Consider the following 281,902-nt stretch of genomic DNA (forward strand, 5'->3'; position numbering starts at 1 on the left):
CCTTATCGATATAGTGTATTAATATTTCGTTGTAAAAGCTTTGGCAGCAATGACAGCAGCACAACGTCTCGGCATAGAATTGACCAAGTTTTGACACCTTTCCCGTGGAATACTGCTCCATGATTCTTGAATGGTGGCCCAGAGCTCCTGATTAATCCTTGGTTTTGCATTGGAAACATATTTTTTTACATCAGACCAAAGATTCTCTATCGGGTTTAAGTCTGGAGACTGAGCAGGCCAATCCATTAGGTGAAGGGATCTGTCTTGAAACCACTTAGGAGCTTTCTTGCTGGTATGTTTAGGGTCGTTATCCTGTTGGAAGACCCACAACAACGGTATTTCGTATTCTGCATAAGACAGCATCACTGTTAGCAAAATATCGCAATAGACATGTTGATCCATAATACCTTTTATCCAATGTATTGGACCCACTCCGTAATAAGAAAAGCATGCCCAAACATCCTATGGTCGGATGAAAGCAAAATCGTGCTATTTGGAGGAAGAGGATCTCGATCCTATGTACGGCGACCCCCCAATTCGGAATACCGCCCAAGTTTCACCTGCAAGACCATAAAACACGGTGGAACGAGTATCATGGTTTGGGCATGCTTTTCTTATTACGGAGTGGGTCCAATACATTGGATAAAAGGTATTATGGATCAACATGTCTATTGCGATATTTTGCTAACAGTGATGCTGTCTTATGCAGAATACGAAATACCGTTGTTGTGGGTCTTCCAACAGGATAACGACCCTAAACATACCAGCAAGAAAGCTCCTAAGTGGTTTCAAGACAGATCCCTTCACCTAATGGATTGGCCTGCTCAGTCTCCAGACTTAAACCCGATAGAGAATCTTTGGTCTGATGTAAAAAAATATGTTTCCAATGCAAAACCAAGGATTAATCAGGAGCTCTGGGCCACCATTCAAGAATCATGGAGCAGTATTCCACGGGAAAGGTGTCAAAACTTGGTCAATTCTATGCCGAGACGTTGTGCTGCTGTCATTGCTGCCAAAGCTTTTACAACGAAATATTAATACACTATATCGATAAGGAATACAAATGAATACAAATATTCCAGAACTTCCAGTATTTTTTTTCGTTTTTTTTCGTTTTCTTAAGTTATTTTTGAAATAGTGCTATTTTTGTTGCCGCCTAAAATGTTCAACGTTCACATTCTTAATGTAAATATTTCAATTTCATGTTATTATCGACGACACTTGCAGTGTATTTCGATAAATTAGAGCCTAAAGTAAAAATAAAAGCCTTAAACAAGTTAAATATATGAATAGTTATAAAACAAATAATCAATGAAGAAAAATATATGTCATAGTGCTATTTTTTTTGCCGCAGCTGTACATGCTTTCATATTCAAAATACCCCAAAACTAGACTAATATTGTCGTTGATGGTCAGCACAGGAAACGTAAATATGCCTAAAAGTAGGCACAAATTTTAACTCAACATAAAATTATTCATTGCAGTCTAAGGATATCTAGCTGGATTTTAAGATGGACTTTGGTTTAAAATGTAAGGTATGTCTCAAATTTGTACTTTTATTATTAACTAATTCATATTTTTTTACTTCTACGTTCTACTATCTATGGTCAGCTTCGTATTACGTATACGCCCCGTGGATTTGTATAAAAACAAATGAATTTTGATCTTAACTGCTACAGGAGATACTTCTGGTCCGCCAATACAAACGTCAGTCAAGAAAACGGGAGCAGTGAGTCTCGCTGTGTCTTCATCGGTACGATCCAGGTGACGGACTCGGCACAGCCCGGTGTGGTCAGATAAATCCAGGTGAGCTCTGCTACTACTCTTAGACTCACAGGGACTCAGATTAATAGGGCTTTGCATGCGGCCTTTATCCCAAAAACCGCCCATTTCGGAAAAGCTAAAAATTATACATATAAATAAAATTCCTAAACATTGTAGACTTCCAGCTGTTTTATAAACTTAAATATCTGTCTATCTATATATATATATAAATCGGCTGGGCCGATTTGGCTCAAATTTCTTTTCAGCTGTTTGTAATTGCCAGAAGAAGGTTATTATATAAGAACATTTTGGGAAAACCTTCTGGAAAAGTCGCTAGCGGCTCAACAGATGTACAAAGCATCATGAATTGGTCAGATTGTTCAAAACCGCATTAGATATAATGCATTATGACGAACAAAAGACCCACTGGTAGCCATGCAAGACAATTTAATGCTCCCACTATCAATGAAGTCGCAGTGGTGATTGTTGGCGAGAATGTAGAATCACGCGATATTGTTCTTAAGCGTCGGGATATTGGCCAATTGCAGGGAGTTTATGAAACTCATCAGTCATATGATGGAGAAGGCAGGTTTGTTTTGCAAGTCATCACTTCTTTTTATAATTGTACTGTGATGTTATTGTTATTATTGTAATATTGTGAAAATGCTAACCGATAAGGTTAGCCGGCGCGCCCGATTTAGGGCAGAATGAATAGATATAAAGGTCACAAAGGGGTAAATAGCACTCCGTATGCCTTATTAAATAAATTAAAAAAAAAAAAAAAAAAAACTTTTTGATTCTACAACCAAGTATGAATTTTTATTCGTATCTGGGGTTATATGAAATCGTGAAATTGGGGCGAGGCAAAGTCAGCAGCAGAGTACATCCAACGTAAATAATTATATTTGACAACTTGTGGATTTTTCTGCTTAAAACGGTGCTTAAAATCAAAGTATAATAGGATCTAAATAAATTAAAATAAAATTTAAAACAAAAATAAAGTTAAGAAATCTAATAAAGTGTAAACCAAGAAAACGAGACCTCCGAGGAGTAAGCTGAGAGCCTTATAGCAGCAAAAGTAAGAACGGAGACGAATAATTCATTCAGTTGTTTGGTTTTCAGCAGGAAAGTTGTAAGCGGAGAAAATAACGAAAGTTGAAGAAAGCAAAAAAGCAGATAATAGAAAAACTTGCCAATTCTAAAAACAAATATAATATTCGAAATCTACTATAATAAAACGTAACATAAGAGGGTAACAACCCATCTCACATATATTAAAATTAAATTGCTTTTGAAAACGAAAAAAAAAACAAAAAATATTAATTATTATTTCTAAAAATCAAAAACGATACATGTATCTACATGTTCCTGCCGATACCGTCAACGGTCAAAATGTTTTACTTTGCACTGGGGAAATAAAATAAAAAACAAATTTTAAAAAATAAATACATAAATAAAAATAGATTTAAATGAAAAAATACGAGAATATCCTAATCCAATGAAATCAAGAAACACACTGCCAATCTGGCTCTGAGCAGCTTGCTTTTATACGATTTAGTTTGAAATAAAACTCAAGGGCTTCTACGATTTTCTGAAAAAAAAATGGACAGTGGGCTGGCAGGGGGTCACACTGATTTACCGATATGTAATTTAACATTAAGATTAACAGTATGTATATGTTGTGGCGAATTTTTGTCAAATTTTTGAAACACAATTCGCTTTACATAATAACAAAGATTAACAAAAAAGTAAATAAAATGTATTTACACTCTGCCGTTTTCTCTCTCAGCAATTGATGAATTTGTACTAGAAAAATGTCAAGATTGAAGCCATGTTTTTGCTTACAAAACTGCAAAGGATCTATCTACTCACTTACCTAAGCGATCTACATATATAATTTGTAATGTATTCAAAACAATAAATTAGGATTACTTTGAAGCATAAGTTGCTAAAGTAACCGTAGGTAACAGGAAAAAAAAAGAGCAATATTTATTATTCTTAAAGAATTTTCTTTCCTTAACCTTGCCCTTTGTGTATTTAACAACTATTTGTCTTTTCCTTAGATAAGATAATTCTACTAATTAGTTGACTTTGCTGTCCCATCAATAAACCAGCGGACACGCGCTGCAATCGCCGTTGGGATTGAGTGTCATTTCACAATGAACAATGATGATTAAGTGTGTGGCCGGCGGTAATAAGCGAAATCAAATTGCAGGGTCCGGTTGATTTATTTAGGGTCCACCCAATATCAATTAGCGCTATCAGCAGAGCAATTGGCCAGTTGACGCTGGCAGTTATCAGTGATTTCTAAATACTATTCGGCTATAAATTCTTTTATTCGAGGAATCACACTGACCAACAAGGGCAATAAAGAGTGCTATTTGGGGTCTTGTGATCAAATATGCAGAAGAACAATGGTTCATCGGCTATTTTTGGCATACGATACCAATACCCACCTGTAGTTGAGGTGAACTTTCGACGCAAAGCGGTCACTTTCATGTTACGCATACGCCCCGTGGAGTTATATTACTAAAGATACGAGCGAGGGCTTGTAAAATGATTCATTTATTATTCTGTGAACTTTGCACTTAATGAACTTCACACAAACTGACTAGCTGGATTCTTGTTCTGTTCTGAATTACAATTAATGAGTATAAATTGTCTCCTGTAAGGCTCCTGTTTGATTCCTTTTATCTTTTGTTAACAAATTCGTTGTATTTAACAATTCTTTGGTACGAGTTTATGTCATTGGCTGCTCTCTCTTATCGACTTCCTAGCTGAATCTACAGCAGGAACTTCTGGCCACCCACCAGAACGAGCGTCAGGATCAAGGAGACGGACGCCGTGAGTCCAGCAGCTCCTGATCGGTCTTCGGGCATTTCGACCAGCACCACCGCCCGGTTATTCTCGCTCTGCAGCTCCCGGTAATTGTTGTGCAGCTGCTTGCCCTCCTCGTACTCGATCTCCTTGAATTCATTCACCTGATCCAGGGTCACCGGGAATGTCTCAGTCAGCACAATCCAGGTGACAGCCTCGGCGCAGGTGGGTGTGGTCAAGGAGCCGGCGTAGGTGAAGTAGCTCTCCACACTGGGCACCAGATCATCCACAGCCAGGGAATCCGCCACCAGAGTGGGCTTGTTCATGCTGTCGTACGCCTTCACCGCTCCCAAACTCTTGATGATGCTGCCAATGGCCTCGTTTCTTGTGTTGGACACGTGGTAGAGCACTCCAATCACCACGATACCATCCTTGAAGTTGGCAGCCATCGTCATATTCGGGTAGATGGTGTTCCTATGGACAATGTGCACCTCCAGCGGATAGCGGATGTCGTTGATGGTGTGCTCCGACCACCAGTGCATGTGGATCTGTTCCACCACATAGTCATGCAGCAGGGCGCCGCCACTCAGGGTCAGCTCGTGATCGAAGCCAGACAGTTGAACTGGACAAGAGAATAAATCAATTATTTTAGGGATAAAGTTGGATTTTTGTGGCATATTTAGGAAACTCACTTGAGTGCCCGTTGTTGACCATTTTCAGATTTTTCTGGTGTTCATCGTAGTTCGCGAACTTCAGGGGATCAAATTCACCCTTCAGAGACCCCTTGACATGCAGATTAATGGGGCTTTGCTTCTTGCCACTATCGCAAAGACCGCCCCATTTGGGAAAAGCTGAAGAATAAAAAATATCAACTATTAAACAAAGTCAAAAATAAGCCAGCAATGTATGAATTTTTAGGTTTATTTTCACACTTTATGGTTCAATTAATTTCCGTTTGTTGGTCTGTTTTTAATTCTAATTTAATGCCCATCAATCACAATTGTTTTAAGATTGATATTCTGAAAAAATGTTATTTTGACAGATATTTTTTATTTGAAATTAAACGGTCATAAATCAAACGTTTTTTTTAAATTTATAAATATAATTTTGTATATTCTCTATTTTATCTTTTCTTTACATTTATTATTAACATCATAAGACATATAATTTAATTTATTCGAAATTTCCATTAAAATTACATAGAAAAAATGTCAAATTTCTATTCCTCCCCTTTAATTAATTGTTAATAATTCCTAGTTTCTGCACAAGCAAAATGTTTATTTGAAATTAAACGATCATAAATCAAACTTTATACTTAATTGATGGCAATTTTGGTGCTCAATTAACAACTCTATGCCGAAGTTCGCTCTTTTCGCGGAATTTCAACTGTCCAAATTTATCATTATTCAAGTTCAATTTGCATACACAACAATTTGAACCAATTTAGCTAAGCTGCCCTGTGTCCGACCCAAGTCCGGAGCGTGCTCACCAACGGACGGACGGATGGATGGTTATATCCGAGTCCGACATGACCCACTCCCGGTGACAATAGAGGCGTTGATTAACTAATTTTAGCAAATAAACTCGAATTGGCTCTACTTACGTTCATCCTGGTTGTTGTCCAAGTCCGGGTAGCCCCACTCGTTGGCCCAGCCGAGCGCCAGGGAGCAGCAGGCTGAAAATGGTGGCAGATAAGTATCAAGTATACGCCGCGTGGGACAGTTTAATGGGTTGGTGATTTAAATATAAATATAAAACGTGTGTAAACTTCAACTTGACACAGAATTGCAAACTCAGGGACAGACACACACACACACACACATTACACACTAAAAACTGCAGTTGATGGCGGGGCCATAAAATTGTGTAGCGGAAGGGGGGACCTGACAGAGGGTCAATCTACACAAATTTTTTGGCAGCGTCAACAACAGTCGCCAGCACCTTGCACTTGACTTGGCTAAAAATAACCCTGAAATTTATGATTTCCACTCAGATATATGTACTGTACATATCAGTGCGTATAAATGTTTCATTAACCCGCAAAGAAATTGGTCTGATTTTATTTAAATGAACTTTCTCTCCCCCCTGCACACCCTCTACCTCAGACAACTTGGCTAAAAGCCTTTTGACATCTGCACATCAAAATATCAACTAAATTTAAATTTTATGCCTGCTGCTTTTTGCTCAGCAGATTTTTACGATCCATTTTGGTATTTAAAAAACACTGAACCATCGGCATAACTCGCCACTAGCCACTAGATCGGGTGTTTATTAAGCCATTTTGCAACATTAATGGGTTAATAAAAAAATCCGCAAACAAGTGTCATTATTTATGCTTGCCCCCCTAATCTTTGGAATTTATTTATGCTTTCGTTTTGGCATTTTTGCAAGAGACAAATGACGACAACAGCTGGTGTACTAAATATAAGTAGAAATACTATATAAGCAATATCTAATATATGGGTTTTTTTGCCGGGGGAACGTGTGCTCCTATTTATAATCTTTTGCTGCCTCCCTGTGACGTAACAGATTTGGAGCGAACAGCCTCTGAGTTATGGCATTAGTTGATTGAACTTGATGTTTCAATTTATTCTTTAGTACACTTAGTACTAAGTTCTTTTTCAAAATTTTCAGGAAATCTTGGCACACTTGGGCTGCTTTTTAATTAAGAAACGATCGCAAGATCGTGAGTGCTTCTGCGATTTACTTAAAACTGATTAGATTATGAAGTTTCCGTCAGAGACCATCGAAATACGATCTCCTTCTCCCTTAGAATATATGTATATATTTTGCAATAGCGGAAACATGCAACAAATGTCGAGCAACAATTTAAAGTACAATTAAGTTTACACATGCAAAGTCCGGGACAATTAAATTTGATGGCCCAAAGCTTTGATAGCTGATAATGACGGAATGAATTCTGTAATTTAAAGGGAACCCCTCTGGGGTGTAAAAGTTTACAAAACTGGTAATTGGCTTTAGAGAGATAATCATGTGAAAAATCACGCAAAATAAGCAGATGCAAAATGCACTTGACTGCCGTCAAAGTGATTATTTTTGCATTTTAAATGGAATTTTCTGCATTGTATGTTAGCGATGTTCCACTTGTTAAAGTGAATTTCTGGCATTGGCCAGACTTATTTCGCTTTAAATCATTTTGGCCATGTCAGCAGAATAGAATCAGAATTATTTCGCTGCCTCAGCAGTGGCGATAAAGACCCGGCGACGACGACGACGACAACGATGTCGTTTGGTTTTTCGCCAAATCACTGCTGGTATTGAGATCCCCCTATCGTTCTTTCAGACTTTTAAAACACTCAGTGATTTTCCAGTCTGCAAACTTTATTTACATTTTACTGAGCGCAATAATCAAAGATATCTCCCACCGATAAACGATTTCGGGAGTGCGCACCATTTAATTGTCTCAAGATTTTTATTTTTTGGGGGGCTTGTTAGAGCCTCTGATAAGCTGCGGTGTCCCATAAACACACCCCAGGTCATGGGAATGGGGACAATGAGAGTTCATTGGCATTATCAATTGAAAGTGTAAATGGTGGTAAAATATACAAAGGAAATATTAATTACTTAACGATTATGAATCATAAATATAAAGTTGAGTTGCAAGAAACATTCGATTATTTTTGGAACAGGAACCAAAGAATGTTTTGCAAAAATGTAATATTTGAATATTTGTAAAATGAATTAATAAAACCCCTTGCTAATCTATGATTAGTTCTTCTTTCAAGGAATTTATCTAATCTGCTGCCTGGTGACTGTGAAACATAATTCACTTAGCTGGCATAATTAGACGGAAAGCTGCACAGACTTTGGTTTTTCCTTAATTGCCTCAACATTTCTGACGTTTGTCTATTATGGCCACCATAAAATCCCCTTGGTAGGATTGCTTTAGGGCCTGGGATTGCATTGCAAATCGATTAAGGAGAGCAGTGGGTTAAAAACTTTCCATCACTAGCTAAACGACTTTATGGACTTTGAGTGGATGTTGATAAAAGCATTGAAAGCAAACTCAAGAGAAGGAGGAGATAGTAAGAGGCTTGACAGATAGCAGAAGGTCTCTTGGTAAACAAAAGGCCACACGCTGCAATATATAAATAGGAAGTGCGATATGCAGTTTCACTTTCGCTGGTCAACAAGTGGAGCTAAACTGCAAATACAACCCAGACGGGGAGCTCAACGCTCCACTGGATTCAGTGCTGGTGAATAAAGACTGCAAAAAGAGGTGTGTACTGTCCACCCATGGCTTGTATATATGCTATCTGTAAGAGTGTAATCAAATGGAACCCCGTTTCAAGCAGAAGCCAAAGCGTTATAAATGTTTACAACCAAAAAAACTGTTGTAAAATCCATTACAATATTGTAAATTTATACTACTGGCTACTGTAAAAACTTGTATATATACTATACTTGCTCTCCATCAATATTCTATATAATATACTTTAAACTAGACACATTTCTAAAAAAAATAACCTAGTAACTTCCATTGTGCTAAGTGTTGGCAATATATTTAAACAAAAATAGCTGACAGCTGACAATATAAAATGGTATATTAACGACAGTTAATCTAATTTTGATAACTGAATTGTACAAGCCAGGCGTTTAACTAAAAAAAATAACAATACATATATAGACGTATGTCTTATCATGAAACACAAATAATTATTATATCTCCCCACTCACCCCACTTAAAGAAAAGTTTAAAAAGTAACTCTTTAAAGAATTAAGGTGTTTAAAACTCTACTAAATCCGTTGGTTTCTGCAAAATCCCACGTCAATCATATCTGGGGGGCAGAAATCGCAGCTAATCTGTGTGTTAACTACCTGAAAAATAGGCAAAAAGCGATAAGCCTGGCAAATGGCGCCTTGCCATTAAACCGATGAAGCCTAATCGAATCTCGCACAGGAGCCATAAACGTAGCGTACTTAATAGCCAGTTAATCGTTTAATATGCCTCCAGCCATCGTCTCTTATTTGGAAGTTCCCTAATCTGTTTTGGGATCTAATCGGTGATTTGTCAAGCACCATCTGAGCCCCATAAATTACTTATGATTATGATCTTGATTAGGTCAGCACTTTTCCCGGTTTCAGCCCAAAAATTCTACTCCCCGGCGTGACCAGATACTTAGCTTCTGCTGACCTTATCACTCTGCCTGCCCGCACTCTGCCTGATGATGAGTCGGTCGGTCGATCGACTGACTGTATCTGTATCTGTATCTCGGACGAATTAAGTGGGTATTTTCCAAATGCCCCCACAAAGTCAACAAGACAACGACAAGGCAATAGGTTGTCTTTTGCCGCAGATATCTGTCCGGGGGCGCGTGATCCATGTCCAAAGTTCTACTGGAATCACTTCGGAGTACCCGATGTGACGGCACAGACTTAGATTTTAGATAGACCCATCACCGTATGCGCTGGGGTTTCTTAATTAGAAATGGAAGATACCTTTATTTCCTGCAAAAATCCCCTGATTTTATGATGGTTACATGAAGAGCACACTATGGGTTTTATGACCTATCGGGCTGAATTAAAAGGTAAAGATGTATCGTTAAAATATTGTATAGCTCCTAAAGTATCTGTGTGTTTAGCTTACCAAATAAGCTAGGATTTAAGGCTTTACTATGTAATAAATCTACTGTCATTGAGGTTTTATGTTACTAAGGTGCTTTAGCAGAATAAATACCACTAAAATAAATATTTTAGACAAATTTTGAATAGGGTTTACTTAGCTACTTGTTGAAGGAATATTTATTACTTGCATAATACACTGTAATTTCATGGTTTTAAAGTACTTTAAATGTATTTTTGATACTAAATCTGTTTAAAAAAAGAATATTGAGCTTTTCTAAGATCTTTTATCAAGAATACATAAAATACCCAGTTTCTACAGAACTTGAACCAGATTTTCAGCCTCAAAATGCTTTCTTTCTCCGACAGGATGAAGCCAATTGACAAGTAGAAAAAACACTCGTGCCGCATATGCAAATAGGAACCCTGATCCAAATTTATCTGGACATTACTCAGGCCCAAACATCCGCACACTTCCGATGGCAATCATCGCAACCCCTGAGATCTGGGAAACCGAACCCATCCTCCCATTGTAAGTTATTTCCGATCCCAGAGAGTGTATGGATTATCATTAGTACATTGTCTGTGGCATCTTATCAATTAAAGCGAGATTCCCTCTTGAATAATTACAAAAAACGTAAGCAGAGGCGACAATTAGAATGTGGATGAATGTGTAACTATTTGGCGTGGGATCCGAGCCCTAAACGTGACTTTCGAAATAAATACGGCTATGCGGATGAGCCCGATAAGTCCGATAAGTGGCGATAAGTACAAGAATCCAATTAATGGTGCCTCCGATTTTGAGTCAGTTTCTTTATTTTGTTATTTTATATTGTGGAGTTAGTGACTCACACCTAATAGTTGGATTCTTTGATTGGTTTTTGGGTTCAAGGTAAGTGAGTCACAGTCACAGGTGGATATGAAATTGGATATGAAAATTGAAAAACATTTACCTATTAAGGAGAAGGTAATAAAATGCATTTTTACGATGTCTGTTTCTTTGTTTTTTTAATATTTAGAAAAACTATTAGCAGTTATAACACTCGGTTGCACTGTAAACTTTTTTTAGAAGTTATTATTGCCTAAGATTTGATTTTCTCGATTATTTTTTGCTTTCAGAAGCTGCTGCTGCTTGGCAGGACGCGGAACCGTTGCGGTCTCGGACTGAACTCCATCGGTTCGCAGCGCGGCACGCGTCTTTTATAACGGAACCTCGGGGAACCTCGGGGAACCAAGAACGGAACGGAGAACCCGCGGCGGAGAACGCAGCGGTCAGGGCACAGAATGATTACTGAAAAGCGGTGCGAGCATCGGCCGATGTACTGGCACACCGACACACACACCCGCAGAGCACCGCACACACACTCGCACACACACTGGCACAATTGAACCGAATTATGGCAACACTACACTCAGGTTTATGTGCTGTCGTCTATCTATCTTTTTGGGTATTCGCTTTTCCGTTTTCCGCTCTCGCCCGCCAGAGATTTGCATCCAAAATGCAGCGCAGATTTAACCGCAAAAAAAAAAAAAAGAAAGAGCACTCGCCGAAGGTGAAAACTGCACTTGCTGAGCCGCTGCCGGCGTCGAGGCTTAGAAGCTGATTAATTGATAAGCAGGCAGTGAGCAGCGAAATGCTAAACGAACGGTAATTGGCAGCTGAGCGGGAGCGAGAGAGCACGCCAGCCGGCACACGACTCTCACGCCCATACATGCAAATCTACACTGAGAGAAAGAGTTGTATTTTGAAAAAAGGATTCTTTTGACTTTAATTAATTAATGTAAATTTTAATATTAACCACTGAAAACCAGATTTTCTCAATGAAACTATAATATTTAATTTAAATTAAATGATTAACAACGAAGTTTTTCCAAATTTCACAAATGATAAATAAAAAAGTATAAAATATGTTGTTTGCAAAATAAAACAAATTTTTAACACTAACTAAAAAAATCTTTTAAAAATGTCACGTACGTAGATATTTTTTTATTTTTAATTTTAAACCCTAACATAACTTGAATATATTTAAAGAAAAACAAGGCTCTTCTTAATTTCATAAACTCTATTTATTATTTATCTTAGAATATTCTTTAAAAATATAAATAAAATATAAAATAAATATTTACTGTATATATTTTTCTGTTATAAATAATTTTAAATAAATCCCATTCAATTTAACTAAATTTAATTAAATTTAAAATCCATACAACCCCTATGGTTTTTTTTTTATTGTGCATGAGAAGGAGAGGACCAAGGAGAGAGGGCCACGCAGGAAGTGACGTATTTATCAAGATCGAGATTGTCACATTTTGGCAAATAAATTTCACTTGATCCGAGCCACACGGTCCGCTGCCGCCTGTCTGCCTGCCGCTCGGTTAAAATTAGATCGAAATTAATTTACTTACTTTTTACAGCCCCGAAAGTGACCAATTGTTGCACCCACAAAAAGCGAAATGCAATTCGCCGAGAGACAAATAAATGCTAATTGAGCGGGACAAATTCGAGGGAGCGAGTGAGAGCAGGGAGGCTGTCGTCGCAAATGCTTCGGCCTTTGTTTTCCATTGCGACGTCATTAAATTGCAGTTAATGTGGCAAAAGGCGCAACAAAAGTCAATGTCAAACAGCAGCTGCTCTCGTTTTCACCCAGGTAACGAGGCAGAGGGGTGTAAAGAAGGAGAAGGATACAGGGAAAGTTAGTTTCGGTGCGCGGGGAAAATCAAAGTGCATTTCCGCAACAAATTGCCGCTTGACGGCAATTACCATCAACACGAGCGGTGATTTGTGACTATCGAATGGCAAATCTATCTCTAGCTAATACCCTGTAGCCAAGCAGGCAGTTTACGACTTTTTTATAGAGTCGTTGTCCATTTATCTGATGGAAAATGCCTGGGAAAACACTAGTTCACGCGTTGTTGCGGTTACAGAAACATGTGGTTTTCCGCCAAATACAAAGGACTTAATGGCTACCATTTAGCCATGACATTGTTGCAATTTGTTGCCATATTTTCGCTGAGCAAATAACAAAATAGCGTGTTAAAAAAATACCTTAAAAGGCCCTCTATCATTTTAAATTGGTTATGTAATAAAACATATTTAAACTTTTGTACAAAATTATATAAAATCTATAAGAAAAAAATTTTTTTAAGAAATAAAGAAATAAATAGTTATGGTTAGAAAAAGGCTTGTTTCCTCCTCAGTGTACCAAATATCCTTAAAAACTAATGACATCAAATTAAAATAATGAGGTTAAAAATAGAATGCGCCTGCACCTTTTATCGCTTTATCAGCTAGCCGAAATCAATGTGGCCGCCGTGAGAATGTGTGGGCGAATGAATGCATTTCATGAATGGCAAAATAAAGAAAAGCAAATTCGACTAGCGTGTTGACAAAAGGCGCTCGGCAAACGTCACGCGATTTTCCCGATGGCAATCAAGCTGGAAGAAATGGCAAATAAAACACCGCACATGTGACATATTGCGCGCACTGGTGACCCCAATAAAGGCGCTGCAATTACACAGAGACACAATTACATTAGGCGACGGGGTTAACGGGCATCGGTGTCGGGCCGCGGTGTGACTGCAATTCTGCAAATTAAAATCCAATCGAATCAATTGAAGAAGCAAACATGTGATTGGAAGCAAGCAATTCAATTAAATTGTCAGGCGGCGGCAGCAATATGAGCATTCAATCAGGACAAGCCATTCAAATTCATTAATATAATTGCCCTTATCAAATTTTTAGAAATTCAAAAAGTAACAGATTTTGGAGCTCAGCAATTGTCATACTCTGGCAACGCCCGACCTATGACAGTTGGCAGTGCTACCAGGCTGTTTTCCCAACTGTCTCATTTTTATTTCGTTAAAATTTGTCTGGCAGTCGTTGCGTTATTTGATTTGTTATAAAATTTGTGTTTCATTTCTATAAATTTATTCCATTTCTCGGTCAAAGTCTGCCGAAGCTACCGTTTTACGCGCAACAATTGCATTCAAGTGGCATCACTGGCAAAACGTCGCCGAGCTGCAAAAGGGTGAAAGAGCAATTTGAACGGCTGCATAGCCGAAAACCATTACAAGCAATAGGTATTTCGTCAATGTTATTCAATATTAGAATCCATTTCTTTGATACTTCAGCTGTTGAAGAGGTTTTTAAATACTTACTCGATTTTCCCCGGGTTCGCGGCTTATTGGCGCTGCCAGACTGTCTTACAAAGTATAGGAAACAGTCTTTATTTTCCCGTCTCATCTTTATATTTGCAGTTTTTTCTATGAAAATTATTTTCTACTCCTATCCTAACGAAGAATTTCTTAAGAAAATTGAGTTTTCCGCCTCTACTTTCCACTTTCCTTTTGCGGATTTTCTTGAAAACCCATTTGTTGGTATATTTCTGGAAGCTTGATGGTATGTTTTGATGGCCTACGCTTGGCCACACTGAAAACGAAGAGAACGCAGCGCAGCCGAAAAAAAATTAAAGCAGCACGCGATATATTTTTTATTTTCAAAGGTTATAGCCACACTTAAAGGCATCCGCCGACCGCAGACGAGGGACAAAAGTGCCGGCAAGCCGTAAGTTAATAAATCTTTGCAGCCATTTGCGTATTACAGCCGCGCGAACCGAATTGAAAATTTTGCAAGAACCGAAAAAAACGAAAAAATTTTGCACATCGTCGGCGGCGGCGACGTTGGCGGCAGCGGCGCTGCTTCTCTGCGGCAGCGGCCGTGGCGGCGCAGCAGCAAAAGGGAGCAGCTGAAAGATGAAAAATGAGAAATAATGAGAAAAAGAATCGGTGGGTGCCCGTTTAAATGGATTTTCGAAGAATAGAGGTGGAAAGTGTGGAAATGATGTGTAAATTCGATATGTAAATTCGGCATGTGCCGTGAACTGGTGTGCGTGCGTGAAATTCTTATTGGAAAAGCGTGCTCATCGGTGTGAACGAACGAGCGAAACATTTCGGCGGCGGCGGCGGCTGCTGTGTGTGCGTGTGTGAGAGAGAGCGAGAGAGCGCGCACACGCTTTTTTTAAGGTGGTGTGTGGAGGACACACACAAAAGAAAGACAAAGAAGAAGAGGAAGCACTAGGCCGCAGCGCTGCCGGCTAAAGCGCTGCTCTGCCGCTGTCGCGGCCGCTGCCCCCGTCAGCGCCGCAGTTGCTGCATTTTGTTTAGCCAGGAATTTCTTGCCCCCAAAATAACTTCAAAATTTTTTGATTGCCATTGGGCCCGCTGCTCCCCCGTATGTCAAAATATATTCGGGGGGGAAAAGTAGTATTGGGAAAATACTTCTACCCCGTGCGAGTGTGCGTGTGTGTTTTGTTTATCACTTTGCATTTCGATTCGCAGGCAACATCTAGCAGAAAAGCAACACCAGCAGCAGCAAAAGAGGAAGAAGCAGCGGCAAGCAAAAGACTGATTACAACGTAGCAGCAAGGAATTTACAGCAGGAACCTCAGGATTCTGCCACTGCACTGAATTGTGGGTAAATCACAAGGATATCTCCGATAGCCAGCCAGCCTGTATAACTGTTGTCTTCCAGGAACCGAGCGAGGGAATACAACAGCAAAGAAGGCAAACTGCATTCGACGGGGAAAAGTTGGGAGCTGAAGGGTTCGGAGGGACGGACGGCGAAGAACCACCAAAACAAAGCGGATAGAGCAGGGACAACAGTAGCAACAACAATAACAACAACAACAACGTCGAACAACATGGAAGATCTTCTCGTGGAAGTTCGGCTCGAGAATGGCGCCTACTACAAGGTAAGCTGGAATAACATAAAATAGAAGAATTAGAAGCCATAGACGGAAGCGAAGGGGAGTTGGGGCGGCAGCTGCCTCAGTTTCTAATTTCGTGGATTTTAGCTTTATTTCTATAAATAACCGCAACATTTTGAGTGGAGTCTCGACATCATTCACCACCACCATCACTAACACTAACACCAACACCGATACCAATGCACTACCACCAACGCAGGCACGCACACTGCGCGGCACGGCGCGAAGCAACGCAGCGCGACGCGACGCGACGTCTCTGCCCGCGTTGTGGGGGTGTCGGCGTCGCTGCCGGCTGCGACAGAGCCTGACGTCGTCGGTCATTCGGATTTGTTGTTTTGGTGATTTCCCTTTTTAAACAACTATCTAATTCGACAAAGAGATAAGACGATTAAATCATCCAAATTCGCGATAAAAATTATGTGACACTATAATTTTGGATTAAAGGGAAAATAAGCCATTTAGTTACAAGGGAAATGAGGTTAACTTGTAGTTATGTCCTAGCTTTCCTTTGCTATCTGATTTATATCTGCTGGATGTTTTATTCCTTATTTTGTTGCAAAATATAAATGTTTAGTTAAATTGCTGCACTATTTGCTATTAAAGAACTAGGCTTGTATGGGGTTTAAATTAGGTTAGCATTTGACTTTACTCTAGGTCTTATGTGTACGTTTATGTTTTGTTTCCTTCAATAAACAAAAAATACAAAAATAATTAAAGATTATGGTAACGTAAAGCCTTTTTAAAGGGGTTTTAAATTATATCTAGTTGCAGTTTTTGTCTTTATGATTTAATCAGAAGCGCAAGAGTTAAAATAAACACCTTTTGACTAAAGGATAACGAGTTTACGATAAACTAACACTACTTTTTCGATTTTATCATATTAATTTATAAGGAGTTTTCTCCATGTCTTTTAAAAATTAGTCATCTTAAATATAAATTAGATTTGTAACTCTATAATTCCATTTCTTTTACGTCGTTGAGAGATATATATGCATTCTTATAACCAATTGTATTTTGATATTGTTTTTTTTTTATTTAAGAATTTGGATCATAAAAATCGTATTGTATATTTTTTTAAATCTTATCAGAAAGCATTAATTTATTGATTTAATAGCTTTTTATATACTCAATTTTTAATACTCCACACTGCATTAATCATTCTATACCTTATTGATTGATCTACGTGGTCCTTGTTTCGTGGAAAACTCTGGAAAACTGATAAGTTAGTGCTGAATATTCAGCATACCTCGGCCTTTGATTACAGCGCTCGTAAACAAATCCAGTGTAAACACTCGCTCGCCAGAGAGAGAGAGAGACTTCCCTCATCAGAATGATGATTCAGCAGCACACTCGTTCTCTGCTGTTTGCATTGCGGATACGGTTCCACACTCGCTCTTATCAGAGATATAGGAACGTTTTTATGTCAGTCGCTTAGGGGCGATCGTAAAAGTATAATTTAAAATAAATGCATATAGAAAATAATACCGAGACAGATAGATGAGGAATATCAAAGACAGCAAAGCCACTTTAATGACACACATTTTTTCTGCTCTATCTCTCCCTTCCTCTGTATACCTCTGGCTCGCCCTGCCAATGGACTCGTCCTACAACAACTACAACAACTACAACAACATCTGCAACTGAAAAATGAAAAACTACTACAACAACAACAGGGCCAGGTGACAGCTGTCGGCGATGATGGCATCTTTGTGGATGTGGACGGGTAAGTTTTAGTTTTTCTATTTATTTTTTTTTTCGGTTTCAACAAACAAATCTGCGAACAGGACAACAAACCAGCAACAACAACCAAAAACTTGTAAAACGTATTTTCTAACTAATTTGCAACCATTAGTACAATCGGAGGAGCGGCAGCCGCAACCACCGAGAAAAGCGTCGTCTTCTTGGCATCGAAATTAGAAATTAGAGATGCTGGGCACGCATCATTTATGCCGTCTATCGTCCACCCATCCGCCGTTTCCTCCGGTCTTGCCTCCCTTCCTCTATCTTAAGTGTTTAATTTGGCGCAACTTGTTAAACGTTGCAGTTTGTAGAAGCAATAATTACACTTGAAAACGCAGTCCTTTGGTTATAATATTTAAGGAGGGAAAGAAAAATATACTTTTAATGGATAAATATTGCATCTATTTTTTGGGTTTTAAGTGAAAATTTCAGTTAATGTTTCACTTTATACAGTTTTAACTCAATTCATTTATTAAGCATCATTCAAATCCATAAACAAAATAATTAACATAAAAGTTTCTGCTGTCAGCTAGTGTTACAGTTCCTTCTTGGCGGCACAAACAAAAAAAAAACTGCTGACTGTCGGACTGACTGACCATCACGATCCAAGACTCTTGTCCGCTCCACTGACAAACAAACAAACAAAACACACAACTTCCACAGAAGCCATCATTTTGCACTGCAGCTTGTAGAAGGAGGAGGGAGGAGGGGATGGCTTCCATCTCTGCCAAAGCTGTCAAGTGCGAACGACAAATGCCACTAAGCAGCAGCGGCGGCGGCCATCGTCAAAGGCGCGACTATTTTTAATCGCGGAAAGAAACCATTTATATTTATTTATTTATTTCAAACTCGGTTATGACGCTGCGATCAGGCAGCTTGTAACGCCAGGGAAACGCAATCAAATCTATTTATGGATATTTTATGGATGCCCTAATGATCATTAAAATTTCTTGTTTGGACTTTAGCTTGGAATTAATTTTTATTGCAGTGTTTTAGGATAGATAAAAGGTATGCATTTGGGTAAGGGTTTTGAAAATGAGTATCTCAAGCTGACTGATTCTAAATTTTTAACATTTTTTGTGAGAAACACAGAAACACTCAATATAATAAGATCAATAATGTATCGAAGCTATCGTAATTTAAATGTATTAAAAATTTGAATATTAAAAAAATATCGTATTATACCTTTATAACCTTCATATTGATATTATCAAGAAATATTTGAAATTGTTTATTAAATAGTTAATTATTTATCGATGATATATTTCGAACATATCGATTAGAATATCGATCAAACACAGGTATATCGCTATATTACAATGTCGATTTATATATCGATCATCCCGTAAAATATCGATAAAGAAACGATATTTTCTATCATTTTGAAACCTAAATATTTAAATGTACTCCACAAGTAGAGACTTTAGGAACTTCCTCTCTGTTTATTAAATCTTTTAAATATATATCTTGGAATTTCTTACACTGACATGCATATATCTCACCGAATTTGCTTTCTACAACTTTGATTTATTTTTATTGCCACCAGATTTCTTATGACTTATGGTCTACTTCAAGTTGGACTGTAGTTGTCCATATTTTAGGCATGATTTTCTATTATTAGTTGTGATCTTTGTAGCTAAAGAATTCCTTTATAGAAAAACGAAATAACATTTTTATTTAAACTTAATTTAAAGAGCATTAAAAAGTCGATCATTCAAAACTAATTGTTCCCGTTTTTATACCTATTCTTTTTTAGTTTTCTTATTTTTATTTTATGCTTGCAGTTCTTGTGACATTTTTGGAACGAAAGTTGGCCGCCTTTTTTAATTTAATTTTTGTTGTTTTGTCTTCCATCTCTCACACGAGATCCACTTGAGCTGAGAGCAGCTGGATCTAAATTTAGTTTGCGCCACTATCCTGCCGGCACGACTGTTGCTGCTGGCTGTGTGGCATTTCCGATTTGTGTCTCGTGGTCGGGACTCGGGATGGGAATGGGAATGGGATTGCCACTGGGAATCAGAATCTCTCTTGCTGGTGGCACCCCCACAATGGTTGTTGTTTTTGTTATTTGTTGCTGCGTCTCTTGGCCCTCGGCCAGCAGAGCAGTTGCAGTCGCAGTCGCTGGCTCTGCCACAGTCTCTGCCGGCGCTGGGAAACACCTGTCCGCGAACTATCTTAACAAATGCACCTTAATTAATTAATTGAATCTTCTTTCTCCGCTCACGCATTGTTGTTGCAGCGTGCCCGAGGTGATGAAATATCCATTTGGTAACGTCCGCCTGCCACCCGAGGAAGCCGTTGAGGTGACCGCACCGATCTTCGAGGAGGGCATGGAGGTGGAGGTGTTTACGCGCACAAATGAGCGCGAAACGTGCGGCTGGTGGGTGGCCATCATCAAAATGCTCAAAGCGGACATTTGTGCGGTGGCCTACATTGGTTTCGAGACGCCCTACACCGAAATCTGCGAACTGGGCCGACTGCGCGCCAAGAACTCTAATCCGCCAATTACAGCCAAGTCCTTCTATCAGTTCACGCTGCCCGTTCCCGAGGAGTTGCGCGAAGAGTAAGTCCATGACAGAAACTTTATTAAATTGCAATTCTTACGTATATAATTTAGAGCCCAGAAGGATGGCATACACAAGGAGTTTCAGCGCAGAATCGATGCCGGCGTCTGCAATTACAGTCGCGACCTGGACGCCCTGATCGTCATCTCCAAGTGGGAGCACACTCAGAAGCGTGCCAGCATGCTCAAGGATATGCATTTTCGTAATCTCTCACAGAAGGTTAGCTGCTACCAAAGTCCTTTTGCGGTTATTAGCTGAATAAAATCTGATTTGTTCTCAGGTTATGCTGTTGAAAAGGACTGAAGAAGCTGCTCGTCAGCTGGAAACGACTAAACTGATGAGCCGTGGGTAAGTTTAAAGTGGAGCTTAAACAAAAAACCCTTAGGGGATTTTATAATTTTAGTCAGAAGTTATTTCTCGTCTTCTTGAGTATTTTATTTTATTTTAGTGAAATTTATTTAGTGATATTCTTGATCGACATTAAAATTGGAATCTTTCTAAGGATGTTCGGAATAGGAAACAAATTTTTTAATTATTATTTTTTTTAATATTTTTAAAGAAATTTGTATATTAAAATATATTGTAGTTTTCCAAAATCCACAAACATTATGATTTCTTAAAATTTTAACAATTTTTTTTTTTTTTTAAGTAATTTACATTTTTTTTACATAATATAGATTTAAAAATTTTAAATATTTATGTTTTTCTTGTGGAGTATTATTCTTTTATTTAGTGAATGAGTTTTTGATACCCTATAAATCATATACATTCTTGATCAGCATAAAAATGAGAATCTTTCTAGCCACGTTTAAAAGAAGAAAACATTTTTTCAAATTTTATTAAACATTTTTTAAGACGCTACATCATGAAAAATTATATATTTTTATATGTATATATTTAAAACTAACTTAAAACCGCATTCCTAATAAAAATAAATGCATTTTTGGCTTAGTTATGTATAGACTTCAAATTCGGATCCGAAGGGTATACAAACTTCGGCTTGCCGTAGTTAGCTTCCCTCCTTGTTTTATATATATTTTTTATTATTAACATTTAATTTTTATTACAGAAACTACGTTGAGGAGTTCCGTGTGCGCGAGGATCTCATGGGCCTGGCCATTGGGTCGCATGGCTCGAATATACAGGCAGCACGCACGCTGGTCGGCGTCACCAACATCGAGCTGGAGGAGAAGTCCTGCACATTTAAGATCAGCGGCGAGACCGAGGAGTCTGTGCAGCGTGCCCGTGCCATGCTCGAATACGCAGAGGAGTTCTTCCAGGTACCCAGGGAGCTGGTGGGCAAGGTGATTGGCAAGAATGGACGGATCATCCAAGAGATTGTGGACAAGAGCGGAGTGTTTCGAATCAAGGTGAGTGCTGTGAGTATTGTGCTCTATACGCGGGCCAGTCCTAATCTTTTCCGGGCAGATCGCTGGCGACGACGAGCAGGATCAGAATATACCACGCGAGCTGGCGCATGTACCCTTTGTGTTCATTGGCACCGTGGAGAGCATTGCGAATGCCAAAGTGCTGTTGGAGTATCATCTGTCGCACCTCAAGGTTAGTTATTCTTCAGATTAGTCCCATCAAAACGCCCGATTTCCAACGAATTCTTATCTGTATTTCTGTAGGAAGTGGAACAGCTGCGCCAGGAGAAACTGGAGATCGACCAGCAGCTGCGCGCCATCCAGGAATCCTCGATGGGGTCCACACAGACCTTCCCCGTGACGCGGCGCTCTGAACGCGGCTACAGCAGCGACATTGAGTCCGTGCGCTCCATGCGCGGCGGCGGCGGTGGGCAGCGTGGCCGTGGGCGTGGACGCGGTGGCGGCGGTCCTGGTGGCGGTAACGGTCTCAACCAGCGCTATCACAACAATCGTCGCGACGAGGATGACTACAACTCCCGGGGCGATCATCAGCGCGACCAGCAACAGCGTGGCTACAATGATCGCGGCAGCGGTGGCGGCGACCACAACACTGGAAACTACCGCGGCGGCGGCGGCGGTGGTGTGGGTGGCGGTGCTGGCGGACCCGGCAACAACAGGCGCGGCGGAGTGAACCGCCGGCCGCCACGCAACGAACAGCAGAATGGCGGCAGGGATTACCAGCACCACAACCACACCGAGGAGGCGCGAGAGACGCGCGAAGTGAGCAGTGTGGAGCGAGGTGAGTCCCGTGAATAATGCTGCCAATTAACCAATTAGCTGAACCAATTTATTTTGCGCGCACAAACAAGATACAAAGTGAATATTCTGAATTCCCCCCCGATTCCGCCCGTAATTGGACTTCATGGGGACAAGAAGCACCCAAGAATCTATATGTACAGCAAGTTTGTTAGCTCTAAAAACGTATCATTAATTCTCGAATATGTTTAGGTTTCTTCTATTTCAAATAAATTTAATAAAGTCACATTAGTATTTTGGTTTACTTTATCGAGTGCGTTTTTCACCAGCGTTACAGGAATTGGTTACTTGAGGAGGGGAAAGGAAGAAGATTTTTAACTTTTAGAAGACTTTTCTGAGAGGATAAAAAAAAAGAGTAGTATTGGTTTTAGTTTATATTTCTGTCAATGATCGATTGCTTTATTATCTGCAGTATTTATTATATTTCAAAGATATTTTATTTAAAAGTATTATTTTATTAAAAATTTACAACTTTTTAAAGCAAATTTAGGCCAGGAAATATTTGTAATTGATCATTTCTAGCTGTGAGAGGGGTTTGGCTTTAAAACTTTGATGTATTTTTGCCTAATTTTTAGTGGATACTGCTAGTACACCTACTATATACATACATATTATATTCCCATCTCTTTAGCGGACAGCAACTCATCGTACGAGGGCAGCTCGCGGAGGCGCAGAAGGCAGAAGAACAACAATGGGCCCAGTAACAGTAAGTAAACAACAGAAAAATCACTTCAGGCTTAGCTGATTTTTTACATCTTACCTGCGATTTGATAGCAAATGGAGCGGTGGCAAACAACAACAACAACAAACCCCAGTCGCAGCAGCAACCACAACAACAACAGCAGCAGCAGCCGCCGGCGCCTGCTAACAAAGGGGCGCTAAATGCCGGAGATGGCAGCAAACAGAACAGCGGCAATGCGAACGCCGCTGGTGGTGCGAGCAAGTCGAAGGATCTATCGCGCAACGGGGATAAGCAGCAGGCGGGAGCGGGCGCGGGAACGGGCGTCCAGCAACAGCAGGCGGCACAGCAGCAGCAGCAGCAACCACCGCAGGCACAGGCCCAGCAGCAGCAGCAGCAGGCGCCACAGCAGCAGCCGAAACCGCGACGCAACAATAAGAATCGCACCAATAACCACACGGACCAGCAGCCTGGCCAGCAGCAGCTGACGGAGAACGTGAAGAAAGAGGGCCTGGTCAATGGCACGTCCTAAGCAACTAACATGAATGGAACGGGAGAAGGAGAACAACGGAGAAACCAATGTTGTACGTGAAGCGGATGCACAGGTCAATAAATATTCATGTTAACGACATGTTGAATATCGCCGCCACATTACATAACAACAAAACCACACCCAACAACAAGAACAAGAGAAACAGCATCCAAACAGTCAGTAACATCAGCAGCCACTAACAAATTGTTTGAGAAACTATTTAAGAGTAACTAAGGAGAAGAGAAGTGAAAAATTATTATACATGAAATATGTAACATTTGTAAAAGCATATACTAACACACACACACACCCACACACATACACACACGCCGTTCGAATTATACACAAAACAAAAAAAAAGCAAAGAAATAAAAGAGAAAAATCATGCCTAGGCTTATATAATTTCAATTGAAGCGAATCGAAAGCTTCAATAACAATCAAAACTGAATTATATATTTATGTATAAAACAAATTCAAATTAAAAAATAACAAGCAAACGAACGAATCGAAGGAAACAAATACTGAATATGTAAACTAAAGCGTTAACTCTAATCCGGGCAACTAGCGTAGTTTTTCAAAAGGAAAATCTAAAAGAGAAAACAAAAACAAAAAAAGAGAAGAACCTGGCGGCGAAATGGCGCTTTTAAAGCGCCCTTCACCGCCGACAATTGAAATGTTTCTAGTTATATGCATATTATAATAAAAGAAAACAATATGATTGCATTTTTTGTTGTTTTGGTTAAATTAATAATTAATTTTAATTAAGTCTGTTCCGCCAAGTTTTTGTGTATAATTCGTGCATGCAACAACAACAACTTAATCGCATTTAGCAGGTTTTTTCATACATTTTAACATTATATTTGTATTATTATTGTTTAGTTTACCATTATTGTAAATTGAAACAAATTTAAAAAACGCGCAACCAGAGACTTTGGCAGCGTTTAAAATTGTTTATATTGTTCGTTACAACATGGAAATCCTCTCTCTTATTTGTATTATGTTGTATTTATTTACCATCATTAACACATCCCACACACTCACCCGCATAAGACACATGACTATCAACCCATACACACACACACACGCAGGAGGCAGGAAGAGAAGGAAAAAATGAAACGCATTGAATTTGATTTTGTTTTATAAATATATAATTTACTTGGCCAAAACCTACAGAGCGTATACTAACTTAGTCCTCTATTAAATACTCTTAAATTATTTAAAGCAAGTGTCACACGTCGAGCATTGAGACACACAATCATCGAGCCGTGCTAGACGTTTATTAAATGAAATTAGTTCAAGCAAGCGGAGATCACAGCAACCACAAAAGGATTATATAAATACAATGTAAAGCCAGCATAAAAACCATCTAAGAACAAATAACAGCAAGTCGAAGGTGGAGAAGCAAACAGAACAATTCTCACACTAATTTGAAGTACATACAGTGTCAATAATATGTAAGAAACACCACATTTTAACATACATATAATAATACAGAAGGAGATCGATAACAGTACAGATAAAGATATAATTCTAAATAAAAGTAATGTTGTGTAATTCAAATTAAATAAACAAACGAAACAAAAACTGCATAAAACGTAAACGAAACATAATATTATATAAATTTAATGAGAAGAATGTGCGATTTAAAATTATTATTTATATAAAAATGAACTTATAAAGAATAGAAATATAGCAAGTAAATTTTATTAATTTAAAATTTATATATATAAAACAAACACAAACCATCAAAACCGAACGAGATTCGAATTTATTTCAATTTGCTGCTTGGTAGGGATGTATCGATACTAAGATGTGAAAGTCGATTTATTTGCGATATGTATGCGATATATCGATATTCTGATTAATATATCGAATGGAGTATTTAAATTATTTTTCGTTAACTTTATTTAAAAGTTATATGCGGTATAAAAATTGACATTTTAATTTTTGATATTCTGCTATGTATTATTGTTGAGATTCTAAGTAAATTAATTTTTTCTTTCGATAACAGAAGTGATTTATTTTTCGATATTATCGGAATTATGAATTTTTTTCGATAAAATCGATATTTACAAGTTAAATGCGGTATTTTACGCCGTTTAAAATTTGGATACATCAAGGTTTACAATATTTTTGACTTGATACTTAGAGGAATACATAATATCGAACTTTTCTTCTCTTTGTACACCCCTCTTGGAGGTTTCTCAATTGAGCAGGAATATTTCCATATGCGATTTCTCAAAAAAGGATTTCAAATCAAGATCTATAAGATAGAGTTTGCCACTACATAAATATTTATGATTTATTTATTGCTTTGTGTGACCTTAGGATGACTTATTATTGTTAATATTAATAAGCAACTACAGTTACAAGCTTAGGATTAGTTAGTTCTACTAGATTCCCTTGGGAAGTATTACAGGAAGTCCGGTTAGCGTTGAAATATTCCAAGTATCTACGGTAGTATTGCAGCAATCCGATGTATAGAAGTATTGAGAATGGCGAGCTCCTCTCTTCTCGGCTGTTTCCAGGTGAATCCCCTTTTGATATTCTTAAACGTTGCTTTAGCTTGTCGCGGCGGCAGTGAAGATAGTGGCTGTGGGATTGACTGCGGCAATAATTGGCTACACAACCAGCTAACCACACTGCCAAAGCGCATAGCCAATTGAGGTTACTTGGATTGTTTGATTGATTGTGATGACTACTGACACTAATTTGGTTATTTCTCGGGGCTCTCGGCGGTTACTGGATGATTGATGATAAGACAAAACTGAATGTTCTGTTATTTTTTGAATATTTTGTGCAGAAACCACTATTAGCCTCACCATCTTGCGGATTTTCGTAGAAACTTCAAATCCGCTGAGCTTTTGTTCAAAGAGCGCCACCTTCAGGTCCCGAGTGGCGGCATGAAGTCGGGGGATTTTCTATGCTGCTATTTATGCTATGTAGCGTGGCCGCGGGAAAAAGCTCTTGTATGCGGTCGGCGGGGGTGGTGGTGGTGAACAGGGCGCTGTAAAATATGCAATCTTTAGTTTTAGTTGTCCAAAAAATTAGCTGTATTTGTGAGTACTACAGGTTTATTTTGTAACCTCTTTTTGTATGTCTTTCTTAGCTTTCATTTGAGGCTTGTAATTAGTTTAGGTTAGCCCCAAGTTCAGTTTAAAATTGCAGCCCCCCGTGGCTTAATTGCAGTTTATACTTGGCTCAATTAGAGTCGCCATGTTCAAGGTCATCGAAAGCTCGCGACCAAGAAACCTTGCACCTGAAGGTTACCTCTCTTGCCCCACTTTGTTCTCTAGAAGCAAAGTACCCCATTTTTATAATGTAATTAAATAAAACCACAAGATACGTATACAGTTTTTAGCTCTTCATAGAAGATATATTCATGTTTTATTTGTATTCTTTATTTAAAAAACCAGTTCTTATACATATATTCATGTTACTTAGGGTTAAACTTACTTAGCTCTATTTAAATGTAAAGAATAATCAGTTTGACACTATCACAAAAATTGCATATAATATGTTTTATATTGTTTTGTATTCGCATTTTCTTGCATTCGGGAAGATCGTACGTTCCGGAATGTCGTACCAGATAGTGCATTTACATGCTTCAAAATGTTTCAGTGCAAATGCACTCCTGACACGCAACCCAAAACCTTCAAAGGATGCATTATTTTGCTTATCGCTTCTCTCGTATTATATATATATTCTTTGAACTGAAACGAGAACTAAAATTATGTTGAGCACATCGCGGCGTCGCGGTTTCTTTATTATTATTTTTTTTGGGCGGCGAGGCGGGCAGTGTCATTTGGCAGCTATTGGACCAGTCTCAGTCCGGATCGATCTCTTTCTCTCTCTCTCCTGGCAGTGTTATTATAGGGATTGGACAAACCAAACTCTGACAAAATCAAACAAAGCTCGAAAAACGCATGCAGAACAAAGGTGAACGGGTTTGGGAATGAGAGATCCGAGTACAATGAACCATGGATCTGTGCTCACGGAACGGAGGTGATAAGGCAATGGCAGTCGCCGCCGTCGCAGGTGCCAAGGTGCGCAGCTGATAATGATAAGGCCCCTGGGAAGGGTGTGTGATGTGTGCCCGTGTGGTGTTTTGTGAAAAGTGGGTCGATGCGGCTGGCTGATTACCGATCGCCGATCGGTTATACAAGCCATTTGTGTGTCACCAAATGTCATTTACTGCTGCGCCCTGACTTTTCCACCATTTGTGTATGTTCCATCACTCAGCGCCATGTAAAGCCTATGAAATCCCAGCGGAAACACATCAAAATGGAATCGAGTTCTTGTGGTTAAAGATAAGATAAGCACGAGGGGCCAAGATTAAAGGCTGAAAAATATTAATCCAGCGGGTGGAGAAAGCACCCAAAATTTGTCGGTGCAGTTCCCAATGCTTTTTGGAGCAGAGATTCGTTTCCATGAGGGGGGCCTCTGCCAATGCAGCCTTCAATTTCGACTTGCTTGGCTGCTTTTTACTTGACTTTAGTTAGGTGTGGCGCATGAACGGCAAATAAATCCAAAACGAGGCCAAAACATTGAGCAGGCATTAGGCCCAAACAAAAGCAAGAGGCAGGTACAAGAGGTAGCATAATCGGAGAATTAAATCCACACAAACTGACTTTTCGAGTGGAGCGAATAAAACAAACAACCAAATAGAAGTAGCAAACAGCAAACAGAATTTTTTGCAATTAAAACAAGCCACCAAACAGTGAGCGTTCATTGCACACACTGCGTATACGCGATGATGTGTCATCTATATGCACACACACACACTACACTGCTGTATCTATATAGAGTGGAATATCTGACAGCTAATAAACAGTTTTAGCTTACTAAATTCATTGTGTGTTTGTGTGTTAGTTTTTAATCGCGTGCCAGCCAGCAGTGTGTGTGTGTTCTAATTTCGAAAGAACAAGAGCTCCGGCAATTAAATAAATTATTGTTCATTTGTGTCACTGTGTGCGTGTGTGCTTAGGTGTATCGATAAATGAAAAGCTAGCTCATGAGCTTAAAAAGCGTTAACTGAATAAAAAAGAAACGAAAATGCGGCTCTATGTGCCTCTCTGCCTGTCAAATTCAACGCTACCATGTGCGTTAAATGGGTTACATGGTCGACCTGCTGGCAGTTTGAATGAAAAAAATTTCTAAAATGCCCCAAAACGCCGCTTCGCCCATTGCCATCGTTCTTTCCCTCCTCTAAGCTGTTTGCTCCTCTTTATGGCCCACTTAGTGGCTCAGTTATAATTTCATTAGGCAAATGCTGAGCATTTTTCATTAGCACTTCATGAACCCCTCCTCTTCTCCCCTGGCTGCCATGTTGACCAACACGTTTACTTTTATCTGGGTCATAAAAGTCGACGCTGGCTTTGCCGCCAGCAGAAAGCAGAGTTTCAAAGAAGTTGTCGTCACCGGAAGTGACCCGAAGTGCTACAAAACCCAAAAAGTATACAGGGCCATAACGCTACTTAAATAAATTACTGTTTGACTTGGCCAAAAAAAAAAGAGAGAAATAATTGCGAATTGCAAGAGCAGCTAGAAGACCAACAAGAAGCTAACGTTTTGAGGTGGAAAAACATTGCTAAATAAAAGCAGAGTTGGGGAATATTGCTTGCCTGATTAAGCTGGGCAGTTGGATGGAAAAGTACTTATTTGATTCAAGTTTTTAAAAGGAAAAATTAAGTTCAAGTTTATAGAAATAATATTTCTTTTATTTTGGGGCTATGGGAAATATTTTCTTTTTATAAAGGGAAAAACTATCAATGAAGAAGTTCTATAAAATATTATATTAAGACAACTTCCTGTATTAAGATACATTTTTGAAATTTTCCTTTAATGAGAAACTATTAGAAAATTAAAATAGTTATTTATTTTGTAAGAAATACTTTCATAATGTAATACTTTTATTTACAAAATGTATTCTATACATTTTTTTATGAAGCATACTTCCAAAATTAAAGAGTTTTTTACTTAAAATGTATTTTATTAAATTATTTAATAAGAAATACTTTCAAAATTCAATTCCTCTACATACAAAATGTATTATATATTTATTTTAATAAGAAATTCTCTTTAAAACCATATAGTTTTTTAACTCATATTGTATTTTATTCATTTTCAAAAAAGAAATTCCTTAAAAATTAATACAAAAAGTATTCATGAATTATTTTTAATGAAAAATACTTCAAACATCAAGTAGTTTTCTGCTCAAAATATATTCTATTAATTTATTTTATATGTAATACTTCAAAAATCAAATAGTTTTCTGCTTATATTGATTTGTTTTATAGGAAATACTGCCAAAATCCAATATTTATGTATAAAAAATGTATTGTACTAATTTTTTGTGTGAGAAATATTTAAAAAATCTAAATTTTCTGCTCAAAACCTTTCTTATTTACTTAAAAAAACCGTTCAATATTTTTTTGAAAATAACCTAAAGCGCCCCTCAAAGTCCATTATACCATCTAAAGAGTATTCAGCTTGGAAAGAACGTTTCCCCCTTTTAATTCCCTCAGTCGCATGATCAGCCACGCACGCGGACTCTGGCACTTATCATCTGCTAAATACACGCACTCATACAGCACACAGATGCAGATACGGATACAGATACGGATACTACAAGCACAAAAGTCGCGCGCGCACGCAAAAAGGCAAAAGCAAAACGAATTGGAAGAGGAGGAAAGGCCTACGGAGCGTATACGTAATCACGGATTGCCTTGCGGAATGTTTGCCATTCGATTCTTTATCTGCAGACGGGAAGCGACAACAACCACTGCCAGACAAGTCCAAAAACGAAGACTGCCCTTGTCTGGCTGACGGATTTTTTATACAAATTTTTATGAATGATTCTTTATTTTTTGTTGTTGTCTTCCTGCGATTTTTGCTGGTTTTTTCGTCAGCTTGTTGGGGCATTCGGCCTGGCAACAGCGATATGATTAACTGGAAGTAAGAAATTCCAGAAACTAATCTCTCTCTCTCTCTCTCTCTCTCTATCTCTCTCTCTGTCGCTTTCCGTCACCATTTACGCATTTACGTGGCTGCCCCAGCAGCAGCGGCATTTATAAATAACAGAGAGCGGCGAATAACAACAATTGACGCAGCTAACTAATGACGAGCGATGTTGAGGCATAAATGCTTTTTAGCTCTTTTTTCCTTTGGTTTTTATGGCAATTTTGTCTAAAATTAAAAAGAACAAAACGAACTGAGTCATGCGGGGAAGGCGTGATACCAACAAAAGATCAGAGATCCAGTGTTGTTTTGAGAGGGAAAAATTAGGGAATGGGGGAAGGCCTAAGCTGAAGCAGAATCTAGTTTGGAATTTATTATGTTTTTCTAGGTTTCCTTGGTTATTCATAGTTATTTTTGATCAAAGAAAGAGTTTCCTTTAGCAGAAAGGCTTTAAACTTTTTTAAAAACTAAAATATTTCGCTTTAACCTCTATTCAGAGCCAAAGTTAAGACACACCAAGAACCCAAACGTTCTAATCAACTTTCTGTGAAATATTTCAAATAAAAGTGGTGTGGTGTTCCTCAAAATAATAGTTTTTCCTGCATAAAACCTCTACGAATTGCTCTGTCAATGGCACAGTTAAATAATACAAATACTTGGAACAACTATCTTAGAATAACTAACGACTGAATTCATCAAACTTTAAACTGTTTTGCCAAGAACAACAAACTGAACTGAACTGACTTTCCCCCAACTTTTTCCCCACAACGAAACGGAACGGAAGGACATCGATAAAGCCGTGTCTGTGTCTGTGCAAAGATTTGTTGGCAGCAGAGCCTCAGGTTGACCCAAATCACTAGAGGCCTGAATGCCGCGTGCCTTTCCATCTAACTATCTACGGTATCGTGTCGCTCTCCTTCGCCTTCTTGGGGTGATGTAATAAGTGGCAGGCCAAATGACACACTAGAGTGTGTGTGCATTGAAATTGCAGAAAAGGCGGAATGAAAGAAAGCCAGAGTGGCACAAAGGCGTCGGCAAGGGGGTCAATACAGAGATACAAAGATGAGTTATGCAGTTGGCCATAAATTTTGTCATCCGAGTGCATTTTAGCCATATTTATAGAGCGCTCTTCGACTTAATTCGAACGGGCCACAAACTAATAAATGTCAGCATTCGGGGCAAATAAATATAGATAAATGCCCTGTCTCCTCTACTCTCTTGTGGCACGGCAACATTTCACTTTTCATTCTAGCCCCTCGGCCCACCTCGAATCCATCCCTTGCGAATATGTGCACTGCATTTGGCCCGAAGCCAAGGAGAATTTTTATTTTTGGCTCCTTGGCTAAGCTCACGAACTGCAGCCAGGCCACAGCCATAGATACTACCTATACTCTTGGGCCAGGCCAGGCCAAAGCTATCTAGGTTGGGTATACTATATAGCCATGGCTATATAGCGCGGTGCTGGTACTGTCGCTGGTGGTGGTGTTGGTGGTGGGTTCCACAACAAAAATCAATAAGCGGCGGCACGAAGCCCATCCAATTGCAATTATCGGAGGTGCCAAAAAGCACATTTCAAACTAATCAAACTGCAACTGGAGGAGGCGGCGGAAGGGCTGTCGGAAGGGGATTTCCCTTCCTTTTCGCCAGAATCTAGGTCATAACACTGACCCAATTTCCGCTTTACATAACTGTGCTGTGCTGTGCTCGCCAAAGGGAAGTGGAAGGACGGAGTGACCTCCATTCGGAGCATTTTGCAGGCTGCTGCAATGCATCTCTCACTCACTCTTTCCCTCCCTACATACATACGACCTTGTGGTGCGGGCTGAAGGTCGAGTTTGGTAGCCAAAAACCAAATAAACCGCAACCAGCACAGCCATTTCTAAGAATCTATACACACATACATACGTAGAGATATTTAATTTAAACAACAGATATTTCGAAATTCTACAAAGCATTTCCACAACACGTGATTCATTTGGAAATACACAAAACGCTAGACTGGGCTTATCAGCTAGTACCTAGTCTGGCGGAGTGACAAATTGGGAATCTGCCTTCTCACACTGACTAACTAAGCGCATTCTACACAGACTATATATATAATTATATACTAATGTTTGTGTGTACAAGTGGCCAATGATCCATCACAGAGTGCCGCCAACAATGATGTCATAATGATATCTGTTTATAAAAGTTTACGTGTTTTTCAGCTGGTATTCTCTGTTTCTTTTTAACGATGACAACTTTTGTCTGCTGCCGGCTGCTGATATCAGTTAAAGTCCAAAATCCAAATGCAAATTCAACAAATGTTTATAGATTATTTTTAGGAGGATCTACATATATGCGCTGCCGTGTTGTATTTATAAAGAATGAAGGAATTCAAAGTCCAGAAGAGAAATATTTGAATATTATACCGAGAGAAGAAGTAGATGTGTAGGTATTTCTTCTTTAAAACATAATTTCTAGATAGCAGCAACTATTTTATTTAGCTTGACAAAGCCTCAGATTGATGACTATAAACCGGTTTTCTATGACAACTTTGAGTGAAATCAATCATCGAGGGATTTTTGCCATGAATCACTTTAATATTTCAGTGAAATATTTTCATATATGTATTTTGGGTTTTTAGTCTCTCTTGTTTGCTTTGCCATATCTGTTTGATGTGTGCTCTCTCTCTATTTTCTGTGTCAAAATGCATTTTTCAGTCATCCGCCCACACACAAACACACCATACACACCCCCAAACAAGAATCGACCTCATAACAACACCCACAAAATCCGCACACATGTGTGCATTTGTAGCCTTATGTAAAAGTCGTCGCTTCGTTATTTTTACACAAAATATTGCAATTTTGCTGTTTGTGCTGCCTGCTGCTTGCTGCTGCTACCCCCGCACACGGGCACACACTACGTATACGTATTGCGAAACTGTGCAAGGTCAAGTGGTTACGAATCGTGCGAGTCTCTCGAGTGCTCTACCTCCCCCGTTTCTCTTCGTGTATTTTAATTGCCACTGCTACTTTGTTTCTATTCTGATCAGTTCTAATTAAGATTTCCCTCGAAAGTTAAATCGTGCTGACTGACAACAGGGTTTTCGGTGCATCTTATATAAGATGAAAACGAGAACTGCAGCAGCGTTGTGCGACAGAGACAGAGGTGGATGAAAATTTGGGTTACAAGCAACTGCAGCGATACTAAATTTAAAACGCTGAGTAAGCGAGATGGCCACATGGCGGGCTGTGGAGGTGTAAGCGAGAGCCAAAGTCGCGCACAGTTGCCGCTGATTGTTTTAAACAAATTGCCGCCGCACAATGGCTGCTGTGTGTGGTTGTTGTTGTTGTTAAGTATTTAACAATGTGAGTGTGCAGGTTTCTCTCGAGCAAAAATTGTTCACATTGCACTGGCATTGTTTCGCCTTTCGCCTTCTTTTTTTCGTGCTTTTATTTTTATTTTTGTGTGTGTTTTTTTTTTGCAATTACAGGGTGTTGGTGTTGTTGCAATGGCAATTGCATAATGCCAAGCGAAATTATATGGCAAAAATGCAATGGCAGATGTGCAGCGAAACTAAAGTGCGGCTTTATTCATAGCAATTTCAGTGATATTACGTATACGCCAGGGCAGGCAGAGCTAGAAACGTGGCTTTTTGTGGCGTGTCTAAATCAGCTGTTTAGGATTCATTGTTGGGAATTAATTTCGAGATACCGAAGCAGGGACTATCCCTGATTATTTTGTAGAAAAAAGCAGCAACCTTTTCGTATTACGTATACGCCACCAGAAAAAAAAGAAAGAAAACCAAAACACTGGCCCAAAACTTTGGTTTCAATCGCTAATTGAGGCCTAAACATCAGCTGTTGTGTTTAACCTATTTGTTAGAGGAATATCCAAAGCTAACCGAAGACAGTCTACAAATATTACGTATACGCCACCGAGGCAACCAAGGTAACACTGGCCCGAAGACTTGGAAAATCCACAAAAGTGAGTTGACTCCCACCGAAAAAAACCCTCGATCGATGGACTGGGTCCGACAGCTGCCTTTAACGTTGACTTCCGATTTTGTTTTTTAAAGTTTTTGTGTGGAAAACCTTCTCCTCGAAGGTGGAAATGTTGCCAGTTGTGCCGCTCGTTGTTGCCGATTCGATGGGGAAATGAACACTGACGATGAAGCTGGCTAAAAAGGCATTCGGCCAACATCAGTCGGCGGCAGAGGCGAGGGCAGCGACGTCGACTGCAGCGCCGGACTGCAGTTGCGTTGCTTTGCGTTCCGTTTTTTTTTTTTTTCTTTCTTTCGTCTTTTGTGGCGTTTGGCGTTCTTTTTCGTTAAAGAAAACTGTTACAATTTTAGGCCAAAACGCGACGCGAACCGACACCGATTGTTGTTGTTGCTACATATAGTTTTTTAGTTCCGTTTTGAGGGCCACGCGGACTTGAATGAGTGTGAGTGTGTGTTTGTCTTTTTTTTTCTATTTCCTTTGATTTTTCTTCTTTTTTTTAAGTGTATTTTGTTGCCGAGTGCATGTGTGTGGTTTGTGGCAAAGACGCTCTAAGGTGAAATATACTAAATGCAGGGCGGAATTTTTTGTACGAAATTTATTTCTGTCTCTCGCTGCAAATGCAGCTGCCACACACAGCACACTTACACTCAAACACTCTTATGCCTTTACACAACACACACCCTCAGACACTCTCCAACAGTCGGCAAACTTTTCATTTCGTTTCGTTGTCGCGTGTGAAAACTAAAAAGTCAAACTACTTTGGTCTAATGTTGGAGCGCAACTGTCAGCTGCTCGGTTCGTTCACAAAAAAAAAAAAAGCAAAGCACCGCCACAAAGAGAGAGTGGGAGAGCTTAAGAAACTCTTTTTCTCTCGATGTCTCTCTGAGAGTGAGCTTTTCTGCCCTCAAGCTTCGCTGGCTTTTGCAGTTGCACTTGTTGTTGCTGCTGCTGCTGCTGTTGCATGACGCAAATGTGGCGCAAAAACAACTACAAAACTATAACAAGCTGTCGCTCTCTTTATCTATTAGTCGCCTGCTCTCTCACTCTTGCTCTTAGCTACTTGTCTCGCTCATGTCGGTTGCAGTTTGCATTGGACGTTAATGTTCAAGGTGATGTCGCCACGTGTGTGTCTGTATGTGTGTTTGTTTGTGCAGTGTTTTTGGCTTTGTGTGCGTGTGCCATGTGTCACGGTTTTCGCCCGAGAGATTCCGCAATTATGCGAAATTATCGATCAAATTGTAGTTCTAAGGTCAGACTTAAATTGAAAATTTCCCGCCCTCCGCTGTCTGTCAACAGCTGATATCGGCTATAGTTAATCTCGTCATGCACGAATTTCGCGTGATTAGTGTTTGGTTAGGTTTATTATTTCGATAAAACAAACGAACCAACACAAAAGAATTTGAGCAATAAATAATTTACTAACCTGAAAAGCGATATAATAAAATATTAAAGCTGAACAGCGGGAAATTCAGCAGTTGTTTGGGAAATTGCTATAGTTCTTGTTCACTGGAAGTTTGTGTGGGAATTGTCTTTCTTTAAATAGCATTACTTGTTTACAAAATTCGTATATTGAATGGAAAATACCTCCTTTAACAAAGAGTTGCAACAGAAGTCACTGAGTTTTTGAAGTCTCTTTTCATTGCATACTTTTAGACACATTTTAAAGTGTTTTAAAAAATTTAACATAAATGAGAGGTATTTTATTCACCATTTTTTTTATTTTCAAATAAATATATCTAATCAATAATAGTTTCTCATGAATAATATATACATATATCCAATTCCAACTTAAATACATAGTCTCTCCCATCGGGTTAATGATTTAATTCGTTGGCCATAAACTTGTTATTTCCGTTAATAAAACAACTAAAGCTTGATTTCTATATCCCCCGATTGCGTAAGTCCGTCCGCTTAGCCATTGTCTATTATTCAAGTGCGAGTTTTTATTGAATTTGATGGCGTTTTATTGGCCAGCGCACTTCAATCGAAGCTAATTTCATCATAAAACTTGTCATGAGGTCACCGGGTCTCTGTCGGCACAATGCACACACACACACACACGACGATGACTATGACTATGTTAGCTATAGCTTTAGCTCTGGCTATAATTACTCCCGATAATTGGTTGGCTGACCACCGCCCGGGGGATTGATTTTACTTTAACGCTATAGCTTAACCAAAAAAAAAAAAAAAAAAAAGGAAGAACGCTGCAGTGACAGAACCCAGCGATTGCATAAGACACCCCGTCATCGTGTGGCAAAGAAAAATAACTCTTAAATGCACACGTACACTCGCAAAAAATAAGTAGTGAATTGTTTTTTAAATTTGGGAATGTCTTAATGAGACTACTGATGTGATGAAAGAACATTTTCAGAACTTGAAAAAATATATAAAGCAAACAGAATATTGTACAATTTGAAAAACGATGTCCTACAATTTATAAATATCAATTTCTCCAAAAATTGATTGTCACAAGTTTATGTATCTGAGAAATACATATCTGTAGATTTGAAATCAATAAAAATGGTGCCAGAAATTATGCCACCAAATTGTATTTGACACCTAGATTATTATATAGCATACTTTTTGGCACATTTGAATCATTTCGTCATTTAATTTTTAAAAATATGCACATATTTTAGAAAGAAAAATAATTAAAATGTAAGTAAAATGTAAATAGAAATGGGGCTTCTTTCAGAAAATAACACAATCTTATTTCACAATATTCTTGGTTTAAATTCGAATATAGTTTCCTATTTAAACTAATTTCGTTGAGTGTACCTAGTACAGGGTATACATAACACAATATAGACAGAGGGGGTGAAAAGCGAAATTCGCTCGGCCAGAAAATCAATTTCATTTTCCTTGACCTCGTGGGGCCAGAACGCGAAAAAAGAAGGAAAATGAAGGCAAAAGCAGGGTGAAATGGTGGAAAACCAAGACAACAAAAGACAATGAGAGCGTTAGGGAACACCGAGAGTGTCGACAAAGGATAATTGACGGTCATTTGAAATGCAAAAGTGACAAAAGCTGCGGCGTTCGCCAGCAGACAAATGTCGAAATAATGTCACCAAGTTGCCTTTGCCTTTGCCCAGCTGCAGTTCGGACCAAGAACAGAGCCAAAAACCTAGTGCTAGCCAGTTGGCCCATTCGCAGTGCCTGAGCCAAAAAGCCAAAGCGAAACGAAAATAGAAAATTGGCAAATGGCTTTCGTTTTGCTGCAAATGCACGCGATTGGGAGAAAACAGAGGAGAATAATATGTATTTATATATATATCCCAGTATATATGGTGGTGAATCGCAAACAAAATCAATTTGCAGCATGAAAATCTTCTTAATTGTTTATGCCAGCGATTTCTAAAACCGATTTGATTTGGCCGCTCCCCGCTGTGAAATTTCACTCATTACTACGGACGGCTTGCTTTGTGTGTGGGGGCATAATTAACGTCTGTGAGCGTTTTCAGAGCGTTGCATTTTCAAGACCCCGAACCCCTCCGAAACCCGATAGATTCCCCCGATGCATGTGGGTGTAAATGTTTGGACAACGAAGGGGATTACCAAAACACACATTTAAAAATCAAAAAGAAATCGCAGCGAAGGAAAATCAAATGCGAAAATAATTATTTGGAAAATGTGTGTAACAAGAAAATGCTGAATATAATCATATGCAATTTTTGTCATCTCACTGATTATTGTCTTAATCGATTCTTAATTCTTAAGATTATTTTTATTTTATTCAAAATCCAATTTATCTGTTTTCTTTGTTGTTTTTTTTTTTTTTTTTCTTTTTTTAATACTTTTTGAGGGGAGAAATGAATCAAACTGAAGCTTATGGCTAAGGTAATATTATTTTTTTTAGTATGGCAAAATTAGGTTCGTAAAGGAACGGATAAAAACGAGTATAAACGAAACAAAAACCATTGATAAACTGGACTTGCAACAAAAAAGGGTTATGGGGACTGGACTCACCTGTCTCCATATCCTTCCTTCCGGCGGATCCTTTCGGTTTCTCGCTGCAGTTGAAATTATGCTAAAACGGCCACTGGATACCACCAGCTGTGTTCACTTGCTTGCGGTTTTTCAAAGCGAGCACAGGGTGTATCCCACTGGCAGTTGCACATGGAAAAGCTTCGCGTGGAAAGCTTAGCGCGGACACAAACCGCTTTTCCGCCCCGCTCCGTCTCGCTCTTGCCCTCGCAGAACCTTCCCGAAGAAGGCGTAGTTTTCCATCGGAAATTCAATTTTGGCTGCACTTTTGCACTTGATATTTCTTTTATTTGATTTTGGCATATTTGTCCTTGATCACTTGATTTTGGATATCAATTTGTTCGTATTATTTAGCACTTTATAAAAATAAATGTAAAATAAATAACACAAAATGATACACTTTAAAATATTTATATTTTATTCCAAGAGATATAAAAATGTCCTACCTTATTTTGGATTTGTTGTCTTTTGTAGAAACTATTAAGGGATTCTTTAAGACTTTAGAAAATAAACTGAATTACTTATAATTTTAAACATTTTAAAAATTTGACCCATTTACTGCTTTTAAATACATTTCTCTCACACTTTTTTACTTGCAGTTTTATAATAATAAAAAAAACATACAACTAGATCCTTTTTATATTTTTACTATGCTAAAATATGTATTATTTTAATTGTAATTAATTTTTGTAATTCCTAAAAATTCACCTAATAGTTCGTTTGCTTTTATGTAAATTTATTGTAGAAGGATATGTCCATGGCTCTTTTAAGTTTAAAAATTGTTTATAAAGGACATACATATATAAAAAAAAGGCACGGGAAAATATTCTACCTCTATAATTTTTAATTGTTTACTAATTTAAATAATAAACTTAATTTTATCAATTATCTGCTTTGTTTTTATAAAATTCTGTAATTTTACAAGGTAATTTCAAAACTATAAAGCACAGCTTATGAACTTCCCTCTGCTATTTGAAACCTTTATTAATTTTTTAGATATTAGCCCCTAAACCTTTAACTAAACACTTTTCACTGTATTTTTGGTTCTTATTTTCACCAGCTGTGACTATGTGTGTGTGTGTGTTTCTCTTTTAAACTTTCCGCTGTCCAGAAGACAGAGGACCTCTTCATCGGGATAAAGATAGAGGAAGTGTGTGTGCATCTCGGATTCTGTTTTCGATTCGGCTCCAACAGCTGCCAGCCAACTGTGGGCTCTATTCTACATACATATATGTATATATGTATATATGTATATATGTATGTATGTGTGTACATAAGCGAAAGCGAACGTGTCTATATGTAGGGGAGAGGTGGAGAACGCCATATCCTTTGTGTATTCGTGTGCGCCACCCACGCATATACACATGTAGCTGTGCGGCTGCATGGGCGTGGAAAGGTCAAGGTGCAGGACAACAACGACAACAATAACAGTGCCTACAAGTGTTGCACCTGCCACGTTTGTATGCATCCGATTAGCTGCTTAATTATTCAAATTTAATTGCCATATGCTGGCGTGCGTCACATGATTTTGTACGAAGTACACGCCCCGCTATATATTGTATTTGTTTGCTGTTTTGTTTTGTGCCTCTGCCAATCAATTCTCCGCACCTGATTTCGTTTTTGCCATAAATAAAGGAGACGCGCCTTTTAAATGAACTTGGTCACACTGGCATACACACACACACACAAATAGTCGCGTTCTGGGTACGGGAATACTAGGCGTATGCGTAATCCGCACTGCTGACCTCATCGGGCCTCCGCTTGTCGCCGAATAAGCGCAGGCGAGCGCCGCAGGAAGCTGCAGCTGGACTCGCACAGGTGGAGGTTGCCCTTCACCCACCCCCGTCGCTGCTTTCCACAGATATTCTGCTCGAATTTCCCGCTCGCTTTCCCTGCTCATTGCCCCGCTAAGTATGCAACAGTATTTGGTCGCGCTCGGTACACAACTACAACAAAACAGCTAACAGTTGGCCGACGCTGGCAGCGCTGTCGACGGCGCTGTCTTAAGTCGCCCACGCAAAAGCCTCTGCTGGCTCTCGCTCTAGCAAATAAAGCTCGCGAAGAGAGCAAAAAGCTTGGGCCTTGATTTTGTTGTTGTTTAAGTTAATCAAATCACATACCTGATGTGCTCAGCTCTCTTTTAGATGTCGCTCTTTCTCGCTCTCCTCTCTCGTTCGTTTGCCGGTTTTCAAGTTCAAGAGCGAGAGCGCATGTCCGCGCCATGTTCGCCTTCTCGTTCACTCCTATGCAGCAGCAGCAGTGCAATGTGTGGGCGTTTGTGTGTGTGTGCGCTGCACTCCGACTATTGTTGTTGTTGTTTCTCGTTTCCTTTCGCCTTTTCGCTTTTTGCTGTCGTCATGCAGAAATCAACGAAATTTCGCCTTCCGCCCATTTCTTACCCCCTTCGTTCCAGAGGGGGCGGGGCTGTTTTTAGCCGCTCAGCTGAACTGAACTGAAGTGTCGCTAATTAAATTTCCCTTGCTGACGGAGTTGGAGCAGCAAGCGCACCCTAAAAATAAACAAACATACGAGATTTTTTGTTTAGAAAAAAACATCGCTCCACTGCAGGCAAACATTATTGATTCCCGCCCGGTCAGCGTTTGGTCCGTTCGTTCCGTCATCTATAAACAAACACATTCCTTTCAGCCCATCCAGGCCATTCGTTTGCACAATTTATGAGGGCCGCAATTTTCGGCGAAATTTGCGCACACCACACACACCGGGAATTACTCTTAAAATAAATTCCAGATAGAAAGATATCACAAATTCTAGAGAAATGTTTTACTTTACTAAACATTATGGATCAACTTTGTCAGAAAAAAACAATATAATAGAGACCGGAAACAGTCTTGAAATAACTGTTTTAGAAGTCAAATTTTCAGTTCAAAACTAATATTTAAGTACAAATTTTTTTGGGTATAAATAGTAGAGGGGAAAATAAATAATAATAAAAGTGAATCTTTTAGCTTTAAACTTGGTTTTTAATACAAATAGTATAAATTAATACAAATAGCATATATTATATTATAATAATATTATAATTAATATTTAAAAAAAAAATATTTTTGTTATACCTACAGAGTGCTTCACCCTAATTCATAAATCAGGGAAAGAAATAGAATTTTATTTTGTTGTTTCGCCTTCCCCTTCACCTAGTTGCAAAAGCGACGACCGCCTCAAGGTCCCACCCCGAGTGCATTGTACATTGCAGTGCTTGGTGCAACGAACTTGTAGCTATGCTAAATGCGCGAATTTATTTAATGAGCTACATATAGTATTCCTGTTCCAGATCGTGTTTAGAATTTGCTCAATAAAGGCATTGTGGCACATAAATGAATTGTATATAAACATTAGAAATGTACATTTCATTTGTTTTTATGCCTTTAAAATGTAATATAGGATTTTTCTTTTAAGATATAAACTGTAATTTTGAACCTTCTACCAAAATATATCACAATTCTTTAGAAACATTTAAGTTTTTCCAAACAATATTAATTTACTACAATTTTAAAAAATATTTATTCCGATATTTAATTCGAGCAGTGTACTGGAATCGATTTCGGGGTTTTGGGAATCGATGGTTCTAGATTGCTGTTGCTTTTTCTTTTTTTTTTTTCGCTGCTTACTGTAAAGCTGCGGGGAATCCATTAAGTAGGAACACGGACACTGGCTGGCACTGGCGATTAATTAAATGGCCAGGCGGAGTTCTCGTTTTGCTTTAGCAGGTATTCCGGACAGGTTGAAGAGGTGGAGGCACTAGAGACAGGGTGGAGACGCGTAAAGCTAGAGAGGGGGCGATTGCAGTCGCCACTTGGCGTAATCATCAACATCAATTCAATTAAAGCCCCATGTGAGCGCGTGTGTGTGTGTGTGCGCGAGTGAAAGATAATAAAATTGAAAGGCAAAACGCATAGGGCAATAATAAGTGCGAATAAGTGTGGCAAAGGGAATGAAAAAAAAAACCGAGATAGAGCGAGAGCGGGAGCGGGATGTTTGTTTCGCCTTCTTCCTTGTCCAATGAATGTTTGACGCCGCCACGTTTTGTTCGCCTTTGTGTTCTGTGTGTTTGCTGTTTGTGCTTTTCGCTTTTGCTTTTTGCTCTGCTTTTGTTTTTGCTTCCTCTTTGTTTGCCGCTGCTCTCGTTGCTACACGTGTAGGCGTCTCGCTCTCGCACTGAAACGTGCCAAACTGGTTTGCCACACACACGCACACAGGTACAGCACAGCACTGAGGCAACTACATAGTGCCAGCTCGCTCGCACTCACTGCGCCGCGCACTGTATGTACAACTAGTATCTTAACCTTGAACTTGAAACACAGACTCACGCACACACACACACACAAACGGACAGTGAGAGCGACACACTGAACGAACGTCAAGCACGCGATGCTGACGCCGCCGTCAACGTCGGCTGCGCTTCGAAGCGCTTTAGCGCTGTCGTTTTCTCTCACTCTCTCTTCCACCACCCCTCTGGGTTGCCTCTTTCCTTTGGCTGACCATTTTGAACTGCAGCTTTGGCGATGCATACGTAATATGGCGAACACCTGGGTCGAGTTGTCATCTTCCTCCAACCTTATTTGGGCAATGTACCCTTCATTGCCTCCCCTTTTCTTCTGCCTTTTTGTTCTGCCTCCCTTCACCCCTTTACCATTCCACCGCATCGGCCAACATCCGAAATCCAATCGACACAACACACACACACTCACACTCTCCTCCAAATGACGCCACTCGGTAATTAAAACGGATACACTGAAAAAAAAAATCGTGTAGCTGTTCTTAAGTAATTCATATTTAAAATCTATACATTTTGGCAACCCAATATTTTTCTAAAGTTGTTTAATGCAAGCACAAAAATGGGAAATTATTGGAATCTCCAACCCTATAAGGTAACAATATATAATTTTGATCGGCGTTATCAAGCGAGTATTTATAATCTCAAAAGCTATAATTGATAAAGTTTATTAAAAAATTAAAAAACCTATTCAGTTTTAATAAACTATAACAAATTAATGACTCATCAGAGATTAGGTTCTAAGAAAAGTAGATCAAATTTGATATATGCAGAACTGTTATTGGAAAGGTGTTTAAGTATAAAGTTCTTAAGTTTTGATATGTTTCAAAACAAGAAAGAAAAGAAACCCTCGTTCGACAGATATTTAATTTATTCTCTGTGTAGCCGTGAAGATGACTTTTCCTGCCCAACCTCAACCCGCAATCCCCAAAACCGCCGCCCATTCCTCGCTTCCGTAATGAGTGTGGGTTGTGTACGGAGATGGGGCGGGTCGGGTGTTACGTAAACGAATTTCGAAATCCCATCTATTCGCACACATGCAGATGCACACTCACATTCACACTCGCACACTGGCATCGCATCGATGAACCCGTATCTTTGTGCAAACAAAAGCGACACGCAAAGCTAAAGCCCGAGTCAAGTTCAGATACAAAAATAACGCAATTGCTGTAGTAAGTAGTAGTTGTTGCTGGTGGTTTTCCACCGGGAAATCGCACTTGGATCTTGATTGACTGCATCACATGGCAAAAGTTATATCCGAGGGCTGCAGTTTACAATTTCACAGAATTGTTTACCGCACTCGCCCGATCGTATGTTCCCCCGCATGATCTTGATCTGACTCACAAACAAATAGCTAAATGAAGTACAACATGTATGCACTATTTGCGAATTTCAAAGCGTTGATCTGCCGCCGACACGTGACGCAATCGGTAAATCAACAGGCGACTGCTCATAAAACTACCGCTATACAGTAAAGTTAATGCTCGCTCAGAAGTTCGGTTAACGATTTGTCAGTGAATAAGCACTTATTTTATAGCCCATTCGATCGAAAAACATATTACGAGATTAATAAAGACTTCGATTGTCAGTTCATCTAAATGTTTATTCAATTAATGCAATCATTTAATTATAAACGAAATCAATGTCAATTTAATGGGTCTTGGTTCTATTTTATTTCACGTTATTTTCATAATAAAACATTAATTTACGGAATAAATCCGTCCTTATTATGTAAAGACTCAGAAAGCCATAATAAATTATAAATAAATTTGTTGTCAAATATCTGAACTACTTTGAAAATTGTACACATTTGCCTGTTGTTAAGTACATTAACTACATAAATTAAGGCTGTAAAAATATATATTTATCCTAAATAATTTTAGATAGTTATTTTAATTTCTTTATTTAATATTCTATTAAAAAGATTTTAAGGTAAGCTCAAATGTTTCTCGGATTTGTATGCCTATTTTTATTTTTGAAAATATTGAGAATCTCGAATCTTTACGGAGTAATATTTAATTGTATAATTCTAATTTGAATTTGTTTAGAGAACATCATTGGCACTCTCCATTAGCGACAATTGCGAGTCAAATCGTTTTGAATTGTTGGCGCAGAGTGAAGTCATAAACAAGTTGGGCAAAATTGGCAACAACAAAAATAAATAAAGGCAAAATGGCAAAAACAGCAACACAAACACCAAAGTTGAGAGCCATCTTTTCGTTTGGAGCAGAGTTCCGGGGAACTCATAATTCCCTTTTTGCCGGATTCCCGATGTTACGTTCTTTTTCTGCCTCCTTTTTTTAGCTGGTGTATAAACGGAACTGTTTATAAGCGCTTTTTTCGCATTTGTTTTGTTTAATTTCACGATGAATATATGTGTGTGTGTGTTTTTTTTGCAGCTTTTGCTGGCTTAATTCGTGTGTTGTTTATGTTATAAATACATTTTTATATTTCTGCAAATTCCGGGCAAGAAAAACAAATGAATTTTGAGAGAGGTAGGAAGAGAGAGCCAGCGTATGTTTGCAAAACTTTGCTTTTAGCAATTGTTGACTGTATTTTCCGCAATCACAACAACAGCGGGCGGGGGTGGGCAAGGGCGAGGGGCAGTGCCTTTGATGACGCCGTCGAAAAAATGTTAACTACGACGCAATTCGGTTTACTCACACATTCTCCACTTTCCTGCTGCTTTCAGCTTTCGGTTTGGCTGCCACATTCTCGCCTTTTCTCGGTTATATTTATATGCACTTTGGTTTGGCTTTCGCGGGGTTGCTATGTCACACATAACCCTTCGGCAACCTTAACCCTTAGCCCTTGGGGGTATCCACATATTTGTTGTATTATTTATTTATTTAACCGATTTTTAGGTAAACTTTTGTAAATGCGATCGGTTGAAGGTGCCGCTGTTCAATGTCGCCTTTTTACGATTTTTTCGCTGTTTGGTCCGCATGGAAAGTTCTCGCCTCTGCCGCTGCTTCTGCCAGCGTCGACGCCAGCAGAGTTTCTATCTTCTAGCGAGCGCTCTCTCCCAAGCTATCTCTCTCGCCTTCGCTTCGTCAAGTTTTCCAATTCTTCCTGTTCCTGTTTCTTGGGCCTGCTTTTGGGCCAGTCTTCCCACTTTTGCCCTACTGCCCCACACACCTCTCGAAAGCCAAAAGAGAGGGGGAGAGAAAGAGAGAGCGGGAGGCGCTCTCTGCGATGGCCTTCAAACTCACTCGCTCTGCCCTGCTATCTCTCTGCCAGTACTCTCTCCCTCTCGCTCTTTTGTTGGCCATCTCGCTCTGCTGTTGCTTCCTCTACCATTCTTTCATTCATCATTCTATTCTCCCCGTGCCTTGCACTCTTTTCTTAACGAAATCGAACTCTACACCTCTCCTCCTTTTCCCCCTTGGCCAAACACATCCCTGAAGTGTATCTGTATCTGCGCACTTTTATCTGTGCGTTGAGACCGCTGAACAGAAACTCACTTTTGCTTTTAGCGGATTCCTGTTTATTTTGCGACGCTTTTTCTAGCCGAAGCAAAACAAAAAACGGTGAAAAACAATTGCGAACAAAGGGTTCAGGGTTTGGCGGGGGGTTACACAGATCCCCATCCCTTGATCCCGCTCGAAAAGCTCTCTCGCGTGATAAAAGGGCAAGAGCTTTAAAAGCTTCAGTAAAATAATCTAAAAAAGTACTATAATTTCTCCAAGTAAAACGATAAACCAAATGTAAGGATTTTAAATTAATTTCAAAAGAGAGCAGGAGGGCCTGATATTTGAGAAATTTACTTAAGTATGCACTATGTACTATGTACATACATACATATATCTATTTATCTATGTATCTAAGGCAAGGGTTTTATTTTCTCGCTTCTCAGTTCTTCAAGAAATAATGTAAGTTTTATTTTTAAAAGGGAAAAATACCTTTTCATTATTAAATCGGTAGTTCCCTTTTTTTTGTATTATACTTATTCCCCAAAAGCTTCTTAAGAATGTTATTCTGTTCCTATAATTCTCTCTGAATCAAGCTTTAATAAAAAAAATAATATAAACAATGTTAACTTATTAAAAACCTCTGACTTTTTATAGTGAATACATTTTTGCATTTCGTAAAGCAGATCTTAATTTTTTTTATAATAAACTTACCCTTATTTTAATCAGCTGATTTTGAACTTTTTTCCGTTTAAATTAAGTGATGCAATTTTGATTTTGGTTTTAAATTTGTAATTTCCACTGATTGCTTTCCCTTATTGGTTTTTTTTTTGCCATATTTTTAGCGTTGTTTCTTTATGTAAGTGGGAACTCACTTGTTTTGGGGGGCACGTATTCAAAATAGTTGTAAGATTAAAATTTGCATTCCCAATCCTTTTTGCTCTCTCGCTCTTTCTTCCGTTCTTCATTTCCACACACAATAGAATGCACATTGAATGACTTTGGTTTGGGTATAATTTGTATTAATTTTGGGATATGCGTAATTTCAATTTTTTTCCGCTGTTTTTTTTCATACTTTTTATAATTCACTTCCCGTTGAATTGAACACAATTAAATTGCAATTATTTTGCATTGTTATTGGCTTTTTGTGTTGAATTTCAACAAACTCAATTGCCCAGTTGATGTCATTTGCGTGTCTGATTTGTTAACGAATAATAGAGTATAGTTTTGCTGATGCTTTTCTGTATTTTTTTGTTGTGTTTAGAATTCTTCTGGTGGGGGTTGCTGTGAGGTTCAAGACTTTTGAGGCTGGGAATGGAGCGTTGTTGGCAGCTCGCCTGTCTAACTTTCAATGCCAACGCGCAGCCCAGCTGAAAATGGCAGAGCCGCCGTCGCTGGCGTTGCCTTCGTGAAAAGCCGAAAGGTTCCGAAGAGAGTGCAGAGGCCCACACTTGTTTGGCCGAAGAATCTGTGGCTGTGGCTGTATCCGAGCCCGTGTATGTGTGCGTTGCAAGGAGCTCCTGAGCTGAAAAAGGTAATGCCAACGGGAGGGAAAACAACAAAAAAGCAGACGAGCTCAGCTCAAGTTCAAGGATGTTATGTAATGCAGCGAGAAGAGAGCGCGCCAAGTGAAGTACTATATGTAGGTGAGCTTCCGATTGCAGTACCAGCAGTTAGCTACCCTCTCCCTCTCACAGTAACACACAAATACACATGCGAAAAGCTACTCCTCTTCTGATCCCATTTCGCTTTCTCGCTCTCCCCAACTGGCGCCATCCTGCTCTGGCGGCGTCTTCTCTCCCACTCGCTCCCATGTACTTGCAGTTTAAGTTGTGCAGTCTGCCCTGACGCGTCGCTTTTACTGCCCTCCGTTGCCCACTCCTGTGCACCAGTACAGTGGTCGCTCAATAAAGAAAATCACTTAAAGAACATAAAAAAGAAACCCCGAGTCTGAAAAATGCCCTTGGACTCTTCTCACCTTTGGCTTTTATCATCTTTGACTTCTTAAAAGTGAGTTATGTATGTACTTCGTTCGTTATATTATTTATTTATTTTATTTATTTATATTATTTTTTTAATAAAAGAATACATTCAACGATGCCTTGCTGAAACCCGAAATACTTTTGCATTATCGGGGTTTGAGCAAATCCTTTCTTTGACTTTTAATCCCTTAACAATCTCTTTGCTTCCTTCTAAATCTCTCGTGAGAGTGCCCACTGTATGTGCACTGAGCTCTCTGTGTATCTGTATCTGCTGGGTATCTGGGCTTTTGGGTTCGGGTTCTGGGACTGGAACTGGGCCTGGGCCAGGGCAGCGAATTGTATATAATTAGCGCACTTATTGACTAACTGAAGCTTGCAACACAGAACAAGCCCAGCAGCGAATTCAATAATTACTTGGCTTACTGGCCTCGAACCCGCTAAGTATACGGAAATCGGTTCCCTGTATTGGCCATATAGTAGTGGGGGTGGAACCTGCTAATACCCATGCATCATATAGTATATGGCACATTGTGGGCTATGTCATGCGATTTTTCGATTGACAAATGTGCGTGTGCTGCAATTCTGCGCCGGCTAAGCCAGCCTGCCATCTCTTTCGGGCCGCGGTCCTGCTGTCTCTCTCATCCGTTCCATGGGCTGCTCCTCTCTTTATGGGGGCACAAACATTGCTGGCTTTTCGATTTTAATTTCCTAATTGAATTTGTTTGGGGCCAACAAGCAAGTGTGTGTGTGTGAGAGAGCGCTACCCGCCATGTTTGTTTAATTGTTTAATTAAATTAAATGCCTTGAGTGCAGCGCTTGCACTATGGTATACACTATTTTAAGGTAAATATGTATGTTAGTATGTACCCTCGTGATGTATGCCTGTATCCATGTATATCTGTGTAGCGGCTATATGCAACAGATGTTATTGCATGTCGAGCTGGGGACTTTCATAACTTACCAATTTGCCTTCGTGCGCCGATTTCTTATGTCATGCGCTCTAGAGATACAGATACACTCGCACTCGAACTCGGCTGCAGATACACACGTGGATGCACTAACACACAGTGAAGCCAGCCCATATGTATATATGTATATGGATGACCAGAATATGTACATTTATACCTATAGGTACATCTTACATAGGTATGTACATATATTGTATATACCGATACACACATCCCGAGCTTGCACCTCCACAGTGACAGCCAGCTGTATGCCAACACTCTACTACAGAACGATGGGTGGTAGCTTTCCGCCCATTGGCACTGTGATGAAAATGGGAAAAAATGCATTACGGCTAAAGTGAGAATTGCGTTACACAGAAGGGTAAGGGTTATAAATAACTTTTTAGCTGACTCTTCTTATCTTATGAGGAAACCAACCTTCATAGTGGGCTTTCTTTAGAAAGATATAAACTATGGAAATAAAAATGGTATGGAACTAATATGAAACTATTAAAATGTTATAGAAACAATAAAAAATTCCAGAATGCGGAATGTTTAAATTTATTTACATAATCCGAAATAATTAGAATGTAGCATTCTTTTTGGCAACATTTATAGGTGATATAGAATTCTATAGTTAAATTGGTTTTAAAATATATATTTATTTATTTATATTTAGGTTTTAATTATTTATAAAATAAAAAGGCATTTTTAATAATCTTTTTGTTTACCTCTTGCAATAGTTGTTTAATTGTTTAAATTTAAAGTCTGCTTGAAACTATAATATAGTTAAGTGTAATTTATTCAACAGAATTATAATAACTTAAAGAACAATAAAATAGCAAATAGTAACAACTTTAATTTAATTAAATAGGTATTCTTTTACCGGGCAATAAAAAAAGTATTAAACGTATCAAATAACAACAAAAATCGTTTATATTAAACTGTGAACTAGGATTATGAATTAATAAAAAGATATAATGAGAAACTGATTAAGGAGCTAATAAAACTATCCCAAATCCAGCTTATTGAAGCTCGAAATTGGATGCTTCGAAGCCATAAACCCGATTAATATATGAACATACTATATGCATCTCTGAATTTATGCCCCCCGCGAGTGTTTATATATTTTCTCAAAATACTGCCTGGAAGACCGAGCTCGAATCGCATCTATTATAAAATGTGTATACTTTTTAGGGAATCTGTGGGTGGGCGTTGGAGAGGGAGCTTTAAGAGGGAGTAGAAGCTACTATGTGTAGGGAACGAGTGCATACTTTTGGCAAGCACTGTGTAGGTGCTAAAACGGATGATTTCGCTGCTGCAACACAGAGAGAGCCCTTACCCTTTTCCTTCGTCGCCCTGCAGCAGCGCATGTGTATAGTAGGTGACCTTGACAGTGAACTTGAAATACATGCCACAAGGATTCGCTGTGTCGCTGTGTGTGTGCTCGGAGAGAGATAGAGAGAGCGAGCGGAGAGAGCCAGCTTTCGGAGAGCTTTCGCTTGGGAAGTGCAGCTGTGAGGGTGGCAAATGTATATATATGCATATATATCGTTGTATGTAGCCCATATGAATCATCGCCGAATGCGACGTGTTGTCTGCAGTCGACGTTTTGTGAAATATGTGCCAGAAATTTCGCTTTCATGTTTCGCCTTTGCTGCAGGGGTAAAAGAGAGCAAACAGAGCGAGTGAGAGAGAAATAGAGAGAGAGAGAGTAAGGAAGCGCTTTATGCAACGCTAAAGCTAATGGCGAACATATGTTGGCAAGTGCCAAATGATTCACATTTCGATTTCGATTTCGTTTGCCACTTTGATATTGTGCATTCAACTTTGACATTTTTCTTGGGCAAACAGGGTTGGTTTTATGCTTGTTTCGATATCTCATAAACTTCCCCTGAATGTCAACTGAAAATGAAGACGAAATTGCATGGTTTTATGGCTTTGAGCACTGTCTTGGCCAGATGGCAACATGGCGTATGCGCAATATTCGTATATATCAAACTGCAGTGTCTGGCATAAAAGTATAACTTTAAACATAAAATTTTGTAAGTTTAAAACTATAGCTTAGCTTAGTTGCTTAGCTTTTCCCACAATTAAAGATGACAAAACATTTATTCCCATGTTTGCACATTTCCAAAGTCAATTAATCAAAGCCCATTTCTAGCATGTAAAATGCTATTTTCAAAACCAATTAACACGGGCACACACCCACAACCGTCGACATACACTCAGACGCACACCTTTAACCTAAATAAACACAGGGGAAAAGCTGTTGGAAACTGTTTTCAGCTTGCTAAAATTATAGAAGAGAAAATACGGGAAAAAGGGTGAAACTGAAAATTGTATCTGTGCGATAAAGAATACGTAGACAAGTCGAGATAGAAAGATGCCCATGTAGGCAGAAAACATGCGATACAAGTTGTGACTAAACACAGGTAAGAAAATTATTGGATACGTTAAAAAATATGGTTAAAATGAAACACTAAAAAATGATATTGAAGTCAGAATATTATAAATATTAATATATTAATAAGAACTTTTAAGTATTGTCTTGTTGAGACTTCAAAGATAGTTGTATATACTGATTTGTTTCTTATTTGTATTTATTTTAATCAAATTGTATTTAAAAACTACATTATTTTCTCATTCTTTTCTTATTTTCTGGTAACATTCTTCACTTATTTTACAGCTTAAATCATTTCTTCACGTGTAGATGGAAATACATATGTATCTGTATCTGCATATTTCATCAGGTGGATTAATCCGAAGGCTAGAGCAGCCAAGAATTCGAAATTGCAATCGAAAATTCAATTATTTTCGGTACTTTTCCATATCTGCCAAAAACTGCAAAGTGCAGATAGTGTCGAGGGCATCGGGGGGAGGCGTTAGGCGGCCGAGCGAGAGAGCGCGAAAAGAGAGCAAGAGGTAGTGTAGTTTCTGCATGTGTATGCGATAACCTTGGGATTGCTTTGAAATTTTAGTTGGGACAAAGGGTGTGCGTCACTCAGAGAGAGTGCCGGGCCAGAGGGAGATGGCGCGAGTGCAAGAGAGGAGAATGGGAAATGCAGTTGCAGCTTGCGAGTGTGTGTGTGTGTGTGTGTGCTTTCAAACTTTTCGCTTTGGCACATTTCTTTGCGACCTGTGGCCATCCCGCTCTCTCGCTCGCATACACATGCACTCGCTGTCTCTGTTAGCATCTTGTTTTTGTTGTTTGCCTTTCGCTTAGTATTTGCTTTTTCCCTTTTTGCTTTTCTTTTCGCAAATGCAATTCACGTTCAAGGCCATGCTATATACTCGCAAAATAAATGTGTTTGTATGTGCAATCGTCAGTTGTCAACTATATTTTTTAGTACAGCCACACAAACACAGATGCAAAGATACAGCTCCTTGCCTGTATGCATCGTGTATGTACTTACAATCAATAAATTGCAACTTCTCCGCTTTATCTCTCTTCCGTTTCATTACCTCCTCCTGCTTTCGTTAGCTTCCCCCTTGCCTTTGTCTTTGCTTATCGTCGCTTGTCTCTTAGTTTCGTGTTTGTCAAACATTATGGGAACGCAACTCAAGAGATAGCGAAATAGAAGCAAAGGGAAAAGCGGAAAGAACTGCACTAGAGAGAATTTTGCCTTTCCTAACATAAATAAAAACACATGATTCCCCGCAAATTTCACAATATTGCAAGTATTTTTAATTTTCGTTGTATATTCATTTAAAAATAATAAACCAATAATATTTGCGCTTATGCATTATTTAAATTGTAATACTTTTTATAGAAATGTCGTTCTAATTTCGCTAAAAGACTATGCAAAATTATATATATTTTTTTTAATTTATATAAGTAACAATCAAGAATATCTTACTCGCTTTTAAGGCCTCTTTATTTTAATGAATCTTTTTACTTCTTGATCATCCCCTATTAATTTCTACATTATATGTTTAATCCAAAACATTTTCAAAATTATAAATTTTTAACAAAAATAAATTACAATTTTTCGTATTATCTATGGGGTACCATCAAATACACTTCTTCAATACCATTAAGGTTTTGCAATGCTTTGACAGGTATCTTATCAACAAACATCGCAAAAATCGTATCTAATCGAAAAACTGATAGAACCTTGGAGTGTTTCTGTATGTTGCCCCTGAAATTGCAGTCTAAAGATTTAAATGGATAATTTTCCAACCCACTGCATCATTTATTGCACCCAAGAGGGGCAAGATGAGCAATAGTGTGCTTCACCCCCTCGAGTGGGCCCCGGATTTCATTATATAAACTGCTGTCAAACAACAGCAATGAGAATGCCATGCAATCAAGCGTAAACTATGGAGAATTACCAATTATGGATGATATTATAATGTGTGGGTTAACTGGAAAAGTTCTTATCATAGAACGGACCTCGCGACAGACATTTAATGGGGGAAACCCGAGCTGAAAAATGGTTTTAAGGCAAAAGGTCACTTTGACATTTTATTATAAAGAAAATAGGAAATATATTGTGGGATTTAAGTATAAAAGATGTGTTCTTAAAACTAAACAGTTTATATGATTGTACTATATGCGGAAATTAGCTGTTTTTATATTAATATTTCTTTAAAAAAAGAAAAATCTCTTGAGACACATAATTTTTTATAAAATATTTATATAAAACAATACAGTTTTTTTATTTATTAATAATTATATATGTTGTTTCTGTATCTCAGAAAAAGAGAGTATACAAAAATCGTATTTAATTATTTTTTAAAGGTAATACAGTTTTATATTTACTAAAAATGATATATGTATATAGTTTCTCTACCCAATTAATAAGAGTATACAAAAAGCGCACTTTGCTAATAAATGGGGAAATTTATTTTTCCCCAATACAGAGAGGGTAGATGCGGTAATCATTGGAAGCAACAAAGGCTGACTAATAATATTGCTTGGCTTCGAAACCAAATTAATGACCTTGCAGTGATACAAAGGGGATCAAAATCATAAATTTAAAAAAATTTTAAATTAATATAATAACCTAATTTCTTATATTTACTTATTACTTAATAAAGGAATTTATTTACTCAAGGAAATTTACCACCCCTTTTTCCTACTACGCCCATGTCCCTGGAATGTTTGATAGAAGGCGTGCATAGATCTCTCCCGTTGTGTGTAAAATATTGCGTTGCATTTTATTTCGAGCGTTAATTTTAATGGAATAACTACAAAATAAGCGGAATTTTATTACAAATAATTTCGTAATTCGCATTTGGCGCGACCAATTAGAAGTTTAATTGGGCTTAGTTTTATTTGCCTTTGTAAATAAAGGTCACTGTGATTTCGGAATCCGGATTCCTTGCCATATGGTAAAATGCTTTAAGCTGGCGCTTTTCATAATGGAAATTGCTATTTAGGGGGCAAGGTCAAGGCCGCCCACATCCACTCTTTCTCTCTCTCTCTCTCTCTCTCTCTCTCTCTTGTTTTCTGGGAGGAGTTTTCCGGGCGTGGGCGTGGGCGTGGATGTGACCGTGGGCGGATGCAGCTGCTGGCTCCGCATCCTGCACAGGCATTGCCATTGCCCGGGCCAAGTGACCCATATGCGTCACGTCAAAGCCACCATTCTTGGCCATGTTCTCGGTTTCCTGTCCTCGGAGCTCGGGGCTCTCTCGGTCCATGCCCCTCGATGGGTGCTGTTACTTGACGTCCACTCGCCACTAATTGTATCCTGTGGCGGTTGTCGGATGCATGCGAAATGCTATTTGCACTGCATATGAATCTGTCAGTAGACGGACAGGGTCCTCTAATCCTTGACACAAGCCGCAAAAGATTCGACCAGCTGCTGACATATTTTATGCAATTTTAATAGTTTTCCATATGCTATTTTAGGAAAGGCAGGGGCTTACCTATCCTTATTAGACTTTTAAGAACACATATATAAATAAATATAGGTATCCCTAAAGTTAGGAAGAAATTTTTAAGATGAAATCGGTAGTTTTTCTAATTAAATAATATTTTAAAACAAGGTTCGAATAAGTACAACAATTTAAATTAATGAACATTTTATTATTAACCTTTAGGTTAAAAGTAACTGAGATCCTATTAAATGTAAAAAACCTTTTCAGAAGCATTAAATTTTTGCATATTTAATGAATATTTAATGCAGTTTGTTTTTGTATTGTCTACGAATTTAATGAAAAAGTATATTAACTGTTTTCTTAGTTTGTTTTTTTTAGTTACCTGTTTGAAACTATTAATTTTGTAATAAAAAATTTAATTTAAAATTTAAAAAGTATTATTAAATATTTAATTTTCACCACCAGAGGGTGCTTCCAAAAGCTTTTTCAATAAGCTCACCCAATAAACAAACCTCTTTATGCCAAGGGGGGTGGTTTCAAAGCTTTTCTCGCCACCCTTGCCTCAAATACAAACCCCCCGCCATGTGGCACACACATTTGTGGACTCAACTGTAAACTCTTAGGCCCCCCAAGGATACATAGTAGGACAAGGAGGGATATTATCTCCCAGAGCCCACTCCCTCGCCAAGATTACGCATACGCACTGTGGGCAGCCGGCTGACAAGGCCGAGCACAGCGTGATTGAAAAATTGCAATTGAAATTGCTTGGCGGCCACTTCCGCCCGAAGTTGACAGTTGTAAAGACCGTGGGTAAAACAAATAACGGAAAGCAGATGAATTGTCCAGACGATAGTCAAAGCGATATCCTAAGTCGAGTGCCTTTGTCAGTTGTCAGAAGAGGGATTCAAATTGAAATTGTGACAGTTTTGGCGGGGGAAAACTAACCACATGTCAATGCAAAGCACTGGGCAGCAACTTCAAAGCGACGAAATGACGGACAGCGGCCGGGGCAACTGGCTGGGCGGAACGGAAGGCGGCGTTTAAATGCAGGTTAATGGCAGGTAATTGAGGCAACAATTTCGCATTCGCATAACTGGGAAATGAACGAACCGATTCGTTCCCCCGATATAATTGAGCGAGAATTCATAAGCGAAATAGTTCTCTCAGCGGCGGGGTGGAAATTGGAAAACCGCATTTGAATGCCGAATGACAATTAGTACTGGGCCAGGGCCAAAACGGGCTCAAACTCACAAATCAACTCTGCTGGCCCCCGGCCACTTCCATCAACCCGCTGTTACTGTACATGTGACAAATAGTTAATGACCAAAGCTGAGGACATTTTGACCCTTCAAAACAGCAATTGAACTCGGAATTTGCCATATAAGGCACTGAGAGAAATAGTTAGGAGGGGAATAATTTGGGTACTGAACTTTGATTTTAATTTCTGAATATCAGGGTACTACAGAAATCACTTGGGTATGTTAAGAATTAAGTTTTAACTATGACTAATGTAGTGTTTCCTTACTTTTTGGTAACTTAACCTTATCTGAAATAAATGTTGGTGCATTCAAAATGTTATTGCATACTCTTAGACACAAATTAAATAGGTTTAAAAACACCTTGGATTTTCTAGAGCATCCTAGATAATTAGGAATACTCAAGAAGTGAGTATGCAAAAGTTCTTTAAAATAAATTTTAACTGTTCCTAAAATTAGTAATTGTTTTGCAGAAAAAACGAAATATATTAAATTGATGATATTAAATCAACAAAAATACCAATTATATTATTTACTCCACATGATTAAGATATATAATATCTGTAAAAAATTACCAGCTAGTTTTTTAAATCCCTCTTCTTAACAATTTTTCTCCCTGTGTTTTGCATTAGGTTGACATGCCAATTAGTGCATTCAAAATTCATGACGTGTGTTAATTGCTACACTTAAACCCAACTAGATGGCCAACGATTGGGGGCTGTAAAACCTTTAAGACAAAACCGGGCCTTATCGCCGCGTGAAAGATAGCAGATAATGTTGTTTATGATTTCCCAAAACAACTTTGTGATTCAGTTTTAGCCACGACCCAGCAATGGTGGCATCGCAACGGACCAGAGATCTGTGCCGCACAGTAAGATTGAAATCGACGCAGGTTTTCATTGTGGCCGGAACATGCCTAATTACGGTCCTAATCACCCTGCTCTGCATTGGCTTTATGACGCGCTACGAGGTGGAGAACGAGGTGGCCAACGTGGCGGATGTGGACTACTGGAAGGACAGGGTGGCAGCCTTACAGAAAATCTGGTATGACAAGGGCATTGAAGAGCTGAATGAAGCTCTAAGAACGCCATCGGGTCCGGTATATCCCAGGAACTTGAGGATCTTTGTGGTTCAGGGAATAGATGGTCGGGACTTGGCTACCCATCGGTTTCCAGCTCGAGAGATTAGCCAGGGCAATGTGAACTTTGTGTGGGACCAATATTCGCATTTGGCCCGCCTGAAGAACAGCTGCAGTCAGAGATTTCCCTGCCCAGTGGGAGGGTTATCCCGGGCCTTCTGGACGGGGATTCCTCTGGAAAAGTCTGTGGAAATGGAAACGGAATGCAAGCAAATGGATAACCAAACGGATTCCTTGATGAGTGTCCTAAGACAGGCTCAATTAGCCGGCCTGCGAACTGGTTTTGTGACCACTCAACGGCTGACGGGTTCCACGGGAGCAGCTCTCTACGGCAACAGCCTGTACGAATGCGATGAGCGAATGCCTATGGGTTTCCTCCAATCCGGCTGCCAGGATGTGGCCCGCCAGCTAATATCCGGAGAGACTGGCAAGGCCCTCAACGTGATCATAGGCGGCGGCCGGCAAATGCTAAGCAAACTCGTGCCGCAAACCCAGTTCGATCCCGTGGACGAGCTACTCTGCCAGGCCGGCGAAGGGCGCAACTTGCTGAAGGAGTGGCGCAATCAGAAGCTCAAGCAGAGCAAAATCAGGCCCATTAAGTTTGATTTGATCCAGCGAACCGATGAGCTGGAGTCCCTGAATGCCAGCCGCTATGACCACCTGATGGGGGTGATGGCCAATGGAGACTTGAGTGGAAATCCCAAGGCTCCATCTTTTAAGCTAATGGTGGAAAAGTCACTCGAAGTTTTGGAGGGAAAAAAACAAGGCTATCTACTAATTGTGGAGCAGGTTAGGGAGAAGGGAGTGAACAGTAGAAGACAGCTGCAGATCCTGAACGATACACTGGTTAGTCTTCCTAAGGATAGGGATACCTTAACCCTGGTGCTCTTTACCAATGGCATATATCCAAAGCCCAGCCTAGACATCAGCGAGGAAACGGAAACCATCAGTTATTTGTCAGAGATTTTTAACGAAGAGGAAATTCGACTTCAGGAAAGACTGCAGCAAATGCCGTCGGAGAGTTTGCTGTTTGCGCAGGGTGAGTGGGGAATCCCTGATATGATTCTACGATTAATTTTTATTCTTGTATTCTCACAGGACCCAGGTCTACCTTATTTGTTGGTTTACGAAATGAAACCTACCTGGCACATGCTATAGCTCATGTCCTTAGCATGAGTAAGCTGGTAGCCAAACTATAAAGGGAATTAAATGTTTTAAAAGAAAAATTAATAGTTTTTAAGGTTTGTGTTCTATGGTTGTAATTACTATTACTTCTAATCCTTTTCCCCCAAATAAAAGTCTTCCGTTTGTTAATTGATTTATTAAACTTTAACTAGAGTTTGTGTTTATTCAATGCTTCTATTAGTTGTTAAGTCACATGATAACATTTCCGCTGGACTCTGCTATAGTTACAGTTGCTGCAGTCGCTGGAGGAGCACCCCCTCCTTGCACCCAGTTGAAGGCATGGCCACCAGAGGATACTGTCGTTGAGGATTCTCCTCCCTGCCGCACTGCCTGTGTTCCCGTCGTGCTGGTCGCGGTGGCAGCTATGCGGGGAACCGGCCGCAGGACGTTCGTTGGATTCGGGTTGGGTCATTTGACCGGCAGCGGTGGCAGCAAAGTCTGGGCCACATTGGACAGCTGGCGCAGGTGATTGGCCTGGACATACTGGAAGGCCGAGGAGCGCTCCAAGTGCTGCGACAGATAGAACTCACCCAGAGAATAGAAGCGTCGCTGGTCAAAGGGCTGGAAGGGAAAGCCGGGAAACCGCTGACCCGTGGCATAGTTCTTGCCGGGAGCAGCCGGTGGATAGAGCGGCAGTCCATGAGAGGGCGGGCGTGGCAGGGTGGGGGCATAAGGAGCGGCAGTGCTAGAGGCTACCGGCACCGGCAACGGCACCTGTGGGAGCTGGACATGATCAGGCAGCGGGTGGCCCAACTGTTGTTGATGCTGGTGCTGCTGCTGCTGGGCCTTGAAGAAGTCCAGGCTCTTTAGGTTCTCCAGCATCTGGTGGGAGGCTTGGTGCTTCTTCAGGTAGGCTTGGCTGTATTTTAATTTATTAATTGAAACGATAATTATAAATTAAAAATTATTAAGTATTTCTTACCGCCGGAATGTCTTCCCACATATGTGGCAAGGATATATGCCATCGTTGCTGTCATCGCCAGCTCTAACCGAATCCGCAATAATGTCGCCGGTCTCCACAAGCCGTTTCTTGCCGGGATTACCGACGGAACCTCCGCTGACAGCATCTGCCTTGGGCTTGTGCCAACGTCGATGGGAGGCCAGATTAGCTGGACAATTAAAGACCTGCAAGTGGACATCTGCATAAATCCCTGAATGATCCTGAAACACCGAAAAAACCAACCTTCTCGCACTCGGAGCACTTGTACTCGATGTGAACGATGCGGGGACATCGGTGTTGGGCCAGCATGAAGGCATCATCGTAGACGGTGCGGCACAACTGGCAGAGATAGTCACCAATCTTGTTGTCTATGCTGGCCAGGATGGCCTTGGCCTCCTCGGTGATTTCCACCACATTGAAAGCCGGATCAATGTCGCCTTTGCGCACCACCAGCTCCTCGTCATCGCGCAGCTTGCGGATTATGGTACCAGACACGGGACTAATGGTCTCCTCATCAATGGCCATGTGTTTCCTTAGCTTGGAACGCTTACGCTCCGCCTTCTGGGGTCGTGGTGGATGCGGGGGCGGCGGCGGAGGAGGAGGAAGAGGATGAGGATGAGGAGCAGGAGGAAGTGAAGCAGTCGGATTATTTGAAGCAATCGACTCTGCCGTCGCCATGCCGCCACTCAAGTCCGTGTAGGTTTTCTCGCCGTTGCTCTGCACATCGGACAGCTGGGTGATCTCCACCTCGGGGTCTGGAAACTCCCGGTCAAAGAGTCGTGCCAGGCCATCTATGGCCTGGTGATGCAGCTCCTCGTCCTCGTACAGCAGCTCATTGCGCTTCAGTGCCCGCGTCTCCACCAGCTGGGTCTGGGCCTGGGCCAATGTCTCATTTTCGACTTTACCGTCCTCGTCATCGTCGCTGCCCAAAACATCCACGAACACCTCCTCCTCATCATCGTCCTCTTCATCATCCCCGCTGACCCGGACCTGCAGCGTCTCATCGTCGCCCTCGTTGACTTCCTCGGTATCCTCGGTGGCGGCATAATCATTGTAGTCATGGGAACTGACAACTGTTTCGTCCTCGTCCTCGGTCAACACGATTGTCTCATCGTCCACATAAATGGGCGAGGGCCGCCTGGACACGCTCGATTGACTTGTTGGAATTTGCTGAAAGTTATTTTTCGTCTCGGGGCAATGGCTTTTATTAAAGGCGACGGCGGCCCCCTCGAAGTTGCGCAGCGAGTACGGCTGCAGATGTTGGGGATGCGGCGGCTCCTGTTGCTGGTGCAGGAAGTAGTTGCTACCCGGCGGCATGGCCAGAGCAGGAGCTGGTGGAACTGAAGGACCTGCTGCCGGACCCGTCATGTGCGGCCGCCACAGGTAATTCTCCTCGGACATTAATCTCTGACGCTTGCGGGGTGGCGAGGGCGTCGATGGCGGCGTAATGGGCACCACACTGGCCGCTGCCCGGAGCGACAGATCCAGCGGCGACAGCAGCGCAATCGTCGGACGATGCTGGCCAAATTGCGGAAATGTCTCGTTGATTGCCGGCAATGCCCGGCACTCCACGAAGTGGGTGGCCGGGTGGGGATGTCCTTGGAGCGCGACAGGCAGCTGCGGCGGCTGCTGGCCGAGATGCGGATGCTGCAGGTGGGGCTGCGAATGAGGGTGAAGATGGGGCTGAGGATGTGGGTGTGAGTGCGTCAACGGATTCATGTTCATCATTTTTCTTTATTGCCTTCTGCGGGACTTCATTTGTGGCTTTTATTAAGTTAGTATTTTGTCACAATAAGGTGTGGTCCTCAGGACTTGCTGTTGGGTTTTTACTGAAATTTAAATGGTTAAATATATTTTTAATTAAATTAAGCAAATTAATTTAAAAACCAAGTCTTCATTGACGGTTGGTTACTTTTTAAACAGACTTGAAAGGATGTTTTTTAAGCGGAAATTTTAAAGGGTCATTAGTTGAACACAGATTTTATAGATAATAAATGTAATATATGTTTAATATAATATTTGTGTGCACATCTACAAATTCAAAAACAAAATTTACATAGAAATTTAATAACAAAAAATTATACAACTTTTTGTCTATGAGAAAAATTGGTTTGTTATTTTTTGTTTTTGAAACTTGTATCAATACCGAAGAGATTTAAAGATGTTTTTGAATGTTGTTCTTAAAGATTGTAGAAAAAATTAAGAATTAAATAAAATGTAAATTGATTTGTTGTTGCTTTTTATTTAGGTTTCGCTTACATTTCCATTTAATAAGTAAAGTTGAATAATTTTGATATCAGGTAATCCATTCTAATTCCATTTCATTGGTATTATATTATTTTATATTTTATTATATATACATAAATATAAAATATATATGTATGTATATAAAAAACTAAATAGAAAAACTAGTGTGCTACCACAGAAAACATAATACTTTAATCATATATTATATATATACATATATGAGCTAAGTATTCAGATTGGATTGGTTTATTATTTTTTTTATGTGGTTTGAAACCGTATACCTTATTTATTTTTTTTTACCCAGAAAATAAATTTTACATAAATCAGAAAATGTATGTACAAAACTGAGCGACTTTTCTCTCTTTTAGTTTTTAGAAATCTAAAAAAAATTAATTAAAATTGGCATTAAACTTTAAAAAAAATTTTAAATAAAGTATAAAAGGTTTACCTCTTTACCAATGTGATAACGTATATTTTTTTAGCGATTATTTTCCGTTCTCCGCACTATTAACTACACAGATTTATGCTTTAAAATGTATTTTAATGTGTTAGCACTATTTTATTTTTTCTTTACATATTCCTTTATTAGTTTAGATTAATTTAAGCACTTCACTAGTTATAGTTTTTCTTTTTAAAAAGGTTTCTCAATAAGAATTTATTTTTTTTTGCAATAAGTATAATGAAAAATGTTCTTGCACCGCACTTTGCCTTTAGCTAAGGACTTTGCCGCCAGCTTAAGGACTCTCCGTGACACGCAACTGACCCGTGGCAGCCTTCGCAGGGAACTGAATGCCGCACGGTAACCTGTCGCAATGCTGCGACCCAAAAAAAAGTTGGCTTTGAATGTGAGGGCGAAGCCAATGAAAGCTGGAACACCCCCCCGGGCCAACCCAGCCGTCGTAGCACCCGCTTCTGGAACGGCTCTCGCTCGCACCTTGCGCCGGAATCCCTGGGCGGCTGCTCTGGGATTCGCTCGCGGATGGCATAACTCAACAATCCCACCCCCGGACACCCACGCATTTGGAGCGGCGCATGCGCTGCCACGCCCCTGATGGAATCACTGAGACTGGCTCATTGGCTCGCCACGCCACGCCCCCGCCCGCTGGCCGGGATTCAGGCTCAGGGAATGTGTGGGGAGCGAGGCTCCGGTGTCCAGAATGGAATGTCATTGAATTGCAGATGAAGAATTTCACTGCACTGTGCTGGAGTTTTCCCACCTGCTCCATCTGCTGCTGCTACTGCTGTTGCTCCCCTTTTTCGGGGTGGCTCAGGTGAGTGCTCCTTTTGTCGCCAGCAACGAACCTTTATTTCGTCCATAGCCCCCCCCTTTCTGCTCTTCCGCCGTCACAGCCTCAGCACGGTCATCGTTGTTCAGACATTTTAAGAACCAAAGGATTCTTTTTGTGGTTTTGAAAATTTAATGTAGCTTCCCCCTTCCTCTAGCCACTCTTCCATGCTGGGAGTGAAATTTTCAAAATGGCGTCAGGGCATGGCCAAAAAAATTAAGGAAAATTAGGTGGGTTCTTAACCAGGGCTACGCCTGCGTTGGCTTCTATGGAAATATTAAATTTATTTATTTAATTAAATATTTCTAGTTATTTAATTTTGTAATTTTATTTAATTATTTAGATTTGTTCAACCTGTATTTAATATGAATATTAAACACAAATGGTTAAAGTCCTGGTAAGAATACATTTTGTTCTTAAATTATCACTATTCTAATTTTTAACAAATATTTCTCACTTCCCTGAAATTAAATTAGTTTAAAATTTTAAATTTTGTGAAGTATTTGTGGAATAACAATTTATAAAATAATTATATATAATTTTAATGAATTTTTTATTATTAGTATTATTATTCTTTTATTATTTATATTTAAATAGTTTTATATTCTTATTTTTATATATATTGTTAATATTATAAATATTCTATACATTTTTTGGACCCAATCTGTAATTATTTTGTGGCTGTTGTTTTATTTTAAGGTTTTTAAGGTTTATTGTAGCTTCAGCACTTTAAATATAATAAACAATAATACATTAAAATTAGTTATGTATTTTTATTCAATAAGTAAATTTAGTTTAATTATTACTAATTTTATTTTAAATATATGAAATTAAAAGAGTTTTTTTTTTAAATATAAATATAAAAGGTTATACATAAAATAAAACTATAAATATAAAAAATATAAAATTAAACATATAATATAAAATATTTTTTGAAGTGCAAATTTGGTGGCTCTAAGCTTAAATAACAAAATTATTTTATAAACACTTGGAATTTATTTATGTAAAAATTATTCCCATATTTTTGCTATTTTTTCCCCCCAAAAGTTCCACTTTCTGGCCCATTTTACACTGGCATCCCTCGTCTCAATTGCTGCTGAATGCAATTAATTAGTGAAACGGTCTGCAAAAACTTAATTAAATTGTTGCGTCGCGACGCTGAATCGACAGCATCAGCAGCAGCGACGCCTCGAAAAAACAATTCCGACTAATAAACTGGAATTTAATTACTTACTTGTATACTCCAACGACGAGTGAAATAAAGAGTAGGATTTTCTCTGGATAAAAAGTGGCTTGCCTTATTAAGTTTTTAACCCCGGCAAAGATCGGTTGCAGCCAACGAGGTCAACAAGTTTCACTTTGCGGCTTTTCTCCGGCCCTTGGCTAATTGTCAGCTTGTCAGGGGCTCATTAGCATAGCTCCGGCCTTTGTGGCCGTTCGCTGCTGCCTGCTCCTGACACTTTTCCCGAAGGAAGTTTTCTTTAACGACCCCGGGAGCTCCGCTCATTTGCATGGAGATTTCGCTGGCTAATTGCCCAGGTTGTAAGCACTCCCGAGTGTCAGATTACACGCGTAACGATTCGCAGCAACACGTTGTACGGAATAGCACCCCATCTCCATTTCATCTCGATTCCCAGTCCCATCCCAGTCCCCATCCCCTGGTGGTGAGCAATATCAGAGGGTTGGTATCCTGCTTGGTTGACTTGCGGTCTACGGTGTCTGTTTACATAGCGGAGGGTTGGGTAATGGGCTCTTAATTAGGCTCATATGATTTTTGAAACAGGATTTGCGATTGAATTGCAGCCTGTGCAAATCAAATTCGTAAATCAAATAGAAAACCAAACAATTGCAGTTAAATTCGGTAAATTTTCTTATTCGAAGGAGATAGCATCTAGTTTACATGGTTCATTGGCCGTTAAGAGATTAATCATCGATGAGTTAAGTAAGGGTATAGTTTTCAAATGCAAATTGTTAGGAGCTATCAGCGATAAAGTCTAAAATTAAAATTAATATAATAATTACTATTATTACTATGATTACACTATCTAATGGTATTAGTAGTATTTTGTTCTCCAGAGAGCTATGATTATATTGAGCTGCAAAAAACAAACTAAGAAAGGTGTACCATTTATGGGTAGTAATATAGACAGAACTGGAGTACCAACCTTGTACACTTATAAATAATTATAATTATAAATTAAGAAAAGCTACCATCAACACAACAATTTTGGGTTATTATTTCTATTTTTCTTAAATTTAGGGCGTTTTTTCTGCTTTGCCTAGTTCAGTTCCTTTCCTATAGCAAATAAGTGAGAATAGCAGTTGTTTTTCTGGTCAATTTTTCATAAGGCGCACTTGTCCTAAATTTTGTAAAGCAAAAAATGCCACACGTGTGCACATATGATTCCCAACTGGTTCTAACATCCCTGGAATGAAGTGACAGTGGCGAGAACGTGTGGATACACGTCTGTTATAAAGTTAAAAAAAATTATCCTTAAATTAAAAACAAAGTGTCATATAATTTATTTGAAAAGGAATGGCTTTAATCAATGGATCACACTTCGAGAGAAATTGTGTAGAACTTCATCGTAGATCAGCATTTCTAACGAGTTCAGATGTTATTAAAATGTAGCTATAGTTATTAAAAAACCATTAGAGTCATGCTTCGACTGTTTGATCATAAGTAGAACAACAAAGTTGGGAGTATTTTTTATTTTTAAATGGCTTTTGATGGGAATTATTAAACATATAGCTTGAATCAGCGTTCAAACCCCAGGTTAACCTCAGCATGGACGTCTACTTCGTCACGCCAAACCCCATCCGTTTGTACATTAATGGAGAGCTTGTAAAATCCATTGGGAACCGGGGCCTTACTGATCATTTTGTCATCCAGAACCATGTGATCTACAATTATGTCGTGCTAAAAATTCAAATATAATCAAAACGACGTAAATAGGTTAAGGAAAGGTATTACCAACATTAATGGGGCAGCTGTGATTGGCATTTGTAAAGTTTTGGATGCCTTCGTAAACCATGTTGACAAAGGGAAATCGTTTTTTGTGCTTTAAAAAGAAGCAAAGATCCACGCTGACATTGAATAGGAATGGTCTATAGCCATTGAACCTTCGGAACAGGGCCAGAACAACCTTAAACAGATAGTATATACCTTTATTATAATTATTTAAAATATTTATTGAAGCTTTACGAACCTTTGCCTTCTTAATGGGCAACTTGTTGACTTTAGCGTACAAATTCAGACCCACTATGCCGCGACCCAGGACCTTTAGTTCACATTTCTTAAACTCGCAGAAGGATTGCTCAAAACAGTTGCACTTGATATTGGTGAATTTAAAAAGAGCCTCTGAGTCACAGAGTAAATAAATTACAAACACAAAAGACCACGCTGCGAGGGAAATGCGATCGAACTTCATCGTTGACCAGCATTTCCATGAGTAAAGGCTTTGCCGTAATTATTTTAGCAACCATTTCTCGAATACTTTTTTTTTGATCGATTTCACTGTTTAACAAAATTTATTTCTACCCTTGCAGGGTATTATAATTTCAGTCAGGAGTTTGCAACGCAGAGAAGGAGACGGTTTCGACCTTAAAAAGTATATTTATTCTTGATCAGCATCAACAGCCGATTCGATCTAGTCATGTCTGTGTGTCAGTCTGTCCGTTTATGGGCAAACTAGTCCTTTAGTTTTAAAGATATCTCACCAGACAGACTGCTGACTATTCTCACGACTATATTTATATGTTGTAAGGGTCCGGATCGGCCAGCTATATCATATAGCTGCTATAGGAAAATTTGTAGAAAAAAGTTATAACTTCAATGTTTTTTAACAAATATCATCTACTTTAAGATATGGCCATTTTGTATTGTTTCAGAATTTGGCTTTTAATATTTTGAAAATGAAACTATGCAAACAGTTAGCATAGGAACTATCGGCAGATGTAGAGAAAATTTGTAAGGCTTTGAATGAAAAACTGAAATGTAGACCTGTAAAAATAAAAATATATAATTATGATCTAAGTGAAAAGTGAAAGTGTTACCCTACAAACTTCAACGTGCCGAACTTAAATTCCTTTCTTGTTGTATAAAAATTAAACATGGTTCTTTCTACAAAACACTCTCAGTGGCAATACTATTTAATTTTCAGTGCTAGTCATTATTTTCCTTTTTTGTTAGGCAGTGTAGCATTAAAGTTACCATTGAACCGTTACAAAAAATAATGTTTAACAGAAAATGACTGTGTGATTTTTATATTGATTTTTGAACAAATTCATAAAATGTTATTGTTATTTAATAAATTATTTGTAGTTTTAGTTCAGTCGAAAAACAAAAAATAAATTTTTCAAAAGTTAAAAAAGTTTTGTTTTTTGTTTGTTCATAATTTCTTAATTTATAAACTGAGCCAAAGATAATCTATAGGAGAATCTAAGTGATCTCGGATTTTTTTAAAGCCAAATATAAATATAAATCCTTATTTTATTCTCAAAATTCTTAAATTAAAGTATGTTAATTAAATTTATAGAAAAATTTTTGGCTGTTACAGATGACGATCTTAAAGAAAATGTAGGCTTTTTGCTGAAAACTTTAAAATGTAGCCAGAAAATCCATTTCGATTTGTGTTATTCTAAACTGTTTTTATACCCTTGCAGGGTATTATAATTTCAGTCAGAAGTTTGCAACGCAGTGAAGGAGACCTTTCCGACCCTATAAAGTATATATATTCTTGATCAGCATCAACAGCCAAGTCGATCTAGCCATGTCCGTCTGTCCGTCTGTCCGTCTGTCCGTCTGTCCGTTTCTACGCAAACTAGTCCCTCAGTTTTAAAGCTATCTGAATGAAACTTTGCATATAGTCTTCTATATACTCTCACTGCTATATATGTCGGAACGGGCCGGATCGGACGACTATATCATATAGCTCCCATACAAATGATCGATAAATTTTTAGAAAAAAATTTATAACTTGGCTGTTTATCAACATTTTTAAACCATTTTTTTAGATATGGTCATTTTATATTATTCAAGAATTTCGGTAAAAATTTCATGAAAATCGGACGACTATATCTTATAGCTGCCATAGGAACGATCGGGAAATTAATAGAAAAAACATTATAACTTCGTTGTTTTTCAACCTATTTTTATCTACTCTGAGATATAAGCTTATTTTATTAGTTCAGAATTTTCGTATGAATTTTATGAAAATCGGACAACTATATCATATAGCTGCCATATAAACCGATCGGTAGATGGAGAATGGGAACTGGGAATGTAAAACTGTAACTGTCAAACTCTAAACAATAAGTATAGGTAAAATTTAATGAAATAATATCTGCAAGGGTATACAAACTTCGGCGTGCCGAAGTTAGCTTCCTTTCTTGTTTAATCAAATTTTAGTTTAATTAAACCATAAATTTGTATGATAAAATCTTTAAAGTCCCACAAAAGCATTCAATTCGCCTCAAAAACACGACCGATTGAATTGCACTCCAGCGGAACATTAAGGACTTCCTGTATGCCACGCAAAGGACAAAACGCTATTGACAAACCATAACACCGCAACTGTGTATGTCGGACTTGCAATCGCAGGGATTTGAGCCGCCTCGCCGGAGACGTTGATGACCTTTAGGGGAAGACGCGACCCGAAGGACCTACCAGGGGAATGGAGAGCGAGAGTCCTGGCGCGGTCAGGCCTTAATTAGAGGGGCATGGAAGCATGCCCGAGGCCGGACGAGCGGGCGCTCGATGCGATTCTTATGCAAATGCTTTTAATTACAAAACTGTGAAACTGAATTACGCAACATTGCGTTATTTAAGTGAATTATTTTGAGGCAGGTTCGTGTGTTTAATTGCTCAACTCAACGCCTTTTTAATTGCCATCAAATGGAGCCCCAGAAAGTCCAGGCTTCATTTTTAAATTTCCACTGAAAGTTGCAAGAAAATATATTATGACTGGTTTCATTTTTTACAAACTTGTATCCCGGTGACATGTCCCCTAGGCTTATCTCAAGGATTTCATAGCAATTTCGATGAATGAAAAGCCGCCTGCCGTTGACCTCTCGTCTTGGCTTCCAAATTGAAATTGCAAAACCCTCCTTTGCCACCCTTGAAAAACGGCGGCTAATAGAAAATGTTTATAGATAAAAAGGCGAAAAATTGAATTTGCAAAGGTCACACATAAGTGCGACACTTGATAGCAGGCATTGGCACTTCACGTAAGGAGGTCCTTTCCTTCTGTCCCCCCCAACAAGTACAGCTACTTGCAGGAATTTTCCCTGCTCCGGCAAAGGAGATTGAAATTTGGATTTCCATTTGCCCTGCCCCCTTGGAATATATATAAATATATATTCGCATTATTTTTGCCAAATTGAATTCGCAAAGTGATTTGATTGTGCGTGAGGAAAGGCATTGCCTATCCAGAGGGTGTCGTCGTCACTCAACCCTTTTTCGGAATAAAAAAATCCAGAAATGTGAAAAATAATACGTGCTGAAAACCGCATTACAGATTTTAATTAACGGTGGCAGGAATATTTCAAGCTCCATTAAAATATCAGATTACGTGGGGGTCTCGGGAAAGGGTTTCAGTGGTTAATGGCTTGAAAGTTCCGGCTATTCAATGAGGTATTAAATATACCAGGTATTCCCGATTGATTGGCCATTGAACATATTGTTTTTCTATTAATTATGTCAGAATTGCGACCACAAAGAGCGCATATGGCTTCGCAATGTTGTCAGAAATCCCGCGGGAAATCCAAAAGAAACCCCGCCGAACTAAAAGGACACACACGCAAGTCCCGATAGTCCCAGGATAATCACCGTAATCGGCCATGCACTTGGATGGCGCCTTAAACGATTTTCAATATGTTCCAGGAGGGGGGAACTAAATCGAAGCGGATGACGCACAATGGAGGAAAAGCGGAAAAGAGGGGAGGAAATGTGTGGAAAATGCGGAAAACTGCTTGGGCAAAGCCAGAACAATCCGCTTAACATGCTAGTGGTGGGGTGGGTTGGTTGATTCACTCGTAATTACACATCCTTTGTCCGCTCTGTTCACTCTGTTTATTCCAGCCAAATCTCCGAGGTCACCTGCAGGGCAAAGACCTTGGTTATCTCCGCCGTACCCTCGACCACCTCAACGAAGAACTTGTAGGTGCCGTTCTGCAGATTCTGTGGATATATGTCCTTGGCGCTGACATTCTTCAGCGTGTAGTTGCCGACGCGAACGGGACAGGCGATGTAGTCGCTCAGCTGCATCTCCGTTTGCAGGAAGTACTTCATCATGGGATTCGTAGAGAACTCGGTGAAGAAGCCGCACAGGTCCAAGTCCCGCATCTGGAGCAGGGTCACGAAGGCTACCTTCCCGGTGGGCCTAACGCGCAGCTTGATGTTGAAGATCAGAAAGTTGCTGCCCAGCTTCTGGCGCAGCAGGACACTCAGGCTGAAGTGGGTGCGGTTCTCGTTGATATGGGCCAGCGCCTTCATGAAGCGAGCGTCGCCAAAGATGTTGATGTGATGGATACGGAGAACGGGTTTCTGCAAATCTTCAGCTCTGTAGGTCGAACTTTTTACAGGCTACTCAAGAGTACCTGGGTCTCCATGTCCTCCTCCTCGTCCCACAGCGACTTGGTGCTCGTGGTCTCGTTGCCATTAACCCAGTGAAATAGCGGAAAAAACAACGCAAACCGAACGAAGTTCATTGCGCAATGAGCAGAGTCATCAGGTGGCGGTCATCAGGTGGTCATGGTCCATTCCCCCAATGGCGTGGGTTAATGTTAGCCATTTAATAAATGAACACCTGCTCGACTTGATACCTGATTGATTAACCCCTGGGTGACCAAACAGTAGTAAAATATATGATATATCGATTTAAATATAGCCCTAAATATGTTGAATATATCATACAGTTTGATATAAAAACTTAAAAATATTAAAAGTAATTTGAATAATGTTGATTTATTTAATTCATCGCAAAATTTTATTTAATTTATTTATTTTTGTAACAATTATTTTAAAATAGATTTGAAAAGCATTATTTAAAACTAGATTATTTAAAAAAAAAATTATCGATATTTTCGAAATGAAAAGTTCTTTCTGAAAAAAATGTTGTTTTTTTTTCTTTCGTTCTTTCTTTCGATATCGATATTTTCGATAATAATTATGTTTATCGGGTGAAAAATATTGACAATAATACCCTGCAAGGGTATAAAAATATTGTGCAAGAAATAATCGAACAGATATATCGAATTTAGAAAAAACATAAGTATCACATTAAATTATAATATATCGATATTATCCATGTTCATAGATTTGTTTTCTAACTTCTAGAGCATCTTTTTTATCGACAAATTAATTTCCAACTAAAATTTTTTTATTCTTTATTTAAGTTGTTATTCATACTGAATTTTAAACTAATGTAGAATTTACTAAGAAAACTCAGTAAACTCTCTTATTTTTCGATCATAGAACCCCTGGGCAAACTAGGTATTTAATTTTCAGAAAGGCTGAAATTCAGCAAAAATTTAAGTAAAACGAAAAATCTTCAAAAAGTTATACAAATTCGCAATGTTATTACCTGAGAAAGACAAAGGAAATCTCTGTGATGATGTGTCACTGCCTTTAAACCTGATCTACGGAGGAGGCTCTCCCAAAGCAAAAAGCAAGACCCCGAAATTGAAACCCTGTCTTATTTGCGGTAGGCACATGACATGCAAGTCTTCAACCGATCAAGTCTTTGGGGTAAGCAATAATGACCTGGAATACCTGTCCGTTGTGGAAAAGATACCGAAGTGTCAAGATCTATGCAATATCCTACTGTTGATAACGCCCAGCCGAAACCCACATCACCATAAGGTCCACAGCTACTGCCTAGACAGTTGCAACCACCTGGGAGTTACCACGCTGACCCAAGAGGAACTCAGGCTGATTGAAAGCCAACAAAGACCGAATAAATATTCAATTGTTCACTGTACGCAACATATTGAGCTCTACGATGCAGTTAGAAACAGCCCCATCAGAGATCAAATATTCCAGATGGTTAGAAAGAAGGCCAAGGCTGTGCATAGGACCTGGTACAGGGGAAACGTGGTGAGACTCTCGTATCGTAGCCACGGACCAAGGTTCGTAGGGGTTTCTCCCATACGCAACCCCTATGGCATACGATCTCTGGAGTACCCCAAGATCCCAGTGCGGATGCAGCACCAGACATCCAGTACGGTGGCTAATATAAACTGCTCAGATATCGAGGATATGGACCAGAGAGTAAAGCTACGGCGAAAAGTACAACGTGAATTGTTTTATGCCAGCCAGCAGAGCTTCAAAAAGAAAAAAGCTTGCAGAATGTTAAAAATATCTGCAATTAGTCGTCATAAATCCCGACGAACTAAGAAATTCATCCCTAAAACCAAAATGGAAGTTCAAGCTGAAAATCTAGTGTATAATGATCAACCTATAACCCAGCAAGATCTACAAAATATTCAAGGTCTGGACATCATACCTCAGCCGATTGAGAATGGAGTACTTGAGCTACGAGAGTCCTTGGGTCAAACATACTTACCATCGAATCCTCCCCTGAAGCCTACCAACTACTTGCTCTCCGCCTACATTCACCTTAAAGAAGAACTGCCAAGTCCCAGTGTAAGGCAATACTTTTCCCAGTTTGCTCACCTAATTGAGCAGATTAATCAACGATTGTGTCCTCGACAAGAACATGTACAGGAATTTTTCCGGATGGCCGAGTTCCAGGAACTAAAAATGTTTCTTCGGCCTGAAATCAGTCTACCGGGTTTTCCTTCAACAGAAGTACCTCGTTTTCGTATCGAATGTTTTTTATATGATAATCGTCAAGATTATATAACCTCGATAGCATTGCCCTGTCTCCAAGTACGGGTTATGTCCCGAATGTTTCCAAGAGCGACCGAGAACTTTCGTTATGTTGAAAGTGCTTTTGAGCTGACAAACATGCCTTTAGTGTTAACCAACTGGCTTAGAAGTTTTTTGGAATCAATTGAAGCAAAGTCTTTGTACGTTTTTTTTGGGGACATAACCTGGAACTGGGTTTGCCCAAGATCTGCGTTGTTTAAACTTATCAAGAATCAGGGTTCTAAGAAACTTTAAAACGATTTTTTTACACATAAATATTGTATTTTAAAATAGTCAAACTTGTAATGTAAATATCTATAAAGCTGACTGTAATTTTTCTTTAAAATTGGTTTCTTAATTTTTCTTGGAATGCCTTTCTTAGTCCTCTTTTGATTCATCCGAACCATCCTTTTCCACAATATACACCAACGTGGTGACTTGGAGGGCAAACACCTTGGCTATCTCTCCGTTTTCCTCCACAATTTCGGCAAAGAACTTGTAGGTGCCATTCTGAACTCCATCTGGTTGAATGTTTTCCGCCACATTGGAGTTCAGCATCGAGTAATTACCCACACGGATGGGACACTCGATCACATCGCTCAGGATAATGCTCTTCTTGAAGAGGAAACGCAGCATGGGATTCGAATTGTATTCGCTGAGGAAGCCGCAAAAGTTAATTCTTCGCATTTCGAATAATTGCACAAACTGGGTGCCTCCCTCGGGCCTCACGCGCACCTTCATGTTCATGATCAGGTGATTGCTGCCCAGCTCCCGCACCACACGCACATTCAGATCGAAATGTTGGCGATCCTCGTGGATGTAGGCCCGGACCTTCATGTACAGCGACTCGCCAAAGACATGGATGTGCTGGATGGCCACCAGGGCTTTCTGAGTGTATTTAAAATTTAATATGTTTTAGTAAGTAAAAATAAAGAATTTAAGGTTAAACCAACCTTCTGACTGCTGCTGTATGTGGTCAAAAAGGACTTCTCATTTCCAGCCACTTCGATGGCGAGTCCCATCACAGCGGAGACCAAAAACAAACCGAACCGACTGACTTTCATTTCGTAATAAACAGCAGGAGATCCTTTGATTCGTACACTCACATAACTCGTTCACATCATGACTAGACAGATAAAACATTATGGCTTAAGCACTCGTTTATTTTATAAACGTAAACCTAATCATTTGGCTAAATGTTATCATCATGAAATCGATTCGGTTGGCTGCCATTCAGTTTGTTTGCACCCAAACACGTGGAGGAAACATTTTGTAGAAAAATAGTAAAAACATAGTAATCGTTGTGAGTCATAGTTAGTTATACTTTAATCGCTCAAAATAAATACAAACGTTGGAATAAGTGATATTTTAAGAGGAAGCGTTTATATTGTTTTTATTTTTTTAAGACAAACATTTTTTATTACATTTTCCTTGTAACGTGAACAGTTTTTTTTTTAATATTCCCAATTTAGGGTTAATTTTCCTTGGTCAGTGACCAATTTGTAGTTCTTAGCTATATGTCACCACCTAGTCAACGTCTCAATTAGCTAACCGACGGATATGCTTTGCCATCAGGCAGCTTGTTCATTAGACCTCCATTTGAATCCCCCATAACCTTAGCCTCCACCTCCGTTTCCACCTTCGTCCTCGTCATCAGCCGTCGGAAGCTCCAAAGTGTTGAAAAGCCAATTAGCTTTGAGGGCCGGAAGGAAGCCATAGGGGCTGTGCGTGTAAATGGAGCAATGAAAAGTTTGCTGTTTTCTAAAAAATAAAGAAAATTTAGCTAGCTGAAAACCGCACGCACCACCTGCAAAATCTTCCCCATCTCCCAATAATCCCACTCCTTAACCTCGATGTGCGTAATTTTCTGCGTCATTTAATTAAGCCGATTCATGGCGCCCTCCGTGCTTGTGTGCCCAGCTTAGCCGTAATACTACGCCCACACATGTGTGCCGCCTGGGGTAATTAACTCAGCCGATTCATGTTGATTATTTATAATATTTTCCCCTAATTATTTATTCATAACTACTAATAGTGTTTGTGGGGCTTAAGTGGCCCTCGGCTTAAGCGCTATTAATTGGCCTCACAGAAGGCTCTGAAGACATTGATGCAATGTCTCTGGATTAAGTCTAATTATCATTATCAGGATCTAGAATTACAGGCTGGGCTTCTTGACGCGCGTATCGGCCAGGAAGCAGGACACCACTCGATTCTCGTTCTCGGTGTCCAGGAGTCGCACTTCCAGCCGCGTGGGTACCTCCGGCTGGTTGCTGGCTATTGGCAGGAGTAGTTCATAGGTCACATCCTCGCCGGCATCCAGGGGACAGTAGGCACCATGCAGGAGATTGTTGCATACATCTTTGCGGGAAGAGTCCAGGTCAAAGGGTATGGTGACTCCTAGCGAGGTGAGGTGAACCTCAGCTGATAGCCTGTGCATGGAATTGCGAGCTATTAAAGAGGAAATTGAGGAGTAATTAATATATTTTTGAGAGGTTTTTCCAATAATACTTACTGGCCACAAACTGAATATCGATCTTGGCCTCGCTACCTTTCCACAGATCACAGGGCAAGGCATCACAGTCATCGATTTGAACCATCAACGGCATGGGATAGCTGCTATCAGCACCTGGTGAAACCAAATTTAATTGAATTTATTAAAAAAAATTACTCAAACGGGGTTTCCTCAGTCCTGACTCACATTGCCGGAAGGGAGTGTTGGCCGCCACCAAAGTCCACATCAGAGGGAGCATCAGGCACAGGCAGAACTTCTTGAAGCTGGTCATTTTTCCTTGGTTAACTCGTGTGTTTACTTTGAAAGCACTTTTTGGATTGTATCCCAAAATCACTAATCGTAGGGGTATTTATACTAACCAAGTGCCTTTGCACTCTCGGATTAATCTAATCGATTTGAACGTTTGCACCAAAAATTACGTTTGATTTTAAAGACATTTTATGGTCATTATTACGTCTCATTTGCACTTGAATGAATTTCTAAAAAGGGTTTATCTTTGCAGTGGATTTTATGGGAAAATCATAATCTTTACCTGAGCTAAATAACTACTTTTAATCTCTGAAAATATTCTAATGAATTGTTTAGATTTCCCAATAAGCCAAAGATTGTTAATCTGTGGAGGGCAGGCGTGTGTAAGCCTCCCTAAATCATAAAATCTGGCCATGAGTCACCTCGAAATAGCCATAATAAAACCATTATATGGCAGCCAGTACACCTGACCTGGCCGAGTGCAAAACCCGCTAATTTCGGACCCTGATAAGAACGAACACCTGTCGAGTTGTCCGCACTTTCAGGTGCACTTGTCCTTATTGAGCTAGTTGAAAAAAAAATTGGCAAGCGATTAGCGATGATTTAGTAAACAACTTGGCAACCAAGATAGCAGCATTTCTACCCATCACCCTTGCTGCTTGCATACTTTCAGGCCAACACCGACATCATCCAGCAACCCTGCCACGCCGGGGACATTAACATCGATTTATATGCATAGCCAATTTGCAGCAAGTTTTACAAAATTTCTTACACCCACTTGACTCGGCGAGAGAGCGCGAAAACGGCAGCAACAGACCTCGAGGGGTGCCCAAATTTCATCAATATTTTCAGATTTTGTTCGCAAATTCAACTGTTTTATATGCAAATTAGCTTAGCTTCCAAAATGTTTACGTTCATCATCCGTCAAATGGGTAAATGATTACGTGGATTCGGGTTGAAAGGGGGCGGAATCTTTTTGAGCACTCAATTGGCTGAACAGTTTGTTTAATTTTCATTTACATAATTAATAAGCGCGCTAATGGCGTTTTAATGCATTTAAAGTGACATTTTTCAATGGTTTATGTCTGCATAATTTATTATGAAAATATAAACAAACATTTAGTTTTGTTTTTAATGCAAACATTTGGCTTAAAAGTTTATGTAGCTATTTTATATTTAAAATATATATGTATATATATCTCATACTGTTCAAATTTAATGTTAGAAATATCGAAATAATCGATAAATTATCTTTTTGTCTTTAATAATATCGAAATTATCGATAAGTTATCCGTTTAATATTTTTGTCCTTAATAGTATCGAAATTATCGATAAATTATCCGAATAATTTTTTGTTTTTCTTACTGTTAACATTTAAAATACATTTTATTTTATTTATATTTTCTTACTTATTAAATGTTGATTCATACATATATCGCCTCCTTATTTAATTTAATCGATTAATATTTTCTTGCGTTTCCAAGTTTATTTCCAAAATTACCAAGGCATTCGCCTGCACTTTTCTGCACTTAATACCAGGGCAAAACTGAAAACATTGTACAACTGAATATCACTGCAAAGCCATCTAACTTCCAAGGTAAACACATTTACAGTTCAAAGGAAACCACTAGGCATTTTCCTAGGAATTCCAAGCTCTTACCTGATAACCTCCAATGCCAGGTGAAATTACAGGCAAGCTCTCAAATTATGGAACCCAAGGCTTCAAACTAACATTTTAATTATACGAAGGAGAATGAGAGCGACTTGTACATATTTATGCAAATTTGGGAAACTTCTTTTCGCCCGAACTAGGCACATTTCTCAGCTGAAATTGCGTTGCCAGGAGGAAAGGTCCTGGTGGCTCCTGGGCTCAAATGCCAACACTTCGCAAGAGGGGAAAATTACTCGACAGCCGAACTTGTTGCAACGCATGTTCCGCCTGATTTCGGGAAACATGAATTTCGCATTCACTTAATTACAGAGCCAAAAGCAGAGCAGTCTCTGTGGGGTTGGGTGCAAATTAATTAGCTTCCCTTGGACGTGCTGGAAAATTTAATAAAAAACATTTTCGCATGACGACATATGCAAATTGCTATTGGCAAATGTGCTGAAGGTTCGTCATATCAAAGTGTGCAGCAAAGCGAGAAAAACTCCCCGCAAATCTTGGAAAAAATGGTTTTCACCAGGTGGAAAGTGCTGGGAAATTGTCTCAAGGCCAGTTGGTCACTTGGCTGACCACACACTTGGATTTCGCTTGTTAAAATGGAAACAGCTGAATGCACTTGGATAGTTATAAATGCCATTAGGACGAGGTCCTTGTCGGGATATGGTCTCTACCCGTTTTAAGGGTTGTCCTGCGCACCTGTTGAGGGGTTTGAGGTGTGTTCTCTCTCGGGTTCATGGGCAATTGGGCGTGCCCTTTGGGGAAATTCCGTCATTAATTGACAGCACACGGCAGCCGCGCCGAAAAGTTTAATGAAAAATTAACAACACGAGAATCAAATTGTCGCCTAATTGAGACACAATGTCACTCCGGTATTGAGTTACGTGCAAACAAATATCAAATTGAAATAGAACAGACAACCGAGCTGGGGCAGGAGCTGGGGCAGGACACGCCGGGATTGGCGTGACAAATTGTTTGGCTTTGGCGCTGGCATTTGATGTCTGACTTGATTTGACAAATTAATTGAGTTAGCAGCGCAACAGGGCGGGGTTAGTGAGTGAAAACACTGAATAAACTCCTCCTCCCCCAGCCCCGAAAGTGTTGCATACTTTTTCGCCCGGAAAAAATAATCAATAGACAAGCAGCACAGGAGCTCTTAGCTTTTCCCCCTACCCTCTTTCTTATTGATTTCTAAAGAAAAAGGCGCACACACACATCAAAGATAAGCTTAGCATATATATCTGTGAAATACATTTGGGAATATGCAAAAAAGGAGAGCACCCAAAAGTGCAAACGGAAACGGAACCAACTTCGGAGTGTAAGCATTCCGGGCATCAGATTTTCCCCCCCACAGATAATTGCATTAGATGACACCGAAAATAGAATCGGGCAGGAGTGGGAGGGAATCGATGTGTATCAGGACTCTGGCCTGATGCTAATCAAATATTGTGGTTCCCTAAGATACATTTCCAGCTCTCTGACGGGGATATATCATATATATTTCTTGTGTCGTGCCGGATTTTCCATTGCTTTGACATATTAAATAATGTCGCAACAATTACATGTGACGACAGTGAGTTCCCTTCCCTCACCCCTTGCGAGTTCAAAAGCATTTTGAGGAAATCTCCTGCTGCTTTGCTGCTGTCCAAGTCACCACCAAGCCAAAAAAAAAAAATTGCGAGGGTTGATTGCGAAATACTCGTAGTACTTTCCAAAAACATTTCAAACCCTTCGTATCTCCCTCGCTTTACTTACCTTTGGCAAAAAAATTTCGCCAACCTTTGAGTGGAGGGGGAATTACATTTTCCAGCTTACTTTTAGTCCGCTTCCTTTATACCCGGACATTTTCCTGCCCCCCGCCCAAGTTCCATTGTCAGTGGCTTTGGCCAAGGCACAAATGTCTGTGGGTTTCTCCATTGCCATCAGCAGGCTTAGTGGCCTGCCTTTGCGGCACTGGCAGCGGAGTGCTCGTCCTCATGCTCTGGGATTTATTTTGGCACCGCCTGTGACCTCCTTCCACCCGCAGGCAGGGAGAACTCTCTGCGATGAAGTGATAAAATTCTCTCGAACCATTCGGAACGCGGCTCTAATGATGCGAATTGATGCAGAGATTGGTATTGATACTACATTTGATTTGGTTAAGTAGATGAGAGGTATTTAATTATAGGGTTATTGTTATCCTTTAGTCAGGATAAAATCATATTCTGAATTATCTCTATGGGAAATTCCACAAGAATAATTAGTTTATTTGGGTTGGTTTTTATTGATTTTTAACTCATTTAACACTTTAAAAGAAACTTATATTAATTATTGATATGGAAATTGGTCTTCATATACATATGGCAAAATGTTTAAAGAAGGATACATTTGGTAGATAATGTCATTTTAGTTGTTCAAATTAAACTCTTATTACATACTTTGAAAGTAACAAAGAAAATCCACTTATTAAATATAAAGTATATCAATGAATCCATTACAATCTTGGGCCCAAAATTATTTGTGAAAATTTCTTTTCTGTGCAACAATTAAACATTTCTAATAATGCCTTCATCCAAGATTCCTTGTCATTATTATAGTCATTATCGTTGCAATTGTCGGACTCGTCGTATTCCAGGTTGCTTTCCCGTTGCGCTAAATTTTGAGCCTCCATTTTAAGTTTCTTCAGCTCCATCAGAGCTTTGCTTAAATATTTATAGTTCTGCTCCAGCTTGTCGTCTTCCACAAAATGAAGAACATTGACGCTTTCCACCAGGAAAAGGTTCTGCCTTCCCTCTTGAAGACGGGCCATCACCGCTTCCACAAATGCGATCATGGAGTTTCCCAGGTCGCGCGGTAAATTGTTCACCTCATGCAACATTATCGTCCTGATAACTAAATCGTTGATATCGACCTTATAGCTTTCGGCCAGGACATTGAACAGGATCAGCAGCCGACGGGAATGCTGATGGGTGTACGTTATACAGCGTTAAAAAAATCACAAAAGCCCGATACAATACTATACGTCACATGTCAATTCGATTTACTTAATACTTTATTCTTATAATGGTATATAAATAATTGTTTAATGATTAAGCCTTAAGCCTTTCCAAACTCAAAAGTCTTTTAGGCAAAGAATTCACTACATGTTTAGGTCTAATGCAAACTTTAGACCCACTTTTAATGGTTTTGACATTCTCAAAATTCTTTTTATGGGCTTAAACTAGTTCATTGAACACTTGTTTAACAAGCAATTTGGCTATTTACACTTAATAATGTCATCAAAAAATAGAGGTTAAATATATACATATTCATATATAATAAGTTATTATTAGTCTTAATAAAAAAGAATCATAAATACAAACTTTTTTTTAATCCCCTCAAACGAGTGCTGCAGCACTGATCTTCTGCGAGGTGCGATCCCAATTCGATTGCCCAGAAATCCGCCAATCGGGGAAATCAGAGGCTACTGGCCCGTGATTAGATAGAAAGAATCCGATCGTATTTGCCGAAGAGGCGACTCCATTCGGAACCGACTATAAAAACGATGTCAGCACCGTTGGCCGAAAGCAATTCAAAGCGAGAAACATGCAAGTCAAGGCGTTGATACTGATCTCTCTGGGATTCTTGGCAGTGGTCCGGGCGGCGGAGGAGCATCCGGCGACGGAAGTGAAGCGATGTAAGTGGCCACTATAGATATAGAATACACTAGAAACCCATTAACTGATTCCAATTCCCATTTAGGCTCGGGAAATAAACCCTTTCCGCTGGAGGTCCGTGTCCATGGCTGCAAGACGCCGCCCTGCAATATTGTCAAGGGATCGACGCAGAACTTTGAGATTGATTTCGCTGTGGACAAGTACATAACCGAGATGACGACTCTTGTGAAGGCCACCACTCTGGGTATCATTACGGTGCCCTATGAGCTGCCAGCGGATGTGGCTGCCGTGTGTCCGAATCTTATGTACGGCGCCTATTGCCCGGTTTATCCCACTGAAGATGTGACCTACTTGTTCAGTTTTCCCATCGGCGAGTATCCGGAGATTGGTGTAAAAATTGAGATCTATCTGGTGGACCAGGACAAGGAAGTAGCCACTTGCTTTGTGTGCGACATCAAGGTGGTCAAGGGGAATGGCGGCAACACGGTCTATCAGCTGGACTATCTCAACCGAAAGTAGCCCTAAACTGGAGCGGAACTCAATCGTTTCTTGGTCTAAATTACTGTGATATACAATTCGCTTCCTTCTTTTTTTTCAAAAACAAAAAATCTTTCGCTGAGCCCACTCTCGGCTGCCTCATGAATATTTAATAAAATTTTAAAAGCCTTATCCCAACAACATGTGTGGGGGAGGTTTTCCTAAAAGTGTACTACAAGGGACTTGGGTCATGTTTATTGGGTTGGGTTACAGGGCTTTCTATTGGCCATCGCCGCTATCTGCACACGCTGCTATTAAGGTGTAAATTCAAGTGGACGAAAAGCTATAATCGAATCAAATAATAATTCGCAAATCTCGAGTCTGATTACCTGCTCAAACGCGCCCAGCCAACACACCTGTTCGCGGGCAATGCCAAGAAGCAGAGAAATGTACCGAGCTATCAAAACCCGGCAACTCATAGAGATTATCTGATTTATTTTCGATGACAAGTGCACTGAACAAAAGTCTCAGCTAAGATTTATTAAGCAGGGATCTTAAATTGTGTAATTTACGGATTTTTATTTATTTATCTAAGCTTACATTAAATTCTAAGCTAAAAGCTAATGTGGGGGTTCAGATTTTCAGCAGCTTAGGCCTTTGGCTCACGAATTATTATAATATAATATTTGTTTTTATTTAAACTGTAATTAGGGCCTTTTGAATAGACCTCACTCACTCAATTTGCCTTGTGATATTTAACAAAAACAAGGGAGTAGATGCCAGTAGTTGCTGTAAAATAAATACTTAAAAAAGCCAACTATAAAGTCGGTGGTAAATAAATATTCTTTAAAATTAGTAGAAATTTTTACATAAATAGAAAAAGGCTTTATAATATTAAACAAAAAAAGAAAAGAAAAAGAAAGTAACAATTTTAATTCAATTAACTTGCCATTTTAAAAAAGAAATACTTAACAAAGTCAACTAAAACTTTGATAAATAAATAAATATATTTTTTTTTAATATATTTTGTATTTAGAGAAAGGCTTCAGTTGGTATTCGATGATAAATTGCTGTCATCATGGAAATCCAAAGTCACTAACAGTGAAAACAGTTTAAAACTCATTAATCCAATCACTTTTAATTAAAATGTCTTGCTAGCATTCCATGCCTGAAATATACAAATACAAAATAATAATTCCAGCTTACTTTTTGGTGATTTTTTTTTTAATCTAGAATATATATATATATATATTTTAAATTAAAATAATATTAGCTCTATATACGTACAATGTTAAAATAATCACTCCTAATTAAGCAAAGTTTGTAAACAAATAAAATATTTCCTTGGTTATAAATGTATAGTTGACATTACCCAATTTTATTTTAAAATATATTTATTTTTTTTACACCACTAAATTAAGTAAACTAAAATAAAGTATCCGTGTGTACCTTGCTAATTCCTTTTTTTTTTGGCAGCCAAAGATAAGGTTCTTAGAAACCACACTAATCGTTACGTCTAATAGCTTGAAACTATTTTTATCCCATCATCTTTACCAGAAAGTGCTCATAATTCCGCCGAGTGTAGAATTGTACTTAGCCAAATGGTTACCTCCTTATCAGGACGGGTAGCCCAACTTTTGACCATATGGTCAACGCGATTTAAAGCTGGCAGTCAATAAATATTTATCGATACGATTTTATTGGCAATTGTGCTGCCTCGGCCACTGAATCAGTGGAAATATATTACTGGATTTTCGGTGCAAACAGCAACGTCATTGATGACTCTATATATAAATAATCGCGGACCGTTCAACCATCTAATCTGTGGCCCGTGAATGTGATAATCCGGCGACTGCTGCTGCCCCCGGGTACACTGGAATCCATGACGTAGGTCACCAAGGTAAACAAACGCTTCGGCTATCGGCTGCTGAGTTCTGAGTTTATTGCTCGTCGAAGAATAATGGTGATAATATTCAGTAAGTCAGTTGGCCCCGGTGGCTGGACTAGAGCGCATCGTCGTGGCCGCTACTCGGAGTGGGGGTTCGTCCAGTCCAACAAGTACTCGTCTCGTTGCGTCGCAGTTGCTCCCTTCCGAATTTTGCAGCTGACCACGAAGCAGGTGATCGGTTCGCCGTTGACATCGTTCAGCGTGACAGTAACATCCGCCGTGATCTCGGGGAACACGGGTTCCACGTAAAAGTTGAACTGGTATGTCACGTCCTCGTCCTTGTCGATGGGGCACATGGCGCCGTAGAGGAGATTGCGGCACACATCGGACACTTCCTCGGGCAGGTCATACGGCAGATTCATGCCCAGGACCCTGGCTGTTGTAGTGGTAGTGATGCTCTTGATGTTGTTGTTATCTGCCGGAAAACAATTAAAGGATAAAGGATATGGCTTAAGGATTTAGGATGAGCTGCTTCAACTTACTGCCCAGAAAGTGGACCTCCATTATCGCATATGTGCCCTTGTATACCACGCATGGCGGCTCCTCGCAGTCCGCGACTCGCACGGCCAGTGGAAACGGTTTGTCCTTGCCTGTAAAAAAGAAAGTCAAGCAGTGCAACAGGTGAGCCGAGAAGTAGGCTAGGAAATTGCGGGAAAAGCAGGCCAAGATTAGCCAGCCGGCGCTCGCTGATAAGCCCTATTATCAACCGGCCGAGAGATACTCTTGAGGACTTTTATTTTCCACACCAAAGTATTTTTGGCAATAGTTCCAAGAGAAATTCTCAGAGATTGTGGGATTAACAAATGAATCACCACCAGGCCAAGGATTACTTTGCGACCTTGAATCCCTGTTCTATTTAAAATCCATAAGTCGGTATCCTAGCTACATAACTGAAAGCTCCAAGCAACGTACTTACACTGTTTTACATTGGTGGCACTGACAGTGGCCAAAATCAAGGCCAAAACTGAGACAATTCGCAGCATTTTCGTTGTCGAGGAAGCTCCTCCTGTAATCTCTGGCCAGTAAAGAACAAAACTACAATGTCTTCGGTACGCGCGCACGCAGCTGATAGCCGTGAATGGGGAATGGAGTCACTGTGGCCGGCGCAGAACCTTAAATAGCTGGAGTCCGTCCGTCCGTGCAATGACCAGTGGCTCGGGAGAGCGGCTTATCAGGTGGCGGGGGCTATTGATACCGCCGCGGCCGCCACGCAGGTGTTACAAATATGAAAACAGTGCGGCCTGCAGGTGCTTGCGCTCTGACGAAAAGCAAACAGTGGAATCGCCGGAATCGAAACAGTAAATAACGTAAATTTGCCTGATAAGCCGGCAAAATCAATGTTATTATGGCATTTCTTCCTTGCAGTGGATTAACAATGTTGCATTTATAACCAAGAAACACAGGAAAATCCTTCTGATTTGCCTAAAAATAGCTTCTTAAACTGACTTATGAAGTATAAACAAAGAAATTAAACTACCCGCCGATTAACGAAAAGGTTATCGATTAGTTTGAATCGATTACCTCTCATCTCTAACATGCTTTTTAAAAAAGATAAACTAACGGAAAGTCAGTTTTTGTTTGCAAAAATGTGAAGATTATTGGTCAACAAGGATTGTAATTTTGTGATGTTTTCGGCTGGTGTAGAGTGCATCGTCGTGGCCGCTACTCGGAATGGGGGTTCGTCCAGTCCAGCAAGTACTCGTCTCGTTGCGTCGCAGTTGCTCCCTTCCGGAGCTTGCAGCTGACCATGAAACAGGTAATCGGTTCACCATCCTCGTCGTTTAGGGTGACAGTGACATCCGCCGTGATCTCGGGGAACGCAGGCTCCACGTAGAAGTTGAACTGGTATGTCACATCCTCGTCCTTGTCGATGGGACACATGGCGCCGTACAGGAGATTGCGGCACACATCGGAGACTTCCTCGGGCAGGTCGTACGGCAGATTCATGCCCAGGACCTTGGCAGTTGTGGTGGCCGTGATGCTCTTGATGTTGTTGTTATCTGCCGGAAAACAATTAAAGGATAAATGATGTGTGTTTAGGAGGAGCGGCTCCAACTTACTGCCCAGGAAGTGGACCTCCATCACCGCAACTGTGCCCTTGTAGACAATGCATGGCGGCTCATCGCAGTCCTGAATATTCACGGATAGGGGAAACGGCTTGTCCTTGCCTGAAAAGGAAAAAAAAAACAAGCAGTGCAACAGGTGAGCTCAAAAGTAGACTAGGTAAAGGTGACTAAGAAATACTTTTGGAGACTTTTCAAGAGTTACAAAAGAACTTCAAAGAGATTGTGATTAATGAATGAAATGAAAACTTAAATAATTACTTTGAATAAATGAAAACCAATTTAAGGTCTAATTACAAAACAAAAAGGACTTACACTGCTTCACAGTGGTGGCCCTGACTGTGGCCAAAACCAAGGAAAGAACTAAGAGAACACGCAACATTTTCGGTAGTGTGGAACTTCCGCCTACTGTTATCTTTGGTTGGAGTAAAACTACAATGTCTTCGCACTCACGCTGCTGATGAGAATGAAATTATTTCGGCCGACGTCCGACCTTATATAGCGGGTGATCAGCGCCTATTGATAGCTGGTCTGCCACCAGGTGTTTCTTGAAAGTGGCAGGTGTTACACTCTGACGAATTACTATCAAAAAAACACATAAATCTGTCTGATAAGCCAGCGGAATCGAAGACTTGCCGTTTCTCTTTCCTTACGGCAGGTGAGCTGGAGGGGGGATTATCACTCTATTTGTTTACAATTCGTAAATTTGGCGTAAATAGAATCTCAATCACATTTGAATTACCCACCGATTGTCGATAAAGTAATCGATTAGCTAAACAATCGGGTTACTTATTGAATCGCCATCTCTTACGGGGTGTTTCAAAAAGGTAAACAAACGTAGACCTAAATAGTTTTCTTTTTGCATAAAATACAAGATTATGGACAGTGGGGAAAGGGATTTGGAACTATTCCTGGCAGCCAAGCATCCTGGCCTGCTGGCGGAGCAACAGTCTAACGGTGCTTGCATTATTCGTGGAGTTCTCTGCAGTCAAGTAAGTTTCATTACACCCAAAGTTCCCGCCAAGATTAATATGTTTTATATTAATCCAGGGAAACTGGCGTCGCTTGAAGCTTTATGTACCCCATTATCCCTCACTCCATGGCTTCCAGCTGTACGTTCAGGAACACTTGGAATACAAGCTTTATACAGCTGATAACCTGAAGGTTCAGGATGACTGGCTGCTGGAGGACTTGCTGGGAAATCTAGAAGAGATTCTGCCCATCAAAGAAGCCATATCCTGCATTAAGGATGCCCGGGAGGAGGGAAACATATACGCCGACATCCTGGCGCTAAACAAGCCCAAGGAGTACCGTCTGCAGACCAACGATGCCTGTTCCCGGATTCGTTTCTGCGAGTTTGTCGACTACGAACAGCATTATTTGGAACTGGAGGTGCCCTCTCTGCGACTGCTGCAGCACAGCCTGCCCGACTGCGTTCCTTTGGCTGAAATGATGGTCAAGAGTGCGAGGTCTTTGGAGGAGGTACTCATACTCTTCCGCAAGTTGCTGGAGGAGCTGCGTCCCTTTTACGACAACTTCATGGACATTGACGAGCTGTGCCATGTGCTGCAGCCATCTCCCGTTACCACCAAGCACAATTCGCGGGTGTTCCCGCTCAAGGAACGCGTCTTCCTCAAGGTGACCATCGTTGACCCCTTCGCCTGCATTGCCTCCATGGCTCTGAAGATCATTGGGCCAACGGAGGAGGTGGCTCGTCTGCGGCACGTGCTGAGCGACGGCCTAGGGAACTGGGACCCCGAACTGGACATGCACAAGAACCTGCTCCGCATCTTCGATCTGTGCTACTTTCCCATGCCGGAGTGGACCGATGATCCCAAACAGAAGGAGCAGGATGACGAGGATAAGCGCTGCAATATCTGCTTTGAATACCGCCTGGACGGCGGAGAAGTGCCCCTCGTTTCCTGCGACAACACCAAGTGTGTGCTCAACTGCCATGCCGCCTGCTTGAAGGAGTGGTTCCAGACCCTGATGGAGGGCAAGACCTTCCTGGAGGTCTCCTTTGGTTTGTGCCCCTTCTGCAAGGCGGTAAGTGTTGGACATAATATTTGGTTTGCCTTCTATATTCCTTGTTTTCCGTGTTGCAGAAACTCTCCACCTCCTTTGTGGCCCTTTTGGATGACTTATAGGCCAAGATCCCGCTCAGTATTTCTTTGAAATTAATTTAAAAAACCTTTTTCCAGTGTAACTTAGAGAAAAGCTTTAGTTTTAGTTTCAAATTATCTTAAATATCAACTAGTTATAATTTATTTAACTAAAGAACATATACGCGTCCATATGTGTAGATCAATCTTTCCCACAGCGATTTAAGCAATGTCATCCGTACAACGGCAGCAGGAGCAGCAGAAGCATCGCTTCAGCAGGCGCCAGCCTCATTCCATCTCGTTGGAGATCAGGCGCAGCATGTTCCTTACCACAAAGGAGCTGCCGTTGACCGTGTTCTCGCTGGCACCTCCAATCCGAACGCTGGAACCGGCCAGGCCGAAGAACACCTTGGGAGTGAGATTGGGCTGCACCGCCTTGAACTCCCAGCCGACGTGTTGGGCACAGAACTTGCACAGGATGCTGTGCCACTGGTAGCCCGGGAACCAGCTGAATTTGGTGGATGGCTCGCCGCTGTAGCCTATGGCATGGTGTTTCACACGGTAAACGGTGTTTGTCTCATGGATGTAGCCCTCTTTAAGGAATATGTACAGAAATTAGCATCGATATAAGAGGAATAGGAATGGGAGTAACTCTCACCTGGATTGCAGTATTGCGTCTGCACCCCGTGCTTGGACATGGCAAATAGATCCGAGCAATGGGCCAGGCTGCTGTTGCAATAGCGGCAGTAGAAGAAGGACTCCTCCTTCAGCGTGCTCCCGATCAACTGGAGGCGAGTGTTCACCGAGTCTGTGAGGAAGGTCAGTCGCATCATCTTCTCGTTCAGGTGGAGATTGCGCACCAGCCAGAACGAGAGCTGGATGGGGCATTTTGGCATGGTGTTGATCTTGTGAATTTCCAGCTTCTTGCGTGCCCGCTCCACGATGTCGTCGAAGGCATACTCCTGGCAGGCATCCGCCGGCCAGGGAGTACTGGCCAACTGGAACCGGCGGTACTGGTCCCGCATCGAGGAAATATCCCTAAACCGGGCCATTGAGCCCATATCCACGGTTTGCAGGGGCTCGGGCAGGAAGTACTCGGGCAGAACCTTGACTTTGCTGAAGCACTTGGTCGTCGGATTGCGGGCTATGTAGTGCGGCGGTCTAAGGAATGGACATTTGGAGATTGTCAAAAGGATTTCAGGTGGAGAAACTCCCAACACTCACCCCTGGATATCGTCGCAGTTGATGACGATGCGCTGCAGAGCGCGAGACTTGTAGAACACCAACTCTCGGTCGCTCTCACCCCGCTCGTAGATCTGGCACGTGACACCGTACAACTTGTGCGGGTTGTTCTCCGGCGGCTGCATCAGCGGGAAGCCCACGCCAAAGATCAGGCCATCCAGGCCAGGCATGTCGTCATCGAACATGCTGCCGTCGATCATGAAGGGCAGAACCTCGCCGGGAAAGAGGATGTGCTGGTGCAGGAAGATGAGCATGTGATGGGTGCTGCCCACCTCCAGGTAGTCCACGCCTGGCACGCGGCTCAGGTGCGTGCCAAAGTACGAGTGCTCCGCCGGCAAATTGGTGTCGAAGTGCACACCCTCCTCCATGTCGATGTCTGGCTGTGCCGGTGCTGGCGGTGGTGGCAGGGCTGGGTTCGAGGGTTCGGCTTCCTCTTGGCTGGTCTCGTCGCTAGTGCGACTGCGACGCCGCTCCTGGCTGAAGACCATGCTCCGCACTCGCTGCAGGAAATTGTCCCGGTTAAGCAGGGCAGCTATTCCTCCATCCCGGTTGCGGGCCTGCGCCACCATTTGCTCCACAGCAGACAGGTGGCGGTTTGGAGGAATCATCCAGCGGGGCAGGGCCTCTAAATCGGAATCATCTGTGGGGGGAAAGTGGTTCAAGAGTTAAGTGTCCACCTCGGACAGGAATCCAAATAGTTCAACTCACCTTCGCTGCCGCGGCTCTCCAAGGACATGTCGCTACTCGCATCGGGAGTGTCGGTACCCACATCCTGGGTGTCGTTCTGATTGACCCGCTCCGCCTCTGGATCTGCGAAAACCTCATCTTCCTCTGCTGCCTGCAGGGGATCTATTGCACTGTTCCCAGTTTCCTGTGGTTCCTCCTGTTGCTGGGGCTGCAGCTGCAGCTGTATCTGCTCGACTTCATGCGCATCCTCGGGAGGCTGCGTTCTCGGCTCCCCCATCCCCCCTGGCCCACCATTGGCATAGCCTTGGGCCCCCGCTGCGTCTGTCGTACCGTGACCCGAATTAATTTCTGCGCAATTAAACGTCGTACACAGGTTAGCAGGTGCATAATTGATGAAGTTTACAGACTCCGGACTCACCTGCTGTCTCCTCGTCGTCCATTTGTTGTAAGGTGATTTTGATTTGTTTCGCTGGGAAATAAAATTCTTTTATTTACTTTTTTATTTACTTTTTTTTTTTGACAAAGGAAAATATCGAAAGGTGATGGGGGCTCATCGATAGACAGAGCGTCCAGTGTTGAAAAGTTACGATGTGCAATCGGTATGGCAACGTCGTGGGTTGGGTTATGGTTTTCCTTCTGCTGTCCGGCAACCTGTAACCTGTAATTTGAACTTTTAATAATTTCAGTGTTTATCTCTTAATTTAAACAAATATAGAGCTCTTACGGAGTCTGCAATTAAGACTCATGAAGAGATTTTGTTTAACAAATAATTTATTTAATCAATAAAAAGCTATTGATTTACAAATAGATAAGAATAAAATATCTTAACAAAAACTTAAATAAAATGGGATAATATTTTGTTATTTTAGTAAATAGAATAATATATTAATATTAAAAATGTTATATCTAATGTCAATCAGAAAATGCCTCTGAAAATAAGATAGTCGATGAAAATGTAATAACACGAAAATATGTTTTCTTTTTCCTAAACTAAATCACTTTCAGTGCAGTTCAGTTAATTTAATTTAAATTGAATTTTCCAATCAGACACACATACATACATAAGCTTTGATTAAGCTTCGATCTTTGTTGACTTTGCAACACTAGCTTTATAGAGACTCTGATCGGAATCCAATGAGAGCGGATTCGCATAGTCTGGAGCTGTTCTCCGCCGATGTTGGAAGCTCAGAAAACGTCCAAGTGAAGTCTTGTTTTGTGTTTGTGTTATCTTGTAAAGACGTCAGTATCGCGCCGATTTTGCATACCCGTTAATCACAACAGAAAGAGAAAGAGTAGACGATGATCAATCTCCGCCTGCTGCTCATCTTCGCCCTCCTCGCACTCGTTGGGAAAGTGGCACGCGCCCAAATCGCCTTTGTGGAGGACCAAGACATTGATAAGAAGAAGGCCAACCTTGCGGTAAGCTGCTCCAAACCGAGCTTTAGGCTGTGTGTGATAAGGAAATCCAAAGAGAGGAAAGCCAGCTGGGTATGCCCTTTCCAAAATCTAGATGTACCCGAATTATATTCTTACAAAAAGTTATTTCCCTCTTTAGAGCTTATTTTATTTATCTTGGAACACATCTCCCTGCCCTTTTTAGTGAAAGTGAATCTGAAATAATTACACAGTAATGCGAACTTTCCCAAACCAATCCAGTTTTCCTTAAAAGGTATTTTAACTTCCACTTAAATCTGATTGGCTTCCATTTAAATTAATAATAAGGGAACTTGCAATTATAAAGAAATTCGTGTTACAATTCTTTACACTGCTAGAAATGGAATATAAAAATGAAAGTTCTGATGAAAAATTCCCAAATAATTTAAGAAAATGATATAGAATATTTGAAATAAATAAATAGGATTGGAAATAACGACAGGAGAATGAATAAAGTTAATTCCTTGAGGTATTTTCTTATTTATAATTTTAAGTATGTTTATGCCCAATAAACTGAAGATTGCCTTTAAAAATATATAAAGTATCCGTATTATATTATTATCTTTATTTTGTTGAACTAAGGCTAATTTATTGGTAGAAATATGTAAAACAAAATTCTCAGTTCGAAAAGTTGTTTACAAAAATGGCCAAAAACTGTATACAAAGTCCAAGTACTCCTCGAAAGAGTAGTGACGCACGCTTAGCACAAGATAATAAATCAGTTTTAAAAATTTTTTACTCGCCTCCCAGGGTCGTAAGCCGCTTTACTCCCCAGCCCGATGCCCCAAGTACCAGCTGCTTTATCCCGGCGACCAGCAGCAGCAGAATGACTGGGTCTGTGACTGTGCGCCAGGTAAGAGAGAGAGCAGTCGTAATGGAGCTACCGCGGCGATGACATAATAATCATGGTACTTCCCCCGTTGACAGCCACGCTGTATTACCCAGAGACCGATGCCTGCTATCCAGCCTATCGGCAGGGTCCCTGTGAGACTGGCCAGATCTTGGTGCTCTACAAGGAGCGGATTATACCGGAGTGCGTGCGCAATCCGTGCGGTCGCGATGGACACTTTATGGTCCGCAACAGCTGCTACCAGTTCGGCAACACCAAGCACGAGGAGAATCCCTGTCCCTACAAGGAGGCCACCTTTGTGCTTGGCGTGAATCCCACCACCCTGATGGTGGACTGTGTCAAGCTGTCGGTGCAACTGGATACGCGCATCGCGGAGCCAGAGGAGCAGGCGGCTCCCCCAGAATACCACATTGATCTGGCCGAGAAGTGCGGCCGCGGCAGTCGCCTCTCGGTCCAGGGAAAGTGCGTCTAGAAGGTCAACTCATCTGTGCCTTATCTATTAATTGTGTTCCGTTTTGGTGCTGTATAACCCAGTGGAGATTTTCAAAAACTAACAAATAGTTTAAAGTTTTTCTTCGATTTAATAAAAAAAAACTTTCCTAAACAAATTTTACAAGCGAAGAGAAGTCTTCCCACTTGTCCTAAGCAACGATAATTGTTATAACTAGGAGCTGGATTTACTCCGGCTCTTGGCTTTGGTAGAGGCGGGAACTTCAGGGTTTTCCTCTTCAAGCAGCTCGTCTGCATCGACGTCATCCTCCTCGGGCAACGTGACGCCGTCCTCCAAGTTCTGTTCATCGTTGGCAGTCTCCAGCTTGAGCAGTGCATTCTCCAGCGAGGCCAGGAACGAGCTCTCGCCATACTCTGGCCACTGTCGGAACTGGCTGAACAGGGTCAGCATTTGGCTGGGCAGCAGATCGCCAAACTGGGTGTAAATATTGATGGCCGGATAGTAGTTCTTCAGGCTCATCGAGGTGCTCTGGCTGGAGTACTGCGGCAGCTTCTGGGGCCACTCGTCCGGATAGGTGGGCTTTACGGGTTTAGGGGCCTTTGGATTGATGATGAGGCGCGGTCCACAGCCGGGCACCCACTTCCTGAAGGAATTATACGTTTGAATTAATTATATGCTATAAAGGATGCTTGTTTATACCTACTCTAAATTAGGGATTATGCGATTGCGACGGCTCACGAAATTCTGCTTGATAAAGAACCAGAGGGCGGGTAGATCCTGAACCGGACACAGCTCATGGAGATTGCGGCGTGGTACAAACTTCACCAGGTACAGATACTCCGGATTGATGGACCGCACCTTGACAAGCTTGCTGCCCTTTCTGGGGTTATAGTCGGTCTGCATGGGTAGGAAATCCTCGCGTGGCACCTTGGCAATGAACTGGTGTTCAAACAGAATCTGAAACAGCACGCTGGTGGAGCGGTAGATGAGGTAGCCAATCTCGTTGGTGCAGGTCAGGTGCTGTGGGGGAAATGAATCATTAAAGCTGTTTTAAAAAGAGGTTCGTTGCGTTATGTTTACTATGTAGATGGGCGGCGGCATGGCGAGAATCATCTCGCAGCGTCCCAGATTGAAAAGGCTGGTCTGGAAGATGAGCGAGTTGATCAGGTGCTTGAAGAAGTGATAGGAGCCCACGGCGCCAAAGACCAGCATGTTGATATCTGGTGGCAAAATAAGGTTCGAAATATGTACCTTCAAGATATTATTAAATCTTTACCATCATTAAAGGCACGTTGAGGAACATCGTTGAGGAGATCCGACACCCTGGTACCGCCATCCATCTTGTCCATGTAAACCAGCTTCCACAGGTTGACAAAGTCGCCCTGGCGCACCTTTACCCGCTCGGGATACAAAGCATGGAGCTCCTGCAGACGGGGCATAAAGTGATCCATGCTTTCCAGCAGCAAAATCCGCCGGAACTGGGATTCCCTGCCCAGCAGGTGCCGGGTAAAGTGACCCGCTCCGGGATTCAGTTCCATGACAGTGTCGCAGCCGGAGCCCTGCAAATGCGGCTCCAAGTACTGCCCAATCCTATTGGCAGCCTCCGCATTCGCCACATACATGTGGGCGGGCGCTTTATGCTTCCGGCTGATGAGTTTCGCCGGGAACTCGGCGCTGTAGCGGGCCACCAGCTCCTTCCTGGCCTTGGTGCTGTAGTTGAACCTGGCCAGGCTCCAGCTGCGTCGCAATGGCAGCATGCTGTGAGGTTTCTCAATAAAACTTCTAGACAAAAAATGCAATTTTCGTTTGTTTACAAGCAACCGGTGCGCGGGTGTTTTGCAACACTAGCCGGCTCAGTTGTTCGAATCACAGCTGTCGCTGACTTTGCTCGCTATCCAACACTCTTTGTTTTGGGTTATGTTTACCCAGCAATTATTTTATTTTCCAACGATTCGATGAGATTTTCGCCTAACATAAATTAAAAAACACATTATACAGAAATGGGACAGGTGGTTTCAATGGTGGCCCGCCGGGCCAACCGTTTCAATGCGGAGAATCGTGCCCACCGCGTCCTAGAGCGCGAGAAACCCACACCGGCGCCCAAATTCGAGTCCAACTTGAGGGACATGGAGCGCACCTTGGAATGTGAGTCTTTTTGGGTTTAAATTAAATCTCAGGACGATATTAAAGCTTTTGCTTTTCGCTTCACAGTGGATCCCAAGTTCGTGGACACGCTGAACAGGAAGGACGCCAGCTTGGACAGCCGATTGAAAGATGTTTATGTAACGTCGCAGGATCGATTTGTGGGTTTCTACTAAAAGTAGCGACGTTTCCAGGAACTGATATTTCTCTCTTAGATAAAGCGCGTCCAGGAGCGCCAGGCGGCGGAGGCGGCGTCGGAGCAGCCGGACAAGCGACCTCTGCCCTTGGAGCGCAAAACCCCGGAAGACTTCGAGTATGGCTACCTGGAGCCCACGAGGATTAGTAGCGGACATTGCACGTTGCGCCAGGCCCTCAAGTTCATCAACGACCACCAGCTGGATCCGGAGAACTGGCCGGCCAAGAAGATAGCCAATGAATACAAGCTCAAAGAGCCGCATGTGGGTGAGTTATCACAAAATCAGGAATGCTTAGTGATCGCTCGATAACCGCTCGTCTTCCAGAGAACATCCTGCACTATTTTAAAACGTTCAATATGTACATACCCGATCACAAGTACCAGGATACGATGCTGACACAGGCCAAGACACCGCTCCTGCGCGTCAAGTCAGACCCTGAGAGTAATCCGTAAATAAATCCATTCGTTTATTGTTCTTATCCTACGCTTTATTGTACGGAACACTCGAATCACACAATCGCGTTGGGCGGGCAGTAGTAGATATTCAGGGACTTGTCCTCGGAGGCGGAGACCACCTTGTCGTTGCCGGGACTGTAGCGCACGCCCCACACCTGGTCCGAGTGCTCAGTGAACGTGTGCAGGCATTTGCGCTCCGAGGTGTCCCACACCTTGACACTGCGATCGCTGGAGGAGCTGGCAAAGTGCTTGCCGTCCTCAGAGAAGGACACGCACAGCACCCAGGAGGCGTGACCGGAAAGAGTGCCCACCACATCCGAGTGGGCCCTGCCAAAATCGAGCCAAAGGTTATCCAAAGTCGCATTTACCTTGGGGTTAAACCACTTACACATCATACAGCTTCATGTGACCATCATCGGATCCAGTTAAAAGCATTTGGGAGTTGGGCGAGAAGCACAGACTGCGAACGGGCATTGCATGTCCCTCCAGAGTTTGTGCCACCTTGCCCGCCGCCACATCAAAGATGGTGATGATGCCATCAATAGCTCCGCTAGCTATGTACTTGCCATCCGGACTCTGGAAAATTGAACAAAGTTAGAGCAAGAATTCAAGGTTTATTATGGACTCACATAGGCAATGCTCAACGTGTATTTGCCATTCTGGGCGTCCAGCGTCTGTTCCGCCTTCCCCGTTTCCACGCTGTACATGGAGATTTTGCCGTCATTTAATCCGGATATCACGTACTTGTTGCAGGGCGAAAAGCCCACCGTCCAGAGATCAACGGGTCCGAATGTGAGCAGGTGTTTCTTGTCGCCCGTCCGGGCATCCCACAAGCACAAGCTGGAGTCCAGGGAACTGCTGGCAATGGCTAAAAGCAGGACAAGTTGGATGAGTAAGGAGTTCGATGTGCAACGTTAATTTTCTCCTGCTTACTCTGTCCATCCGAACTTATGGCCACCGAGACAACTCCCAGAGCGTGCCCCCTTAGCTTGTGGCGCAGTTTCAGTGTGTTGTCCTCCTGCACATCCCACACCTTTACCAAATCGTCCAGGCCACCTGTAACTATAAAATCCTTGGGACGTGCCTCCTTTTTGTCGAAATCGAAGGGGTTCTCCTCTTCCGGCTCCGTGGTGGCATCGTCCGGATGGGGATCGGCGGTGTCGCGGCCCCAGGTGCAGGTCCACAGCGCATTGTCGTGCGCATTTTCTTCCGAGTGCAGCAGCGAGAACTAAGATATTCGGCGGGAAATGAAGGAAATTCGAAGCAAATAAAAGAAATAACAAACCATTCCAAAAGAAAAGCCGGAAAAATATTTATGCGGAAAGCAGTGTTGCCAAATGAAGATTTAGCTTTTACCCTAAAAAATCCCAAAAACCCAGATCTGGTACTTTTGGTCGCTGTGACCGAAAAGTCTGGCAACGCTGCCACACGAGCTACCAGCCTTGCCAGACTTTTCGTTGATGTTAACAGCCTGTTACTTTAATTCTGTTAACGAGCTGTTAGGCTCTCGTTTAACAGAACATTCTGTTAATTGCTTTGAAATATAAATAAAAATGAATAAAATAAAAAATATCGATGTTTTGATAACATCAATGCCAACATCGATGTTCTTCCACCCCTTGGAGAGCTCAGTTTTAACAGAATATTCTGTTACTCTCATTCGGGAAATTCCATAGACAAAATTATGTTAGCCTCTCATTAACAGAAAGTTCTGTTAACTTGAATTCAGAGTGACCAAAGAGCAAATATCAAAAAATATCAATAAAATATCGCGAGTTCGATATCACGATAGAAAATATATCGATATGATATTTTGATATCAACACCTACCAACACTGCGGACGGCGGACGTTAAAAAAAACAGAACCAGCAAGCGAGTCGGACGCGAAATTGAAGCGACTAGCGAGAAAGTGTAAGTGCTGGTGGTCCAAGTGATACTCTGCAATTTGTTGCAACAATGCTCGGATATCCCAGTGCCGTTATATAATGCGGGGAGTGCATAGGCGCCGCCTAAAAGAAGCAAAAACAAAGGAACGGACCAACGCGTGTGTTCTGTTTTTCAGAGCTGCTGAATTCTCTTTTTTCTTTTCGTCGCCGCCGCCGTCGCCATGAATCGAATATATGTATATATGGATCCGATCCGCGTGTCTGGAATATATTAATAAATACTCACAGTGAAGCCTCGTCTGTGCGTGTCCGCGGGGGTGTCCGAGTGTGCCTGCCCAGGGTGTATTGTGTGCCAGTGTGTGTGTTTGTGTGCTTGTGCTGCAGCATTTATTTATCTTGTCATATCTCTCGGCAAGAAGCGAGAAAAGCGAATGGATGAATCACTTTTATAGCGCCAGGATTCCACTCTACACTCACTTCACGCGTCACGATTCGCCTATTTGTGCATTTAACCGAAATAACGGAAAATCATCTGTGTACTGCAGCCGCCCGCCTGCACTTTCCATGTGTTCTCTTCGTGGTGTGTTTGTTTTATTGATTCCAATACCGACTCCGATTTCCAGTACCCCCACCCCACTCCCCCCCACATTTCTCCCCCTTGGACATGGACATCTGTATTCGCGCAACTTCGTTTCCGATTTGGTGTAAACAATAAACGGCAACCGGTTTTCGCGTGCAATTTTATCTTTCTAATATTGCCTTTCCCCTCTTATTCTTCATCTTGTTTTCTTTCCTTCGATTTTAATCGTTTCCAAATTGAAATCTTAAAAAACCGCTGACGAACGTAAAACCATAACCACATAAATCAAGCAGTTCCTGTTGAATCTGTAAATTATTAAGGTGAGTCTAGGCCGATGATCGATAATAGGGTGTTTCTTATTTCTAAAAGTATGTAATCTTATTTGATTTTTATGTAAATAATCTCACACCAAGCTGTGTTATAATTAATAGAGTTTCTTTTATTCATTTGAATAAGAGAACGATTGGCTAAAAGAAACCAGTTATTCATATTTTGCACTGCTTCGGGTAGACGATGTGAAGTAAGTTTATAAAAAAAAACATAGATAGATTAAAAATTAATTTATAAATCAAAGTGTTTGATAGTTGCATTTAAACCTAATTTTAATACAAAGAAAAATTAGTTAAGAATAGGAATTTATAACTAATATAAAATATATATACAGGCTATATTTACACACAAGCATAAATTTATTATTTATGATTGGATTCATAATATTGTTATTTGTTAAATAAAATTGATTGTACAAATTTGTGAATGTGACATATTAATATTTGTAGTTTTGAAAAAATAAATAATAACCTATAAAGAAAGCTAATGCCAGAATCTGTATACCCTTTCAGTTTGCAAATGAATCAGGGGACCAAATTTAAATTTATCATAACTAAGCAAGAAAAAACATTAATCTTAAATTGGAAAGCAGTTCTGTACTTGGTTTATAATGTTAACATATCGGCATACTAAAATATTTCAAATAGTACATTTTTAAAATAAATGTTTGATTATTTTTAAAAGAAATGTTGCAATTTTATTTTCTCCGACATGGCTAGAAAAACCCGCCTGTTGATGCTGATCGAGAATACATTTAAAATAGAATGATAATATAATTAAAATATAATAATCAAGGGTATAAAAATGAGAAATAGCTTGAAGATGTTAGGCAATGATACAAATTTAGTTTTGAACTTTAACATACTCCCTTAATCACCTTTAAATCGTATACACGGCATAATCTTTCTAGTAAACTTTAGAGTGTCTAAGTTAACACCTGGTCTGTTGTACTCCATTTGCATGCCTTACTCCTAAGCTCCGAGTCAGCTTTTTAACGCTGCTCTTAGCCTTCGCACTAATGTGACTGGAGAATAAGAATAAATGTTTGCCCTTAAGAAGCCCTCAAACAAAATACACAAAAAAAAAAAGGAAAAAAAGCCCCAAAGAATGGAAAAACTAGACCATAAACATAAATGCATTTCACAGCTGCCATTAGTGCACAGCTTTTCACAATCGCATCGCCCAGAAAAACAAGAGCAAAAACCAAGTGCGACAAAATGGAAATCCAGGGCAGGCGCAAAAAAGAAAATGAGACAGTAGCGGAAAAAGCCAAAGCCCAAGACGAATGCGCGCGGAAAATGGATGGAAGACAAAACACAAAGTTATTAGTTTGAGGTGGGAAAAAAGCGGAGCTGATACCAGGGGGAAATGCGAAGTCAAGTGTGGAAAATCGCTGGCTGGGAAAAGCGTGACAAAGTCAAAAGCAGGGAGAAACTGGAGCACAGCCACAAGTCTGTGCTGCTATATATGACATAATTGCAGGGGGGCGTGGCAGCAGCACGACAATGACAAGCGTTGAAGTTTGCCAAAAAAAAAAAAAAGAGATTCAAACCAGAAAGCGGGTAGGAAAACGTTATGTTGAGCCAGCGAAAAGCGGTCGAAAAGATTTGATGCACCAGCCTTGACATTATTTCAAAGAAATGCAACAAATTACATGAAATTACCGAAGGGCGTGAATTTTTATTATTATTCTTGAGTAAAATATGAAATATCTAAAATTAAAGACCAGACTAGGAGGTGTCCTCTTGTAGAGTTATGAACCCATCCTCAGAAGAATCTCAAGAAAGAAATTATGAAGAGAGTCGCAATCACGAACATCCTCTGATAACAATAATCGCTGGAATAATCGCCATTCGTTGAACCCCGTCCAGTATATTGGAGCATTGACTCCAGATCTCATTTTGCTGTCGAGGCAATTTTCTTTACACCAATCACGGCTACCACCGAGACGATGGCTGGCGTCGTCAAGTCATGACATTGCACTGGCAAAGGCCGATGAACAATGGAACAGCACTCTTTGGTTTTCAGTAGAAACATTTTGCCCCTGACTGCATAAATAATTTTGGCCGAAAAGTATTTTAAGTCGGAGATAAGATAATTGTTATTCCGTTGTTATATTTTAAAACAAACAAAGTTTGCTCTTTTTTAGCTCGCATGGTATTTTAAGCTGTATAACCCAAAGAAACCTCTAATTTGGACTCTAATTGAGGCCTCGTTTTAGGGGGCACGTGTAAAGTGTGACATTTGTTATGAAGCCTTTTTTGTTGGAGGCTCGTGTGAAATATTTTCATTAGCAATTTCGCTTTGGGCCACATTTATGGAACGTTGGTTCTCGAGAGACGTTAATGGTGTTTGTCTAGGTGGCAATGGAAATGGTCATTAGCATATGTTGGTTTTTTTTTTATCAAAATGCTTTATAAATTATGTCAGTTTTTTGGTCTTAACTATAGGGGGAATTTTAAATTATTTTCTAAACGGAAACCAGGTTTAATAACTATAAAAAACCCTGACAAAGCTATCCTTTGTCATCCTTAAACCACTCCCATTTTTATTAAACCCCAAGCGTAGCCATTAAGCCAATTGCAGTTGACCTTTCTGTAGGGTGTGAATGCCATAAAGTGCATTTTTATGACCACAATGGGTTAACAGTTGCAAAGGGAAGAAGACCCTGTTGTAATCATATGTGAAGCACTTGAAAAACCATTAACATTTCTCCTTCAGGACATGAAATTCGAGGAGCACTATTTTACCCTCTAAAAACATCGCTCCCTTCTCCCCTAATAACCCATATACATAGGGGAAATTGATATGGCGCAGTTTGTTGTGACACTGATAAAATATGAGCCAAATTAGATAAAGTTGCGGCCAAGGACAAGCGTGTCTTTTACACTTACTTTTACACTTTTTCCCTCTATTTTTAGTTAGTGACGCTTATCGGCTTTCAAAGTCGAAGAGAGCGCGTAAAATTGTTTATCTTTTATGAGGCCGGAGTTCAGCATTTTCATATGATTTCTTTTTTTTTCGCATTTGCAGCATTTTGTGTATTTCTTCTCTTTTTTTTCGTTTGTTTGTTGGCCTTTCACGTGATGGGCTTTTGTGTGTTGTTTTGTATGCCTTTTGCTTCATTATTAATCGCATTTTTATCGCCACTTTAATAACATATGCCGCACAGTCGGGGAAATGGGAAATTGGGTGTTGGGAGATTGGGAGTTTGGGGCGTCAATTAGCTGTCGTCTGGGCCAGGCGCTTTCACAATTTATCAAAAATACATCATCAGAGTGTCCATTGCGTTGCTTAGTGTCCGTTTTCCATTTCACGCTTTTTGTTGTCTGCACTTTTTTTTCGCCGCGAGTCTCCGGGGAGGAGTTTTATTATTAATTAAAACCTGACAGACATCATCATCATCATCGTGACCATGATCCAAGTGGGTAAGCTCCTTTGTTTTGACGTGCTGTGGGGTTCGTTAGCTTTGTGTTTTTCCCCCCAGGCTTGTGCTGTGCATTTTCCCCTTTGCAAAAGTTCGCTGCTCGGCTGAATAAGAATTTGCAATTTGTAGCTCTGAGCTGTTAGTTGAGACAACTGTAACATGCTACCTTTGTTACGCCTACCTATGTGGATTTTAACCCGGTTCAGCTTGGTATTCCAGTTTTTTAGTCAGTCAGGCATTAACTTTTGCTCATTTAGCCAGTTGGTTTATTCACTCAGCCAACGGGTGAGTGGCTTCATTCATCCATCCATCCATCCATCCATATATCTATCGTTTAATCAGACCCTTTAAAAGCCGGTTTGCTGGCTCTTAATATGATTAAGTTTTTATGCTTCGACAGCTTCTAGCACGGCTCACTCACCTCCTCGGCTTGTTTATATTTCAATTTATAGGGGGTTGCCCTATATTTCCCAGTCGAAGTTTTCAACTTCTCAAGTGTACCTTGCGATGGATAAAAGCAGGGGATTATCCGCTGGTAATTGAACTCCATGGAAAAGAATTAAGGTCAGACTTCCATAAATTTCATGTCCTAATCCGAGATAAATATTGTATGATGTCATGTCGAACGAAAAAATAAGCTTTTTAATCTTTTAACAACTTTTTCATGTGGTTTTACAAGTTGGCTTCCCATATGCATATTTTATTCGTGCAAAGATATTGATTTTTTGAGTTTTTGTCTAACCGCAATGAAGGTAATAGCGATATAAAATGTATAATTATCAATTACCAGGGTAATCGGGTCTAAACAAATATGGTTTATGGTCAAGGAAATGCTTTACTATATAAATAATAAAAACAGCATAAACTGCTTCAAATGTAAGTGAGGTTCATGGCTTCTTAGCAATCCTTTTATTGACTAAACACTTTTCGCGATTTATTGATTTGAATCTCCATGCAAACACCCCATGCAATTTCTCAATTTCTCAATTGAAATCATCCAAACAAATTGCATTTGCATGCCATTTTACTCGGAGTCAAAGCGAAGGCCAATTAATGGCAGTGAACAGAAGCAACGTTCAATGCGAATATTCAAAGTGCTGACAGGCGACAATGTTTGATCGGTTCGTGAGTGAGTGAGGGGCGGAATTTTGCCATTATATATAAACAGATCTAAATCTAAATTGAGCTCATGTCATTGGCACTTCAAATCTGAAATTCAACAGTCGCCGGATGTGTGCCCACGACGAGAACAATAGCACAAATGTTCTAGGAAACCCTCTTTCAAGGGTGGCCGACAATTTTTGTTTACAAATACATACATTTCTTTCCATCTATATCGAGTATGTGCACTTTTTAAAAAGTATTGTATCGCTGGTAGTTTAGTCTTAGCCACATGATTCACTTTCCCTAATTATACACAACCGTCAGAGATCAGAAGATGACGTATTTTGGCCGCCAAGCTCGAGATCAACTAATAGAATTAGCCACTTGAAGAAAATATGGGGTCTTACCAATGGATTTTAATCATGAAATATGTTAGTTTTAATGTTGAAATACATCTCACAATTTATAATCGATGATCTAATTGTTAAGAGATTTTTTAGCTGTGCGCTAATCAATAAATTTAATCAATTCTGTTTTGCTTCTGCTTTCAGTGAACCAAAACCAAAAGCCTGCACAAATCATATTTCTCGCCTTTCCATCACAAATGTTTTCGGCCAGCGAATTTGCTTGTTAAGGTGAGTTGTTCAAAAAAAATATATATAATTATACATATATTAAAGTCATATGCGTATTAGTGTAGATTGGCGTTTGTCAGTGACTAAGAGTGCCATATTTAATGACTGATAATTGCTCTTGGACAAGAGGAGCCTTCACCATGGCAGAGCGATTTATTTTGCCAGATTAGATAGGTGTTTATCAGGCAGTTAAATATGAATTCTATAGAAATAAGTAAAAGAAAGGGGTAATAAAACTAATTTAAGGTGCATTTTATCAATGGAAAATTGCCTTTCCTTTGAACTTGTACAAATGACTGATATTAATCACTGATCAAAGGCAAACATTGCCACCTGGATAACGGCCCACCTGCACCCGCATGGCTACTATCAATCTTGACCAGTCTGCTGCTTCTCATGCATTTTTAATTGGCAAACCGACGACACCCAAGGAACAGTTCTCTACTGTTGGCCGAGGGCCAACTTGCAAAGGGCAAAGTTTATTGGGCCAATAATACAATCGAACGACGACGCTGGGAATCGGTGGAAATCGGCATGAATCGAGAGTCTAGAATCGAAATCGAAACGAAATTGAAACCAAGAAACCCATAGGCAAACCAAGAGCGAATGGCAAAAACTATTTTTAATTATCTGGCGGCAGCATTCGGCTTTGACAGTTTTCAGTTTCGATTTTTAGCTTGCAGATTTTCAATTTGCTTGAATTGACGTTTTGCTCCCGGCGCCGCCCACTCGCTCCACGGTTGGTTTGGCCACGAAAATGAAAATCTAAACATATCCCAAAGATAAACAAGAGCCGAAAAAGGGGAAAAACTTTCTTCGGTGGAAAATTTTGTGTAACATTTATTCTACTCACACCCAACAAAGCCCCTTCTCCTTTCTCCGTTCTCCGTTCGCTTCTGCGGCGGCTGCTAATATTAGCGTGAAGAAAGCTGATTGCACGGGGCATTTGTATTCGGGGCTCTTCAATTGCCATTTCATTTATATTTTTAATTACGCAGAGCGATCTAGAGAGAGTGAGGCACTCGCTCGCTCTTTTTTCGGACTATTTTATTTGCCATTAAATTTACAATTTGTCACAAGAAAAAACCACAAAAAACTATTTTCGTGTTTTTATGCGCCCTCATCCACCTCTCCACATATTATATTGTAGTTAAATTTTAATTTTAGTTGCTGCTGCCGGGCATCGTAATTAGCTTTGCGGTGGGTTTATTGAACTACAAGTTCAACTCCCACCCTACACACAATAACACACACAGCAGAAACTAACAACAAACAAAACAACACAGCACAACACACACATTAGACATGTTTATGCGTTTCGGGCTATTTACGGCCAAGGGTCCCGGCCACAAAAAAATATTGATGTTTTTATAGACATGCCCAGTTCATTGCCATGGGGCCTGCTGGAAATCCTATGGCCCAGGTACATACTACACACAGTAGTAGTACTCCGTGAACTGGTTTGCTGATCTAATAACTCCCACAAGCCAGCGATTATTTCGATTAATGTGCTGCCTTTGCCACAATTTTAAATCAATTTTGGACTACAAATTGTTATGATTAGGAACATGTGTACTATGTGGTTTGTATAGATCTTAGATAGGGTGAATGATTTTTTAGGCATTTGAAAATGCTTCTTGATGATAGGTTTTACGTTTCCTAATATATCTTATAAATATAAAATGTTATGATTAAGAATCTATAGATTTAATAATGTTTTTATATAAATTTAAAGTACTTATTCAGATATTTATTCTATCTTATAGAATTCCCTGAAAAGTTTCCTTTTTTGGTATGCATTTCTAGGTGTATTTCCCAGTAATTAAAAGTCCTAAACAATGTTTAAACAATTCTATTATCACCTGCTGAAATAATACAAAAAAAAAAACAAAAGCAAAACAAACGCTATTCAGCGATTCAGCAAATACCATTTCCTTATCAAAAAAACATGTGTAGTTTAATTTAATGATCGGCGCCAAATACAAGCATACTCTGCCGCTCGTCTGGGGGTTCCTCTTCCATATAAGGCAACTCTCATTAGTCGCCTATTGAAATCGATCTGGGCACTGATAACGATTGCGATTGTGATTGGAAGTCGACCTGCGGAAGGTGTTGATGCGATAAGCACGTTTGCAACCGGGGCGGTGAAACCTTGACCAACTAAATTGGGGCTAATGAATCAGCTGATTGATCACGACTCCGATCCGATCCATATAAGGCAGTCGAAGTCGATTTCGAAAGGCATTTCCTTTGCCTTTGCCGCTTCGATTTTCCAATCGGCAAACGCAAATCCAATTATCAATCGGATCAATTGGAAAGTCGAGGCAAGGCAACCGCAGCAATCCAATAAACGGGGCGTGTCAATGCAATTAAGGATGGGCGGAAGGGCGGAGCGATTTGGGTGCCGTTGAAGGAAAGTAAAGCCTGGAGCCGAGTGCATTGAACAAAAAAATGTGATGATCGATTGGTTAGATAAAGCAGCTTATCGAAAAGAACTTGATCTTAGCATAAGTAATACAAATATAACACAAGGATGTCCTAGAAGTAGTAGACCTTTTAGAAGGTTATAGATTTACGATCATTTTATATTTTAAGTTTTAGTGTTCCACATAATAGTTTCGATCTATACTAATTAGGAACAAAAAAAAATGATTTAATGAACCAAAACCGATTTTTAAAGAAGTCTTTTGACGGTAAATTAATTTGCAATATGATATTTGAACTTAATAAACAAACTACAAAACGTAAACTTATTAAATCCAAAATACTTATGTATATATTTGATTTATCTACCTAAAATCTTGGATTATTTTACGGTTTTTCACAACAATTTTCTTAAGTAACTTTTATATTGAAAGCTGTATTATTTTTCGAGCTGTGGATAGTTCCCTAGAGAGCTGTTCTTATAGGAGCCATCTTTTGGATGCTTCGCTTGGCAAACAAGTTTCTCCCTCTCTCTTTCTCTGGGAGAATCCCCATCTCTTTCTATGCTTCTGGTTGCGCATGAATCATTTTTTGTTTTTGTGCCACTCTGCTTTGCTCGGTGCTTTGTTGTTTTGTGTGTGTTTATTTTTCCCCTTTTTTTTCGAAAGGTAACTAAACTATGTACACACTCCAATGTACAGTTAAAAGGCATCGCTGGAGGGGGAAGGGGGGGAGGGAGAAATTGAGTTTATGACGTTTGCACTTAACCCCCAGTGGAAAACATGGCACAGTTATCATTCGTTAGCTTTCTGCCCAGCAGCGGAAGTTTGTCGGTCGAGCGTGAATCGATCCACGTTACCCGCTCGGCACTCGTTACTAATTCATTCATTGTGCGAGTCCGTCAGTCTGTCAGTCACTTCTGTCCAGTCAGTTAGTCAGTGAGTCAATGGATTTCGATTTGGGCTTTTAAGCTTGGTTTTTATAGTATGTTGTTTGCTGCTTGAATGCATTGCCAGCGGATATTGGCAATGCAACTGAAAGAACTTCGCCTCTTCCGCCCCCTTGTAGCACCCACCAAAACTCTATTATTCATGTCTCTATTATTATAGTCTGAGAATCTAGCGGGAAATTCTAGAATCAAAATTAAGTCAAGCTTAAGAAATAGTAACTTGATTCGAAGTATACTAATATTTGCAAGCTTTTAGAAACTGAAATTTGATTTTTTGAGTCTGAAATAAACCGGAAACAAACTCCAATTTTTATTGGTATTATGTTACTTGTGTGATTGCAACGAAAACAAGTTTATCAGTAATAATAACAATTATATTCCGTGTAATCTGGACTAGTAATTGAATTGCTCCAATTTCGAGTTAACAAGAAACAAGTTCTGTTTGCTTACAAAATAAAATTTGCAATAAGGTAACCTTCCTAATCATAGATTTTATTTCTTAAAACATTAAAAGAAAAAGACAAAATAAAGAATACCTCTATAATTCCCCTGTCTTTCATCTTTTTCAGTAAAATTGATTAAACTAAAGATTCCCATTTACTTTAATTTATTTCACTTTTAATGACTTGCCCAAGTGGCTTTGTTTAAAGTTCAGCCTACTGAATGGGGAATGAAAATGAAAAATTGGAAAAACCGTCACTGGTTCATGGTCAACTCGTGCGCCTAATGACAGCCAACGATTTTCAGGCGGCATAATTACGCCAACTATTTCAGCAGTAGTTGCAGGAGTAGCAGCAGCAGTAGCAGCAGTAACTGCACTGCAAACAATTGTTTAATTTACATTGTGCAGAGTCATGGAATCTGGTCAATGAAAATCCCACTGAAAAGCACAAACAAAGAGAGCAAAAAAATAAAAACCGAAATTGCCCAGAGCACGCCAACACACACTCACATGTCGGACAAGAAGTCTACACACGCGATGGTTAATCTCGTAGGGAATACTATATAATATATGTATAAATGCCACGCCCACGCCCGAACAAGGCTTATAATGGCCACATTTATTGACCACAAAGTAGCGGAGGTATAAACCCGAACAGCTCACCATGGACCATGGATGTGTGGGCAGGTGTCTTGGCGCTCAGAGTCGCGCTGTATGTGGGTTGCTCGTAAGCGCCAAAAGTTAAACATTATTAACAGTTTATTAAAAACAACTCAAGTGGCCAAGGTAAACACAAAGCGAAGAGATCAAGCTAAGCCGAAGCACGTGCTTGCTGCAACAAAAGTAGGCCAAAAGTTACCACAAAAAGCACAAGAAAAATGTTAATGAACAAATAATGTGATATATATAAAAATATACTTGCTTTTGTGTACCATGTGTCGTATGAGTAATGTCAAGGAAGTTTTAAATTTTATTACATAGTTTGTTGCAGCATTTCAAGTTCTTCACGACTTTCCCCCTACCTCTTCCTCTTGCAACATTGTACAACGTGTCGCATGAGTAATGTTAGGCATTTAGAAAGCGAAACTTTGCCACTGCAAAGAGCAGCATTCCTGAGCAAATTGCTAAATGCTAAGTGAGAGCAGCAGCAGCAGCATCCATCTAACAAGATTCTTACGCCACATTCGCGACGGGAGAATCTATCGATTTCGATTTCGAGGCAAAACTTGTTGCTTGCCTCTTAAATAAATTACGCAATTTAATTTTCAGGCTATTAAATTTAAATGAAAATATTTTCATGGCGGCCAATTTGATAAGTGGAAAAACGCTCATCAATCTGTCAGTCGACGATCGCTCTATCACTCTGTCAAGGCACAGAAGTTTCCTCAATATTTCATCTAACCAAAGTTCACTGACTTTGGGTTGTCCATAACAAAAAATAGAGAAAAGAATGTTTGACCCAAAAAAAAGAAACTCGGAAAATGTGCGTTGATGCGCAGTGGAAGTGACGGGAACTGTCAACGGAATGTATATATACATTCATACAGTATATATATAATACATATACGTATTGTAGTAACAATAACCGCACTAAACATAATGCTCATGATAGCCATAATGATGATAGAGATTATGATGCTGCTGATTAGACCAACGAACCGACTGGCAACTAAATGAAATGAAACTTTATCGGATTAAATTTATGACAATTTTATGGCCAGTGGTCGAGTGGTGGTCGGGGTTGATTAAATAAGTAACATTACACGGAGAGAAAGAAAACAAAGTTGAAAGTTAAATCCATAAAGTTTTTAAAGATATTTAAAGAAGATTTTACAAAGATATGATCAGTCATACGGTTAAAAAATGAAGAAAAATAACTAGAAATTAGGATTCACTTATTTATTTAAAGCTTTCTTTTTAATAGTATTTTAAACATTATTTTAGATATTTTAGATCCTTTTTTTTACAATTAAACTTGATAAATATGGTATGCCCTAGTATAATTGTTTAACGTTTTTAACACAACGTTTAGAACACACATTAGAGGTGTTGTGCTTGTAATTCCCAAGTACGAATTTAGCGACAAACTGCTATATAACCCAGCAAAGTGTTGAGGTTGAAAAATCATCAAAATTTGAACTTTTCTGGTTGGTATATACACCATCATCATAAGAGTTTTAAAACCGACTAAAGAAAGTAAAAAATAATTTAATTTTAAATCAATCAATATTTTTATTTTAGTGTAGGACAATCAAAATTCCTTTTGCTTCTACAACTGCTGATACAGTTTTTTCCGCTGGCTTCGTTTGGGCAACTTCCTTGAAGTTTATGGCGTGTTGCATGCCTCAAGCTGCATGAGGCATGAAAGAAGTGTGGAGCCGCTGGGGAGGCACTGTTCGATTCATGCCCCACATTATGTGGCTCGGCCCGATCTCCGCCAGACCTCGCTGCGTTTTTCATTTCTCCTCTAGAGCTGCTTGACAGCCCGTCCCGCTGTCCATCCCCGTGTCCATCCGTCCGTCCATCTGACTGACTGCCGCTCTGCCTGCCTGCCTGTCTGTCGTGTGCTCACTCAATTAGCGTTCAGAGGACCGAAACAGCAACAGAAACTAAAGCAGCAACGCAGCAGCAGCAACAGCAGCAGCGGCGGCGGCGGCAACAGTTGCAGCGGGCCGAGGATTGTGCAAATATTTGCGCGTTAAAACAAAACTGCAAATGAAATTGTCTAACAACCAGGCCTCAAATATGTGCGAGCGGGCAAATCGCCGCTGGGTGGCTTCTTCTACTATTGTTGCAATGAAAATGCCAGCGGACAAAGAAATCGAATCGAAATAGTTGCAAATAATAGAAACAGCGAAATAAATGCCTAAATATAAATAAAATTGAATGTAAAAATAGTTGCAGTTGCACTTTAAATTTGATTGCTTTGCTTGGTTGAGCTTTGCTTTCGATTGGCACCAAAAATTATTTTGCATTTCAACAGCTCATCTTTGTAAAATGCCGATTGCTCATACGCTGCGGTGTACAAGGGGGTAAATAATCACCTAATCACTTGGCAAATTAGCCATTAAATGGCAACCATTAATTGCTACTTTGCGAATTCTGTTGTTGTCATCGCAGTAAAACAACTCCCAACAATTATTTATATGAATTCACAATATTACTCATACGCCGGGTGTGCTACTGGGATTTAAAGAATAATTCCAAGGCAAACAGGGCAATAATAAAGTCACTAGATAAGCAGAGTCTTGCCCTCAATTCTAGAATTGTTTTATAGTATAGAAATACACTTGTTATATTACAAATTGTATATAGTAAAGGTAGTAAAACTGTATAATGGGAAAATAATAGTCTAAAAACGTATATTTTATGAAATATTATTATTTATTTTGTATAGTTTAAGTCTAGAAAACTAAATTCTCTTAGTCTTATGTCTTGAGGGGGGAAAATTCATAATAAGCTTCACACACACACTCTAATTCTCTGGGGAAATGTGGAAAGTGAAATTCAAAGCGACATGTGCTAACTATGTGCCTCATGTTCGAATATTCATGGCATACAAGTGCCAAGTGCTGGGCAAATTAATACCAAATTGAGTGTCTCCGCCCCCGACGCCCGACTAACAAACAAACAAACACGTTTGCCAAACAAATAAATAAACACGCAGCAGCTGGCACGAATACGAGAGCAATTTGCAAGGCAATCCCAGCCACTTGACACTTTGTTTGTTTTCATTATCGATAAATGTTTGCCCATTGTTATCGATTCGCCCGATCAGTGCCCCTGTAATCGCCCCACATGGCGATATAGCCTCGCTTTTGCTGTATCGGTTGCTTTTCCAATGAAAACGCTGCATCCCAATTTGGGCACTCACTTTTCCTGTCTCAACATTTTCGCATCCGCCGGCCATATGTGCTGGGAAATTCAGAGTCAGTCGCCAAGGATGTTTTGCATTGCAATGGCAATTCATCAACACCGGCAGATTTGTCATGCGGCAGACGCATAATTAAATACTTTCACCTGTGGCAGCTACACCTGCAAATGCAGATACAAGATGCATCGTTTTCGTTTTCATTTTCATTTTCATGGCCAACCCGAAGCTGGCGAAGCCAATGCACTAAAAATAGGCGCATTGCCTTTGCAAGAGACACATTTTTCCTAATAGCCGCACTTCACGCACGCTCAAAGAGACACCTAACATACATATGTACATATGTATGTATGCAAGAGTCAGGGACAGGTGACGTCGTGGTGGCCAGGAGTCGCTCGGATTCAGATTTGGTTTTGGTCGGGGACGGTGCGTGAAAATTGCAATTATTCACCTCGGGCCTTGGCACTTAATGTCGCCAACTTTCTGCGCGAGTGCTCTAAAAATATCACCCAAAGTGCCCAGCCCCCACTTTGTGCATGTGATCCTGTCATATATGTAACTGAAGGAACATCAAAAGAAGGAGAAAATCTTCAGGAAAATGCCTGAGATACAAATTTTATTTATTTCAAGAAAAGGTGCATTAAAGTAAATTGTTTTTTTGATTTTTATTCTATTGAAATTGATAAAAGTTTAAGAGCTATTTGGAAAGGATTTACACCCAGTAGGAAAATTTGATTAGAACCATTTCTGAGGAAATCTTAAGGGAAAACTTTAATAAAAATGTCTGAGATAAATATTTTATTTATTTCAAGAAAAGGTGCATGAAATTTAATTGTAATTTGGATGTTATTCTCTTGAAATTGATTGAAAGTTTAAGAGTTATTCGAAAAGCATTTACATCCAGAGAGAAATTTCATTAGAACCGTTTCTGATGCAGCATGTGAAAACTCTTTCAACTTTTCACATAGAACGTGCTCGTTTTTAGAACTTTGTTTGAGGTCAAAAAAATACTTTGAAGAAGCCAGCCGAGAAGCTGCATCCTTGAATGGGGTTTATTTAAGAATAGTGTTTACACTAAAACCCGGCGACCCAGCCGGCGGGCAGCTGTGTGTGTGCATCGAGTGGGCCCGTATCTTTTGGATGGAAGATACGGCGCTGCAGCGCCTGCAGATACATTTTCTTATTTTCTTGTTATTTTTAAACAAAAAGTGCACGACCCAAACGCAACGCTGCTTTCTGTGTGTGCGATGTGTGTGTTTATTTGGCTTTGCCTTTGTGTATTTTCTGTCAGATACTAGAAAACTTTGATGAGCGGCGAAACCGAAAAGCCAATATTGTATTCGACACGGCCCAGCATTTGACACAAAGGCAACAACGACGACAATGAACTCTCAATGAAAGTGCAATTAAGTGCAGGCAATGTTCGCCGCTAATTGCATTTATCGCTTAGATGTTAATTATGCTGCCGAGTCTGAGCAGAGCTTCGGCTGATTATGCAGGAGGAGAGCCGCCTCTAGCCGCCTCGAACTCTGGGGAGGTCAATGATATAACAGATGATTAACTGCCGGCATTGTATTTTGCCTCTCTTGTGTTCGTATCTCTCGGTCTCTCTTCGTGGCTAAAGGTCAGGTCACCCATCTGTCTTGCTTGCTGAGATCCAGCCATATCTCAGTGTGGTCATCTTTTCAGATACAGTATCTGGCAGTGTGTGTTGTATTTGTTTTTAGCGCATAACGTGCCGCAGACTACTCTGTCTTTGAGCTGCTTAAACAACCCTATAAATCTGGGTAAATACATTATTTATCACAGTATAGATTTCAATAAATTTCAAATGTTATTCAATGGGAAAAGTTCTTAGTATATTTGAAGCAATATTTACATATTTTACAATATTTTTACTCTGGAAAAGTAATAAAACTGGCGATTTTTACGGCAAACTAAAATGTATATCTTTGTTTTTTCCTTAATTATAACTTGAAATAAATACGTAGCTCAAATAAATATCTAATAATTTAATTGTTTTTATATTTATAATTATAGTTATTATTTCTATTACTCATTTGTTTGTTTAGACAAGAAATAAAAACTAAACTCTGAATAAGATTTTGCCTTTCACTTTTTGCTTGAATTATACAATCAGGCTTTAGTATTTGTCAAGATTCTAAATACATATTTACAAATACAAAAATTAGAAGTAAAGGCTTTCACTTATGAAAAGATTGCTTAAAATTCCTATGATCATATTCCCTAAAGTTATCATAAAAAATCCTATATAAAAGAAAGCTTATGTGAATTTCTAAAGAATCTTTAGCTGAAAGATTCTCGCCATCACTTTTTGCTTGGATTACATCAACAGCTTTTCATATTTATCAAATGCCTGTCCAAACTAATGAGCAACATCAGCCCGAAAATTTGCATATTTATGTTGAAAATTGTGTTAAAGTATTTGTTTTTTTTTTTTGGGTGCGGTCAAACGAACAACATGTTGTATAGAATTTTTGGCCGCCAGCAGCACACACACTCTCAGACTTTTATTTATTAGGCCAAAATTCGCTATGCCATTAAAGAGCTTCGAGTTATGGGCCAACAGGGAGAGCAATGTATTCAATAGGGGAAAAGTCGGAAAAGTCGTAGTCGCAACTAGTGAAAGCGTCGACTTGCAGCCAGTAAGAGCAACTTGGCTAGTTTTCCTTAAGGCTCAAAAGACTTTGGGGCCAAAAGCAGCCTGCAATCATATTTCACCTTAGCTTGGCTCAGAGTTTGCTGCACTTGTCGTGGTTGTTGTTGTTGTTGTTGTTGTTGTCGCTGTGGTGGCTATAAAAATAACTGAACACTTGCCATTGCACACTTGGCCAAGTTTGGCAACTTTTGACGGCTGCTGCGGCAACCAGCGAAGCAAACCAGCTAACAACAAAACGAGTTGTGATGTGGCCGTTGTTATTGTTTGCCTGCTAGTATTTCTAACTATTTTTTTTTTCATGCTGTTGTTGTTGTTGTTGTTTTTGTATCTATGCAAGTCTATCCCCATTGGCAACATTTAATTTCATTCATTGCAGGCAGCGGCAAAACGGCAGCCGCCGAAACTTTACAAACCTTTTGTTGCTGCTGCTAGTTGAAATCCTTGAAAGAACGGGGAGCTTTAACTGTGACTTGGAGGTTGACCTGAGAATATGTATATTTTTTATAATGTACTAAAGGTTTTTTCTCTTCAAAGATGATTTATTATTTGATTTTTGTCTTAAAATTTACACGTTTTTAGCTACACCCACAAACATAAAATGTATCTTAAGCCTGAAATATAGTTTCTCCATTTAAACTAGTTGTAGATTTCTTATTTTCCAGATATATTTCTCTTCTTATAGGGAATTCCCAAGTTCATCAACTCCCAAATAAAATTTTCTGCAATTTTACGATGGTGCGGTTAGCCACGTGATTTTGTCTTTGGGTTTTCTTTTTGGCTTATTTCGTTTTGGTGTTGTCTCCGGCTTGTTTTTGTTGCTGTTGCTTTTTTGGTTGGAGGTTTTCAGCATTTTCCGCTGGGGACTCAAGTCTCTGGAAGTGTTTTATTCATCGTCATTCGCCAGAGCGTCATCGTCGTCGTCGTCTTCGAGCTTCGAGTTTAATGCCATTTTCGTGCCTGGGCTGTTGCTTTGAATAAATGCCCGGTCGTACGTAGTTTTGGCCATTTGCTGCAGTTTTAACTGTTTTAGAAATAGAGAGAGAGAGAGGGTCTGCTTCGGGACGGACAGACAGGTAAAAAGGATGTGGTAATTGCCAGGCGGTAGCCGACGTTACTTAAGCAGGTGTTTACGTCTACGATTTTGTTTGTTTACCTTGTCTGCCATTGCAATTGAACATGCAATAAATAGTTCTTGCAATCTGTCGTTTCCAATCTGCCTTCGATGGAGGCCTTGCCCATATTTTCGCATTTAATTTGAGCAAAAATTGGGCTTGAATTGAGCTCACTGCATTTTTGAGGCATTAATGTAAACAAAGATCTGGTTTGTTTATAAACTTTAAGTCTAGTAATACTCTTTTTTTCACAGGAAATAAAATGTGGTCTTTATTTTTGAATCAAAATAATCAGGCCTGTTCTAGTTTCCACTCGGAAGTGAATTTGATAACATTTGCGGATTTCCCTTTAACATAAGCGAATTTCCCTTGGTGATTTAAGGAAATTTTTTTTAATTTCCCTTAAATTCCCAAACAAAATCAGCTGGTCGCTTTCAACAAAAGAGATTCCCTTGTCTAAGATTTGCTAAAAGGGGCTGGTCAAATTTTGGCCCGCTGTAGTCTCCAACTCATAGATAGTAATGAAGCACTAATTTAAATAATAAAATCTAAGGAATAAGCATTAAGACAGGAAATAAACATTTTGAAATATTTGTAATTGCAATCAGCTGTTCTGGTGGCAAAATGCTCGAAAGTAGAGTTGCCGAGGGTTTAGAAAAAATTCCCTTCGCATAAAATTTAGTTCAGTTTGTGGATTGAATTGGCTGGTATTTTAAAGAAAAACACTTTTTCATATACTTTACCTAATAGCAGATATTTTAATTGTAAAACAACATAAAAAGTAATTGTTCGAAATTAATCTTAAATATATGCCGTTTTTTTTTTGAAACGCTGACAACCCTTAAATGGTCCCTCTCAAATACGACACAGCGGCAGCGGATTTGCAATAATGTTGAAGGTTAGAATCGAACCGATTTTAAGGTGCACCCACAAAATAATTATTTATAAATTAAGTAAGTTAGTATTAGCTAATTCAATTATGCAATAATGTTCCCAAAACTTCAAGGAATATATTACAATTAACATTTGTAATATACATAATCGCATTGTATTTTAAAATAATTAATTTCTTATTTTGCGGATTTGAATCCGCCGGCCAAATGGCACACGGAAAGTTTCCGTGCGTTTCGTCTGCAAATTAACAGAGACTTAACAGAGGGAAATACGAATCCGTAAAAATTGTTCGGAAGTGAACACTAGAACAGGTCAGGGAAATCCGAATCCGAATAAATTTTGCGGAAGTGGAAACTAGAACAGGCCTGAATGTGTTTTCTTATAGTAAGCCAAAAAATTAATACATTTTATTTTATTCAAAATGTAGATTAGCTTAGAAGCAAGAGTATTTCATTGTTCGTCTTACTTTTCATGCAAAATTTGCTTTTATTTCTTTTTTTTTTTTTTTGCCAATTCCTTTTGTTTTTATGGAACCCACGCGACTCGCTGAGAGCCAGAAAAATCCATCATAAGCCCAGAGACATTTATAAATTGGCTTTCAGTTGTTGTTGCTTTGTTGCTGCCTTCTGTCAGAGTTATTCACGCCGTCCCACATGATTATAATGAAGGCCCCCACCGATATCTTTAATTGGCCTCAACATTGAAATGTCACACGAGTTGGTAGCATAGTAATTATATAGACAATAAATTAAGCTCTTTTCAATTTGAATTCGACCCGGCTAACCATATCACAATTCCCTTTTTCGCTTTCAGGTTAATGCTGCATATATGACAGGCCCACACGACATCGACAGCGACTGAGACAAGTAAGTGTACAATTAAACCCCGCAAAATAGAATATTTATGTAAATTTCTACATATATAATTTTTTTTTGTATTAAATTTTGCTTTTGCAAAAGGAAAACTTTGTCCGGGCCTGACCCCAATTCCAGTTGTAGTAGGGCAAGTAGAGCAGAATGGAGTAAATCCCCACGCCCATTTCAGTTGTGTTTAGTTCCTGTGCAGGCGGCATATATATATGTATATACTCTCTTTTATTTTTAATTTATTTTAATGTGGGTTGCACTGGATGGAAAGCCAGTCGTCCCATGGCGGAAGAGGAAAAGGAGGCGTGAATACCCTGAATACAGGCTGAATACAAAATTATGTCAACGGGATGTGCGTTTCGAAAAGGATTATCCCGCGAGGAAGCTGCTGGAAAATTGAATCGCTCCTGCTCCTTTTTTACTGATGATGTCATTTTCGAAGCCATAAAATTGATTTTGCATTAAAATTCGTTTAGCAAGAAATTTTGCTTGCGCAAGAAAGTGAGCTCGAGGCGGGGAGTCAGCACTTTGAATCAATTAATTCGCTATTTCTGTGTGTACCAGTCGAAGGCGCCTCGCAGATCCTCTACTCTCTCTCTCTGTGTCTCTGCGAAAATGTTTGGCTCTTGGCCCGCAGCATCGTTTGCTGACCCAATTTCGATTGGCTAAGAATAGCGAAAAATGTTTAAACGCACATACGTCGTGTCCGTTCGAATCTCTCTTCTGCCTCGGATTACACTTATATTTAATTCTTCACCGAGTGACAGAACGAGAGGTCTTAAAATTTGATGTATCTACGAGATTGCGAAAGGGATGTGGTATTGCCAGGAGGGTGCCTCAATATTTTCAATACTCAATTACCATAACTTGTGGCGCTGTCAACGCTTCGCCTATAGCCCACTAATTAAACCTAATTTATTTATTCACGTCTGTTGGTGGCAAATAAACTACACAAACGAATTTATAACAATGCCCAAAATCTTTAGTTTGGCTGCCAACCAAAAGTTGCCCGCTAAGATTTATTCTATCAAATCTATTTTAATTGTTTTCCTCTTGTCATCTTGCTGTAATTGTAATTGTGAAACCCAGCCAAGAAAATGGCAGGAAAGGCGCCAGGGGCGTGTCTACTAATTGTCCCACTTGGTGCAAATAATTATATTTTTTGTTACCCTGCCAGCAGTGCAGTGAGTGCCCCTAATCCCACCGCACAGATTCGTCGATGGCGCTTCCGCATATTTGTTTGCCTGTTGTCTCGGCTTGGTGTTCATAAATCAATTTGTTGCAATTCAAACAATTTTTTTGTTACTTAACGTTGTCTGTCGATCAATTGGCATCGCAACCAAAATTAGAAGACAACGGGGCGCAAATCAATCTTGCCTTCTTCTATTTGCATAGTTGGCAAGAGGTGCTAGAACCAGATTTTAAATTGAGATGTTTATTAGTGGAAAATATTCAGTCATTCGGTTTCGTCAACTTCCGAACCCTCTTCACGTTCCGCTGACATATTTCTATCGACAAATGTCACATGAGAATCGAACGAATAAAATACGAAACAAATATTTAAATTACGTGACTTTCATGTACAAGCATAGAGTGGTTTCTTTCTTAGAAAGTGTTCAAAGGGCTTTCTTATCGACGTGTTTCTTAAGACTCTATACACACACCCCAAACCGCTTCCCTTGTTCCTAGATAAAGACACTTGTTCGCTGCGTTCCGCTTGTAGATACAATATCTATAAATCTATAATTAGAGTTACTTGTGTGTATCAACAGTTTGTGACAAGGTTCCCACGTTGTTCTCTGTTGATTCCGTTGCTGGGGGTGGTTGTGTGACTGGGTGGGTGGTTCCTGGCCTTTGTCCACCTGGCTGACTTTCCATTGTATCTTTGTCATCCGTCTTTGTAGACTGCCTTCATATAATTCCCTTAAAAGTGATCCCGATCAGTGGCATCAGCTTCATTAACGATCCAGTGGCTCCTCAACGCGCATCGCTTTGCTCCAAAAAATTGCCTAACAACTTAAACAAACAAATAAACTCTAAATAATTTGTGATATAATCGAAAAAGTCAACAAACGGGCCAATTGCTTTAGGTGAGGCAAGCGAAACCTTAGTGACAAAAGTGAAAGAGTGAAGATTGGAAAGAAATAACAAAATAGCAAAATTTTCAAACAGCGTTAATTATTTTGTTTATGAATGAGACTAAAACAACAATATGCCTGTGTGTGTTTTGAATATTTAATAAACATTTTCTGGCTATTGGCCAAGTTTTCTAGAAAGAGAGAAATTGTAGAAATTTCAACTAAAATGGTTCATTTGTTCTCAAGAACCTTGATCTTGTCCGGCAGCCATGTGCACTTTATAAACCGTAAAGTCGTCTTCCGTTTACGTTTTCATTTCTGAATTTATGAGTAATTGAGCTATATAAATCGTGGGATATTTTCGGGCCACCCTCTAATAGAAGAAAAGCTACACAAAGATGAGTCACTCCTAAACGCCGGGTGGAAAATGAGGAATGCTTTTAATCCACCCTCGCCGGCTTTTGACATACTCTACCCCTGTTCTTTCTCCCTTTTCGTGGGTTAATTTTAATTTCCCTTCCTGCCCCAACAAAGTTCGCATTGCGGGGGAGATAAAGCAGCAGGCAGTCGAAAATCGATAAGCGCTAAACTTTTCATTTCCATGGACTTTAATTTTTGTGTGTTTCATCTTTCTCCCTTGTGGCACTGCCCTTTCCTCGCACAGTGACATAACCAAGTGGTGTGTGCCCAGTGTGACCCACAAGGCTTTTGTTTAACCCGCACAAACAGAGAGGCCGGGAGCTACACTGGTAAAAATCTAAAGTGGGCTACAGATTACGTGTAGTTTATAGTACTTGCTAAGCCTGTTTGCTTTAATCACAATAAGTCAAGTCTCGTCTATAAAGTAAGAAGACAAGTGGAGCTGATTGTTAAATACACAATTGTTTCAATTCAATCACAAATTCTCATCAATATATCTTCCTCTAAAAACAGACTCCTACATTTCCACGGTTATATATGTACATAGTCGTGATTCAGAATTTAGACTTGTGAATTTTAAGGAAACTTTCGACAACAATTTTATCTACTTTTGATTTATTTATCCTTTTTTCTCTCTGTGTATGAAAAAACGACTATCGAGCTGTCGCCAATTGCGTGGCCCATCCAACCACCGCCCCTTTGCTGTCCAAGATGTGGGCGTGTTTGGTATGGGAAGTATTGTGGTATTGTGCGAGGTTTTTTTTTATGACTTTCCTGGCGCCAATCGAATTTTGGCCTGAACTTTAATAGACGATGAGACAACACAAATTGGAACCGAGCCTCTCGTCATTGAGCAAGGGATTTCTTGTGTAGGATGTTGAGGAACTATTTGTTACGGTAATTTCTATGCAAAAAAGGATAACCTTTTGCGTGTGTGGATTCCCTACAAAAAAAAAAAAAGCTGAGCTAGGATTTCTTCTTTCACATTTAAGAATTCTATGACGTAAAGGGAACCTTTATTCCTTTGTTAAATTTGTTTTGAAGATAAGAAAGTGGTTCCATTATGTCTTTAAAACAAATATAAATGGATTCAAACACTTTATAATAGTTCAAGTCCTTTGATATGATGTTTTTCTCGTTTTTGAAGATTTCCTGTTCAAAATGCATAAAACCAAGTTAGCGAAGCAGATGTTGTCTGAACATTCCGAGCTCTCTGAGACTTTCAACTCATGTTAGTGTATTACAAACCTCGGGACTAGCTACATTTCTATACGTATTTTCAACCAAAAAATAAATAGATTTCACCATTTTTGGCGAGCGCCGCAAAGCCGTACAAATTCATTGTTAATTTTTAGCAATACCAAAAGCAAAGATCAAGACCAATCTATAGAGGACACCGAGTCGTAATCCAAGGGCGCCGCACATCATGAATCCTACCAACCTGGGCAAGCAGAACGGTGCACTGGTGATGGAGGTGCTGAAGGTTTTGGGTCGTCCGGCCACCAGTTTTGAGGTGGCCGAGCGAGTGTCTGATGTCTACCGTCTACCACTACAGCCCATCCGTCCCGTAGTGACAGATGTACTTGAGGGCGGGGTACGCCAGGGGCTCTTCAGTTACAGAAACCATCGCTACTCGGTGGTGCAGCCTGTGGTGGATCAACTCCGCCGCGACATTGATAAGTATGCATCCGAGATACTGGCCATGGATACAGGCTCCTCTGAAGGCTCGAGTGAGACGAGCTTGGACGATGCTGCTGGTGGTAGTGGTGGCGGAGGAGCACTGCCCCAGATGTCACCGCTGATGCTGAAGCTGCAGAAACTGGATGGCTCACCGCCCATGCTGGCCGGGGGGAACAGATATCGCCGGACGACCATGGGGGAGCAACAAGAACGTTTGCCCTCCGGGGATGTACCAATAGGCGACAGAGTGGAAGTCGTCATGCTGCCCGTCTCCCCGATATAAAAAATTTCCCATTTTATTATAAATTGTTCCACCGAATGCTAGTGCATCAGAAATTCTGGCGTCCAATAAACCAGGCAAGGGCTCGATGTGTTCACATGGCAGCGAAGTTGGACCTAGACCAGACGAATGTGTTAAGATGATTTCGGGATAGGTAATCTAGGTTTCCTAGGCTTCCAATTGAATCCTGATGGTGCTCCTTCTCTCCAGAAATTGGGGCAATGACTCGTCCTCGTTCTGGTCCTTGTTTCCCTTGAGGCTATTGTCCTTTGCGTGAATGCAGCACATTCACATCCTGAACACGGCTAAACACTCGCACAAAGAGCCCAACAGCTGCGGTGGCAATGTCTTGTGGCTTACTTTTTATTTTCCATTTGCCCCGACACAAATGGCACTCCACTTCAGAGCTCCCACCTTGCCGGTCCCGTTTCCCGGCTGTCCATTGTCAGGTTGTTGCCTGTCTAGGTCTAGGCGGATCCAAACAGAAGTTCAAACTCGAGTGGCAGCGTTTCTTTCGTTTTTCCAGCTCATTTGCCTTCGGCTTTCTGTCTGGCTCACTTGTCAGCACTCAGGGGATATGCCAATTATGGCCAGAAGTTGGCCGAAATAGCTGCGCAGGGTTACCTCGAGTTCAAAAGGGTTTAAATTAATTGGTTATTGACATTTTTATTGCTTTCTACGAGGAGTTTAGGGTATTCAGAGGTAGGATTTCTTCTCGTTTTGCTTTATATGTACATAAATATCAGTGAACCGCATTATGAGTAATTCTTTCTGATTCAGTTAATTGAAGTATAATACTGTGGCCAGATATGAGTTTGAGATTTGATTGCATAAACAACAACAAAAAAGAAAGGAGACAAAATACAAGCAAGAAAAGTAATCGTGATGATGACAAGTTCAGTTTAAAAGCTCTTTGTGTGATGTGTGTTACTCTCAGCTTTCTTGTGAATATTTAAAAAGTAAAACTTGTGCCTTGTTTACATTCACACAAGAATGTATATAAGACAGTCCTTTATGAGTAAACAAAGGGACTGGGACGGGGTTCGTTGACTTAAAAGCAGGAATCCAGTAAGAACTTTTTGTTTTATCCCCACATTTAGGTTAAGAAAGGGTCTTATTTTAATTAGCTAAAAGGTTGAAATTTCCTTTGAATTAATGATTCCAAATTTAAAAAATATTTAAAGAATTTGTTGAGATTTATAAAAGGGTAATGAAGCTTCGTCAGACGTCCGACAAGATTTTCCTTATTAATTCGCTTAATTAATTACAATTCATTTGACGGACGAGACAACGCCAAAGGAAAGCCAACTCAGACAAAGACACTGGCATATATGTAGGTACATATGTATATGTATACCCCAAGAAGACGGGGAAATGTGAATGAAAAATCTGTCAGAATTAATGGAATTCACCGAGCAAAACGAGCAAATCAGCTGCTTATTTGGCTTGTATTTCGTTGTCACACCAAAGCACCCAACTAACTCCATCCTTGCTCTCTCTCCCTCTTGTCTCCTTACAGGATGAGCCGCCAACACCAGCGGCACCACCATCACCTGCCGCCGCAGCAGCAACAGCAGCAGCAGCAGCATGTGCCGCAGCAGCAGCAACAGCTTACGGCGCAGCAACAACTCCTGATGGCGGAGCATGCAGCGGCCGCAGAGGCCGCGGAGCTGTTCGATCTGCTGTGCGTGGCCACTACAATGCGCCAGATCCTGGCCCTGCATCGTTCAATGTGCGAGGCAGTGGGATTGCGGCCGTCGCCCCTTAATGATTTCTATCCCCGGCTGAAGGCCAAGGTGCGCTCGTGGAAGGCTCAGGCGCTGTGGAAGAAGTTCGATGCCCGCGCCGCCCATCGGGTGTATGGAAAGGGAGCCGCCTGCTCTGGTACTCGGGTCCTGGTCATTGGAGCCGGGCCCTGTGGCCTACGCACTGCCATCGAAGCGCAGCTGCTGGGCGCCAAGGTGGTGGTGCTGGAGAAGCGCGACCGGATTACCCGCAACAATGTGCTGCACTTGTGGCCCTTCGTCATCACCGATCTGCGCAACCTGGGTGCCAAGAAGTTCTACGGCAAATTCTGCGCCGGCTCCATCGACCACATCTCCATCCGGCAGCTGCAGTGCATGCTGCTCAAGGTGGCCCTTTTGCTGGGCGTGGAGATCCATGAGGGCGTCAGCTTCGAGCATGCCCTGGAGCCGTCCGGCGACAGTGGCGATGGCTGGCGGGCAGTGGTTACACCCTCGGACCATGCCGTCTCGCACTACGAGTTCGATGTCCTGATCGGGGCGGATGGTAAGCGAAATATGCTGGACTTTAGGCGGAAGGAGTTCCGAGGAAAGTTGGCCATCGCCATCACGGCCAACTTCATCAACAAGAAGACGGAGGCGGAGGCCAAGGTGGAGGAAATCAGCGGGGTGGCTTTCATCTTTAACCAGGCCTTCTTCAAGGAGCTGTACAGCAGGACGGGCATCGATCTGGAGAACATTGTCTACTACAAGGACGAGACGCACTACTTTGTGATGACGGCCAAGAAGCACAGCCTGATCGACAAGGGCGTGATTATCGAGGACATGGCCGATCCCGGTGAGCTCCTGGCCCAGGCCAACGTGGACACCCAGAAGCTGCACGACTATGCCCGCGAGGCGGCCGAATTCTCCACCCAATACCAAATGCCCAACCTGGAGTTCGCGGTTAACCACTACGGCAAGCCGGACGTGGCCATGTTCGACTTCACCTCCATGTTCGCCGCCGAGATGTCCTGCCGCGTGATCGTCCGCAAGGGTGCCCGGCTGCTGCAGTGCCTGGTAGGCGACAGCCTGCTGGAGCCCTTCTGGCCCACCGGATCGGGCTGTGCCCGCGGTTTCCTCTCCAGCATGGACGCGGCCTATGCCATCAAGCTGTGGTCCAACCCGCAGAACAGCACGCTCGGTGTGCTGGCGCAGCGGGAGAGCATCTACCGGCTGCTCAACCAGACCACGCCGGACACCCTGCAGCGGGACATCAGTGCCTACACCGTGGACCCCGCCACGCGCTACCCGAACCTGAATCGGGAGTCGGTCAACAGTTGGCAGGTGAAGCACCTGGTAGACACGGACGATCCGGCCATTCTAGAGGAGACCTTTATGGAAACGCATGCCCTGCAGACGCCGCATGTGGGCACACCGGGCAGGCGCAAGCGACGCAGTGGAGGTTAGTACACTGAGAATAACTAGAAATTACATTATTATGGCTTCTGTTATTTCCTAGATCTTCTGCCGCAGGGCACCTCTCTGCTTAGGTGGATCAGTGCCCAGCTGATGGCCTACCAGTTTGTGCCGGAGCTCAAGGAGCCTTCGGATGTGTTCCGAAACGGACGCGTCCTGTGTGCACTCATCAATCGGTAGGTTATATATTTTTGTAATCTCAAATATCCTTCTTCACCAGCTTCCTTTCGCCTGCCCCAGGTATCGTCCCGATCTCATCGATTTCGCTGCCACCAAGGACATGAGTCCCGTGGAGTGCAACGAGCTGGCCTTTGCCGTCTTAGAGCGCGAACTGCACGTGGATCGCGTTATGAGTGCCAAGCAATCAATGCAGCTGACAGATGTTGACTCACGCAGCTGGCTAAACTATTTGGATCAGATCTGCGAAGTGTTCCGCGGCGAGATCCCGCACGTTAAGCACCCCAAAATGGACTTTAGCGATCTGCGGCAGAAATATCGAATCAACCACACGCACGCCCAGCCAGATTTCTCGAAGCTGCTGGCCACGAAGCCCAAGGCCAAGTCGCCCATGCAGGATGCCGTTGACGTACCAACAACGGTGCAGCGGCGTTCAGTGCTGGAGGAGGAGCGTGCCAAGCGGCAGCGCCGCCACGAGCAGCTCCTAAACAGCGGTGGAGGAGGAGCCGCCACTGGGTTGGCCGCAAGCGGAGCGACGGCGGGCGCCAGCCAGCAACCGGGTGTGTTACGGATAACCATACTAGACCGTAGTGTTACAAATAAATGAATCTCCAAGTGCGATTGCATATTCTTGTTAAATTGGCAATAAAATCTATGCTAAGGTTACTGCTAAAATCATGGGATAGTTTGCTGATGATATGATCTTCATTTATTTTCAAAATATCTGACACCTTAATGTAATGGTATTTGTGTAAGCAAGCCACTTGGAGAGTCAATTATCATTTCAAGAATTCCTGGGAAGAACCCATGTTTATAGATGTTTTCTCTATGCTTTCAGGTCAAGGCGACACACCGCGTCGTTCGAAGAAACGCCGGCAGGTCGACAAAACCGCAAACATAGTGAGTAGATGCTGGCATTATTTAATGTCATGGATAGTTATCTTTTTACCTTGGTAAAAGTATATTTACTAAATGTACAGTCAAAATATTTAATTGTTTTTCACCTAAAACATAATTAATAATGAAATGAAATTCGCCATAAACAAATTCATTAAAAAAAACCAAACCAATCGATAATCTGTTCCCAAGGTTCAGCTCCTGCTGAGAACAGTTCTCTGTCATGAAATCAGTAACGCCATTAGCGCATACGAGTGCATCAACGAGGTCAGTTCGTTCAGTGTCCAAGTCCATGTCCCAGTCCCAGTGTCGTCCTCATGGTCCATTGTGTGATGTAACTCTCGCGACCCCCCACCACCAGTACTAACCCAAGTAGCATCTCCATCATAGCAGTAGCCAAGTAGTTCTTAGTCATTGTACTGTGTCCTCAATCCACACAAATCACAATCGCCCCAAAAACAAGACCAAGAATCCCCCAGAATTCCCCCTCAAAATCTGTCCAAATGTGTGTTCAACTATCCCACTCTGCCGCGCAGGAAGAGCGCCAGCAGCGCTTGCAGGAGATCGAGGAGAATCGGCAGGAGCGGATGAGCAAGCGGCGCCAGCAGCGCTATCACCAGACGCAGAATTTCTACAAGAGCCTGCAGCTCCTGCAGGCGGGCAAACTGCTGCGGGAGGGCGGGGACGGCGAGGGTGTGGCTGAAGATGGCACTCCCTTCGAAGACTATTCGATATTCCTCTACCGCCAGCAGGCCCCAGTCTTCAATGATCGCGTGAAGGACTTGGAGCGGAAGCTTCTGTTTCCCGTAAGCGCTGAGAGCCTTAAGGCTCTTGCTCCTGCACGCCGCGTCTTCTTCAATGTTGTCGTCTTGTTCGGTTCCCTTCGGGGAACTCCTCTAACCCCTGACTAATGCTACTGTTTTGCCCAAAAAAATTTTTCTTTAAAAAAGAAAAATTCAGAAAAGCAACTAACAAACGCTTTGGCTAACAGCTCTGAGGAAAAGTTTCTTTGAACTTGGACTTTAAATTGTTATTAAGCTGTTTGCATGATTTTTAAATAAATAACAGTAAGCTACCAAGAAAATCGAATGATTTATATTCAAGGAATGATCGTAAACTAGGTGTGTCGATTATAATCCATTTGCTTGTACAAATTTTTATAAGAAATTGATTTACTGAAAATCGATTTATATTCAGCTTAAATGTCAAGTTTACTTCCGATATGATATTGAACGCAATATTTTTATCGGAATTTTCCTCTCTTTATTGAGTACTCGATGAACTCACCTATTTTCAATCAAAACTACATATCTGCCAGTTTATAACCCCCTTTAAGGATATTTCACATACGAATAATGTTAAAAAACTAGCTTAGAATTGTGGCAGCTTGAATTAAATATCATAAAAAGACTCTATTTCAGTCACGCAGCTAGTTCTAAATGTAATATCGCTAAGCTAAACTAAGCTCGTTCATCTAACCAGTCCAAAATATGGACATTTTGTTAAGCTTAAGTTCTGTTTTTTTTGCCTTTTGAGTTTATTGTTTCTTGTTTATATTGTTGATCAGTGAAACCTCAAGTAAAATATTTATCCATATCTGTAAATTTTGATTTCTCCAATCCTTTCCACTCCATCACCACCGACTTTTAATTATTAAAATGTCCAAAAAACTCTACACCCGACCGACCACTAAACACACCAACCATCCTTCAACCAAACCAAGGATCGCGAACGCGGCGACATACCCTCAGCCTTGCCGCGAACGGCGGACGAACAGTTCAGTGATCGCATCAAGAACATGGAGCAGCGAATGACGGGCCGCGGTGGCCTTGGCGGTGACAAGAAGCCCAAAGACCTAATGCGGGCTATCGGCAAGATCGACTCCAGCGACTGGAATGTGCGCGAGATCGAAAAGAAGATCGAACTGTCTAAGAAGACCGAGATCCATGGGCCAAAAGGGCGCGAGAAGGTGCCCAAGTGGAGCAAGGAGCAGTTTCAGGCGCGCCAGCACAAGATGTCCAAGCCGCAGCGTCAGGACTCGCGCGAGGCGGAGAAATTCAAGGACATTGACCAGACCATCCGCAACCTGGACAAGCAGCTGAAGGAGGGCCACAATCTCGATGTGGGCGAGCGAGGCCGCAACAAAGTGGCCTCCATTGCCGGTCAGTTTGGCAAGAAGGACGAGGCTAACTCGGACGAGAAGAATGCGGGCAGCAGCAATGCCACCACAACCAATACCACCACCAACAACAATACAGTCATCCCCAAATCTGTGAGTAGTTTTGTGTTCCCTGGTTTGTTCTGTTCTGTTTTGGATTCCCCCCGGTTTATTCCCATTAGATTTTTTGCTTTACGTTTTTATTTTACTTCTTTTGTTATTACTTTTGTGGTTGCTTCCTGTGGTTGCTGTGTCCCTGCTGCAGTTGCTCAGTGGCCCAGCCGCTGTTGATGTTGTTAGTGTGCTTTGAGCATAGGTCTTAGGCAATTCCCATACATCAAACACGCATACATCTCACCCATTGATCCATCGCATTGCAAAGCCAACGTTAACTTTATTTGTTAAGGATCTCCAGCATCACCCATCTAACACATGCTATCCAATATATACAGAGTTCCAAGGTGGCCCTGGCCTTCAAGAAGCAGGCCGCCTCCGAGAAGTGCCGCTTCTGCAAGCAAACTGTCTACCTGATGGAGAAGACCACCGTGGAGGGTCTGGTCCTGCATCGTAATTGCCTTAAGTGCCACCACTGCCACACCAATTTGCGCCTGGGCGGCTATGCCTTCGATCGGGACGATCCCCAGGGCCGGTTCTACTGCACCCAGCACTTCCGGCTGCCGCCCAAACCGCTGCCACAGCGCACCAACAAGGCCAGGGTGAGCATAGATAGATTCCATGATAATGCCTCGATCAGGTCTAATTTTTCTTGGATTTCTACAGAAATCCGCTGCCGCTCAGGCTGCCACATCCGCCGTCACACCCGCAGCTCCAGGAACTCCAATTGCTGCCGCTGCCGCGCCTACTGAACCCATGGACACCACACCGGCCAGGGATCAGGTGGATCTGCTGGAAACATCACGGGCCAATGCCTCTGCGGACGCCATGTCCGACGACGAGGCCAATGTCATTGATGAGCACGAGTGGTCGGATCGCAACTTCCTGCCGGAGTCGATCAACGACTCGCAATCGGAGCTGTCCAGCTCCGACGAGTCGGACACGGAGTCGGACTCGGAGTTCGAGGAGGCGGATGATTCGCCCTTTGGCGCCCAGACCCTGCAACTGGCCTCGGAGTGGATAGGCAAGCAATACTGCGGAGACAGCGATGTCTCCGATGACTTTTACGACTCAAGCGAAGGTATTGCGGGTGAGTGGGAGCTCAGCAAGGGGTGGCTCTCGGAGGGTTTTCGCTAAGTTAATGATACTATATCCTTTATAGATGACGGCAAAGACGATACGGAGGGTGAGGAGTTTAAGAAGGCCCGCGAATTGCGGCGCGAGGAGGTTCGACTGCAGCCGCTGCCCGCCAATCTTCCCACGGACACGGAGACCGAGGTGGGTCACATTTAAACTTATTTGTCCTTTTGGTGACGGGGAGACTAACCACCTTCTCATTATTCTCATTTATTCTCCATGATTTGACTCTCTTACCAAAATATTCTCATGTATAATCCTCCTTCCCTTGACGGTGTTGGTTTCACCATTGTCCCCCTTTCAATAAGTAGAAGCTTAAGTTAAACATCGTAGACAATAAGGAGAATGTGGCCGCCGATAGGCGCTCCCTCGAGTCAGCCAACTCCTTCGAGTCCGCTCGCAGTCAGCCGGCCACGCCCCTGAACACGCCCACTCGCGTGGAGATGGAGCAGCTGGAGCGGAATGCTCCGCGCAAGTTCAGCAGCGAGATCGAGGCCATCAGTGAGAAGCTGTACCACATGAACAACATGGTGAAGATGAACAAGGACCTGGAGGTGCTGGCCAAGGAGAATCTGGTCAAGAGCGATATCCTGCGCAAGCTCACGCTCAAGGAGAAGTGGCTGGCCGAGAATGCGGCTATAGCGGCAGGCCAGAAGGTGCCAGTCCCAGCTCCTACATCTTTGGCAGTTGCTTCTTCCCCTGCTCCAACTCAACCCAAGTCCAAGTTCGATGAAAAGTACGAAAAGGTGGTAAGTCCACCATTGAATGTAGTCGAGCCCAAGCCCAAGCCTGTCATAGATTTCAACCTGGATGAGCTGAAGCCTCGTAAGCCCAATTTTGAGGAGCGGCCTAAGGAGCAGCTTCCCAGACCAGCGGGCTTGAAGAAGCCACCTCCAGCGAATCCCAAGGCAGGAGGCAGCACTAATGTGAGTCGGTCGAATAGCCTGAAGAGCAACGCCAGCTCGGGAAGTCCGAAGGTGAAGAAAGCAGCTCCCAATGCCAGTGACAAGAAGATGCAGATTGAAGGAATCCTCAGCACGATCAAGAAGATTCAGCGGCAACACAGCAGCGATCTGGATGAGGATATGGATATGGATGTTGATGTAGAAGCGGAAGCGGATAATAAACAGCTCAGCACCAAACTGAAGGAAATCCAAGCCAGCAGCTTTGCCGGCACCATGGATCACATCAAGTCGCAGCTGACCATGCCCACAGTGAGTGCCCAAGCAGCACCCACCGTGGATCTGTCCAAATACTTTCCCAACCAGAAGGTCGAGAAGAGTTCCACCGGCAACACGAACAAGAACCAAAAGACCCTCAAAGATGTGGACCTGGCCAAGTACTTTCCCAGCAGCCCGGCTCCCCAGCGAAGGACTGTGGAGACGGTGGCCGAGCGACTGAAGAAGTCGCAGACTGAAGCCTCTCTGGCAAAAGCAAAAGGTCAGGAAGACAAGGCAAAGACGCCAACTGGTAATGCCAAGAATCCAGAGGAGGAAAAAGGAGTTCCATCCCCGAAGGAAGCTGTAAAAGTAGGAGCTAGTGCCACCAAGCCAGTGCCACCTAAACGACAGGCCTCTCTGGATACCTTTAGCCTGCGGGAGCATCAGATGGATGGAGCGCTTGACTTGACGAAAAAGAAGACTCCCGCCAAGACAACAACGGTAATCAAGAAACCCGCCAAGTCGGGAAGTGCCACAAGCCTGACGAAGGCAACCGCCACCTCAAAGGGGAAGACCATCAAGATTGTAAAGAAGATTGTGCCCAAGGGAACAAAGGCCAAGAAAGCAGCAGCTGCTGCGGCCCAGGAAACAGCAGCAGCAGCAACTGCTGTCCCAGAGAAGGAGCCACCAAAAGATGAAGCCGAACGGATCTTGGATGAAATCCTAGGAGATGGGGAAACGCGCTCCCCCAGTTCCGAGTATCAGCGTTTATTCGGTGATGAAAAGTCACCCAGCGATCTGTCCGACAACATTGATCGCATTCTCGAGGAGACGGGCTTGGATCTCGAACTGGGACTCCCCAAACGCAGTAGCAAGAAGCTGGTGAAGACCAAGTCCCTGGGCGAAGGCGAGTTCGATTTGCAGCCCTCGAAGGAACGACTGACCGGGGTTCAGAATATCCTCAAGCGATTCGAGTCGATGAGCTCCGTGCACTCGCAGAATTCACAGAACAGCGATGAGCAGGCGGCGTTTAAGTTGCGCCGCATGGAGTCCACCACCAGCAATTTAAGCAGCCTCACCCGTTCCAGGGAGTCGCTGGTCTCTGCCAGCGATTCGATGAGTGATTTGGAGAAGACTATGGACTACCTGCGAAACGAATGGCGCAACGAGGCCACCAACTTTCTGCAGAAGAAGCGTGACAAGTTTTACGCCAAGAAGGAGGAGCAGCAGAAGAAGGTGGAACAGCCTAGGCCGGATCCTATGAGGGATCTGCCAGTGCAGTATCGCGACTCCAAGCTGGCCAAGTTCTTTGGCCTGGGCTCACGTAAATCTCCCGAGAAACGAAAGTCTCCCATCAAGAAAAAGAAGTCACCCTCCAAAACCCAAAAGGTGGCCAAGACAAACAACTCGCTGGAGGAACTGGCCAATATCAGCAATGCTCGACAGGCAAAGCAGGCCCAAAAGAAGGTGCCCAAAGTCGTTCAGCCTAAGCCCCTGAAGCCAGCCACTCCTGTTCCCGATGACTTTGAGATTCTTGATCTGCTGGAAAAGGGCACAGAGGCCAAGCTGGAGCTGGAACGCTCCAAGACCAAGAGTCCGGCTGTCGAGCAGCCCGTTAAAGACATGCCCAAAGAAGCTATAGCAGAGGTTCCTCTACCCGTGGAAGATATTAAGAATCTACCCAAGACTGGGTGTGACAAGTCCTTGAACAGCTCACGCCGTGGCTCTCAGTCCAGCTTGGTTATGTCGCGCCGTCCCTCGGAGATTTCTTTGAACGAGAAACTCAACCAGGATGCGCTGATTGCATTGAGCAATCTGGAAAAGGAACGGGAAGCTGAGCAAGTAGACGAACTGTTCCAGAACATGGTGGAAGAAATGGAGGAGGCGCAGGCGCAAGAACCGCAGCCCAGCGCCTTAGAAGATGACATCGATGCGGATTCTCTGTGCACAACCATCAGCAAGAGTCCCAGTGCCCAGCCCGTCACGGTGGTCAAGCGCGGCAGCTCCGAGGATCAGAGCATTGAGAAGCTCTTCGGTCACTTTTCCGACGAGATGTTGGTGAATGTGGAATTCGATTCCAACGATGAGTTAGTAGGCATCACACCACGGGCTACCCTAGTTTCCAGGGACTCTGCGGATCGGGATTATCTGGATAAGCTGGAGTCCCTGGAACGCGACGAGGACACTTTCCAGCCCGTTGTTGGAGACAAATTCCAGCAGGAGTATGGCCAGGATGAGGTGGACAGCCTGCACTTTCCATCGCGCCCACAGCGAAGACCCAAAAGCAGCTCCTCATCCAGTGAGCCGTCGTTGCCGGTGGTTCCGCAAAGGCTAAAAAAGAAGCTGGCAAAACTCGACCCGGAAGATATGGCTCCCTCGGTGCAGGATCTCCTCCAGCAGGTTTACGCAAAGAATTCAGAGTCTCCAGCTGTGGAAGTGATTCCTGTTGAAGGCGCACGCACTCTGCGGTTCCCTAGTATGTCGGTGGAGGAATATGTCGATGAAGTCGATAACCCAAGGGATCACGTTGTCCTGGAGAATGGTACACCGCCAAAAGAAGTCGCAGAACCAACTGAGACTCAAGAGAAAGAGAATCCAGTGGAGGAAGCTCATCAGGCAGTGATGCAAACTTCCAACCAATCGCCAGTTAGCCAGAATAACTTCCTTAAGAGCGAGAACTCCTCCGAAAGCAGCCTGGTGGAGGTGCCTAAAATAATCACCCCGCCCAAGGTACGCAGCAAGGAGAACTCCGCGGATTGGGACATGGAGAAGCTGCCAGCTTCCCCCATGCCGCGTCGAAGGCTGCTCCAAGGCCAGACACCTTCCCAGACCCAGAGTCTGGCCAGCAAGGAGAGCTCCCTGGAATGGGACATGGAGAAGCTGCCCAGCAGCCCCATGCCACCGAGGAGGAACAATCGTATGCGGCCCGTCTCCCCCAGCAACAATTCTGTGCAGCTCCTCAACAATCTCCCCTCGGACGGTGACGATGAGGCAGCCCAGCGGCGCCTCATCGAAGACTTCGAGCGGGAGCGACGCCAGGCGCTGATCAAGCGCGACGAGAACTTCGAGGCCACGGCAGCGGAGCAGCGCCGACGGGACTCTCTGCAGAGCAGCAGCAACTCGAGCAGCAAGCGCAGCCTGCCCCCGCCCACGCCGCCCTCAAAGATGGGCTCCCGTCGCGGCACCACCCAGGACACGAATCGCACTCAAGAGACGAGCACACGGCACGAGGGCACGCCGCCCATGTTCAAAAAGCTGGACGTCGACGGCACTGCCACTCCCATGGACTCCACCACCTGCTCCACGCGGCGCAGCTCGTTTGCATTTATAGAGTTACAGGACAACAAGCCGGTCATTGTGCCCATGCCCAAGAAGCTGAAGCTGCCGAAGCCGGATCAGCCCAGGTTTGTTCCCGAGCCGGTGGCCGTTGATGAGCCCGTGCCGGAGGTGTTCCAGGGTCGCTCTTGGCCCAAGGCCCAGCTGGAAGGTGTTGAGGGTGATCTCGAGGATCTAGATGAGGAGGAGCAGGCGGAGAAGCTGAAGCAACAGCTTCCGGAGTATGCCCGCTCCGATGGCCCACCTTCAGCTGCCTTCAAGAACCGAAAGTGGCCAGACGGCAAGACCGTTTTCGACCAACGAGCTGAATCCCTGGAAGAGGAGGATGTCCTCAGCGGCCTCCTAGGCGCCAAGAGACGAGGTTCCCAAAGGTTCAGGGACAAGCCGCGCTCCCAGTCGCCGCAGCCCTTCAAGCCGCTGGCCAACAGCTCCCGGCAGAGCTCCAAGTCGTTCAGTGACCTCAAAAAGGGACCGTCCCTGCAGTCCCTGTCGGCGCAGTCCAGTCAGGATACGGACACACTCTCCACCACCACCACAGTGGCCACAGCTCGTCCCTTGAGCTATAGCGGCTTCGAAGACCCGATGGATGCCAGCACCCAAGCCCTGCTGGATCGCAGCAAGCGGCTGCACAACCGCAAGCGGGACTTTGTCAACGAGCGGGTGGTGGAGCGGAATCCCTACATGAGGGAGGTCCTCCGCAGCACGGATCGCCGGGACTACGATGACGTGGACGAAGACTTGACGAGCTACCGCCCGCGCCACTACACCAGCTCCACGCTCAACCGTTTTCCCAGCACCTCGACAAGGACAAAGAGCAGCAGCGCCTACGACTACCTGAGTCCCAGCAGCGGTAGCGATTACCTTTCCCGGAGGCCCTACATCAGCAGCAGCAGCCACATCCCGAGCACCAGCGCCGCCAGCAGCAGCTATTATCCGTCGAGTGCGCGCAGCTCCCACCTGAGCGATCTGTTCCGGCGACGCAGTCCCGCCGGCGGATCCGGTTACGGCAGCAAAGAGTCGTGCGTTATCTCCTAGTTGTTAGCCCTGAACCATTGACCAAAGCAGCCTTCTCTTTTCATTTATATTTACCCCCGTTGTGGCCACAGACGACGCCTCAACTACTTTCTCTACTGAGAGGCAACCCAGCGTCAGCGAAACCAACCCCAGACCATGACCCAGACCCCACCCCGATCTCGACCCTTACCAGACACTATAGGTCCACCCACAAAACCGACCAATGAACCAACCAAGCTAGTTCGCCCGCCCGCCTGTCTGCTCTCGATGTGCCACCGCCTAGTCAAGTCCAAGTCCTCCAACCAGCCAGGGCTAGCCTCTGATCGCGTTAGCCAATTGATTGAAAAGTAAATGCACCTGGGTACGATCTACGAAGGTAAATTCAAGCAAAGCCACACACGAAATGTTGCGCTAACCCCGAACTCAAGCAGCCCAAAAACAAATCGAATAAAATCAAAATAAAATATATAAAACAAAAGCCGACAGTTTGTAGTCTCTAAAAACCTCTAAAGTGTTGTGTCGTTGTTCTGTTGCCGTGGTCTAACCCCCCGCCACCTCAGCTAATCCCGGCCAGCGTTCGTTCGTTCGTTCTTCGTTCTGTCCTTCAGCGTTCCTTTCGTTTCCCTTCTGGATCGTACCTAAAAGGCATGAAGCGCTGCGCTCTCTATCTCTTGTTGCTGATGCTAACCTAACCCACTTACTCCGACTAATGAGCATGCTGCGAGCCAAGCCGAAGGCGCCTGCTGTACATTAATAAAGCGCCTCCAGCGAGGGTGTCATCTGAAGGATGTTCACTGCTTTCCCGCTGCTCTCTTTGCTTCTGTTTTACGTTTGTTTATTTTCCTGTTTTCCCTGTTTTAACGCCCTCTAATCTAGCGATGTCTTTTTTTGATCCTCCTCCTCTTCCAGGTCCAGACCGAGTCCGAGACCAGTTCACCAGACGAGGTTGAACTCAACTCTGCCACTGAGATATCCACCGATTCCGAGTTCGACAACGATGAGATCATACGCCAGGCGCCCAAAATCTTCATCGATGACACCCATCTAAGAAAGCCCACAAAAGTACAGGTGAGAATCATTTATATCTCTCAATGATAGGACTCTAAGGAATGTCCTTTTTCTTAGATCAAGTCCACCATGATAGGACCTAATGCTGCTGCCGCCGCCGCTGCTGGACTCCACCAAAAGCAGGTAGCGGCGCGGGAGAAGGGTGGCAGCTACTTGCCCAAGTACCAGCCCCAACCTCCTCTGCCGCAGTTCAAGCCACTGGTACAGGTGGATCCAACCCTGCTGATTAGCAGCCAGCGTGCTCCTCTACAGAATCCACGTCCTGGCGACTACCTGCTCAACAAGACGGCCAGCACCGAGGGCATTGCTTCCAAGAAGAGCCTGGAGCTGAAGAAGCGCTATCTGCTGGGGGAGCCGGCCAATGGCAACAAGATCCAGAAGTCGGGCTCCACATCGGTGCTGGACTCGCGTATCCGCAGCTTCCAGTCGAACATCTCGGAGTGCCAGAAGCTGCTCAATCCCAGCAGCGATATCAGCGCCGGTATGCGAACGTTCCTGGATCGGACGAAGCTGGGCGAGGGCAGCAGTCAGTCCAACGAGTTGATGCGTTCCGCCACCAGCAATGTAATCAACGACTTGCGCGTCGAGCTGCGGATACAGAAAGCGCCCTCCAGCCACTCCACGGACAACGAGAAGGAGAACGTGTTCGTGAACTGCAAGAACGAGCTGAACAAGGGAATGGAGTACACGGATGCGGTGAATGCCACGCTGCTGGACCAGCTGGCCCGAAAGAGTTCGCCCACCACGCAGGCGGCCAACAAGACGGTGATTGAAGTGATTGACCTGGTGACGCCCGAGAAGCCGGTGCCCATTATTGATCTCACTGGGAATGACACGCCCAAGAAGCAGCTGGAGGCGGATGACAGCAACAAGATCAGCGAACTGCAGAAGGAGGTAAAGGAGGAGCCCAAGCCAGATGTCTCGCGGGATGTGAAGGAGTGCATTCCGGACATACTGGGACACATTAAGGAGACGCCGCAGCAGGGAGGTGGGGAAGAGCAGCAGAGTCTGCTGTGCCAGTCGGACGAAGAGAAGCGCGACTCGCCGGAGAAGGAGATGGCTGAGCAGGAGCCGAGCTATGAACCAGACAGCGTGCAGATCCAGGTGCCCAACATACCCTGGGACAAGAGCAAGCCGGAGGTCATGTCCACAACTGGCAGCAGTGGCTCCATCTGTTCCAGCTCCGACTCGTCAAGCATCGAGGATATCCAGCACTATATCCTGGAGTCAACGACCAGTCCGGACACCCAGACAACGGCGGGCGGCAAGCACAATGTGCCGCGTCTGGAGGTGCACGACACGAGCGGTGCCCTGATGCAGGTGGACAGCCTGATGATTGTGAACGGAAAGTACATTGGCGACCCCGAGGATGTCAAGTTCCTGGATATGCCTGCCGATGTCATCGTTCCGTCAACTCCGGCGCTAAAGACTAGCGAGCTGGAGCCGGAGGATGACCACGAAACGGAGGAGGTGGAGCCAGTGACGGCTACACCCGAGCCCGCCGAGTGCACTGTCATCGAGGCGGAACGTCAGCCGCCTCCTCTGCCGGATATGGGACCACCGACCCTGAAGTTCGATACCAAGAACGAGAACAAGATCGAGAGTCTGAAGAACCTGCCGCTGATCGTGGAGAGCAGCGAGAATCACAGTCAGGCGGTGAAGCCTATTACTTTGAATTTGAGCAGCTTGGCCAGGACGCCGGATACGCCGACCACGCCCACGGCGCATGATAGCGACAAAACGCCCACCGGGGAGGTCTTCTCCCGGGGTTCTGACTCTGAAACGGAGCCCACCGGCACGGGCACAGGTCAGGTGCTGACGGAAACGGAGTTATCGGACTGGACAGCGGACGACTGCATCTCGGAGAACTTTGTGGACATGGAGTTCGTGCTAAACTCCAACAAGGGCACAATGAAGCGTCGCAAGGAACGGCGGCGCACTGGAGGAAGCAAGCTGCCCAGTGGCAATGAGGTCATCCACGAGTTGGCCCGACAGGCGCCAGTGGTGGAAATGGACGGGATCCTCAGTGCCATTGACATTGATGACATTGAGTTCATGGACACTGGTTCGGAGGGTTCCTGTGCGGAGGCCTATTCCGCGACCAACACGGCTCTTCTCCAGAACAGGGGCTACATGGAGTACATAGAAGCTGAGCCGAAAAAGCCAACTCCTAGAGCAGCGCCACCCTCTAGCTACCTGCCGCCCCTGGTGACCAAGCGGGATGAAAAGCTGGGCGTGGATTACATCGAGCAGGGAGCGTACATCATGCAGGACGATGCCAAGACGCCGGTGAACGAAGTGGCCCCCGCCATGACCCAATCTCTGACAGATTCCAGCACGCTGAACGAGCTGGATGACGACAGCATGGCAGGCCTGGGTCTGTCCCAGACACAGCCAACCACTACCGAGGAAAGCGAGGCGCTGACAGTGGTCACCAGTCCGTTGGATACCTCCTCGCCGCGGGTCCTGGACCAATTCGCCTCGATGCTGGCAGCCGGCAAGGGAGATTCCACGCCGAGCAGCTCGGAACAGCAACCAAAGACCTCCACGGTCAGCAGCAGCAGCGGGCCCAACTCCTCTACGCCGGGCAACGCCTCCAAGGAGACCGTTCCGCCAGAAGAGGATCTGCAGATCCAGTTCGAGTATGTCCGAGCCCTGCAGCAGCGCATCTCGCAGATCAGCACCCAGCGGCGGAAGAGCTCCAAGGGGGAGCCACCGAATCTAACTGTGATAGAACCCGTCGAGGATCAGCCAAAGGCAGCGGAGGCTGCGGAGCCCATGCCCTCGATGCGGCCGCGCAGCAGTAGCAGCTCCAGCAAGGTACCTGAGATCCCAACGCTCAGCAGCAAGCTGGAGGAGATCACCAAAGAGCGCACCAAGCAGAAGGATCTCATCCACGACCTGGTCATGGACAAGCTGCAGTCGAAGAAGCAGTTGAATGCCGAGAAGCGTCTACACAGGAGTCGTCAGCGCAGTCTGCTTACCAGTGGCTATGCCAGCGGCGCCAGCCTGAGTCCCACGCCCAAGCTGGCGGCTGCCTCCAGTCCGCAGGACTCCAACTGCTCCAGCCAGGCGCACTATCACGCCTCCACCGCGGAGGAGCGACCACCGAAGCCAGTGGATGAGAGGCCGCTGCAAAAGTCCGCCACGTCTACGTACGTGTCCCCCTATCGCACTGTCCAGGGGGCCATTCGGAGTGCGGATCGCTACAAGCCGCGTCCCTTTAGCGAGCACATCGATGCCAACGCATTGGAGGGCTACAAGCTGGGCAAGACGGCCTCCTTTAATGGCGGCAAGCTTGGTGAATTTGCCACGCCCAATGCCCCAGCGCGAGGAGTTCGAACTGGAGGTGCAGGAGCAGCAACAGCGGATATTTCAAATATATCCGCCTCGACGGAGAACTTAAGGAGCGAGGCCAGGGCCAGGGCTCGCCTCAAGTCCAACACAGAGCTGGGACTCAGTCCCGAGGAGAAGATGCAGCTATTGCGCTCGCGCCTCCACTACGACCAGGCCAGATCCCTGAAGCCAAAGCAAATGGAGGAGCTACCTTCTGGCGATCTGGCGGCCCGTGCCCGCAAAATGAGTGCCTCGAAGAGTGTCAACGATCTGGCTTACATGGTGGTGGGTCTGCAGAACCAGCAGCAGCAGCAGCAACTAGAACAGGATGTGGTGCTTCATGCCAAGGCGGCGGATTTCACATCCGATCCCAATATAGCGGCTGGCGGCGAGAAGGCCACCAAAACCAAGTCCGGGCGGAGGCCCAAGGATCCAGAGCGGCGGAAGAGTCTCATTCAGTCGTTGTCCAGCTTCTTCCAGAAGGGTTCATCATCGGCCAGTGCCAAGGAGCAGGGATCAGTCGGAGCTGGCGGCCACTCTGAGCAGTTAGAGCGACCTGGAACCAGCAGCAGCAGCAGTGCCGGCACGCCCACAATCTCGGATGCGGTAGCCGCTGGAGGAGGAGGAGGAGGCGGCGGCGTCTTCAGTCGATTCCGCATCTCGCCCAAGTCCAAGGAGAAGTCCAAGGTTAGTGTTTTGTTTGCTCAAGGTATCGTGGTGTATCTATAATGTGGTTCTGGTATCCAAGTGTGTTGTCTGCTCTTAAAGAGTCTGGCTATCGTATCACCCGGCGCCCTCATCTAGCCTTAAGTTATATTGTTAACCAAGACTCCTCGGTGTCTGGTGTTCTACGTAATACAAGTGTTGTCTCATTTATAACATTTACCAACTTCTCTCCATCACTTTGCAGTCTTGCTTTGATCTGAGGAGTTTCGGTTTTGGTGTAAGAAATATTTTAACTATATAATAAACCCCATGAGCAAAGGCCTTATAAAAACAAGAAAAGTAACGCCATACAATTTTTGTGCTCTTGATTTTTACGCTCTCAACTTTAATCTAGCGGGAAAGGTGTTATTCATCTTGTTATTATAATATCTTTGATATTTACCCCCACTTTCTTCACAAAAAACGCTTAGTTTTTTAATTTTTTTGGCTTGCAAATCATAAAAAATATCCTAATCGCACATCTCTCCATCTAATTGGGCTCTGTACTTGTCTGTCTTGCTACCTGTTATTAACTATCAATTTTTTTATAAATTGTTTTATATTTTAATTTGTTTTCATTTATTTTACTTTCATTTTCTTTTACCCCGATTTCAGCTAAAGTTATTTAAGTCTTAACTCTTAAGTTTTGCCTGCTGTATTATTTTTTATTTTCCCCTCTTGACCTTTTCCAAATAACCTTTATGTTTACTTGACTCTATGTGTACCTTATAAGGGGTGTTTTTATAGTTTTTTAAGTATTTTTTAAATTGGTTTAAGATACTTTTGACTCATTGAACGCATATATTTATTTATTGTTGGGAGACGCGTTGTGTTATTTTTGTAAGTTTTAAGCTGGATACTTTTGCATGGTTGGAACTGGAACAGGTGGTTATGGTTTGCCTCTTGGACCCACTCTGCACGTTAAATGTATATACTTTTGCCAGTAAATAACATTTTGATTTTAGTAAGACAAGACTGAAAGCTGTTACCCTTTCGATCACACAAAAACACACAATAATTTAACCAAACTATATATATTCTGATACCTCTAAAAACACATTGCAATACCGACCATCATCAGGACAAGGATAACATGCTAGTCTGCCAAGCCACGGCGGCGACGGCGGGAGATTATCTGAACAACAGTAACAACAGTCGCTATCGAAAGCAAACGAACAACACTGCGAACAAACCGAAACCCGAATCGTTCTCATCGTCCAGTCCGCAGCTCTACATACACAAGCCCCACCAACACCACCACCACCACCACCTGGCCACAGCGATTCCAAGGGCCTTGGACGACCAGACACCGCCGCCCATACCGCCTCTGCCACTGAATTATCAGAGATCCGATGGTTTGTTCTCATTCTATATGTGTCCCCCCAGAAACCTCTCCTGACTCATTTTTTGTCACCTTCCTGTGTATTTGTGGATTTTGATCCGAATTATCCCATTCCAGATGAGAGTTACGCTAACGAGACACGAGAGCATAAGAAGCAACGTGCCATATCGAAGGCTTCGCGACAAGCTGAGCTCAAGCGACTGCGAATCGCTCAAGAAATACAGCGCGAACAGGAGGAGATTGAGGTGCAGCTGAAGGAACTGGAGGGACGCGGCGTTCACATTGAGAAGGCCCTGCGGGGCGAGGGGCAGAACCTGGAAAAGTGGGTTTCTTTTTAATCATAAAATACAAGAATTACTAAAATTAAATTAAAAAATACTAAAAAACTAACTCTCTTTTCCAGCCTGGACTCGAGCAAGGATAACGATGAGAAGCTACTAAAGGAACTATTGGAGATTTGGCGCAACATCACAGCACTCAAGTAAGTCAAGTCTACAAAGAAGTACCCCGAAAGAAGACTAAGACCATGGTTTTTGTGCCTAGGAAACGCGATGAGGAACTGACTATAAGACAACAGGAACTGCAATTGGAGTATCGGCATGCCCAGCTCAAGGAAGAGCTCAATTTGCGCTTGTCCTGCAACAGTGAGTTTTTTGGCTCGTAAAATGGAGATCTTTAATTAATTTTAATATATTTTCCCACAGAACTGGACAAGAGTTCCGCCGATGTGGCCGCCGAGGGTGCAATACTTAATGAAATGCTAGAGATTGTGGCCAAGCGAGCGGCCCTGCGACCAACCGCCTCCCAACTAGACCTCACAGGGGCGGGCATTTCCAGCGAGGCAGCGACGGGCATTAAGCTGGTTGGCCAACCGCTTGACCACGATGAGTCCAATGTGAGCCGAGTCTTTACAATTTTCACATCCTAAATTAATAAATTTAATTTCTCCTTTAGATTTGAATAGCAATCTGGGGTCGTCTGCTGGTCCATGAAGTTGTGCGAGGACTGCTAAGCCTAAATACTTAAGAACGTACCAAAAACAGCAAGCTGAATTATGAAAACAACAATACTGAAACTAGAACCCATGAGCTGTAACCGAAACGAGCAAATAACTATTCAGAGTGATTAAGCGATGAGACGAGGAGAACAACTCGAACAATATATATTTAAGTAGTGATCAGGTGATCATCAAGGTTAATAGTGTAAAGGCAGAGAGAGGAAATCAAAACCAAAAACTAATTTTGCAATTCGAAAGTAATGCCCTTAGTTCTGTATTCTCAAGCTAATTGTATGTTTAGTTAGTTAGACGTTGCCACTGAATTCTGTCTGAACTGTGTATGTTGTGTTTTTCTGTTTTCTATTTTCTATTTTTTTTATAAATGTAATGCGTTGATTTTTGATTGTGTAAAGTGAAAGATGTTTGTGTGGTCTCCAGTTTTAGGTACACAATTGTTTATCGATTTCTTTGTATACCGCTTGAATGTATTATTATTTATTTGATGAATGCAATGTAATGTAATATGTCATTTGCTGCCCAAACCAAAATCAAAGTGAACACAAAGAGATGCACACAAATACATACATACATATTTTCTATATGCCAGAGAGCGTACATAGCGATGTAGAGGAGCAAACACTTGCTCTGGGTACTAATGAGAACGATTTAAATTATTGCGTAATTTAATTTATAACCTCTGCATATATAAACATATTTATCGAATTTATTATGTAACTTTTCGATTTATTTTAAATTGAATAAAGATTTTATGAAACCTACCGCCCGAAGTTTTTTACTATTTAATAGTTGCTTATCAAGGCAGAAAGGTAAAAATTTTAAATAAAACCTAGCAGGGAATTATAATTATAATTATTCTATATATTTTTAGAAAAAAAATTATAACTTTGCTGTTTTTAAACATTTTTGTACAATTTTTTGTACAATTTTTTAGATAGTTATAATTTTTTTTCTAAAAATATATAGAATAATTATAATTATAATAATGGCCATTCTATATTATTTCAGAATTTTGGTAAAAATTTTATGAAAATCGGACGACTATATGATATAGCTGCCATAGGAACGATCGAGAAATAAATAGGAAAACAAGAAAGGAAGCTAACTTCGACACGCCGAAGTTCGTATACCCTTGCAGACTGCAATTGGATCACTAAGAATCGAGCCATTCTGGTTAAATAATTAAAAATAAAAAATAAAAGAAAATATATAAAAGTTGTATATTTATTCATAACATTAATAAAATGCTGAAAACACACACAAAACAGTTTGACAGTTATAGGGTCTTCCCACACAACGTTAAAGCGCATTCAACATCCGTTGAACAAACGGTCCATTTTGTTCCAATACGGCAAAATAGCTGGATGAGCATCACTGGCAGTTAGAGAGTTGCCATTTTGTCCCAGTAATGCAAAATAGCTAGTTGAGCATCACTGGCAGTTAGAGAGATGCATTTTGTCCCAATAGAGCATCACTGATGCAGATGAGCATCACTGATGCAAGTGAGCAAAACTTTTCATTCAAATTGGCCGCGTTCCAAACTGGGGTAACAGGCGGACAGAAATCAACAGCAAGCAACTGAAAACTGGTATAAACTGTTATAAAAACTTTTGGGCAAAAATAATAATTGGTATAAACTGTTATATTTCATTGTATGCATTTATACCTATTTGTTGCCGACAACAACAGCTTGATGGCAACAACAACCTTTTTACAACAACATCTCTACAGCAGCCCATCCAAATTTCCGAACATTTCCATGCAAATTGCCCGTTTCCCAAATTGGGGTAACAGGCGAACAGAAATCAGCAGCAAGCAACTGAAAACTGGTATAAACTGTTATAAAAAGTCCAAGTTTCGAACCATTTAGGAGCCGGCGCAAGTAAGCGGAGACTCAAACCCTTTGAATCCAAATTTAGGAATTGTTTTACAACTGCACCTGGGCACACTGAAACTGATCGTCGTTAAATTCAAATTCAAATTTGGCAGTTAAATTCACATTCAAATTTGGCAGTTAAAATATATAAAAAAATTATAAAAAATTCTACATTTGAATTTGAATTTAACTGCCAAATTTGAATTTGAATTTAACTGCTAAATTTGAATGTGAATTTAACTGCCAAATTTGAATTTGAATTTAACGACGATCAGTTTCAGTGTGCCCAGGTGCAGTTGTAAAACAATACCTTAATTTGGATTCAAAGGGTTTGAGTCTCCGCTTACTTGCGCCGGCTCCTAAATGGTTCGAAACTTGGACTTTTTATAACAGTTTATACCAGTTTTCAGTTGCTTGCTGCTGATTTCTGTTCGCCTGTTACCCCAATTTGGGAAACGGGCAATTTGCATGGAAATGTTCGGAAATTTGATGGGCTGCTGTAGAGATGTTGTTGTAAAAAGGTTGTTGTTGCCATCAAGCTGTTGTTGTCGGCATCAAATAGGTATAAATGCATACAATGATATATAAAAGTTTATACCAATTATTATTTTTGCCCAAAAGTTTTTATAACAGTTTATACCAGTTTTCAGTTGCTTGCTGCTGGTTTCTGTTTGCCTGTTACCCCAGTTTGGAAAGCGGCAAAATTTTAGAAATTTTGCTCACTTGCATCAGTGATGCTCACTTGCATCAGTGATGCTCACTTGCATCAGTGATGCTCATGTGCATCAGTGATGCTCATCTGGCTATATTTTGCAATATTGGGGGGCAATAAAATCCGGCTATATGGCAGTGATGCTCATCTAGCTATTTTGCCATATTGGGAGGCTATAAAATCAGGCTTAACGGCAGTGATGCGCATCTAGCTATTTTGCATTATTGGGAGAAAATGGCATTTCACTAACTGCCAGTGATGCTCATCTAGCTATTTTGCTTTAAAATGCCATCTCACTTACTACCAGTGATGCTCATTTCATTGTTCTTATATAAGAAAAATAAAATAAAACAAAATAATATAAAATAATGTTTTTCATTGTTTTTATTTAGGTTCATTAACATAGAATAAAATAAAGTATTTTAAAATTAAAATGTTGCTTGTTGTGTTCGTTGCTATTGTTGTTAAAGTAGCCGGCAGACCTGACTGTCGGTGTTCTCTCCTTATCCTTGATTCCTGATCCCTATTCCTCCATTCCCATCCCTTATCCACCATCCTTTTGCGTGTGTCGTTGGTCCTTTCCCTTGGTTCTTGGCCCGGGTGGGTGTCAGGTGTACTGATTCTGATGACTAGGAGCGATGGCGATCGCAATGACGATGGAAAGTCTGTAATTGAAAAGAGAAAAATAGCAAATTAAAAACTAAAAAAGGCATAACTCTGTCAAAAATGCCTTAATTTGCATTCGGAAAGCGGTGTTATGTTAGTTTTTATATGGTTAACAAATCTGCTTACTTAGTTAGAAATTAAAAATTTTATCAAATTTTGAGAATTTTAATGATGTAACCCCTTATAAAATTTTCCAAAAATGGCAAAAAAATCGATTTCTTCCTGACATATCTAGAAAGATTCCCCTGTTGATGCTGATCAAGAATATATATGGTTTATAGGGTCGGAAACGTCTCCTTCACTGCGTTGCAAACATTTGACTGAAATTATAATACCCTGCAAGGGTATAAATATATTTAAAGAATACGTTTGTTTAACGGTTTAAAGGGGATAAGAGGCCCAAAAGACCAGTAATTAAAGTCATAGATATTCCAATTCGCCATTAAAAATTTAATTTATTATATTTAATTTTATATTTTCGAAAGAATATAACCGAAAATACTCAGAAGATGAGTTCGGAATGTTTACCAAAATAATCACTTAATTTATTATTTTTAAATTTAAAACATTTACACACCATTGCTTTCACAAAAACTTAATCTTGATATATTTAGTTCTCCTGGCTAATTAATAAACAACAACCTAATTAACAAATAAGGAAAATAAAATGAATTCGCAAAATAATATTTTTAATGAAATTTTTAAAATATGTAACTGCCATGGCCTCTGTAGGGTTAAGAGCTGCCACTTTTGGTTGCATAAGGTGGCAGCACTTCTTTGTTGTCAGCGCATCGTGGTGAATGGCCAAGTAAACAAACGGGCGGAATTATTTGAGCAACTCCGGCTTCCCACTAAATTGGCTATAATTCAGCAAATAAATAAGATACAATTATAATTACTTTATAATGGCCGATAAACCATCCACCGGGGAAGCCCCCAAGCCCGTCCTGCTGACAGCAGCTGCCAAAAAGGCAATGCCCGAAACATATAACTTGCCATCAGCTTTTGCCGGCGAGGAAAAGCCGGAAAACCCGGACAGAGCGCTAGGGCAGCCCACCGCTTACAGCATGCGTCCAGCTTTTGGCGAGATGTTTCCCCTGCCCACCATAAAGCACATCATGAACACCGTGATGGCCGAGAAGCTGAAGGGTAAGCTCAGCGGAAAAATCGAACACACGCCGGTTGCCAGGCAACTCAACTTATGCCTTCCAATTGCAGACAAAACGTATGACAAGGATGTGGCCAAGACCTGGACGAGCGAGATAGCCGATGCGGTGAACCAGCAGATAGCCACCAGTGCCAAGGTGAAGCGCTACAAGCACGTGGTTCAGGTGATGATCGGCCAGGAGCTGGGGGCCGGCGCCACCTACAATTCGCGCTGCTGCTGGGACTGCGATTGTGATACCTCCGTTTCCGAGGTCTTTAGCAACACCAGTCTCTTCTGCGTGTGCACCGTGTTTGGCACTTACCAGTACTAGGACCAGGACGGGGGAACTGATTAGGCTAAGGACAACCTCACTAGATATTTATTAGCAAAAGGGTGAGCTTATATTAACTGGGGTATAGCTGGGATCTAAATGAAATAGATTTCTAAAATACCCCTCATATATATTTACATCTGCAAACTACAAGTAACCAACTGTCGGAAACACCAAAAGGTATTCCATCACTTTCGTCGCGACCTTGCCTCGTCGTCGTGCTTCATTGGATGCGCACGTTCAGCGGATTCAGTATGCGGCCCGACATCACAGCCACGTCCAGGTCGCGATCGATGATGAAAAACAGAAACGGGTGGTTCACGGAGATCTGTATGGGCTTCGTTTGAGCTCCATAGTTGCCTAGCGAGGGAGCGAAAGGAAGTGTTTATTGCACCTTTGTCTTTGCCAGATGTTGCAGCAGCAGCAGCAGGTGGGGCAATCTGAAGATGCGCGTTGCGGCCCACTGCCTCCGTTGGAGGTGCGCTGCTGCAATGCGAGACACTTACGCTTCAGCTGATTGATGGGATGCGTACGGATGGTGACGTCTATGGATTGCTCAATGTGCCGCACATAGACGCCCTTCTCATCAGTCATGGGTCGGAAATCGGCGCGGTTCGGCTCGAAGACGTCGCAACTGCAACGAAAGTAAAAGTGAGCCCGGGAGCACCTAGCAGCTAACACCTGGAGTCGCCACCAATCATCTTACATGCCCATCTGCAGTGCAACGAAAAAGAAAAGCAATAAAGACACACAGCTCTAAAGCGCAATCCGCTAATGCAAACTCACATTCTGCAGGTCGTTGGTGAGAAACATGGTCCCGTGGAGCTTGAAGTCGGGTATGATGGCCTGCACCCAGCGCGGCTTCAGCTGCTTGCGCATCAGTCGGAGGGTGGGTCCCAGCTTCAGGGAGGCGGCGGCGGCCACGATGTCCGTGTGGTAGTCGGGCAGCAGGATCATCAGGTTGTACTCGGCCGTGTCCAGCTCCAGCTCCAGCACGCTCATCTTGAGGTGCTCGAAGTATTTGTAGTACAGCACCGCATTGTAGACCTTGAAGGTGGTGTGTACCACCTGCTGGTTGCCCAGGTAAAACACGTGGCTAATCACATCCGTGTTGTAGTTGGACTTGCCCTCCGCTGCCTCCGCCACGTAGTGCGGCTCAAAGTCGTTGGTTATGGGGGCAAAGGCGGCCGGCACAGGCGGCGGCGGAAAGTGCAGCGGGTGGTGTGGAACGTGCGTGTGCGGATTGAAAAGCGTGAGGAAGAGATTCGCATCTAGGTCCTTGTAGGAAGCCGGCAGGGCATGTCGCTTGTGTCGCGCCGCCTTGGCGTTGCGGGGCTGCGTGATATTCGCTGTCTGGGGAGGCGCTGAAATGGAAATTACCTGGCGCAGTGGCGATGGCTTCCGCTCCGCCACCTGGCGGGCCATCATCGGCATGGCCATTGTCCGGGCGCTGGGCAGGTAAATGGGCTTCGGCGTGATCGGATTCGAGTGCTTCAGCGGCGCCTGGAGCTTGCTGGTGGGCAGCCGGGAGACGCGTGCCTTCTGGATGCGCAGCAAGGGCTCGGCATCCTCCTCGGCCACAAAGGCGGACACCAGCTCGGCCGCCTCATCTTCCGCAGCGGGCTCTGCTGCCTCCTCCCCTGAGGCGGCCGGTGCTTCGGTGGTGGCCTCCGTCTCCTCTGGAGCCTCTGTCGTGGCTGGTGGCTCGGTTGTCGTAGTTTCTGCCACCTCTGTGGTCGTCGTGGCTGGCGCCTCTGTTGTGGCTTCCGCATCCTTTAAGGTGGTGGTTTCCGTTTCCATATCCCCGGTCGTGGTGTTGCTGGCCATAGTGGTATTGACCAACTCGGCGTCTGAGGTCAAATTGGCCGGCGTTGCGGACAGCATGTCCACACTAAGGTCGTAACCATAGAACATGAGAACGGTTTCAAAGTCCTTCAGGACCGTCACATTGCCCTTGTTCAAGCTGAGTCCCTTGAGAGGATTGTCGGAGCCAAAGAAATAGGTCTGAAATATACATATAATATGATTATTTATAAGATTTTTGATCTATATAAAAGAATTAAGAAGAGAAAGATGCTATTTAACCAAGTTAAAAGTCCTTGTCGAATATTTACATTTATTTAATTATTTCGCCAATGGAAAGAAGCCTTATCTAGCTAATTAAATATATTTAACTAGCCTAACTAATATTACGTCTTTACATTTGAATTGCAACTACTGAATCTAATCGTTAATTTTTGCTCCCGCAATACACCTTCGATAAGGGCTATTAATTCGGCTTAGAACATGGCTAAATCCCTACAACGATCCATAGTAAGCACATAATGATTGCCAATTAAAAAATCTATTCACTCGGACAATTGACTGTGCTCGCTTTTGGGGAGATTATTCGGAGTGGAGGTCGACGAACTATTGAAACCCGATTAGAGATCGATCGAGCACTGTGGCCATAGGCCTGGGGCGGCTATTTGTTTGGCGGTGTACACGCAAATTCCGTTTTTTTAAACTTTGTTCTTTATCAATGACCACTTGACCGCCACTCGGCACTCCGTACTCCGCGACCTGCCCACTCCCGATGAGTGCCTAGCCAGGCATGTAAATGTGCGTTTTTGGATGGTTTTTTCGAGTGGTGGCCTCCCGCTGGCTGTGGGTTAAGTTCATCGCTGCCACATTGGCCCATTTTTTGTAAAGCCCCACTGCCTACTCACCCGCAATCGTCGGTGGATGTCGCGGTATCCCACTCGGATGACGTCACGATTGTTGGGCAATTGCAGTACATTGCGCAGCTCGCCGGCACTGTTGCCCGCGGATCCCTCGTAGAGGGCCACCAGGACACTGACCAAGGCGGTGGGCGAGAAGGCAAAGTTGTTCCGATTGAGAATAGAGTGGTAATGAAGCAGGCGATGGGTCAGGTCGTTGGTTAGGTCGACCATCACCTCGGCGGGTGTTAGCTCCTTGGTGGCCAGCACCTGGGGTGGCAGGTGGTCCAGCGGCGTCAGCGGAGGCGGTGGGAAATGGGGATGCGGGAAGCCGCTGGCCCGAAACTCCTCGTGGTCGATCTGTATGTAGTGGGCCTCCGCCTGGATGAGAAGAACGATCAGCCAGGCGCACGGTGGCGGGAGCAAGCGAGCCATGACAATGCAGGCGACCTTGCTCTGGCAACGAACTGATTGATAGCGCACTTAGCACTCTGATTGTCGCGTTCGCGGCTTTTTAGCAACCAAATTGGCAATCTCTATCCGCGTCCATAAATTGCACTGTGTTCATTATATTCCACTGGTTTTTATTTCAGTTTTTATGCCCCAACCCCGAATCAATTTGCACTCAAGGTGATGACTATTCGGAAATTTGTCAACCGTCAAGCGGTTAGCGTTTTCCACACATTTCCCGATGCAATGGATCGCGTATGGCTCTGGGCTTTTTGGGGTCCGCTCCGGATTTCGAACTGATTCGCGTGATTGCTGCTGCCAAACTGAAGTTGGCTCGAGTTCGGCGGCTCGTCTCATCGAGCTCGGCTCCATGGCTCTAGCCAGTCGATGTTGGGGCATGGGAAGTAACATGACATAGGAGCGCTAAGGAATTTATTCCAGGAAAAATTATAATATTTTATTAAATTAAATATATTAAGAAATTATATTAAAAAGGTTTTTGAGTATCTAATTTGTCATACTTTAAGATGTTTTTGAGTTTTATTTAGGAAAACTTAAATTCAATGTTATATAATAAATATTTTGTTGTAAAAATGTTTCTAAAAATTGTTGTTGTAGTAGGAAAAACACAATTTTCTAGCCAATAATAATAACTAATAGATTAATCGATTTCATTGCAATGGAAGAGGTGTAAATCGATGAAAGTAGGCCAAAATGAATTAGTTTTATACAACAAGTATTCCCATAGGTTCGATGTCGCTGATGATATCTGTTTTAATGGAAATGACAGGCTTCAACACTTCCATATTGATATATTCCGGCTATACCATAGTTGCTTTGAAGGAAGAGAGTGGAAAGGTCATGCCGTCGCTGAGACGCCTCGTCCACCTTGGCCTGTGCTTCTTTTGTGCCCTAAATGGAATTGTCGACTTCTACGCGGACTTTCGCTCGGGTAGACTGCGCTGGTCTCGCTTCCTGAGCATCTACCGCATAGTGCACAACCTTTTGGTCCTCGTCCTGACAACCCTGTTGCTGCTAGAGTTTTGGAATAATTACTTTCGAGAAAGCAGGGACTCCATACAGCTGACGCTGAATTTCTTCGCCTATTTCCTTATGGTCTATCTCACGATAATCAGCTGCATAGACTGTTCCATCCGGTTACAAGGAAGAATCATCAGAACCCTGAAAAAGTTGCAGTGCCAGGAAGAGCTAGGCCGACGCAGAGGATATACATTGTCCAAGGGCAAGGAGCGATTCCTGGACTGCCTGTTACTCCTCCTCATAGCCATCCTAACCCTTAGGATTGGCATCCATGTGGCCCTGAATGTTCTCCACTCCAGGATGGGATTCCGTCACCCGTGCTACTGTTTTATGTCCGAGTGCATGATCTTTGCGATGAACAGCCTGGCCTTTCTTATCCTAACTGATATCTGCCGGTGCTGGTGGCGCATGGAGTCCGGACTGAAGGCAATACTCCAGGACCCCAAGCCGAGAACGGTCGCCTACCAACTACAGCAGATTCGAAGGCTGGAGGCCATGTCTCAGTGCCTTATCGATCTAACCGCGGAGGTGTGTGGCATCTTTCAGTTCGTGTTCTTCTGCTACTTGATCCGCAATCTATGGAGCGGCATCGTTGTGGGTTACCTGCTCATCCGCATGTTCCTGGGACATGGACGCTCCGACGTTGAGTTCATGTATCTGGTGCTGGCCTTTGTCACCTGCATCCAACCGCTGATGTTCTCGTTGCTGATGAGCTCTGTGACCCACACGACGGGTTCCCTGCTCGAAGTGGCCAAGCAGATTGTGCGTACACCCTGCAGGCGGAATGCTCAGGTGGATCGAAAGGTGAGTTTCCTGGCTCCTTAGACCCTAATGGACTGAAGCTAGAGTGTAGGGCTTCTTTCAGATGGAGTGGTTTTCGCTACAACTCGCAAGGCAGCACACTTATATCACGGTTTTCGGCACATTTCGCATGAACCGCTCGCTGGCCTTCCGGAGCTCCTCGGTCATCCTTTTGCACGTCCTGTACATGGTGCAAAGCGACTACTCATCGATGTTTAAATGAGGTCAAGACCCTTTTTATTATAGCTTTTTAAGTATTTTATTTCCCACCAATAAAAAGCACATATGGTTAGTTTTGAAAGTATCATCTTGCTCTTGTCTTTTCTGTTTTTATTTTTATTTTATTATAGAATTTTTATCTTGTCCTGCTTAGTTCATACAATTAGTTGTTTACCGTTTACGTTTATGTTTTTTCCATTCTGATTTCTAGTTACTGTTTAAAATCAACATTCATAAACACGTCCATTGAAATGATCTGATGGAGCTCTTTGCTTGTATATTTTCATTCGCTTAAAATAGTCTGGAAAATGATTTACCTTGTGGGAGTTCTTATAGCGAGAATGCTGTTAGAGTTTATAATGCTTCGGTGTGAGGTGAGGTGAGCTGAGTGGGTGAGTTTTACGTACAATTGCGCCTCCAGACGAGGGTCACCGGGGTAATGATTGATTTGGGTCTGGGTCTGGGACGTGGACGTGAAGCATAAGAAGCAACCGAAGCAACTGAGCACTAAAGTATCTCTATCTCTCTAGCTGCAGATCTGATCTGTACATCGGGTGTAAATATACAAATATGCCGTTTGCCAGTGTGTATATATAAGACGCAAAATATATATATATATTTGTGATCTGTAGTCTGTGTGTGAGTGTGTTCGTTCTGTTTGTTTCCCTTGGCTCCTCTATTTTTTTTGTTCTGTTTGCTTGTTTGTCTAAAAATGTTCGCGCTTAAAACGTTCTCCGTTAGTTTCTGCACAATTTGCTTTGCAAAAAATATACTGTGCCCGCCCAGGGACCCAGGACATCGCAGGACGTGCTGTGTCCCTGTGCGGGCTCTCTCTCTCTCTGTCTCTGTATCTCATTCAGTTTCGTAGGTACTCGATTCTCACCAATGTTCAATTGAAGTGTTAAACATCTCTGCTGCTGCTGCGCCGCCTTACGGACACTATATAGGTATATGTGGGTGCAAGTGGGCTAAGTTAAGTAGTAGTAGTAGTTTTAGGGGTCACTAGTGATTGAGTTTGGTTTCTGGGTTCTGGGTCCTCGAGTTTTTCTAGCTGCTACCTTACGTAAATTTCGGCGTGGACCAAGCACAACAGTGCGTATGAGTAATGTGTCTGCAGGGGCCATTGTCAGAAGGGAGTAGATCGTCCTCGTTCGCTATTCGTAATTTCGGTTAGATATATGTATGCATATGGTTATATAAGTACTGGTATTTAAATATATACTGTATACATGTATAATATATGCTTATAGAGCTGCTGCTGCTTCTGTTTCTGCTTTTTAACATGGAATATACACGACACTTAGTTGCTGGTTATTTATTTGGTTTTATATGGTTTCTCCTGGCTCTTTCATCTTCTCTTAGCTTTTCTTTGTTCTTTGTTCTTTTGCTTTTGTTTTCGTACTCGTATTCGTATTGATTTTCGTTTTTCTTTTTCTTGTTCTTGTTTTGTTTTTCTTTTTGTTTTTGTTTGGAAATGCAAAACTCAGTTACGCTAGCTCGTAATCGTATTCGTAATCGTAATATTATCCGTGTATCTGTGTGTGGTGTCTGGTGTGCCTTGTGTGTGTTTCTGCTTTACTTTCACCTGCTCCAGGCCTGCGCCTCTGGCCGTGGTGGGCGTGGCGTACGCCACCCACCTGTGCCGCCTTTGTACCTTTTTATTTTGGTGATCATCTGCGACGCGTCGAACCTTCGCTGTCGCTGCCTTTAAAGTATGCTCTATCCTAACTTTGCAAGCAGAACCGAGTTTTAAGTACACAGTAGGGATAAACGTACGTAAAGGTATTTATATTGTATCTTAACAGCAAACAAGTCAACAATGTGTAAACAAAAACAAGGATGAGGGCGGGGGGAATCAATCGCGATCCGATAGGGTACATTATACATGTCTCCTTTTAGATATCTCTATAGATGTGGACACAACAACAAGTAATTATCATAGATTTTTGCAGTATCAGTATTATCAGTATTATTCATCGCTTACGAACTACACATAAAAACACGAAGAGTTCAAGGTTCAAGGACGAAGATGAATATGAGAGTGCGCGTGTGCCTGGGGGGATGGTTGCCCCTAATGCTAGACATACAAGTACAAATACTAATACAAACGTGGTGGGAACCGGGGGTAGGTAGTGGGGGCGTCTAAATTTAATCAAGTCGAGTCACAAGTCAATTCAATCATTCAAAGTATTCTCTCATACATATATCGCCTAGATCCTAATAAAGTTCTCTCGGCCGTCAACTAAACCGATTATTGTTACATATTAATTGTTAATCTTTAATCTTTAATCGTTAATCATTAATCGTAATTGTTAAGTGTTAATTGTTAGGTTTCATTTTTAAATTTAATTTTTAGGATTTCCTTGAAATTTCTGTTAACCGAAATTCCTGGGTCTCGGTCGCCCCAGAACAAAAAGTCTTTGTTTTCGAAATCAGGGTTGCTTGCATTTAGCCAATTTTGAAGACATCTAGTGGTTTCAGTTAGCCAGCCAATCAATCAATCAATCAATGCAAAATAATTGAATACAATTTCGGCCGAAGTTCTCATCGCAGCAGTATCAAAACAATTGTCCTTTGCCAATTATCATAAATTTAAATTGTAAAAATGTTACAACAACTCTCGGGTAGAAAAACTTATGTAGAACCTATTATTGAAACGATGCCCTATGCAAGATGATTTCACTTTTACTGATTCTCGTGATCCATCATTCTCGCTTCGTATGTTTGTTTTTTTCTTTTTGTTTTTTTTGTTTGAAGTATCAGTCAGTTTACAAGAATGGCGAATGTCTAATGTCGAATGTGTGCGATGCATGAGAGAGGTGACACTATCCCCCAAAGTACGAGGGGATGTTTGATTGTATAAACAGCGTATTGCTTTCTTCAAATTTTGTTCTTTGTGATTTTTTTAAAGCAGATTGAATGAGTCGAGTGATAGGCATGAGAGCGTTGGAAGAGCTGCCAAGATATCGACTTAAGATCTCGATTCTTCTGCAGCTCTTGGACTTGGATGATGCTTCGTTGCTGGCAGTGTAGAGCACTTTGTTCGTTCGTTTTCCGACCAACAACTACCTAGACGGGCTTTACAGCTCCACTATCCTCTAGTACTATCCCCAGATAGCAGCTCTGCTCCGTATCATCATCGCCATTGTTGGTGAAAATGGATAAATGCGAGGTGCGAAGTGGTTAGAAGAGGACTGTGATTGTGACGGTGAAAACGCAGCTAAATCAAGGATGCGCAAGTCTTTTGCTGGATACTCACTAAACTAACCGCTTTAATTTAATTTAATGCACTTAATCTTAAATGGAGTTCTCAATGTCTAGCACCGTTCGAGCTGCCTGGCTGATATGCGCGCGTGAGTGCGGTGTGTTGTGTGTGCGAGTGTGTGTGTGTGTGGTGTGTCTATATAAAAATGAACGAGTCAAATAAATCAGCCTTATATTGAATGCAATTTTGTTTTTTTTTTTTTTTTTATAGTTTTTGTGGTTTTACAATTAATTTCGCTCTCCAATTTTCCAATTATCCAAAAAAGGTGAACACCAACACACACACACAATGACAAAGACCAGGCCGCAAAACGGATATATGTAGATATCCCTAAGCCCCTGTGGCTGCACACCTAAATGTACTGTATATATGTATATAATGTAAGTATCAATTACTTAGTTATATCGTTTAGTGGATGCAACATACCGCGCTGAACCAGCATTCGCTGGTGAGATTTCTAATTATAATCGAGCTTGAATCCTCGCTGAGTCCTTCCTAGCTTCCTAGCTTAAGTTAATGTTATGTTTACACATCAATAACGACGATAAGTATCAGAAGAAATATCATAAGTTTCCATCTACATGCATATTATCTTATTTTCACGTACACGGAGGCAAATATGCCCGATATTATAATTTGTAGTTTTATGTTTTTATAGATATAAACGCATCGGTCTGTCTTATGCAAGCACCTCTCTATCCGTATCTGTAGATCGTCAACGAAAGAACTATATATTTAAGAATCTGAAGCATTCGAAAGTTATGCAATGCGATCTTTTCTACGTCTGAGACCCTGGGAGAAACCATGACTGTTCGAGAAATGCATTCAATCGTCGTCTTCCGGAGGGGAAACAGGTGTAGAGAGTCCGGGATTACGGATCGTAACGGTCTATCCGAAACACAAGATAAAAACTGAAACTCAAAACTGAAATGAAGAAAATCATAATGAAAACAAGGTTTTTGGTTTTTGTTTTGTTTAATTATAAATAACAATTGTATTTTTGTTGGTTTTGTTTGTTTTTTTTTTAATAAAATGGGTGTTCTTGTTGTTGTTGTGTTGCTTTCTTTTCAAGAAAAAAGAAGAACTAAAAGAAATATTATATTTCTCGCTATTGAGTGAATCTATGTAGCATTCACGTTCGATGGATTAGAGCTTGATAGATCTACCACTATATGTTCTTCTGATTCTGATTCTTCTCCTCTGATGTCACTCTTCTTCGTTGGTTGCTGTTGTTGTTGGTTCAGGCCAGGTCCAAGGACCGCCTGGGATTTCTTGCTCTTTTCGTGATCATGGTAATCGTACACGTAAAATAGTAAGAAATATTAGCGATAATTATATAATAATGGATAGTTTTCTTTTCCTTTCTTTTCTCGCTTGCTTGCTTTCTTGGTTGCTTGTTTCTCTAAAAATATCACTTAAGTTTAAATAATTTCCAGAACGCAACGAAATAGATCGAGTGTACGTATGTACTTAGCTACGTAGTGTTTGGGGTGTGTGTTTCTGTGTCAGTGTGGTGTGTGTGTGTGTGTAGGTAGGGTGCACGAAAATTAGCAAGAAAAACAATAATAATGATGACAATAATCATACGCGTAATCATAAATCGTAATAAAGACAGACAAAAAGTAAGTAAAATGTTTTTTTTTTTGTAATTTCTCTCCGTTCTCTCAGTTTGCATTTTACTCCTCCGACTTGTTGTTGTTGTTGTTGTTGTGGGTTTGATTAAACTTATAGTATTAATAAAAACGAAATACAAGTGTAAAAATGTTGTTAAACTTTTTCGCATTACACAAAAAATGGCCACCATTATGAATTTCATTCAAATCACGGCAAACAATTTCAATGAAATTATCGCTTGCGTGTTTTCTCCTTACGGTTTTTAAGCTCAAGCTCCTCGTTCTTTCTTTTATCAATTCTTTCTTATTTTCCTTTCTTTGATTTCCCCCTTCTGGCTTTTCTTTTTTCCATTAAACTGTTTAAAGCTGCTGCCGCTCTTAAGCTCAAATTTCCCTTCTTTATAACATATCTCTCTCTTTTTTCCCAAGCTTTTCCAATCCTAATTCCTCGTTCAGCTTTCCTCCTTTCCGTTTTCCTCGCTTTTCCACGCGTGTGTGGGTGTGTAATATGGGGATTCTATATTTACATATTCTAGACTTTAGTTTGTACTTCCAATTTGGTTAAGAATTCCTTGTGTATTTTATCTTTTCTTCTCCGTAAATTGCCTTTCCTCCTCGATCTCAGTTATATCGATGCTTATATAAGATATATATATGTATATATTCCTCGCAAACCTCGCTGGGTCTTTTCTTTGTGACGTCATTGTATTGTATGTTTATACCGTAATTTGAACAATTCACAACAGTTGCACAACGCAAAAAGTTTTTTTTGTTTTTGTCAATTTTAAATCTTTAAATCTTAGATTTTAGTCATAAGTTCGTTACAAATTAATCAATAGACGAATTTCTCTCGTTTTTCGTTTTTGTTTGTGTTTTGTTTTTTTGTTTAGAAAATATCAACTTAACAATGTATTAATAAAAATTTGAACATGTTTGAAAAACGTTTTTCCTTCTGGCTCCAATATAGAAATTTTGAAAGTGGCTGTTTTTTAGGTTCTTCAAGGATCTAACTCGATCTCTCCTTTTCTGTCTGTTATCTGTTATCTGTTAATTGTGTGTCTGTCGTCGGCCTGTCTGTGTCTGTTTGTTTGCTTGCTTTCTTGGTTTTTTTGTTTAAAATTCACTACATTTAAGTTTAAGTTGCTCGTTATGTCTATATGTTACAGAGTAGCGTGGGCTTGGGGGTCTTGGGATCTGGGTTCTGGCCGGGGTTCGGGTTCGGGTTTGGGCTTGGGTAATTGTTCTATGGATGTTTGACAGTCTGTGGACCTTTGGGTGGCGGTGTGTCGGGTGTGCTCTGGCTGGGTGCTTAATTAACTAGATTATTTAGCTGTGTGTCCTTCTCTATTGCCGTCCTCGTATGCATGAAGTTTGATTAATACTTAACTCTTAGCGCTTTAACACACACATACAAATTGTTGAAACGGTTTCGTTTTGTTTTGGATTTGAATTACACAATGATTATGCAAGTAATTTAACTATTTGTTTGTCGTTTATGCCTATTATATAATGTGTAGATGCAACGCCTTGAATATTTAATATCTGCATATCTTTAGGTTTTCGTTTCGTTTCGTTTTTGAATATTCTGCTTTATAGTTTGCCATTTTGATTAGTTTTTGTTTTGAGTTTGTTTAGCTTTTGTTTATGCTTTCCATTTTCTTTGTTTAGAGCGAGAAGTAGAACAGAAATTGCACTTAATACTAGAAAAAAATTTACTAGAGTTCTTACAAACTAAAAAAAAATCAAATGTATATTTGCTTTAAATATTGTTTCTTTTGTTTTGTTTGTTGTTTATGTTTGAATTCATTCTTTCCTCCTTTCGCTTTCTTTTTTTTTTTTTGCTGTTTTTTCTTTTGCTTTTTTTATGTGTTTGTTTTATGTAAAACAGCTGGCATACACGAATTTAATCTGTTTTTCTGTTTTTTTTTTTGTATATAAAAATGTGCCAACTGCTGCTGGTTTGCTGTTGCTTATTTTGCTTTGTTTTGTTTTGTTTTACTTTTTGTTTTGCTTGTTTTTAACATAAGAATTAACAAAGTCATTTTATAAATAAATATTGTATAGGTTTATATGTATATTTACGCACTGTAATAATAGTCATAATGATAGTAATAATAATAATAATTAGATTATTGTAGATTGCAAATGTTGCCCGGGCGCAAATGCTGTCAGCAACATTTGCACGGCAGTTGGCGAACACCTGCACAACAACAAAAGAGATACCGTTACGTGTTTAAGGTGCACAATTCAATGCAGAGTAAATAAGAAGAGACCATTTTTCGTTTGCATTTTGCATTTGTCGGGCTTCCTCCTCCGTGGGCAGCAGCCACAATCCTCCAGAGCTCGGCGGGAGACGATCGACGGTCGTGGGTAGGCGGTAGCTGTCCTAGCCCTGCATCAGCACGGCCTGCGCCTGTTGCTGTTGCTGCTGCTGGTGCTGGCTGGCGGCTGCTCGGCTCCAGGCCAGCAGGCCATTGGCCGCAGCCACCTGCTCCTCCTCCTGATCCGTCGCCTCCGCCATCTGCTCCTCCTCATCCTCTGCCTGATCCTGATCCTCCTCCTCGTCGTCCTCCTCCTGCTCCGCTTGACTCATCGACGAAATGGGCGCCACAATCACCGAGGTGGCCACACTGCGTATGCGCACCGGCCGATTGCTGATCGTGTTGCTGTTGGCGGTCACCGCATACGGATGCACCTGTCCGCCGCCGTACCGCTTGTTCGTCTTGATGGTCAGCGAGGCGGGCAGCTGCTTGCCCGCAGCCACCTCTGCTGCCAGCCGCACCACCGTGGTGGTCATCTTGCTGGCCGCTGGACTCGGACTTGGACTGTGTGTGGGATTCGGATTCGAAGTGGTTGTTGCTGGATGGGGAGTTGATGCTGCTGCTGCTGCCTTGGATAGGTGCGCCGACGCCTGGTTTGCCGCCTCCGTCGACGACTTCTGCCGCTTTCAGTCGCCGAAGCGGCTGCACGCCTTCTTCCACCGGCACTGGGTGCACCACTGGTCGCGCTTCTCCATGCCGTACACCTTGCGGCACTTCTTGTTCTCGCCGCGCGTCCTCTTGCCGGGCGAGTGGGGCGTGTGCTTTGCCGCCGCCTGCTGCCCCGCCAGGTGCTGCAGGGGATTGCTGCCGTTGCTGCTGCTGTGGTTGTTGTTGTGGGCAACCATGTTGCCGGCAGTTGTCTGTGGATGCTGATGCGGCCGCATGTGCTGCTGCTGCTGCTGCTGGTGGTGCAGCTGCTGATGCGGATGCTGCTGCGCCGGATGGTAGTTGGGCGTGATCGTCACACTGGACAGGAGATGCTGCTGATGCTGCTGCTGGCTGTGGTGCTGCTGCTGGTGGTGCTGCTGCGTATGCGGCTGCTGCTGCTGGCTGTGGTGCGCCGTGACCGTGACATTCTGCTGCGACAGCTGCTGCAGCATGTTGTTGGCACTGCTGTTGCTGTGGATCACCGGACTGCCGCTGCCGCTGCTGTTGCTGCTGCTGCTGGTGGCGGTGCTGCTGCCACTGCTGCCGGCATAGTTGTGGTGGTGCGTGTGATGGCTGCTGTGGTGCTGCTGCTGGACGTTCGTCGGCGATGGATATGGCGCTACCGAGTGGGTCAGACGGCTGGACGACGAGCGAGCGTGCTTGCTGAGCGGCGAGGAGGCGGCTGCAGTGGGCGTTCCCAGCCCCGCTGCCATTCCCGCTCCAGTGACCGTGCCGGTGCCACCGCCCGCCGCCGCCGCCGGCCAGGTGTAGTTGTGGTGGGCCAGGTGCGAAGTGGGTATGCAGCTGGTGTTGTTGTTCTGCAGCTGCTGCTGGTGGGTGCTCGGGATGCTGCTGCTGCCGCTGATGCTGCGGCCGTGCGGCTGCCTTAGGTGGTTGTTGTGGCTCCCAGCGCGTCCTTGCCTGCAAAGAGTGGGATAGGGAAAGGGGTTTCTGGTCAGTTCGGCTGCTCCGGCTAGTGGGACAGGGGAAAACCCACTTGAAATTGCCAACGATCTGCTTCTGGTACTCCGGATCCTCGTGCGGCGGACGCGCCATGTCTCGGTGGCTGAGCGTCGGCTCGGAGGCCAGGCTGGGTGCCTTTACCTCGTCGTCGTCATCGTCTTCCGTGTAGTAGAACTCCTCCTCGTTGTCGCAGTCATTGCTCCTGCAAAGTGGAGGAAATTGATTAAAACCATCTCTCGGGGGCAGTGTTGCGCAAGGTACTGTACCTAAATCGTACCTATATGGTGGCTAAATTTGACCTAAAGTGTGCCTATATTGTACCTAATTTATACCTAAACTGTACCTAATTTATACCTAAAGTGTACCTATTTTATACCTAAATTGTACCGAAACATTTTGACATTCGCGTTGACAACCAAAACGTAATGCCATTCACCGCGAGCGCGCACATGGTATTAAATCTGGTATTTTTATCGTCGTGTGACCAGTCATTTTTTAGGGGTAAATTTCAACTATTTGAGATTTTTTAGGGGGAAAGCCAAACTTTTTTCTGGCAACACCGACTTTTTGCAAAAAAAAAATACGCACGTTCCGTGTGAAATCAATACGAAATCAACAATCCAAGCCAGAACAGCGCGCCAATTGCCATTGTTGTGCAAAAAGGTCACGGCTAGAGGAGGAAAATATTCGCGCGTCTGTCTGTCCGCCCCTGTACTGCAGTGCAAAAGTTCGCTGATAGCAAGAAGAAAAAAAATTGCGCGTCTGTCTGTCTGCCTCTGTGTTGAGTGTTGTGTGTGTGTGCGTGTGTGAGTGGTGCGCGCGTGTGTGTATTGCACGGCCTACATTGTCAATTAAGAAAAGCAGAAAAAGCGAGCGCTGTGATCCCCAGATAAAGTTGAGAAAACCACAGAGATAGCCACAGCACCAGCCAAGATGTCCAGCCTGCGACCCGAGGAGCCGCAGCCCCGCAAACTGTCCGCCGCCGCCGTCGTCTGCCCGCTCAGCAACTGCCAGTTCAGCGGCGTGGTGATCAGCGCTATCGCCGATGAGCAGAAGCTGGAGTTCACCAACAAATACAAGAGCAGCTGCACGCTGCTCTGCAGCTACGATTCCCAGGGAGTGGTGCTACGCATCGTGCCGGGTGAGTGCCCCCAGCAAAGTCGCCTTTCGAGCCCCCATTAACCCTTTAAATCCCCCAGATGATGACCGCAGCCACGTGCTCAAGGAGTATATGATAGCCGCCGACACGGATGCCGCCCAGATGGGGCGACGGAGCTACGCCGTCTCCCTGGACGCCGACAATCTGGTGCTGCGTTTTTCTAGCGACCAGGACCAGCAGCTCTTCCGCAAGGTGGTGGAGAACGTGAAGCATCTGCGGCCCAAGTCCGTGTTCTCGCAACGCACCGAGGAGTCGTCCGCCTCGCAGTACTTCCAGTTCTACGGCTACCTTAGCCAGCAGCAGAACATGATGCAGGATTATGTGAGGACGAGCACCTACCAGCGGGCCATACTGGGCAATGCGGTGGACTTTCAGGTAGGTGTTGGCTAAGACCTTCTACAGGAATTTCCAACTTACGATACCCTTTGTTTCCAGGACAAGGTTGTCTTGGATGTGGGCGCTGGGTCCGGTATTCTTTCCTTCTTCGCTGTGCAGGCTGGCGCCGCCAAAGTGTACGCCATCGAGGCTTCGAACATGGCCCAGTACGCTCAGCAGTTGGTCGAGTCGAACAACGTGCAGCACAAGATCTCTGTGATACCGGGCAAGATCGAGGAGATCGAGCTGCCCGAAAAGGTGGACGTGATTGTGTCGGAGCCCATGGGCTACATGCTCTACAACGAGCGCATGCTGGAGACCTATCTGCACGCCCGCAAGTGGCTGAAGCCGAACGGCAAGATGTATCCCACGCACGGCGACCTGCACATCGCCCCCTTTTCGGACGAGTCGCTCTACTCGGAACAGTACAACAAGGCCAACTTCTGGTATCAGTCGGCCTTCCACGGCGTCGACCTGACCACGCTGCACAAGGAGGGTATGAAGGAGTACTTCCGCCAGCCCATCGTGGACACCTTCGACATACGCATCTGCATGGCCAAGTCGGTGCGGCACGTGTGCGACTTTCTCAACGACAAGGAGGACGACTTGCACTTGATAGGTGAGTGCTCCCACATGGCTTAAGGTGGTCTCCTCTGACATTGCTGTTCTATCGCCCACAGACATCCCCCTGGAGTTCCACATTCTGCAGACTGGCATCTGTCACGGACTGGCCTTCTGGTTTGACGTTGAGTTCAGCGGCAGCAGTCAGAACGTGTGGCTCTCGACGTCGCCCACGGCGCCTCTGACACATTGGTACCAGGTGCGCTGCCTGCTGCCCATGCCCATCTTTATTAAGCAGGGCCAGACGCTTACGGGTCGCGTCCTACTGGAGGCGAACCGGCGGCAGTCGTACGATGTGACCATCGACCTGCATATCGAGGGCACGTTGATCTCATCGAGCAACACCCTGGACCTGAAGAATCCGTATTTTCGGTACACGGGGGCGCCGGTGCAGGCGCCGCCGGGGACTAGTACGCAGAGTCCTTCTGAGCAGTACTGGACGCAGATGGACACGCAGGGATCGCGCAACTGTGAGAGCTTTGCAAGACCATTCCCTTAGAGAGATCTGAACTAATTGAGTGTGTGTTTTCCACCTAGCTTCTAGCATGCTAAACGGCGGCCTCAGCGTCAATGGAATCGGGGATGGCAGTATGGACATCACCCACGGACTAATGCATCCGCACTAAGGAGGCGACGGCGGGGAATCGAAAAATAAACATCTTTCTGGGAATTCTCTAAGCTATTCAAGTCCACTCAACTCTTATGATTGATTCTCCTTTTGTCAGTCTTTATTGTTTGTTACCCCTTTATGCTTATGCTTACGCTTAGGTTATTTATTGAACAGTGTAAATTATTTTCTGCACACCTTTCCCCCCATCCGCTCCCCTTCTACCCTCTTCCCCCTTATTTTACGCACTCGAAGCTCTTTTAATTTATCGGAGGAATCCCAGCCACCACAAAACAATCAACAAATCAAGGCAGACTAATGTAGTTGTTTAGAACACGCAGCATATTAATAAGCCTAAGCTAATTTTAGCCGATAGTAATTAGTGTTTTTAAACCGTAAGCGAACAATGTAATCGCGATATCTAGCCCGCACGGGACTCTGCGCTTCAGGAAGTTTCTTAGTTAATTGCAAAGCTTTGAACAAACCAACATATTCAGATTGTACTCTGTATCTAATTACGTGTGTTATTATATATTATATTGTGTATACCTCTCTCCAAGCTAGTTTCAATTTTTTGTATTCGTACTTGTTCTTGTCGGCCGTGTTTTGTGTTTACCCCTTAGTTCGATTCAAATTGTAAGAAATTGCTCATAGGTTTTAGTGTTAAGTTACGAGAGATTATACATATATTGTCCCTGGCTTTTCTTCCGCCACCCTGCCCGGATCCCGACGTAGATCGCTGCCAGCCTGCCAAGCGCTATTTAAGAATATATATCTAGACATACACACACACTCAAAACACATTCTTGTGCATCCTATATGCGTACTGTACTTTATAGAGCTGTTCGTTTGCCAACAAAGAAACAATAACAACCACTCCACCAACACACACTGCATACATAACTATAAACATATTATATACATATAGATACGTATACCGCGAGAGAGAAACAACAAAAAATGTCAAAGCAAAAGCAACAAAAAACGAAACCCCCAAGCGTCTTTTATTTGTGTGGAATTAACTGAGCCCCCAGGCCCCTTTGATTTACATAGGAAACGAGATTGCCAGGTGTCAAAGCTCAGCGCGGATCGTGTGTGGGAGATTGGAGACGGAGACTGGACCTTGGCCTCAAAAGCGCTGCACTGCACTACACCCACTTCGGCCTGCAGGTGGTGTGTGCGCACTGTAATCTGCGTGCTGGCGAGGCGAGGAGCAGCGCACTCGTCGTGTGACCTGCTTACTGCGCTCGAGTGCTCCACTTTCGAGCTTCCCGTGGAACCACTTGCGGAGAAGGTCGCGGCACCCAGCCCCATGACGATGCGATGGCTAAGTCAAGGCCCGCCCCCACCCTAAACACTTAATTCCCACACGGAGGATGAGGAGGAGGAGGAATCTGGCAACTTACCGCAAATGCACTTTCCTAATGTGACGCTCGATTTTCTTCTGGTCGGGCTCCACCTTGTGACATCCTGGAAAAACGCATCGGAACTTTTTGGACTGCAAAGAGATGAAGAAAAATAGCAATTAGATGATTTTATATTATTTGTAGGATATTACTTTTGTCTGCAGTTAAAGTATATGCTGTGGAAAACCTTATCGTACTTGGCGGGAACAGGGCTGCAGCAGGGAATCCTCTGAGGATGCCGACGAGGAGCGCGAGGAGCAGTCCACCATGGGACTATCGCTGCCATAGCTCTCGTAGTCGCTGCGCTCCACGTAGTAGTTAAGTGCCATGGCATTCATACTTGGCGAAGGGAAACCGCGACGGAACACGACCAAAGAGGAGCTGGAGCGATTCGAACCGGTGCCGGCCCGGTGCCAAGTGCGACTGTGTTGGTGCGGACAATGCAACTGGCTGGCAGGCTGCCTGAATCCTTGGACGCTCGCCCGAGCGGCAAACGATGCCGCACGAATGGCAGGCAGCAGGCGGCATCGCTATACACTGCACTGATAACATGCCCGGGTCCGGTACGTCCTTGCCGAGCATCCGCCCCCGGGGCCACCAGAACCAACCAGTACATAGACCACCCACCCGCCCGCCTATTTACTGGGTCACCTTGCGGTCGCTTTGCTCCGTTTGCCGCTCGCCTTGACACGCTTTTCGCGCTCAGCTTTTTGCTTGTCGTCGTCGCCGTCGCTTTTTATGCGCCTGCATTTATGCTGCGCTTTATGCTGAAGGTTAGGGCAGCGCTGCAGCTGCTGCGCCGGCAGCGACGCCGGCAGTTGACCCAGTTGAAATACTTGGCTCTGGCTTACATACAGTTTTGCGGGCACTGCCAGCCCCTGATTGCGTCCTTGCTTTGGCAATTGTTGTCCTTGTGCCACAGCGTTGGGCGAAATTGAAAATTGAGTTTTCGCTTTTCACTTTTCGGCTCTGTCCTTGGGAGGGCGCAGGAGTGATTAACGATTTGTTTACAACTTTTTGGTTTGAGATTTTCCCGAGCAGGAGGGGGAGAGAGAGCTTTGTTCGCTGGCTTTTACTCCGCTCCCCCTTTGTTGGCCGCACTTAAGCCGCAGCACTTTTTGCACAGGGCACATGCGGCGTATGCGTAATGCGCGAGGCAAGCAGGGAATCGCCTGAATGCCATTTAAGGGGGGCTGCTATTCGGGGAGGCTGCGAACCGCAACGTAATCATAAACATAAATATCCAGCGCTACTTAAGCGGCGTAAATTGTTGACGCACGTGGTTGGCACTCATCTGCAGGAGTGTGTACACGGGAAAAAATTAACTAGCAAAGCCTGTGTGCCAAATTTGAAATTAGGTGAAAATTAAGAGGTTAAAGGGATTTTGTTGAAGTAATTTAATTCACTTTCTCAACGTTAAAAGATGGTGTTAACATATAATGTAAGTCAAGGTTTGTACTAAAAGGCCCTATTTGTTTTTTGGTTTTATTTTATTATTAATCTTCCCTTTTATCCTTTTTTTTGGTGTAACATTTACTGCCAAAGGCAGGCAAAGTGAGCGAAAAGCGGAAAGTTCTACACCATTTTCGTTTTAACTTGGTGCAATTAGTGGGCGGCCGTAATTCGTTTGCGGCCAGACTTCTGGGGCCAGGATACAACGCATATCCTGGCCCATAAATAAGGGCCTGCGACTGCCACACACGCACACTCGGGCACACTAGGCAATTGTTGCCAGATGCGTGTGTGTGTGTGTGTGTATGTGCTCCTACTTGGAAAGTGTTTTCCTGCCATTGCCATTGCCGTTTGCAGTTTTCCGGAGTTGCTCGCCTGCGTGACTGGCATCTTAAGGCCACAACTGTCTGGAAAAGGGGTTTTTATTAATGCCGCCGTTTTGTTTTCGCCGACCGATAAGCACGGCCCCCTAATATCGCTCGTTTGTCAAACGCTGCGTATGCGTAATTTTCAATTCCCAGCTGACGCAGCGCCTCAATTATATTCAATTAATGCGGAAACGAGTTTGGAATCATTTCGGTCTATCAATCCGATGGTGTACCATCCTCCTGTCCTCCTGTCCCCCATTCCCACCTGCCAAGTGAGTCGAATGCGAAAGTAAATTAAAGCTGCTTGAATTATGTCTCTGAACGCTCCACGTTGCCCGTGTATTGGTGCGTGTTAATTATCCGGCTCTAATGAGGGATGGGACGGCTGTTTGCTAATGAAAGAAAACCATTCGCCGGCGGAGAACTCCAGCTGGCAAACTTTCGGGCGCTGCTGGAGCAGGAAATAAAATTCCACCCCCGTTTGAGAAGTGTGCGCATTACGGCGGCAATGACTACCGCACTATGTCCTGATTTGGCAGGAAAAACAGCGGGAAGGAAGCCGGCTCCGGGTCCGGGCAAACATAAATAGGCAATGTGAGTGGGCGGCATAACATGAATCTTCTTTAAGGTCCTTTTGCAGGAAAAGCGGCAGCGACGTGGAAAGTGGGGCAGTTTCGCCGACTGGCGCCAGTTCCAGGGCCTCCTCCCGGTTATCAGAGTATATATAGTACACTCTCGGTTTAAGTAAGTATATTTTTGTATTTACTCGGGGGCATACTTCAGGCTGATCCCTGCGAGTAGCTCTGATATTTTTCGATTCCCAAAGAACTGATGAGCAGAACATCCTTCCTTATTAATTTGAGGACTTAATAATTCTCCATCGATTTATTTGACGTTATCTGCCGAGGCAGTCCTGCGTTGCCATGCAATTTCCCTTCCCCTGCTTCTACGCGTCGCATTCAATGAAAATTTACTTGACAGCGCACACACATCTTTGGGAAAACTCATTCTGCACACACACACACAGCGAGCCCGGCATGTACGTGAGTGGGGTAAATAAAAGTTTTCCTGTTTTCGTGCGCTCTCTGTTCATCTTGGCGCTTTCCCATTTTCCCATTTCCCAGTCCGCAGTTCCCAAGCCAGCATAAACAACCCCAAACCCCAGAGAGACGTCGAGTCGGGGCCAAAAATACACAAAAGCGGAAATGCGAACCGAAATCGAAACCGAAATCAGAACAGCTGTGGAAGGACAGCCGCGGAATTGGGTCAACAGTATATAGAGGTGGGTGGGTGTATACACACAACACCCCCTCACACACACAATTTCTCTCTCTCACAGCTGGTCTCTCTCTCTCTCTCTCTTGGAGTGTGAGCCAACAACTTGCCTGACTGTTAACTTTGGGCCAAAAACTAGGACAGTTTAACAGCCAAAGAGCATAAGGCCAGGACGAAAAAGAGAGTTGCCGTGAGTTGAAGAGCGAGTGGGCTGCTCTGTTAACGGAATTGGGTCACTGGAAGTTCAACATAGGGGGAAAATGGAGCGGAAGCATAAATTATTGACTCCAAAAATAGCATAGATAGCAAGCCTGGTATTGCGGAAAGCCTGCCTGCCTGCCTGCCCCAAAGGAAAGTGTGCCAGATGGCTTATAAGCCACTTGAAAGGTTTACACCCTGCTCCTAATAGGGCCTAATGCCCGGCAAACGCGAATTGCACTCGCGGCGCCGTTTATACTTCAACGCCTGGCTGTCAGGCTGCCGCGCACAAAAGTAGGCAACGCAAATTATGTTTTCGCCCCCGGGAGGAACAGGAAGAGCTTCCTTTTTTATTTATTTTTCTCCCTTCTCTTCTGTGCGCCCCATTAAAGCGGCCTAAGTTCGTCATGGCAATTTCAGTAATTTGCATTGCCAGGGCAGGAGGCTATATATGGCTATATCCTATATGTATTTCGTGTGTATTGCAATGGCCCTGCCTCGTCGCAAATCGAATTCGCAGCGCTTTGCATGTGGGCCGTTGATTTTAAAGTCTTATCGCTGTGTTTACAGGCAGCGAGCAAAATTGGGTCACATCGGATAAGGGTGTTCGTTGAGGCTTTCAACAAACTTTTTCGGTGACTTTATCAACCTCATCATCAGCCCCGGCCCTGGGTCGGGGAAATGCTATTTTAGTAACGAGTTGCCGCCGAGCAAATTGGGTCTGTTCGGGGGGGTTGAATGAGTAGTTTGGTAGGTTTTCTATGCTGTGTATGTTTTGTATGTATTTTGATTTTGATTTTCACCTTTTTAGGGGGCGGTGGAAATTTGTAAACTTGATTACACAATGCTGATGGCCTTGCCAATTTGCTGGGCGCTTAATTTGATTGCGTTTAAATAAAAACAGGCACTCGCATTCGAATCCGCGGCTGCCACCGCTGCCCCCGCAGACAGTGACAGAGTGGAGTGTCATAAATATATGAGGAGCTCGGAACGGAACACACATGCATAACTGATGTGACAAACACACGCGAAACTGTCATTGCCGCTGGGGAAAAGCTCGGAAAAAAGGCTGACAGCGGCAACGATGGAAGCTGAAATTGAGGTTGAGTGTTCATTCATTCAACAAATATGACAATGGCGTTGATTTTGATATTTTCAGCGCGGCGGGCAGGCAGACAGAATCACAATGGCCCAGCGACATGGCCAAAAACGGGCTAGATATCCCGGCTTAAGGGTTGAGCCTGAGCGGCACTTGCAGAAAAAAAAGCCTTCTTAACAAAATAATAGTACCAAAAAACAAGTTTTTTCTCATAAATAAAGATCTTGTGACCTCGCCACATATCTCTTTAAATAGTTAAAGAATTATTAACTCTATCCCCAGGATCCTACATTTCTTGCTGTGCATTTACACAGGGACACATGCCAACACGTTTCGTATATAAAATTTATGCGAAAAGTTCGTGAAACAGGCGACTTTGTGTTCACTTGAGAGGAAACATGCTGCCGAAAAACTCGACACAACTCGAATGTGTAACTCATGTGCTTGGCTCAATTTGTATCCACCGAAAATTAGATCAAAATGGAATGGCATTGCAACGTTTCGAAAGATGTACTTTTCTGGGAACAATTTCCAGGTCAGCCCGAGGGTATGCAACAGCCAGGAAGTGGAAATGAATTCCGCTTGCTGCTGTCAAAAACAAACGTACATCGTCCCGACTAGTTCTGTGCTCCACTAAACATGTCTGCCAGCAACGACAATATCCGGCCACGCTCAATTTACCCCGGCCACCCCACCACCCGCCTCCTCCTTCGGGCATTAAATTCCTTATCAGCAGGCATACTTGGGCCAAGTCTTAATGGCCACCGCAACCCTAACTTAAAGCCGCATCACCCATCGCCAGCTATCCGGCTCTGTCGCCACCCGTTATCGCTGTTCAATGTCACATCTCTGGGGGGGTAAGTGGGAAAGTAAGGGAAAAGCTACACAATGGCCCACACTGAATCCAATTATGACATAAAAATTTTCGTAAATTGTGAAATGTAAATTTCTGGCCCCTGGAAAAAAGGGGATTTTCACTTGTCCCGGAGATAAGCGGCCGGGACAACGAAATTATTATTTGACACACGTAAATTGTACCAAGGGCTGCTGCTGCTACTGCTGCCTGCTAATAAAATGTGTGGCTGGCTGCACTTGCCGTTGACTTTTATTGCTGCGGTAATTGCCAAATGGAGCTTGAATGGGTTGCCGTTGCCATTGCCTCATACCCCTTCCCAGCTACTCCTCCTCTTGGCTGTTGGGAACGGTCCTAATCAACACGGACCTTAACAAGATGTGTGGTTGGTTGCCAGGCGGATGGATAGTGGCGAAGGACTTGGCTGGACGTTGGACCTAAAAAGTAATTGGCTTACGGGGCGAATGGAATGTCAAACTTTGTGACAGGCAGCCAGGACATACCACAAACACACACATAGATCGACTGTACCTTCATCAAGTTTACACACAAATACGTGTTATATAGCAGAGAAAGAAACGAAATTCCATATTTGATCATAAATACTTTTTAAGACCTCTAACAAAAAAAGTACCGAAATTAGTAAGATTTTCTATTCTTATAATGTAAAATTATTTAAAATTTTTTAGATGTTTTTAAAACCTACAGACTCCTAAGGCACTCCTTAATAATTATAATAAATATTTAAAGACATGCTCAGGTGATCTATAAACGTATCCTTGGTGCTAAACATACAATTAAATAATTATAATCCTAGAAATTCTCATCAAAAAAGGTATTATTACGTTAACCCTTATTTTAATCTCTCTTTTCCTCCCAATTTATTACCAAAAGTAAGTCCAATTTCTCTCTGTTTGAACAAGCCATATTTATGGGGTGAGCTCTGGGCCTCATCTATTTTCATTTGAGCCTGACTGGCTGCCATTTGGCTTGCCGAGTGGAAGCTGCGCTTGTCGCCGGCTTAAACTGTACTGTGACCCAGAAACCCTTGGCCAGAATGCAGGCCCAGTTAAGCCAGGGGTCCCAGTAACTGGGTCATCAGATATACATATATATATATTTTTTATATATCTCAATGTATACATAGAGACAGCACGAGAGAGAGAGGGAGCGAATTCACTTTGCGCCTGGGTGACCTTGCGAAATTGCAATTGCCAAGCGAGAGGCTGCCGAAACAAAAACATGGCCAACAACAATGGGGCAGCATCAAGGCCTGCTAGCGAGCGAGCATACATACATGGCAGTAACTGTACTTGGCCAAATTTATGTATGCTGCAAGGCAAGGGAGAGATCTAGGGGATGGGAGCTGTAGGGACGAGAGTGTCCCTGTCGCCAGTGCCGGGGGATGCAGAACTAAACCAGGTCAAGCGTATTCCGCTTTGTGTACGAACGCCACTCGAGATGCATCATATATATGTATATACATAAGTATATATAGAGCGCGAGCGATGTCACATTGTATCTGGGAATTTATGTTGCACTGCTTCGATGGCTTCGCCGGAGATGTAAATTGGAAAATATCTCAATTTGGGAGGAGAGCGACGCCCGCCCCGTACCGTTTGCTATCATATTTCAGGCTCTTCGGCCATTTGAAGACCATTTGGGTCTCCCGAGGCACATTTCAATTTGGCCCCCGAAGGCAATCGCCTCGTAAACTGGCCCTGACAAAAACTTGATGCCTTTTTCGACGTCGCGACGGGGCTGGGGGTGTGCCAAGCACGTGCCGGAAAAATGGCCATCTAATAATTTTCCAGCAGAAAGGAGGAAACTGACGGAAAAACTGCGCAAAATGGCAGAAGAACACTTGAAATGACCAAGGGAAAAAAGCCAAATACGAAATATAATCAACTTGCCTGAGCCTGAGTTCCTCTCAGGCTTTTTTCGGTGTTTGCCAGTTCGAGTTTGAGTCTATCATTTCCCCAAGGACGACCGATATCGGTCGGTCGTCACATTACTTTTCAGGTATTATGCGCCACTCAAAAGTTGTCGTTGTCGTTTAGCCAGAAATAAAAAACAGCAGAAGGAGGGAGAAGGCCAAGACTATGTGTGTGTGTGTGTGTTTAAAATGCCTTTTTAATATGGGCGGATCGGAGCGAGGGGGCGGGGAAAGTTGGTAAGCTGCTTATGGCCAGCAAATTAGACATGGCGGCAATCGGCTTTCGGCGGCCGATTCATATCGAGTATACGATGTGTGCAACATGTTGAAGAGCTCTCGCTCCAAAGAGCCAAGGCCTAATCCTCGCTGAGGTAGGGCAGCGTCCACATTCTGCATTTCAGCCCCCAAAAAATGGGTTAATACGGACTTAGGCAAATGCTGGGAAAAGTTGTTAACAAAGTCCTGCGAATTGAATTGCTGACTTGGCATACTTTTGCCCGGAACCAGATGTTTACCTAACTTGGAGGAGTCCTAAGGATCAACTTTGGACTCGCATGATTACTTCCCTATATATATAGGTATATATGTATGTACGTGTAGAAAACAAAGTTTTGATTTCGAGTGCAAGCAGGAAATCCAATTGCCAATTGCAGTGGCAGCGGTAGGTTGCATAAACAGCGACAACAGCCGCAACAAAGTGGAAACCAAAACCCAAACTTCAAAACCAAGTAACCAGAAAGAGATGGATGGAGTAAGAGGGACAGAGACAGAGACTGAGACACAGACAGCCGCAGGCAGGGTGAATTTCAATTTCACTTCCATTGCACTTGCAAATTGAACACGCACGCAGCCCAGAAATAAACGAGAAAAACAACGAGTTGGACTTGGGAGTTGGAGAAATAAAAAATGTAAGCAAATTTGAAAGCAATTTCTATTTCCAAAAGAAAACAAAAAAAATGGGAAAACAAGGGGGAAATAGCTGGGAAAAACGCTGCATTAAACATAATTTTGTTTCGTTTCCATTCCGTTTTCTTTGCATATTTTATGCTACCAAAGGAGGCAGTCCCGGGACAAACCCTTTTCAATTTGACGCATGCAAGGATTTCAGTTGAGGATTTAAATATTCAATTTGCTGCACACACTCCTGCGAGTCCTGCGACTCCTCCTCGGCAGATGCTTCCACTTAACCGTCCAATTTGCAGGGCAACTCCGGAATCTGTAAGCCGGATGGCCCACTGAACTTTTCGCTCTTTACTTGCCACTTTTCACTCCCAGAGAAGTCGGAAAAGTCGGCAAAAAGTTGGCCAAGTTGGGATACCGGGGGCCAAGTGTCAACGCGTCTAATTGCGAATGATAACGGCAGCAGCAGCAGCTTTAAGTTGAAGTTGCCAACTTAACTTTTTCCTTTGTTCTCGCCCAAGAAAAAAAAACACACCAAGGGGGAGCTTTTTAATTTCTTGCCTGACCCAATTCGGAAGACTTTTCATTATGCGGCAAGGACTCCGGCGAAAGTGTCGCCTTTATCGCACTCTCGCTCTCTGGGAGACTTTGTTGTTGTGCTCTGTCTGCGGCAAGCTCTTCCTGTTTAGATAAAACGCCAAAATGCCGGAAGATTTTTAATTAGAATTTTGCTTTCTTTTACCTCTCTTTCTCGACTCGAACAATAACCCCGAAACTAAGGGCCCAAAGCGTGGGCGAAACTCTACTTGGCCGGGGGAAATCCTCGAACCGAACCGAAAAGTCGAATGAAGAATAAAGAAAAAGGGAAAATATTGCTTAAGCAATTTGGCAGCTTAAATCATTTTAATAATTCAGCATAGCTTAGCGTGGGCTTTTAGGCTTTTCCCTTCCCAGTTCTCTGTATTAATTTTGCTTTATCATAAGCGCCCCCTCCCCCTGCCTTTGGGTAATATAATACACGTTTCTTAATTAATTCAATTTGCTTGCGGTCGGTCGGGTCTCTGTTTACCACCCAGCTCCACTCGAATGTTGAGCAATTGTTATTTGATATGCGGACGAGGAGTTCGTGACTCGAAGGAGTCAGCGCAGAGGAGTTGTCATACCATAATTTGGACAGTGAGGGGTGATGGTTGCTAAATGCGATTCGGGGAATCAGGTTCGCCATTCGCACGGGGGTTGGAAAGCCCCAGAAAAGCAGAACAGCGCACAGTAAAACCCCAGAGCGACCCCATTCGATCCGATATCGGTCAAATGCAATTTAAAGAGCTCGCCAGCTCGCGAGCGAAACTTAATTGAAATTCAACGCCGATAGATAGAATATCCGTCGAGTGGACGTGGCAAGGCATTTGCATTGACAATTTGACAACTGCTGGACATGGGGACGTGGCAATACTCGGAATGCAAATGGCCGGGCCAAATAAAGGCCGGCAATTGGCCGGCAGCAGCTGCCACCCGCTTGACCCGCTCGAAACAATTGGCAGGGAAAGTGAATAAAAAAAAAGGAATCGGACGAGGAGTGGCGGCGATCTAGTCGGGACCAGTCTGGCACATGGCAATTTTCATAAATTTTCCTGGCAGCGCCGAAATTTCCGCATTTTCCCAGACACTCTCCGGCTGATGTAATGGCCGGGGCAAACAGTTCGCATGAATAACTTTCGTAATGACCGGGGGACAGGCCGAGTTGGTCGGTTGGTTGGTTGGTTGGTAGCAACCAGTATTCATTCCAGACCCGGGTCCACCTCCAGGTCCAGGAGGAGGGACTACTCGCAAAGCCGGCCCATGCGGCGTATGCGCGATGTGCACAAAAGGCGCTTAAATTGCCTTTTAGGCTTCGCTCAATGGGTCGATTTTCGTTCGTTAACCGTTCAATGGTTTTTTTTTACGGCAAACTTTGTAAGCCCCACTCGATATATTTTCTTTTTTTCATGTTTTTTTTCCTTTTGACTGTAAAGTGCTTCACGTTTTTTGTTTCTGTTATTGTTGCCCGGGGCATTTAAGCGGCTGAAAAGTTAACTCACAGTTCTGGCCGCAGTTGCAGGGACCCAAAGCGGGCTAATAGACTCCATGGCACTCACCTAAAACGAGTCGAAAGAGAGGTGGAAAATTAATTAAAATTTTGTGCGAAAACTTTTCGGTATAATCGTGTGTAGTATTTACAGGGAAAATCCCTAGTTATAAGCGCGGTTTTTCCCTTCACTGGAATTCGATTTTCATGTTTTCTTTCTGGCATTGAACGCTGCTCGGCGAGGCCAGGGAAAAAATGACAAAAAAAAAAAAAAAACTGGCACACCACCAACCCCTTCCGTTCAGAGATAGCCTCGTGCTCCCATTTCCAAGTTTACCATGTCGGGGTCAAACCGACGACTTTCGTGAGCAAACAAATTGCGATTTGCCACTGCATTTTCCTCCTCTTCCTTGCGATCCGTATCGCTGCGATTTTCCTTTTGCCATTTTCATGTTTGCCGGTCTTGGGCCGGGCCGTTGATTAACGATAAGTGCGAGGCATTGACATGATTTCGCCGGCGGCCCTAATTGGCCGTGTTAACTGCGGCTAATTACCGGGCAGGAGCTGGCCAGGAGTTGCATGTTACTTCGCTTGGCCGAGGCTTTTTCTGGGAAATCGGACGGGTTTTAATTGAGAAAACAATACCCGGAATGCATGAGCCATCGTCGGAGTTATAAATTTAGTTAATTGAATGACTGGCAGAGCAGCAACAACAAAAACAATAACAACAATTACAAGTGCATTGTGGCCGCCGGCCATTTGTCATGCATGCGCCGCCATTAATCAAAAGTTGAATAACCCCACACCTCGACTGCTCCCCGGGGATTGCCGAAAAAGTAAAGGCTTGCGATTAAATCAGCCCTCTACTTGGGCCCGGGCGTAATTGTTATTAAAGATGCTCGTGGCCCCAACTGAAAATGAACTGAAATTACTCATCATTAGCCGGAGGAGAGCCAGGAGAAGGCGTTGCATACGCACGGGCGTTGGCGTTGGCGTTGGCGTTCTGGCCATGGCCAATGATGGATTGCCCTGGCCGAGATAATTGACCTCTAAATATACTTGGGGGCGCTGGCACTGGCACCGCAAAGTAGGCTAAAAATATGGCACAGCACGGGGCCGACGACGGCGGATGAAGGACGAAGGACAAGGACTCTGCGTTGGCGGCGGCGACTGCTCTGCGGGTCCAACAACCTCGATTCGCGAGTGCCATTGACACTGGGCCAGAAAGGAGGCTGGAGCCGAGCCGCCTGCTGAGCCAGGCCAAAACAAAAATATTAAGAGCAAGATAGAGAGCCAAAGTCACTGAACGTAAGAAGGAACGAGTCCAGCTCACGCACTTTCCCAGCCTGTCCCTGGGGCACCCCAGCAGCCAACAGTCAGGTGAGTATTAGGCTGACAGGATGGGCCTTTTGATTTAATGTAATATGTCTATTTTCTTATATAAACAAAGGATTGAAAGAAAAACATTATGTTTTTAAAGGATTCGGAAGCTAAGATCTCATGAATGATTTCTAATTCCACTTATCATAGGTTTCTTTTGGATAATTAAGCAAAAATGTGTTAATTATTTCCAAGGTATTTCTTAGTCGTAAGTCTCCTTTTTTTGTTTAGTTAAGAATTGGGCTCTCTGACACCCGCCAAGCTCCTGCCCCCATCTGGCTCCCAGGCTCCTCGCTGGCATTTTTATGGCCTAAAGGCAGACGAAGGCGACAAGGTGCGTTGCCGTCTAGGACTAGGATTCGGTTACGTTTTTGGGACCTGCGTGCGAGCAGCTCGTTTCGAAAGGATCCCTCTACCACAGAGCTGGCTGCGTTGCCCGGGGCAACTTTTATTGTGTCATTGGCACGCATCGAGGGCAAAAAGTTAAATCTTAAATCATAAAACCCCCGCAGGCAGCGAGCACTCCGAGCACCGTGAAAGGATTAGGCTGTTTATTGTTTTCGTTGGGGCTTAAAATTCTAACGGCTTTAGTTTCGTTTTAGAGACATCAAACATTTCATGGCTGCGGCTGCGTAATTCCCTTATCTGGGCCGCCGCTAATTGCTGTCAGCGATAAAGGCGAAGGTCCTTTGCCAGGCCAAATCCAGCCAGCGCCCACTGAAGGGATAAGAGGGTTGCGTGGGGGGCGAGAGTTGAATAAACTCGATGATTTTCCAACGGAATCACGCATTATTTGTGTCTGAGCGTTTGTGTTTTTCCTTTCGGTTTTTTTGTTGCTTTGCTGTTTTTCTTTTTTGTCAAATACGTCTAGACATCGAAGGTCATTTACAGCCAACGGTTTGGGGGACTCCAGGGTAGCAAAAAATGAGTCAAGAGGCACGTATCAGCTCTGACCTCTATAAGGAAATTCCTCGGGTGCTCATCGATTTCGATTCCGATGCCATTTGCCTTGCAAATTGCCATTTCTGTGTCACTCGCTGTGATTTGTTTCACTTGCATTCTATATTCTATACGATATGTGTGGTATATAGTATTACTAAGCTCTGGTTGCTGTTGTTGCTTTCGGGGAGAATCAAGTGAACCCGGGGCAACGTCTGCTGCAAAAACGTGACTAACAAGCCGCTCGCCGTAGCTCGTAAATAATCTTGAACCGCTCGCCGCTGCCGCGTTATCCCCTTTTCGAAATTTTGTATTTTAATTGCAGCTTTTGCCTAAGCGAGTCAATGAAACTTTGCCAGCAGATTAAACACACTTCACAGAGGGGGGTGGCAGAGAGAGAGAGTGAGGGGGGCAGTTAGGGTCGAAAGAGAGGGAGCATATAGCCAGGGAAAGAGATAGCCGCCGCCGCTCGCTTAAATCTCAATTCGTAGCTATAGCTTTTGCTTTTGTTTTTGTTTTATTTTGCGCCGCTGTTTGTTTTGTTTCAATTTCAATTTCTTGGAGCGTCAAGTGCATTGACTCTTCGACAGCAGCAGGAACGAGCGTTCGCTGAACGAATGTTTATAATTTAATTAAACTAAATTTAATTTGCATGCTAATGCAGTTAATTATAGTGTAAACTGCACAAGCCGGGGGCATTGACCGCCGCCGATGCAAACTTGTTGCGGTTTCGACAGGCAAATGAGTGCTAATAAGTGGCCCTCCGGATCTGGAGCTTATCAATGCACGCGTCGTCCCCAGGCCCCACCCAGTAGTATGTGTACATAGCTACTTATTTTCACACTCGACTGGCCGAAACGACGACCTTGATGACAACGAACTCGCAGCCATCAATTTCCACCCCCATTTCCTGGCTCCCACATGTCATTTGAGACATCGTCTAGTTTATGGGCCCAGCCAAACAATTTGCATCGTAAAGTGAAGAGCAAACAGAACTATTCCTATTGTTTACCCAATGGTTTGCCCCGCTGCCAAGAAGTCTGCCAAGGGTCGCCGTTGCCCCCATATAATCAGGTTTGCGATAAGTCCCTCTCCGTTTGATTGGTTCTGCTTTCGCAGATATCTGCTCTATACTCTATATATTCGTGTGATGAATGCGGGATTTGCCGGCTTACTTTTCTTTTTTCTATTTGTGTGCTTTTTCTTTACTGTATTAGATAGCACAAAGGCAGCCGGTGCAGAAACGCAGTTTGCCCTCAACTGAAGGTCAACATCAGATAAGAGCGCAGTAAACTCCGCTCCATTCGGCTTTATCGTTTCCAATCAGAAAGTACGTATTTTGGCGGGTCAACGTCCGATTAGAGAACTGGGACTTCTTGGCCAAAAACGCACTCAAGTTCAGGCAGATATAGAAAAAGATATAGAAGAGCTTTTGAGGCTAGCACGGCGAACAACAAGTTCAAGATTATTTATTTTTAAATTTATGAGGTATATTATAAATATCTCTTGAAATTATTGCACTCTAGGGGAATCTTTTCATAATGAAAATAAATCGACAAATTTATCGAAACTTTTGTTTAAATTAAGGTTAGCAAATTTTGATATATTATTAAACATTAAATTATTAATTAATAGGAATTTTACATGGAAATTGGAGACGTAAATAAGACAGATTTTTATCAAACGGAATATCGATTTATCGCACTTTAAAACATAGATTTTTATATCGGCATTAGCATTAAATATCGATACAAAAGCAATAAAGCAATATTTTCGGAAGAAGCAGTCATACTGAAAGTATGGTAAAGTTTGGTGTTTTGTAATTTTGAAGCATTGAAAATTATCGCATTTATCGGTCAAATATCGATATTATTGCAGCACCACACAAAGTTTTTGAGAATTGGAGAACAGAACACATCATGTATATATATCGATAAATTAAAAGTTTCTGTCTTTCTTAATTAAAATAATATTGTAGTTTAAGGATAAGCCCATAAAACATTGCTTTCCTTGGAATATCACCATTTTTTCTTGCAGTGTTCTTGCCAAACGGATTACTGAGTAGCCAGAACATATTATTAAAATGAACCGATGCGGGAAAGCAAATATAACGGGCGTTTTTTCCCAGCTACCGCCAATTGACAAGCGCTGCAAAATATTACATTGCCCTGTATCATGCCATTAATATTGAATAGCACACACGGGCAGTGCTATATGAAGGCAAAGAAAACAAAAAAAAAATATAAAAAAAACTGAAACAGGAGAAACCAAAATAAAAAATCCTCTTTGCAAGCATGTCAGTTAATAACAGCGTACAAATTGTGGCAGATGACAACGGCACGGCGGAAAAGCGGGAAAGCGAGCTGGCTAGGTGGAAATGATTGCTGCAATGGGGAATACTAGTACGAATACGAATATAAATGCATGGAGGCGACTCGGCACTGTGGCACCTGGCTCCTATTACATGCGCACTGCATTATTACAAAAGGCTCCACAAAAAAGCAGAAATTGCAAATAAAAGGTAATATTAAAAGCGGCAATTTTCCGCGGCGGCAACACACAGCCGCAGTAACAATTGCTCCGGGGCACCTAACCCACCGGCAACAAGAGCAACAAGAGTAACAGCAGTAACAACGGCCAATGGAAAAGAGTGGAAAAGGTGGAAAAGTTGCCTTCGTTTTGCGTGCCATATGCGAGTTGGAAAGGATTTCCGGTTTTTGTGCCGTGGCCTTTTGTAAATTGTTTTGTTATGAAAATGCAGCGAGCGTCGAGCGTCGATCTCGGCTAATGGTCGGCTCAATATATTATTTAATATGCATCGGTAATGGTCATGTTTTATTTAAGCTCCCTTCGAGGGGGGGATATCCTTCCACAGGTTCCCGTGAAAGTTGGCGCCTTGACGTTGTCCTGACGACCGCCGCCCAGGGAAAATGCAATAAGTCAAGGCGAAAAAGGGATTGACTGGCGGCTTAGGTCAACAATAGTTTCTTTTGGTTGGCATTCAGGCGAGCGAATATCCTTAGAATCAGGAGCACTTTTTCGTTATTGAACTCGAATTCATATTTGAAGGAATTTTAATAATCTGGCCAGGGCAAAAGGTCCTGCAAAGCCGGGCTTCCCCACCAAAAGAATCCATTCAACTCGAGCATATGGGGTTATAGGAGCGGGATGGGTAACCAGGAAGAGGCAACCAGGATACCAACGGGAGAGTGCTGGGAGTGACGGAGTGCCGAATGGGGCTGCATGTCGAGTATTTGTACACAGGTTCGAACCCCCGGCTTGACTCAGTTTGGGATCGCTTTCTGGCTGCCTTTAACCTCAAGTGCAGCACGGCGGCTCCACTGCCATTGCCACTGCCACTCCTGTCCCTTTCCCTTTGCCCATTTCTGGCCGGCTCCTGCTTCGACTCCTGCTTCTGGACGTTTTAGCCATGGCTTTGTTTTCGGCTTCGCTTTTGCTTGCCGCCTTTTTGCAACGTTTACGTTTTGTGCTCTTGCCCCAGCGAAGTTAATGCCAGTTGTTGTTGTTGTTGTTGCTGCACTCTATGCTATATACACACATACATTTATGTGCATATAGTATTATGGGAAGAGTAAAGGGCTATTTGTGTGGTGGTGGTGGCTTGTCGTAGGCCGCCCGATGTTGCTGTTGCTTATCCTGTATGTCATTGAACCCAGTTAAGAATCGGCAGGGAACTCTCCACATGTACCTGGGATTGCATGTCAACCTAGGCAGCAACAAAAAAAAAAACAAAAGTAAAACAGGGGAAGTAAGCCCAGGTACACAGAGCGAAAGAAGCTGGCTATACTTGAAGGGAATTTTAACTAAATTTAGAGATTAATAAGGAGAAACGTGGGGAGTTTACATAATTTCAAAGCAAAGTTTTTCTTATATTTCCCGTAAAATATAATAATTTTAAACTATTTTTCTCTCTGTGCTGGCACTGAAAGGAGCCGAAGGGCTGGTTAGAAAAGTTTCCTGCCCTTTTCCCCCCCAAACTCCCCGCACTTGACTTTATGCGAGGTGCGAGGGGCCAGGAGTGGGATGTGGGCCAGGGCAGGGGCAGGACATGCCTTTGACAAGTTTTTCGCTTAATTTCCACAGCTATAACAACAAGCAGAAGTAGGAGCAGGGGGAGGGGTAGTGAGAGGAGCAGGACCAGGAGCAGGAGCAGGAACATAAGCAGAAGCTTAAGCATAAATGCCAAAGTGGGTAAAAGTAACCCAGCAGGAGAAATGTAAACAAAGTGCAGTTCTTAGTTGTTGCACATTCACCTCGATATTGTTTATACCCGGCGCCATGGCAACCCTTCCGCAGTGGCTCAGGCAACCCTGGGCCCGTATACCATATATGGGAATTACATAGAACCAAATAGTTGAAAGGGTTCAATCAGAAGTTCAATCGCAAAACTCTTAGCTAGCATTTGTACTTGATTTTGCAAGGATTCTGAGCACTTTTCGATATATTTTTTCCTGCAAAGAGGACAGACAGCTAGCTGGAGGAGGAGGCTAATGAGACTTGGCTAGGGCATCTTCACCAGGTAAAATCCAGGGAGAGAGCTGGCAACTTTGTAGCCATAACCGGCGGCTAATTCGTGCTTTAAAGCACACATCACGATGGAATTCGGCAAAAAGGGGGCCTCATAATTTTAGAGCCGGTGCTCGGTGCCCGATGCCCAGTGCTTGGATAAAAGCAGCATCTATTCAGCACTTGCCCCCGAGGGGCTCTTCACCGGAGCAGTATCTATGAGGTTGTGCTCGTGCGGCTGCAACTGCAACTGCAGCCCGTTCTCGTTCCCATTCCCATTCCCATTTGCCGACATGTAAAATGATGCGTAAACAATATTCTGACGCATCATTAAAAACGCCCGAACGAGGCGCATCCAGCGCAGGCTGGAGGTGGCTGTGGAGGGACTCGGGCTGAATCTGAATCAGCGTCCAGTGGGGAATCGGTTTCAGGCCCTCTGTATGAGTGTAATGATCATGTTTTTGCACACGGCGAACGCGATGATGATGACGCATGTGGTCAAGGAACTGCCCTGCCTCAACAATAACAATTTCTATGCTGCCCGGACCCCGAAGATCAGCGGATATATACACATGGCCGGGCTTTTCGGAGGAGGAGGAGGAGGAGCTGAAAGGCGGGGCAGAGTGGAGAACGGGATCGCCATGTCCACCTTCACGCGCTGCAATCGAGTTCAATTGCCTCGTAGAGTACGCAAGCGCTCTGCCCTTTCTCCATCTCCATCTTCATCTGTGTCCCCATCTTCCCCAGAACCCCAGAGCCTCGTCTCTCTCTCGCGCTCTCTCTCTCTCTTCCTCTGTGGGGAATACACGAACATGGCTGAATGTATCGCTTAATCGCTCGTTCGTTCCTCCGGCTGTGGGCTGTTGTTGTGGATGTCTTGCCGGGCAGGAGGACCACGAGGAGGAGGAGCAGAGCCGGTGGTGCGGCGTGCTCACTGCTTATTTATGCTGATCTCTGTAATGAGATATAATGCCGGCCGGCCGGTCAAAAAAGCAACAGCAACAGTAATGGCAATGGCAACGGCAACAATAGCAATGGAAAAACAACAAGCTGGCCAAGATTTAGAGTCAGCTACTCCTAGCTGGCACTGCTATAGGGACAGCCACCTGACCAAGGGACAGCGAACCCAAAAAACTGGCCAAGGGAAAGGCTTCACCAGGTTCACCAGGGAGTCAGGGGAGATTATCTGTGAGTTTCAAGTCCAGGTGCCTAGGAAAAAAAGTAAGCAGATCGAATTTGTTGGGTGTTTCGAAAAAGGAAAATACGAAGAGGTCCTTGATTTATAACATTTAAGTAAATAAAAAGAACTTTTTAGTATATATAGTTACTTATATCTCTTTTCTGTATACACTATATCGAATCGGGGTAAAGCATACGGAATACTCATTTATAGTATAGTTTTTATGGCACTGCATATTGCTGACAGCCTGGGCACTTCCATTGTGTGCTATCGGCGACGGACAAACATCATTATCAGCTTTTGGGACACAGTCGCGTCGCCATGATCATTACCAGCATCATTATCGAGCTGCATTCGTGATTGTTGTCGCATCAGCCAGGGAAAAAGCGAAGGAAGAGATCCACAACCAGAGCCAGAATCGGAATCAAAAACAGAAACAGAGAGCCCAGTTGATAAGTCGTGCTCGGCTGCAATGGCGACAGAAGCGTAGCAGCAGCCTCAGCCTCTGGAGCACAAAGATCTCGCTTGCCAAAGCCACTCACGTATGCCGGCCGAAACAACATCTCGCCGAGAATCCCCCTATATATACACACATATACATATATACATGATGGAACTGACCTGGACAAGAATCGCTAAAGAAGACGATGAAGTGACGAAGCGGATCCTCAACACGCTGACAGAATCAGCAAACAACAAATATTATGCATACAGCTGATTCAGATTGGAACGAATCTGGGCTGGGATGATGGCACAAGATGGCATAGGATGGACTGGAGTGGGTGGATGGGCGGGGGACGTGCTCTGCCGAACTGAAGTGAACTCCATGCGTGGATATTAATGACCGGCCTCGACCCCGGACAACAAGAACAACAACGGCAACGAACGTGCCCAAGTAATAAAGAAATCTTTGCAATGTTGCGCGGGGGCGGTTGGTTCGCTGGTTGACTTGCTTCGCTGGATTGTTCGATGGTTGGATGCCGGCTGCTTCTTCTTGGAAAGCAAGCAAAAAACAAAAAATATATAAAAAAGGAAAGAAAGCAAGAACGTTGGGGAGGAGGCAGCCCCGGCAATTGGCAAGCGCGTCGAAGAGGCGCATAAATTACGGGGAACACAGCAACCATGTCGGGGACGGGGACTCTTCAGTGGCGGTTTCCGGGAGGGAAACACCTAGCTCTAGGAACAATGTATTAACTATAGTAATCATAATATTTAACACATTAATTAGCTGAATTTTTAGAGCGAAACTGGCAACTAAAAACGATGATCGATTGGCTTTTCAGCTAATTTGAGTAAGTTCTAGATTGCATGTCAAGTTAATGGCCATTTCACATTTTTTAATATTTAATTTTGAGCCAGGAAAGGGGCCTGTAAGCCCCCTGAACAGTTTGACATGAATAAGCCCCTGGCTTGAAGACTGATTTGGCGGAGTGAGATTCTTTGTGGCAGGAAATGCTGCTGCTGCCTCGTTGACATTGCCCTCTCCCGGCTCTTGTTTTGCTTTTTTCCTTTATTTTGTTTTTTTCCCCGCGGAAACACACCCATCATCAGCTGATGCAGAAATTTTGCTTAATTTTTTAATTGCCCCAGCGGTGTTCTGTTTCCCTGCTCCGCTTTGTTTTTGTCTGGCAATTAAAAATGCGTAACGCGGCGGCTTTTGGGAGAGGTGCCTTTGTTTCGACTGGCTTTTTTCTGCTATTATTTTGCGACCTAAGCTAATGAGTTGATTGCCAGTGCAACATTCGTGAAAAAACGATTAATAAGGCAATATCTTAACGCTCCCTGCTTCCTGTCTCGGAAATCACTTAATTTATGACTTACGGTTAACCAGATTTCAGAGGGGGAACACTCACCTGAAATGAAACAAAGAAAACCAAAACAATTAGTCGGGCAAAAACACACAGGAGCTAGAGCTAAAGTTAAAGTCTTCTTTGGGGACAAAACCCTTCCTCATAGGTGTCCCCCTGCATATATGCATATATAACTTTTGTTTATCTTATGAAAGTTTCTTTCCATGGCATTTTCCATGTTTGCCGGGCCAAACAAGTAGAGGAAAAACAAAATACTGTTCGAGATGCATCTAAATTAAAGCAACAACAACCACAATGACAAGAGCCTTAACTAAAGGCAACAAACAACTGAAATAAGCAGCTCTGGACAATTGAAGGCAGGACGGAGAATTGTCCAGGCCAAAACCAGATGATAATAATGACGATGGCGGCCAGGCGGGACTCTCGAGGGGATCAGGAGCAGAAGCAGGAGCGGGAGCTGAAGCTGGAGCTGGAGCCTAGGCCAACATTGTTTTTCTTCTCCTCACGGCCGGAGCAGCTTGCTGTTGTTTTTCGGCCTTATATCTGCGCCTCAGAATCATGTCGCGGAGCCAGTGAGCAACATGTTTGTGCAACTTGCGAGTGCTGCGGCACTCGGCACAGCAGCAGCGGCAGCAGCAACATCGGGCGATTGCCAAGCCTCAGATGTTGATGTTGCTGTTGTTGCCCGTGTGCCATATACATAGTCATGGTGCCAATGCACAAAGGGATAAGGTTATGGTAAAATATATTATTAATTCTAATTTGAATTATACAAAAATATTTATAAAAATTAGAAGAAAGAAAGAATATTAGAAATAAAGAAATACTAGCTTAAATTTGGTACTTCGAGCCTTTATTTTTATTAATATGGTAAAATATATTTTTATTTCTAATTTAATTATACAAAATATTTACAAAAATTATAAGAAAGAAAGAATCTTAGAAAAAAATAAATCTAGTTTTAATTTGGTACTTCGAGCTTCGCCCGTCTTCCAAGGCTTTCTTAAATTATATATTAAATTTTCAAAACAGCTCCTTTTTTGTTTCCCTGTACACAGTCATGTTGTTGCTGCAGATAAGTTGCTGCTGCTGCTGCTGCCACTTGCCATTGAAGTTGCTCATCAACTTTAGCTTACCAACACATGCGAATGCGAAAGTCGCAGCTTGTTGCATTTAGTCATCGCAGCTCCCTCCTATATGCAGTATATCCCCCGATATCTCTCCGATCCCTCCCCCCTGCATTCGTTACGTTCCACTTCAACACCCGTCGAACCGGCACACTGCCTTTCCCACAGAAAAACGTAGAGTGCAACAGAGTTCGTTCCACTCCATTTTCGCCCCGCCGCATTTTCCCCGCTGGCTTTTGTTTTGATTTCGTGCAGTTTGTTTTGCTTTTCATATTTCTTCTGGATTTTGTATTTTGCTCATCGTTCGCTAGCTCGCTCTCTCTCTCTCGAGAAGTGGAAACTGGAACTGGATGTGCACTCGTGACGTCACAGCGAGGGCATTCACTTTTCAGCAGCAGCAACAGCAGCAGCAGCAACAGCAGCAGCAGCAACATGTTGCCGACAACAATCTGCGGCTGCCACATTTGTCTTTCACCGCTCGCCGCCATTGTCCACTTTATGAGCCACGAAATTCAAATTTACACATCGATAGCGAGGCGAAGCTCGGGAGCTGCACTCATTGTCACGATAAATCAATTGGCCTCTGTGCCCCCGTTGCAGCAGCCACTGCAGCAGCATCAGCAGCATTGGCAACACGGCCTGCCTGCGGATTGGAGGTTTGGAGGTTGCTGTGCCGCTCTGAGCTCCATGCAGCTGACACTTACGTATGTTAATGTTGACAAAAGAGTCAAGACAAGAGCAGCGGCGGCGGCGGCAACAATGGCCCCATCAATTCGGGGGGGGGGGGGGGGGGGGGGGGGGGGAAATCTGATCTGATTGGCTCTAAAAAAACACAGCTATTATTAGCACTGTAATCCCCTCGCCCCCTCTTGGGGGTTACAACTGCAACATTTCTATTTGATTCGATTTTCCCGGAACATGCTCGGCCGCTTGACCCCCTTTAGTCGCCTTCCCTGGCGATTTATATGCGGGTCGCATGCAAAGCGCCATGTCAACAAATCAGCCTGGCAACATACACGGCCACGCCCCCAACGCCCACCTATCGTGACGCGTCAGTAATGCAATTATTTTGATTTTTGTTAAACATATTTCCCCGTTTACCAGTTTTTCTGTCTGTGGAGTAGAGAGCTCTAGCCCAGCCATGGCATGGCTAGAGCAAATAAAAAGCGGCTGACATTTTCATTGGAGCGAACTCCTGGCTGGCTGGGGATCATTAGGCGCACCCCGGGCCCATTAATTTGAGCTGGCCGAAAAGTGTTTGCCAATATACGAAAACACGAAGCTAAAAAGGCCAAGCCACGAGCAGCAATTGGTAAGAAGAAGGAAGCCCGGGAGAGGCAGCTGAGAAAACAGCCAGCTAAACGCAGCATTTAAGATAAATCCGCGTCGATAGCCTCAGCAGTTGGGTAGAGGTAGAGGAGCTCGAGGAGCTGGGTTGGGGAAAGGGATAAGGGAATAGGAATAGGACAGAGCAAAATGGCCATCAAGTTCAATGCACAGAAACAAGTTGGCGAGAACCAGAACTTGGCCAAGAGCACAAGCACGGAGCCAAGTCATGGCGATGCCTTCCTTTTGAACCCCTGAAGAGGGTTCTATCATTGGCGGGGCCATCAAGTGTGGACTTGGACTTGGACTTGGGTTCTATCCATGCAAGTCTTTAATTTTTACGAGTTTTAGATGCTGGCTCTTATTTTTCTTGAGTTTTAATCAGTTTTTTGTGGGTAAGGGCATCACTAGCTTCGGTTTTTCGTATTTCTTTTCCTTCGCTTTAGTTTTCTGCCTCAAATTAACTCTCCTCATCGTGTGCTGACTTTCGTCTCAGGTTCAATGCTCCACTTAGACGGTGGACAGTTGCAGGCACTGCATTGCGCACTGCTGGGCGGTAAATCAGAAAAATCAACACATAAAAACTAAACAATCGCCTCATTAATTACAATTAGAAGTGTTTATTGCACAAGCGCGTCCATAAAACGGGGAGAAGAAGCTCTGGCCAAAGGGGCTTGCGTCATCATCAATCTTTAACCGCGCACGGAGAGAGTTGAAGAGGCTGGAGTTTAAGACTTTGAGAGTCCAGTGATCGCAGCGACAACATGGGGCTAGTCTTGGCCAAAGACTGGACGACAGACGAGTGAAGACTTGGAACCTGGGGACTCGCGAGACACCCGTGGGGCAGCCTCGGGGGCAGGCTGTAGGATTCATCAATCAACAGCTGTCACTGCCGCCGGCAGCCGGCCGGTTTGCTCCAACTCCAACTCCAGCTCCAACTCTGTCTCTGGTCCAAAGCCGGGCTGTCACTCTGCGCGGCGCATGCGCAGCCGTCTTGGCCAACAGCAGCTTCCTGTTGTTGACCAGGCCGCCTGTGACTCGCTTCTGATTGCGAGTGGAAAATTGCCACTCCGCTTTTTATGCAAATGCCTCGCCGTAATTGTTGCACGAATATTGCATAATCATGACACATTACAAATGATCCGCCGATTCCAGCATGCCCCAGTCATCATCAATGTCACGCCTCATTAGCGGCACAATCGGCATCTTCGGAATCAGAAGCTCGCCCCTGTCGCAACCGATTTGTGTCCGAGTTTCCAGGAAGGAATTCCGGGAATTGCACTTAAAGCTTGACTTAAAGTGGAGCGGACTCTCCTCCATTCCAGGCCATTTGGCTCCAGCCACGCCCACGGTCCGGATCTGGCTGGGTTCTATTTTCAGGCCGCTCTGTTGCTTGCCTCGCTGACTCCCATCCATTAACCCGGCCGTCATTTATTTTTACCTTTGGCCAACACCTTTCTATGGCAGAGCAAAGCAGCATCTGGCCATTGGCTTTTTAAATATTTAAGCAGCCAGGAGTAGCACATACACGAGTCCAGAACGCCAGCCCAGGTGAGTGTCTCCCACCTGTCGCGTTGACAAAACGCTTTCCCATGGCAACGCCCACAAAGGACCACGGTTGGTGGTGAAAAGGATAAGGCAAAGGCAGGAAAATGTGAATGCTGAAACCTCCGAGTGATTACAGAGAGAAAATGGGAAATCCCTAATGCAGATTGATTTTGTTTTGATTTATCTTTGAGGGAAGTGTTTAGTTTTAAGTTGAAGATTTTTAACATTATTTCTTATTATATTTATGCCTTTTTCTTTAAGAAATCTGAGCCAAACCTTTACTTCATTTCTACTTTCTCCTAATTTCATCCTTTTGAAAGCCCTTAAATTTATTTCCTGCGTAGGATTTGGCTTTGGCTTTTATAATACATATAGGATGACCTGCGGCGATGGTTGGACGTGCGGACAAAACTGTCTATATGCGAATAAACTCCGTCTATCAAATGACAACAACGCTGAGGGCCGGAGCCGGGGCAGAGTGTCCCTTTTTGCAGAGAGCATCCTTTGTGCCGTGTCAGCAAACTAGATTCGCTTCCCAGTGCCATTTATTTATCTGTGGCCCCTTTTCGCTTTTCCCGATCTCCCCATCCCCCCCCCCCTGAATTTGGTCGCTAGCTTTTGACGCTTTATTTCCGTATCCGTTCGCTGCGAGCGGCATTTTGTTTACCCGTAAAGCCAACTCAACCAAAGACAGTTAGAAGGCAGCGCGGAAAGAGAGAGAAGGAAAGAAAGCACTTTAATGTAATTGCGAATCTATGTGAAACGAAATATTCCCTGCAGTCACTTCAATCGCTAACTGGAAACTTGGTCAAGAGCTGCTCGGTCCCCATTCCGCTTTGCGTGTCCCCCCCTTCGGGGAGGGATGATAAGCGGCTCCGGCTCCGGTGACCGCTTGCAAAGGCATTTCTGCATTACTCAGAGTTGTGAAATTGCATTGTGAGTAAGGCAACCCGATCCGATGAAGCGATCCCTCGCCGGCTGCCGGTGTATTTCCCTCATCTAATTGGCCATAAGTCCCACCGTTTGTGCACCACCGCACACTTAGCCCCGGCAGAAATGGGGATTACGAGGTACGGAAAGGCCCCTCGAGGGGGCCCCTCGTGTGCGGCGACATGTCAAAGTAACATTTAACGGCTTTGATGTTTGTCAAATGGCATTTTAAACAAATGCAACTGGCACACGGGGCAATAAAAGGCAGGAGCAGCCCCGGCACCAGTACTAGCATAAATAAATAGCTCTATAATTTACGCTTTTCAGGTGGAAATTGCACGCAATGTCCCCCGCACTTTCAGCCAGTTTGGGGGGGATTTATGAGTGCAAAGCACAACACTTTGGTGTAAAAAAAGGGGGGAAGAAAACCGGGGCTATGAGCGTTCCAAGTCATAAAGCAATAATTAGCCAGTAAGCCAAATGGTGAGATAAGCTCCGGAGCGTTATTGGCAAGACAGAAAATGGGCTTCGCTTAATTATGGCACTTGTAATAAATAAATAACGAGTGGAAATGCATGCCAGTGGCTGGTGAATGGCTGGAAAAGCCGTTCGACTCAGACAGCTTGACGCCAGAAGCAAAGGCAAAACACAGCACACAAAACCAAAAGCTGCAAAATGCAAAAAAAAAAAACACAAAACCCGTGTAATGATGATGATGAAGCTTTTTGCAAAGCAGTCATAGTCATACCCATACCCGTACACAATGGCAATTAGAGTGCAGTGTGTAGTGGCAGTGGAAATTCCCGTTGGCTTAAACAAAAGGCGCAAACACACAAATTGCAGCGGTCGGATTTCAAATAATAACAACGGCGCGTGTAATAAAATCATGGCAAAGCCAGGCTGACCTCAAACTGGCTGGCTAAAAGGGAAATGCTAATGACACTCCAGTGAGGAACCGCAAAGCCAACTACCATATTGCAGGTTAACATTTTGGGGAGATTTACAAAAAAAAAAAAAAAAACAACTTATCGGCTTAAAGGCCAATGGCGAATGGCAGGTGCCAACTCATTCGCCATCAATCTCCGCTCAGTCAAATCTTGTTTTGTTGACTTGTCAAAAGCGCGGACGAATGTACACCACCACCACCACCGACACGCCATCTAGCGTGCGGTCTGGGTAACAGCAACCGCAGCAGCAACAGCAACAGCAACAATTTGTAATCCTATTAACCCCTTGACTGCAATTAATCAATATTTTGGCCAAAGCCACTTGACCCGCCAAAACACGATTAAAAAGCCATAATTGAAAGTTGTCAGAGGGAGAGACCGTGTGGGGAAAACCCATTACGTTTAGTTAATTATTGTAATTCCTATATAATATGTACACATATATATTTAGGGCTTAATTGGCATGGCAATGATACTAATGGCAAATCAATCAGCTTATGAAATTCTATACCTATCAAGCCGATGCAAATTGCCAGTTAATCCAAAGTTGTGTCCACATTTTATGCATTCGCAAATTAGTGGCTTTCATTATTATTATTTTGTATTTTTATTTTCTTTTCTTCTGTTTTTTTTTTTACGAGTTTTGCTTTGTATGAATATTTTTATGATATTCATTCTATGTGTCTTTTTTTTTCGTTGCTTGTTTTTGCAGCAAAATCTTCAAGGTTATGCACATTGAGTGACTCGAGTTTTTGCCTCGATGTTTTTCGCTTGCCAATTTTATATAATTTTTTTGTTTCCCCCTTTTTGTTCGCTCTTCGCGGCGATTGCAACCTGTCGCAAATATTTCGACGCATTTGTTATGCTTAGCTTATTTCATTATGATGATGATGGCTGCTCCGTATATATTTATAAATGTTGCAGTCATTCATCATCATGCCAGGCCAGCCAGCAGCTGGGGAGCAGCTAAACACCTGAGCACCAGAGCTTACTGCGCCCACAGACTGTGGCTGCGAACAGGAAGTAGCCTCTAAGCCAAATCGCATTGCAAGGCCAATGAAATCAGTGAGAAATATCCGTACACTTGACTCCAGCAGTACCTGACCGATTGCTTCGAGTCAAGGCTCTTGGCTTATCTTTTGGAGAAAGCGGTTCTCCCTGGCTGTCGTAAATTATTTAATTCCTCCAGCTACCGACCCATCAATTGCAACCTGTTTCGGCGATGACGTGATCTTGAGCGTATCCAAAACCGATTGGCCAAGAACAAGCACTAAGTGGTAATTTATCATTGGCTGCTATGCTGGCTAGCCAAAAGGAGAGAAAAAACAATAAAACAAGGCAAAAACAGGAAATATAAACGGAATTTCCGAAATGCAGTAAATATTAAATAAAATATAAACCAAGAAAGGGTCTGTACACAAATTAAAGCTTGCTAGAAAATATTTACAATTTGTTTGTACCTCTTAAGTGATTTTTTAACTAGATTTAGATATATTTTTAAGAAGATTTTAAAGAGTTTAATTTATAGTTTTAACTAACTATTAACTATTATAAATATCATATCAATATCATTATATTTTGTAGATTTTTTATCTTTTAGATTTCCTATAGATCTTCGTAATATCTTTAAGACTTCCTTTATATCTTGTAGATTCACTTTATATCTTTTAGATTTATTTCACATCTTTGAAATCTTCTTAATATCTTAATAATATCTTTAATATCCTCTAGACTTCTATCCAAACTCATTGATAAATCCCAGAAACTACACCCCGGAACCGAAATTTGTTGTAGAAAAAGTTAAAGTGAATCTGTAGACATATCAGCTTTGATCTTGATCTTTTCTTTCGGTGCAAATAAAGCGATTTGTATGCCGTAGAGGTTGTTGGGCATTGCGGTTAATAATACTGCCGGCCTGGCCCGTAGTTATTGCGAATGTAAATATTTGCGAGAAGCGAATGAACCGAGCAGGGGCGAGCGAACCTCTCGCATTTCGCATTTAGCAATTCGCATTTAGCATTTAGCATTTCGCATTTGGCATCGGTTGAATGCACTGTGGCCTGGAGACAGAAATCGATGTCGCAGACGAATAATCGTCTTCTAAAATCCGCTCTCTGAATTATTTATGTATGTATGGAAAAAGGATCTGGGGGATATTGGGCTGGGTTCTGGGGGACTCTCGTTCTTTAAGGGGGGCTGGCTGGGATCGGACCGGCACTTGTTATGCAAATGCCATTCAAAGGTAAACCGGCGAAGAGCGGTTTTCGCATTTTATTTTTGTTTTGAAATGTATCCAAAAGATACAGAGATACTCGCTACTACGGGAGCTGTCGTCATTGGCAGCCGGAGCGTTTGGCTGGCGTCACAACGCCGCTCTGACGACGTTAGCTATTGCTTTCCGGCATTGCAAGTCGCGCACGGGGGCTACAGATACAGGTACAGGGACAGATACACCGACAGCTACAGATACCGGCTACGGGTAGGTGTGTGTGGGTGCAGATACAGATACGAACACACACGCGCGAGATACTTTGGCCAGGCAAGCGCATTTTATAAATAGTTGCTGCTGTTGTTGATTTTAAACAGCAACAACAAGTTGTTTGTTGGCTTCTCCCATATTCTTTTTTCTTTTGTCATTGCAAATCGAAAAAATAGAAAAAAGATTTTTGTTTTAAATAAAAGCAAATAAATACAAAATTTTTGATACAGCAGAGCGAAAGAGAGAGAGAGAGAGAGAGAGAGGCAGAGAAAGGCGAACCGATCGTTTTCAATTTTCGCAGTGGCTGTTGTTGTTAGTCAGCGGCAGCGACGACGACGGCAGCGACGGCATTGACCGCTAGAATGCAATCAACCTAGTCCAAGGCCAAGTGGCCAGCGGTTTTTATTTTATTATTATGATTATTGTGCGGCCGAGGTGTGTGTGTGAGCTGGTGCTATAGTATCTATAGCTGCGAAATTCGCACTGCTCCGCGGGAGACTCTGCTGCCCCCCGTGAGTAATTGCTCGACGCTGTTCCTGGAAGTGCAGTAAGCTTTTTCGGTTGCCAGGGGGCAAATAAAACAGAATTTCCTTTACCCCTTCCGCAGGGGTCTCTCCCATTTCCGTAACCAAATTTAACGCCAGCTAAGCAAACTCTTTTTATTGCATTGTTTGCACAAAAACTGTTTGTTGGCCAAACATTTCTGATTTATGCTCGCCAATTAATTGGCCAGCAGCCACCGGAATTGCCTTGATTTATGCACTTTCTGTGTATTTTTCGTATTTCGAATTACGAATTCAACTCCGGCCGTAATTCATGAATCCCCAAAACCCACCCAAACCAAGTCTAGACTTGGCCAAGTGTCATTAGGCTAATGAAAGCCATCGAGGCATAGGGTCTCAAGGATCCAGCTGGCGTCTATGGCATACTTTTTTGGGGGAACACGGAGTACCGAGTCCGGATAAAACTAAGAACTGGTATAGGGGCAACTTTCCAATCCGCCGACTGGGATTGAGACAGCACCAACCAGCGACCACCATTCATTTAGCAAAAAACCCGCCGCTGACATGTCAAGGTTTCACTTTGTTTCGCCTCAACACACACACTGCCCACACGGATATGTTTAAATATAAATGCAGATAAGTGGCTTTGGCTTTTTGCAATATATATAGTATATATACATACGATCCGACTGCGTTTCCACTCCGCAAAAGTCAATTAGAGGCATTAGCCTGTCCAAAGCGACAAATTACTCACCTGCAATTAGAAGAGCGAAAAATAGACGTTAGTTGGTATTGAGAAGGCGCTTCGGCAATTTGAATAAGAAATCTATTTGCATTTTGCATTGTAAATGTTCCCTGTGTTCCTTTCAATAATTATGATAATAACGGGTTTGCACGGCTCCAGCGCAAAAATCGATACATAAATCAAATATTGCTCATACGCCATGGCAGCCCGTCGCCATTTCTATACAAACAATCACCATAATGATGATGGCGCACGCAACGCACCGGGTTTGCCTTTCTTAAGCCGAATGTTTACTGCGTTTACTTTGGCTTTTGGAAGAAGGGCTGCATTTTCTTCTAGCGAACTTTTCCAATTACCCCCCAAAATAAAAGTAGGAAAAAATTGTTGCTCGGGGCGGGAGTGTCACGCAAGCTAACCTTGAAACCTTATCGATTCGGAAAAGAAACCCAACCCAAACTCTGGCTCGAAGTCAAACTCAATTTGCCAGTCGCCGGCGTTGTTTCTGCGTGTAATTGGCCGGACTTAATTAGATTCGAGGCGGCGAGATTCCCGGAGCATCGGGGGGAAAGGGGAAGCGTGGGCCGGGTTATAATTAAAATCGTTCCCGATTTAAAATTCGCCGCCGGAGAAGGTTAGAGAAAATGGAGAAAACTCACTCAAGTCATGAGAGAGCGAGGCCTGCGCAATGCTAGACTCCAGTTAGAGAGCCGGAGAATCGGAGAACTGTGGAGAATCTGTCTTTGGGTCTCTCTGTAAAATGCGCGGGAAACCCGAAGCGTTATTTATGACGACCCACTGAACCACTCTGATGACGTTGATGCCACTCTTTCCCCAAGGGGGCGGGGAAGGGGTTGGGTTGGATTTGCGTGGGTTTTTCGCCGCAACCCTTAAAAGTGTTGCCATATCGATTTTCGCAGGCCGGAGGGGGTGGAGCAAGAGGAGGTTCTGCGCCCTAGCGATGCCTCTGCCGCTGCCTCAGTCGACGTTTCTCGTTTTTCATGTCTGCCCTGACCTTGAATACATTTGCAATTCCTTCGTGCGCTGCCAACTAATGTGTGTACGTGTGCCCCTCTGCCTGTGTGTGTTTGTTTGTCGGCATTTTCCCAACTTTTTCTGCTTTCCCCCGCCGACTGTGCGCTGCGCTGGTCAGCAGCCCATTGATGTTGCTATATATATAATATATAAATTTGTTGTCATGACAAATTTGGTATGCAAAAAACGAGAATAAAACGAGATATTCTGTCATGTTTGGCCGCTTAGAGGTGGCAAATGCGAATTGGCACTGACTTGTTGCAAACATTTTCGTGGAGAGAATAATTTGTTTGCCAAGATGTACCGATTTTGAGCTTTAAAAATATAAATTATGACCGCATGCTATCATCTCTTGTGATTTATGCCTGCCTCGGATATAGCCCATTATTCCGCTTGAGCTTGACTTTTGCCCCGCTGCACATACTAGCACCAAGCCAAATGCCACGGCCCCTCGTCCTCTTAGCGCCATTTTCTGACATTGCCGGCATTTGAATTTCAATGCAGTTTTCCCGCGGCCGGAAGGGGGTGGGTCGGGGTTGGTGCGCATCTGTGCGACGCCGGGAATGTCAAGCTGCGAGGCGTGCCGGTGTTATTGCTCTGCTTTAATTAAGCCGCCCATTCCATTGCGTCCTCCTCCTCCTCCATCAGCCTCCCACAATCTACCCCCAAATGCAAATGTCAACGAGCTGTTGCTGTGTCGTTGGTTTTTCTGCCCAGCCCACGCCTTGGCTTGTTGCGCACTCGGAAAAAGATCACTCAGGCTGGATCAAAGGTGCATATTAAATTACCATATAATTGCACATTATATTATTTATTTCGGAATTTTTAATTTATTTTTTATCTGTTCAAGTTTAAAGTCAAACGAGTTGAGACTGATTTGAAGAGTTTGTAAACATGTAAAAAGGAGAACTACATTTTAAATTTATTTATACAATTTTATATAACCAAGGTAAGACTACTTTAAAGGATTTTTAAGAGAACTATATTTAGTTTAAACTTAAAATTCCAAAATAAAATATATTTTAAAAGCACCTTTTGTTGGAAATATATCTTTAAAGCCATTTTTTCATGCAAATATTTACTAAATATATTTTTAATCAAAACCCGACTTGTTTTCTCCCTCCAGAAAACTTTTCCATGGCACGTGTTGTGTCCCTAGGTCCATAATCTACCAGTTAATGGGTATTAATTCACACTATATAGTCCCAACGGAGTGGGGGGGAGGGTGTGTGCGAATAGCATTTGTTTGGCAAACCGATCGCCATTCTCTAGTGATGTAAGCCGGGCACTTTGCGATACATTGTTTGCGGACTGCATTTGTTTTCCCACTCGACAAACAACACCCGCTCCAGCTCCAACAACCGCTGCCCCCCTGTCCCGCCCCCTGATCAGTCAACTAAGCGTATAATTAACGAAGATTGCCATATCAAAAAACCAAAACAGAAAGCAACAAAACGGAGCTGCCTGCAAATGAAATCACCTGGCGAGCTGCTTTGGCTTTGCTTCTGTGCTGCCGCTTGTTTGGCTTTTAATTATGGCGACTGCGGCGACGTCAACAATAAATTTAAGATATATACAGGTACATATGCATATATATATATACAAGTATATACATATAAGCATACTGGCACGCCGAGATATGTATGTTTGCGGGGGATACTCTCTCGCACGTTTGCATATTCATGGCATTATTAATTCATTTTGCGCAATGCGAAAATTAATTAGCCATGAAAAGTGAATCGACCGCAAAACAATTCCAACGCCGAACCGATGCATTCATATTTTCAAATTGTTTATTGTACAATTAACAGAAGAAGAAAACAGCGGGCAGCGCTGACCAAGCCAAGTCTCCGCTTTTGACAGGTGAAACGTTCAGATTTATGGTTGATATTTCCTCGGGCTTGTTTGCAGGCAAACACGCCTCGCCAAATAAATGGAAATTTAAGTATGAGCGAAAATACATGTGTTGTCATTAGCCAATGATTTAGCTACCGAATAAATCTCATAAATATTATTCGCCAAAGACCCCCTATCGCTATTTGAATGCAGCTCATTATGATACAAATTTTGAGCGGAATAAATTGAAGGCTCTTAGATGAAGTGGTTCTCGGAGATCTATGGCTTTAAGATAGCCACCAAATTGTGGGAATTGTTGGGGCTTAATTGGGTATGCTAATAGGGGAAGTGGTTAAGTATGATATCAGAGAAGTACGATTTCTTAAAACAGGAATATATACTAAGATTGTTAAAGTTTTACTTAAATTTTGAATGGAAATTGAAATGGAAAGCCTAGGACTAGCTTCTTTAAACTAGAAAGTTTATAAAACAAAAGCTTAGCTTACCATTTTCTGTTTACAATTATTGTTAAAAGTATTTTTATGACGAGTTTTTGTAGCAAGAAAAGCTCAACTTTATTAAAAAACGAAACGATGCAAAACCTCTTCCAATAATATTAATACACCGCAAATAAGCCATAATGTGCGGCTAGCTTTTCCATTTTCTATTTCCCCATCAGAGTTTTCAAATATTCGAATAGTTTGGTAAAATAATTAAATGGAAATGAAAATGGCTAGTGTAAATTGGGCTTTAATTTGACGATAGCTCAAAGCCAGAAATTTAATATAATTAGCAGCCCAATAGGCCACAATTTGTGGCCAGATTTTCCATTTTCCACTTGCCAGTTTTCCCTCGGTTTTTCCGCCACTGACTACGACGACGTCAGAGCGGCGACAGCGACGTCGACGTAGCCGCTTGCATTTGTGTGCGAACACGTGCCGTTGCACCTCCCAGCCCCCAACCCCTTTTTGGGGGGGAGGCCGACCCGACCCCCAGTGCACCAACCCCCCTTATCTCCGCCCTGCCTCTGTGTGTGTGTGTGAGTGTTTGCGGCGATTTGAGCGGAAGTGAGTGAAGTGAGCGAGTGCGCATGGCGGGCGAGAGAGGCTGTTCGTGAGCGGATTGCATTTTCATGGCTAGCGTTTGTTGCGCAACATTCGCTTTTGCCGGCCGGCGCAATGTATGTACTTGCTGCAACAGTGTGGCAATGTGTGTCTGTGTGCTGTAACCTAGAAAACTGCATTTCCACGCGCCGCTGTATGGGTGGAAAAAGTACAGCCACGACAACAGTTGCAAGGGCCGCCATTTTGTTGTGTTCCGTGCCACGAAACTAGGCCAATTCGCCGGGCTGCCCTCTTTCGACTGCCTTTTGCCTTTAGCCCGGCCCTACTCTTTGTTTTAGCGAAAACTTTTTCTCTTTTCGTATTGTTTTTATGTTCTTTGTTTTTGCTGCTGGGCGAAATGAAATGAAATTGAAATGAATCCCCGAGCGGGGGGGAGGAGTGTAAGGAGGCTGGGATGCCTTTCGGGGCTCGTGGCAAACGTTTGCCAAAAGATGTTTCGCAAACATTTCGATTACATGCCGCTGACCACAATGTAAAAAGGCCAAAACAACGATTTGTTCATGTCTCTGGCTGAAAATCGGGCCCAGATATATGTCAGGCCATTATATGCAGGCCAAGGAATGCAGTTTAATAGCAGGGAAATAAATATATTCATTTATAAGCAGACTTCTAGTTGTTTTAGGAAAGTTTCTTTTAGTTTATATTTGTTTTATTTTATTATGTATGTATTTATTTCATTTTCTTTTAATTTTATTCATTTATTTTCTTTATTTTGTATTTAATTTATTTATTATTAATTAAGTTGGCGTAAAAAAATGCAGTTTAATAGCAGGGAAATAAATATTATATGTTAAATATTATATATATATAATTTAGTTATTTAATTTATTATTTATTTATTTAAATCTGTATGTGTTTATTTATTTCGTTTTATATTTTTAAGGTGAAATCTTTCTTAGATTTTTAGTTACAACTCTTTTATTTAGCTTAAAAACCATTAAATTTAAATGTAAAAAAAATGTAAAATTGAAACATTAATTAAATTTAGGCAGCTTTATTATATCTTCTGAACAGCTTCAAGGCATTTTCTTCATAATTTCTCTAAGAAAATAAATGTATACATAAAATTCTTAATTGAAAAAGTCAACAAACTGAAATTAAAGACACTTAAACACGACTTAGCCTTGTTTTTTATTTGAGCAAACCCATTTGAAAACTCATTATATGACTAATATATAAAAATCCCATTGAAATCAATCATTTGTGATCTTACGACAAATACTTCTCATTGGATTTTTGTAACGATTTATAGCGCTGTTCCCCTGTCTATATTTATATCGCATCGTGCCAGTGCACATATATCGAATCTGGCCATAAGCAGAAGGCTGGCTAAGTGTGTCAGAGGCGCGGGCCACCAAGCCCAATGCCAAATTCCGCATTCGGCGATGCGCTCTTTTTCGGGCTCTGCCAATGCGGATGACAGTGTGCCGAAATGGGCACTACATTTGCTCGATGCTAGGGAAATGTTTACTTTTGCGGTGGTCTTTCCCTGATTTTCCTTCTGGGCGATGACAAATATAGCCAGGTTCAAACTGCAGCAAGCTAAAAAAAAAACACACAGAGAGAAACGGAGAAACAGAGGGAAAACGGTGCATAGAGGAGAGCCAACCAAAGCAAAACGGAAACGAGGCCAAACGATGAGCTGAAGCTTTTGGCTCGAGTGTCCGTTCGCTTCGTTTAGTTTCGTTTTGTCACCTTGAACATGAAAATTGGCGCTGCATTTGTTGCTCTTGCCTGCTTTTCCCACTTTTCCGCCTTTCCGCCTGCATATGTGCACTTGGCACAGATCTAGCGCTGCTTGTGCTGCTATTGCTGCTGCCGTGGAAAATATGCATTTTTCCAATACGGAAAATGGCCTGGCCTTCCTCCCGCTAACTGCGTACGTAGCCACAATACGTAGGGAAATGTACGTTTATTTTTATTGCATTTTTAGCTGTGCCATTTGCCTTAGTCACATTTCTGCAATTATGATAAATTTATGAGTTCGTTTCTCCCACACCGATGGCACGACACACTCATGGCACACTCATACTGGCACGCACGACGAGTGCCTCTGTATGTGGGCACTCCTGCAACTGACTTTTGACGGATTGCGGCATCAATTTTCATATTTCCATTTTCCATTTCCTTTGCCTTTGCCTTTACTTTTGCCTTTGCCTTGGCGTTGCTTGTTGAATGCAAAAATGCTTGAGACGTGAGCCATTTGTCAGCTTTGGTGATAAGTTTAAATGACGCTTGAAATATTTCAGAATATTTGCACTAAAGTTTTGTGATAAATTCCTAGATTACTTGCATAAATATATAAAATATCTTTAAGGCAATTGCTTGATCTAGGCTATCCTAGGGTTTTTCTGTGTGGGCTGACATTTATTCTGCTTAAGGTGTAATTACATTTGCGCCCCAGCTGTTTCGCTTCTCAGTCATTACTCATACGCCCCTTGTGCCCGCCTCACTGGGTTGCCTAATCTACCAACGCAGCCAAGATGTCGACACTTTGGCCAAGTCATTTGCAGTTGCTAATGCCTGGCAAATTGCACATCGAAGGGCGGAGTGAGGCATCGGGAGGAAGGGTAGATCCAAATGGCTTTTTAGCGGCACAATTAACTTTTAATAATAACTCAATAAAGGCGAGCGAGCGAACGAAAGGCGAGTGCCAGAGCCAAGAAAAATGACTTGTAGATAAATTTAAATCGCTTCCTAATCAGAATTCAAGGTTAACAGCCATATGAGTGAAATTAATACACACACACACACACACAGGCCGCTCATGCTGACGTCGATGCTGTGCGGCTGCCAAAGGCAAAGCAATTGTTGCTGGCTTGAGGTGCTCGAGTGTGTGGTGAGGTGAGGTGAATGTTGCTGTTGCTGTAGCTCCAAGGTTGCTGCTGCTGCTGCTGCTGCAGAGCCCGTCAAAGGCACTCGTAGCGATTTTAATTAAATTTTGCCATATTTCTGCCTCTGCCGATCTTATTTTTCGGTTTAAAAATAAAAATACTTTTTGTGCAGAAAGTTAAGAAATACGAAATAATGCAAAACCAAGGCGCAGGTGAGGCGAAGCACGAAATCATAAATATAAATTAAAGCTTATTTAAAGAGCGACCGCCAGCAGCAGCGGCAGCATTGGGGCTTGTTCAAAAATAAATGCAAATGCAGTTGGTGCTGTTTGGGGCTTCTGATGCCAGCTGCAAAACTCGTGAACATTTGTCAAAAAAAAGGGAAAAGCAGCTAAGCCAAAGCACATAGATACACTCAAAAAAAACTCTGTAAATATGGTTATATTAAGAAGATGAGTTTCTTTACAAGTCATATCAAATTAAAAACAATTAAAAAACTTGCAAATACAAGCTAAGTCACTCAAGAAAAGTAATTTCCTAGAAAAGATTATATACAGACTCAAGATAACATTTAAAGTTTAATAAATTCTAAGTCAACATACAGTTTTCTTTCAGTGGAATTACGAAATAAATATATATTAGACTCGCACAAGTATTTGCTTTTAATTAAAATACTTAATCATTGCTCCGAGTGCGCTTCTAAATGTATGATTAATGAAAGCCTTTGTCAAATGAAGAATCATAGCACTTGGCTGGTTTTTTTTTTCTCAGTGTGACACACAAACACACACACTGGGACACGTGTGCCGCGCCATGTTGGCTGGCCGCAAATGCAGTTTCCCCTCGCTTTGTTGCTTGTGTTTGTGTTTGTGTTTCAACTGTCAGGCATTGCAAAAGCTTAATGCCAGCTAACCGCAACGCTCCCCAGCCACCCGCGTTGCACAGAGGGCGGGGACGGGTCTGAAGGGCGAAAGGGGCAGCCCTGAATCACCCGCCGCGCTGTCTGCTCCGGCCGTGCACTATAATTTGCCTGTTTGCTTTGGCTTTGGCTTGGGCTTTGGCTTGGGCTTTGGCGTTTTTGTTGCCGTTTGATATTATAAAACAAATTAGTTGGAAAAAAAAACAACGAAAAAATAGGAAAAACAGAAACTATGCTATAGTATAGTTGGAATTTGAAAAGTTTATACCGGGAAATATGGCGTGTGCAATTAGCCGCATCTACAAAGTGAATGCTGAGGCGGGTTTCAAAGGGTTCGGTCCAATTAAGGCGGATAATTCTGCGGAAAAGTGAGAATTTCATTGGGAAATTCTATGGGGAGCTGTGTATCTCTGTGTAGTTTATGATTCACTAGAGTTACTTGCACTTGTCACCGCAAATTGTGGGCTCTGATTGCTTGTCACATGCCCTTGCGGCAGTTTGCCTTTTCAATTCCCCTGCAGGATCGACCTTCCTTTTGGCGGCCATCGCCGGCTCCTCGTCGTGTGTCGTGTGTGGTGAGCCGGGGCGATTTATGGGAGAGCGCTTAACCACCCATTGCGGTGGCGGTGGCGTTGCCTTGGCAAGCGCTGAGTCGCTTGGCTTTCGGTTAATGGGTGGCAGCAGAGCCGAGCCGAAGCCAGGCAGCCTTGCGGCCAGCAATTGCAATGGCAAGGGCCTTGATTAAAAGGCAAGCGGCGGCTGTCATGGGTGGTGGTAAATGGTAAATGTAAATGCACATAAATCTGCATTTTAAGTAATAACCCGCACACTGCCATGACGATGATGATGATGATGGTGAGAGAGACAAAAGCCAGTGCATGAGTAATTTCTGGCTGCCTCCTTCTATTGTTTTTTACATTATTTTATTCCGTTCCATTTATATGAGCCCGAGCTGTGCGAAGGTTAATCATTGATGCATCTAACAGTGCGTATGAGTAATGTCAGCTGCCAGATAGAGATTCAATATTACGTATGCGCCACGTGGCCGCCTTGAAGATCTCCAGTTGGATTTCGATTTGGATTTCGACGGCGGCTCGAGTGCATTTTGATGCGGCACATCACACACAGCTGACAACTGACAATAATTGCGCACAATTAGACATTAATTGCATTCGTTCTCGGCGATCGTTTAGGCCCCAGCTGGGCTGTGTTCGCTCCGAGATGCAAGATGCGGAAATGCGGCATATATCTTTTCAATTAACCAGCCACGCCTTGGCAAAATAAACTTTTCCATTGTGTTCATTTTGTGCATTTGTTTGTTTGTTTGTATTTGGTGTTTTTGTGGGGTGGGCGTGGCCCGGCGAGTCTGACATAAATTCAAATGCGCACTCCCGGCCACAGAAAACTGACACAGACGGACGGCGGAGCAGGAAGTTTGACGCTTTGGGTCAGCTTTTTTTTTTTTGTTTCTTTTCGGTTGTGCAACAGGTATGGAAAGTGAAAGTGCAGCTGCTGGGAGGCGTAGACGGGAGAGCGTTTGACTAATTGAAATGAATGGAAAATTGATTGGACTTGGACAAGAAGAAGTCAAGTTGTGGCCAAGCTAGTTTATACAAAGAGAGTCAGTCACAGCAGTCAGACTAAAAAAAAAGTATCAAATAAATCTAGAAAATATGTCCTAAAACATAAATTTAATTTTCTGTATAAAAAACAATTTTTAATGAGATTTTCCCGCTAGCCTAGGCCTGAGCTTTTCGCTCTGTATGTGCTTTTGCCGGAATGAATGTAAATAAAGCAAATAACCACCATATGAAAATCTAATCAGACTTTCAAGGTTAACATATTCTATCGCGGCGGCTGCTGCTGCTCACTTTGCTATTTGTTCTTCCCGCAGTTGTAGGTTTTTGTGTGTTTGCTGTTAAGAGCCCTTAAAAGCTCTAAACGAAATAGCCAAACACACGAGCCCACACACACAAACACACGTAACTAGTTGGGCATACAGTTTGTGGACAAACAAACGGGGAACGGCCGACTGTCCGTTAAAAGGGGGGGGGGGTTTCTGCTCGGTTTTTGTATTTTTTTTCTAGTTTTTTGTTGGCTCGTTGTCTGTTGTGTCTTTCGGTTGCGTAAGTTTTGTTTCGGTTCTTGATTTCAGGCGGAGGCCCTTAAAGTTCAAACATAATTATTTAAAGAGCCGGAGCTGGCTGGCTATTGATTTTGTTCGCTTGTGTGTGAAGTGAACGAGCTGCTGACATTGCCCTTTTGTGTGATTGATGCGGCTACCGAGGGCTCTCAACATTTATTTCGATTTTTTTTTTTGTTCTTTTTGTAATACCTCGCTATGTGCCACACTGCGTATGAGTAATGGGCACAAGCGGCGCATCAAGTATGCGCCGTGTGGCCGTGCCAAAAATATGCCCAACCGCCCGACATTTACATAATTATGGCAATTAAAATCTATACACAAAGTTGCAATTAAAATGCAACAAACAGTCACGCTCCACCTCTCCTGACCGCATTCTACGCGTATCTATCTATCTATCTATCTGTGCTATGCATCTGCTAGATGTATCTGCCACGGTTTGCATCACTCACCTTTTTCTTGCGATCCTCCTTGAAGTCAATGACAATGCCCTCGTCCGACGTGGACACGGATGTTGTGCGTATGCGAGCGCTGGCCGCGTCATGCGGCGACATTATAATGTGGCTGTGTGGGCTGTGGTGGGCGTGGCCGTCATCGCTCAGCGGCGGCGAGGCGGAACCGGAGCTCCAGGAGGCCGATGAGCTGCTGCCGGGACTGGAGCCCTGCAGCCGGATGTCGGCCACTCCGCTCTGAAGGTTCATGAGGGCTGCCGAAATGGATGGATGGGAAGGAAATTAGTGAATCTTTATGGGTTTATTTTTTCTAAAGTGTGGGTGACCTACCGTCATTACTGTGATTCTTCATAGAAATGAGGGCTTCGCATGCCTTTATCACGTCATCCTTGCTCGGATCGCTGCCATAGTCATGATGATCGCTGGGCGGACGTTTCCGTGAGCTGGAAAGTAAGGGAAAATCATATATTTAGTATTGAGTTTATACAGACTATTTACTATTCGTAAAAAATACATTAATAAAAATAGAAAGGACCCGTTTTCTGTGATCTCACTTCAGAAATTCCGACCCAATTTCCACCTCACTTCAATGACAAATCAGTTGCAGCTTTGACCCAGTTCTGATTCTTGATTTTATCGGTCGCCCCCACAAAGTGCACAAAACATCTCCATACTATAGCATATTTATATATATGTGAACGATAAAGATATAGACACGCAGGCATCGGCAGCTATGGCTTAGACATCAAAGCAACCGCCCAGTTGTCGTTGTAATTTGCACAACAACAATGCGACGAGGTCTTTTCAGCGATAATCGCCTCCAGCGGCATTTCAATGCAAAACATCGCTAAACTATTTTTCCATTTAACTAATTTCTGTGGCCGCTGAATTCCGCCCATTGTGTGTATGTGTGTGTGTGTGTTATTGTTTCGTCATTAATTGGCCTCCTTCCGATGGCCTCACATAGCTGGCTGAGGCTTTGGCTTTCAAGCTCTGAGGCCATATCTCTCGCGATGGCTTTAAGCTCTAACCTTGGCGCAACCTTCGCTTTGCCAAAATCAGAGATATCCTTTGCATTCGCCTTATGAACAGCGTTTCATGCTCGAATAAATTTAACAAAGGCAGCACACAATGCAGCCAGATGTGGGAGGGATCATAATAAAGACGCGACATTGCCATAAATTCAAAGCATTTGAAACGGAAAAACTGATTTGGCGCGAGCTTTATAATCAAGCTGAGTGCCCGCTTCAGTTTGAGTTTCGAGTTCGAGTATTCGCATTCCCATAATTGAGCGATTGAGACGTCGTTATGGGCCCTAAGAGTGACGCGCTGCGTGCCAGGATTAAGTAGGAGCCACCACCCATACACTGAAGGGGCTCCCAGCTTATGCATGAAGATGCAGTGCACTTATTGATGCTTAGACTTAAGCGGCTTACAGACTCCATCCTCTAGCCAGAATAGAGAGTTGCATTCTGGCCTCCGTCTCTGCCTTTGTTATCGCCCTGGCCATCTGCTTTGGGCTCAAACACCAAACACAACTCGTGCTGCGACGCCATTGTGCAATGTAAAGAGCGCCGCGGGCCGGCCAAGACGAGAGCTGGTCATAAAATGTTATTACTCTGCTACCAGGTTTTAGCCTTTTGTCTAATGCCAGGCACCTTCTCTCCTGCATTTCCGCTGCCCGTCCCAATTAAATTTACTAAACTCAACGATAAATTTCTGCCGCCGATCGTTGCTAATCGCATAAAAGTAAATTCGCGCATAAATCGACATTTCCCGGCCATGGCGAATCTCTGCTGTTTTTCTCGCCGGCCGGCAAAAGGCGCGTGCCTGAGGGGAGGGGAGGGGAGAGCGGAGAGCGGAAAGCGGGGATTTTGGCCATCACGATGTGGCCATTTAATGCGCACAATCGGTACCGTTAGGCCGTCGTTCGCTTTCCGCCCCATTGCGCAGCGCAAAGAAATAAAAAAGAAAAAGCAAAACAACTTTAATAAACTGCAAGCGGCAGTTGCAACATTGCAAGCAACATGGGATGTTGTGCTCTCTGACCAGGTCTCCTCCTGACCAGGCTAAATTGCCCCAGAGGAGCAGGCTACACGGCGCGTGATTGAAATGCGATATATTCGCGCCCGATTTCGGGGCCAGCTCAAGAGCCTTTGAGCCTGGGAAATGGCCAATGCTATAGCTGTTGCTGTTGCTATTACTATAGCTCTGTGTTGCTGTTGCTGTTTTGTTAGCCATTATTTGCCCACGTTGGCTGGCCGCAATCAACAGTCAGTCGGGTGAAAAAAGAGGTGTTGAAAGCAAAATTACATTGCTGTGTTCGCCGAGTGTCAGGAAGTAAGAGATGCGATATGATACGAGGCTGGGGAGGACCAGACCCGGGCCAGTCGTTTGCATGCACCGGCGAAATTAGTGGAAAATTGCATGAAATTCGCTGAAACTCGACTTGATTTCAATGCGGTTTGCAGCTTGCAATTAAAGCTTATTGAATTAGCCACGTGCCCGAGATGCGCCTTTGTTTCTGGACGAGAAAACTTTCACCAAATTGCATAGGGAAAGTGCGAGACAAAGCGACTCCGTGCTAGAGCTTCCAACACACAAAAGGCCCCTCGGATATCGCCAATCAAAATCTAAACAATTTTCAAGTGTAATTTATACGCGGGCAAAAATAAGAAACCCCTTGAAAAAGTCGTTGCCTGATTTCTGTGATTACAGCCCCGAGGGCAGGCACGACAACAACAAAGGTGTTTTCGTTTCTAAACCCCTGAAAAAAATAACTTCATTGAGGTTTTTGTGCCCGGCCAAAAAGAGTTTTCAGCTTATCAGTTTGCACGATAAGAGGCAAGTAAAAAGCACATATCTACGTTTATTCAAGCCAATGTCAACGGCAACAACAAAAGCGGAAATGTTCATTTGAAAAATGAAAAACGACAAAGAGAAAAACAATAACAGAGGTAAATACGACTCGGATTTCGTTGCAGACAAAGGAAAAACCGTGTAAAGACGAGTGGATCGATGCTAATGGCAAGTATTTATGGAGGTAGCTCTTTGGCCACGGTGCGTATGCGCAATGTATTCAAAATCTCAGCATATTTGCCATTCAAAATAATGAAAACAAAAGCCCCTAAACTGACACTCATAAATACATATACTCATATCACTACGCATTTTTTATTGTTCAATATTATTTCTGTCTCCACATTTGTTTTCGGTATTTTTTATGATTTGTTTTTTTATTTTCTTCCGTGAAATCTATATAAATGTATATGACGTTGCCGGGTTTTTTATTTTGGTTTTTATTTTTGGCCAGGCCAAAAGGCAGCAGCGGACAAGTGCCTGGGATTGTTGTTAGCCAAGGTGATGTTGTTGTTAGTTGCTGGCTCTTTCCTGGCTGTGCGTGAGGTGAGTCAATTGGCCTCTTTGCCCCTCTCCCTCTCTGGGAGTTTCTTCTCATCCGCATCCGAATCCGATTCCGAGTGTGCCTTTTGTGGCCGTTGTTTTATTTGTTTATTTTGTTTAAACAAGGCGACCTCTTTTTTGTTGTTGTCCCTGTTAATTTGGAGGTTTCATTTTTGTATTTTTTTTCTGTGTGTCTGACACACATATTTTTTGTGCCGTGCTGCCTTGTTTTCTTTTCAATCTTCTCTCCCTCGTTCGCAAAAATAAAAGAAAAAGAGAGAAAAAGTCACAATAAAATTGAGTTAAGCAAATAAAAGGCCGACTTTCTGGGGATGTGAAGGTGGCCCCAAAGCCAGGTAGTGGCGCGCCATTAAAGAGGTAAGCAGACACCGACGAATGCCGACGTTGTTTTTTGCAGGTGAAATACGGCATAAAATCGAAAACATGCGTAACAGTAAAATGTGTGTGCGTATTTTTTGTGAGGCGCTAAAAGGGGGAAGAAAGAGGGGTGTTAATTCAATGGCGCAGGCGTGTGTCGGGCTCTCCGCCTTGCTCTCCGCTTTATCACCCCATTTAAGGCCGCCAGCGGAATGTTTACTTTTGGTTTATTTTGATTTTTAGCCTCTGCTAATTTTTTCCCCTTCTTTTTTTTGTTTTGCTGGCAGATAACGAAACGTCAGAGTAGGCGTAGTAAATAGTTTCTTCTCTTCTTGGTTTTTTGTTGCTGCCTTGTTTTTTATGGTTTCTTTTGGCTGCTATTATTTATTTTGGGGCTGGGTGGAGCACGTGCTCCCCTTTAGTTTCTTGAATGGGCTAAACGGCTCGATTTCTGGCCAGCTAGTTGTCGGCAACTCAATTAACATTTAAAGCCAACGGTATTATCATTTAATTTAACTAGCCATGGATAGGACAACAAAAACTGGGCCCAAGCAATGGCAAAAATTTGAAAAAAAAAGAAACGAACGAATGGAAAATGGAGGGAAAAACATTTAACAGCTTTCCTTTCTTGTTCATTTTCGGCGGGGACCCACATCGTTTACATAGCCGAATGGCGCTCTAAGCATTTTTTGTCTATTTCGGCTATACCCCCGCTATCCCCCTTTGGAAAATCCGAAAGGCTCCACGCCTTTTTAGAGGCTCATTTGCACAAATTACTAGCATTGCGACAACGGCCAAGGAGCCAGAAGCAGTAGCAGCAGCAGCAGCAACAACAATGCATTTGTCTGTGGCAGCAAAACAAAACAAAAACCGGAGGGAAAACCCAAAGCCAAAGCCAGAGCCAAAGCAAAAGCCCTGGCCAAAAGGTAGGGGCAGAGAAAAGCCCAAGAAGACATTGTCACCACATTCCGGCAACGGAAGCCAGCCGGCGGCCTGAAGCAGATTGGCTATCGCCATCGCCATCGCTGTGGCCATCGCCCCATGGGCACCCCACACCAACTTAATGCACTGGGAAAATAAGGGATGACTTTTTTTAAAATACAAATATATTAAATCATTTTTAGCTTAAGAAATCATTCAAATAAATGATAACATTAATTTATTATTATTTTCTTTTAAATTTAATAATTATTTGATTTTAGTTTCCCTTATTTTTTCCTGTGCAAGAGTCATGAATAAAAATCGTATTAATTCCGCGCCAATGTCGATTCTGTTCCAGCCATTTGTCGTTTGCTTTTTTCGCCATTTTCTGGCCCGCTTTCCCACTTTTCCTCTCCCCGACAGGAGGCCTCAACTTGAACTTGAGCGGCTGGCTGAGACGAGCTGAGCTGAACGGAGCAGAGCAGAGCCGCACTGAGGTGTGCCCCTTGGGCTTATTAGAAATGCGCGGACATGAGCGGCTTTTCCTCGGGGCTGCGGTAAACAGCGGAAGGCTCGAGTGCTTCAAAGTGGCCTGCTGGCCAGAGTTTTCCCCCAGGCCTGGCACCTTGCCTTCGGGGCCAACGGGAACCTACTGTACTCCGCCAGTCGACGATGTACTGGGCCAAAATGTCATTAGCCATTCGATTTCCACTGCCATTTCCACTTTCTATTGTTTGTGTTTGCTGCTGCTGTTTTTTTTTTTTTTTCTGTTTTTGGTAAATTGATAAATCGGCGAAATTCAATTTGAAAAGTTGCCTGTACATGTACACGTGACGCAGAGGATTTCCGCCATGCAGCCCACTCAAAAAAGCCGGCAAACAGCAACTACCAACAACCAGCAACCAACTGCCAACTAGCAGCAGTCAGTGACAAGAGCAATAAGCGTGTGACAGTCGAAAGGGCGTAACAAGCTGGCAGTTGTCACACGGCCATGGACAGTGGTGGCCCAGACAGGAGTCGGGGAAATTGTAGAGAGGAGATAGACACACCTGCCGCCGCTGGCACAGCACTCGGTATGTGGGCCGTAGCTGTCGCTTTTCCAGCTTTTGCCGGCTTTGCCGCTCATGTGTCACCGGCATCGCCTTTAGCTGCTTAGCATGCAGAGCGGCGAGCGTCAGGAAGTGTTGCTGCTGCTACTACTTTTACCACAGTTGTTGCTGCCTCAATTGGCAGCAACAATTTAGCGGTACTTGACCGACCAAGACCATGGGAATTACCCACAGTGGAAAGCGAGGCGGGATTATGGCAGCAATTAAAACTGGAGAGCAAGAGCAACAGATATCAAGAATTAAGCAAAACTTAAGTAATCATTTTATAAAGTTCTTTAAGTTTCAATTACCAAATTAGTTCCCGATCCGAAACCCAACTTAATGTCTCAAATAAAAGTGCATTCTTTGGTTAACTGCTCTTGGCTAAAGTCAATCAATTAACCAAGTCAATTTCCATTCGGATCTTCGTTATTGGCCCACCATGCGGGACATGCTCTTTCGGCCCAGTCCGAGAAGCCTCGAAGCTGTTGTACGTGCGTTTGCTTTTACAGTTAGCTGCTGGTCACCGTGCACTTTGGCTAACACACAAACTCAGGTGTGTACGTGTGTGTGATGGGTCCCAATGCCCCTATCAAACGGCGACGACAATGCAAGCGTCGCCTCCTGCATTTTGATGACCCGCTGGCTCTCTCTCTCTCCAGTATTTAATTCAATTAACAAATCGCGAAACAAACTCTGGCACCCCTAATTATCCAAAGAGGAAAAGCGGTGGGAAAACCCAATGAAAACTGCATTTAACCCTGCACTTGATTGCCTTGCTTTGAGTCAAGGTGAAGGCGTGGTGCATTGCCATTCAAATTCGACAAATTCCCTGGAATCCCCAAGCCCAAATCCAACGTGACACGACAATTTGACGGAATCTTGTGGGTCACCAGGCAGCGGAGCAATGACAGAGCTGCAGGGCCCAGGATACGACGACTCCTAGCCGAGCGAAGCTCTAATTGACACAGCCCCGAGAGTTGCCGTTGCTAGAGTTGCAGTTGAAGTTGAAGTTGAAGCTAAAGGAACTGCATGGAAATTGGCATACCGGCAACCGCAGGCGGGCGAAATAAGCCAAATCACTGCCTAGACTGGATTGGCCTGGCCGGGACTGGCCTGGCAGGCTAGAAATCTGTAACTGTAACTGCAAATTACAGAGCTGCGCTGCGGTTTTCGGCCAGCCTTTTTGACTTGACTGCAGCCAAATGACTTTTGTCTCGGACCAAACCGGAGTGGCTTCGCAGTCATTTGCTGTCAGACATCAGTGCCAACACCCGCAGCGTTTTTTGCCATTTCAATTGGAAACAACTCAATCAAATTGCCTAGACCAGGTCGGTCATTATGCAGCCCCCGCTCTGAGCCCCTCCAAAGCCGCCCCATTTTGGCCTGCAATTGCCACAGAAAGAGAAACAATTCAATCTAATTTTGCACACATTTCTGGTTCCTCGAAATTTGCGTTTTGGCCGCAGTGCAAATGTTGCGTGCAGCACTCGAACTCGAAACTCTGTACTCCATTTGGTGCACTGAGAGAAATAAAGGGCAAGTTACAAAATATATTTAAATAAAGAGTTAGAAATGTAACAGTATTTTTATATCTAACTATATATATCTACTATATATATATATATATCTACTATTTTTTACAATTTCTGACCTCAAAAAAATATCTATTATTGTAACTATAGGTTCCTTTTTGCGCTCTCTGCATATATAGCCTGCAGTCTGTACTGTACTCTGATCTCTGCTGCCCCGCCCCCTTCCGCCGGCCTCCTTTCGGCCCGGTCATAAGTGCGCACGTTAAATTTTATTGCCTGCGATTCGAAAATCGGCACACAGCGGCCCAGGCAAACTTTAATTTATGAGCAACTGTTGATCATGCCCATGTTTTTCGGACTCTATTGTTGGTGTACTATGTTTTTTTTTTTTGTTTTTCCTATTTATGTATCTAGATATATGCTAGCCGTGGACACAGTAGCCGGAGCCACTAAAAATTTACTAGCTGACAAAAATTGGGGTACTGCATCCACTAGATACAGACCCGTTCAAAGTGCCTTTCAACAGATTGTTTCGTCCATCAGCGTCAACACATTCGCTTTAGATTTTCTTATTCATATTTTTCCCCCCCCTGAAATATCGTCTATTAATGCATTTTGGGCCGGGAAATTGTGGTCCTAAAAATTGCAATTGAACGATGACAGTAAATATGTATATGATAAGTGGTATGATAAACCCATTATTTGCCTTACAAATTACGGTCAGGAGGAGGGGAGTCGGTGCTGACCACAGTAGACTCCTCCCAGTTCGAGTTGCAGTCACCAACACTTTGGGGAGAACTCATGACCCTTCCGCCAAACCACATCGACTCAAAGTCGGATTCCGATTCCGATTCCGATTCCTTCTTGGCACGAAACTCATTCTTGGCCAAATCATAAGCAGCCGGCAGGAGGCGGTGGGGGGGGCCAAAACAAAACTGCAATGGCATTTTCGTACTTTTTTCGCGTTCCTTTTGCTGCGATTTGAATGCAGAAATAAAATTTTACGATCAAACAAACTATTCGTGCAGAACATTGGGAAATTGTGTTTACGTTCATTGGAACGTCGGCAATGGATACGTTTAGCTGGCGAGGAGGGGATCTTCCGCGACTGGCGGGGGGCGGTAGGGGGGTTTCGGGAAATGGTTTTAAGGGGCAGGCTATATAGGTTATATGCTCCCTGCTATTGGAGTGTCTCTCACCCTGGTCTCGCTCCTGGTCGAAATGCAAAATGCAGAATGCAAAATGCGAACTGTGAATGCATTTCAATAATTTGCCGTCGAGGGGCCGTCGCTTAGAAAATTATTATAAATTTTTGCTCTCTCCCCCAATGTTTTTCCACCTCCCCTCACACTCCCCCTTTGGCTGTTTTTGTTGTTGTTGTTGCTGCTGCATTGCCATTATCGTTGCCTTGCCGCTGGCTTTGTTTTTGTTCTGCTTCAATAATAATTTTGACCCACTTTTGCGCTCGACTTGACTTTTTATTGTACTGAAATTAAGTATTATTTTTTACGCTCGTTTTTCTTGTTGCTTCTTTTTGCTAGCTGTTCTCCGCGTATTTTTGAGGGCAAGACAAACAGTCGCTCATAATAATATTTGTACATAGTCTTGCCAGCAGCAGCAGCAGCAGCAGAAAACAAAGCTAAACAAAATAAGCAAACTGGCAAATATTTTTCAAGTCTCGGCTAATTGCCACTGCCAGCCAACTTGGATTTGAATTCTGTTTTTTCCTCGACCCACCTTCCTCCCTTTATTTTCCTTACCTCCCCCTCCTGGGAGTCACTGCTGTTGTTTTGTCGTAAGCTTTCCCCGTTGTTATTGCTAATTTCTTGACGTCACCTAAAAAGTTGTACTCGTCATTGGCATTATCCGCTGAAAGGGTGGCCAATGCTTCTCAGTCAATTTGCATGGGAAATCGTTTTGAAAAGCTACAATCAATACCCATGACTAATACATTGACTAGGTTTTAAGCCAAGAGTTTTTCTTTAATTCCAAGAACTTGCTAACACAATTTATTCTTTCATAATAATTAATTGTAATGTCGTAACTGCTGCGACAATTTTCTTACGTTTCCCATGGGCTGCTATGTAAAAACTTGTTGAATAATTATTTACAGCTTTTGATATTGTTGTTGTTCTGAATTTGTTATGTATTTTTTGTTGATTTCTTTATTCTTTTTTTTTTTTTTGCAACGGTAAACTTGTTTGTATTATTTATTATTGCTGTTATTGTTGGTGGGGGCCTGTGCATGTGTTGTTCTTTTGCTTTTCTTTGCTCGCTGCAATTTTCCCATATTGTTTGTTTTTACAATAAACGGCTGCTGCCGGAGGGAGGGATGGGAGGTAGGGAAGGGCACGGGTGGGAGGGCATGCTCCCCCGGCGGTTGCTGTTGTTAATCATTGCAATTACAACAGCAGTGGCAGAGGCAACAACAATGCCAGAGCTAACTATAACTGAGTAACCTGGCCAATTGACGCTTACACGCTTTCATTAGACGAACGACCCCGAATAGAGAGGGGGGACGGTGGGCAGCAGGCGGCAGGCGGGTCTGGGGATCAGTCGAGCGTTAAAAATTAGCACTGACGCAACGCATTCGCCGCGTAAATTGACATTTACGCGATAATTACGCGCTTATTATATTTATTACCACTTTTTTCCGCATTTAATTCGCTACCTTTTTTTTTTCGCTTCTCGTTCTTTTTTCTATCATTATATTTCCTTTTATTTCTTTTTTTTATTTCCCCGTATCATTATGCGTTCTTTGTCTGTCAACTGCAATTGGAGGGCCATAAAGAGACAGGCAATGAAAGGCTCTGTATGGGATAGGATACCTGAGAATCAGGGGTGTACAATTTTCAATGGGAAAATGAAAAAATCTGGCAAGGAATTGGGTTTTTTTAATTTGTATAAGTATTTATTATTCATTAATTAATTTAAGGCTTGCATAAATGATAACTTGTTATTATAGAATCAATCAAGGAACCTATGATTACATCAAACCCATTCCCAGTGACTGAAAACCGGCAAAAGGTAAATATTATTTAAGCCCTGATTTGTTTACCTGGCAAATTAACAAATACGGGAAATTAAAGAAAAGCTGCTCGAGAAAAATATAAAGTTGTGTTTACTCAAACTATCAGGGCAGCGGGGAGGGTGAGGTAGAGTGGTTGCTAAACTATGTAAATTAATAATAATAAAAAGAGACGCATTTATGGCAGAAGAATGCCTAGTAGATTACGGCGGGCGGAGGGGGGTTGATATTACGTCGCATTACGCGAGAAGCGCGTGTTGTGCGCAAGGTGAGCGGGTTGTTATCATTGCACACGTGTGTGTGTGCGACTCGCTCTATCAAAAGCCCGTAAAGAATATGGCGACGATAGAGACCCGCCGCCGACCGCACTCCCACTCCCTCGCTCTCCCTCTCCAGCCGGAGAGCTTTGTGCTTACAGCTTATTTGCGTATCTGTGTGTCGGGCGGGGGGAGTGTGCGAGTATCTGTGAGTGTGGAAAAAATACTTCCGCATTCGCATTCGTATTCACAGTCGCGCGGATTCGAAACAATAACAACTTAAAACTAGAGGGGCACCGGTCCCCCAATGATAAACCGAAATTGCGGCAAACCCGGCAAAAGCACCCGGCACTATTCGGTCTCAGTTTCAGTTTCAGTTTGAGTTTGAGTTTCGTTTTTAGTTTCAGTTTTAGTTTTGGCGTTGGCTTTTGTTGTAGGTTTTAGTTGCTGTTGTGGCTACACACACTTAGGGTGTCCGTGTCCCCCCAAAACAGACACACATGGTGCCACATGCCACAACATCTCGCGCTCTCCGCCATTGTAATTAATTAAATTAAACTGGCACAGCAGCAGCAGAGACTCGCGCTGAACTCAATTGAATTTTATTTGAATTTTATTACAGACAACAACGGAATGGAGCGAGAGCGTTCGCTGTTGACTTTGCGCTTGTTTTGGCGCATTGCAGTTGCTCTTTTTTCATCGACAGCAGGCAGTCTTTACAGAATTGACACGAGGAAAATAAGAGCAACTTTAGCAGCAGCAAAATTACTAGTAACTAGCTGCACCACTGAGAGCAGCAACATTGTTAGCAACATAAACATTAGGAACTTGCTGAAGTAAGAATTCCAACATAAACCTCAGCATTTTCAATACAACAATACAACAACAGGAGCAACAATTGGAACAGCAGCCACAATTGCAATCTCCAACTACATTTGTTATAGATAGATTTCACAGCAACAAAAGCATCACCAACACCTAAAGGGACTGTAGTTATACAGGAACTTTAAGAGATGCAATAAAAACAATGTTGTAACACCAACATCTATACCAATTCAACAACAATTCCAACACAAAAATAAGATTATTTCCACAGAAACATAAGCATCAACACCTAAGGGGATATGACTTCTACAGCAACTTTAAGAGATTGCAACACCAGCATTTATACCAATTCAACGACAATTTCAACATAAGCATCAGTAACTTCAACAATCACAGTAATAATTCCAACACCAACTGCAACAATATCAGCAATAGTTTTCACAGTAACATCAACAGCAACACATAAGCCGCAGCAACACACGAGCCGCATCAACTGCAGCAATGCACATCAGCAACATTGCCGCCTTAGTTTTAGTTTTTCCAGCTGTTTTCAGTTTCGACTTTGGATGGTCGCTGCTGGCTTTTGCGACGCAATTGAAAAGCCCCTCTAAAGTCTCCTGCTATCCCCCCTATCAATACTCCGAACCCCTCCCGCACTACCACCCACCACTATAGAGCCCCTCTCCGCACTCTCCAGCCCCCTTATCAGCCATATGGCTGGACATGACGCGCCACTTTTGTGCCGCCTGCCTGCGCTTTTTGTTTTCAGCTTTCAGTTCCGTGCGCTCTCTCACTCTCTTCTGTTTTTTCCCTATTTCTTTTTTTTTTTTGCTTTCTTTATTTTGATTATTATTGTTATTATTTTTATTATCAATTGAGAACGTGGCCGGCATTCAGCGCTGCCTGCCGCTGTTGCTGCTTTTTGCACACTTGACTAATAGTTTCGACAGCGGCGCGCGAAGCTTATCAATTGAAATTGAAATGGAATACGCAACCATCAGTGGCGAGTGACAATCGCTTCATTTGCAAGTCGGACATTGAATGCTCTATGCGGAATAGATCTAGATCTAGATCAAGCTGGCTTAAAAATTGATACAAGCGTTTCCTGATAGCATTTAATCTATCTAAAAAATATTATTAAAAAGATTCCAGCCTATCCATAATTACCGCCTTTACACGTGCTGTCTCTGGTTAAACTAAAAACTCTAGTATCCCTATCTGATAAGAGCATTCACTTAGACTATGACACCCGGCGCGACTGTTTGCCTTCGTAATCAAATGTTAGTATTTCGTATTTTGTATTTTTTGTCGACGTCGTTGTCGTCGTCGCCGTCTTTAAGTTCGACGTAGTCGTCGCGACGTCTGAGCGGGTAGTAATTGAAAATTTGAATTATTTTGCAATCAGTTGTCGTCCAGCGGAGCCCGGCGAAAGCAAAGCAGGCAGGAGCAGGGGCTGGGACATGGGCAAGTGTAAGCCGTTCTTAGGGGGGGAATTTGGTGGGAACTCTTTATGTAAGTGCAGTTACAGGGGGCGGCGGCGGCGGCGTCTATGCTAAATAGCCAGGGCGTGGCCGGCTCAGGGCGCAGCCGGGCGACAAGACGGAGGCACAATTTTATTATAGATATTATACATGGATCGGGCGATGTCCGTGACTTGCTGGCCGGTTCCGCTAATTTGTCGCCACTTATAAATTATTGATATGGCCCAGTCTCCACAGACGCCAATCGTTGCATATTTATGCAAAAATGAGTAAAAGCCAAAAACAGAGAACACGAAACGAACGAAGAAGGAACGAATAAAATATGAATAAAAACGGGTACAACCGGCAAAATGTTGTTGGGCGTTAAGGAAATTATTAAACCCGGTATACTTGGTAAATTTAAGCTTTTTTAACAAAGATATTAATATAAGAAATTGAACATAAATTGAGACACACTTTCAAGAATCAAATTAAGTTTTTTAATATATATTTTTTAATGTGTCAAACTAATAGTGCTCACATTAAAATATAAAACTTGGTACTAATTTTTTTTCGTATGTCAGAAAAGTCAAAGAGCCAAAGCCATAAAGTCTTATGATTATTTTTTAATATTCCCTGTTTTCTTTATACTTTCATCTTTAAAATACATGTAGAATCTGAGTGGTACTCACTTGTGCTGCGGCGTCAGCGGCGGTGGCACCTCAATACTGTGTGTGGTGGTTCTGCGGCGGTCGCCACTCATGTCGGCGAGTCGTGCGAAGTCCGTGTCGCGATCCTGGTCAGCCAAGCGGGCGGAGCGTCGCGATTCCAGCAGACGCACTTCCTCCAGGCGCTTCTTCAGCTCAATGGGCTCCTGGGAGAAGAGAAGGAGACATTGGTTAGTCAGGGACTCTTATCGCAGTGGCTTGTATTTATATGGTATATATTTTTCTTTCTTTTCGTTTGTAGTGAGTCATTCGCTTTAATTGTTTGTGTGCAACTTTATTGAGCATCCCATTAAAAATTAATGACCCAGTGTGGGCACTTTAAAGCGATTCCTAATTGAGCAAATGGCAATATGGAAGTACACATATTCCTTTCGGTATCTGCATCGAACATTGTTGCATCTGTCACGCAAGGCGGGTGTTTCTAAATAATAATATATTTGTCTATATATTCGGTGGCAAGTTACCGGGAAATCTGATTCGATAGAAAGGCAAAAAACGGGGCCGTAATGATTTCCGAGAAGCGTAGACCAATTAAATTATAGTTCACAGGGCGGATTGGCGCAAATAGTGGCGATTCAAGGTTAATTACAGGCCACAACCGCTTTCGTAAGCCCTCCTTACACGTAAGCCCCCGCCGAGTGTGTGCACCAGGTGAGTATGCAAAAAATATACAAAACAAAAACAGAAAACAGAAGAAAAAAAAACTACCTAGGCGCGTGGGCGCTAATTGAGAAACCAAGTAAACTGCATCCGTAAGATATTGTTTTGATACTGCTGCGCTGCGCTGCGGCAACCTTGAATGAGGTCACTTGGTAACAGCGAGCACTACGAGCGACGCCTTATAGATATTTCCTTATGCAATCACCTTTTCGCTTATTTTCAAGATCTCGCCGCTCAGCAATTGATTGTGACACTTATTATGCCAAACATCTGCATTCAGTTATTTTGCTTAATTTATTTTTTGTATATTGTTTTAGTTATTTATAAACTCTTAGCCGCTATGCGCTGTTTCACTTCTCAATTGCACGAGTATTTATTTTCTAGCACTGATTTTTGTATCGCTATTGGCTGTGTTTTGAGTTGGGATTCACTTGCTTTAGCTGGGTTTTTCCACCCGGTAGCGGTAGCTATTTGTTGAATGTGCGTTAATTGGGCACAAAAAGCCGGCCGGCAGCGGCGGCTACGGCGACTATAACGGTAGTCTGGCAAAATGCGTCAGCAGCAGAGGCCGCGTATCTGACGGATACGCCGCATTCACACGCACTCTCACGCTCACGCACACGCACTCGCACACACACTCTCTTACGCGGCGCGCGTGTTTATTTTTAATTATTCAAATTTTCGCTTGATCTTTTGTCGGCCAACTGGCTGAATTTGAATTTGGGCTAGTAGGCCTCGTTCCCAATTTGTTTTTATCCGCTCTCCGGCCGAGACTTTGGCGTTAGCCCGACTTCTACGACTCTGCGACTCTGCGACTCCCACTTCACGCGCCCCTGGCTTCGAACCACTACGACTTCCACTTCACTTGCACTTTTCGGCTCCCGGGGCTTTTCCGGTCTTCTTCTCGCTTTGCTTTTCCTCGGAGTTGCTGGCGGAGTGGCGGAAAACTGGCGGCTGCTCGGTATTTGTGAATTTTCGTATCTCAGGCTGCGTGTGATGGTGCGAAAGGTTCGCGCGCGCTTTTAAGAATGATTCTGTGTAGCGCTCGCCGCGGCAGCCGGGCTTCGGGTGGGTTCGTTCGGCGCGCTCGGCTCGGTTCGGGGCAGCTCGGCTCTTGCACTCGGCCGGCCTCGTTCGGCTTCGGCCAGCGCACAGTGGGGAATTTGCAAATTTTTATGGTAGTCATTTTTATCGAACTAATGATATTTGTGTTTTGTTTTAGGTAAACCTCTTAACAACAAAGTTTCATTTGTGCGTATCTTACAAACATTTTGCAATTTTGTAAATGTTCTTCAAGATAATTTTTTTGAAATTTTAAAGTCACGTTTCGTATGATTAACAAAGAGCCTAAAAATTAAGAAAATGTCAAATAGAAAAAATTTTGTAATTTTTATTTTTAATTGTTTCCAATAAAATTGCCGGTCACTCCATCAACAAGGCGGACCTTGTATCTGCCAGATACACACGCCCCGTATCCGCATCGTTTCTGTTTTAGGTAAACCTCTTAACAACAAAGTTTCATTTGTGCGTATCTTACAAACATTTTGCAATTTTGTAAATGTTCTTCAAGATAATTTTTTTGAAATTTTAAAGTCACGTATGATTAACAAAGAGCCTAAAAATTAAGAAAATGTCAAATAGAAAAATTTTTGTAATTTTTATTTTTAATTGTCTGCAATACAATTGCCGGTCACTCCATCAACTTTTCTGTATCTTTATCTTTAACCAATTAAAAAATATTATATTACTTTGTTTAAATGTCATTAATTAATTCCATAAAAATTGTAATATTCCCCATAGTGCAGCGGTGCGGCTCTCTCGCGCCTGCGCTCACACACACATTTGGCATTGGGCAAATTTTCCGGTTTCTCACGACGTTTGTTTTTGTTTCTCCGCTTTGTGCTGGCTTTTCGCATGCTTTGCCGTTTTGTTTATGTATCTCAATCTGTGCGCTGCACTCGCTCTCTCAGTGCGCCGCCGCTCTCTTTCACTCGCACTCGCTCCCCCGCAGGAAAGTAACTCATTTACGTAACTCAAAGATACAAGTGATATCTTTGTCGTAGTGGCTGCATCTTTGAGCTTTTCCGCAAAAACTTGCTTTATATAACGATCGTCGCCACCACACAGGTGTGTGTGTGCCTGCCGTCCTGCTCTTTTCCGATCGCGTAGCTCACTTTGATTTAAGAGCAATTAACTTTGACTTAAGAGAAGCATCTATCTTGTTTATGACGCCGCGGCCCAGCCTCAGCCTCAGCTTCTTTCCCGACCGTGTTTGTTTTTTACTGTTTTCTATGCTTCCACTTCCACTGTGTTTACTGTGTTTGCTGTTTTCCCTGCGAGCTGAGCTCACGCTGGGATTTTTACACTTCGCCGGGGATTTCTGGCGGGTATTTGTGCTGGGCTTAGGACTTAATGCCATCATCTTTATGCAGTGTTTATGGCGGACACACTAAAACTTGATGAAGCACTTGCACATGTAGTTCACGGCTCTCTTAGGGGAGGGAGCGGGGTGGAGTGGAGCGGGGGGCGTATTTCACAAAGGGGGCGGTCAGGGGACCAGTTGGAGGTTTCTAACTTGAAATAGTTTAGGTAGGTAAAGCGAAGATTTAAACTAGAAGATACCACGATAACATAAAGATTGAAAAATGTAATTCATTTTGCATTTATTTATGATTTCTTTGTAATGTTTTATAACTTTGTTCAGTTGATTCTATCATTTATTTTTTGGTAATGTTAAATTGATAATTATTAATTTTGGAAGGCCGAAATTGTTAAATGAATTATATTATTGATGTGCAGTTTCTGTATTTCTATATTTTATAACTTTTATTTTTAGCTTTTTGTTATTATTATTTATGTACTACATCTGCATTACTTTAGTTGCCTCTTCAGAACTGTCTTGCCAGCGGGTTGCTTGACCCCGTTTCCCTGTATTGAGTAAGGTCTCCCCTTATCAGGGCTTCAACTGAAATTCCATGGAACAAGATGTTTGTTCAGCGGTCTGGCGGAACCTTAGCGACCGCAGCGGCACATTCACTTCGCCACAACCAGTTCTGGGTTATCGGGGCTTCTGCTGCCGCCGCCGCCGCGCTCAAGTGAAAGTGCAAACTTGTTTGTCACTCGCTCCGAAACGGAGATTAAGCGGCTCAAAACCCCATTTTTGAAACGAGGCGAAACCAAAATATTTGGCCGGAGAGTTCCCGCCGATTAGGCTGACCACCGAACTCGGATAGCACTTATCTGTGCGGCAAATGCTGGCCTTGCCACCTCAAAAAGTGGGCAAAACCGCTTAAAATGCAGCCTGGGAATACCGCCGAAGAGCGATTACAAAGCAGACGAAGAGTCTGATAAGCGGCATTGATAAGCAGCAGCGACCGCAAAGGCAGGGCCGAAAAACAACAGGGTAAACTATATCGAACGAGGGCCGGCGGACCTTGTATCTGCCAGATACACACGCCCCGTATCCGCATCGTTTCTGTATCTGTATCTGTATCTGTATCTGTATCTGTATCAGTGGCGCATGCGCTGAAATTTGTCACATCGCCACATCGTCATTATGTTTATCGGGCAAACGTGGCGAGCTCCGATTCCGATTCCCTTAGTGAATGTCTCTCCAGCTCCTGCGATCACTTGGAAATGCGGTAACGCGTGCCGGAAACCTGAGAGGCATGCTAAATCATCAGAAATGAGCTCAACTTTTCGCAAATTCCGAATTCAAAACGGGCTCCCCTGTGGGCCACTCAAAAATGTGTCGGAAGTGGGGCTAATTATGGCATATCGATTGCCTGCTAGATAAATATTTGCTTAGAGGTGAAAAAGAGCTGTGCAAATATTGTCCTACATAGCAATTAGATATCTGAGGGGATTGCAAAGTGATTCTAAAAGTATAAAATACATACATTTCATGCAATTTAAATTTGAATTGTTTGTTTATGTTGAAAGCTACAATCCATCATATAAAGTCTGCTTTAATCTCAAACATATTTTGTAAACGATTTTAAACACTTAAAGTGTAATTTATGTAAATAAATCCCAGACTTACACTTTGACTAATTTATGAGGAGCACCCCTGCTGATTTTTAACCATAACTTAGCCCTCCTCTTTGCCCCGCTGATCATGCCACCCCTGATCCCTGATCATGCTTCACTTCCCTGTCCTGCTGCACCCCTGTAATTCAGTAAGCACCCCCCGCTGGCTGACTGTGTCCATTGACAGCCAGTTAAACCCAATTAAAGGCTATCTGCCCGATGGCATCTGTAACTGTATCTCTGTATATCCATCTGTATCTGAGAGTGGCTCATTGACCGGCCATGGGTTGGCGGAGTGGTGGAGTGCCGGAGTTTGTTTTTCCGCTCGCCTCATTTGTTTGACTAACCCAATGCGGCCCAGAAGGTTGCTGCAGCTAATTGCCCATTACCTTGGGCCGAGGCAATTTTTACTCGAGCCGGCGAACTGACTGCAGCCCAGTCTTTCAGAGACTTTCAAATGCCAGTCGACGAAGGCTGCCTGCTGCTGCCAGCTGCCGCCAAATGACGACGTCGTCTTGTGCAATGATCTCCGCCGATGCACTGTAAATTGTTTTAGTCGTTTTTTAATGGCTTTCCATTTAAATAAAGCAGGCTTGAGGAGGTAACGAAAATAAAAATAACAAGCCATATAAAGCCAGCATAGATTACAGGCTTCAATGGAGGGGTTTGTGAAATATGTCAATAAGTTGTTTTCAATTTATTTAAGAAATCAAAGAATGTTATTACTTGTTTTTTTTTATTGGTTTTGCTGCAAACAACCTGGTTATTATCCCAGTGTTATCCCTGTCTCCTGCAACTGTAATTTTCGCAAGAATACGCTAGAGTTGCCCACGTGCCAAGCTAGCATTTGGGTTAATTGTCTGTGGATTAGGCAGCGGCCATTGTTGCACTTTTGTGCATTGAAAGCCGCTTAGCGCCTGGCATTTTTGACACCCTGCCGCCGATATGGGGAAATATTCGCTGGCATACAACCGACCCGTATATATCGCATATATAGTCACCAGTCTCCCTCTCTCTGGGGCTGAGTCAGCTGCGGAGCGCTGAACGATAATAAATTCTGCCATTGTCATTTGACGCGTTACGAAAACGGAACATTCGCCAGCCGTCTGTCTGGCTTTGTCTTTATTTACACGCTTAGTATAGTATAGTATACCTTTGGAAATGCTAAGAGCACGAGTATAAATGGCCATATCAGAACTTACGTAATGCCCCATGCTCCGATCATGCAACTGCGCTTCGACTTGGACTTGGAAATCGATGGGGAAATGGAAATCCAGCCAGCAGAAAATGCAATTGAATGACAAATTGTCTTGGGATCGCACAAGGCACATCGCGCACCCGCTGACTCAATGGCGATATATGCTTTTTCGGATTTATATCGGTTGCCGGAAGTGTGGCGGTTCACATGGGCGGGGCGCGGGCATGGGCTCTACTCCCCCCTTGCGACCCATTTGACTCATTCAGCAAGTCGCAAATGGAATTGAATATTGTTCGCATTATTTCTTTTTTTTTTTCGTGTGTGCCTTCACTGTGTCTAAATTGAAAGCCACTTAACCCATTTTCGAGCATAATGCGAAACAGTTTCGAGCTGTCCAAGGGGGGAAGGGGAAGTCTGCGGCACGGCACACTCTCTGTTATGCTTTATTAGATCTCGGATGCCACCGAAGTTTTCATAAACAACCGCAGCAACGGCGGAGAAGTCATTAAAGAAACTGTATTTTCTTTGGGCAACGTCGGTGTTTTTGTGGGTCATTATATAAGACCGATCACTGAATTTAAAAACCGAACACACACAGACATGTAAGCCCAATTCAATGGGCTTTCGCAATGGATTGGTCAGTGAAAAAAATGAAGAAAAAGTTATGCAAGTTGCAGGAACACTTACAAAAAGATATATTGATTTCTTAAAAGTATCTGAATAAGAAACCATAAAGATGGTAAGCCTATAAGTAATTATTATTATTAATATCACAATGATGCTGGGTTTAAATCTAAAAAAAATGCACAATACTTGTCAAGTTGTTTTTATTAATTTCTTTAAATAATCTACAATTTCACTATCTTCTTTCGTATGAAGTTGAATTATTTTCATTAAATACCAAAATATATTTTCAGCATTTTCCAGTTTAATGTAATCATTTTTGCTAGCATTTTAAGTCTACTATATATTGTTTTCCAAGTAATTACATATAGTGAACTTTATTTCCCAGAAAATCAAACCGCTTTTGATGTATTTTCAGATAAGATTCTTATTAAATAAAGTACTATAATTAAAAAATTTAGAAACCAATACATTTTTTTTCAGTATGTTACACAGCTGTGATCATCGATCGATCTTTGATCCGCTGATCGGTGGGTGGTATTGGCACCACCCGTGGCTTTTAAAGCTAACTCGAGTTGAGCACCACGAACATTATGCAAACGAGAGGAATCGCGGCAACTGACACCTGTGACTGTGAGCTGAAATAAGAGCTCAATTAGGCGATTGCCGCATAATTCGTTTTCCCCGGCCAGACAACAACTTTCTCAAAAAAAAAAAAATCAAAACGAAAATGTGGCCAGCGGAAAAAACACTTCAAACTCTGCTTTTATTTTTTATTTTAGAGTTTCTAAGTAGCACGTACGTAACGTGGCTAACGGTTAATTTCGCTGGCAATTGTTGTTGCTTGGATTTTCCTTGTTTTTCTTCGTTTTTTGTTAGTTTTTATTTGTTGTTGTATCTCTGTCGAGACAGCATAAACATAACTGTAATTGCGGCGTAATTGCAGCGGATAGAAGCGGAAAACGAAAGTGCAGCGAATAGAGGAGCATTCGTATAATAATTGTGACCCAAAACAATTTTAAATGCTTCACAATTTCAATCGCCAGCGAATCGAATTTGTTTTAACATTTTCGAAAGCGCCCCCCTTATATTTTTGAAGGGGTGCCGGCACTGATTTGCGAGGGGGGGGGGGGGGGGGGGGTGGTTGTGGTCGTGGTGGTGCTGCAACAATGAAATTGAATTTGATTTTTTGATCGCCGAGCCAAGCGAGCACTCCACGAAATATGACCAAAGACCAGACAAACAGCCAAGTGAAAGTAAGAAAAAAAATAAACCGAAAAAGTGAAACAAAAAGCAACGTCTCGGCTTTCATGGGTACACCACGAGTATTATGAAACGCAACTCGTTGGGAGTTGGAAATAAAAGAGGAGGGGAATGGGGAGTAAGGAGGAACGGATCGGTTCAGGTGGAGCCAGGTGAGCAGACAAGCTGGCAAGTCATGGCGCCGCCGGTGCGCAGTCGCAGCTCGGCAGCAGGTGCGAGAAACTTTGAGGCAACGGCATTGACTCCACCACTCCACCACCATCAATATCGAATTGAAATTCAAATTCAAATACCACTCGTGTTGAGTCGATGGCGTTGTTCGCACATTTTGGCCAAGAGAGCGTGTCTGGGGGCCATAGACGCATTCGCATTAACGGTTAATTGCCAAAGTGGTCCACAGATGATGATGGAGCACTCGACTGCAACTCGAGGCTAGGCGATTGACTTGTCAAGACCTCGAAATCGATAATCCAGTGGAAGACAAGCTGTATTTCAACCTCAGGGATGCAAAATATTTCAGAGAAATCGCTTACTGTATATCGAATTAATCGAAAACGAGCAGAGACCTTTTCATATTCTTAGAAAAATCGTTTAGATATTTCCAGCAAGTAATATTAAGTTTAAATTCTTAATAATACTTAAACGATAAGCGATAAACATATCGATAAAATCGATTCCTAACAAAAGCAATTACAACCATCTTGGCAATGTTTTTGAATTGAAAATCTCTGTACAGAAACATTTTTTATAATAATAATTTTGAATACATATTAAAGAATACCATTTTATAGAAAACCTTTTGGTTATCGAATATCATCTCAGTTATTGTTCGTATCCGGTTCTGCTTGCCATCCCTAATCTACAACAATTGCTCCTATTCAAGAGTCTTAAGACAAAATGAAACCATTTACAGTTCCAGATTGATGTTCGTCGGGTTGCTGGGCGGCTGAAAATCGAAATTGGTAGCTGAAAATGCTCGAGGCAAGCCATCCGGCGAGCTACTGTTGCTGCCTCTCCGCACGATTACCGTTATGTCGGCAACTGTCTGTGTGTGTCTCCATTTGCCGGCTAGCTGCCAGGCAGCCAAGCTACCTGCTGATTTCAAAACATTAACTTAATTTTTTCCCATTTTTCCTCCACCATCGCGCTGGCACTTGGAATTAATTATGCGTTTGCGCTCAATTTGTAGCCCAAGTAATTTACTGGCGGGGGGCGAGGGCGGAGGAGCGGGGCAGCAGCGAGTGGGCGTGGCCAGACGCTGTAGCAGGTGAAAGATTTGCGGGTGGCTTCCCATTTGGATTTGGCCACGGCCTCGTGGAGTTTCACAATGGCTTGAAATCGCGCCGCCTCGGGGCCTGGGCTCTGTGGCAACATCTCCGAGTGGCTTGGCTGTAGGCCGATAGAAGTTCGGTAAATAGAGATTTTAATTAAACGATTGGCCAGAGACCGGCATCTTGCACTTCTGCCTGGACTGACTAATGGTGCAGTGTGTGTGCTAGGGTAATTAATTTCCCAGTGGGGCGCATTGGTGAAAGCCACTTCTGGCTGTGGCACTAGGGCTGGGGCCATTAGCTTTGGCCCCAAAGTCGCTCATACGAGGCGGTGTCATCAGTACCTGGCCACCTGGGCGTATGAGTGATCTTGAAGCAGGCAGCAGCGTTTTCTCTTCACATTCAAATCAATCTAAAGCCTGTTCTGGATTTTTCAATTTCTCGCTGCTTTATGGCTTTGCCAAAGCACACTTTCCACCACCAACAATAATAACAACAGCGGTAATCACACACATCTGCATCTGTTAATGCCAAGGTGGCAAAGTATCTATTAGATGCCGTTAACTGTAACTGCAGTCTTTTTATTCGCTGGCAACACGCAGTGCTCGCGACTCTCTGGCTGCAATTACGGGGACAGGAAACGGCGAATCAGCAAACAGCGGCGACGACGACGACAACGATGCTTTGGGGATCCAGTTGCATTATCCTGCGGCAGCCAAATGCCATAATTTTCCATGGCAAGCACGCGCGGGTTTTTCGCCTGTTTGATTGGCAGCTCACGAAAGCCTTTTTAGAGCCATAAAACTTAATGATTCTCGAGTTAGCCATTTGATAAGCTCCCCCCCCACCAAAATGCATAGGGACATGACGAATTCAAGCCATTATCGGCAAACATGGGGCGGCGTGCCCAGATACAGATACGAGTTAGCGGCCGGCGGAGTAATGAGCCCGAATGTGGGCCAGCTCATGTCGAGGCTATGGCTATGCAATTATGCTCCGCGGAGAACGAGAACCGGGCCAAGGCGGTCCGCGGCTCATACTTGTACTCGCACTCGCACTCAAACCCAGATGTGGAGCCGAAGCCGGAGCATTATAATTATTTCGCTTCACTTTTGACATTTTGCCTCGGCATCCGCTATCTCCTCCACCTGGGCAATTGTATCTCGCTTTCTGGCCAGAACAACACAATGGGAACAATGAGGCCCGGCACTAAATTGGCATTAGCATTAACCCGGAAACTTACGCAGCTGCGCCTGCTTGCCTCCCAGGCTGGCGGCTGACTCATGTGGCAAGTTGCAACCGTGTTGCATGCAGCTCCAGCTCCCTGCCTGCTGCAGGTGTGGCCTGTCCCAGTTGGCTGAATGGCTGGCTGACTGGCGGAGTTGCAAATTAACTTGTTTGCCATGCGATTAGATGCCGCAAATTTATGGTTTATATGATTTTGGCCAACCAAGCAAGAAGTGGGCCAGGCCGGGCCAGGCCATGCTCTGCCCATATGCCGAGAAGATGATGATTTTTCCCAGCCAGTGCCGACGCATCTGCGTCTGGGTGACCCACTTGCCAAACGGAAAGTGAAAACACGCCTGGCCTTAATTGAATATTTGGGCCATTCGCCTGGCGTCGTGGAAACTTATAAAATTTGCAAAAAACTGCGAAGCCGCACAATGCAAAAAGTTCGCCTTTTTGGAATGCGAAACGAGTTGGAAAGTGCGAATTTTTGCACGTCTCGGTATTAGCATAAAACGCAAAGCCAAATGCAAAAAGTAAAAATAAAAATATAAAAAAGCGGCAGACAGAAAAACACCAAAAACTACAAAGACCTTAGAGACCAAAGTGCTTAATGCGTTAAATGTGCCAGAGATATAAAAACAAACTATTTATACATTTAAACGGCTTCATTAAAGTCGCGGGGAGGCATAAATTAAAGCGGTTTGCTGAATTTACAAAATAAGTCATAGGTTTAGAAAGGAAAAGTTGAAATTTAAACCAGAAATATAGACTCTTAAGGTGCAAAGCTTTTCTAATAATTCCAAGCTTGCTTCATATCTATTTTTTGCATAGAAAATAATACTTTAATAATACTGCCAAAGCTATCTTCAAGATATACAGATCTGGGGAGAGCCATAAGAAAAAAAAACAGCTCTATTGGCCTCTGGCGATTCTGTATCTCAAGTGAGACTCGGACTTCACACTAGCTTAACACTTTCGAGTGGCGGCGAATAAAAAGTATCTCATGGATGCCGCTCGTACGTGTATCTGTATCTGCGCCTGTGCAGCCAGCTGCTGATGTGCTACGCAAACAATGATTGGCATTCGCTGCTATCTCTCGCCGGCCGCTTTTTGCTGTTGCCTTTCCTTTGGCTTCTGCTTTGGATTTTTGCTGCTGCTGCCTTGTCGAAGTATTTGCACTCTTTGAAAATTGCCAAGATGCGAGGCGCAGGAGGAGGAGGCGGGCCGCTTTGAAAACTTTTGAAATTGTTGCCCATTTGCCATGATATGCCAGGCGGCGGCATGGGCGGCATGTGGCATGGGGCACTTGCTGGCAAATAACTTAAAGCCGGCTCATGGAAACAAAACTTTAATTAAGGAATCTCCCTCTCCGGCTTTGTTCACAAAGATATTAACTGGCTAGAGAGGCTTGTGAACCCGCAAGCAGTTACCCAACTACATAATTGAAAGTGGATTCCCAATGCAATCGAATGGAAGTTGAAGTCGTAATAAACAATACAAAAAAATAAGTAAAGTAATTGTCTAAAACTACTAAAGTATCTAGGTAATTTTAAAATATTTTATGATATATAATCGTTATGTTTTTTGGTCCTTCGAGCCGTATTTCACATTATTGCACATCATAAATCTCAGAATAAAGTTTCCCAAGGCTTTTGCAATATCAAAAACATTAATTATAAGCCATGGACTAGCATTTCCTTCACTTACCAAACCTGCAGCACTTCTAAACTTACGCTATATCCCATACATCTAGGGGTTTACTTAATCATCGCACAAATCGCATATACGCACCTGCAAAGAAAGGAGAGCATAAAAAAGTGGGTTAAAAGGCTGCTTAACTGTTCAATAAAGCGTGGCAACAAATGTTGCATTTAAATTGCCGCAGCAGGAACACCGGCGATTGTAAATTTGCCCGCGACTCTATTTTTTTTTTTCCAACAGCTGTTGTTGCCGGTAAACGTAAACACCTGTAAGCCACAAATCGCCGGGAAAAGACTCGCAGCAGCAGCGGCAGCCACAATTGCCGCCATAAAGCAGTTGGATTGTTTAAGTTGTTGCATAAAGCAAAGTTGGGCGAAGTGGGAGAAGAAATCGCCGGCTTTCTGCCTCTGTGCCGTGCGAAAAAAGTGAAAGTAATGCAGCGTAGTTACGGCAACAATGGCCAAACGGTAGCCAATAAGCCATAAACAACTAAAACAAACTCCAACAAGAGTGCTACCTCCTTGCTTTAGAGAAACTATATATAAATTTCCACAGGTGAATGAATTTGAATTCAGCAAAAGGCGGCAAAGGCAGCTAACTTTTGCAACTGCAAAACGCCAAAGATTTTGCAAGGCAAAGAATATGCGGCGGTAAGAGTGCCGGAGGAAGTGCCGTGGTAATTGAGCGGCTGTCTGCCCAGAAAGGTTGAGTTGTCAAAACTAACGAGCAGCACTAAATGATCAGCCATAATGTATGAGAAATCAACAGGCAAACTACGAAGGCTAAGTACACGCAAAAAAATTATAGTCAACTGATTTGGGGTGTAATAAATACAATACATAAAGAAATCTGTTAGGGATATGACAGGGAAATTTATAAAAAATATACATTTGAAACTCTCTTAGACATTTGTTCTGAATTAAAGGCATCTTTTTGTGCGCCAAGTAATTGAATAATTAATTTATGTTCAAGTTCAATTTCAAATTATATTGCAGTGTATGCATTTGAATGCGGAAATGTTTGCTTTTCGGGTTGGGTAAATGTTCGAGTAAATACAGGCCAACACGGCGAGTATCTGTATCTCTGTGTGGCTATTTGGCAGTACTGTCAACGGTGTGTGGGCTTGTGGTCAAAACGGAGGTGGATTTGCGGCTGTTTGTTGGCAGAAAATGTTAACGCTAGTTCGAACATGGCGCTGCCTTGATGCCTTCCGCTATTTATCTTGCAGATACGCCTTGACAATTGAACAAAATGCAGATATAAAAACACACCGGTAGGGCAGCAAGTGGGAACATGGACGGGAGATTTATGCCGCCGATCAAAACAATGAGAATCGAAAAATGTTCTTCTTCTTTATTGTCTCCCCAAGACCATAAGCCAATATTTACCAATTTGTTTGTCAATTGTCTCATTTTTCACTAGCTGCAGCTGAGGCGTCGTCGCCTACCTGGCTAGTTTTTCTGGGAATAATCTAGGCTTGTGTCGTACCAATGACCTTTGACCCAGGGAGGAATGCTCAGGCAAAGGCACAAAAATACACACACGCACACAAGGGAAACACTTGACTCACATAGATACGCGGGAAAGGTATCTGCGGCCATGTTTCGGCGCTCAACACCTTTTCCCCGGAATTCTCCAGCATTCTGACCGCAGTCAATGATTACGAGGCAGCTCCTCGGTCTTGGCTCTGCCACTTGGCCGTCTGCACTTGTATTTACTTTGTTTTATCTTTGTCTCCGTCGAGGCATAATATTTTAGCCAGCTTCAGGTGCTGCGAGCGGCCTAATTAGAGACAGAGAGCGAGCCACGCACAAGGGGGAGATAGCCACTTAATTTCGAGACAACTGCATGTAATTAAAGGCGAAAAATACCTGAGACCGAACCTCAAACACACTCAGCAGCCTGTTAATTTATTCAAACTCGTTGAAGCCGCCGAAAAAGAGGAAAGAAAAAGAATGTGAAATGGAAAAAGATACCTAAAAATAGTCACGTGGTAGAATGCACCCAAGAGAGTTTCCCTGCCCTTGTCGGGTTTTTCCCCCCCGCCCATGCGTATGCGTGGAAATGTTAATGGGGTCATTTGCCCGGCGGCACATCGAAGTAAAGGCCGCCCCGAACACCGCTGCTCAAGTGCATTTATTTAAATTTCACGCTTTGGTCCCGGCATCGTGTGGGGACTCGAACTATATATCCCAAAGAGCCTGCCCTTTTGTTTATGGAAATTTGGAAATTAATTATGAGATGGGAAATATATTTATGGTAGATTAATTTAATTTTTAAAAAGAAATGTAGGGGAAGGGTGGGACGAATATATTCAAACCGTTAGAAATATTAACTGAATCTATGGAATAAATAAGAAAAAATAGCAGAACAGCCAAAAAGCTGCTAAAATACTTGCTTGAACCTCAACCTTTTGTTAATGGAATTATTCACCATAAAAAAACCCCTTCGCTTTCGAGCCATAAACTCCTCCTCTATTGGCCATATTCGCTCTCACTGACATTGGTTTTGTAATCGCAACAATTGCATCATTTGCACCTGCATAGATAGCCGCGCAGAAAGTTTTTCTGTACGCTGGCCAACACAACTGTTGGCCAAGTTAACAACTACCAAGCAAGCGCTTATCAGTCGAGTGTTTCGTAATATTTTTGGCCCGCTGTTATCGGGGCGTAGCGAGTGCAAGTGCAAACAAAGGCCACCACACAAAGCATGTGGCCAACGCTTTGGTTTCGGGCCAACAATTTCCGCAGCGGGTTATCGGCCCTCACGTGCCTGTTGCACACTGAGTGTGCCCCTGCCCCGCCCAGCTAATCACTATCTCTGGCCGCTAAGCGGAACGCATTCCGCCTCCTCCTCCTCCTCCTCCTCCCCCTCCCCCCCCCCCCCCCCCCCCTATCACCACACACGTGTCATTTGCAAATCGCGACTTTGGCACGTCCCAGATTTTGCAGGGTAAACTAAAAGCCTGACATTAATCTAGATTTTTGCATTTTTCGCACAGCTGCGTCAATCTTTTTTTACACTTTTTGTTTGTATTTCTTCGTCTGAATATTGTTTTTTTGCGCAGAATCACAGACAATTGTTCGTGTCTTTTGTGCTTTATTTCTAATTAGCTCATTATACGCCACTTAATAGCTCATTGTCACTACTCAAGTCTCTAATCGTCGACTGGCATTCGATTGCAGATGCATCTACTATAAATGCGCACTTAGCAATCGCCCTTGTGGAGTGACAATAGTCATTACTTTTGATTTAATTACTTGGAAATAAGCTAGGCTACGAAATACAGTAAATGTTCCAGGAGCCTCAAGTTAATTTTTTGTAAGTAAATAAAATGGAAATCAGCACTGAAGTATACTGTCGGAGTGGCACACTTTGCTTAAAGATTTTATTTCCCCAGGTGAAAATTCCTCAAGTGCTTTTTATGCACACGTTCAACAATGAGGAAATCTTTACGAGCACATCTGCCGCATAAAGTGTCCGCCTCGTGGTCCGGGGCAAAGAGTTAAAGCCGCTGCGGAGTCCAGAGACCGCGTTGCAGTCAACTTGTTGTGTTGCGGCAATTAATTACGGCCGGCAGCGGTTGACAGTTAACTGGGCTGCTGTTTCGCAGCGGCCGCTTTACTATTTGATCTTTGCACTTCGATAAAGAAACGTGTGGCGATGCGTGGATCGGTGGGGCAGCCAACCAGGAAGCGTGTAAGCGAGTTATTACCCACTAGCCACGCCCACTTTGTCACTGTTTGTGTGTGACATTTAAAAGGAAAATTACAAAAACTGTAACAAGGCCAAGCTTGAGAGTCTATTTTATTTGAAATTGGTTTAGTATTAAATATGAACTGTTAATTTGGGGTTAGAATACATTTTATTTTAATTTATTTATTAAAAAAAAAAATAAAATAATTGCCATAGGAATTCCGGCAAGAGGTTAATTTTCAAACTCTTGACAGCACACACAGACCCCAGATCATATTTGTGAGACATTTATTATTGCATTCTCTCATTAGCCGGACTTCTTCACTAATTTGTTTACCAATTTATTATTTTCTGTGTCTTTTTTTCGGCTGGGAAATGAGGTCAGCTTGAAGGGAAGCGGAAAATGCTCGGGGAAAACTGTCGAAGCGTTAAGCAACTAACTGCGAGGCAGGTTGGGGCAATCATCTTGCCCTTGTTTATGCAACTCACGCATCGAAAGAAACGAATGGATGGTTGGAAAACTCAAACACAGACACAGACATTTTCCACTTTTCCGCTGTCAGTTTGGCGTTTTGTTTTACATTTCAACCGCCGCCGCGGAGTGGGTTAATGGAAAAACTTTGGATTCAATTAGAGGCGAGGGCTAAGGGCAAGCAGCCGATACAACGACACAAAGATACAAAGATACAGTTGAGGCATTCGACTGTGAAGTTCAAATTACAAATTGGGTAACAATTGGAGGAGAACTCTCGTAGCTCGCAACTCGCAACTCGCAACTAATAAACGATATTTGTGAACTCTTGACTCGACTCCATGCCATTCCAAACCAATTCCAATTCCACTTCCAATTCAATCAAGTCAGCCAGGGCCGTTGCCGCGGTTATTATGTAATATCTATGTACACACACACAGTACTACATATATCTCCAGCCGAGAATCGAGCCAGCGAGCGCAAGGTCTCGCCTTTGCCATCTATTTGGCTGTCAGCATTTGGGTCTTTAAGCCGCAAATGAAAAATGAAATCAACAAAAAACGAACGAAAATTGTTTACAAAACGATACGCTTGGCCCCAGCGACACCCGGAGACCCGGGGCCACTCCCAGAACCTCCGAGACTCAGGACCGGACCCCTCTCAAGACTCTCCTGGCTTTTCCCCTAAATGTTGGCCATATCCAAAAACTGTAAACCGCGCAGGCGCGGCTGTTTTACTTGACGGTTTGCCACATAAATTTTGCAGGCAATTTTATGCAAAGCCACAAACAGTAAAAATAAAGGAAAACAAAAAGTGGAAATCCCGCTTTGCATACTTGCCCCGACGCCTGATTAATTTATAAGTTTTTCTTTTATTTTTCTTTTTTTTTTTGGCTGTGACATTTGAGAGCAGAGCAGAGCGGCAGCTCGTGCCTGGTTCGCCTTCGACCCGCCTTTTTTATTTGCTCATCCGTGTTCGCGCCCTTGTCGATGCATATCTGGGCATTAAGCACAACACGAAACATGGAAAAAGTGTCCGAAACATCGTCGTCGTCGTCGTCGGGAGCATGCAATTTTCCAATTTGCCTAATTGCCTCACTTTTTTTGGCCAGCCATCGAGCCATTTTATTGTGCCACAACTAATGTGTGTCTTGAGACGGGTTTTTGTCGTCCATTGGCAGCCTTTCGTAATGCATTTCGGAATGCTAATTGAGTGATTAGAAACGACTCCGTTGCCATGAACTAGTTTCGGTGGGAATACGCTCACGTATTTTCCATATTTACCATATTTTCCATTAAATATATGTCACTTATTTTCGGCATTCTGTGTGTGGGCGGATCATAAAATTTACATATTCTCAGATCGAATGCAGCTGCACACACAAACACACACACGACACGCCATGTTTGATGTTGCCCCAGAAATGCCGGCGCCGCCCCCGCATTAACCTTCTCCGGCCACCCCCTCTGTCTTGGCTGCCACTTTGAGCCATTTAATTAGCCATGAAGGCCCGTCGCCGTATGCGTCACTATCTTGGCCAAAATGCTGCTTGTTAATAACATTCAAAGCCGATTTCAAGTTAATGGCTCCCAAGGTGGGCTTAATCCAGCTTTTCACTTTGAGCCAACTAATTAGTAACTGCAAGTTTTGGCCAGCATAATGGAAGTGTTTATGATTAAATAATGCCCTTCAAAGGCCTTCTGATTAACTTATACCATTCCGGGGGAGTCGGAGTCGCTGACAAACGCCAATTTCCATTCGATGCTCGAAAATGTCTCAACAAGCCTTCAAGAGCGTACGAAAATCTCAAGATTGATTCACTCGAGGGCCACTTGAAAGATGCCCGATTCGGGTTATACAAAGTGCATGTTAAATTAATTATGCGCCGAAAATAAAAAGAAGAACACGAGCGGCAGCAGCAAAACGAGAATCAAGCCAACACGCGGCGGCATTAACTCAAACAGAAAGGAATCAAAAGCCGCTCAAGTAGCCGTTCAGGTTTTTTTTTTTTTTTTCACTTTTGCAACAGTCGGCAGAAAAAACAAAATACAAAAATGTTTTTTTAACACTTTTAGCAGACGACAAGCCGATAAGCGGCTACCAAAAAAATAAAGGAAACACTTAAAAATGGCTAAGGGGGAAGGAGTCGACTTGGTAAGTACTCTTAAATAGGGATTTTTAGGGATTAACAAAGCACTAACTTTGAGTAGTTGAAGAGGAAAGATGAGAGAATACTATGGTTACATTTAAAGCAATTATTAGTTTAAAAAATAATATTTTATGTTGCTTCAAGGATTACATGAATTCAAAGGTTGTTTATACAAAAATATACTACATGTTATAATCCCTTAAGATTCGCCAGCTTTTCAAAACCCCCCGCCAGGGTATCGAATTAAAACAAGGAACAATCTGGCCGAAATGGACATCAATTTTGTTAAGAGTTGAATGTGCCATCAGCTGAGCAAGTCTCAATATATATATGGCCGACTTATCGCGATCGGGCCGGACATTGTCTTGGTCATTTGCTTAAATGAGTTGGCAAAATAAATAAGCAGGGCTTACAGGCCGAGTGGGTGTGGCCGAAGGTGAAGGAGCCAACAGGCCAAAACCACTTTCATGCGGATTTAATTTTATGACTCCTGATGCCCGCTGCACTTGCCAGAGATTTCTCGCTGGTTGGTGGATTTTTCTTGCCCGCTTTGAATTAGTCGCCGTCATAATAAAACCGTTTAATTTGCTCGCTGTGACATTTTAGTGGCAATTAACTGCGACAGCAACTTTGTTGCATGCAGCCGCAACAGAAACAGCAACAGCAACAGTTGTTGGCCAATTTTGGGCCGGCCCGGTTGCAAGCCGGCCGGTCTGAGCCGGCCATAAACCAGCTGTCGTGTTGTGGCTTGCATTTTCCACTTGGCAGCTCCAAATTTGGCCATATTCGTCGCTTGTTGTTAGCCAGCCGGGCCAGACAATTTGGCGTTTTATGCAATTGGCCATTGCAACAACTCTCGACACTCGACCGTAGTCATAAGTCCGCTTGGTATCTGCTTGGCAATATCAATCACACAAAACACAGACTGCCTGCACTCCAATTTGGCCATCAGACTGCGAGGTGATGCTGTTTTGGCCAACGCACCGAGCTAAAGGCTAATTGAAGTGGAAACAATGACCTTTCATTGTGGAAATTAGTCACAAACAATTTGTGTGGCAGTCGCTTTGATCGCCGCGTGCCGCTGCCCAAATAAGGTTAAATCTGTTAAATATTTATCAACCCGAGAAATGAGTGAGTGACTCGAATTAAAAGTGATGGCGATTACTCATTACTCACGATAAAGAGGCACAAGAAAAAGGAAATTAAGGTGATGTGAAATAATGATTTTATCCCTGCTTAACTTAGGGAGCTAATAGCTAGGTAAAGATCGCGGTTGGAGTGAACATCGTCAAGGTAATTGCAGCCCCAGGATAAACTCCGGCTGGAGATTGGTATTAGAAGGAAGATCGCTGTGGCTTAATGCCTCAATAAACCCACTTCCTTGTTATTGCCAATACATATATCGCAATGTGGCCAACAAGCTGTAGGCGGAATCCACGGAATCGGCGTGTTCGCGGCTAATCAGCCGCTCGTCGATCGCCAAACGACATGCAAACCGAGTGCACTCCATGGGGGGAAGATACTTATATCGTGCATATATCGTTGCCACATCAAAGTCAATGCCACCAGGCAGCCACGCAGCTCATTAATCAATGCCTGGCACAGCGCAAAACAAAGAAAAACGAACGCGGGCGAGTAAAAAGCAAACAAAAAGCCACTAAGTGGCGACACTTCCTCAACTCACGCCCCCAGAGGGAAGCCAAGTTAACTGAAACAATAAAGATGATGCCGCCGCGATGACTGCCTTTCAGAGGAACTTCTAATTACTCGTTAATTTTCTGCTTAGTCGTTGTCGTACCCATTCCTCCTGAATCTGAATGATTCACTTGTCAATTTCGTAAATTATTACCCCAGTGAAAACAAGGCAACGAGACAGAGGGCGAGAAAAAAACAAAAAACTCCAGGGAGACTGCAAGAAAAATGCATTGGCAGTGGCTGTCAAGGCAGAAGGAGGTACGGGGCCAAATGGAAACAAAAGCGAATCAAGTTAATTGCCGTTAATTTCGCCATGGCACATTGGTAACAAGGAAGGTCGCCTTCGCCCATTGCCAACGTTCACAACAATGGCAACACAGCAACACAGCAACTGCAGAAACAGCAACAGCAACGGCAACACAGACGACGACGCAGCAATGTCTGAAATCAAATGAAATGCGTAAATTGCTCGAGAGCCCCGGCTTCAGATGCGATGTTGAAGTCATTGTCGAAGTGAAGCCAATGCCAATGGCAAATGCAATTGCTACACTCGCAAATACTATTGAAAATACAATTAAATTAAAATAAAATGTAGCTGAAAATACAACTTAACAAAGAGTCTTTAAAAACAAGATGCATTCCTGATTGAAATTTTGTAAGAAATTTTATATATTGAAGTAATTTTTCAACAATTTAGTTGATTAAACTTGAATCTATTTATAATTATTTACATATTTTGTTGTACTTTTTTAAAAAACACAATAAAATGTTCCTTTTTTTCTGTAAACTCAAGTGCATCTAGCGGTAAATTGTTTTTTGAAAAGAGAAGGAAGCGGGAGACAGGAGGTGGAGATATGAGGTAGGAGGCAGAAGACCTGGTAACAATGGCCAATGCGAGACGATTATCCACCGGCTGAGATCACGATAAGTCAACGGGAGATAACAGACTTGATGGATGCTCTCTCGGTTACGAAATCATTTACCCCAGCCTCTCTCCATTCTAATGCTGATCAATGTGCCTCGATTAATCAGCGATGCGAACTTATCGCAAGGCAAACAAAACGGATAAAACGGATCATGGGATCGGATCGGTCGAGAGGCCATGATCGCGGGCCCGGCATATATATAAACATAGATAAATTGGCACACGGCTAATGATGGCTTGTGGCTGTGAGCCATCGATCAAGTGCCGTGGCCGTGCAGGGCCGGGCTAAGGCTAATGAAGCCAATAAGCCGGCAGAGCTAGCAAGCCAGCTTCTAATGGCTGGCACTCGCATTGCGCATACGCCCCGAGTGCGGCAATTTTCGCAACCCACATTTTGAAAAGCTCATAAACAATCGCGGCAGCACTTATTAGCAGCTCAATGAAATGGTAACATAAAACAGAAATCGCGGCGAGGGGCGCAGCTTTTATTTCTTGCAATAACGAACGAATCGAATGCCACTTAACCTTGAGCTGCAAAAAGGCAACAAAATGCGAAAGACAAAGCTCACTGAGACCAATTTTGAAAATCCGCTCACGAAAACAATTGCAAAAAGTCATTAAATAAACCAGAAACCAAAAGTGCGACACACAAAACCGATTCAGCAATCGACGAGTTGCATTCAAAAGTGGCCTCAAAACGAACACCAGAACAGCAAAAACTCCATAAAAGAAACACAAAAACAATGGAAAAAACAGCGAAAAGAGCCAACTGCATTGCAAATTAGCTAAGCGGAAACCGCGCCATGGAAAAACTCGAAAATGGCAAGGACAAAGCCTGGCCAACACACACAGTCTACACACACCTCTGCTCTGACTTTGCACTCTGCCATACACTCGGCACACGGCAGTGCCAATTAATTTGTTTTATGATTTTACGAGTCGGGCTCAGCCCCCCCTAGACAAGACAAGCGGCCAAAATGCCAGCCATGGAAAATTCGCATGTAGCCGGCAGCACAAACTGGCAGCTGAAATGGCACTAAAATGTTTCCTACTCCCCGAAATGGCTGAAAATGAAGATGGAGTTCGAGACGATGCGTTTAATTTACAGTGTGAGAAAATTCGTTAGAGAAAATTTCAATTTGTACGAGTTTTTTAGCTTAAAAAGCTAGTGAATTCTAGATAACTAATTTATTAAAATTTCTAGAGTTTCATGTTTTATATAAAATATTATTCGATTTTTTCTCAGTGCTGGAAGCTGGCCAAGAGTAAAGCCAAGACCCCAGCCGAAGGCAGGTCTCCCCATCTCCAACTCTACGTCTCCCTGCATCGAGATACATTAGGAACGCCTCTTAATGGCCAGTTAACCGCCTCCAAATGCCTTCAGCGGGCAAAGCCACAGCCACGGCCAAAGTAGAATGCAATAAAAATTGGTTAATAATGTTTTTCACAACGCCATTTTAGCTGCGGCAATAGCAACAACAACAACGGCAACATGAGGAGATCTAAAATATAGGTTAGCTGCATTTATCAGCAGGGAAAAAAGGGGCAACGTCCGCACAAAATGCAAGAGCCAGTCCAAGACCAAAAGCAAAAGCAAAAGCAAAGAGCCATGGGCCAGGCACTTGGCTTTAATGTTGATGATCAGCCATCAGGCTGCGTTTAACCTCTGCCAACTTGGCTTGTAAAAGAAATCGGGGTTTGGTCCCAAGATGAAAAATATATACACAAAAGCTACAAAAATCAACAACGGAAAGTACTATGTTGGAAAGAAATCGATGCCAAACGCAGGCGAACATACATCTTCATTCAACAAGTTCGGGAGTTCGTTGCTTTTCCTTCACAAAAAAAAGAAAAACAAAACTTTTCTTCTTTGGTTTCTCGTATTGGAAATCAATTTCCTTTTGGCAAAACAAATGCCACAAAAATCGTTCTCAATTATTTCGCCACCATTCTCACGTTGAAGGGAAATTCCATAGCCATTTTCCGCACTCCGACTTTGGCTAAGTAATGTACGAGTACGAGTGCCAAGACTGGCGAGCGTTGTTGGAAAATGGGGAAAAAGCAGCACAAGTAATTTCAAGTTGAATTTTTAACGCTTCGCCTTGGTCTTGGTCTTCTCCGTTGGCTTTTCTTCGGGGCTGTGGCGAAACTTTGGAAAATCATTTTAAAGTGCATCAGCAGGAGAAAGAGGTGGAGCTGCTGCAACCACAAAAACAATGCCCAGAACCATTAGCTGCCAACTGCACAGGGGCTTTATAGGGGCTTTCAGGGGAGGGGAGAGAGGGAGGAAAAACAGCAGCATTAACCGCTCTCAATGTATTCTTCATGATTTTGTATTTTCCTTTTCTCGAATTTTGTAGGCCAACATACGAGCAGCGAGCAATTTCTGTTATCTTTTGTAAATCATTTTGTTGCCACTCCACGACCAACTTGCAGCCTGGAAAAGAAGCTTACAGCTCGCAACTCGACTCAAACTGGCAATTATGGTTGCTTAGATACGTGTACTCGGGAATATGGGAATATGAGAGAAGACCCCGCTGATGAGCAGTCCGGATAACTTGTCCCAATTGTTGGTAAAATCAAAGATCAGCCAAGTACAAATTTCTGTTTTTCGCTTACGGTTTGAGCTTGTTAAATTGTTTGTCGATGATAAAAACATACCTGGAAAGAGAGAAGAGGTGAAAACATAGAGTTAGTTGGCGGAAAAAATATTTAATTAACATGGAAAATGTTTAAAGGTTGGTAGTAAAAAAAGAATTACTCTGACAAATCATAAAAGTATCTTTAAATTGAATTATTAGCTAATATTATATCCATTTTGTGAAGAGTTACTTTTAATTATTTCCCCTCGACTGATCAGCATTAAACTCGTCCAGAATACCCCTTCAAGAACCCTTTATATAACCCAGTCTGTAGTCCTATTATTACCGCCGCTCCCTGGTATCCTTGCTATAATTACCCCCTATTGGGTGGAGTTTATCAAACAACCGGCTTTCCCTCCCGTCTGATTAAGATGTCGTAATCAAAACTTCGTGGCTGAACATGGCCAGATAAACAGTGTAATATACACTTCTCCTCTGGTGTCCGTCAATGTTGATGATGGCGTTGTTATGGTTGCATCTGCTCCTGGTGCCCACTGCCTGCTGTCGGGTGCTAACAAATTGATATCTCTTACATTATGATGATATTTTTTGCTGGCTGCTAAAACTATTTACACATTGTTCACATGCAATCCGCTTAAAGGTGCTGGCAGGCAGTGCTGTCACTTCAGGGGGTTTATAGTTGGGTTTCCTGGGTTTTTCAGGTGTAATTATAGAATATCAGCTTCATAATTTTGTTTTTTTTAAAGCCATTTGTAGGTTTAATAATCCATCTATCTTTACTTATGTATATTTCACACTAAAATGTGTGTGCTAAGGCCAGTGCTAACCGCACAGGGTGGGCGTGGCATCTCCTACTCATAAATGTATCTCTGTATACGTATCTCAATCTGCCACTGTAGCTGTATCTATGCGCAAGCAATTTCAGTTTTTACTTCTATGAAAATCATTAAAAATGCAACTGAATATGGCAATGCTGATGCTGAACAATAATGTTTGCCGCTGCTGCGGCTGTTATTGTTATTATCGTGGCTGTTGATATCGTTTGTTGAATGATAATTTCCATTCCAACTTCGAGGGGCAGCATTCCCGGGGATTGGCTACGCTTCGCTGGGCAGTATCTTTTTTTTTCAGATTGAGCTACGGATACGTATGCGTTGCTTCTCCGCCTCTGCCTCTTTCATGTTGGTTTCTCTATTAATTAATTCAAATTGACATTGAAACCCGGCAATAATAACAAGGGGCAACAAATTGGAAAACAAGCTTCTAATGATTAGTTGCATGCCTCTCTCTACCAGCTAACAATGTGCAAAATGCTGTTTGCGTTAACAATTCCTCATCGTTTCTTCGTTTTCCGTGCTTCTTTGTTGTCGTTTTCACACCGTCTGTTTTTTATGTGTTTTTGTTTTCTATTTTTTTGCTGCTGCATTGTGGCTTCCTATTGCCTCAAGGCCGACGCTTTGAGGAAGTCAAAGTTAAAATGGCTAATTCCCAAATACTAAAGGCTATGACAAGGCAAAATAAACAGAAGCTTGGCCAACATCATTGATTGGATAATTTCTTGAAATTAAAGAAAATGCAACAACTATAGAGATGTACTTTTAAACAAACTAAGTGTTTTTTTGTATTATTTATTTTCTATACATATCACTCTGTTTTTACTAAAATATTTACATCGAAATGTAACCTTTTTGCATAAATTATTTAGCAATTAGGGAAGCCAACGTTGTGTTGCCTAATTTTTAAGTAAAATCCTACCATTCCCCTTGGCGTTTAATAAAACATTATTGGTTACTAAAAAGTCACTCAGCGCCAAGAGCTCGTATAAAAACGATTTCGTGCTTTAAACACTTACCTAAAAACCTAAAAAAAAAAAATGTTTATAAAGGAATTCAGTCGGCGTAATCAATAAATAAATTTTCTATTTATGCAACAGCCCGACAGCGGTGCTCTGTCTCTGTCTCTGCTGTGTGTCTCTCTCTCTCTGTTAGCAGCAACATTGAGGCGACAGCAGCAGCAACAGGCAACATAACGGGCCGAGACCCAACCGACCGACCGGCAACTTGTCATGAATACGAATACATATAGATAATGGGGGAGGCAGGGGCCTACACACCTAGTTGCATGCATACATATACATACATATATATTTTGTTGTATTTTTTGTTGTATTATTTTTCTGTATTTTAATTTATGCAAATAAATTTCCACTTTGCACTGAAATCAAAATGAATTAAGTGCGAGTGATAGAAAAGTTGTTGTGTGTGCTGCAACAGTGTGCGTGTTTGTGTACCGTTGCTTGTGCCACTTCAAACGGGTTGAGATTTTCGATTTTTAATGCATTTATTTTTCATTATGCATATATATATATGTATATGTATGTATCTGTGTCTCTTGGCCGGCCGGCTTCGATAGCTGTTGACATCGTTGGTTTTTCTTCGTTTATTTTTTTCTGTATTTTCTGTTTTATTTTTCTTGATTTTTTTTTTCTGGGTTTATTTGCTTTTTATTGGTCTTGTTCAATTTGTTGTAGGCGTTGTTGTTGTTGTTGCTGGCATCTCGAGACTTGGCTGGGAAACTAGTTTGGCCCGCTGACCGATGACAACGCCTCTAAGTAGTCCAAGGTGCGTGAAATAAATTTTCCGAGACGCTGTCCAACAAACTAATTTGATTCCACTTTGGCCTCGTCGCGTTTTTCCTATTCAGTTATTTCTTTTATTTATAGAGTAAAAAAAACCTCTTTTTTGCCATTTTAACAACAGTAAACGCTTTTCACATTTCCAAGTTTCCTTTTCCCTTTGCATGACAATTTCTGTTATTATTTTGTAGTGCGAATAATCTGTATATATATATTTTCCACACGTCACGCCATAACCTGCCACGCCCATAGAGTCCAGGCTGAGTCAGAAAATCAAGCAGAGCCTCCTCGTCGCATATATGTGTAAGGAAAATTGCGTAAATTAGCATAAATTACGGGATAGGTTAAGTGGAAGTTGAAAAGCGTGTACGCAATCGCCTTGAAAAATGTGCAGCGGAAATTTAAGCATAAATTGCTGACCATGACGGCGTTCGGTCAGGTGAAGGGAGGCACTTGGGGGAAGCCCCGGCTGACCGCTAATTAAGTGGAAATTTATGGAAAGAAATTACATTGCTCCTGCCGCCTGCCTGCCTGCCGGTGTGAGCATAAAAATATGATTTTTCACTGACCATGTTGCACTCCCGGTTACTGCCGCCAATTTTCCGACACCAATTTGAATAAAATTGAATTAAATTCAACTTTAACACACACATACACATAGGGCCAGCTCAATTATTTTGATGGAGCCAAAATCTGGGGGATTACTGTGTGTGTGTGTGCAGCGTTGGCTTAAGTTAATTTAAGGGTTTAGTCCTGACCACAAAGTAATTTACTGGCCGGGCCATCGAAGAACCCTTTTGGTAGTAAGGCCTTTCAGAATTTTCAATTTCCGCAGGACAATTTCGTTGGGTTATAGGTTCAAAGAACTCGATTTTTCATTTCACAGTTAAAATATGTAAAATCGGGTTATGTTTTCCTTTTTTTTGAGCCTTGTTAACATCGAAGTTAATGAATTTGCAATCAACACTTTGTGTTGCGAGTAGGTGTAACCATATGAAACAGGTATGCAAATGAGTCTGCGTGGCCATAGATTGTTCGACATGTAATTAAGTTGGGAGAAAATTAACGCATGAATTCACTTAATAACCATTGAGCTGGGGAGTGGCCAAAATGGTCAAGGCTTATCGCTGGCACACATTTCATACAATTCCAAGGGGGAGTAATACCAATTAATTAACAGAGTTCCTCTAAGATATATCTGTCTCTATTGAACCCAAAGAAGGCCATTGCACTTTCTTTACCTCACAAAAGCCTTTTGCTATTTTTGGCATAAACACCTGCCTTGAATGGAGCAAAACAGTTTAATTGTATAACATAAAAGGCCAGAGTATTTTTAAACTCCCTTTCAGCGTTTTATATACAAAATATATAGCATTATTTTTGTTAAGGTTGACGACATGAAAAATGAATCAAGTTCGACTGGCAAACAGAAATCAATAAAGCAAAAATCGAAAACAGGGCCACAAGCTGGGGCTGTAAAACCCGATATACGTATAAATCTGTAATTTAAATTAATAATAAATTGAGTTGGAGATTTGGCCGGATGAGAGACAAATGCCGGCCAGCAGCAGCACTCAATTTGATTGTACATTTCAGGCCATTTGCATACGGCTATATAATTCATTTTGAAAATGCCACAGCGAAAAGCGTTCGCTCGGCGAAATCAATCTGTGTAGCATTTAACATTTTATCGCAGCTCGTAGATCTCTCTCTCTTGAGGCCTTTGGGTGCAAACTGGTTTGGACTTACAGGCACCCCAAAAAAAAAAATAAAAAAAAATATACAAAAAACTATACAAAACACGTTGCACGTTACAAATGAATTACGGTTTTCCGCCGGTTCTCAAACTGAAACCCAGACCCCAGGAAACCAGTTGGCGGCTCAAATTAATAAACTTATGTAGGAAAATGTGGCACGGCTGTGGGTTACTGCTGGATAGCTAAAAATAACTCCAGCTCAATGACAACGCGGCGTATGCTCGATATGCACTTTGCGATAACTTCTTGGGCGCTCAAGTGAATGGCAACTTTTCCCTCTTTTATTTTTTTCATGTCTTTTAAGAGTTTTGATTGAATTATGCGATGGCGCCCCCGCTTCTCTGGCCAAGAGTCGGTTTTTTAGTGTGCAATAGCGATTACGGCATATTTTGCAGTTGGCCTCGTGGCGCCGGCAATTGCACAACAACAACAACAGCAAAAATTACGAAAAAACAAAATCGAAAGTGAACCTGCGACTTTCATTTTTTTGTATTTTGTATTTTGACTGCTGATAGTCTTAAGCCGCTTAATTGTCTTCGTGTCAAATTGTTTGGCTTAATTTACCTTGACAGCAGCGAGGGCCCTAGAGACTACAGACTACCACAGTGTTGCCTCATTTGTGAGTCTGATTTTGAGCCCAGCTATACCTCATCCTCCTCCTCTACTATATTTTCCCGCCATCCAAGTGAAAGTAAACACTGTTTCAAGTTCGTTCGCTCTTTCTGTATGCGGAAGTTGATTTGATTACGATCCAAACGCAAATGGGGGAAAAAAAGTAAAAGATGAATGCATCAAAAATTGTGAAAATGCTTAAAATTTTTGCCAATCAGTCAGTCAGTTTGGCCCAGGGGCTGTGAAAAATCGTTTAGATTTGCCGACCTGCCTGGCCATTTTCCAATTATCCTCAACTGCAGTCGTTTATTGACTGAAACAAAAAAGAAAACATTTCAAATGACGACTAAGAGAGCCTGTAACTTTTATGGGAAAGCATTTTATAGCCATGGATAATATCTATATTTCTCAGAAAGAAAAATAATTAAAGAAAGATAATTATTAAGCATGAAATTATAATTAATACACAGAATAATCTTACTCAAAAATACAATATTTTGAAGGCTAGGAGACTGTTAATTGTCCTAAAAACTACTTTAAAGTCATGGACATTAGGAAAACTCTTATTTCTGATTAAGAAATAAATAGGAAAATATTTCTAATAATTAAAACTGAACACTAAGACTCAATATTTCAACTTTTAATTAATTAAAATCAACTTCAAAAGTGTAAATAATTTAGAAGTACCTGTATTATGATATATTCATGCCTTTTTCTCAATCTTCAACCTTTGAGTTTGGCGGAACGAATTCGAAATTGTGGCACAAGTTAACCGGATGTTGGGAGCACAATAAATGTGACTGAATTATGATATTCGTTCCCGTTCTGGATGAGTGCCAGGTGAGTGTATATAGTGTATAGTGAGTGCGTGGTGCGGCACGAAGGGTCTTGAAGGGGTTGGAAAATGGGAAAAAAAAAATGGAAAAGGCAAAAGGGGTGGGTGGGTCATTAAGCCCTGAGCTGCGGTTTCTGGGTGAACAACGAAAATATAAAAAAAAATGCGGGAAAATTCCCGTATTCCCGAACAACAGCGGAAACTTTTGTGTCGACTCTTTTCCAATTCAAATAAATTAACATAAAAATACGGCAAATGTGAGTGCAAGCACATGGAATATGCGGAAATCCATGTGCGACACTTTGAACCCCTCCGACAACCCAACCTCCCACCCAACCATAATGAGACAGTGCGATGTGAGAGCAAGTTATTGACAAAAGTCACGCAATTTGTGTGCATAAAATTTATGGTTGGAAAAAATGTGAGAAATTGAAATGTTAAGCAGAAAAATATGACACCCAAACGGAGGGCCAGAGGGGTGTGCGTATGCGTAATGATTACAATTATTTGCTCTGTGCGCATGAAATTATGCAACTGCATTGCATTCGTTTTTTTTTATGGCTTCCACAAACCGATCGAAGTTGAATTGAATTCAGCAGGAAGTCATCGCAAAAGTCCGGCGGAAGCTGTTTTCTTATCACTGGAAAACGTGTCTTACCTGAAAATAGAAGAGAGAGAAGAAAAATGCAATTAATATAAGCCAGATTTTGTAATATTCTTGTGCAATTTATGATTCGTTATTATGCAAATTTCTGTGCACCAACCGGGCCTGGCCATGAAACCATTTTGCTGGCAACAATTAAATTTGAATTTTTCAACTACCAACTTGCAACTTTGTGTTGACTTTTGGTTTTTCACTTTGTTGTCAATGTTGTGTTACACATATGTGCATATATTATTGCGGTTGTTCTGATGATTAAACACGCAACAGATTTCGGGGCAACTTGTGCCCCCCCCCCCCCCCCTTGACACTTTTTAATTATCTTTATTTTATGCGCGGTGTTTGCCTACGAAAAATTGTTTCTTAATTGAATGAAAAGTTTGCACAGTCTCTGCAAAAAGCGAAACCGCGGACGCATACTAATAATGCAGCTCCTCCCACATGCAGTGGTCGTTGCATGGTTACGATGGCAATTAATTAAGAAAACACTGCAGCAAGATTTGAGCTGTTGCCTTGGCGGCTTTAGACTGATGCAACAAGTTGCGGCCGAAAGGGGGAGGAGGGAGGCAGTTGGTAGCCAAAAGGGGGCGGTCGTCAGTCGTTTTCCGCAGGTCATAATAATTAATTTTGCACTTTACAAACGGAAAACAAAGTGGATTGCATTTAATAACGAAAATCGGTGCATTGAAATGTCAACTTGAAGCATTGCAGCTAAATGTCAGCAACAACTTGGTAAAGAGCACTAATCAAATCTAGGGATATTTATGGGGAAAACCTTTAAAATATGAGTTTATCAGCTTATAAGTATAGTTTATCAATTGAACATTTAAAGCTCTTACTTTTCGCTTAATTTTATTTATCTTTGTGTCTGTTATCTTATTATTTCCTCTCTCTTTCTCCCGAAAACGTGTTGAATTTATTGAAATACAATTTATTTAAGCTGCGATTATGATGTCACGTAATTTTCCGACAAACTGGCAAACGTGCCAAACTTTCAGTTTTCTCTGACGGTGAAAAATGAAAATGAATGCAAAGGACTTGATAGGGAGAATTGGAAGAACTAGAGAGAACTTGCATATGAAAATTTAAAAAAGAAGACAAGACTCGTCAAAAGTTAAAGAAATCATTTTCGAGCTGCTGAATGTGGCAAGTTGGCAATTTTCCCCACTGCTGACGCTTTACGAGGCACTCGTAAAGTATACGCACACAAAAAATTGTCATAAACTTTTGCAAGACCAAATAATAATAATAAAAAAGAGAAGGAAACCAGAGTAGGGTAAGAGATACTAGTTTCCCCAGACATGATCTTATATACACTTTTAGAACATGCGGCAGAAACTCCATATTTTTCGCTTAAACTTTAAAGGCAAAAAGTAGGTTAAGTATATTTTAAGGAAATACATAACTTCTATTTCTATTTAGATAAAGGAATACCCTATAATAGAGTGTTGCTGTGGTAAAATATAATTTAATTTAAGTCGCCAGCTTTATGTGTTTGCCTTTAAAGCCCCCAAAGGGTAAATTCCCTTCGAGGAACTGCTCTTCAGCCAGGACTTTAAGACTTCAACCATCTCTTGTTGTTAAGCTGTCGAGTTTCGCTTTTAGCCATTCACCGTTGCCAATGGCAACATCGATGCCAAAACTGGATGCTGACCAGCCCTTTGTGCGGCATTTCGAATGCATTTTATGGGTAAGAGAGAAGGCAAAGGTGCACAGACCGGTTGCAGATCCATTGAATTGCCGAAAGCCCGGTAGCTGGCCAACTGATTTATGCCCGGAGTTTCGTTTTGACGGAATGCGTTGGCCAAACAAAGAAGCTGCCTGGCCAAATACTCGAACTTGGACTCCCTCTCTGGCATGTTTCAATTTTCCTGCCATAAATCATGGGCCAAAATCTTCTTCGGTATGAACCGAGTTCGAGTCTTAATTATGTCATGCTCTGGCCAGTGGCTCAATCAATTCTCACTAGCGACCAGCGGCGATGCTCTCAATTTGGCAATAGATTGAGAGATGCAGCGTGCTGCAAATCAATTTGCCCCATCAATCCCCAGCTCTCGCAATATGAGCTCAATATTTATGGAGCGCGATTGGGCTTAAATGGCCATAACCGGCTGGCGGCCAGCGGCATTTTGGCCAATTTGTTGTGTGCTTTTTTTCATTCCAACTTTGTTTATGCGGGATCAGATAAGGCGCCAGAGCGATTGATAGATCCGATCGGATGGTGGTGGTCCGGCATTAGTCATCCGGCGATCTCACCTCGAATTAGCAGCCCCGAGGTGCTTTTCCCAGGTTTACCTGGTTCAATGGACCCATTCCCGCTAATGACGGTGGTAATAAACCAACCAAAGTGGGCCAGAAAAATGAATGAATGGCCAAAGGTGCACAGGAAAAAAATAAGGTCACCTGAGTTATCAAAAAGGAGAGAGAAATTTTATTGGGAATTTCAAAAGGGTTTTACAAGTGATTGATTTTGAAATATTTCATTTGATTTAAATTATTATTGCACATGAAATTCCATTTTTATCCGTGTACTTGAAATTGAATTCCCCATTCATGTGTTGGCGGAATTCCATTCGCTTCTCAGTCGAGTATCCTTAACTTGTGTAACTTTTCAGCTGACCACAACAATAAGCCTCTGACAGCTTAATTAAATTGCATCTTCTGGGTCTGACAATTGCATTTTAATTAACCACAGCCGCAAATGTATAAATACAGGAGCCCGGGACCAGAGAGTCCCTGCCATTGGTAACTTAATTACAGAAGCCGCAGAGACAACTGGCAGTTACAATCCAGCCTTCGGGGTCCTTTTCAAGCCTCAGACACATTGGACATGTGGAGACAAGTTGTCAAAAAAAAAAAAGGAAGTGTTCATTTTGTAAAGATGGGGCGATGTGCATACAAAATATACGATATGTAAGAGTGTTTCCCAGCAAACACTTATTCCCAGGTCGCATCCTGATCCATTCGAGGCTTGAAATTTGAAATTCCAATTCCAATTTCAAATCCATCTCCGTTGCCTTAACGATTTTCCTCCCTGCGTTGCACCAAACTCACCTTCAATTATTCAAACAAAAAGCGAGAAGAAAAAGACAGAAAAAAGGCCAGAAAGCCAGCCAAATGCAATGCGAACGAGCAGACACCAAAAGTTGGCGTGCCATTTTAGCATTTTTGCGTATTTGGAAATTTAGACATTGCCTTGCCATGCCTCTGGATTTTGCATATTGCATATATATATATGTATATATGTTGCCTGTAAAAGGAGCTGTTTGCTGTAATTCGAAACGCCTGCCGAACGACAACAAACTGGCAAACACAACAAGGTAACAGCAACAGCAACATAAACAGTATTGTTTGAGCCAATGTTTCGCCATCTCAACCCAACCCCCGAATGACCCACTTGGCCGCACTTAAATGAATCATTTTCGGGTCTTATCTGCATATAGCATATACGGAGCAGTCGCTAATCATATAAATTAAGGTCGTGGCCCCAGAAAAGTTAAGCTGCAACATAGTATCTCCACTTTCAAATCTGTGACGCAAAAGCCCAAGAAGGGGGGGAAAAAAAGGGAAAAGCGGAGACTGCACATTTGACCCATAAATTAAGCGTAATAACTTTCGAATTTTGGGCTTGCATTGGCATTCTCGGTTTGGGTTTCTCTTCAATTACGAAATCGAGGAGGAGAATTCCGGCATATAGGCTTCCACATGCCCTTTGTCGAGAGTCATCTCTCCCTTGAAGAGCGGGGAGACCAAAAAAAAACTGGTTGAGTTGGGTGTTATAAATTCGGGGATTGCTTTTGACTCACGCTCGGTTTACCGTTAAAGTCCAGGGAGTGTGTGTATATGCCCTGGCCATAAATCTGATATCAAGTGAAATATATATTCCACCAAAGTTCATTGATTTAATGCCTTCAACTGGGGCTTGAATAAGGTAACAGGAATTCGGAGTTTAATCATAAAAGGTGCCAGGAAAACACCTTAAAGTTCATTGGTAATTGTTTCATAAAAAATTAAAAGCTTTTATTGACTTTAATAACAAATAAATGTGTTAAGTTAATTATTAATGCATTGAACCTCTGCCTAAGAAAATCGAGCTTCATTAACGAATTTATATCCTAAATAATTACTCAATTTAATCATAATTTCAAGATATAATCATTAACGGGTCGTAAACTAAATAGCACAAATTAAAATTCAAATAAGCACTTGAAACAAACACAAACATAACATATGTATGTCTCTGCCGGATTGTCAATGAAACATGAAGGGGAGAAAAGGCATAAACCGATGAATTTTGTTAGCTGGCGATTGATTGATTGCCGCGTAGTGGGTTAATTGCGCACCCCTCGCACCCTTTGGCCAAAAAGCACCCAATCACCCAATCATATATAGCCAAAGGGGGCCCGTAGCAATTGATTGACATATCGCTTGCCAGTTATCGCATTGGGAAATGGTACGCACGCCAACTTGTTGCTCTTGTGCGATTCGCCTGAAACAATGGGCCAGGCTAAAAGTGGGTAGATTTTCCAGGGGGTGGGGAGAGAAAATGCCAGGGTTGCCAGGGCTGCACGCACAGCACAGTACCAGCTGGTCAGGGTTTCCGTTTATGGTGCGATTTTCCCAATATGCATATCACGCTCTATGAAATTTATCAGCAGCTATTTTCATCGCAGCAAGACAAGGGGAGTTTTTTTTAAAGAGGTAAAGGCTAGTTGGTACCCTTTAAGAAGTAGTTTTATTTTATATTCTTGAAGATTTTCTATGTCAATTATGTAATTTGTAATCTCGTATCCTTTCCCGCTAACTTGGCTCACTCTGGTTAATGACTTAACCATCTCGAAAGCTAATAACCAGCCATAAAAGTATGCAGCTCACTGATGGCTTTGACATTATTATCCCTGTCATTATTCTCTGGAAGCTTAAAACTGCACTTAGCTGGACATACCCGCCTTTATGGCCACTTCCTCTTGGCCAAAACCAAGAGACGCAGGCAAATTTCAATTGCAATAATGAGCCAACAGCGAAGCTCACGTTTTCCCATTAGCATTTGGCCATTTTCCGTCGATTTTTTTTCTCGAGTTTTCTCCCTCTGAATTTTCCATACCAAATGGCCATTGTCTTTCGACTGCGTTAACTGTTAGGCCCACATTGGCATTGTTTTACGAGTCGAGCTGCTGCTGGTGGATGGTTAATCATATTGCAATCGGAAACCATCACGTGCGTAAGATCAATAAAAATCCAATTAAAATGCAAAAAGTTTCATAATTACGCCCAAAAGCTATTGACGGGGGGCGCGAGAAAAAAGTGAAAACCCCTTGGGGAAATGTAGAGAAATGGCCAACTGCAAATGCAAGGCAATAAAACCGAAATGGGTGAAGACAAGAGGGAGGCCCAGAGTTTGGGGGGAAGTAACAACGTGAAGCGGAATTTTCGCAGCACTTTGTTGCTAGTTATTGTAGTTTTTGCCGGTTTTTTGCTGTTTTTGCCATTGCTTGCACTGACTTTACACGCAATTCGGGTTTTTAACTTAGTTGCTGGCTGTGCTGCTTTTAACAACTGTTTTATGCTGTCGATTGCAGTTAAAATTAAAATGGAAATGGCTTGTAAACGACGCGCTAAAAGACATTTCGCATTTTGCACACTTTCTGTTTTTTTTTTCGAATTTTTTTCCACTGTTTTGTGTGTTTGTGCTTATGCATAAAACAAGATAAGAAGCCAGAATCCAAAAATAGCTGCGATAATAACCTTTTAAGACATTTACGTTTACGGCTTTTTAAATGGCAACATAATTTATGAAACGCTTGCCAGTGTGCTTTTATGTTAATTATCGAAAGTCCCAATGTAGAGCATTTGAGAAACTTTCCGTTTAAGCTCAAAGAAGTAGGAAAAGTATCCTCTAAACAAACAGCTCCAGCGTTGGCTTTGGCTTTGACTTTGTCTAATTAATATGAATTCCTCTGGCGGCACTACAAAAGCCGGGCATTACTATGGGGATAAACAAAGCCGCCTTCTTTCTGCTGAAATCTAATACAATTTCAAAGGGCCAAAACGGCTGCAACGGAAACGGTGCACTCCTGCCACTGCGACTGCCACTGCCACTGCACTTGACAAGCTCGAGGATGGGCGCCAGGCTAACTTGGCCAAGTTGCCAGGTTGATGCCGTCATAAAGAGCGGTTAAATAGCAAAAGCGAAATGCGAGACTTTAGCTGGGGTAAACAAACCCGTTGCCGGCGAATGGGGAAGTGAACTCCGCCGAAGATGGTCAGATGGTTGGGGTGAAAGTCTTGGTCAAAGAAGAATGCGGCAGGATCCATCTTCCTGAGAAACCCAAGACCCAGGGTAACGCAACAAACTGGCTACAATGTCGTTGCCCTAATCGCTGCCACAAAAACACATACATACTTGTCACATACATACTTATCACATATACATTTCCCTCAAATATCAAATTAAATGCAAATTACATATTTGGCATTTATGACTCTGCGTCTGACTAGAGGAATTCGGTTCAGTTCGCCTTCTACCCGACTGAACCCATTAAAATGCCATCAAAATTGACGTTACTCTCTGCCGGCTGATTGTTCCTGCACAGCAGACACTAATTTCCATCATCACCGTTAAGTAGCTTAGCAGCAAGTGCAAACCTTATTTTTGGAAGCACATCATTTCAACATTCACCCAAAGAAGTTGGCATCCGAAAATGTTCATTTAATTGATTTATGTCTCCGAAATAACACTTTTAAATGGAACTATAAATGGCTTAGCCTGAATTTCGTATTGCTTGAGTTACAGGGAAACACGGAAAAGCTTTTACCGATAAGAAACTGAAGGCTTGAGGTTTATAATGAGAGCGTTTGCTGGAATTTCCATTAAAAAAGCTTTCTATTTAAATGATTTAACCCAGTTTGCCAGATAAATAGCTTAATTTAATTATCTATTTGATATATATATTTATTATTTATTTGAAAATTATTTATAAATTTTAAAATAAAACTCGAAAATATTTGTTTATATTGATATGATACTGGCTTATTAATTAATTAATTAATTAATTATTAATTAAAAACAAAGTAAAGTGCAAATGAGAATTTTTATGTATAAAAACCATAGCAAACCAGTGTCATAATACCCTTAGGAGAGTTCTGTTGACCTAATGGAGGCTTGAATTAAAATCTATGTTATATAGACATATATCCTTCACTTTTAAAATTTGTAATTATTTAAAGTTTATATTTGTATCCTCTTTTTTTGACAAGCAAAAATAAAAACGTTTTAATATGTTATTCTACAAAATTTCACAACTATTATATCATGATTATTAGCATAATTCATTAAAAAATACATTAAAGTTTCTAGAAACCTGCTAAAAAAATACTTCCCAAAAGCTTTTCCGTTACCAAAATATTATACTTAAAGAGAATTGTAAAAACAACTGAGAGTAGCAAAAAAAAAACAATACAAATGCACGTACATGTACGCAAAAAATGAGCGTTAAATTGCAAAGATCGGAGAGCAAAAACAAAGCGACGCAGCAGTGCAATAAAATCGCACGAATTTCCACATATGACGACAGCAACTGCAACGACAGAGCGTTTATTTATGTAAAGGTCAATTTGCAATATTTGCGCAAGGTTAGGCACACGTTTTCATACCCACTACTACACACTAAACAGTATACAGTATGCCATAGTATTTTGTGGCGACGATCGAGCTAAATGAACGATGATTGCGGGTAGCTTTATGCAACTGTAAAAAGCTACAATCATCAGATTAAAGCCTCCACTCACTCGGTGCACTTTTCCGGATCCCTAGCCGAGCTTCGCCATTCTCCACCTGCCAATTTTGCGCCAGGTGTCATTAGACGTCCGTTTGGAAATGGCCAAAGCGAAATGACATTAAAAGGAATTTCAGCTGACAATGTCAGGCGGATTAGCGCTACAAAAAAAAAAATGCACTCGACCCGCAAGCCTTCCGTAGCCGCGCTTTTCGCGTGCTTTTTTCTGTATTTATTTTCCTTGGAGCGTTGAGAGGTCACCCCATCGCCACGCTCATCCTTGGCCAATACCAAAACCAAAAAACAAAAGAAACACCCGCTTGGGCAAACTCGGGCAAAAACGTGCCAAAATCAGTTTGAATGGCAAATGCTGAATCGAATAAACGCGTGGGTCGATCTAAGTGTTTCTGAGTCACTCACAAAGAAATATTTAAAAAAAAAAGGAAAAAAGACAAAATAAGTTAATAAACGATCAGTTTATAAGTATAATTTTGAGTGTATAAAAGGGTTTATTTTGAATAGACCTACAAATCGTATCTAAAGGGAATCTCGCAGATATTGCTCTTATAATTCCCAAGTACGAATTTAGCAAGAAAATTGTCAATTGTATCAATCACAAAAAAGCTTCTAATGAGGTTTCTTGACTGTTAACAAATTAATAGTCTAATATAACAGACAAATTAAGGATTTTTAAAAGATTTTACAAGCATATCCAGCAAAAAAGTACTGATAAAGTTTCTGGACAAAACAAATAAGAAAACATACATAAAAAATCTTCAAACAAATATTATAAATATATTTTTTTAATTTTTTTCCCATTCAATTTGAGTTTTTAAAAATTTTCTTATATTTTCAGACCATTTCAAAGCTTAACAAACTTCTCGAGCAACCCTCTCGCATGCATAGATGCATTTGCATAGCCAATGTCAGTTCCATTTATGCCATTCGGTTCGCCTTCGCTGTGCATTGCCGTCTGTTGTTGCCCCCAAGGTTGCATTTACCATATTATGGGGGTGCAATGTTGCTGCCTGCTGTTTTTGCCGCCAGTGATAACCACAAACGAGGGTCAAATCCATATAATGTGTATATCAAATGTGTCGGCCGATCAGCAAAAGTCTCGACAGTCGGGTTAATAAGTTGCATCGCAAAAAAATTTATATACAAAATATGACAAACAATTATAAATGCAGCTTTTGTTGCCGGCTTTTGTTGTTCTGGTTTGAGCAGTTACCTTACGTAAACAGCAAAAGCCGGCAATAGTTGCTAATTTTACTTGTTAAAAGTTTATAGTTTTATTTTTGTTATCATGACAGGTGAGTGCAGAAAGCGTTGCACAACATTTATATATAATATTTGAGCTTTTTCCTGATTATTTCAATTTTCCCTGTAGGAAACTTTTACCTGAAGCATACAATCCGGAAACGCATAACCAAATAAACATCAAATAAACTGGGAGTTAATGTTGCTTACCTGAAAGCAAAAGAGAAATAGAAACGTTTATTTTAATTTCAATTACAATCTATATCAAGTAAATATTATGCTTTCAGAGTTTGGCTGGAATTTAAACTCACTCCTACGATAGAAAACCTTGTGCTTTCCCATTTGTATATTTATGTTTTCCTCTTACGAAATTCCAGGCTGCCATGTAAAGTGAAGCGATAAAAAACTTTGATTAAAAAATCTGCCTCTAAATTGTTTGTACATCCAAGTTTCCGCAGCCCATTTACAGCTATGTAAACAAAAATTCTTTTTAATATAATTCACCTTGAACAGCCACGAGCAGCGGAGCAACAAATAAAATGGGTAAAAGCATGGCAACGAAAAAAACGAGAGACTCGACAGAACTTACAAACTGAACTGATAAAGAGCCCAAAACATGGGAAATACAAAAAGTTAAACAAGTATTCAAAGAGTTGTCGAGGGCTGCGATTGATAAATAAATTGGAATCAAGTTGTGGAGATTTTTTTTTTACTGTTTCGAATGACACAATCAACAATTTTTCCTTCCTTTCAGAAAATATGTACATTGTTTACATGGACCGCAAATGGGGCAAAATATTTCACATGTTATTTATATATATTTGTGTTCCAGCCCCATCAACCTACCCCCTTGCCCTTTATCCCTAACTATTATTCCAATCAACTAGACACACGCACACACAACACACACAGCACACACAATGGCAGCTTAATTTATGAAATTAACAAACGCACAACGGCAGCAACGATAAAAAACCAGCTCACCAGCCACCACATAAATAAATAATAAAATAAACCACAACCCACGAAAAAAAAATAAATAGAACATACAAAATTTTAGCTTTGGGCCCTTATTTATTTACAGTTCGAGAATTTTTCATATGTCGTCGAAATCAGCAACTCACGAAGGTGATAGTGCGAGCCAGTCGGTAATCAACCTTGAATTCGCTTTATAAGCGCCCACACATCACACACATCAAGCATAGTAGCTCGACGGAAACTATGTAAAGGAGAATTTGAATCGCGATTGAAAAAACATAGGGGCAGCCTCTATAATACCCGGGCTATAGTATCTTAAAAGCTTGCCCCACTCGGAATGTAGCTTTCTAGATATCCGAAATGCTGAGATGTCGTAACAAACTCGTTTCCTTGTTAGGTTTTCCATAGTGGCACTCAGGTAAAAACAGACGTCACTCGACTCACATCAACGACGAAACGAAACCATTCGAATACATAAAATCAACATAATTCAAACATAATTCTAAAGCTCAGGCGTCGGTCAGCACGTGATGGCAGCATGCAAAGTGAGCTAAAAATATTTATCTGTTTTCGTTTTTCGTTTTGTATTTGAATTTTGTCTCGAACTGGACAATAATATGAGTTGTTCAGGCTAGTTGAACCGATCTCGAGTTCGGCCAGACATTGGCTTTATGTTTTCCTAAAAAAAAAGTCTCGTTTTTCGTGATTGTCCAAGGCTGTGAGCATTTGAATTTTAAAATTCAAGGCGTGCCGCCAATCATTAAAATTTATATACGTCATAAATTCAGCATAAAAGCCTACGAAATTATGTGTATATTTAATGCAAAGCTGGCTCTCTGTTGCCATTGTAAAATTGTAATATTGGGCAACGGTGCGTAGGGGCCTGGGATTAGGCCTTGTGCTCTCTAAAAAAAAATAATAAATAAATAACCCAAAATGCCAACTAATTGGACTGTCATAGAAATTAAACCAAACTTTAATTACATTCAGTTAAAATATACATCATCCGACACATTGGATTAACATCGGACAAGGAAAATGCAGTGTAAATTGAATATACAACTCAGTATGAGTGTGAATTCAGTTTCACAGAGGCAGCAACAGCTATTTTCGTAAATAAAGCAAAGTGATAAATGCAGATTACCATAATTACAGTTTTCCCCTTCTTGTATTTTCATGGAAACCCCTTCATGGGAGTGGATTAGAGGAGTTGCCAGCTTAATTGATAAATAGTTGTGATGGGCAGCTTCCAGATTGGAATATTTGCATTTATTTATTTGATTGAAGAAAAGCTTAATATAAATCTGGACTGCAATAGAAATTGATTGAAATGGTATAAATAAACTCAAAATGTCTGAGTAATTTCTTCAGATATATAGTAAGTGATATCTTTTATACCTTAAGGTTAAGGAAATGATAATAAATTTATATAGATTTTATAAACTTGTCTCAAAAAATACATTTTTTATAAGGAAGCAAAAAATAATAATCTTAGTTCTAAAAAACATTAATAAAGTGCTCTTTTCTTATAAAAAAAATATATCTTTAAGAGATTTTACTTTTCTATATTTATTCCTAATACTTGCCGGCTTTTTCTAATATTTATTTAACTTATAATTTAATTGCATTCTATGTCTGTTCTCTGCTATATGCATCTTGCGAGAAACACAAACAGATATTGAGCAAACAGCATTGAGCAAGTTAACTAAAAATAAGCTTATTTATTGCTGCTTTGCCACTGCTCTTGTTGCTGTTGTTGTTGTTGTTGTTGTTTGCTTTGTCTTCCGTTGCACTGATGAAAACGAGTGCGAATGCATTGGCGAATCCCCGTTCACCTTCCTCCTGCCTGCCTGCCTGCCCACCCCCTGAGAGCCATCTCAATGCCAACGGCTTAAAGCTCAAAGCCTATCCGAGTTTTGTTGCTGTTTGTGCTTATTTTGTATCTGAGCGATACATTTTTGCTGCTGCTACCGCTACTGCTGCTGCTGTTGTTGTTGTTGTTGTTGTTATTGCTATGGCCACTTGCAGTTGTCATTGCGGTTGCCGCTCGTGCGAGCGAGACGGGGCGCTTGAAAAATTGGGTTATTGGGTCATGATTCAGTTCGAAGCAACAGCAACAGCAGCAGCACAATCGCCTCGATTTGTTTTTTCGTTTTGCGAGCGCGCCCACTGGCTGTCAACAAAGCAAACTTGTGGATACTTTTTCAGCTACCGTTTGCCGGCAGTCGCTGTTGCAATTCATACACACAAGTACGGCCAAATGCCGTCCCAGACTTTAGAGCATTCATCGAAACCCAAACCCGAATCCCATCCTATATAACAAACACCGAAAGAAATCGATATTAAACAATGCAATTTTACATATTTTTAAAGTATATTTCCTTAAAATTTCTTGTATTCAAATAATTTAACCTTTCTTTTAATTATAAAAAAAATTGACAATTGACAAAAAATAATTTAGAATGTAGCTTAGAGGGCAAGATTTCTTGGTAAGGAATTTACTCTTTTGTTTATTAACCAGTTATTTTGTCATAAATTTCAAAAACATGTAATAAATACTTGAACTTTTACCCTTTCAATCTCAAAAATCTCACATTATTTACACATATATTTTCTTTAAGTGCATCCAGAGTTTTGTGTGCTGCGCTTTGTATCTTTCTAATTGACTTCCCTCTTTTGTCTGGCCATTGTCAGCGATGTTGCCGTTTTCATTGAAGTTGCTGCTGTGCCTGATGTTGCTGCTGCTGCTGCTGCTGTTGCTGTCGTCGCTGTCGTTGTTGTCGTTGTTGGGGCAACACTTGACACTAATTAGGCCACTCTTTGTGAGCCTGAGCTTGCCTGGCTTGCATTATCTGCCGCCGAGCTGCAGCTCTATGCAAATGCCAGACTCCGTTCGCCTTTCAATTAGCTGCCTTCTAAATATGTATCAAAGCATATATATTTACTTAAGGCAAGACGCCAGATAAGCGGGGGAATGCTGGGCACATAGGAAGGGAATCGAATCGAAACGAAACTGTTCCCCCTCAGTGCGAGGTGCGAACAAACAAACTACTGCGCCGCTAGAAAAATACAACGATTGAGTACGAGTATCTCAATCAATTCTATTATGCCCGGAGACTCGCTGTAAATCACTCTCGAAAGACAAATTGATATTGTAATTCTCTCAATTCGGGGGAGAGACAGAGAGAGCATCCAAAGAAAAACATTGACCAACATTCGCGGCTAACTTGTAAAAACTGCGAGTCTACGAAAAACACGGAGGACAACATGGCCCATAAATCACAATCAAAAAGTCTGCTATAGCAGCAATTAAATTGCGCAATTTTCAACGCTCTTCTGTTTATTTTTCCTATGAGCAGGGAAAATGTTTCATGCCCTGCAATGAGAATGTTTTATGATTTTCCTACCATAAGATTGAAATGCCAAGAGAATATTCAGGTTGATGAATGGTCCCAGCCAATGGGATATATATGGAAATAATAATTCATGTGAGCAAGGCGCGGCAGATTCACACCGACTTGCTCAACTATTCAAATGCAGATAGTATATATACTATGCAGGTATGCAGAGGCAGGTACGTACGCACTGAGCAACTCAAAAATTGCATCATGACTTTGGCATTAGCATATCAAATATTTCAGTGGGTGTCTCATTTAGTATTTTGTTTGTTTGCTGCGTTTCTTCTTCGGTTTCGGTTTCATTTTCGCTTTTTGCATTTTTTTTAGCTTTACGCATTGGCCCCCATCGAAACGGAGTCAAAAAAAAAAACATGACACACAACATTGTAACACTGACACCAAAAATAACATTTGCAACTGCAGCTTTTGGACTTGGCTTGATTTTAGTTGGTGTGACAAGGCAAGGCGCTAAATTTGTTTACCAAACCGAATCCCAAAAGAGGCTAAAAGCAAAAGGCGTGGCTAGGAGCAGGGGGAGCTGCCAAAGTAGCACACAGCAATTTGTGTTTGCTTTTCGAGCTATTTTTTGTGAGGCAACAGAAATGGGGGACGCAAAAAAATAAAGGGGGACGCAAAAATAAGCTCAGCGAATGCAGGCTGTGACACACTTAACTCCCAAGTTGGTCACCCTGTCGGCTACGCAATATTCGGTCTGCTCTCTGGCTCTGCCTTCAAAAAGGCATTACTTTACCCAAGACCCAGTGCATGTTTTGATGATATCTCCGTTCCTGTTCCTCATTCGAATGTATGTCATAATTGGCGAGGTTCTGGGGTTCGGTTTGCTTGGTTGTTGTTGTTCGCCTTGTTGTTTATGTTGGGAATTTGCATGCCGATGATTGAGGCGGCCGCCATAACAACAAGTTTGCCCTGCCGGCTGAATCGAGTGTTTGACCCAATTTTTCGACGGAATTTGTTTTGTTTTGGTTGCCCTAACCAACAGCAAGTGGGTCAGAACTGGGGCCAAAAGCCCCCTAATTCTAATACCAAGAAATAATCGGTTACCTTTGATCTTAAAAACCAACCTTTTTTGTAAACAAAAACAAAATACAAAGTTAACAAAAATATTAGAAATATTATTTTTCTATAAAAATTGAACAAAAAGTTAAGCAGCTTCTTATTAGACTTTGAACCAAGCTGTGTAGAACCGGCTATAATGACGACATTGGCCAAAACAGATGGATGGATGGATGGTCAACAAACCTGGGAAGCGCCCAGCAACAAGACTAAAATTGATCCCAACTCCGAGTCATTGTCTCATAGTTATTTATTTTGTTTTGATTTTTTTTTTTTTGTTCAGTTCTATTCTTTTTTTTCCACTTGCTTCCAGCAAAAGTTTCTTGACCGAGAGACAACCGGCATATTTTTGGACTTGTGACGAAGTCAGCTCCTCCACTTCTGGCCAGGGCCTAAGCTCATAGTTAAATTAAAACTGACACGCAACTGGGCCTGGGTTTTAAGTCGGTTATACCATTTAATGGGGCGATTCTCCGGCGTCTTTACACTCTTATGGTTTCTGTTTTGATAGCCGGCTACTCGCCTGGTGGAATTTCGGTGCGCTTTGAATGGCCTTTCGGGAGAATTCCCCCGCCGATGATTGGATTCAAATTACGATTTTTAGGCTTCGCCGCCGCCACAAAAAAAAAAAAAAAGACGTAAAAAAGGAAAGAAAACTCGCAGACAGAGGAAGACCACAAAGCAGAGACAGAGGCACAGGGAGAAAGAGAGGCTATGATAGAGTTAAAGGTGGAGGAACAGAGCGGGGACCGAGTTCGTTTGCCTCGCGTTCAGGCAGCCACCACCAAGTTTGTTGACCTTCATCCAAATCTGGCGAGGGCAACAGGCAGACGCAGCAGCAGAGGTTCCATAATATAAAAAAAAGGATCACCTGTTGCTGCAGCTGCTCAATGAAAGACAGAGAGAGCAGCAGCCAAACAGGGAAGAAGGAGAGCCGAAATGGGTTTAACCACCAAAAGAGAAAAAGGGAAAATATTAAAGAAGTCTTCAGGAACATAAAGGAATTTCGTATATCATGTTAACGATATAAAACTAATAAAACAGAGTTTGATTTTGAAGTTTAAAGTTAACATTTATAGATCAGAATTAAATAATATCCTGCCCAAGGAGAAAGGGAAAATGTAAAGGAAGTCAATCCATTTTATTTTCCTAAAACTAATAATAAAGTGTTTAAATGTAAAGTTTAAAGTATTTAAAATATCCTGCCATGCCTCTGATAAAAACGTTTATATAATAAACAAAAAACTGATTTAAAATCTATTCACATTTTTAATCCCCAATTATTTTTTTAGAGTAAAAACCATTCTAAACCACAAATAACGGCTGCTATATACCCCAAACATAACCCACTCGAGGCCCCAATGCAATCGGATTATTCAGCTCACAAATTATTACATAATTTATATAATCGACAAGGCAAAGCAGCAAAAAAAAAATAATAATAAAAAGAGACAAAAAGCAGAGGAGCGAGAGGGACAAGTGTCAAAGACTGCAGCCGAAATTCCAGGCGATTTAAAACGCGCGCACGGCTGCTGCCGGCAATTGAGGCGATTAAAAACGCACCACAGAGGCGGGAGGGCAAGAAGGGGGACGATACGGACGGCCTCAATAATAATACTCGTATGTAAATGCGTTTGTTCCCCCGCCGAAATACTAAAGCGAGAAAACAGAAACACACACAAACAGTTGGAAGAGTCGAACGGGATCAACGGCTCGGCCTGGCGTTCCCGAAAGTTGAATAACCCAAATGGGCGTATAAACAAAAAAGAAGAAGCAGCCGGATAACTCACGAAATATGCGCTCACAAAAATTCCGAATCGAGTAGAAACGGAATCGGGAGGAAGCGTATTTTTATTTCGAAGAAATCTACGGCTTATTATGCATAATTTTGACTCAACTCAGAGAGGGCATTATCCATAACGGTGCGAAGCGCCATGGTCGTGAGTAATATGGAGTTCTTTGTAAGATGATCAACGCCTCGGGGGTTGTCAAGCGATCCGATGATAAAATACCGGGTGACTAAGTCTGGAGAAAGAGACCCCCATCGATCGGAAATCCCTGCTGACCCACACACAGAATAATTAAGAGAGTTTTATGACTTTAACTCTCTTAAATCGAAGGTTCTTCATATATTTATTTATATCTAAATAAAAGGAAATGTTTAGAATATAGTATACCATGTCTTTCTTATACTTTTCTTAGTATTAAAATTATAAAATACTAATTAAAGCTTCCTACTATCCATTTATTAGAAATACTTCCAACTATTATAACAATCTTTTTATCAAAACTTTTCTTCTTTCTATAAGATTAATGAAAAATATATCACAAATTTCCCTCTCTGCACTAGAGGGTGTCAGCCCGGCAAAAGAATGGGGACAATAAATGATATCACAGCTTGGGGTTTACCCTAATATCATCAACTTTGCAGAGTTTCACATTTCAGCGCGCCCAGCTCCGTTCATTCGTTCCCTCATTGCTGTTAGCCCCGATATATACGATATATACACAGATATTGAACATATCCAGTTGCATTTCCTATGTACATAAACTAACCCCTACCCCTGCTCTCTGCCCTCTTCCACCGCCCTCTTTCTATTCTGATTGCAGCGAAGGATTCAATTGGTGGGTTAGAGGAGTCCTTGTCGTCCCTTTATGTGTCATTCATGTCTCAATACGGATCTGGGAATTTATGCGAGAGTTTCCTGTTTCAATTAAATTTTATTAGGGACGATAAAATTTTACGAGCCTTCATTGTAGCGCAGACAGCACAACATTGACAAAATTGTGAAGAAAATTCCAATGGAATTTTGTCTGTTTTCTATGCGTAAATTTTCCTCCTTTTTTTGTGGAAAATAAAACTTTGCAGAGATATATGTGCATACTTAAAAAAAAAAACAGGGAAAACTGTTATGGCAAGTGCTTCAGGAATTTTTGCATTGGTTCAATTAATATCAGAATGTAAATAACAAGTGGCGACGTCATCGCAAGCAACCCCAAGTGACTCAGGGCAGAGTGAGTGCTCTAAATTTATCCTGTGACGTTGTAGGCAGTGCTTATGCCGCCCACACCACCGAGAAACAACCCACGCCCTCCACAACCAAGTGAGAATGGACTACAACCCCCGGCTAATGCCGCCGCCCACACACACACAGCTATAGTAGCCGGGCCTTGGAGCATTTTCGGCAAATAATCGACTCATAAATACGGAACTGCAATGGCAACAGCATGGACTAATCCAGATCCAGAGTGAGAGTACAAATAAAACAGGGTCAAATGAATCCCGGCCCCTTTTTTCCTTCTTTTTTTTTGGGAGTCGAAAGTGATAAGCAGTTGGAGTAAAAACGCTACGTAGGCAAACAAACGAGCAAACAACAATCGACGAGCAAGCAAACTCTCACTCACAACGACATTACGTATACGCAGCGGGGACGGAGTCAACGGAGACGATGATGATGACGACAGAAATGGCATAGCACCAGATGCCAATGAAACGGAAGCCCTGTCAGTGGCCAGGGGCGTACTCGTAGTACAAGCATCGCTGGCTCCCGAGAATTTCCATTAGTGGGTCATCCCCCTCTTCATGGCACGCCCCTGTCAACGCCCCTTTCCCTTTGGAATTTATATGGCCAAAAAAAAGAAGTATGCCAAAGACACAAATACAGGCCCACACATAGACGAAGCAAAGGCAAAAAAGCGAATTTGATTGTTATGTGAGGTGAAAACTGTTAAAGCCTGAACGCCGAAAGGCGGCGCGAAAAGTTGGAAAAATGTTGCCTAGTGATGGGCAGGATCTAGGTACTTAGTTCAGATTATTTATCCTTAGAGGAGCAAGACTAATTTACTAGAGATTTATTATCTTTAGAGCTTGTATCTTAGATTGTTGATATTTAAGATTTGATAATATATAAGATATCTAAATCAAGATATGTATATCTCTTTTATATTAATCCTAGTTTATGCTATCTAAACTAGGCACCTCACATACTTTTTATTTTATACAAAACTTAGGTACATTCCTTAGTATGTAGGTACCAAATAATCAGTACCGTAATTAAATTTTCCTTTAGAAATAAAGGAACTATGTATAAACTGAAAACTAAACATATCTATTATTTTTCACCAAAACTAGGTACATTCCTCCGTATCTAGGTACAAAATCAGTACCTTTCCCATCTGCTATTGGGCATTAAGCCGAAAAATAAGTCCAAGGAGGGCGCGAGTCGTGGAGGAACTCCCACAAAAGCCTCTGGGTTTTTGGTTGTTTTGCATGCTGCACGAAACTCATTCAAGTTAATTTAATCGCGTAATTTACGCATGATTGGCATCGAAAACGCGTGAAGACATCGCACACACAAAAGTGTGTGTGTGTGTTGGCTCGAAAGCTTTTTGTTTCCCTTCGCTCCCGGTGTAGCTTTCGAAATGTAAATAAACGAAAATAGCGCACCGAAACCGAAGGCGAGGGGGAGGGCCTGAGGGAGGCGATGACGTCGCCATCGCGCCTACGCGGCCGAGGGAAAAACGAAAAAGAAGAAGCCTCCAAATAAACAAAAAAAAAAAAAGGCAGAAAAAAACTCACACAAACACAGAGAGCAACACAAGGGCGAGCGGGAGCGTAGGGCCAACATAACGGTGAGAAAACAAAATGGCGACCATATTGCGTTGTAGTTTTTGGAGCTTGGGAAGCTGCCATTTTGTTTTTGCCGCCATCTCTGTTCCGCTCTCGTGTGCGTTTATTTTGTTTTGTTTTGTTTTTTTTTTTTTTTTTGAGTATTTCTGTGTTTTTAATACTATTTTTTTGTAAGTTTGGCTGTCCAGCCGGCCGGCTGATTGACGGGTCCGACCGACTGAATGAGAGTCTGGCCAACTGGCAGACGCCTGCATTCGAAATGCGGTAGAAAGTGGCCAACAGCCGGCAGCAGAGCGGCAGTAGAAAGTGTGAAGTTTCGATTTTATTTCTGCCAGCCACTGGTATTATGTTGGTATTTAACTGTGATTTGACCGTGAGATTAGAGAAGTATTAAAAAACACATAAAAATAAATATATAAGTTAATTATAACTCTTAACAAAAAGTAATTAGTTTGAGGGTTCATAAAAGGAAGTATAGTATTCAAAGCATTTTTATATTGTGTATTGTAAAAAATCGAAAAAAGAAAATCATGGGTAATATTTTTATTATTAAAGGAGATTTATATTTAATAGTTTTCTTTTAAGTTCGAAAAATACGAGCTTTTCTGAGATATAAATAGTGGTTTCTTGTTATCTTTGCTAAACTTTAAGATTTCATTATAAGTAAACAAAAACCGATTATTGATATATTTGATCAAATTTTCTTCAAATTTTACCCAAAAATATTATAAAAGGCAGTGTAAATACAAACTAAACTCATTATAGCTTTGAAATATTTCATACAACTCATTTCTTGCCTTCACCCATAATTATCTTCCAAATCAACTTTCATCATCGGCTGGCAATGGATTTCCTTCCCCCACTTGGATCCGCTTGGGGTTCCGTCCGTCCACTAAAGTCTGATAAGCCGTATACGATAAGCGTGCAAGATTTACAATCGCCTTGCGTTTCAGGGATTTCCAGCTTTGAAATGCGCCTGCCACTCGAGCTGCTGCGACTCCAGTTGATTCCCCCCGGGTGCAAGTTGCTGCTGTCAATTGCACATCAGTGCCGAAGGGGGTATGAGGGAGTTGTGTGTGGAGGGGGAAGTGGCAACAAATTTGTTGAAATCAAGTCAACAGCTATAGCTGCTGTTGCTGCTTCCATGGCTGCTCCAACACACATGAATATAGAGGCATTCACACACATGAAGAATGAGCACTTTGACTTTGCAGAGATTTAATGGTTATGTTCAATAAAATATTTAATATTAAATGATTACATGTTCTGGGTATTTGAAAGTATAGTTACGAAGATTTTTTTTTTAATTTAGAAAACGATAAGAATAATCATGCAAATTTAAATTCATTCTTTCAAATACTTTGAGATTTATGCCTTTAAATATTTAGTTTTTAATAAAGAAATTAGCTTCTTGCCTAGGGCTGTTCAAATCCATTTATGATTTTATCTTTTACATTAAATCTTTAAAGAAACAACAAACTTGTCAGAGATTCTTAGGTATATAAATCACCCTAAGTGCCTCCTAATTAGTTCCAGTGCATACATTGTTACAATTCGGAATATCAGCACTTGAAATTAGAATCAATTGGGTTTGCAGCTCAATGCAAGCAACTGTTGCAAGACAACCCCCTTTCCCATTTGGGTTTCCACCGAGCAACCCCAACCCCTTCTCCTATCCCTTTTGTATAGAAAAGGAAAAACTTTTTCTCTCTTTCAGTTGGCAACGACGCCGGCGTTGAAACATTTTAATTTGATTAAATTTCATGTGACCCAAATACCGGAAACAGTTATTCTCAGTGCCCTAGACGCAACCGCCGCCCATCGCCCACCGTCCACCGTCCCCCTTTTGACCCCCCAGGAAGAGTGACAATGGCCTCGCATTACGAAGAAGCGAAAAAAAAGGGAAAAAGGGAAAACGCAGAGAGGCGAAATGGGCGCAAAACAAAATCAAAATTGTGATAAAAACAAGGGGGGGGGGGTTAAAAGTGCGGCGGAAAAGCTATGGGGGTGTGGAATTTAAAGGTACACAGGGAAAATAATGTGATTTTTACAAAATTTAGACTGAAAGCAACCTTTTTAATTTTTTTTTTTTTTTTTTTTTTTGGAAAAAAAAAATAATGAAATTTTATTTGACTAGTGCACTGTTACCTAGATATTTGGCAACTAAACCTAATTGGAAGTTAATTCTATGTTTACAATGCTTTGTTATGGAGGAGTATTAAGTTAAGTTATGTTTACATAATTTGAAATGATTTTCATGTTTTGTCTGATATTTTATGTCAAGATCCTGTCGGGGAGGTCCTGAGGGTGGTGACGTTTAAGTCTTCTCCTGACTCGTGTTCTGTGTTCAGCGGTGGCTAATCTTCTAGCCAGACTATTAGGGTGATTGTTAAGTTTTTCCATGTACTTAGTTGAAACAGTGTGAAGTTTGTCTCCAAGCTTGGGCACCTTTAGGTCTCGTTCAATGTCTCTAGTCCTCATATACCAAGGAGCCCCAGAGATCCTCCTTAATGTTTTTGCTTGAAGAATCCGTATCTTGTTCAAATGACATCTTGCAGCAATTCCATAAACTTGAAGGCCATAAAACAGGGAGGGGGCTAGTATTGACTTATATATCATGACCTTGGAGTAAAGCGATAGTTTGTTGCGGGGTGCCAGGAGCCATGCCATCCGGGAAACTTTAGCCTTAAAAGCATGCTGAATGTTCGCAACATGCCTGCCGAACGTAAGTTTACGGTCCAAGGTAACGCCAAGGTATTTATAGGCTCTATGGTGGTCAATGACTCTACCATTAAGACTGACCCCAGGACAGCTAGCTGCACGGTTGGTGAAAGTCACATTCGCACATTTGTCCGCATTGATGCGCACATTCCAGTTCATAGCCCATTCTTGGTAGGCATCCAGATACTCCTGTAAACCAAATGAAGCAGCCAAAATACTTGTATTTTTCACTAGCACAGCAGTGTCATCAGCGTACGTAGCTATTAGTAAATCATCTTCCGCGACTTCAGTTACTGTCAAGTGACTAGGCATGTCCGAAGCAAAGACCGAATACAGAGTAGGACCTAGAACACTTCCTTGCGGAACTCCAGCTTCAATTGTCTTGACTCTTGACTTATACCCATCAGCCGATACATGGAATGTGCGATCATGCAGAAAACTTTTCACAATCATGTATAGTTGAGGCGGGAAGAGTCGCTTCGCTTTGAACAGCAGCCCAGGGTGCCAGACTCTGTCAAATGCCTGTTGAATATCTAGGAAGGCAGCTACAGCATACTCCTTCTTCTCCAAGGCTTCTAAGGCAAAGTTAACCACTCTATGCAGTTGCTCAGGAGTACCGTGCTGCAGGCGGAAACCAAATTGAAATTTTGGGATCGCACTAGAGACTTCTTCGCAAGAGAGCAGCCTGTTTAGAACCAGCCTCTCCATAATTTTTCCCAGAGATGGGAAATATAAATTCAAATGTGTCCAGAAATGTTATAGAAAGTTAAATAAAGTTAAAATTTTAAGTAATATATAACAGTTATAAATTTTATAGTATATTTTATAAGCATGCAAATATATATTTATTTTCCCCAACAACTTTTATATATTTTTTTATTCCAATTCTCAGGAGGTTAGCCAGAGATCAAGGGTTTTAAGCATAGAAAATTGTGTTTAAAAACAAAACAAAAACTTTCTATAGATTTTCCATAGACAACTTTACTTAAAAGAGGATTTATTTTATACATTTTTATTCACAGTGTATCCGTTGGGTGGGGGGGTTTGTGCTAAATGGATTTTTGGGGTGCTCCCTTGGCCAACAACGTACTATATGGTATAGACCTTTAAACGTGCGCTGGTGACGTTGACGTCTTGTTTTATTTTATCCCCATGAAAAGCAATTTTCATGCGTGGCTTCTTCTTTGTTTTCTGCCTCAGTGTGTGTGTGTGTATCTGTGTGTTTGTATTTCCGCTGGCAGAATCGAAACCAAACCCAAAATCCAAACTCAAAGCCGGTTTTTCTTCAAAGAAAAATATATACAAAAAAAAAAAAAAACACACGCACACCAGCTAGATGAGCGTGCGTAAAGTGCGTAACTGTTGTTGTTGTTGCTGCTGCTGTTGTTGTTAATAAGAAACGGGTTTTGCGGGGACAACTTCTTCCTCTTCTTTAGCTTCTTCATGGGGCTCTACTGTAGTGGCCTCTCTGTCGCACACTAGCTGGTGTATACAGCTGTTTTCTGTTTATCTCGCACTTTCCGCCTCTTCTTTACATTCGTGTTTTTGTTTACGTTCTGTGGCACGCACACGCACAGGCTTACGAGCACCGCCCCGCACCCCCCACCCCAGCCTTCCTTTTCTTTGTATCTCTATCTGCAAGTTTGTCGTATCTGTGTGTACGAAAAAGTATCTTCGGGTGTGTGTGTGTGTGTGGGTTTGATTACACTGAGTTTGGCTTGATTCTGGAGCGGAATAAATTTCCACACTTTGCTCGTCTCGGGTGCTGCTTCTTCATTTTTTTGTGTGTGTCTTTTTGGGGAAAACCCTCAATGGCCCGCGGCCTTACTTAATCACCGAAATTCAGCTTCAACGCTTTCACTTTTTCACTTTTAAATTAAGTCATAATAAAGCCAAACAAAAAACAGCCTCATAACGAATCAAGAAAGAAAAAAAAACTTAACCTACTTTCGTGTGAATATACTGCGCAGAAAAAAATATATATTTTTTAGCTTTGAGTTCAATAATTAAATCTCTCGCAAACTGGACTTTCAAGTGGCCCTTGGCGCTGTTCCGCAATCAAATCAAACTTTTATTATGGCGAATATTTTATGCATTTGCACGAGTCTCTTCCGGGTTAGAAACCTCAAATATTTATTGGAGATTTGAGCTCGTTTTTATCAGCTATCGGTTCGCTCCATTTTATATTTTTTATGAAACTCTATATACTTTAGACTATCCGATGTTTGTTATTTTCTTGCTGCCGTCGTCTTTCTTTGAGCGTTAATCAAAACCCCATTTCAAACTGACCCAAATACCAAGGTGGCATGTACCCGAAACGCCAAAACGCCAAACTCGCGCAGACACATACTCAAATAATCAGGTGTTCAGGTGTGTCTGCCTCTGTATGTGTGTGCTGTGTGTGTGTGTCTGGCCAAGCTTATGCTGAAAGGCCGCTTTTGAAAAAGCTTAAATCAGCCAACAAAAAGGCGCTTTGATATCAAAACTCAAACGAAACCGAAACAAGCTGTATGCATTTTTTGAAAGTAGTTTTCGGCTTGGGAATTCGGCGCTCGTCACCTTCGGTTTTATGTTTGTCTCTTTTGTTGTTGTGGGTGAGTGGATAGCCATAGCTCCCTTTTGATTGGTCTGATCTGTGAGTCAGACTGAGACTAGACCCGCAACCACTTGTAACCCAAAACCACCGAGAACATGTCGTTCGTTCAACCTGCAAAAAGGTCAGCGAAGCAGCTTGACCGATTTCGAACATTCCCCCCCTAACTTTTTTGTTGTTTTATGTGCACTCTCTTTCTCACCCCAAAATTTATGGCCTCCAATTGGAGTGCATTGTTCGGTATGAAATTGCCAAAAACGCCGGCGACTTTCTACCTGAAAGAGATCTACGAGTTTGCCGGCAAGGTCGATTAGTCATTAGAGGGCAAAGTGAGGAGAGCGGTCTTCAACTGACCTGCGCCAGTCACTTTTTTAGCCTGTTTCAATCCCAAAAAGAGGATGAACAAAAACATGGAATACAGGCGGCAGAAAAAGGACAAAACGAGGAATTTATGTTTTTGCCGGTATCATAAAACCATAGCAATGCAGCAAAGAGGGTTACGTCGAGAACGAGAGGTTAGAGGATACCCCGAGCAGGTCGTTAGCCGATTTCGATATCGAGTCCCGGGACGAACAGCGGGTAGTCCTAGTCCCCGACAAGATATGGGAAGAGGAAACGCGACAAGCAGCAGGAGCAGGAACAGACACGTCCTTATAAACGCTAAAATTCCTTAGCTGATCAGGGACCCTTGATAAATGTGATCACGGAGGTAATGGATTTACGAAAACACACACACACGATACGAGTTGGTGTGGAAAGTTTTGGGCAAATCCAATTATCGGGCTCACAATGTTTTTAAGGCGAGGAGAAAACCTTCAACACTGAGAAAATTTCAAGGAAATACATGATTTACTAGCCAATTAATGAGTTTCAGAATTATGAATCAATCTGAAATGAAATATATATATGAAATATAAGTGAATTTAAACTAATTACTCAATAATTTCAAACCTTTAGCTTTGAATTTTCTTTTATTTTCCCTGACAGCTCTTTAGTATTTATTTTATCTGATGGATTTCGGTGGGAAAGCAAAGTTACAAATCAACTGCCACCGCTGTCATTGCCATTCACCTGGCGGTCAGCTGGCCGATGACGTATGGCCAAAGTGCACTTTCCGCCAGACCCAAAATGGGTCGCAGCTCGAAAAGTGAGAGGTGGCCAGAAGAACACGTTAATTATTTATCGGCTTTTTGTTGTTGGCAGAGAAACGAAAGTAAAAAGCTGGTGAAATGGGTAACCCAGAAAATCCGTAGCAAAAGCCCAGAAGTTGCGTGCGATAAAGAATCCCGAGGCAATGTCAATTCCAATTTCAATGTCATTAAAACGAATTTCGTTTTGAATGCAAAACACAGGTAAAACGGGCACAGATAACGAGGCACTAGCAGCTACAAATTACTCCCCAGACAAGGCGGAAGTGGGCAGAGATTACCGGAATGGGCAACGCGGCTACCCGTCTTGAGTCCCTGTCCGTGTGTCCATCCATTCGACTCCTGACAAATTATCCCCGACATTCGTGCTGGATTCTTCGGCCCTAAATGAGCTTGCAAATTATATGCGCTCCAGACTGGACACTTGATTCATGGCCCGGCAATTATACGTCATCGTAATTGAAATGCGAATGGAAATGGACGTAAACGTAAACGTAAACGTGGATGTGGATGTGGATGTGGATCTGGATGTGAACGACGTGGAAATGTAAATGAAAATGGAGATGGCGATGGAAATGCGTGCAACAAGTTTCTCGTTTGAAATAACCTTAGAATTAATTGCCTCACGTTTCCGACTCAAACAAATAACGAACGAACAAAAAATGACGAAAAAACACTCCCCAACTAGTTTTGTGGCAAACAAAGGCAATTGCTCAAGTTGAACCGAAAGCAAATTTCGGTTTTTTGTGTTGAGTTTTGGAGCCCAAAACTCACACACACTCAGACACACGTGACCATCACATGCCAGCGAGGACAACTATTGATAGATGTTACAAATTTCCACCCCCTTTCGTGATTACAAAACGAGCCAAAAAACTAGAAATACACTTACACACATACACACACAGCCCGCAGCAAACAAAAAAAACCAATTGTTGATTGACTTACAACAGCAGCGAACTTGAGCTCTTCACTTCTCTAGTTATATTCGATTTTTGGTGGCTGCCCATGATGAGGTCATAGGAGTTTGGGAGCTTGTAACGCGCACGTTTCCATAGCTAATTATGCCGAAAGATTCCGAATTCGAAAACTTGAGGTCTGCCGCGATCGTAAAACGTAAAGCCAAACTAGCTCCGACGATCGGAGATACATTTTCAGTTTTTCCCATTTTGGGCAGCACATATCAAACTTGATCGGGTCACAGTACGGGTATCCGTATCTGTATCTGTATCTCAGTTTGTTTCTGTTTCTGCTGGATACACTGGGCATACAATGGGCCGCCATCGAGCTGGGGACAAGCCCACACATCTGGCAGCCAGCTAACTGACAAATTTATCGACTCGCCGCCACACGGAAAAGATACGGATACGAGCAGCTGACTTGGCATTGAAGACCGCGTATCTGTAGCTCGCTGTGCCTGTGTCTCGCATCTGTATCTGTAGCTGTAGCTGTATCTCTAGCTTGCAGTATCTCGGCATTCGTCGTATGCAACAATTACAAGCGTTTTAAGCGATTATTAGACGGGAGAGAGAGAGAAGAAAAACCCGAGGCCCGCAAAAACAAAAAAAAAACTAAAACTGAACTGAACTGAACTGAGAAAGCCGAAGGTGCGGATAGGAAAAGAGGGAGACGGAGCACAGCTTGATGCCGGCTCTAGCCCCCTTCCATGTCCCTGTCCCTGTCCCCCTGCAGCGCAGTCAGCCGGCAAGCCGAGAGCATGTATCTCCCAGATGCATGTGTTTCGCTCATGTATCTAACTATCTTTGCCATCTATATTCAGCCGGCATCCATGTATCCGCATCTCTGTGTGCCTGTGACTGTGCCTGTGCCTGTGCCGTGCCTGCTTGCCTGCCTGACTTATGACGCAATTCGAAAAGTTCATCTCCGATCTTGTTGCCGTCTCCTTCTGACAGCCGGCTGTGTCGGTGGGGAATTAATCTATATAATTAGCTGTAAAGCGTAGAAATATCAGGCCATTTCAATTGTCATGTACATATCTCCATTTAGCCCTGAAATTGTCGCGCATTTATTGCAATTGTCTCTATTTTACCCCGGTCTTGTTTTACTCGTTGTTTCTTTTTGTTTTTTTTTTTTTTTTTGTGGGTGTTTCTCTATCGAATTGTTTCACGAAAGCCGAATTCTAAACAAATTTTCATTACGACACCATCATCATCATCATCATGAGCAGCAGCAACATCGTCGTCGTCGTCGTCATTGAGATTTTTTTGGGTTCGCATTTGGATTCGGGGCGATTCTATAAATGCCCCATCCGATGTTTCACTCTTGAATTATTTTTCGCCGCTTTTATTTATTAATTTTTGTTGTTGTTCAGTTTTATTTTTCGTTTTTGTGTTTGTTTAGCGAGCAGTTCAACGATTCCGAGTGACGTAATGGCAAAGGGGCTGTGGCTGGAGGATTAGGTTGATCATGTGTGCTGAGTGGAATTAATCAGGAAATCGTAAAGAAAATGTAGAAAAAAAATCTAGCCAATCTTATAAGGTAAGACAGATGCCAAGCTATTATAAAAAATGTTATTATTAAAGTCAGAATTAACTGAAAAATATATAAAATTTATGTAGGAACAAGGCGCAGTAATCAATTACGACTCAATTTAGGAATTCCTTTCTCTGGCTTCAGCATATTATTTTGATTTATGGAGGGTTTGGGGACTTTCCCTTCTGCAAAGATAATTAAATCTGAAGGATGTTCAGCTTTCGCCAATCTAATCTTGGAGGCTCGAATCGTCCTCAACCGAAGAGGGTCTATATATCAGAGTGTTCGCGCAAGAAGGCCATCCCAGAGCGTAACCCAATTACGTGCCAAAAAGCGGAATGCGACCCTCGACGAGTATTTTTTGTGCTTTTCTTTTTTTGTTTTTCGTTGCATAGTTGCACATAGAACGTGATTGCACATACACTACATACACACACAGTGTGTACTGTTTGGTGCGGTGCGGTACTGTACTGGGTGCGAGTAAATATGTGCTCCGAATAGGCGAGTATATAACAGCATAGATACATATGTGCATGTGTATGCTGCGGCCATGGGGCTGGGACAGAAAGGGGGTGTGGTGTGGCCAAGTCAACCTTGACACACTTTTCTGCCGCCCCGATGGCGATGATGATTATGCTGAGACGATGATGACGATGCTGCCGACATCGGCACAGCAGCCGCTTTTGTCTTTATTAGCTGCATCCTCCTCCCAAAAAAATATGTGATGATTCCAAATGAACTTTTCTCTATTTGAAGATAAGCCCCTCCTATCAATTTCTTATCTGGGCAGAAGAAGCATTACTGCTCAAAAGCAAACAACAAAACTGTTTAGAATTCCCAACTAATGAGGCTTCAGAATGAAATCAAAACTTTTGGTTTTTAAATACCTCAATCAAACCTAAGTAGTTATTTTTTTACCGAAACGAAATTATAATAATAAAGAATGGATTGAAGTTTTTATGAAATCTGGTATTCGTAATCTCATATTACAGAGGAAGGTTTTACGTCTGACAATACAAACTGGATTCCATGGACAAAGTACAATCAATTCCCGTAAACCCCACAAGGTCTAAAACCCGTCAAACTTGATAATTCAGGTGAACCCCCTAACTGGGGCTTAAAATTACGTGGTTTTTCCCGCTGACTCACCTCATTTCCAATTGTGGTAATCTTCACAATCACCTCATCCTTGCTGGCATCGTGCTGGATAACGTCACCACTCTGCTCGCGTCCATTATATGTAAAGTAGACCCGCTGGCCGGGCTGCAGCTCCGTTTCCATAATGGATCGGAAGCCGGGTCCAATGAGATCCGACTCGCGGAACTCCTTGATCATGGCGCTGCGGCGCAAGGCCTGAGCTGGACTGATGTGCACACTGGCGGCGGCAGCGGCGGCGGCGCGACGCGCCTCCACAATGACCGACGACGACGGATCTGTGGAGGATGATAGGCCCGAGGGCGGGGACGACGCGGAGGACGAAATACCGGAGTCGACAGCGGTCTTGAAATCGAAACGGACCATGTAGCGCGTATCGGCGTTCAGTTGGGTGTCGCCGGGCGCCAAGAAAGTGTGCGACGATGGCGGTGGCGGCGGCGATAACGGTAGAATCGGCTTCCCGCCCGTTGAGTACGAGGGCGGCGTCTTAACGTCCGCGATGACGCCGGAGTACCAGAGGCCGTCCGGACCCGGGGCGCACACCTTGGTGCCGATGATGGAGCGTTTGGCTAAACGGCGGCCGGTGGACATTTTTCACGTTTTTTTGGGGCGAGGGGTATGCCAATTAGGGGGTTAAACTTGGATTATTTTTTATACTCTTTTAGAGTGTTTTAATTTTTCTTTGTTTTGTTTTTTGTTTGAACTTAGAGCCTGAACTTGGCCTTAATGGATCGCCACATTTCTCACTTTTTGCTTTCTATTGCACTTTCGAGTATTTTTGCACTTTTTTATTAACACTTTTTTTGCACTTTTTTTCAGTTTTCAGATTTTTTGGGTTTATTTCCGAGTGGGAACTTAAGTCTGGCAGACGTTTTTGGTAAGACGGAAGACCTGGAACTTGCCTAGGCTACTGGCAGCCAATTTCTTGATGACGTTCTTGTGGTACTGCTCCAGGGAGAAGGTGATGCGCTCGTTCAGGTGCTGGTTAAGCTGCAGGCGCTGCAGGAGCAGGGTCGGCTGAGATAACGGCAGCGATGAAACTAGCGATGATGATGGCCACTGGGGCGGCGATGGGAGCAGCGGTTTAAGCTTCACATGCTCGGCGTCGCTGGCGTCGTCGTGGCAGTTGCGTCTGAGCCCAAGCATAATCCAATTTTGGCCGCTTGTAACGTCAGCTTGCAGGTGTTGCACTTTTCGGGGGGTTAAAGTTCACTGTTCACGGGTTAAACTGCGGTTTATTCGGGGTTTGGTCACACTTGTTTTACTTTGCTTTGTTTCTGATGCACTTTCGGCAGAACTTTGCTTTGTCGCTTGCTTTGCTTTGCTTTCGCTGCCGGTCGTCGTTTCACTTTTCTCTCAGTTTTCTCTCACACTGACACTCACACATAGAAGCACTCGCCGGAGCGGCTGCTGCACTGATTTGTTTTGACTTTTTCTTTTCCACTTATTGCTTGGCGAAGGAGTTCTCCGAGCGTTTTCCCGCGGGAATGGCCAAAGGTAAGCCCCTAGCTGTATAGCTATTGCTATTTGTTGAATGCGCTGATGGGTTTTTCACTTGGCGTTGCTTTTCGGTGTTCGCTGCTGGTGCTGCCTTGGCTGGCTTTGGCTTGAACTTATTCGGTCTGCTCCCGAGAGTAGAATGAACGCGAGCGAACGTAGCGCCAACTCGCCAAGCGGCGAGATACAGTTACTCACACCAACACACGCACACTCTCTCGCCTCGCGCTCTCTCTAATGTGCCACTCTCTCCCCCGCTGCTGTGTTCGTGTGTACATGGCCGTTTCTATAGCATCTACCTGCTTGGAAAAGCAAAACAACAACAACGCTGGCTGTGTAGGTGTGTGCGAGACCGCTCGAGAGAGAGAGAGAGGTGGCAGCATAAAAATGTTAGAGGAAAACTGCAATTTCCACGGCTAACAGCACAACAAACGAATGGCCAACATTGGGAATTGGGAAATTAACAGAAAAGTGACAGTTAGGATTCTGTTTACTTTGTAGATACAGATGTATTTATCAGATACAATGTTAAGATCTACCTCGACCTAAGGAGTGAATTGAAATACACATATTTATTGAGTTCATTAAGGCTTATCTTGTACTGTTTTTGTATAAAATACACAAATTATAATTAAAAACACTGTATTATAATATTATATTTATAATTTAAAACGATATTGCTGAATAAATGTATACTACATACTTAAATACATATGTATGTATGTATGAATATTCATACATAAAATAATAATCTATAAATTTTAGATTGTACTGAAATAAATAATTATTCTTTAATTAATTCAATATTTTCCATTAATGAGATCTATTGAAATAGCGTTGAATAGACACAAAAAGTGAGAGTCATGCTCAGCAGCTTTTAATTAATGATTATACAAATAAGAATCATGATAATAAATTAATAACAATGAATATAGATTAAATACTACCTTAGGTATCAAAAATAAAGGTATCTATAGGAAAAGTAGTTTAACTTAAAGGGAATCTAAACAAACAAGGTTATTTTAAGATTTTTAGTGCAATAAGTCACATTTTTAAATGGCTATTTTTATTAATCGCTGTCAAATTCAACTGAAATGTACTTTATTTTACTTTTGAACGCCTTATAATACTCGAAAATTATGTAAAATATTATAATATGCTAACTTTGCAACGCAGTAGCCTATATCGCCCTGGCTTTATCCGTATCTATGACGCCATCGCCACCATATCATCTGCTGGGCAGCATAGAAAAAAAAACGGAAAAGGGCAGCAAAAATATACTACGCAGTTGAGAAAAAAAAACAACAGAGGAGCACTTGTCAACAGAGCATAATTTCAGCAACTGTGTGCGTGTGACCGTGCGTCTGTGTGTGTGTGTGTAACGCTCTGGTTTATTTTATCAACAACAGAGCAAAACAGCGCGAACAGCGGCACAAAACAGAGCGATAACAGCTGTTGGCGGCCGAGCAGCAACAATGTTGCGAAAACAGCTGTTGAGCAGCGAACCTCAGCCTCAAAACAAACGAGAGAGACACGAAAAGGTTCGGCTAACGTAGCCTTTAGATACTCTAGTGAACAGATAGATTCTTTAAAAAGGTAATTAAAAGATTTGGTTATAACGTATAACAGTTTTAATATTAGTATGCTTGCCTAAAAGAAATTTTAAAAAATCAAAAACAATCTTCTATCCTATGTTCTTGTCAAGACACGGATTAGTCATCGTCGTTGTAAATAATATAATATTTACATAATATACAGTAATAAATGGTGAAAAATATTAAAATATCATAGTTCTCAACCCCAAAGGGATTCAAAGTGATATGGTGAAAACACTTTTAGTATGCTTGGCTAAAAATACTCATATCAAAAACTTTTTTCTACAATATGCAGTTTAGTATACATCCTTTTATAGTTGTAAAAATAGAATTTGTATATATTTTTTATAGTTCTCAACTTCAAAGGATTTCATATACAGTTCTATATAACTTCCTGTTCATAAAGTATGCCCAAATGCCGCATTATCTTATGTGTAGCAGATCGGAAAAGAGCCGGCCGGTTTTCTGGTCTGCAACGATAACGTCACGAATTTAACAGTTAAAGAGAGACCGAGTGCGAGTGCCCGTGTGTGTATCTGTGTATACATGTATAAGTATTTGTGCAGGGGAGCTTTGGGGTCTCACTCTCTCGGCGGCTCACAGCTGTTATATGCTTCGAAATTCATTCGATTTTGTTTACATCGGCTCGGTGTACTGTTGTTGCTTTTACTGCTGCTGAAATCCATGCTGCTGCTGATGGATATTCGACGTTTGTTGGTATTTTCGGGTGTTCGGGCTCTCTTCTCTTTTATGTTGAGTATGCTGCTGGCGTTGTTGTTGCCTTTGGAATGACCTCTGTAGGCATTTATTCTCCGGCGACGTCAGCAAATTGCGGTGGAAGGGGGGCGATTGCTCCGCTTCTTCTTGTTCTTCTTCATCTTCCGCTCTGCCCAATCTTCAACTCCAATAACTGTGAAGCACATCCATCGAAACATCGAAATATCCAACAATTTGCGTAGTTGTTTTGTACTGGAGTTTTTGCGTTCTCAGTTCGATTTTTCGGGGTGGATTTTCCGGGATTTTCACGCCGCCAGCATTTCAAAAGACGTCATTGGCAAACGGAGTTGGAGTTGCTTCAGCAAATGTGTTAAAATGCACTGCGCACTTCCCCTTCCAACAGCCCTAATGTTTAATGATGTAAAAAGTTCCCAAAAATGGAGGACAGTTGAAGACCTTGCCAGATAAAGAATGCCCGCAGGGCTTATCTAGCCGAAAAACTTTACTGATTACCCGCGCAGGAAACGAACGAACATTCACTGGAAAAATTATTGTTTGAATGGCTTTCAAATAAGCATACTTATTTCAATTGTCATTGATTTTAGGTCATTTAAAAGCGGTTATTAAATAATATTAAAGCTTACAAAAATGAAGCAACAACCCAAAATATCTTATTTCCTACTTTTTGATATTTTTTAATTGATTTAAAGTTCAGTGTTGCTATTTATTTGTATATATATATTATCTAATTTTTTAAACAAATTCCATTAATATTTAAAATATTACTATTATAAATTAGCTAAGTAATTAAAAAGAGTAACCCCTCAAAACTACCTATGGGATTGCTTATTTTGGTTTATTTATTTATTTTTTATAAATTTATGAAGCTTAACTATGTTTAATTTTGTTAGATACTAGCTTTAAACACATTTGCAAGCTATTTAAAATGCAAATGCAAGCTATAAGAAAATGTGTCATTTTAAAACTGCTTTTCAGAGACTGATTCCGAGATTCC

At 42.4% G+C, this 281,902-nt stretch overlaps 25 protein-coding genes and 2 long non-coding RNA genes across 38 annotated transcripts; 12 read left to right on the forward strand and 15 right to left on the reverse strand.

Moving 5' to 3' along the window:
* Nucleotides 1-4,313: 4,313 nt before the first annotated feature.
* On the reverse strand, nt 4,314-14,441 carry LOC108084308 (Carbonic anhydrase 7). Of its 2 annotated transcripts, none has more exons than XM_041774366.2 (4): nt 14,323-14,441; nt 6,185-6,256; nt 5,274-5,432; nt 4,314-5,203 (listed from the first exon to the last, which is right to left on the reverse strand). In XM_041774366.2, exons 1-4 carry the CDS (start codon nt 14,405-14,407, stop codon nt 4,548-4,550), a joined length of 972 nt encoding a protein of 323 aa, XP_041630300.1. In that variant the 5' UTR covers nt 14,408-14,441; the 3' UTR covers nt 4,314-4,547. The 2 variants fall into 2 exon arrangements, with proteins under 2 accessions (XP_041630300.1, XP_017035961.1); XM_017180472.3 differs by lacking the exon at nt 14,323-14,441 and adding an exon at nt 11,118-11,687.
* A 146-nt stretch (nt 14,442-14,587) lies between these two features.
* On the forward strand, nt 14,588-24,350 carry Fmr1 (synaptic functional regulator FMR1). Of its 4 annotated transcripts, none has more exons than XM_017180360.3 (12): nt 14,588-14,728; nt 15,502-15,637; nt 15,695-15,914; nt 17,603-17,652; nt 19,909-20,232; nt 20,287-20,452; nt 20,514-20,581; nt 21,303-21,612; nt 21,662-21,793; nt 21,865-22,399; nt 23,048-23,122; nt 23,191-24,350. In XM_017180360.3, exons 3-12 carry the CDS (start codon nt 15,864-15,866, stop codon nt 23,625-23,627), a joined length of 2,148 nt encoding a protein of 715 aa, XP_017035849.1. In that variant the 5' UTR covers nt 14,588-14,728; nt 15,502-15,637; nt 15,695-15,863; the 3' UTR covers nt 23,628-24,350. The 4 variants fall into 4 exon arrangements, with proteins under 4 accessions (XP_017035849.1, XP_017035847.1, XP_017035848.1 ...); XM_017180358.3 differs by having other exon boundaries at nt 15,502-15,633; XM_017180359.3 differs by having other exon boundaries at nt 15,502-15,633; nt 21,303-21,603.
* Nucleotides 24,351-25,900: 1,550 nt separating this feature from the next.
* On the reverse strand, nt 25,901-47,747 carry LOC108084224 (uncharacterized). 2 transcript variants are annotated; one of them, XR_011445169.1, is made up of 4 exons: nt 46,979-47,747; nt 40,684-41,072; nt 26,450-26,634; nt 25,901-26,394 (listed from the first exon to the last, which is right to left on the reverse strand). It is a non-coding gene; the product is annotated as an uncharacterized lncRNA (long non-coding RNA). The 2 variants fall into 2 exon arrangements; XR_001771052.3 differs by having other exon boundaries at nt 25,901-26,634; nt 46,979-47,742.
* Alp13 (Alkaline phosphatase 13) lies at nt 34,339-58,746 on the forward strand. 4 transcript variants are annotated; one of them, XM_070286762.1, is made up of 3 exons: nt 34,339-34,559; nt 56,908-58,452; nt 58,512-58,746. In XM_070286762.1, exons 2-3 carry the CDS (start codon nt 57,108-57,110, stop codon nt 58,610-58,612), a joined length of 1,446 nt encoding a protein of 481 aa, XP_070142863.1. In that variant the 5' UTR covers nt 34,339-34,559; nt 56,908-57,107; the 3' UTR covers nt 58,613-58,746. The 4 variants fall into 4 exon arrangements, with proteins under 4 accessions (XP_070142863.1, XP_017035586.1, XP_070142861.1 ...); XM_017180097.3 differs by lacking the exon at nt 34,339-34,559 and adding an exon at nt 48,087-48,274; XM_070286760.1 differs by lacking the exon at nt 34,339-34,559 and adding an exon at nt 48,089-48,283.
* Nucleotides 58,747-58,886: 140 nt separating this feature from the next.
* nerfin-2 (nervous fingers 2) lies at nt 58,887-61,293 on the reverse strand. The gene is made up of 3 exons (XM_017180168.2): nt 59,782-61,293; nt 59,521-59,723; nt 58,887-59,457 (listed from the first exon to the last, which is right to left on the reverse strand). Exons 1-3 carry the CDS (start codon nt 61,264-61,266, stop codon nt 59,007-59,009), a joined length of 2,139 nt encoding a protein of 712 aa, XP_017035657.1. The 5' UTR covers nt 61,267-61,293; the 3' UTR covers nt 58,887-59,006.
* A 4,536-nt stretch (nt 61,294-65,829) lies between these two features.
* Nucleotides 65,830-66,502, reverse strand: LOC108084016 (uncharacterized). The gene is made up of 3 exons (XM_017180029.3): nt 66,281-66,502; nt 66,050-66,217; nt 65,830-65,991 (listed from the first exon to the last, which is right to left on the reverse strand). The coding sequence occupies exons 1-3, from the start codon at nt 66,500-66,502 to the stop codon at nt 65,830-65,832; spliced, it is 552 nt and encodes a 183-aa protein (XP_017035518.1).
* Nucleotides 66,503-70,143: 3,641 nt separating this feature from the next.
* Nucleotides 70,144-70,781, reverse strand: LOC108084015 (uncharacterized). The gene is made up of 2 exons (XM_017180028.1): nt 70,671-70,781; nt 70,144-70,617 (listed from the first exon to the last, which is right to left on the reverse strand). The coding sequence occupies exons 1-2, from the start codon at nt 70,779-70,781 to the stop codon at nt 70,144-70,146; spliced, it is 585 nt and encodes a 194-aa protein (XP_017035517.1).
* Nucleotides 70,782-73,317: 2,536 nt separating this feature from the next.
* On the reverse strand, nt 73,318-74,006 carry LOC108084014 (uncharacterized). The gene is made up of 2 exons (XM_017180027.2): nt 73,896-74,006; nt 73,318-73,830 (listed from the first exon to the last, which is right to left on the reverse strand). The coding sequence occupies exons 1-2, from the start codon at nt 74,004-74,006 to the stop codon at nt 73,321-73,323; spliced, it is 621 nt and encodes a 206-aa protein (XP_017035516.1). The 3' UTR covers nt 73,318-73,320.
* A 955-nt stretch (nt 74,007-74,961) lies between these two features.
* Npc2c (Niemann-Pick type C-2c) lies at nt 74,962-75,747 on the reverse strand. The gene is made up of 3 exons (XM_017180026.2): nt 75,641-75,747; nt 75,455-75,568; nt 74,962-75,390 (listed from the first exon to the last, which is right to left on the reverse strand). The coding sequence occupies exons 1-3, from the start codon at nt 75,723-75,725 to the stop codon at nt 75,098-75,100; spliced, it is 492 nt and encodes a 163-aa protein (XP_017035515.2). The 5' UTR covers nt 75,726-75,747; the 3' UTR covers nt 74,962-75,097.
* A 4,992-nt stretch (nt 75,748-80,739) lies between these two features.
* On the forward strand, nt 80,740-81,716 carry Npc2d (Niemann-Pick type C-2d). Its single transcript, XM_017180135.3, has 2 exons — nt 80,740-81,021; nt 81,087-81,716. Exons 1-2 carry the CDS (start codon nt 80,931-80,933, stop codon nt 81,518-81,520), a joined length of 525 nt encoding a protein of 174 aa, XP_017035624.1. The 5' UTR covers nt 80,740-80,930; the 3' UTR covers nt 81,521-81,716.
* Nucleotides 81,717-83,396: 1,680 nt separating this feature from the next.
* LOC108084245 (NPC intracellular cholesterol transporter 2-like) lies at nt 83,397-84,521 on the reverse strand. Its single transcript, XM_017180382.2, has 3 exons — nt 84,343-84,521; nt 83,909-84,016; nt 83,397-83,841 (listed from the first exon to the last, which is right to left on the reverse strand). Exons 1-3 carry the CDS (start codon nt 84,407-84,409, stop codon nt 83,504-83,506), a joined length of 513 nt encoding a protein of 170 aa, XP_017035871.1. The 5' UTR covers nt 84,410-84,521; the 3' UTR covers nt 83,397-83,503.
* A 213-nt stretch (nt 84,522-84,734) lies between these two features.
* LOC108084244 (Niemann-Pick type C-2e) lies at nt 84,735-85,962 on the reverse strand. The gene is made up of 3 exons (XM_017180381.2): nt 85,805-85,962; nt 85,487-85,594; nt 84,735-85,426 (listed from the first exon to the last, which is right to left on the reverse strand). Exons 1-3 carry the CDS (start codon nt 85,869-85,871, stop codon nt 85,089-85,091), a joined length of 513 nt encoding a protein of 170 aa, XP_017035870.1. The 5' UTR covers nt 85,872-85,962; the 3' UTR covers nt 84,735-85,088.
* Nucleotides 85,963-86,225: 263 nt separating this feature from the next.
* Fancl (E3 ubiquitin-protein ligase Fancl) lies at nt 86,226-87,732 on the forward strand. 2 transcript variants are annotated; one of them, XM_017180379.3, is made up of 3 exons: nt 86,226-86,481; nt 86,600-87,535; nt 87,595-87,732. In XM_017180379.3, the coding sequence occupies exons 1-3, from the start codon at nt 86,368-86,370 to the stop codon at nt 87,634-87,636; spliced, it is 1,092 nt and encodes a 363-aa protein (XP_017035868.1). In that variant the 5' UTR covers nt 86,226-86,367; the 3' UTR covers nt 87,637-87,732. The 2 variants fall into 2 exon arrangements, with proteins under 2 accessions (XP_017035868.1, XP_017035867.1); XM_017180378.2 differs by having other exon boundaries at nt 86,229-86,481; nt 86,540-87,535.
* Nucleotides 87,733-87,738: 6 nt separating this feature from the next.
* On the reverse strand, nt 87,739-90,095 carry ohgt (E3 ubiquitin ligase component cereblon). Its single transcript, XM_017180375.3, has 5 exons — nt 89,939-90,095; nt 89,542-89,868; nt 88,816-89,473; nt 88,250-88,752; nt 87,739-88,184 (listed from the first exon to the last, which is right to left on the reverse strand). Exons 1-5 carry the CDS (start codon nt 89,958-89,960, stop codon nt 87,880-87,882), a joined length of 1,815 nt encoding a protein of 604 aa, XP_017035864.1. The 5' UTR covers nt 89,961-90,095; the 3' UTR covers nt 87,739-87,879.
* Nucleotides 90,096-90,654: 559 nt separating this feature from the next.
* Nucleotides 90,655-92,412, forward strand: LOC108084275 (uncharacterized). The gene is made up of 3 exons (XM_017180431.3): nt 90,655-90,939; nt 91,705-91,807; nt 91,882-92,412. Exons 1-3 carry the CDS (start codon nt 90,820-90,822, stop codon nt 92,274-92,276), a joined length of 618 nt encoding a protein of 205 aa, XP_017035920.1. The 5' UTR covers nt 90,655-90,819; the 3' UTR covers nt 92,277-92,412.
* Nucleotides 92,413-92,468: 56 nt separating this feature from the next.
* Nucleotides 92,469-94,050, reverse strand: mtTFB2 (mitochondrial transcription factor B2). Its single transcript, XM_017180429.3, has 4 exons — nt 93,532-94,050; nt 93,336-93,475; nt 92,959-93,275; nt 92,469-92,898 (listed from the first exon to the last, which is right to left on the reverse strand). Exons 1-4 carry the CDS (start codon nt 94,010-94,012, stop codon nt 92,469-92,471), a joined length of 1,368 nt encoding a protein of 455 aa, XP_017035918.1. The 5' UTR covers nt 94,013-94,050.
* Nucleotides 94,051-94,255: 205 nt separating this feature from the next.
* On the forward strand, nt 94,256-95,077 carry LOC108084276 (protein NDUFAF4 homolog). The gene is made up of 4 exons (XM_017180432.3): nt 94,256-94,400; nt 94,467-94,558; nt 94,613-94,859; nt 94,919-95,077. Exons 1-4 carry the CDS (start codon nt 94,256-94,258, stop codon nt 95,044-95,046), a joined length of 612 nt encoding a protein of 203 aa, XP_017035921.1. The 3' UTR covers nt 95,047-95,077.
* On the reverse strand, nt 95,060-96,461 carry LOC108084274 (superkiller complex protein 8). The gene is made up of 5 exons (XM_017180430.3): nt 96,335-96,461; nt 95,983-96,277; nt 95,679-95,917; nt 95,438-95,625; nt 95,060-95,376 (listed from the first exon to the last, which is right to left on the reverse strand). Exons 1-5 carry the CDS (start codon nt 96,335-96,337, stop codon nt 95,103-95,105), a joined length of 999 nt encoding a protein of 332 aa, XP_017035919.1. The 5' UTR covers nt 96,338-96,461; the 3' UTR covers nt 95,060-95,102.
* Nucleotides 96,462-119,960: 23,499 nt separating this feature from the next.
* On the forward strand, nt 119,961-120,834 carry LOC108084158 (uncharacterized). Its single transcript, XM_017180216.3, has one exon. The coding sequence runs from the start codon at nt 120,175-120,177 to the stop codon at nt 120,709-120,711; it is 537 nt and encodes a 178-aa protein (XP_017035705.1). The 5' UTR covers nt 119,961-120,174; the 3' UTR covers nt 120,712-120,834.
* Nucleotides 120,835-122,227: 1,393 nt separating this feature from the next.
* Mical (Molecule interacting with CasL) lies at nt 122,228-142,128 on the forward strand. The gene is given in 21 exon segments (XM_017180217.3): nt 122,228-123,894; nt 123,952-124,084; nt 124,149-124,645; nt 124,924-124,985; nt 125,519-125,788; nt 126,706-127,254; nt 127,593-127,856; nt 127,921-128,344; nt 128,417-128,532; nt 128,703-133,910; nt 134,208-134,246; nt 134,248-134,277; nt 134,811-134,969; nt 135,027-138,992; nt 139,216-139,248; nt 140,092-140,365; nt 140,470-140,674; nt 140,756-140,833; nt 140,896-140,996; nt 141,057-141,247; nt 141,307-142,128. Coding segments are annotated over 21 exon segments (14,271 nt in total). The 5' UTR covers nt 122,228; the 3' UTR covers nt 141,313-142,128.
* Nucleotides 142,129-145,425: 3,297 nt separating this feature from the next.
* Nucleotides 145,426-146,858, forward strand: LOC108084316 (dynein light chain Tctex-type protein 2B). Of its 2 annotated transcripts, XR_001771055.3 has the most exons (3): nt 145,426-145,770; nt 145,840-146,161; nt 146,280-146,858. XR_001771055.3 is itself a non-coding variant. In XM_017180479.2 (2 exons), exons 1-2 carry the CDS (start codon nt 145,527-145,529, stop codon nt 146,097-146,099), a joined length of 504 nt encoding a protein of 167 aa, XP_017035968.1. In that variant the 5' UTR covers nt 145,426-145,526; the 3' UTR covers nt 146,100-146,858. The 2 variants fall into 2 exon arrangements, 1 of the variants encoding a protein (XP_017035968.1); XM_017180479.2 differs by having other exon boundaries at nt 145,840-146,858.
* Spn85F (Serpin 85F) lies at nt 146,323-149,553 on the reverse strand. Its single transcript, XM_017180478.3, has 5 exons — nt 148,808-149,553; nt 146,886-148,103; nt 146,806-146,813; nt 146,606-146,733; nt 146,323-146,459 (listed from the first exon to the last, which is right to left on the reverse strand). The coding sequence occupies exons 1-5, from the start codon at nt 149,231-149,233 to the stop codon at nt 146,323-146,325; spliced, it is 1,917 nt and encodes a 638-aa protein (XP_017035967.1). The 5' UTR covers nt 149,234-149,553.
* Nucleotides 149,554-150,031: 478 nt separating this feature from the next.
* On the forward strand, nt 150,032-151,313 carry Gr85a (Gustatory receptor 85a). Its single transcript, XM_041774403.2, has 2 exons — nt 150,032-151,093; nt 151,155-151,313. The coding sequence occupies exons 1-2, from the start codon at nt 150,032-150,034 to the stop codon at nt 151,311-151,313; spliced, it is 1,221 nt and encodes a 406-aa protein (XP_041630337.2).
* A 7,671-nt stretch (nt 151,314-158,984) lies between these two features.
* On the reverse strand, nt 158,985-277,706 carry Glut4EF (Glucose transporter 4 enhancer factor). Its single transcript, XM_017180041.3, has 7 exons — nt 277,073-277,706; nt 217,802-217,983; nt 204,546-204,658; nt 204,216-204,469; nt 164,288-164,379; nt 160,154-160,321; nt 158,985-160,077 (listed from the first exon to the last, which is right to left on the reverse strand). Exons 1-7 carry the CDS (start codon nt 277,667-277,669, stop codon nt 159,135-159,137), a joined length of 2,349 nt encoding a protein of 782 aa, XP_017035530.1. The 5' UTR covers nt 277,670-277,706; the 3' UTR covers nt 158,985-159,134.
* Art4 (arginine methyltransferase 4) lies at nt 160,429-163,871 on the forward strand. Of its 2 annotated transcripts, none has more exons than XM_017180044.3 (5): nt 160,429-161,260; nt 161,319-161,653; nt 161,714-162,272; nt 162,334-162,744; nt 162,819-163,871. In XM_017180044.3, exons 1-5 carry the CDS (start codon nt 161,053-161,055, stop codon nt 162,824-162,826), a joined length of 1,521 nt encoding a protein of 506 aa, XP_017035533.1. In that variant the 5' UTR covers nt 160,429-161,052; the 3' UTR covers nt 162,827-163,871. The 2 variants fall into 2 exon arrangements, with proteins under 2 accessions (XP_017035533.1, XP_017035532.1); XM_017180043.3 differs by having other exon boundaries at nt 160,431-161,260; nt 162,812-163,871.
* Nucleotides 217,066-218,184, forward strand: LOC138928813 (uncharacterized). Its single transcript, XR_011445212.1, has 3 exons — nt 217,066-217,119; nt 217,784-218,007; nt 218,079-218,184. It is a non-coding gene; the product is annotated as an uncharacterized lncRNA (long non-coding RNA).
* Nucleotides 277,707-277,851: 145 nt separating the features above from the next.
* Nucleotides 277,852-279,060, reverse strand: LOC108084031 (uncharacterized). The gene has a single exon (XM_070286886.1). The coding sequence runs from the start codon at nt 278,222-278,224 to the stop codon at nt 277,934-277,936; it is 291 nt and encodes a 96-aa protein (XP_070142987.1). The 5' UTR covers nt 278,225-279,060; the 3' UTR covers nt 277,852-277,933.
* Nucleotides 279,061-281,902: the final 2,842 nt, after the last annotated feature.

Source organism: Drosophila kikkawai, chromosome 3R, assembly GCF_030179895.1.
Source record: "Drosophila kikkawai strain 14028-0561.14 chromosome 3R, DkikHiC1v2, whole genome shotgun sequence".
Lineage (NCBI taxonomy): Eukaryota > Metazoa > Arthropoda > Insecta > Diptera > Drosophilidae > Drosophila > Drosophila kikkawai.

Bases quoted from the DNA above. Each gene is read 5' to 3' on its own strand.
- LOC108084308 (XM_041774366.2), bottom strand. From the start codon at position 14,407: ATGAGACGGGAAAATAAAGACTGTTTCCTATACTTTGTAAGACAGTCT. The intron at 6,257-14,322 runs GTAAGTATTTAA...CACCATTTTCAG, and splicing joins GCGAACCCGGGGAAAATCGA to CCTGCTGCTCCCTGGCGCTC. The intron at 5,204-5,273 runs GTGAGTTTCCTA...TCTCTTGTCCAG, and splicing joins GGTCAACAACGGGCACTCAA to TTCAACTGTCTGGCTTCGAT.
- Fmr1 (XM_017180360.3), top strand. From the start codon at position 15,864: ATGGAAGATCTTCTCGTGGAAGTTCGGCTCGAGAATGGCGCCTACTAC. The intron at 17,653-19,908 runs GTAAGTTTTAGT...TTGTTGTTGCAG, and splicing joins ATCTTTGTGGATGTGGACGG to CGTGCCCGAGGTGATGAAAT. The intron at 20,453-20,513 runs GTTAGCTGCTAC...ATTTGTTCTCAG, and splicing joins TTCGTAATCTCTCACAGAAG to GTTATGCTGTTGAAAAGGAC.
- Alp13 (XM_070286762.1), top strand. From the start codon at position 57,108: ATGGTGGCATCGCAACGGACCAGAGATCTGTGCCGCACAGTAAGATTG. The intron at 58,453-58,511 runs GTGAGTGGGGAA...GTATTCTCACAG, and splicing joins GAGTTTGCTGTTTGCGCAGG to GACCCAGGTCTACCTTATTT.
- nerfin-2 (XM_017180168.2), bottom strand. From the start codon at position 61,266: ATGATGAACATGAATCCGTTGACGCACTCACACCCACATCCTCAGCCC. The intron at 59,724-59,781 runs GTTGGTTTTTTC...GTCCACTTGCAG, and splicing joins AGTGCTCCGAGTGCGAGAAG to GTCTTTAATTGTCCAGCTAA. The intron at 59,458-59,520 runs GTAAGAAATACT...ATTAAAATACAG, and splicing joins TGTGGGAAGACATTCCGGCG to CCAAGCCTACCTGAAGAAGC.
- LOC108084016 (XM_017180029.3), bottom strand. From the start codon at position 66,502: ATGAAGTTCGATCGCATTTCCCTCGCAGCGTGGTCTTTTGTGTTTGTA. The intron at 66,218-66,280 runs GTTCGTAAAGCT...TATCTGTTTAAG, and splicing joins TGCCCATTAAGAAGGCAAAG to GTTGTTCTGGCCCTGTTCCG. The intron at 65,992-66,049 runs GTTGGTAATACC...TTGAATTTTTAG, and splicing joins ATCACAGCTGCCCCATTAAT to CACGACATAATTGTAGATCA.
- LOC108084015 (XM_017180028.1), bottom strand. From the start codon at position 70,781: ATGAACTTCGTTCGGTTTGCGTTGTTTTTTCCGCTATTTCACTGGGTT. The intron at 70,618-70,670 runs GTACTCTTGAGT...GAAGATTTGCAG, and splicing joins AGGAGGACATGGAGACCCAG to AAACCCGTTCTCCGTATCCA.
- LOC108084014 (XM_017180027.2), bottom strand. From the start codon at position 74,006: ATGAAAGTCAGTCGGTTCGGTTTGTTTTTGGTCTCCGCTGTGATGGGA. The intron at 73,831-73,895 runs GTTGGTTTAACC...AAATACACTCAG, and splicing joins CATACAGCAGCAGTCAGAAG to AAAGCCCTGGTGGCCATCCA.
- Npc2c (XM_017180026.2), bottom strand. From the start codon at position 75,725: ATGACCAGCTTCAAGAAGTTCTGCCTGTGCCTGATGCTCCCTCTGATG. The intron at 75,569-75,640 runs GTGAGTCAGGAC...TGGTTTCACCAG, and splicing joins CAACACTCCCTTCCGGCAAT to GTGCTGATAGCAGCTATCCC. The intron at 75,391-75,454 runs GTAAGTATTATT...CCTCTTTAATAG, and splicing joins CGATATTCAGTTTGTGGCCA to CTCGCAATTCCATGCACAGG.
- Npc2d (XM_017180135.3), top strand. From the start codon at position 80,931: ATGCAAGTCAAGGCGTTGATACTGATCTCTCTGGGATTCTTGGCAGTG. The intron at 81,022-81,086 runs GTAAGTGGCCAC...ATTCCCATTTAG, and splicing joins GGCGACGGAAGTGAAGCGAT to GCTCGGGAAATAAACCCTTT.
- LOC108084245 (XM_017180382.2), bottom strand. From the start codon at position 84,409: ATGCTGCGAATTGTCTCAGTTTTGGCCTTGATTTTGGCCACTGTCAGT. The intron at 84,017-84,342 runs GTAAGTACGTTG...TCTTTTTTACAG, and splicing joins TGCCACCAATGTAAAACAGT to GCAAGGACAAACCGTTTCCA. The intron at 83,842-83,908 runs GTAAGTTGAAGC...GTTTTCCGGCAG, and splicing joins GGAGGTCCACTTTCTGGGCA to ATAACAACAACATCAAGAGC.
- LOC108084244 (XM_017180381.2), bottom strand. From the start codon at position 85,871: ATGTTGCGTGTTCTCTTAGTTCTTTCCTTGGTTTTGGCCACAGTCAGG. The intron at 85,595-85,804 runs GTAAGTCCTTTT...TTTCCTTTTCAG, and splicing joins GGCCACCACTGTGAAGCAGT to GCAAGGACAAGCCGTTTCCC. The intron at 85,427-85,486 runs GTAAGTTGGAGC...GTTTTCCGGCAG, and splicing joins GGAGGTCCACTTCCTGGGCA to ATAACAACAACATCAAGAGC.
- Fancl (XM_017180378.2), top strand. From the start codon at position 86,368: ATGGACAGTGGGGAAAGGGATTTGGAACTATTCCTGGCAGCCAAGCAT. The intron at 86,482-86,539 runs GTAAGTTTCATT...ATATTAATCCAG, and splicing joins GTGGAGTTCTCTGCAGTCAA to GGAAACTGGCGTCGCTTGAA. The intron at 87,536-87,594 runs GTAAGTGTTGGA...TCCGTGTTGCAG, and splicing joins TGTGCCCCTTCTGCAAGGCG to AAACTCTCCACCTCCTTTGT.
- ohgt (XM_017180375.3), bottom strand. From the start codon at position 89,960: ATGGACGACGAGGAGACAGCAG. The intron at 88,753-88,815 runs GTGAGTGTTGGG...TCCATTCCTTAG, and splicing joins AACTGCGACGATATCCAGGG to ACCGCCGCACTACATAGCCC. The intron at 88,185-88,249 runs GTGAGAGTTACT...TATTCCTTAAAG, and splicing joins GACGCAATACTGCAATCCAG to AGGGCTACATCCATGAGACA.
- LOC108084275 (XM_017180431.3), top strand. From the start codon at position 90,820: ATGATCAATCTCCGCCTGCTGCTCATCTTCGCCCTCCTCGCACTCGTT. The intron at 90,940-91,704 runs GTAAGCTGCTCC...CTCGCCTCCCAG, and splicing joins AGAAGAAGGCCAACCTTGCG to GGTCGTAAGCCGCTTTACTC. The intron at 91,808-91,881 runs GTAAGAGAGAGA...CCCCGTTGACAG, and splicing joins GGTCTGTGACTGTGCGCCAG to CCACGCTGTATTACCCAGAG.
- mtTFB2 (XM_017180429.3), bottom strand. From the start codon at position 94,012: ATGCTGCCATTGCGACGCAGCTGGAGCCTGGCCAGGTTCAACTACAGC. The intron at 93,476-93,531 runs GTAAAGATTTAA...TTTTGCCACCAG, and splicing joins TCAACGTGCCTTTAATGATG to ATATCAACATGCTGGTCTTT. The intron at 92,899-92,958 runs GTAGGTATAAAC...TAATTCCTTCAG, and splicing joins CGCATAATCCCTAATTTAGA to GAAGTGGGTGCCCGGCTGTG.
- LOC108084276 (XM_017180432.3), top strand. From the start codon at position 94,256: ATGGGACAGGTGGTTTCAATGGTGGCCCGCCGGGCCAACCGTTTCAAT. The intron at 94,401-94,466 runs GTGAGTCTTTTT...TTCGCTTCACAG, and splicing joins CATGGAGCGCACCTTGGAAT to TGGATCCCAAGTTCGTGGAC. The intron at 94,860-94,918 runs GTGAGTTATCAC...CTCGTCTTCCAG, and splicing joins GCTCAAAGAGCCGCATGTGG to AGAACATCCTGCACTATTTT.
- LOC108084274 (XM_017180430.3), bottom strand. The intron at 95,918-95,982 runs GTAAGCAGGAGA...TCCTGCTTTTAG, and splicing joins CATAAGTTCGGATGGACAGA to CCATTGCCAGCAGTTCCCTG. The intron at 95,377-95,437 runs GTAAGTGGTTTA...CGATTTTGGCAG, and splicing joins CACATGAAGCTGTATGATGT to GGCCCACTCGGATGTGGTGG.
- LOC108084158 (XM_017180216.3), top strand. From the start codon at position 120,175: ATGAATCCTACCAACCTGGGCAAGCAGAACGGTGCACTGGTGATGGAG.
- LOC108084316 (XM_017180479.2), top strand. From the start codon at position 145,527: ATGGCCGATAAACCATCCACCGGGGAAGCCCCCAAGCCCGTCCTGCTG. The intron at 145,771-145,839 runs GTAAGCTCAGCG...TTCCAATTGCAG, and splicing joins GATGGCCGAGAAGCTGAAGG to ACAAAACGTATGACAAGGAT.
- Spn85F (XM_017180478.3), bottom strand. From the start codon at position 149,233: ATGGCTCGCTTGCTCCCGCCACCGTGCGCCTGGCTGATCGTTCTTCTC. The intron at 148,104-148,807 runs GTGAGTAGGCAG...TGTATATTTCAG, and splicing joins ACATCCACCGACGATTGCGG to ACCTATTTCTTTGGCTCCGA. The intron at 146,460-146,605 runs GTAAGTGTCTCG...CTCCCTCGCTAG, and splicing joins TCCCATCAATCAGCTGAAGC to GCAACTATGGAGCTCAAACG.
- Gr85a (XM_041774403.2), top strand. From the start codon at position 150,032: ATGACAGGCTTCAACACTTCCATATTGATATATTCCGGCTATACCATA. The intron at 151,094-151,154 runs GTGAGTTTCCTG...GGCTTCTTTCAG, and splicing joins ATGCTCAGGTGGATCGAAAG to ATGGAGTGGTTTTCGCTACA.
- Art4 (XM_017180043.3), top strand. From the start codon at position 161,053: ATGTCCAGCCTGCGACCCGAGGAGCCGCAGCCCCGCAAACTGTCCGCC. The intron at 162,273-162,333 runs GTGAGTGCTCCC...TATCGCCCACAG, and splicing joins GGACGACTTGCACTTGATAG to ACATCCCCCTGGAGTTCCAC. The intron at 162,745-162,811 runs GTGAGAGCTTTG...TTTTCCACCTAG, and splicing joins CACGCAGGGATCGCGCAACT to CTTCTAGCATGCTAAACGGC.
- Glut4EF (XM_017180041.3), bottom strand. From the start codon at position 277,669: ATGTCCACCGGCCGCCGTTTAGCCAAACGCTCCATCATCGGCACCAAG. The intron at 204,659-217,801 runs GTGAGTACCACT...CTTACTTTCCAG, and splicing joins CCGCTGACGCCGCAGCACAA to CTCACGGAAACGTCCGCCCA. The intron at 160,322-164,287 runs GTAAGTTGCCAG...TCCACTTTGCAG, and splicing joins ATTAGGAAAGTGCATTTGCG to GAGCAATGACTGCGACAACG.
- LOC108084031 (XM_070286886.1), bottom strand. From the start codon at position 278,224: ATGCTTGGGCTCAGACGCAACTGCCACGACGACGCCAGCGACGCCGAG.